The following is a 257066-nucleotide window of genomic DNA, read 5'->3' on the forward strand; positions in this document are numbered from 1 at the left end:
ATTTTGAAACCTAATCCAAACCTCAACACAAAAACTAAGCCTAACACTTACCAAACGCCAACCCTAAAAGTAATCCTAAACCTTAATGAAATCATAACCCTGACATATATTCTAACATTAATTCTGTCACTGACCAGAATAGCCCTGGCCATTGCCCTAAAATTAAATCTAGGCCCAACCCTAAGCCTTCATATTCTGACTAATGCTAACATCAAGCCTCTTCCTAAAACTGATTGTCCTGGTTTCAGCTAGGACAGAGTTATTTTCTTCATATCGTGTGGTCTGATGCTATGTTTTGGCTTTAGGAGAAAAACGATGATAACACACTGATGTTGTAGTTGTTGCTGAGCAGCGCTGTACAGTGCCAGGAATGTTTCAGTTTTTTCAGCTTCTCCTATTGTCTTGCCAGCAAGGGGGCTGGCGGGCACAAGGACCTGGTAGGGGACACAACCAGCACAGCTGACCTAAACTGACCAAAGGGATATTCCATACTATATAACACTGTGTAAAAAAAATAAATGATAAATAAACCTTCCCTCGAAGAATTGTGCCTGCAAGGCATTGGGGCCTGCGTGACAGAAAAAACTCATCAGCACATGAATGATAATAGCTGATATACATACATATATTCCAATTAGTCATTAAGGACAGATGGTGACTTTTAAAAAAGAAAGTATATATATATATATATATATTACATTTATTTATTTATATATTTATATTTATATGGGAGCAAAAAGTTCAGTGTTAACGCATCTAGGTTGTAGGAAACAGCAACTCAGATAGAGAAGAGTTAAGATTATCAACGGAAGCAGAACATAATGTTGTGTACCAAATTGCCAAAGCTAATTTCTGACTCTCAGGTGAGAAATGTATTTCAACCACTTGCTCTGCAATTATAAATCGTCATGAGAAATACTCTGGGTTTCAGTGTTTTAAGTGGATGACCTTGGTGCCCGGTCTTTTGGTTCAAATATTAATTCCAACCCCCATAGAAATAGAGAGGCTGTAATGTGTGCCCTTGCACTCTTGAACGTAGAAATTTCCCATGTGCCATAATATCCAATTTCCGTTGTGGCATAGGGTAGAATTTCTGAAGTTATAGCAGATTAGGAAAACAAGAAATTATCTCGCTCACACACACTATTTATGCAGCACATTTTTATGAACAGTTTCACTCCCTAAAGATGTGAAGGAACTTCTTCTAATGAAAAAAACAAAGGAGAGGGGCAGGAAAAAGTGGGTTGTGGAAGCAGTAGCAGTAGTGTGGCTATGTACTGGCTAACTTAGCAGAATTTAAAAAAGCAGAACAATATGCTGAAGAGATAAAGGAAAGCTTTATAATCCACATGGCAAGTGGATTGTATGGGACTATTTAAATAATCTGAGAGATATTCATGTATTCTAACAGGAGAAGCAATTGCTTAAGCAAGCCAAAAGGACTGTCAGCTAGTGAGCAAAATATTGTGTGAAGTCTCCTGATGCCACCTAAGGTGATAACAGTTATGATTATGACAATAGGGTGTTTTCATGGTTTTATGATTTTTGTTACTGGTATTCAAACTGGCCCATAAACTGTTGACATTTTTCAAAATTCTTCTGTGAGCTGGAATGGGCCTACACTGGAAATTCAGTTCCTAAATATAAAGAAAAGGCAAAATGAGCATCACAGATGTGATCAACAAAGTTGCTGCTATGCCTCTGCTCACTAGCAAGAAAGAGGCGCAGTCTTTTCTGGGTGTAGTGGGCTTTTGGAGAATTCCTGTTTCAAACTACAGCCTCACTGTAAGCCCTCTTTATCAGGTGACACAGAAGAAGGATGATTTTAAGTGGGGCCCTGAGCAGCAGGCATTTGTGCAGATTAAACAGGAGATAGCCCGTGCTATGTCCCTAGGGCCAGAATGGATGGGACAGGATGTAAAGAACATTCTTTGTACTGCTGCTGAAGAGAAAGGTCCCACTTGGAGTTTGTGGCAGAGAGCCTCAGGAGAGACCCGAGGCTGACCCCTAGGATTTTGGAGTCGGGCGTACAAGGGGTCGGAAGAGGGCTACACTCCAACTGAAAAGGAGATCTTAGCCACGTATCAGAGGGTTCGGGCTGCTTCCGTAGTAGTTGGTACTGAAACACAGCTCCTTCTGGCACCTCGACTGCCAGTGCTGAACTGGATGTTTAAAGAAAAGGTTCCCTCCGCCCATCATGCTAATGATGCCACTTAGAGTAAGTGGATTGTGCTGATTACACAACGAGCCGCGGATGGGGAACCTCAGCCTTCCAGGAATCCTAGAGGTGATCATGGACTGGCCTGAAGGCAAAAAGTTCAGCACATTACCAGCAAAAGAGGTAACATCTGCTAAAGAGGCCCCACTATACAATGAACTACCAGAAAGTGAAAAGAAATTTGTCCTGTTCACTGATGGAGCATGTTGCATTGTGGAGAAACACTACAGATGGAAAGCTGCTGTGTGGAGCCCTAAACAACAAGCTGCAGAGGCCACTGAAGGGAAAGAAGCCAATTTGCAGAGGTAAAGGCTGATGTTGCTGAATGGGAGAGGTGGCCAATGCTTTATCTTTACACTGACTCATGGATGGTGGCAAGTGCCTTATGGGGGTGGTTACAGCAGTGGGAACAAAACAACTGGCAAGAAAGGGGGAAACCTATTTGGGCTGCTGAACTGTGGAAAGACATTGCTGCCTGAATAAAGGGTATGTTGTAAAAGTGCATCATGTAGACGCTCATGTGCCCCAGAGTAAGGCTACTGAAGAACAAAATAACCATCAGGTAGATTGAGCTACCAAAACTGACGTGGCTTACATAGACTTGGACTGGAAACAGAAGGCTGATTTATTTCTATCTCGGTGGGCCCATGAACCTCGGGCCATCAAGGAAGTGATGCAACATTTAAATGGGCTGGAGACAAGAGGGGTGGACTTAACTATGGACCCAATTGCACAGGTTATTCATGACTGTGACACATGTGCCATAATCAAACAAGCCAAGAGAATGAAACCTCTCTGGGCGGAAGGCGATGGCAAAAGTATAAAAATGGGGAGGCATGGCAGGTTGATTATATCACCTTGCCATGAATCCGCGATGGTAAGCGTTATCTGCTCACCATGGTAGAGGCAACCACTGGGTTTATTGCCACCAATATTCCGTTCCATGTTGTTGCTGTGTGAGAGGGCAGCAGAAGGGCAGACTGACAAAATGATGCCTGACATGGAAGTGCAGATGAAGCAAAGGAGTAGAATTGAATTTCTCCACGCTGAAAAATTGGCACCTGTTGACTTTCACTTGCTGAATGCTTATGGGAACCAGCAGTGGATGTGAACACACAGCGAAGTGGTGGGTGGTGTGTTTCAGCAGTGGTGACAGTAGCAGTACAACATACAGGCTGTTGTTCATTGCTGGCAAAAACGCATATCTAATGGTGGTGACTGTGTTGAAAAATAGTGCTTTGTAGCTGTGATTTTACTCGATCAAACAATGTTATTGTACTCCTTGTTATCCGTTGTAGTTCTCTGGAAACATAAGAGACATTACTTTTGGAGCAACCTTTGTGTATCCAGCCTAAGGCAATTCCTAGTCACTCAGTGTGGCCCAAACAAGCCAAAAGGCTGGACATTGACATGTTAAGGTAATGGTTACAGTCATGGGTTACAGTCTTCGGATTTGGGTTACTGCAAATGTTAGGATTAGGTTTAGGGTTATAATTATGGCTAGAGTTAAGGTTAGCATTGGGGTTACTTGTTAGTTCTAGTTTATGGATAGGTTTATTATTATTTTTAGGGTTATGTTTATTATTATTAGGGTTATGCTTAGAGTTAGATTTTGGAATTCTGGGTTAGGGTTAGAGTCATGTGTTAAGTTTCAGTAGGGTTAGAGTTATCATAAGGCATTAGAGTAAGGATTTAGAGTCATGGTTCCATTTAGGGAGAGGTTAAGGATTAGGGTAAGGGTTAGATTTAGTAATTGCCTTAGGGTTATCTTTAGGTTTAGAATTGTGGTTAGGTTTTAAGATTAGGCTTGGGGTATTGGGTTAGTTTTAGGGTTTACCTTTGGTTTAAATTTAGGATTAGGGTTTAGGTTTAAAATGGGTTTGGACTACCTCTATGGTTCAAGTTACGGATTTGCATTAGAAAAAGAGACGGAGTTACAATTAGCTTTAGGCTTAGGATTGTTAGGTATTACTATTAGGGATTTTCTTTAAAGTTAGATTTATCATTAGGCTTAGGGGTAGTTTTAAACATAATGGTTAGAGCTTAACATTAGAGATCAGACTCAAGGGTTTTTATTTGGTTTTAGTTTTACCATTAGAGTTATGTTTATCATTTTTGGGTTAGGCTGACACAAACTTTTGGGATTAGAATTATAATTAGGATTATGTTTAAAGTTTTGGTTTAGTGTTATGGTTTTGTACAGGATTAGTGTTCCATTTAGGATTCCTGTCAGAGATAGGGATCATCATTAATGTGAAATTTATAGTTATGTAAATGCTTAATTTGAGTTTAGAAATAGGATTAGACTTGAGGGTTAGAAGTACAGATTAGGGTTAATGTTTAAGTGTAGGGTTAGGATTCCTGTTAGGGTTAGGTTTATATTTAGGGGTAAGAGTTACGTATATGATTTGGGTTACAGTTCAGATTGGGGCTTGTGTTAGGGATTGGGGATAGTATTAAGGTTACACTAAGATTTATAGGTTAGTATCCTGGTTTTAGTTGGGGCAGAGTTGATCACAGTGTCTAGTACGATGCTAATGTTTTGGCCTTTTGAAGAAGAACCCTTGTTTTAGTTACTTTTCAGTGAATTATTTTTCAGTCTACTTGCAGCATCATAAAAAAAGTAGTATTACAGAAATTCAGTTAAGTGATCTCTTGAGTTAAAAATATGAATAGGGTGTAATAAAAAATAAAAAACCTTGATATTCAGGTTCAGGATAAAAGAATGTCAGTATAAAATGTCTGCATATCACTGAGCGCTTTAAGTCGTTTCTAGTTTCTAGTTTCATTATTATTTCAGAAGTAATTATTAGTACATTTACTGCACACACATCAAATACTGAATTTCTATTGCTTCCAAGAATTTGAAAGAAACTGGAAGTATAAAAACTAATCTATGGATAGAAAGTTAAGACACGAGGATCAGAAGCCTGCTCACTTTCAGTAACTGTAAGTGATGTAAAAATTCTTCCTAAAAGGACATTTTTGATTGCCTCACAGCATTGAAATAAAATTGCACAGTGTGCTGTAAAAACTGTTTATTAATGTTTTGAAAAACTGAATTAAGCATTCCAGGGTTGGTAAGGTTTTGACAATCTGTTTTATAGATGCATAGAAATTGCACACAGTTTGTATGCAAAGTTAAGTACTTTTCAATGGTAACAATACAGAAAAGTATAAAGCAGTAAACTATCACACACAGTCTGCAAGTTTTTTTCTTTCTTCAAATTGTTTGTCTACTACAAGTGAAAGAGCCTGAAGAAATGTTGTCATTGTAACACTGGGGGACTGAAAACATGAAAATATCCTGTTAGATCCATCACAGCAATAGGCATACAAAGCACAGTTATTTGAAAAGGAAATATTTATCTGTCATGTTATAAAACATTCAAAATGCTAAACCTCATATAAACCAGCTAGAATAGTTTGACTTTAACTTTACTATGTAAAGTCTTGAGTCAATCAACATTACTCAGAATTTGCTTCAACAAATTTTTGAACAAATTAGTACTAAGATGAAGAGATAGGGGTTTCTTTCAGCAATGAAACATGAGAGAACAAATATTAATGGTTTGTCACAGTATGTCAGTAGTGATATCAGTCTTCTTCAATTTCATTTTAAATTATGGCAGTAGAAAATTGTAGTTTAGATTAGCAAAAAGTTTTAGGACTAATCATTTACTTCAGGCAAGCATTCAAAGGTCTTCCTACCTGGCTCAAAATCAAACCAAAATGTATAGAATAGAAAAAAACTTACTTGAATATAAAGTGCATGTGCTAAGAAAGGAAGTTTTCTGAGGACCCGGCCACTAAGACCTTCACTTTTTCTATAGTAGAAGAGAGACATAAGCACTGCTTAAATGCTAAATATTCACTCTTAAAAGATGACATTTCCATTCTCCTTCACCCATAAATTACTCTAATGAAACTCAAGTCTTAATACCTTGTTTGCTCAATTGCAGCAGTTTTAAAATAAGCTGAAAATGAACAGATATTGTATGGGAGGCCACATGGTGCAAAAAAGTAAAAAAAGAGTAGAGAAAAAGCATAGTCACATTTGCCTACCAATGCAATCAAGCCCCTCTACAATAACTGTGACGTATCTCGTGAATCCAGAGAAGGATATCTATTAGTCAGGATTTGCAAACAGCTTGGTTTGGAAGGGACCTTTAAGATCAAACTATGATTCCATGATATCGACTGAAACTTCAGGCATCTCATTAAGTCAGACAGCAGTTTGTCTAGAGAATTTCAAAGGGCAGAGCAGAACCCAGTCACATTTGATACCAAGAAATACTTGCAAATCCCAAACAATTCCACTTTTTATCTGCTGATGTTTTGCACTAACCACAACTATATTAAACAAAACAAAACAAACAAAACCCCAAACAACAAAATAAGCTGAAGATGTTTCAGAGCTCTAGCTATTACTAAATTCAATACTTCTGGACATAATTTCACAATTCGTTTATATATAAATATGAATGCATACACACACACATACACTTATCATGTAGAATTTAAAAAAATATTACCTTGAGATTTCCTTTAGTACCAGACTTAACCTGGACACATTATTTTCTACAAATCCAATCATTTCTAACTCTCTGAGTGACAAGAGATGCTGTCGAGGATATATTATTTGGCACTAGAAAGAAGAGTTATACATTGTAGTATGAAACCTTAAAAAAATCATTGAAAATTAAATTTTAAGAGTGTAAATACAGAGAAGGAATAAAATTTGTGTGTTTTTGTTATTTAGGAAGTTTGATGAAAACATCAACAAAAAGATGTTTTATAGTTCTACTTTCAAAATATTACCTTCATCAGCTCTTCCAGGCAAGAAAGATATATTCTGAATATTGCTGCAGCAGATGGAGGGCCAATGTATTGCTTTATATCTGCTCTGTCTACAAATGCCATGTCAATTTTCTCTGTAATATTTGAAGTAGTCAGGATAACTACATTGGGATACCTTCAAGATAAAAGCACATTCTTAGGTCACACGTACATAAACTGGCTCCACTTGGCACTGGCAAATGGATACCTTTCTTCTTATGACTCAAGACATTTCATGCAATCAACAGTTGCATCACTCTTATCAGCTAATAATTACATGCTCTTCAATAGCTATAACTAATCTCTTCAACACATAGCCTCTTTCCTTCAGCTATTTTGAAAGTATCCATAGTTTCTCGACTCTATTTTAGAAGTCGTACACACTGACTACTTTGCATGAAGAGAGTGTAACAGCATAGTTTTTGCCATAAAGTTACAAAATTTAGACTTGTAAATTGGAATATTTTATCTATGTGTTTTCCATTTCACTTCAGAAGGAAGTATGTAGTGTAACTGCTAACATGACACATTCAACACTGCATGACATGAAAGTGAGCTTAAAAGAGAAGTAACTTTTTACTCTAACAAAAATATAAAGAAAAGGTTTAACCACAGCTATTTTTCAATGAAGCTTTTGTATTGTGTTTGAATAAACTACTTATCTTTAATTAGCAGCAACATAAGGCCAAATAACAGGACACCTGTCTTTGTGCCAACAGGGCCAAGTCTGCCCAAGGAGGAAGTGGCCATAATAAAACAAGAGATGTGCCGTATTAAATCCAACAAAGTGGACCAAGAACCATTAATGATTGCTTATAAGCAACATGTTGTACAAGTCTGCTTTAGACTGATATTCTGAAGCTGTTAATGACGAACACATTCTTCACTGATCTTATTCTTATCTCTCCAAAGTAGATATGATGACCATCCGTGCTGCATCCCTCTGCAGCTTTAATGAAATTATATTATCTGTAGTTTATCATACCCAGATTAGTTCACCTACTAACAGGCAAAATGTTCTAGTGGATGATTCAAATTTCTTTTCACAATTAGCACCATTAATGAAGAATCGTTTGTTAACCAATTTGGATTAGTGTTCCAAATATGAATTAAGATTTAGAGTTACATCAGTTACCTTTTGCTGTTGCAATAAAATGAATTTACCTTTTAATCTGATCTATTTGCATCAGAACAGCATTCACTACACGAATAGCATCTGAAGGCTCTGTGCCTGCCTTGAAGGCACTGCGGGCTGCTGTGAGGCTCTCCACCTACAAAAACCCAAAGCACAGAACTTTCAAGAAACAGCAGAACTCCATCCCTAAAAAACAATCCCAACGCTCACACGCAAAACATTGCACATTTGGAATGCTGTCAGTAACCAAGTAATTCAGTACACCTTCAGATCCAGTTTAGTATCTGAAATTTAAACTTCAGAATCTTTGGTTAGGTAGAAATTAAGAGAGAGAGTGAAGAGAACATCAAGGAAGAAAGGGAAATAAAAAGGATAAAATAAACAAATTTTATTTAAAACAAGCTTTGCAATAGGAACTTCAAATAAGAAAGCTAATGAAGTACTGAAGAACTAAATCAGGCACGTCCAACTTGCAGCCTTGCTCACTTGGCAATGCTTCCTGCCCCTGCCACGCACCGTAAAGGCAGTGGCTCTTTTCCACGGAGTGACCTCCGGCACGCACCCATTGCTCAACAACAACCAGTGTGCCATTAATGCACTGCCAGCTGAAAACAGGGGAGAATAGTGCTGAGCAATGCTGACTCAAGTGATGGCAAATAACTGCATGCATTTTTATACATTGGCAAAACACAGTGCTCTGAACTGTAAAGAACAAATAAGCAGCTGTGCTTTCACTGTGCTTTAGGCAAGGACACCTCCCATTAGACTAGGTTGCTCAAAGCCTCCTCCAGCCTGGCCTCGAATGCCTCCAGGGTGGGGCATCCACATCATCTCTGGGCAACCTGTTCCAGTGTCTCACTACCCTCACAGTAAAGAATTTCTTCCTAATATCTAGTTAAAATCTACCCTCATCCAGTTACAAGCCATTTCCCCTTGTTCTGTCACTACTTGCCCTCAATGAAAGTCCCTCCCCAGCTTTCCTGTAGGTCTGCTTAAGGTACTGCAAGGCTGTTATAAGGTCCCTCTGGACCTTCCAGACCTTCCATAGGCTGAAGAGCCCCAACTCTCTCATCCTGTCCCTGTAGAGAAGGTGCTCCAGCCGTCTGATCATCTTTGTGGCCTTACTCTGGATCTGCTCCAATAGCTTGATGTCCTTGTGTTGGAGGCCCCAGAAGTGGATGCAGTGCTTCAGGTGGGGACCCATGAGAGCAGAGGGGCAGAATCACCTGCCTCAACCTGCTGGTCACGCTTCTCTTGATGCAACCTAGGATACGATTGGCCTTCTGGGCTACAAGCACACACTGCTGGCTCATGTTGAGACTTTCATTAACTGATACCCCTAAATCCTCTTCTCAGGCCTGCCCTCAAGCCCTTCTCCACTCAACCTGTATCTGTGCTTGGGATTGCCCCGATCCAGGTGCAGGACCTTGCACTTGGCCATGCTGAACTCAAGCTTGGAATGGGTCCAGCTCTCAAGCCTGTCCTTCTGGGTGGCCCTTCCCTCTACTTTGTCAGCTGCACCACTCAGCTTGCAAACTTGCTGAGAGTGTACTCAATCACACTGTCCATGCTATAAGGATGTTAAACAGCACCAGACCCAGCACTGATCTGTGAGGAACACCACTCATCACTGGTCTCCAATTGAACATTGAGTCATTGACCGTAACTCTAAATGCAGCCATCCAGACAATTTTATCCAGTGAGTACATCAGATCCTTTTCTCCCCAATTTGGTGACCAGGATGTTGTGTGGGACCATGTCAAATGCTTTGCACAAGTCCAGGTGAATGACATAAGTTGTTCTTACTTTATCCACTGATGCTATAACTCCATCACAAAAGGCCATCCAGTTCATTAGGCATGACTTGCCCTTGGTGAATCCATGTTGGTTACCACCAAACACCTCATCTTTATTTTCCATGTGCATGACTAGGGCCTTCAGCACAATCTCTCCATGACCTTGACAGGCACAGTGGTGAGACTGACTGGCTTGTATTTCCTTGGATCTTTTTTTCCCCTTCTTGAAAACGCAGTTATATTTCCCCTTTTCCGGTTAGTGGGAAGTTCACCAGACTGCCATAATCTTTCAAATATGATGGATACTAGCTTGGCAACTTCATCCATTAGTTCCCTCAAAACCCATGAATGTATTGCCTCTGGTCCCATGGACCGTGTTTTCAGGGATGAGGTAAAGGAGGAGTCAAATTTCATCAAAAATCTCTGATGAACACCTGGAGATCTACTAAGAATTGCAACTACTGCCACCAAACCAGACTGATGTGTTAATTTCACAAACAAACAAACAAACAACAAAAACAAAAAAAAATCCTCTAGTTTTCTGTTTTTCTTCCTTTTTTAAAAAGGTATGTTAAACAAAAACATTAAAAAATTTCAATGTTTTGTTACTTATATTATTGATAGTGCATATTTTGTGAGGGCTGCTCCAAAACTAATGCTTCCTGTTTGATTGTACTGGCCCATGATGTCCAAGGTGGATGTTGGTGGTATGGCTGTAAAGGCTGAAACATTCAAACAGTAGATAAGAGCACAGCACAGTGAGGCAGTAGGCAGTACATTTCAGCGTGAACCAGTGGTTCACCTCCACTGTCTCACCAAGAAAGATTTTGCTTCATTTTCAGCTGGAATATGTCTGCTAAATCACAATGTGTCTTTTTGAGATCTCTCAAATCTTCCAGTCAATATTAAAATTCATTCTTTTGTACAAAATTATGTGGTTTACAAAAAAGCCTAAGTATTATTATTTTAATGTCCTTTAAGAATTCCTACTCATAATTAAAAACTTTCTGCTAAGTTTTACATGCATCAATACTATTAGAATCATACCTCATCGATCAGTACAAACACAAGAGCATCTCTGTCATCAATTAACTCTTGAATCTTCTGGAACATCTTGGTTACAAGCTTGCCACTCTAGAAAGAGGTCATATGCATATATTTAACTATTTCCTTAGCAGACTTTTCAAGTCTTTCCAAGTTGAGCAATGGAAAACTACTTTTCATTGTTTATTTTAAAGTAAATCTCTAATATAGCCTCTATTTAATTATTTTCAAGCACATTAAGTATCCCAAATAATCTTTGGTGCAAACACTAATGTTATGAACCAAGCTCAATAGATACAGTTTAATTTATACTAAGTTAGAGTTGACTTACTAATTACTACATCAATACATACCTCAGAAAACCATTTAGAGAAAAGACTATGGCTGTTTATTTCAATTAACTGTCCATATCTATACCTAAAATACAAAGGAAAAAGTAAGCATCAACTCTATTTCACTGTAAATAAGTCAGTGAGGTCAGTAACTCCCCTAAGGCTTAATCCCTCCACTTCAACCATGGAATTTTTTTTAATTAGTACTTCAATTCACTTACTTCTAAAAACACAACATTTGGTTCGTTTTTAATTATAATTTCCAGAAACTTGTCTCACCATAGCTCTTCACAATAAATCACTACCAGGATTTCTTCATTTTTTTGATTTGTTACTTCTATACAGTTTAGTAAACTGTTTCCATGTTAATGAGTTCATTCCTCTGTTCATATAACATTATTTTCAGTATACCAAGTAAGATCGTGAAGTTTATTTACTGTCTGAAGGTTTTTTATTCAGCTACTAGTTGCTAAGAAGTTTATAGTTAACTTCATTACTTGTCTGATATATCCAATATACAGACTTCAGCATTCAGAGAATTCCAGTACAAAACACACTGGTACCTACTAAAAGCAGGTTTTCTTGAACATGAATATACAAATAATAGGCTAAATACTCTGTGATACTTCACTCTTTAATCTTCACAGATGTATATTATGAGCACAAACAAACGACTATATTGCCATTTGAATTTGTTTTTCACAATCTGACACAAACCATTACACATTCAGAAGGATTTATAATACTCTATCTATCTCTCTTTTATATTGGATCAATTTTATTGCAAATGCAGAGCCATGTATGTCAGCACTTGAAATAAAGTATTACACATCTTTGGGCTACTGAAAAGAACAATTAAGAACAACTAGCTAAAGTGAAGAAATTCCAGAAAGATCACCTGTACGATAGTCGTATCGTCAGCTTCTGAGCCAATGCTTTGCAGAGAGAGGTTTTACCAGTTCCAGGAGGGCCTGGATTCAAATCAAATTCATACACATATTACAAAGAATCTACATCAGGTTGTTGATGACAAAATGTCTTTTTAACTACTGTATTTCATTAAAGCACTAATTGCAGACAACAGTAGACAAGGACTGGGAATATCAGGGTATTCTGAGAAGACACCAATTACCATTCTAGAGCCGTGCACCAGAAGCTCTGAAGCTGCATCATTTTCAATTAGTAGTATGGCTAGTATACAAGCTTGTACACAGACACCATAGAGTTAAAATAATCAAACAACATTAGAACAAAGTGTTTTGCTCTTGCTGGGCTTTTGTATGTTAGCATTCTGAAAAACCTGTGCTTAAACTTTTATCTTTCTGAAACATAGCCTGCTAGCATACAAAACTAAAACCCATCATGTCTGGTTCGATCAACTGTTCACATTCTCTGAATCTCCACTATGAGGCAACTAAGAGTACCTTAGGAAGTATACTGCACAACAAACCTTTTGTTGTTGCCATGATGCCCTACAGAAAAGCCATGAAGATTTTCTCCAAACAGAAAAACACAGTTGAACAGAATATGAATGTATAGAGATTGACTTTTGGGTTCTAAACAACAGGTAACAGCAGATAGCTGACAGAACTTCTATTCAAAGTTAGTACTGCCTTTATAGCATAAATGTGGTATCTATCACTATGAGAGTTTGGGATTTTCCAGTAATGACTTTATTATGGTCACAATAAAGAGCTCATTACTACAGTTTTACACGTGTGTATATATATATACACTGCATATATGTATTTGGATGTATATATATACACATAGAAAATCTTGGTGCATTAAACACTACAAATTATGTAGAATTAAAAGGTCATCATGGAAATGTTTGTTATAAGTGTTATTTTTTTAATATCAATCTGGTTAACAAAATTGTAATCAATCAATATCAAGCTGCAATTTGCAGCAAAACTGATTCAGTTGATGTCAATCTCATTTATAATTAATATTATAGTAAGCTTGGATTGACTGAACATTACAATTTCAGTCAGAGTAAGTGAGAGTACTGCCTTCATACTCGACAACAGAACTTAGTGATCTTAGAACACTTGAATAAATTTCTCAGTTTCCTCAAAAGTTTTCATAAAGGAGACATAATTAAGGAATTTTAATACTGCAAAGAACTGTCATCAAACTGGTTCTTGATGTGCACAGTATCTGCAATATTTTTTGCACTTTATAAAAAAAATTCTTAAAAATTCAAATGAAGAGCATTGATTATTGTTATTCTATTTATAAAATGTTACAATTTAAATTTCTGCAAAGTATAGTAAGTATGAACACTGATTTTATTCTGATATTACTTTTCACAGAACTTTGTGCTACAGAAAGAATATATCTAGAAGCACTGCTTACTGTAACACAGGAACACATAATTTCATTACATGAAGAACTACACAAGTTTTTCCTGAAGGGAAGCATAAACAGATTGTCAGTGCATCAACTTATTTTAAGATAGACAATTCTTACCATGCAGCAAAACAACTCTGTTCCATGATATCAGGTTGCTGTCAACATTTCTGTCAGAAAATAGTAATGTTGTCGTGACATAATCAAGTAACTAATAGATGAGTAGGGGAAAAAAAAAAGACATACAAATTAGAGACATATCAGCAAATACAATTACAAACGGATGCAATCTCCTAATTATCTCTACTGCGTACCCTAACAACGACAACAAAAATTGGTTTTAAGTCTTTCAGTCTTAGACCACAGTTTCTCTGTAAAGGCTGGAAATTCACTTTCTTCCTGCCCTCAGGAAAAAAAAAAAGAAAGAAAGCATGCACTGGCCACAAATGGATTTCAGAACCTTTACATCCGTAAACTAAATGCTTTACAGACGTGACATTATTTTCATTTTTCACTGTCCCCCTTCTAGTGTATACTCAGTTCAGTTCAGATCCCAAGTACAGTCAGAGACCCATACTGTCGTTTAATTGTTATTACAGCTACATATCTGTTTAGTCTGTTGTGGTCAACTCACTAAACAAAGCAGTTACTGCCACATTTTAGTTGCTTTTGTATTTCTATCAGGTGTTTGTAGACTTGCCATCCTTCCAAATAAATTAAGTTGCATATACTTTCCTTGAATGTTTACTTCTAAATAAAATATTAATTCACTGCAGAATTATCTAGAACACACAAGTAGAGAATTTCTTCAATTACATGAATATTCACCTGAGGTATTAATCTATTCAGATTTCAACCCTCATTTAACACTCGACATCTTTTCATTTTATTACTGTTACCTGTAATGCTTTTGATCACCTGAATTAATAAGACAATAAAATAGTATTCCTGCCACAAGATGGAGCAATTACACAGCAGGGGAAAAAAAAAAAAAAAAAAAAAAAAAGCTGAGCTTCATCAAGCATATTTGCCAGTAATATCCTGAGAAAGACAAATTCTATTTTGAAACTTAACAGGAATCATTTCAGAGTCTGCAAAATCCAACCACACTCAGCCAGCTCCATAGCATAAAAAAAAAATGAATATTCACCTGAATAACTTTTACAAAAAGCTGGAAAAGTGAAGTTCCTTCACTTTTTTAATTAACTGAGCAAACACATCTGAAGAAATGAAGTATAATATCTGGAATGATCATCAGTGAAACTTCTAATATGGGAACTGAGATATATATGTATATATGTGTATTTTTTTTTGTGGTGCAGGTTTTGCAGTAGTGTCTACTAATACACATTTGAGATACGATGATTAATCTTAAAATGTCAACTTTGTCTTCTTTTGTTAAGCATACAACAGTTACATTTAAGTAAGGAATTACTAAAAATACACAGAAATTTTGATAAATATATAAAGACTGCAAAATAACTAAAACTATGCCACCCTTTACAGTGTAGGAGTGTACTAAGCAGACATCAGAATTATCTCTCAAGCTGCTAATTGCCAAGTAAATTCTCCATACAATGTGGCTACTTCAGGCTGGGTACATTTCAAATCTTACTTCTCCTCAAGCAATTTTGTTACCAATTTTCTACTTACATGTGATTTTACTTCAGTGTCATATATAAGACTTTCCCAAAGGCCGTGGAATTCAGCTGTGAAAGCAATACATTACACATGTGTTTAAGGCAAATCAATTCAGTAACTCTCGGACAAAATTAAGGATAAGAACAGATCTAGGACAGCAATCAAAATATATGGAAAAAATATATGGATTATTTTCTCAAAAAGCAAACCCTACTTTCTAAGGGCTCTACACTTAAATTTATATATATTACATATGCATATATAATAATGCATAGAATATTATATATACATAGTACATATATATAAACTTATATTCAACATTTCTTAAAAATATCATCAACAGATAGAGGAAGAAAATGAAAAACAGTTGAATAATGTATTTTACAAAACCATAGTTCTGATCAAATCAACTGTTTCCAGCAGTTGCTTTCTACCTTACAGCAGGAAAAAGTAAAAAAAGACTGTGATGAAGAATTATAAACCATAATATAATGGGAATGTCCAATGGACATTATGGACTGAATTCTCCTCAAAGAGAAACATTGTAAATATTTACACTTTTCACAACATGACTCACACTCCCTCTTTGGCCTCACACTCACATCTATACTTCTTCCAGATACAGAGTCCAACCTCAACAGGCACAAGACAGTAATAACCTTAGGCCTTGCTTTGTTGCAGAAGAAACCATTACTCTTTCCAGAAACCTTTTGAGGACTGTATCTCTTCAATTTCTTTGCTCCTACCTGGGGAAAAAGCTTACTTCATACATGTGATGTAAGCTTCACATTTCCTCTCTAGGCAAATTATTGTTTCCTTTAGAAAAACAATCTGCAAATTCACTGAAAGCAAGATATTGAGTTACTGACAATAGCAAAAATAATATCTAATTGAAAACTTGTTCCAATTTTCTTTGCAATATGTTGCTAGCACATGGCTTTATGAACAAGTGTATTTTATGATTTAGTTGTCAAAAGAAATTCAGGATAGTGTTATTTGTTTAAAATCTCAGGCTTTTCCCCAGATTACCAGGTTTTCAACACAATCATACAGGAAGCAAACTGAAATTATTTCAAAAATTAATTCTCATAGGGGAAAAAAAAAAAAAGAAAGAAAAAGAAAGGCAAAAGATGCAAGAATCAGGAACCTACAAAGAATCATGTTAACAAGGCACTTCCAGCTCTTGGACATTCTCTGTTGTGGTTTTGATAAAGGTTTTATACAGAGATTCAAGTGTTGCCAGACCATTGGCTTCTGTTTAAGAATGCAACAGCAGCAGCACTGCCTTGCTGGCTGGTAGCTAGCTGTGGGCTCTGGAAAGCCAGTATTTAAAATGATGAATTTATTGTAGGTCATCAAATTAAAATTTGATGCCTGTAGGGTTAAGCATTTGTGATTTTGACTATATATTTTCAGGTTTTATTCCACAGGATCAATTACTTTAACCACAATTACAGGAAAAAATAGCACTTCGTAGGATCACCTTAGTGACTCAATCAAAACCACTAAAAAATTCCAGAGAATGTTTCCATCCACAAAGGACAAAATTATGTAGTCAATATGCATACTACCTTTAAAAAATAACCCTACAAACACTTCTAGCCTTTCCATGTTTTTCTTTCATTGTAATTGCTCTGGATCTTTCAGAATTATCAGGTGGGTACCTGCAGGTAGCACCCAGTGGTTAGCTGCAACAATATCCTCATTTTCTTCTTCCAAGTTTTCAACGCTTGGCCCTTCTTCATTCAGATGAAAAATATGAATGGAAAGACTGCTTTTGCTCAAATCAATAGGCTAGGAGAGATGTAAAAAGACTTTCAATACATCGTATTTCTCACTTCAGAGATAATTAGAAGATATAAAAGTTACAGCACTCAGCCAAAATTCAGTTTTGAAACCTACTGTTTCTGTTTCAGACCTTAATAATGAGATGTAAGTTCAAAAAACTTTTCCCTGTTTATGCCAGTTGGTCTAGTACAAGATACTACCTTCTTCTACACATCCAGCACGTGTTCTTAGGCTACCACTACCCACAATTAGCTCATATGCATATGAACAAAACTGTACATTTTTTATTGATACCTGTCTTTCTTTCAATTTCAGCTCTGTATCCACAATTGACACAGATTGCACATTGCTGTTAAGGAAGCCATCATCAAATTCCGTCCATTTGTAATCACCAAATACAATGTTATGTCTGCTCAACAGTTTTAGGACACTCATCCTGATATCTTCTTTCTTTGCCGTACTAATAAGAAAGAAACAGCATTATTTATGGCATTAACCTTTAGAAGACAAGTAATATCTAATATCTGAAATAGAACGTTTTATATACTGCAGTAAGCCTCCCTCCATGGAAAATAGCCTCCATTCAAAACAAACTACTACACACACCAAATGCAGTAACGTTCTGCAGAAACAAACAAATAAATTTAGTTTGTTTGCAAAGTAATAACTTTGATATTACAAGCCAGAAAACATTGTTCAATCTGTTTGCAATCAAATCAGGGGTCGTGGGATAACAAAGCTAGACATTTCCAAGAACAGAAATCAATATGTATCAAAATGTTGACTGAATTTTACTATGAATATTAGAAAAACTCAAAGCCAAACTACTAGACTGAAATTAGCTTGGAAGCTCAATTACCTCCTCACTCCTATGAAAAATTGATAGCCTGCCTCTGTCTAGAAATATAAGGAGAATTCCAGTAAAACAGGTGAAAACTACAGGAAAAGGAAGAGCATTTTAAGATTCTAGAAAGGTGTTAATTTTAAAATTTGAGTCCAGAATCTTGTCTTTCAACCCTGATGAAGACCCTCTTCATCAAAGCAGTGGATATTTCTTAACAGGGCCCTAATATACTCACCCATTTAATCCCAACAGACAAACTAGTAAGACAAGGAGTGGACAAATGGACAAGGTGTCTGGACTGTCCTGTTCAGAGTGATTAGAAGGCCAAGTGGAGCAGCAAGTATGTGAGGCAGGGAGGGAGTAGGGAATGATTAATGTTGGGACCAACGTTATTTTTGCATCTTCATTAACACACTGGACAATGGGATGGAATGCAACTGCATTAAATTTATGGGTGATGCTAGAGCAGAGAGGACTATCTATATACTAGAAAGCAAAGCTTTCAGAAGGACTACTGCAGACTAGAGATAAGGTTTAGCAAAAATCTCTGGAAATTCAACAAAAGTCAAAGTGAAGTCTTGCCTCTGCATCTATTGCCCAGATAACAGACCGGAGGCCAACTAGACAAAAAGCAACTGCTGAAAAGGACTTGTGATTCTGGCTGTTTGTTAAGCCACACCTAGGCATTACTGTGAGTAGTTTGGGGCTCTGCTGTAAAAGATTTAAGTGTACTAGAGCAAGCCCAAAAGACAGCCACCAACAAGATGTGAAGAAGAGAAAAGGTTTTGTTCAGCTCCAAGCTGCAGAAATACTTCACAGACACAGAAAAACTCACTGATTGTTAAGAGAATGCAGAGCAAGACTGCTGTGTGTGCAACAGACACAAGCTGCAGTAAGCAAAGTTCTAGTCAGCAACACAAAACAGTTCCTGGAGTGAGGCAGGTGGGTCAAACACCTGATCAGTTGTCCTGAGTGACCAAGTAATCTCAATCTATTAATCAATATATGTGAAAAACCTGAAGGCTCTGCCTTCGGACTAAATTGGCTCAAGACAGTTTTCAGAGACCCTTTCCAACACACTTCATTCCCTTTCCTGTTTTCACGCACGTACGCTTTTTCAATTATTCAAACCAAAAATTCACAGCAAGGCGTCACAAAGCCTAAAAGCCGAGAGAGACCTGTTTGATTTCCGATGAACTTCCACGTGTATCTGAACGTTATCACACGCGTTTGGGAGGGCTTGCTTCAACTCTCCAGCCGCTTCATCCATCCTTCTCACTCCTAAGGAGAAAGTGGCAACAAACAGGTTCTCAGTGACTGCTGTAGCCAGCAACGCAAACAGCCCCTCTTCGCACGGGAACACCACGTCCCCCAGCCCTTCGTGACCATCAACGCACCCCTTCCTTCCTTCTTTTGCAATAAACAGGCACTCGGCCCGCTCCTCGCTCAGCGTTAGCAGCACGGAAAGGAGCTCAAGTCGGACGGGGCCCCGAGGACGGTGACTTGAAGTCGGGCGAGCTGAGGAACGAGCACCTTCTTTATCCCCTCCGCGCGCGGACGGCTGCGAGGGCTGCCGTTCTGGAGCACGCGGGACAGCCGAGGCGCCGCCGCCACCACAGCCCGTTCGAAAAGCGGCGCGCTGCCCTGTGAGCCCCGCCTTGCGTCCCCTGACCTGGATCTTCCTCCTCAGAGAAGGAGCGTTTCCGGAGGGGGAGGGGAGGTTGTAGCCGTCGGGCTTGGCTTTGCGATGGGGAAGAAGCACAAAAAGCATAAAGCAGACAAGGCAGAGTGGCGGTCGGCTTCAACCACCGCCTACAGTGGTAAGAATGCGGAGCCGCGCCCGTCTTCATCTCTTGTGAGCCTGGTAACCCTTCGCCGCGCACGAAGGGAGAAACTCTCGTTTATGTGGGTGAAGATGCTGCGAGCGATCTTTCCTGGGCTCTCGTTTTCGGGGCTGGCGGTGGGGACAAAAGAAAAGGCGGGACGGAAGGTTTCGTGAGAGAGCCGGGATTCCTCTCGACGAGAGGGGATCGAGGTGGGAGCAGCCTGAGCGTGAAAGTGGGGCGGGAGAGCTGTGGAGTTCCTGAGACCGAGCTCCTTCCTGGCTGTTATTGGGGGAGTATTCTTCAGATGTATGTGGGGTTTTCGTGCCGCTTGAGGTGATAAGCTGGGGGAGAACGCAGCTTTGTAATTTAGCAGATGCAAGAAAATCTTCCAGCAGTCCAAACTGACAGGAGAAAATTCTAGTGAAACAGTTACCGTGACTGTCGGTTTTCACTGTAAGGATTCGGTTTGCTTTATTTATGCGTGGATTTTCCAACAGCATAATAGGTTTTGATTTTTGTTTTTGGTTAGGTTTTGACTGCTCTAAAGTTAGTTGGTTTGTTTTACAGGCACTGGTTTATGGTGGGATGCAATAACTGTGTCTGCATCTGTGATATTTTTTATTTTGGGGCATGTGGAACAGCTGCTTCTTAATTTGGATTTGTGATTCTTAGCTATTGCTTTTATCTCCAAGCATATCGCATACACTTTCAAACTGTATCAGATTCGTATCAATTGCATTTCTAGAACTAGCTCACCTATATGCTGCATTGATAGCATGGTATCACTTTCATCAGCATCTTTGACTTTTTTTTTAATTTAGATTATGTAGACAAGCCTTTGGAAAAACCTTTGAAGCTGGTTCTTAAAGTTGGAGGAAGTGAAGTAACTGAACTTTCTGGATCAGGACATGACTCTAGTTATTACGATGACAGATCAGATCATGAGCGAGAGCGGCATAAAGAAAAGAAGAAAAAAAAGAAAAAGAAGTCTGAGAAGGAGAAAGAAAAGCACCTTGATGATGAGGAAAGAAGAAAGAGAAAAGTAAGCTGTGATTTTTTGAATTTAGACATACCATCATTCAAACACATTCACTTACCTGAGATCAGATAAGTGTGTACAGGTCTGGTACAGTCTAAAGGACCCCCTCAGTTCTCTCCTCCCACAGTTGTTTTTTAATACTTAAGTAGGAAGACCGTTGTTTGGAGGCAGCACCTCAGAACTGTAGAAAATCCCCATCCAGGTTGATGCATTTCTGCCATTTAGAAGAGTGATCGATGTGTTGATTTGTTGAATAATGTAAATGCTTGTTCCTTTTAATTGATATTTTTCCTATCCATTTGTTTTGTGTATCGGTATTAATACTTCTGTTCTTAAATCTAATGTTTCATGTTTCAGCTGGGTCAGAAATATGCTTTGCTATCCTTTGAATGAAAAGTATTTCCAGCCTTTCAAATCTAGAATGAACTCTGGTCCCTGACATATAATAAGTTGTTAATTAAAAGTTTCAAAGTCTAAAACAGCTTTTTTTTTTATAATCTGGTTTTACTTGAGTTCAGCATACCTTTAGGTGGAAGTTCAGCAATTAATGAGAGAACAGTACTTTTATGTAATGCTGCTTATGTTTTGCCTTTGTGTTTAATCAGAGTGGAAAAAACTGGAAAAAGAGACAATGGCAGTCGCAATATTGTTTAAACCATATTATGGATCAGTTGTACCTTGAGTATGTCAAGTAAAAAATGGCTCTTATTTTCCTGTAGCTAGGATTGTGCATTCCAAGTATGTTCTAAAATCTATCTTTTTGCTGTTGTAGGAAGAGAAAAAGAGGAAAAGGGAAAAAGAGCAGTGTGACACTGAAGGAGAAACTGATGACTTTGATCCTGGGAAAAAAGTGGAGGTTGAGCCTCCTCCAGATCGTCCTGTCAGAGCATGCAGAACTCAGCCAGGTGAGCTTTGTAAGAATTTATATCTGCTTAATCTATACATTAAGTGGATTCTTAATCCATACCTGTCTTCCCAGTGGGTCTGCATCCATCTGTCGCTCTTGTCTTCTTTTTGATTGGAAAAAATAGGCTGTATTTCAGGAATACTAATTCCATGGGTGTTATAGCAAAGGAACCATTAAAACTGCACTAATGGAAACATTACCAGAATGGGGGCATTGCAGTGTTGCAATTTGAGTAGCTAAGTATCACTTTTCTTTTCTGTAAAAATGGCTAACACCTTACTTTTATTTTACTAATAGATGTATTTAACCTATTAGTAGATATTAAATTAAATTTTATTAAAACTATCTTTCAAACATCAGTTTAAAGGTCATTAAGTAAGAGAAACAGTTATTGTATACTTAAAATAGGTATGTTTAGATAGATATATTCGTATATTTGTTCCTTTAATTTGTCTATGTTTCCATGTCAAACTGCAGCTGAAAATGAGAGCACACCAATCCAGCGATTACTAGAACACTTCCTTCGTCAGCTTCAAAGGTATAAATATCTTGGTCCACAGCTGTGTTGATTGTGTCTAACACACACGTGTTAGATTGCAAATTCTTATTCTGGCTTTCTGTTTTAAACTAATACTGAGACTAGCTTTAATATATTGGGTAACTTTTAAACTACATCAGACCTCATTGTTTTTAAAGGTTAGTTGATGAATGTTACCAGCAGTGCCATTGTAGCCCGGGGATAAGCAAGGCATATTTTGGGGGTAGACTATATTGCAGTTAGAGATTTATAAAACACCAATAACTGAATTTAAAGAATAAAAAAACACTTGAATTTTAATAAAGATTGGAGTCATGAAATTGTTGTATTTTGCGTGTTCTGTCAGATGCCAAAGCAAGTTTGTACCCACTTGCTTGATAATATTCTGATGTGGAGAAAAGATTGTTTATTTTTTCCTTATGTTAACTCTGTAACTCATATTTTTTGAAGAGAATTACCAACATCCTTGATTTATTTTTTTTAATAAATACAAGAAGTTGAATTCAGAACTAGATCTAAAATAGAAAAACTAGATCTAAAATAGAAGACTTCATGAACAAGAAGATTAAAGAAATTATTACTTAGTGAAGCCAAAACGCCCATTTGGAGTGTAAATGGAGATACAGATAGCATATGAGAAATAATTAAGAAAATCAGGAGCTAGTTTCATCTTTTTCGAAGAAGTCTGCATGTGGATAATCAAAACTCTGTTCTGTAGCAGGGAACTTTTCAAATACTTCACTGTTTTGTGAAATTGTTTTTGTTTATTTTTTTTGTTTATTTTGAATAAGGCATTACTTATTTTATTCTGTTAGTGCGGTATAGAAACAATGATCGTCTTGTTTGCTGATTTAAATTTTAATTCTTTCTTTCTTTATTTTTAAATTTTATTTTTAGGAAAGATCCTCATGGGTTTTTTGCTTTTCCAGTCACGGATGCCATCGCTCCAGGATATTCCATGATAATAAAGCACCCCATGGATTTTGGAACTATGAAGGAAAAAATTGCAGCAAACGAATACAAATCAGTCACTGAATTCAAGGTGAATTGTTAGAGATTTAGTTACTTCAGATTCATTTTGACTTCAGAAGTCTTTCTTACCTTAATTATTTTAATGTGTGCTCGTTCAGAGCTCAATTCCCTGTTCTGTAAAAGTTCACTACAAATTACTGTGGAAACAACATGCTGTAAAGATCTGTGGAATTCATGCTGCTAGACATTATATTCTTACTTATATTTAGGGTTTAAGGTATTTCAAGAAACTTAGGTTTATTTTTTCTATCTAGACTTGATTAGATTGATTAAATGGCAATTTAAATATATCTGCATGAAAATTGGAGATAATGAAACATTTTTTTTAGTGCATTACAGTAACAACTGTGTATTTTTCATCTTGAATTATCCTGTTTTCCATATAACTGCCACTTCAGATGGTGCTTTGGCAGAAACTTAGTTAGCAAGGTTATTGGCAACTTGCCTTAGTTGTATTGGCTGTTGACACTGCACTAATACCTTGTTGAATGCATTGTCATTCTACAGGCAGGCAGTGCTGTAAGTTTTTTTTTATTATTATTATTATTGTTATTTTGTTTTGTTTTCCTTTTTTTTTTTTTTCTTAGTGTTGTCAACTCTTGGAAGGAAAGAAATTTTATTTAACCTATTCATGAAATTCTATGGACAGCCTTTAACTTTCATTGTTTTCAACTGTAGAACTGATGTAACAAGAGTCTTCACAGAGGACATTGGCTTGCTTTTCAGGGTTGTTTTTTCTCCTATAGAAAATGCCAGCAAGGTGAGCAAAGAGCAGCTTAGATTTCCTATAGGGGCTTTGACTGATAGTCTGTTTTGTTATGTGTGAATTGAGAGTTTTTGTTTGTTTTAAATGGAGACTTTCATAGGAAATAAGGATACATATTATCACTGCAATCAGTCAGCTGTGCCATCTGGTGTTTTGAAATTCTGCTGGCTTGTCTTTCTCAGTGATTTTAAAAAGCATGTTTGAATGGGAGCTCTCTGGCTGTATTTACATACAGTTATGGTTACATTGATAATGCCAGTAGGAGAGCGACCTTTAAAAAATGAAAATTACTGTGTTATTCAGACTAACAGATTCTTTTTCTCTGAGGGATTTGTTTTCAGCTGGCACTTTTTGAAGGGTGATAAATGTTTGCTAGAAATCTATCACTGTCCATTGTCCAACCTCTTTGTCCAGTGACAGAGGTAGGACTTCCTTTCTAGATGTGAGTATATGCTCATGCTTTTGTAATTGTTAAATAATACAGAAACGTTCTTAGGTTTTTACCTCTGAAAAGGAGTGCTCCGATGGTTGTCTTTCACTTCTGATAAACCTGCTACAACCAACTGAGGCTAGTCACAAGCCAGTACATTCTTAAAGGGAAGACTTGCTATGAACCACATGCTGTATTTAGTAGGGGAGAAATTGCTGCAGGAATACCAAAGTTGGACAAACAAAAAACTTTGTTATTTTCTGCACTACTTCAAAGACCATCATTAGATGCATTGCTCTCCTGGTCTTTCTTATTTGCTTCTAATTGTTTGCTCCCTCATGCCACCTTCCCAATTCCTGTTTTTGTGATGGTCTCGGTAAGTGAAGGCAGATAGCCTAACTGTCACAGACTAGCATTTATAGCTCTTTATCTACTTAGCTAGTATGGAGCTGATGACTTGTAAATCATCAAGGGAGCACTGCTCTGGCATCCCTGCAGGGAAACAAGAACTAAAAACAACTTTTTTTCCCCATAATCTGATCAGGAATGCAGTAGGGCAGAATTTTTATGTATTAATGTTTGGTGTCAGAGGAAGAGTTCAGGAGGAATCCCATGTCAAGCTGTAATCTGAATCTACTTCAGAAATCTTTGTCTCAGAAAATCTGTTCTGTGAACATGGTGGATTAACAACAAAAAGCATACCATTCTGTTGGATCTTTACCACAGAACAAAATCATCATCAAATATACTAGACTCCTGAACAGACCATGTTTGTATTTGTGTCTTCAGAAAAACTAAAGCTTAATTGCTTGAACAGTCATTATTTCAATATTGAAAAGTTATTGAGCGAACAATACATCCTTAAACCATGCACCAGCCTAATTTGTTGGTGTCCAATTTGTGAAGTGCTACTGCATGATCCTTGGTTATTGATTTGTCAACTTTTTAAATTTTCAGAAGACTGTAATACTGTCTAGCTCAGTGTTTCATAGAGCTTCTAATAATGCTTTCTATTCTTAATGGACCAATAATATTTGGCTAAAATAAAGTCTTCCCTCAGGGAGGGAAAAAAAAAAAAAAAACAAACAACAAAAAACCTCTCATGATCTGCAGTAAATGTTTTTGGTTCAGCTTGCAGTGGAATGTGTTAAAGCTTATTTTAGCAAGTTGGATCAGTTAAAAATTGCCTGATATTGGATGTGGTAGGAGAGGGCAAAATGGCTGTTTTGTTCTCTTGTTGCGTGCATTGAGCATTTGTAAAGTTGTTTCTTTAGCTTTGAAGGCTTTTGTTGTTGTTACAGTTTAAGTGGCTGAAGGTTACTACAAATTCCAATAAAATTATATATAAGATACTTTATCTTTTTGCTATTGTATTTCTCTAACCTATTCTGATTTATGAGGAAGGAAAAACATGAGAGTCTTCACTTGGTCCCTCAGTGCTGTTACTGGTTTTTACATTTATTTGTTTGGTGTGTATGAAAAAGAAGGAAATATTGGCATACAGGTTAAACTTGTTTATACACTAAGAAGAACACAGAGCTGCCTTGCTAGTGTGCTGTGTGCAAGTTGTGTAGTAAAGGAGTTTGGTATTTGAACAGGCTTTTTTGTTTTGTTTTGTATTTTACAGGCAGATTTTAAACTCATGTGTGATAATGCAATGACATACAACAGACCAGATACTGTTTACTACAAGCTAGCCAAGAAGATACTGCACACAGGCTTTAAGATGATGAGCAAAGTAAGAGACTTTTTAAAAACAAAGCAGATGAAATGTAATTAATAGCAATGTTAAACGTTATTTCATCTATCTGCCATTATTTATAACTGTGTCTATTCATATTACTCTACGTAGGGGCTCGATAGCATTCATGTTATAAACACAGCTTTATTTTTCAACCTCATCTGCACCACTGAAGTCTGTGGGAGCTTATTCTACTGGCTTCAGTGGAAGCAACTGGGATCTAATTGCCAAAAACCCAACTATAAAATGTTGCTTCGGGCTTTAACTTTGAATACAAAAATCTCGTTTAAGTTATAATTTTGCATAAACAAAGAATCTTTGCATTTTCAAATGTGGTGGGTATAGGGGAGGTTTCAGAGATTTCATAAATGCACATATACAGAGCTAAATTTTTACTCAAATACTGTTCTTGATCTACAAAATGTGAGTTATTTTGTGAGCTGCTTTGTGTGTGCATGTGCTTGTGTTGCTGTTCTGCATGGTAAGTTTTGTATGAAATGGGTTGTTGTCTTTGCATATGCATTGTTTTTTGTTTCTCTTTCTTGATAGTTGGTCTGCAGAAATTCTGATGCCATGCTACCATGACAAATCATGTTGCATCGCCATTGAAAATGAGGCATAAAGAACAAAATAAGGCCATGGCCATTCCCATCCCATCCCATTATCATAGCATCTTTGCTATGAGGGAAAGGTTAAGTCCCTGCCGCTCTGTCCTTTCTGATTCTAGGAACGGCTGTTAGCTTTGAAGCGCAGCATGTCGTTTATGCAGGACATGGATTTTTCTCAGCAGGCAGCTCTTTTGGGTGATGAAGACACAGTGGTTGAGGAGCCTGTTCCTGAAGTTATGCCTGTACAAGTAGAGACTACCAAGAAATCCAAAAAACAAAATAAAGAAGTTATTAGGTAAAGGTTTTCATTGGTGTGCTTTCTAGGCTGTTGAAGTTTTTGTAATATTAGTCAGGAGCAAATAATTGAGAAGACTTCCTGTGGCCTCTTTCCTTGTGGAATGATTGCATGTTCTTTTAAATGATACCTTGCATTTAATGTGAATATATGTAAATGACTTATAATTTCTTTATATTTGCTGAAAATATAAGCAGTTCCTTCTTGTGGTAGTTAGAGATGTCCATTTTATAACCTAGCCACAGATCTTTAATGTTTTGAAGGAACTTAGACTTTTTTTTCTTTTTTTTAACTTTAAACCGGCGGTAAGTGTCAACTTTGAAGGAAAAATCACTGACTTCCATTGCTTTGGTGTCTGGAATGTAACTGACAAATTTTATTTAAAAAAAAAAAAAACAACAAAAAACAAAAAACTGTTACAAACCGTTGCTTATTACATATTTGAACTATTAGAGATCTACTTATGTATCTGAAGTTGGGGGGCAGGAAGAGCAATCTTACTTCAAGTTCATTCTCTTTTTTTTTTTTGTTAAAAACAAGTTTCACGGTTCTAAACAGGCACTGGTTTAGTGGGGGGAAAAAAAAGTCATAATCCTGTTTCTATCTGAAGGAAGAACAGGTATGTGTAGTTGTTTTGTAGCAGTAGGAGACAGCAATGCTTATCTTCAAAACTAATTCTAAACTGAGTAATTTTTTGGGTGTGGAGCTATTCTGGTACCACCATACAGAAATACACCTGCTGCTGTTTAACCAACAAACTATTCTTCAATAATTGTCTAATTGGTAGTGTGTAGGAATTAAGTACCTTTCTGTAAAGAGGACTTTATGCAGATTCTTTCTGATTAGTCTATGATTCTGTTTGTATCGTACGTATTTATTTTCTGATTAATTCTTAAGTAAACTGCATTACAGAGGTCTGTTTCTACTTTGCTGCCTTCTGTGTACTTGTTTTCAAAGTAAACAACTTTCAAAGAGAGCGAACAGATCAAGAAATTGAGACTACCAAAGAACACAGTACTGTTTTGTCTTCAAAATCAACCATAATATGCAGTCAAGTAGAATTGTCAGCTATTCTTAACTATCCTGCTATCCAGTTTCCTTGGGACAGTTATGCTGTAAATTTACTTTCTTGTTCTCTTAAATGTTTGTGATTTCAATACCCAGAACAGTTTCTTTTCTGATTAACTTGACCTTTAAACCAACTGTATTTTGGCACCCGTGTGATAGTCTTTTGATGTACAGCGAGAGCTTTCGTTAGATTGCTTTCATAACTGCTTGTTAAAAACAGAGAGATGAAGGCCATCATTCTGGAAAGTGTTAAAGTAGTTCAGACCTCTGTGTTATAGTTTAAAAATTGGCTTGATCATCTTAGTACAGAAGTCTTCTTTGAAACATTCACTCAAAATTCTTGTCTGTTATGTGTACAGTAGAGAAAGCCTCTGATGTAGCAAATTCTACTGCTCTTCACAACCTTTTCTGAAGAATAGGAATGAACAGTTCCTGAATGAAACAAAAAACCTACTGCAGGATTGTGAGAAAAATGTGTTATTTTTTAATTGTCTTTAACAGCAAAGCTTTTTTGCATATTCAGTCTGAATCTCTATACAGAGAAAAATTAGCTAAGAAATGGAAAAGATACCTCAGGAGAGGGAAATGGGCCTGGTATGAGGAATAGTACCTAAATGGTTGGTCCCTGGTGTCCAACCTTAGTGTATGTAATGCTCTGATAGATTCTGATCTATGAAGTATTTCTTTTATATTTAATGATGAGACTCACAAAAGCATCGGGTTTTTTTGTGATTGGTTTCCCCCCACCCAGAAATACAGACTCTCCATTTCCTTATCATCCGTTTTTTTCTGCATCTTTTTATTTGGAATAATGGCATATTCGCACACGTGGGAGATATATGCATCATTCACTTTGTAATGATATAAGAAATCTCTTTCCAATTTATGCTTTGAAGTACTCCTTTTATTTTCATTGAAGTACAGAAACAACTAAATTTTGAAGTTCAAGAGTTGACTGCTTCTTCTGCTACAAAACTTCATTTTCATAGTGTAATTGTGATTCCACTGAAATGCTGAATTGGACAGATGCTGGGAGAGGAGTGGGACTATTCTGTTTAGCAAGCTCAGAATTCAACCTTGTGTTTTGTCTTTTAATTTCTACATCTAGTACTCTTTTCTTTCTTCAGTTGCATATTTGAACCTGAAGGAAATGCATGCAGCCTTACAGATAGCACTGCTGAAGAACATGTCCTGGCACTAGTGGAACATGCAGCAGATGAAGCTCGGGATAGGATCAATCGATATCTACCCAACAGCAAGGTCTACTTCATGACAAAGCTCACAATTCCATGTTGTCTCTAACGTAAATGGATCTCAAGTTATATCGTGTTTTAATCATCTTTAAAAATTCACTTGCAGAAAACACTGAATCATCTTCAGTCTTTGATCTGGCTTCCTTAGTTGCAACTCTTAGCATTGAAAATGATTAAAATAACACTACACTCTCATTTCCCACAACAGGGGAAAATGGTTTCAAATTAGAAAGGGGAGTTTTAGATCGGCTAGAAGGAAGAAGTTTTTTATGTAATAGGAGTGAAGAGGCACTGGAATAGGTTGCCCAGAGATGTGGATGCCCTATCATGGAAGTGTTCAAGGTCAGGCTGGATCAGGCTCTGTGCAGCCTGATCTAGCTGCAGATATCAGTTTCTTACAGGGGAGTTGGACTGGATGACCTTTAAGGGTTCCAACTCAAACAATTCGATAATTCTGTTGTTGCAACTATAGGAAGAGCAAACTTTGGCATAGATTATATAGATTTGGTCATTAGGATTCCCTCTCCCTAAAAGAGTTAAGAAATTCTGAAGTGTGAACTTAATGTTTTCAGTGAGAAGTCCAGAATCTCTTTTATTTTTGTACCTAGCGGTAGTAGCTGTCAGTTACAGCACGTTCTTGTGTAATGTGACAGCCTTCGGTAAGTAGTAGATAACTTTAACAATATCTGTGTTGGAATTTTGGACAGTGCTGACCACAGATTTAATCACCTTGAACATGATACTGATACTGTTCCAGCCGTTTGATTTTTGTGCTGTTCTGAGTGCTAATTGGAAAAGCTCCATGGTTCTCAGTATGTTTTTGTCAGCATGATCTGTATGTGAGCTGTGGTTTTTCTAGACATGTAATACTAATGGTTTCCTTTGCTATTTTGGGCTAGGGTTTGGAATTAATGCTGCAGACTTTCCCTAGAGGTCTGTGTTGTGATAAACACATTACTCTGTTTCCCTTGCATTCTATGGAGTCTTTATTACTGCCATTACACATTGGCCTCCTATCTCATTATTTCACATTCTGTAGTAACTGCTTCAATTTAAAAAAAGGTTCATGATATTACAACATCCTACATTTTTCACTTAATCTTATAAATTCTGTTGCAGAAGAAACATCTGCATTGAAGTGGTAGTAATGTTGTTTCCAAACTCAAGTGCCTATTTCTTGGAACTATAGCACTTGACTATGATCACTTCTAGATCAGCTAGATTAAGAAGAAAAGCCTCACAGTAGAAGGTTTAGCTTCTTCAGTATACTTCTGAAGCTAGAAAGAAGACTTGCTAAGAGCAAACGTCATTTGGAAACCCATAAAGTAAGGCTGTTTTCTTACAGCAGTACCAATTTACAGCAATACCAATCTGCTGCTTGCTAGCTATACTGGAAAAGCCTTTCAGGATGCAGTCACTTCTGAAGAGAGCAACTCAGTGGTATTCAAGGAAGAGTTTAGATATTCTGTTCCTCACGTCTGGGCTGTTAATCAGCTTGACAGCCCACTGTAGACCACAGTTAAGTACTTAACGCTTAAGTGTGTTATCACATATGCGTTCCAGTAGGTCTGGCATGGCACTTGTTTGTTAAGAATTTGATAGCATGTGCACAATAGTACTTGTAAATGCAGAAAGTTGTGGATGAGATGCATGAATGAGCAGTATATTTGCTAAAAGGTGATAAGTAGTTATTTCTAAAATTCTTCATATTAAAAAGGGAATTCATACTGGTGTTCAGGATTTGAATACAGCTGAAAATGCTTTTTAAAATCGTCTGTGTAAACAGACATCTCCATTGAGATTAGACTCTTTGAATGATTATTTGTATGTCTTTGTGATTGTATTTACAGATTGGTTATCTGAAAAAAAACGGAGATGGAACTTTATTGTTCAGTGTAGTAAATTCATCTGATCCAGAAGCAGAAGGTAAATCTTTAAGCAAACCTTTCTAATATTGAGTGTTGTAGTAGAGTCTTACGTGTATGTGCGCATCCTGTGTGTGATAAATTAGTTGTTTTGTTTTTTCAGTTAATTTGTATTTCCACAACAGTTTTTCCCCAGTAGCTTGTTATGGAAGTACTAGAGGAATCTATCTCTCAAGTTTTCAGTCTCCAGATTTGAACTCAAAATATGTAAGTCTAGGAAGCTTGTAATTATTAGAATGGCATAGTCTTTGTGCAGCCATATGCCCTATTGATTTAGTACTTCTCTGGTCATTTTGAGATTGGAATTTATTCACAGCATAGCTAGTCATGTTTTTGTTGGTTGTTTTTTTTTTTTTTTTTTAATTATTGGGAGGTGCAAGCCTGTGTATCCTCTGATTGTCTAAATTCTTTTTCATCTTGGAGTAAACTGTTCTGGAATGAAATTGAGCATTGTGGCTGCCATCATGCACTTGACTATTTTTGAACAAATTAGATAAATGTGATTAATACTTCTGCAGTCATGCCACTGAAAATTTAGACAATGGTGGTAATGGGAGTAGAACAAACCTCCAGTATGAATTGTCAATAACTTGTAAAAAGTTAAACTTGTAAAAAGAAAGTACTACTTTCTATGTTTCACTGCTCCAGACTTTCTTCTTTATTGTTTGTATTGTTAATAGTAATTATACTAGATTGACAGCTAGTACTACAGTATGAAATTTTGTTGTAGAGTTGTTGTTTTTTTTCCATACTAAGGTATGGAAATTTCCTTTTTTGTTTTTCAGTAATTGAGCATAGTTGCTGGATTTGTTAACATAATCAATGAAATTTAATGTAACTGGAAATGTCCTAAATGCATACTTGTTTTTTTTATATGTTTTTTTCCATTTTCTTTCTATATTAAAAACACTTCAAATGATTTGAACCATTTTAATTAAGCAATTCTCAGAACTGATCATAGAATCATAGAATGGCCGGGTTGAAGAGGACCACAGTGCTCATCTAGTTTCAACCCCCTGCTGTGTGCAGGATTGCCAACCACCAGACCAGGCTGCCCAGAGCCACATCCAGCCTGGCCTTGAATGCCTCCAGGGATGGGGCATCCACAGCCTCCTTGGGCAACCTGTTCCAGTGTCTCACCACCCTCTGGGTGAAAAACTTCCTCCTAATACCCAACCTAAACCTCTCCTGTCTCAGTTTAAAACCGTTCCCCTTTGTCCTATCACTGTCCACCCTCATAAACAGCCGTTGCCCCTCCTGTTTATACGCTCCCTCCAAGTACTGGAAGGCCACAGTGAGGTCTCCCCACAGCCTTCTCTTCTCCAAGCTAAACAAGCCCAGTTCCCTCAACCTTTCCTTACAGGAAAGCTGCTCCAGCCCTCTGATCATCTCAGTGCCCTCCTCTGGACCTGCTCCAAGAGCTCCACGTCCTTCCTGTGCTGGGGGCCCCAGGCCTGGACACAGCACTGCAGATGGGGCCTCACAAGAGCCGAGTAGAGGGGGACAATCACCTCCCTCTCCCTGCTGGCCACCCCTTTTTAATGCAGACCAGAACACAGTTGGCCTTCCGGGCTGCAAGCGCACACTGCTGCTCATGTCCAGCTTCTTGTCCACCAGGACCCCCAAGTCCTTCTCTGCAGGGCTGCTCTCAAGGAGATCTTCCCCCAGTCTGTAGAAATACCTGGGATTGCCCTGACCCGAGTGCATCACCCAGCACTTGGCATTACTGAACCTCATTAGGTTTTTATGGGCCGATTCCTCAGAATCAGATTCAGAAGGAAGTAATATTTCTGTAGCCATAGTGCTGTCTTAAAAAGGTTCTTCATATGGTTTGGGTTTCTACACACGAGCTACTGCTTAGTCAATGCAAGAAGTTGCTTTTATTGTTTTTGTAATATCTGGATGTTGAATTTTTATGAATTAGCTCGTTAAAGAATCTTATGTGATGCTAAATGCCTTAGAAGTAAAATAACTTAAAGCTGTACTTAGGTACAGGTATTTAAAGGTACTTACAGCTGGAAACATATTTACAGCGTGTATTGGAAATTAAAATGGAGAACCTAGATTTATCTACCTATCCTTAATAGAACTATACAGCTTAAAAGACTTTCAACTTTTGTAGTGACTGTGACTTTAAAAGCACTTAAGTAAACCCTAAACATGAGATTAAAAAAAAAATAATAATTATCTTTTAATCAATTTATTAGAGGAAGAGACTCATCCAGTAGATCTGAGTTCATTGTCAAGCAAATTTTTACCCGGCTTCACTACACTGGGCTTTAAAGATGAACGAAGGAACAAAGGTAAATGCCAAGTCATATTTTAAGGTCATGGTAAGCATTTGAACAATTTTCAGATACAAAATAATTTGGGGTTACACTTGTCCCAGAATAAAAGTTCACTTAGTTATTTGTAGAATGTATAATTATTGAATTTATAGCAGAACGTGGTTGTGATTAAGTTGACTTATTTGTCTAAATAAACATAGGGAGACGTTTATTGATTCATGTTTTGCCACAGTAGAAGCTTTTTAATAAAGGTAGCCCATTTTCAGTGGAGAGAATTTATTTATTGTTTTTCCTGGACCAGCAGTGCTTTGATTAGAGAAAAACCCTTTTAGTTGTTTGCTTTGTTTATCCTATGACAAGAATTTCACGAACTGGAGTGCCTTTCTAGTTAGAATGTTCACTCTTTTTCCTAGTGCCGCCACCTTTAATAGTTTCTAATCCACTGTTTTTAGCACTGTAATATCACATGAACTGTGAAAGTGTTTTTAAAATTTCCTGATTAAATCTGGACTTCCGTTGTTGAAGAAAAGATCTTATTTTCTCTCTCTACCTGTTCTCCATTAGCACAGGAATAGAGAATTTGGGAAAAATTTGAGAGGCTGGGCAGAGCTTACTAAATTAATTATTTATTTTCTAGTTATATATGTAAAATTGTTAAAGCTGTTACTGATTCTGGAGTCCAGAACTGTCCTTGAGATACTGCTCTTGGTTTCTGTTTGAGAAATAAATAGTGCTTCACAAAAAAAGAAATCTTACCTGCTTTTCAACAATCATTTACACTTTTGTTAATTACTTGTTGTCTGTCTTTTCTACCTGTCTAGTAACCTTTCTTACAAGTGCTAGTACAGCCCTTTCCATGCAAAACAACTCTATTTTTCATGATTTGAAATCAGAAGAAGTGGAACTCCTATACTCAGCATATGGTGATGAAACTGGGATACAATGTGCATTAAGGTAAGTGCTTCAGCATTTTTTATTGTCTTACATCATCTCTTTTGTGTCATTTTTCACTAAAATTAGCTAAAAGTTAGCTAGAAGCCACAAAAATTTCCAACCTTACCCCACTTAAATCTCTAAACTTTACCAAATCAATAAAACATGAAGCTGGTTACCTTTCATCCTAGTTTTTTGTTTTTAGGTGGGTTTTTTTTGGGGTGGAGTGGTTTTTTTTTTTTTTTTTTTTTTTTTTTTAATTTGCATTTCTGTTACGAGTTTGTTGCAAGATTGTTTTTTAATAAATATTATGACTACAGGAATTTGTACATTGCTAGTGATTTAGCAGTTTGCTTTAAACCCCAACATCTTGAAAGCTTTAGTTTCTTCTGTAAAGAAGCATGGAAAAGTGAAAGAATGAGGAAAATGTAGTACAGCATAGGTGGAGAAGACTGTATTATAAATTGAAATACCTTTTAAAAACGTAAATGTTTTCTGTAATGCTTATCTCCCATTTCTGCTAGCTTACAAGAATTTGTGAAGGATGCTGGACATTACAGCAAGAAAATAGTAGATGATCTTCTGGACCAGATCACAAGTGGAGATCATTCCAAAACTGTTTATCAGCTAAAGCAGGTGTGTCTGTTGCTGCACAGAAATGTCACAGGTTAATGAATACACAGATGGACCCATCTGTTTTTTTTAATATTGACTGAGAGGCATTGTTTTGTAGTGTCAGTTTAAGCTGTGCATGCTTAGCTTTCATACAACAGCATGATGAACCAAGTTAGAAACAGAATTAATCAGCAATGAAGTAATCTTCCTCTGTTGTTGCCCCAGCTCAGTCAATTCTGCAGTCAGGTGGTGAACCTTACTGGAGAAAGGAAGAGGTTGAGGTGTGCAACTGAGTGGAGGGAAGCTAACCAGATGAGGCTGTGTGGGCAGCCTGTAGAAAAGTAGAAGAAAGGTAGCAAGTAGAAACGTGTGTATACAATGTATATTACTTAGCTTAAAAATAAAGCACATACTTTACATTTCTTTTTTAACACCTTGATTTATGAATATTGTTTCAAATGAGAATTTCTTAGTGAAGAATTTATTCTTTCAAATGATCTGTGCCTCTTCATACTTTGGAATGCTGTTCAGTTGTGATATGCGTGTATGTACAGATTTTGTACAATTGAATGTGCGTCAGTAGTGGTGTGCTTTGGTGTTTTATGCTTCGGTATTTTGTGCTGCTTCATATGAGTAAGAATGAATATCTGCACAACCTTGATTGATCTGGAATCAAAAGTCAGTGAAGTAATGACTAAGATATTTCAAAATGGTAACAGCTGAATTTTAATTGCAGATGCTTGAAAGTGTACTGTGTCTAGCATCATTTCGTGTGAGAAGCTTGAATATACTTGAAATTGTATGAAAGAGGGACTTCTCTAATATGCTGACTAGAAGTAATTGTTACTCTTCTTTCTCTTCAGAGACGAAACATCGCAGTAAAACCACTGGATGAAGTTAAAGTAAGTTACTCTCTTTTTTAACTGGAAAAAGTGTGTTGGTCTTTACAGTTAAGAACATGATATTTTCTCAGCTTTCCACATTCCAATCCCTAATTTTATTTCATGTGCATCTATTCTGTATAATATACATTCAATTTATCAACCTTTTAAATATTTTGATTAAAAAAAAAAAAAAAAAAGCTGTTAAAATCCTAGCTAGTTCTCAGTTGTTTGAGTATATGTATGATCATCCATTAAAGAAAATCTAGTCTTTATTTATTATTTTGTTTTTAAAGGATCTGTGCAAACATCACAAAACAGAATAGTGTTCCGTGGTGGCTTAGGATCTGATCACAGTAAACCAGTCACTGAGCTGTGAAATGCTAAGATCTAAAATATGATTTATTTATTTTTTTTTTTAGGTTCTACCAGTTCTCATAAAAGAAGAACACAAGCTACGTAACACTTGTCCTGATTCTTCCAAACAGATTATGGTAAAATGGTTTGTAGAAAATAGGAGTGTTGAGTACGTTCAGTTTTGCTTCAGTTCAAGAATGTGCATCCTCTGAAATGGAGCGTTAAAAATTCAGTATCTAGAGGGAAGTTTCCTTATAACTACTTAGAAAGGATTCTTAAACACACTGTTTATTTTAGTTAGTGTCTGTTAGTCCTATTATTCTGTATACTCCTGTTTGTGAGAACTTGTGGACTAACTCAAAAGCTTAGGAAACTGATAGTTGGTCTGCTTATGATGAGTACTTGAGGTTCAACTTGTTGAAAAAAGTGGGAAAAAAAAAAATCAGTATCAGTTTTTGATCCATTGCAAATGTCTGTTGGAATGTAGGGGAAAATAATGTTTATCTCAGGCTTTTACAGTTACTAATTAGCTGATCTTTCTTTTAAGTGGTACTAGTTTTATCTTGCAAATTATGTGATAACAGAAGATATGCTCTGTATTCCATGACAATTCACGTAAAAATTATACAGGTTATGCTGAGGAGAAACTATAAAGTGTTTATATTTCTCTAGAAGATGACTAAGTTAGATTATTTAATCAAACTGCTAAGTTATTTTCAAGAAATGTAGGAAAGAAATACCAGGTTGCATATTCCTCCTGCTAGAACAGGCAGCTTTGCAGAATTCTGATGAAACATATTTTGAGGCTTAATGAGTTTTTTTACTTAAGTCTTTTTGCCATTATATGGAAGTATTGCAGTTGAAATTAATTGCAAGCAGCATTTCATTATCCGAAAGTATAGAGCAGCTGATAACTGTTTAGAATAGGAAGGCACACCTCACAGATTTTATTAGTTACATAAAATTTTCACTACATCTAGTGATACACTGAAGAAAAAGGGATTCTGGAAGTTGTTACCAGTTACACCCTCACAAACACTTCTCCCAAGGTTCTTTCATGCAACAGGGATAAATTTGGCAAGAAATTCAGTCCCTGAGGATTTAATAATACTGGTTTTAACAGTCCCAGATGTTGAGATGAAAGATACTTAGACTATTGTGCATGTCCTTTGATGGACTCCTCGCCTTTCATGGAATAACAGGGCCTGTCATGGAAGCGTGTTTAAGCTGCCTGTAAGCTAAATGTTGACCAGTATGGTTTTGGAAGTTCCAGTCTTAGGGACTGGTGGTGCACACGCCTTGAGAATATGGATTCGTGCATTTAGTTTACACTCTTGTTGCAGCTTGCCACTGTTGTTAGTCTTTTTTTCTTGAATTTTATTTAGGTTGGAGAATCTGCTGGAGACAGTAACGCTTCTGAATTGGACTTTCTGTCTATGAAATCATATTCAGATGTATCTCTTGATATTTCAATGTTAAGTTCATTAGGTAAGTAATTAAGTATATAAACCACTATGGTTTAATTGTACCATTTAGGCAAGTTAACACCTGCATTTGCAAAGAAGTAAAAGTTCTATAAAAAGTAGTAACAAATCCACAGCTGATTTAGCTAGAAATCTTAGAGATGATACAAGATAAAGAAGACTTAGTTTATTTTATCTTTGGGACATCCATTTTCTAGATAAGGTAATTATTCCTGTTGTACTGAATAAACCAAATAATTTGTCTCTTACAATTTTGATAGTTTTGCCTGTGCTTTTTGTGTTCATATTAGCCTAAGTATTAGGAAGCACTATGAAGCTTTAGCTAAGAAAAGTTACTGCTTTGGATATCTTTTAAAGTAATTGGGAACTAGGTAATAAAAAATATGAAGTTCAATGATACCACCACTTGAATGTCCCAAAACAAACAAAAAAAAACAACAGAAGAAATGTCAGATATTGGAAAGATTTCACCTTCAGTTAAAGTGACTGTATAACGTACTGGGATGTTGTGTCAAACAAACATATAGACTAGGCATCCTTTTTTAAATACTACAGCAAATAACATTCCCAATTCTGCTGGCTGCTGATCTGATCAAATGTCTTCAAGAATGTAATAAAAAATTACAGTTTAAGATGCTTTTTCAGTATGTGAAAGATGTCATGCTACCTATTAAAAAGCATAAACAAGGTGATTGAAAGATTAAAAAAAAAAAAAAGCTACAGGTTTATCCCATAAAAAAAAAAAAAACAAAAACAACAATTTAAGCTCTGATTATTACTGTAGTTCAGTAAAAAGATGAATAAATACCTGTTCTATTGATGATGTTTAGCAATGTCAGTCTGGCTATGAATTCCTTGCTTCATTGAAAACTGCTGTTGTTGTTTACCTATAAATAAACTTCTAGTTTCTGGAGAGTGATTGTTGCATATTCTGTTTCCCATAATTCTTGGAAAATTAGGCAACATCCATACAGAAGACAGCCCAAAGAGAAGGGAAATGCTTTATTTGTTTGTTTGTCTTCACATGAAGACATTATATGCATGGAGTCTGTTCGTAAAAACCTTCTGCATTGGGGATTTCTTCACTTCCCTGAATGATACATTCTATTTTAACTGTATTTTAGGTTAGATATTTAAGTCATCCTTCTACTAGCATCATTACCTTTACTGCAAACTAGATCTGTTATTTCTTGTCTGGAGATCTACAGATCACAAAGACAAATTAAGGTCTTGTAGCTGTTTAAATACTAGGAGTCTAATTATTACTCTAATACAGGATACTTGCTTTCATTTATTTTAGAATTTATTTGAAGTGACTTAGTAATTCATGAGTCAGTCTACATGTGCTGATTCTGGATTTTGTTGTTAACTTGTGGACTTTAGGGAAAGTGAAGAAGGAGCTTGATCATGATGATAATCATTTACATCTGGATGAAACAGCTAAGCTTCTGCAGGACCTTCATGAAGCTCAAGCTGACAGAGTGGGATCCCGACCATCATCTAATTTGAGTTCCCTCTCCAATACTTCTGAAAGAGATCAACATCATCTTGGTAAGGTTAACTGTGTCACAGAATTTGCACTATTTCAGCTCTAATTTTAAACTTCAATTTAAGACTTTTAATTTACATAAATCTTTTGCTAGAAACTACTCTGATAAAATAGTGTTCAAACTGCAGGATAGCTTTTTAATTTTGAAGCACGTATGGCAAAAACAGCTAAGAAGACACTAGTTACAGTTACTTATTTTAGATTTAGATAAAGCACAATTGAAGTAGTTGTGAAGGGTGATGAGTTAACTCTGGTTGCCAGGTACCTGCTTAAGCCCTTCTCTCACTCCTCATCCTAAGCAAAACAGGGAGAAAATATAGTGGAAGAAAAATTAATCGATCAAGATAAGGACAGAGGGATGATTCACTAATTACCATAATGGGCGAAACAGACTTGAATTTAGGAAGGTTAATTTTATTTATTGCCAATTTTAATAAAAGAGTAGAATAGTGAGAGAGAACCCTTCCTCATCTTCTTTCCAGGCTCTTCACTCAGTTCTAATGACCGCTAATGAGTGGCCTAGAGGGATGAGGAATGGGGATTGTGGCCAGTCCATAATGCTGCTTTTCTGCCATTCCTTTCTTCTTACTGTCTTCCCTTACTATGAAATACAATCTTTCACAAACTGCACCAGCGTGGATTCTTTCCATGGGGTGCAGTCCTCCATGGGCCAAAATTCATGCCAGAAAACTTGTTCCAGGCTAGACTCCTTTCCATGGGACCACAGTTCCTACACAGGGCTGCTCTTGTGTGGCTTCTTTCAGTGCTGTCCTCCTGCTGCAGTGTTGCATCCTTCATGGCCAGCAGGAGACGACTACCTGATTCACCTTCTCTTTAGGTTGCAAGGGAAATATCTGCTCCAGTGCCTTGAACATTACCTCCCCCTCCTTCCTCACTGACGTTGATGGATGTCTGCATGATTTTTGTTTACATTTTTCTCACTCCTTACTCCTGCAGCTTGTGCAAGGCATTTTTTTTTTTTTTTTTTTTTTTTTTTTTTACCATTTTATAAATGCCACCACATGGGTACCAGTGGCATTGCTCATTGGCTCAGCTTTGGCACTGGCAAGCAGCTGGTCTGATGTGGTGCTAGGTGGAAATAGCTGTGTCCAACACAGGGGCAGCTCCTGATCTCTTCTCAAAGATTGCAGTGCCCTCTGATAACAAAATCTTGCTATATAAATCCAATACATGAAGTAAATCGATACTGACTGGCTCTTGCATTTTTATGCTCTTGGGAAATACTGAGGAATATATTATGCATTTTGATACTACATAATAAAAATATAATTTCAGTGTACTTACATATGTAGCAAGTCACAGATACGATTCCACAATAACCTTCTATTTTTCAATTGTACAATTTAGTGATGGGATAGTGGGGTAACAAAACAATTTGGTGTCACTTTTAATATTATCCAAACAACATCTCATACATTCTTAACTTACATCTTGTGTAATTCTTCAATTCAAAGTAATAATAATAATTGCTTTTTCAAAAAGGATGTAAATTCCTATAAATCTTGTGCACTCTTTTTCAAACTCTCCCTATTTAAATTTCATTTAAATGTCTCTGTATGCGTGCGCACACACAAACACACACTTTTTCTGTACTTATGAAGGTTTTGATATTTGTTTTTTCCTATTTTCTTCAGGAAGCCCTTCTCATCTGAGTGTTGGAGAACAGCAAGACATAGTTCATGATCCCTATGAATTTCTTCAGTCCCCAGAAACCTCAAATGCTACTACTAACTAATTTGAAGTTCTATATATATTTTGTATTTTAAGTGTACTGTTATATAAATTTTTTGTACATGGCAGAAGCCTCAGTTTGTCCTACTTTGTATGAGGATTCCAGTATAATGTTGTATAGTTGTATGGGGCTGCTGAATCACGGCCTGAACCTTTGATTGATCACCTGAGGCGAGCAGTGAGTCAGCCATGGGAGCACAGGTGAAGGCAATTCACCTGTGCTGCAGGAAGGGGTGGAGCCTGGCTGCACCTCTCCTAGACCCATTTAAGAGCTGACTGCCAGTGGGGAAGGACCTCTCTGGAGATCCGCTCCATCAGGAGTTCATCTTGCAAGCCCAGGACAGGGTGAGTGACTTTCTCTTATTTCTCCAATATAAATTATATTAGCCAAGCTCCTGGATATATATCTGTACCATCTGTATATCCATTGATTAAACAATAGTATACCGGTCAAAAAAGCCAACCCCCAAAATTTAAGGGTACTCTAGTGCATCATGATGTTAGCAATGTGCCTAAGTCTGCTTTTGCTTTGTATGTTGGAGTGTGTCTTGTCTACTGGTGTATGAATCTTGACTGAAAAACAGTAAGTGCTGTGTTAAAGAATTTCTGTTCTGTAAAAAGTGATCTTTGTTCCACCATTATGGCAGCGATCTTGAAATGTTTCCTGTAGAATTATGTATCAATTTCTCTTTTGGTCTTAACTTGGACATCCTCAAGGAGGAATATCTTACTTCCCCAGTGACAAAACTGAACTGAAAGAACTGGGGTCGTTTTTTTACTTTCCGTCTTCTACCCTCTAATCTGTACAAATGGTTTGTGTTTCCCTCTCTTTGTAAATCTTTCATTTCATCACCCTAGAGTATATTAAATATGAGAATAACAGTACTTGTAGTTGTTTTAAAATGCTTACCACGCTAATTCTGCATTGGATCTAAAAAAGGTGGATGTTTTTATGATCCCTTGTGTCTTGAAAAAGGAAGAGATTACAATACTGATAGTTCTAAACTCAGTATTTATATTTACTTGGATGAAAAGAATTCAGCATGCAGCTTGCTTTTTGGTAATTCTAAGGTAAAATCTTTGGAATTCAGTATTCTTGGGGGGGTGTACCACTGGTATGTGCAAGCTGTTATAAATTTACCATATTTTGTAAATCTGTAAAAATAAAGAATGAAGATCAGGAAGCAGAGCTCTCATCCACATTGCCTTTACGGTCTTGCCTGTACAGCCTTTACTTTCTATCTGTCTTTGCCAACTATTTTACCAATGTTCTTGCTTATAAAAGTTCTGACTTCTCTTGTTCTCTCAGAACAAAATTCTGCTGCAAACCCTTCTCATACTGTGCTAGTACTCTTTTATGGTGTCTTCCTTTAGTAGTGAACAGGTAACACTAAGATTTTTATGAGATATTCACCTTATTTATCTATCTTGCCTAAGTAAGCCTTCTTTCAGAAGATGATCTTGTTTTCACAGTTCATCCTGAGGCCGAAGTTCTGGAAACAGAACTGAGTGGTTAAGAGAGCTGTTTTTCTGTTAAAAATCAAAATGTCTGTAAGCTCTTCACATTGGACTAGAAAAGTTAGAATCACAAAGACCAGAATGTGCGGAAGAACTGGTAGAGGTCAGAGCAAAGACCAAATATACTCATCAAAGGAGTGAATAGGGAGGCCGATTGATTTTTGTGAATATAGTAAACGTTTCAAAACACAAATGTGTAATTCTGTGAAGGAGGAATTTTAATCATTTTTCTTTACTTCTGACTGGAGATTTAATAGAAAACAACTTCGATTAAATTTGTGGAAGGTCAAATGAAATGCAAATGTTAGGTCTTAAGTGGTAGTGGATGTTCAGGTTACTGAGGTAAATGTTTTGATATTTTCATTTAGGATTCCCTTCGCCCACAACACCCTTCCTGAAGAAATCTTAGACATTTACTGTAATACTTAAAGAATTGGATGTCAGGATTGTTTAATGAAAAAATGTTACAGCAAGAAATGAGAATGTAAATTCACCTAATAGCATCTTTTGAAGCCAAGAGGACCACACTTTACAAATGGATTGTTTCTATCACATTTTTATATTTTAATACCACTTTATAATTAATGCTTGATTAGCCATAACCTCTGAGAAGAATATTTTAAAAATAAAACAGTTAAGCTCCCTCTTCAGGTACAGATCATACAGTGAGTGGCTTCCTCTTCAGCCTCTCAATTACTGAATATTTTTAATCAGAGGTGTTGCTAGTATTTACATATATATGTAAGAGAAGTTTTTTTTTAATTACGTTTTTTTAAAAATTCTCTTGTTACATGCTGTATTGGGAAAAAGTTCTTAAGTCACAGAATGACTGAGATTGCAAAGGAGCTCTGGAGGAGCTCTGGAGATCCTCTGGTCTCACCCCCTTCTTCAGCCCTACAGGCACTTTCTTAGGACAGCATCCAGACACCTTTTGGAAATCTCTACAACTGTTCAAGGCTACCTGTGCCAATGCTTCATCACCTTCACAGTAAAGTGTTTCTTGATGTTTAGATGAAACATTCTGTGTTTATGTTTGCGCCCATTGTCTCTTCTCCTGGCTCTGGGCACCACTGAGAGGAGCCTGGTTCTGTCGTCTTTGCACCCTCCCTTCAGATATTTGTGGGAATTGTTGAGATGCCTCCCTCAGCTTCCTCTTCTCCAAGCTGAATAGTTCCAGTTATCTTTGCCTTACCTCATACAAGATCAGTCATCTTTCTGCCCTTTCTTTGTACCCTCCAGTATGATTGTATCTTGTATTAGGAGCCCACAGTTGGGACACAATACTCTGGATTTCATCAGGGCTGAGTAGAGGGAAAGGATTACTTTCCTTGGGCTGCTGGCAGTACTTTACCTAGTGCAGTCAAGGATATCCTTGCAGCCTTCTTTTCAGCAAGGGTGCTTTGTTGACTCATGTTCACTTTAGCATCCACCATGATATCCTTTCCTTCCAACTTGTTTTCTAGCTTATTGGCCCCCAGCATGTATCAGCGCCTGGTGTTGTTCCTCCTCACGTGTAAGGACTTTGCACTTCTCATTTAAGTGTGTGAGGTCCTTGTCAGCCCATTTTTCCAGCATGTCAAAGGTTCCCCTGAATGGTGGTACAAATCCCTATGGTGCTAGACATTCCTAGCAATCTTGTGTTATTTGTGAACTTTCTGGGCATATACTCTGCTTCATTGTCCAGATCATTAATGAATATGATTACTGGACTCAGTATCAATGCCCCTGGGAAATATACCTAGTTACTGACCTCCAACTAAAGGATCTCATTTTTATAAAATCTACAAGATTTTATAATTTGTTTGCAAGAGATAATAACTCAATTTCTGTTTTCTTTAATCTGTAAAAAAATAAAAAATGACTCTAAATTAAGTACAAAGGCCAAATAAATAAATAAATAACAGCTAGACAACAGCTGTATCTGAACTGTGGAAGTGGGATTCAGTATTTTCTATATAAGTCAAAAAGCGTTCCATGATTCTGCGAGTTGTACAGTCTGAGTGCACAGCTTATTCAGTAGCAACCTGATGTGATACATAACCAGCAGTAAAGAATTGTATGTAATAACAACATCACTAGCAACAGCCCTATTTTTTTTTTTTTTAAAGCTCATACTACTGATTCATGATACTACATGAATTAACACCCCTCAGAGACAAAAACTTCTCCACTATGTAAATCCTGGATATTTTTTGCATCCAAGTCTTCAATGACTTTAAAGTGATGGGCTTTGGCCATCACTTTAAATACTGCTTCAGGATTTTATATGTTAAATATAACCTTTTAAATTACAGGTAAGAGTGGAGAGTATTAATTACACTGAATTTCAGTATTAAAGTATTTGCTAAATTTTCCTTAGGAAAGAGTAGGCACATTGAGGAGCAAAAATGAATCTTTGAAAACAACTTCACTTGTATGGTGCAAGTTCAGAACTGAGTTCACCACATAGACACTTAAAGCAAGATAAATAAGCTGCTGTTGGTGTTTTGCATTGCTTTTCAAGCCCATAAAAAGGACTAGTGATGATACTTGGATTATATAGTATGTAATCTGTTTTTCCTTGACTAAATCAATTTTTCACTGGGTTTGTACATTAAAACTTTTATCAAAAGATTCCTCCAATTCTCAGTAGTAGGGGCTTAAGTGATTGTACAGTCTAACTTTTAGGGAACTCTTAAATTGTGAAATGTTTTCTTATGTCCTAGAATAATCTATATTCCATAAGACAGTGGTCACATGTCCACTGTGTAGATGAGGATATAGAAAAGAGTCCTGGGAATGGCACAAGAGATCCTGAAATCATAGCAGTTGTCAATCCTATGTAATTAGATGCATAGTTAGACCGTTCTGAAGCTACTATTCAAAATTGTAGAATGCAGAACACATATTGCAGAATCACAGAATTACAGAATCATTAAAATTGGAAAAGACCACTAAGATCATCTTGTCCAATTGTTACCCCAGCCTACTAAATAGTGACCCTAAGTGCGCTATCTACTCTTTTTTTTTAAAACCTCCAAGGATGGTGACTCTACCACTTCCCTGGGCAGCCTGTTACAATACCTCACCAATCCTACTAAGAAGAAATTTCTCCTAATATTCAACCTGAATCTCCCCTGGCATTATCATTAGTTCCCTGGGAAAAGAGGCTTATCCCCAGCTCACTACAACCTCTTTCCAGGCAGATGTAGAGAGCGATACCATCTCACCTGAGCCTCCTGTTCTCCAGACTAAACAGACTAAACTCTGTTACCTCAGCTTCTCCTTGTAAGACTTGTGTCCCTGACCCATCATCAGCTTCACTGTCCTTCTTTACATACACTCCAGGGCATCATTGTCTTTCTTGTAGTGAGGGGCCCCGAGCTGAACACAGCACTCGAGGTGTGGACTCACCAGTGCCAAGTATGGGGAGACGATCACCTCCCTAGTGCTGCTGACTACACTATTTCTGATACAAGCCAGGATGCCATTGCCCCTCTTGTTTACCTGGGCACATTGCTGGCTCATGTTCATCCAGCTGTCAGCTAACACCCCCAGATCCTTTGCACAGCTTTCCAGCCACTCTGCTCCAAGCTCGTAGTGATGCATGCATGCATGATGTTGTTGTGACTAAAGAGTAGGACTCAGCACTTGATCTTGTCAGCTCATGCAGTTGGCGTCAGCCCACTGATCCAGCCTATCCAGATCCTTCTGTAGGGCCTTCCTACCCTCAGGCAGATTCCCAACTTCCTCCCAACTTGATGTCATCTGCAAACGCACTGAGAGTGCACTCATCCAAATCATTGATAAAGACAATAAAGAGAGCCGATCCCAATTCTGACCCTTGGGTAACACCACTAGTGACTAGCTGCTGGTTGGATTCAGCTCTGTTTACCACCACTCTCTAGGCCCAGCCAGTTTTTTACCCAGCGAAGAGTACACCTGTCCTAGCCATGGGCTGCCAGCTTTTCCAGGAGAATACTGTGGGAAGCAGAGTCAAAGGCTTTACTAAAGACTAGGTAGACTACAACCACAAACCCACAGACCTTCCCTCATCCACTAGGTGGGATCATAACTCAGCAGTGAATGCTGTACTTGACTATCATTCCTATGTTTCAATCCTTGTATAGACTCCTTCTATTTTCTTTTTCTTTTTTGCTATTCTAATACCTTTTTTTGGATCATAAGTTTATTAAGTGCTAACTGGTCAAAATGGAATAAGTTGTAAAAAAAAAAAAAAAAAAAATTTTTTTTATGATGATGATGACTGGTTTCTTCTAGCTGCTTTTGTATTTATGTATGAATGACATAAATCACTACCTCTGTTGCATGCATGTTTTCCCACAATTTGCCACAATTTTAAAGAAAACAGTTTGACTTTTCTGTTTTGGGAGTTGTTAGAAGTATTAGAAGTATGTGTGTGTTTGGCAATGTGTTCATGCTGTCTGCTACTCATGCACACATAATGGCCAGTGTCTGTTCCTGGTAGTAACAAGTATGATCTCTTGCACTGTGACAGTGCTGGAAAGTCTTTGCAAGGACACACAGTCTTGCATTGGTCAATAATCTCTAAGAGAATAATAAGTGAAAAATACCTTTAAAGCTAATGCTTTTTTTGACCCTAATACAGCAGGCTTAATTTCTCATACTCTATATGTAAATGTAAATTGATTCCTGTAATGTTAGTTAATAATTACAGCTGGTGAGGAAATTTTTAGTGAAACTGTTACTGTTGCATTGCTCACCTTTGTCCTTGAATAAAAATCTACTGTTTTAAGTACTCATCTAGAGTAATGGGCTGGTTTGTTTGTTTTGCTTAATCTGTTTTTGTAAACTATTGAAAACTGAAATAACCTATTATACTATATTTCTTATTATATATTCATCTTAGATTGCAAGCAGTACTCATTCAAACACTGAAATTCTGTAAATTAGCCTTTAAGCTTCTGTGGTTTATCTGTACAAATGGCTGTGAAGTCGTTGTATTACTACCGCTCCAGGAAGCACTTTGTGCCTAGGAAGGTTTGCCTGTTTGTTCAGCGTATCTCACCCTTGGGCAGTGTCAGTTCTACGCAGTAATGTCTCACTGTAGATCCTACAGCTGATGGACAGGCCTTTTCATAAGCCTACTAACTTCTTTCTTGAGAGGCAGGAGGAATGGGACATAGCATTCTTAACACAAAGTCCTCCCCAGAAGCAAATTTTTTTCTTGTATGCTACTTTGTCTTCCCAAAATGGCACATGTTGACTTGAATTCTGTTTTCTGGGTGTACTGACAGTACTGACTGCCTCAAGAAATCTTTTACATGGCTTTGAGAAATCTTTCCCCTACGCTTTCTAGAAAGATTGGACTCTGTGTTTGCATCCTCTCCTCTCTCTTTTTTATTTTTTTAATAAACATTTTTTTCTTAGAAAAGATGCTCAATGTATTAAGATAAAGTGACTAGTTTATGTTCAGCTTTTTTTGTAATAGTGCTTTTTTACTGATTCCCAAGATCAAAAATAAACCCTCTTCTATTTCTGTGCCAGTAGTATGCTGCATTTCCTAATTAATTCTATTCTAGTTCAAGAAAAGCTTTAGGAAGCAATTCTGCCAGTCCTGTCACTACTTATTTGAAGCGTGGGGAGGAAATCTAAGCCATGTCTCATTTGCTCTTGTCTAAGAAGTATAAGATCATATTAAATACATTGAAAAGTTTTAAGGAAAAAAAAAAAAGTAAGCTTATACTTCTGTAAAATATTAAGAATTTGAAAACTAATTAATTAATTTTTAAAAATTAATTTTAAAAATATTCTTCACTGTGCACAATTTCAGTACATGCTCTGTAGCCCAGCTAGCAGCGCTGGAAAGAAATGAGTTCTGAGCAGCTGCTGTCCATCACTGGATTGCACCCAAGAGGTGGACTTGCTGCTGTTAAGAATCTGAAGGAAGCCAGGTCAAAGTGAATTTCCTCCTCCATATGTTTGAAACAAATAAACAGAATTAGAAAGTGTGCATTTCAATAGCTGCACATGCTGGTCCATCCATATATCAAGGCATCTTGATACCTGCATAAAAACGATTAATAGGATGTCCTATGCTGCCATTCTGTGCTTGCACTGCATTCAGTGCTACATTGCAGAAGTAACATATAACAATCCAGGTATGCTGTCACCATTGCTAGGGATTTATTACTGGGGATAGACAAGAATGAAACATTCTTTATACTTAGTAGTTTGGCTGACAAGGAATTTGAATGATAAAACTGGATATTATTTTCACAGAGCAAAACTGAGAAGTAGTCCATTGAAAAACAAGATGGCCAGATCTTTGTTTGCTTATGGGACGAACAGTTGCAAGATTCAGAAATTGTCAATCTGAATTGGACTTATGAAATAACACTAACTTTACTTCTAGAAAGGGTATCTTTCAGTAACCTAATCTGACTTCTTGTCTCTGGTAATAAAGTACAAGGCATAGCAATGTCTGAAGTTCCTCATTATGTCCCAGATAAGACATCCCCATTCAAAAGGGAGAGGGAGAAAAATTTAACAGCAGTAACAATAAACAAAGCATTGATAGGCAGTATTTTGCCCACTTTTTATGTACAAAACATTGATTGTTGCTAGGAAACGATAGGGTGTCAATGAAATGTTCTTATGACAGCACAATTCTTGTTGAAACAGAGGTTGAGTAGTCAGCACAGCTGCATAAGTCTCTTTACAGTGTGTATGAGAAAATAGTTTATTAACTGTGTCCCTTATCTATCTTTTGGAAGAAGTATGAGAAGTTTAAAATGCACCAGGAAAAAACAAATAAGCAAAATAAACACCACAGGATATTGATGAATACTATGTCTCCCACAGCTGAATATTTTAGCAGTCTTGCCAAAGATCTACAGTCCTGTGTTTTCAATCATGTGCATCTCCCACATTATTTCTGGAGGGCTTTGGCTTTACTTGTATTATGGTCCACAACAATTTGATTAGTTTTCATGTTGAGTCATGGACACAGTATCATGCAATCAATGCTTTTATGCGAGTCTGGGGGAAAGAAGTTGAAAAGTACTGTATATAGAGTCTGCTTCTGAAAAATATTGTATACAAATGTCTACTTTTTGCAATTGAAAATGTCAAATTGAGATGGATGTGAATGTTGATTAGATATTAGTAGTACAAATAGTTTTGCATTTACAGTGCAGGAGTGATCTAGGAAGGCAGAGATTTGTAATTCCAGTACTATGTTGCTCTTTTTTGGGAATTTTTGAATGAGTGGTCAGATCAGATAGTTCATTCAGAGGTTTCTCTCTCTCCCTTCCTCTCACAGCTGCAATCTAGAATGACTTGAAGAGTCGTACTTAATTCTGTGAAGTCTGATTTCTTTTTATGCTATTTTTCAAGGGAAAGTTGCTTTAAAGGAAGAAAATGCAGACAAAACTGGCATTTGACACCTATTTTGCAAAGACTTTCAATAGCCTATCTGACAGAAGGATTTGATTTTAAAAAAATATAAACAGTGAGAGAAGGATTCTTCACTTTTTAACGGATCTTGGAAGCTGAAATAGAACTAGAACCTAGAATGTTGCCTCTCTGAGTTTTGTCTCTTCCTGAATGAGTTTTTTCACCACTACCATAGGAAATTATCATGTTTGGATAGTCAACAAGACTTCCTGGACTTCTGCAGTAAACGACCTTCTCATTGTATTTTTGTTGTGTCAGTGAGAAAGTATTGGTAATTGCTGTTATGGTAACAAAACAGAAACATGTTGTGGCAACTACATTCAACATTGCAAATATAGTATCTCTTCACTCTGTAAAAACTTTTTTTTTTTTTTTTTTTGGTCCAGGACAGGAGATATCCTCTTGTTTAAGTTACAACAGACAGATTACATTTTTTTTTTTCCTAAGCAATAGCCTAAGATGTGGTGCAAGTTGTTTTTTTTTGGGGGGGGGAAGGAGAGGTGCGGGGGGGGGGGGGGGGGGGGGGGGGGGAGGAGGAGAGGATGATGGGGAGAAAGGGTGGGGACAAATGAGTAATGTTGTTTTTGGCAGCTTTTTGGCAGAGTGTTCTTTTTGGCAGGTTAATTTTTACAGGTGGGAGGGGAATGACAGACCAGCCAGTGCAAAGTAACTAACTTGTTCCTAGTAGCTATCTGCACTAGTTCTCCATGCCTCTGCAACTAACTGGTAATCTTAGAAATCCTGAAGTTCCAGCAATATTGAAATGGCCCTCATGATCTTCGGCACAGGAAGAGCAAAGCAGCAAGTACAAGAACTTCACAAAAAGTGGTGGTCACTCTGCAGCTTGTAGACCAAGTTGCTCGTAACACTGTAGTAAAATTGTAAATAAAATGGTAGGAAGTAAGGTTAGATATGTTGATAGGGAGGAAACAATTGTGTGAAGACTGAAAGAAAAAATACGAATTAAAGGTTGGACAGCTTTCCTGTGTGAGCTTTTTCGTGGACTTCTGCAATAATAACTTAATCCTTCCCCCCCTTCCCCCCGCTCTCTCTCCTGCTCCCTTCCTCCCTCTCTCTTTTTCTTTCTGTCTCTTTTTCTTTCTTTCTTTCTTTTTCTTCCTCCCTCCTTCTTTCTTTCCTACTTTCCTTCTTTCTTTCATTCTTTTTTTCCCTTCTCTGCAGCAGCTAGAAATAGCTCATAAGAATTGTAAAGATTCCCTCTTCTTGGCACTGGTTAGGCCACATCTACTGTGTCCAGTTTGGACTCTCTAGTACAGAAGAAAAATGAACTTACTAATGTGATTCCAGTCCCAGTCCACAAAGAATATGAAGGAAATGGAGCATCTTTCAGATAAGGGGAGGCTGAGACAGCCAGAACTGCTTAAGCTGGAGAAATCTTTGTGTGAAGATGGTCTTAGCAATGTATATAAAAAAACTAATGAAGGGAACTAAGGAGTCAGATTCTTCTCACTTCTCCTCATTGACAGGATGAGAGGCAATGGGCACAAACTAAGGCACAGAAGGTTAACTCCAAGCAAAAGAAATGTTTTTACTGTGGTGGTAGTCAAGTGCTGAAGCAGATTAGCCAGAGGCAGTGGACTCTCCATCCATGGAGATATTCAGAATCATACTTGACATAGTCTTAAGTAACCTGCTCTAGTTTACCCTGCTACCCTGGTTTCCCTCTCAATTTAACTAGATATCTTGGACAGTAAGTGGCACAGAAATGCCCATTAAAGGATTTACAAATCTCTTCTTCCCCAGAGAAAACTGCCTCTAATAAACAATCATAACAATCTTCTTTTAATCCGATTCTGTTTATTTTTTATCAAAGGAGTGACTATGCTATTGAAAGCTTATTAATAAAAGAAAAAGCTGTAAAAATTGTAAGAAAAAATCAAAATAGTGTGTATCTCTGGTCAACCGAAGGTGTAAAAACCATCCTAATTATCATCTCCATAGCTTTGATGTAGAAAACACTGAAAAAGAACAGGCTTGGTGATGTTAGCTCACTTTATTTTATGCTCATTTATTGTAGGCAAATTTAACACAGATTTTTTTTTTTATCTATTTTTGAGTTCAGGTTATTTTCATTTTGTCCTTATACTTGTTCTTGTAACAAGTTGGCTTTTTTTTTTTTTTTTTTTTTTTTCCCCACAAGACATGACTACCAGTAGTGGCTGAGGGGAAATCTGTTGAGGCAGCGCTGCTAGAGTTAATAGAAAAAAGGCATAATGCGCAGGAAGACAGGCTAGGAGAATGAGGCTGCTCAACTGTAAAGGAAAACCCATGATAGTACTAATAGTAACTAATTAGAAAGCACAGAAAATGGGTGCTAGAATGAAAGGAGGGATCATTGTCAGACTCCATTACTCTCTGGACAAATTCTTTCAGATATGAGAGGGGTTTTGATGTTTAATATCAGATTTACTTGTTTGATATAGTTGACATTACATGGAATTTTGATTTAGAAAAATGTTACAGCAATATGCTGAAATTCCAACACAGCCAAAATAGTAACCATTATACACAACTGATTCACAGTAGAAACATGATTCCCGCTACCTGTACGTTTTGTCATCCAAAATCTGGGAAGAAAACTATAACTCCTATGCAATGTGTTAGAAAGCAGCATTCATTTTTTCCTCGTGATACATACCAGGAAATTTGACAAACAAGCATGCCCTCTCAGAGATCAGATTCTACATTTAAACAGTTAAGATGTACACACACCATTAGCTTAACCACTGAGACTTTTGGATGACCATCAGCTATTTTTTCCCAATTTGGCATATTTCCATTGATTGTTAGACCAAAATGAGCAACTTCCAAAGCAATATATTTGAAATTAGAAGATGTCCTTGCACCTGTTGGGTGCAAAGGACAGAAATAGTCTGTTAAGACTCTTGTGAAGAATTAAGAGAAAACAAGGCTGTTCACATACCAAGCAAAGTTGAAATTGAAAGTTTTAGATTTAGCAGTCATAGATTCCTTTTGCTAAACTAATATAATGGTCCTTAAACTAATATACTGATACTAATCCCTATTGCTAAGCGAAGCTGCCTATATCAGTACTTCCCTCTCATGATGCTGGCCATCCATAATTGCCAGAAAGGAATGTATAAGTTAAAGCCAGTTCAAACCCGCTGCTCTTTTCGTTTTGTTGGTTGCTTGGTTTTTATGTCTATTTTAGTCTGGGCCAGATATGCATGCTTGCCTGCTTAGTTCAGGAAGATATTCATTAATTATTTCAAGGAAGGCTATCTATTAAACCTAGTGTCTTACTTATTCAGCCGAGTACCTAAAACAAAGGTTACATTCCAGCCCCCACTGTGTTCATGTCAGCTTACTTTACAAGAATTGGTGGTCATTCTTTACATTCTTCCCTGGGAAAATTAATTTTTTGCTCTTTTCCTCTGAGCTGTCTTCTGTTGTGGAGCTGGCCTTGTCAGTGACACTTGTTTCAGATCAGAGGTCATTTTGTGATGATTTGGAAGATGAGCAATATTTTCTTATTCTAGTGCCTGGATGCTTCAGCTTGTTGTCAACAACAAAGAGGTGCATTTGGAAGAAACATCTTTACGTATTCACTCACCAAATCTATTTCCAGTTTTACAATGGAGGAAATTAATGGGTCAGTGCTTTTGACACATTTAAACTAGTCACTCATGTTAAACAGGCAAGAAGCAATCATACTATTCATCAGCAGATTACTCAGAGAAAATTGCATTGTACTTCCTTCAGTAATATTTTTTCCCAGCAGTGGGAATGAAGCTAATGAAAATCACTCACCTTATTTTAATTTCTCATCTTTGGATGAGCCTGCTATTCTTCCTGGAGCATGTTCTTCTTTAAAAAAAAAAAACTCAACAAAAAAAACTCTAAGAAGCTTTGAAAGCTACATCAACAACTGCAACTAATGAAGGCATTCCACAAGGTACACAATCCTACTGATGTATAAAAAAAAATGAGAATTATGAAATGAATCATTCAGGGACTGTTCTAGGATTCTGCAAACCTAAGTGCTGACAAGAGTTGGCAGCAAGACTGTGGTTAAACTTTAGCTTATTGTTACTAGCAAAGAGATTCCTGGACTCCTGAAATGGGAATTTGCCTGCATTTAAGTGAACAGTTGAGGTCAGGATCATAGAAACATATCATGGTTAAGGAGGGGTGGAAAGGAAGCTGGTTGTTAGCCTGTGGGAATACAAGAAAAACTGTTCAGAGCAGAAGCTGTGGAGCAAGATAAACAGCATTAGCCCAATCCTTTTTCAGTTCTCTCTGGAAAAGCAGCAAGAAAACTAAGTCAACTCTTACAAATTTTACTTCTTTTATGCTTAATACTAGGCCTTCTTCACTTGCTATTGCAGAAGTAATTTAGACGTACCGCTTTATTCTTATAAGAACTGCATTCAGCCTTGCCTGTGCCATTAAGAAATCTCAATATAGTTCTGAGGCAATTAAATGAGGAAATAGTAGAACTGACATTATAGTTGATCCCTTTTTTTAATGTTAACATTTCTTAGGATAAACTGAGAATTATTTTTATTTATTTTTATGACACGTGAAGTGAACAGATATGCTTCCAGTTTTGCATAATGCGGGAGAAAATCCCAAGAAAACTTCAGCTTCAGTGGCAACTGTAGAATAGCAGAATGGCTTAGGTTGAAAGGGACCTTAAAAATAATCTAGTTCCCACTGCAGTGGGCAGGATTGCCAACCACTAAATTGAAGATTAGATCAAGTTGCTGAGGGCCCTGTCAAACCTGGCCCTGAATGCCTGCCCAGTGGGCCATTCACAGCTTCTCTGGGCAACCTGTTCCAGTACTTCACCACCCTGAGTAAAGAATTTCTTCCTAACATCTAACTTAAATCTCCCCTCTTTTAATTGAAAGCCATTCCCACTAGTCCTATCCTTATCTGCCCTTGTAAAAATTTGGTCTCTGTTCTGTTTATAAGCTCCCCTCAAGTACTGGGAGGCCACAATTAGGTCTTCCTTGGGATTGCCCTGACGCTGGCCTTGTTGAACCTCATTTGATTCATGTGGGCCCACTTTTCAAGCCAGTCCAGATCCTTCTGGGTGGCATTCCTTCCTTCTGTTTTATCAGTTGCAGCACTCAGCTTGGTGTCATCAGCAAACTTGCTGAGGGTACACTCAATCCCACTGATAATGTTGAAGAGCACTGGCCCCAGCACAAACCCCACAGGAACAGAACTTGTCACCAGCCTCCACCTGATCCGTAGACTACAACACTCTGGCTGAAACCATCCAAGCAATTATTTATCCACTGAATAGTTCAGCCTTCAAATCCAAATCTCCAATTTAGAGATAAGGATGTGGTGTGTGACCATGTCAAAGACCTTGCAGAAGGTAGACCGTGTTAGTTGCCTTTTATTGGTCCACTGGTGCTGGTCACTCCATCACAGAAGGCCACCACATAGGTCAGGCATGATTTTCCCTTGATTAAGCTATGCTCATCCTTCATGTGCCTTAAAATGTTTTCTAGGAGGTTCTGCTCCATGATCTTCCAGGCACATACATGAGGCTCACTAGGCTGTGGTTTTCTGGATCTTCCTTTCTCCCTTTCTTGAAAATGGCAGTGATGTTTTCTTTCTTCCAGTCACTGTGGACTCAGCCTAACAGCCATGAGTTTTCATAAATGATGGAGAGCATCTTGGCAATCAGCCATTTCTTTAAGACCTTGGGATGCATGTCATCTGGCTCCATAGACTTGTATACATTTGGCCTCATGAGGTGGGTGGGTCTCTGACCTGCTCTGCTCTCAGTGAGAGGGATTTTGCTCCCCCCCCACCTAAAGGTTCAGGGATGTGAGAGGTGTGGGAAGCCTGATGGCCAGTGAAGGCTAAGGCCAAGAACTTGTTGAGTTCCTCAGACATTTCCATGCCTATTGTAGCCAGTTCTCCCTCCCTCCTCATTTAAAAGAGGGGACACAATACAATATTGTAATCAATGTTATTATGTCATTGTGTAAATAAGCAGGCTGAAATTCCATATGTTGATGTGTTCCTTTTGTTACAAAACGAGTACGATGATAGATGGAAATGCAAGTTGATGGAAACAAGTTTGGGAGCTTTGATAATATTATCTGAGAGTAAGAAAGGCAAACCATCCTCGTTTCAGGATGGATAGACCATAACAATCAGCTATCAGGCTCTACTGAGATAAGCTGTGGGGACTGCTTGTATAGGTGCTGGTTCCCTTTTCTACCTCTGATTTGACAAACTGGAAAGAGCTTACTGGATTATAAAGGAAAAAATCCAGAGAGGGTTCGTGGAATCCTGTTTATAAGGATTTATATTTTAAATCATAATCCCGTTTGGAAAGATATACAGGTTTTGCTAAACACATTGCTCTCTCTGAGGAAAAATGATTGATTTTAGAGAAAGCTAATGAGGAAAACTGAAAGATAAATGCTAGGGAAGGTCTAGAATTGTTTATGCCTGAAACAGAAGAGGTTATATGAGACAGCTAGAAAGTGGACTGATTTGGGCCCAGAAGGGGAAGAGAATAAAATTGTGTTTAATACATTGTTCACTGGAAAGTCAGCCCCCAGTAGCTGAAAGAAGTTGCAGAAAGTTGATAGGGTTTCAGGGATGTCTATTCCACAATTGATTGAAATTGCCTACAGTGTACATGACAATAAGGAAAAAGTAGAAAAGGAAAGGAAATAAAACGATACGCAGAAGAGCAAAAAAATGAAGTCAAGCTTCCTGACAGCAGCTATAGTGCAAGCCATAAACCAAAGATGAAGAGGAACATTTAGAGAAGGTTCTTGAGAAATAAAATTACTGACTCTTTTAGTAGATACTGAAGCTGCTGCTTCTGTTGTAAGTTGTGGCAAAGGATCTTTAAGTAGCTGGGGCCATGAGAAAGTGGGAAGTTAAACATTTTTTTGCAAAAAATTACACATGAAATGGGAAATAAGATCTTAATTCATGAAGTTCTGTATGTGCCAGAATTCTCTTTACCTCTCATGGGACAGGATTTGTTGAAGAAATTAGGAACTCTAATAACTTCTGATAAGAAAAAGGTATGGGTACACACCTTGCAGGCACAAGTCGATTACATTCTTTAGACAAGAGAGCAAAGATATACAATGACTGAAATTCCATTTGAAATCGTGGATGCAGTAGTTCCTTCTGTGTAGGGGCCAGAAAAGTCTGGGAAAGTCTGCCAAATTGGTAAAAGAATTGAAATCAGGAATTAAACAAGTAAAACAAAAACAATTTACTATGAAGCTGGAGATCCATATTGGGCTAGAACCTGTAATTAAGAATTTTCTAAGGTATGGACTATTACAAGAATGCTAGTCTGAATATTATACTCTAATTTTACCCATTAGAAAGCTAAGTTCTCACGATTATCCATTAGTGCAAGATTTGAGAGCTAGTAATCGAATAGTCACATGCCTCCTGTAGTAACAAAACCTTACATGTTGTTGACAACTATATCTAATTTTAATGTTTACAGTTTTAGATTTGAAAGATGCTCTATTTTGCATTCCCTGAAAAAGCAGAGCCAGAAATTGTTTCTGAATGAGGAAGTCCAGCAACGGGACAAAAGACTCATCTATGCTGAATGGTGATTCCCCAAGGATTCAAGTCCACTTCTGCAATGTTTGGTAATGTACTGGCAAGGATTAGAGCAATGGTAAGGTTTAGAACAATGGCAGAGTAGGAATTACCTTACTAATAGTGTTTTACATGTCAATTACCTTACTAATAGTGTTTTAAATTCTGCATTGCTTTTACCTGTGAATGAGGGAGAAGGGCTATCTCACAATTATCTGTAAGAAATTGAACAAGTATATTCCAGCTGGCCAGACCTAAGATATATCCCCCTAATAAGTCTTGACCGGGAGCTGTTTGCTGACGGAAGCAGCTTTGTAGTTAAGGAGGAGCAGAAAGCTCTGGATATGCAATTGTAACCCTGGAAGAAGAAAAAGAACTAAGATCCTTGCCAGCCAATAAGGATAGAAGCTGAGCCAACACAACAAGCAAAGTAATCAATTTTTTATTAAAACATGTAATTCCAAGATTGGGTATTCTAGAAGCTCTCTCGTGAGACAGAAGGCCTCATTTTGTAGCAGAAATAAACCAAAGAGTATCTAGGTTCTTGCAAATAAAATGGGATTTACATAGCACGTGGAAACCTCAGTCAAGTTATCAGGCAGAGAGAATGAATCAAACATTATAAAGACAGATTGGAAAATTATGTCCAGAAAGACATTTGAAATGGGTAGAAGTTCTCTCTTTGCCATTGCTGAAAATTCAAATAACTCCTAGACTTAGAGAAGGAGATAGTCCTTTTGAAATCTTGTATGGAACACCAGTTATTATAAATCTGTCTGGAAAAGATGTTCAGATGTATGTGGCTGGTGATCAAATACTTACTGAGTACCACTGCAAGAATTCTTTCTTCCATCCATAGGTATGTATAATTAAGAATTCCAGCATCCCGGATGTGCCTGTACATTGCTTTAAATCCAGGGACCAAGTGTATCTCTGAATTTGAAAAGATGAAGCCAGTATACACACAGAGGCAAGGTATTTATTTTGTTTCTGCACAGAGCTGTGTGCTAGCTGATTCATCCACGAAACTAGCACACCTTCTTTGTAGTACAGGATTTATTTTATAGACCAAGAATGTAAAATCACCTTATCTCTAGGTGTACTGATAACATTTACCTACATGAATGGTTAAATACTCTTGTTTTCATTTGAATTGGCAGCACTTTCTACCATGAGTTCTAGTTTTAGTGATTAATGCTCCAGGCTAATGATGTTTGCACTAGTATAATCCATTGAACTCTTGTTCATACCAAGACAAGCTCAATACACATTTTCTTTCAATGCTCTGGTTGACTTGTTTCCTTTCAATAACACGACCACCGTTTCTGATGAGTGGTTGGAAATAGTAGTGCCTGGAAGTAGGTTGTTGTGGGACTATGTGAAGAGAATAATACTTTCTAAGATGATTTAAAAGCATACAGATAACTGACTGTTGCTGCTGGGTGTGTTTCCAACATGAAACAGACAAGATTTCTTTCTTGTTTTCTTTTTGTTCTTTCCTTTGTTCCTTCCTTCTTTCCTTCTGTCTGACTTTCTGTCTTTCTTTCTAACTTTGTAAAAACATTAGTCTCTCGCACCAATCTCCTGATGCTGTACCTTCACTCATTCAATTGTTTGGGTTTTGTTTACCAGTCATTGACCTCTTTGTTAATATAGCTACTGTTGACATAATTTCTTATCCAAAAGAGATTAGACCCTATGTTTTCTTGCATCATTCCAGGGCAGCTCTCCAAGACCAAGTTGTCCATCCATATGTGAAGTATCTGACTTAGGAGCTTTACAGTGAGACTCTTTCACAGTGAGAAAAATCCCTGTAAATGAATGCAGTATTCTCAGAGTAAATACAGTAATTCATTGGAATAATAAAAAGAATATATTTCCATTTATTATTTGTAGATATTAGTTGCTAGAGTGCTTGATATCACAGAGTATAACCCTGTCCCATAGTTAAAATTTGCAAATCTTTGTTGTTCTTGTCAAAAGAGATAAGGATTGTGCCCTCATCACTTGAGTAGAACTGGCTCTGAAAACTAACATTTGGGAAAGAAGAATCTTATGCAGCCCATGTAACCATCATTTCATTAATGAACTGTTAAACCATGAATCACCCACTGGAGGAGTCGACAAGAAAACTTGCCTTATTTTGTTTAATTGACTCTGATTAAGAGAAACATGTCCTTCAACGTGATATCTTCCTGGTGCAGGCACAATGTATTTGTAGGAAAGGGAAGATTTACTTTTCAGTACAAGTCTGTCTACTTGCCTTAAAAGAAAAATATTGATTTAATCTCATTGACTTCATCTGCACTTGTAGATTCTAGAAGCCTCTCTTGACAGCTAACTCAAACATTCATTCAGTACTAATTAGCCAGAGTCAAAAGGGAGGAAGGGAGGAAAGGTGGAAGGGAGGAAGGGAGGAAAGGAGGAAGGGAGAAAGGGAAGGAGGGAGGAAGGGAGGGAGGAAGAGAGGAAGGCAGGGAGGGAGGGAGGAAGAGAGGAAGGCAGGGAGGGAGGGAGGGAGGCAGGGAGGAAGGCAGGGAGGGAGGGAGGAAGGCAGGGAGGGAGGGAGGAAGGCAGGGAGGGAGGGAGGAAGGCAGGGAGGGAGGGAGGAAGGCAGGGAGGGAGGGAGGGAGGGAGGAAGAGAGGAAGAGAGGAAGGGAGGGAGGGAGGAATGGAGGGAGGGAGGGAGGGAGCGACGGAGGGAAGGAGGGAAGAAAGGAGGGAGGGAGGAAGGGAGGAAAGGAGGGAGGAAGGGTGGGAGGGAGGAAGGGAGAGAAGGAGGGAGGAAGGGAGGAACGGAGGAAGGAAGAGAAGGGAGGTGGGAAGGGAGGTAGGGAGGGAAGGAGGGAGGGAGGAAGAGAGGGAGGGAAGGAGGGAGGGAGGAAGAGAGGAAGGTAGGGAGGGAGCGAGGGAGGGAAGGAGGGACGGAAGAAGGGAGGGAGGGAGGAAAGGAGGGAGGAACGGAGGAAGGAAGGAAGGAGGGAAGGAAGGAAGGAAAAAAAAAGGTTTTTTGCTCTACAGATGGAACAAGAATAATCCAAAACAGCAAAGACAACAAAAAGAAAGAAGGTAACACACCAGTACGCTCTCTTTGGACTTTTACTAGTAATTAATGGTCACATGTTTTCAACAGTAAACCTTGTTTACTTATGATCTGAGTCAAGTCTCTCATGACTTCATCAGTCTAGCTGTTGGCTCTGTTCTAAGATAGACGTCTGCTGAATTCTACAAACTGATCTTTGTTTTTCTGCCAACAGTCAGGACCAGAATAACTCAAAGGGCAATAAATGCATTAAGAAATCTTACTGTCAGTAGTTTGTTAATCCACTAGCTTTTTACAATCACTCAGTGTAGTAACATGCACACTACTTGTAATCTTGAATCACCAAGCATGCAATTTTTATAAAGCTGAGAAATACACATTTAGTAGTCCTTTTTGAAATAAGCTAGATAAGATATTTAATTTCTTTTTTAAATCTTTAGTGTAGAGTGTTCTAAATTTTTCACTGCATTAATGCATTGGCATTAAGATAAATAATTTTCATTAATAAATTAGCCTTCTAAATTACCTGCATCTAAATAACCTGTCTTACAAAGGAGATTATGACAGCTTTCCTCAGCCTTGACATGGCTCCTCTGTTCTAGGCTCCATAATGTATATTGGCCCAGTATTCCAGATTTGTGATCAAGCAATCTCAGGGTCATTCTTGCTTTGATGTGAATAGTTAGTGGTCTGGAAATGGCTCTTAAGAATCATTTGTCTTTTATGTCTTGGCTATACTTTTTCTGTTTATGCCTAAGCATGAGAGCAGAAATGAAAAATGAAGATGAAACTGGTCACCTGCTTTCTTTTCTGGAAGCGACTTTCTTCAGGTAGTTGGTTTATTCAGCTAGCGCAAAACTTGATAAACTTTGTAGTTGTGAATCTGACATACATGAGACATATTTGAATTAGAGAGAGCTACTGAACCTTATTCATATCTCTATTTAATTTGCTTATGGAACTAAACAATTTGAAAATTTAAAACTGGAGCCATAGTGTGACCTAGATATGAAGGACTGAACAGTATGGTCCCCATTGCATCAGTGACTTGAAGGCTTTTTAATGAACAGGTGCAGGATCCATCTTTCACTACTATCAGTAAATAATCACTCTCCTCTTTTAGATAAACATAAAATGCCTGCAAATGAGCTTCAAACATTAACTCAGCATTCACTCACTATATGAGGAATATAACCATATTTCAATATGAGAATAAATTTGAAATGTAAATGACCAGTGTTGCAGAGCTGAATTTTAACCCAAAAGAACCACTGTCTGGTTTGATGGTATCAAGAAATTTGGGCATACTAAGTCACAGAAATCAAAGGCAGGAACTGGAATAGTGAAATACTGCCCACTGTAGGAGAAAATCAGCCAAGCATATCTTGGACTGCATCAAAATAAATGTGACCAGTAGGTCAAGGGAGATATTTTCCCCTTCTACATCCTCACATGAGACCCTGCCTGGAATACTCTGTTCGGCTTTCGGGCCACCAGCATAAGAAATACATGCATCTACTGGAGTGAATCCAGAGGAGGGCCATGATTATGATTAGATGGTTGGAGCACCTCTCCTATGACAATAGGCTGAGATAGTTGGGGTTGTTCAGCCTTGAGAACATAAAGCTCTCTTCTCTAGGGGGATCTTATAACCACCTTCTCTTACCTAATGGGGATCTACAAGACAACTGGAGAGGAAATTTGTATCAAGAAATTAAAGGACAAAGGGTAATAACTTTAAAAAAATAATAATAATTAAAAAAAAAAAAACAGATAGATTAATATAAAATGTTAAGAGAAAATTCTTCAGGGGCGATGAGGCAATGGAACTTGCTTCCCAGAAAAGTTCTGAATGTCCCATCTCTGGAAGTGTTAATGGCCAGGTTGGGTGGGGCTTTGAGCAACCTGGTCTAGTGGAAGTCGTTCCCTCTCGTGGCAGTGGTGTTGGAACTAGATGATCTTAAACTCCCTTCTAATACCAAACTTTCTATGATTCTAATATGGATCTGCACCAACCAGTATAGCCTACCTTTTCTTCTGTCCATCAGAAAAAGCACACAAATGTTTTATCAGAGTGGTGGCCATGGATAACAGTGCTTTATTATGTAGAAAACTGTTCTGTGGTGCTGCTGTAATAAAAGAGCTGGAGAGCATATCAAATAAGTTTCCAATGTTGAAACATTTTGTTTTGGCTTGGTAATTTAGTAATGGAGGGGTTCTTTTTTGTTTGTTTGTTTCTTTTACATCTCATCAAATATTATCCCTTTGCACATATCTGATGTATTCAGAACACTAGTTATTGTTCTTCTCATAAATGGGCTTTGTATCCAACCTAAAAGCCCAAAGCTGTCAAACTGTTTGCTCTGGGTAATTTAGTTGATGTGATTTTAGTGATCACTTACCTGTATATCTGAGACTATTCTAGGAAAAGCCCAATCCCACGCTGGGCACTAGTAATGCAAAATGCAAACCATGTATAGCTGTTCATTAGACATCACTTGTATGGCAGATCCTCTGCAAGTCATCTTGGCCACTCCCCCAGGCACAACTGAAAAGATCCTGGCTTCTTTGCTCCCTCCTTTCAGGTACAGACATCAATAAAATTCTTCCTGAGCCTTCTCTCCTCTAGGCAGAATGGTTCCACATCTCTGAGCTTTTCCTCATACTTGAGGCTTTGAACGTCTTTAGTTGTTCACGATGGGGGTAGTTTAATGCCAAATTCAGTCTCTTCGTTATATCTATCTGCTCTTTTTCATGACAGGACTTTTCAGTATTTAGAGAGAAGAAGCAGAGCACTTTTTTATGTCTCAGATCTTTCCACTCTTTGTCTGACACAAACTAACCTACCTTTAGCAACACTTTGACATGTAAGAGTATGAAATAAACTGTTAGAGACATTCCATTCTTACATTCTGGTGAAGTAGTGAAACAGTGGTGTAAGTCTAATCTAACCTGGAACCAAAGATATCTTGGTCAGCTTCAGCAAAATTTGAGAGAGTATGTCTGTGCCTTTCAGTGTGAAAAGAACGATCTTTTCTTCCACCGGATAGCAAAAGGGATTCACTATTGACCAGAAAAATAATTTTTTAAAATTTTATCTTAACTGAACCTTTATTTTTACACATGAACAAACACTTCTTTGTTGTTACAGTGGATCATTGCAGTGCATGCAAGGCATTCCATATTATTTTAGTTTTTCTTTTCTGAAATCATGCCCGTAGTTTTCAAACAGCAGATTAATCTTAAAACAAGTACAATTCAGTCTGCCACTGCCTTCACTAAAAGGTCCATTATTCCTTTGCTGGAATTCTTCAACTAACCAAGAGCATCGCAGATTCTGTTTACAAATTGCCACTCTGTGATTTTGCTTGCTATGGTTTTTATTCTAGTTGGCTGTTTCCATTGTATTTTCTAATGGGCTGGCTTTTGTTTGCAATATATAAGAAGGCTTAACTGAGGAGTAGGGTTCAGCTTTTAAAATACGTCTGAAGAATGAGCACAGGTGGCAAAATATGACATTAGACCTAAATCAAATAAAAACACAGAATGTGAGAAACTTTATTGCACATGGCTCTTTGCTTCTTGTCGTGTCTAAACACATGCTAAGCAGTACAGGACAGAATTAGGACTTCTTTAAAAAATCAGTTTGTCTCTAACTTTATTTAGTAAATGCTCATGAGGAAGTAAGGGAACGGGCAAACTGAATGCTGACTCCTTTTAAATTAATGGCTAACCTAATGTTAGTGGGGCTAGAACATCACGCTTCAATTCTAGGCTGAATTACAATAGATCACATGCAGTACCAATGCGTATTCATGATGATGGATTGAGGTCTAACAAAGTTTAGTTTGTCATAAAGCAATTAAAGAAGGAATGTATAAGCCAAGAATGAAGATGACATGGTAACTGCTTGAGTTACAATCAATGCTAGTTACATCAAAACCTACATTTTCACTCATTTCCTAATCAATGAACAGTTCTTAAGAGTACTCTTTTATAAAATATCAGAGTTAAAAGTGGTCTTACTTTTACACAAAGCAAATTGGGGTATTTAGTGCTGGGGCAATGAATGACATCTGAGATGCACAAACCAGTAGGTTTAAAAAAGGTTTCATATATTCTCATATCTGCTAACATAAAGTAACCTAAGCTAACTGTATTCAAAAGTCCCAGCTTCTCAGATTTTAGCAGGAAATCACTGTGGATACCTGAAGGGCCTCTTCTATTATCTGGGCAATCTTGGTAAGTTTTTCATTCTTTTTCTTTCATTTTGACTTGCCTACCACTTCTCAAAGGATGTGAAAATGTAGAGAGAATGACCCTTCATGCTTGCCTATTTTAAATGTTACCATATTTTTGATGCAAATAAATACTCCTTGGCATATTATATATAAAAATGTATCTGTACTGCCATGAGTCTTGCAGATGGCTACTTCTGCCCTCCTATGATTGACTAAGACTGAACACACAGTTGCAAAGGAACTAATTCTGTGTAACATAGAAGGTCATATTGTCAAAAATCATAAAGGCAGGACAAGTTCCAAAAACAAACAAACAAACAAAAAAAAAAAACAACAAAAACCAATGGAGTTGAATACATTTTTACTAAGTTGAATAAAAATTGACTAAACATTGATTGAAAGTTGACTAAAACCTAATTGGAACGATTACTTGCCATTTTGATGGAAGTTTCAACCAATATTGTACTCTTTCATTCACACAAATATTATGACTAAAATATACAAAGCTTGAAACTAACAAGCAAATTAAAGTGACCTTTTATTATAATAACACAGTCTTGATGTTATTATAATAAATTGTCTTCCTACTGAGGCCTGAAGACTTGTAAAATCTTTTTATTTAGTTCTGGTACAAGATATAACATAACTGTTGGTTCACAAATTGCCCAGTGTTTATGGAATTTTTCATTTTGTCAGTACTGCATATCATCTCTCTCAGCCTAGGACATAATGCTAGCCGTAAAATTATCCTACTGTGGTTGAACTGGCTTTATGTATTAGTAAAGAAGCTGCCTAAACAAGAGAGAATACTCTGTCTTGCAGAAAACTGCAAAAAGAACAGAAGGAAAAAACATATATAATAAAAAAAAAAAAGAAAATGAATGGTAAATATTAGGTATAGTATAAATAAATATTACATTAATATTTAATATTAATTTTATATTTAATATATAATAATATAATAATGTATAATATTAATTTTATATTTAATATTAATATAAGTAAACATTAGGATCAGTATAGAAATAACAAGCAAGAAGTATAGTAATTTAAAAAGAATCTGTCAATTGTAGAAGGTAGATATGCACGTTGGCTGATGGACAGAATGAAGTGGGGAAACATACCATTTTATTTTGAATAGGTCCATATGCTTCTAGTGTTAATTAAATTGAGTAATATTCTGGAATTCAGCATGAAATCTGTACTTTTCTTACTGTGAAGATCTGAGAATGGAAAACTGTGGGACCAGATTTCCCCACATCTGTAGCCATCAGCCCAAGGACAACAAAGTTCATTTTTCAGCTTGTATAAAGGAGTGTTTGGGACCTTTGCACTGTGAGAGCCCCTTGGGAGCCATTATATAGCCCGTGCCCATGCCCCTGCTCTGCTCCACTCCTAGGTCTTAAAGAAATATGCTCCTGCTGGAGTGGCTTTGGAACATTAGAGTGTGTGTGAGAAAATAATATTTGATCAATAATGTTTTCAAATAGTTATTTAGAAGAGGAAAAGAGAACTTGAAATGCTGGGTCACACAGATGAATCATCAGATCATGTCACAGCTGAACTATCACAGTAGTTTGTGATTAGAATAAGCACATATCCTCCAGTCACAGCTCAGCCTACGAACACAGCTGTACTTACCTCTTGAGAAATGCAGCTAATCTTAGGATAACAGTGAGATCTCAAGGCCATGGTCTTTTTTTTCTTGTGAAGGAGCAGACTTCCAGATGAGATTGAACCAACCAAGAATCACAGAATCATAGAATCAATCTCTCCTGAGAGCTAGACTACTCTCAAGAATTTCTGAAAGGCTATCTTCTATGGCAAAGCAATATTGATTTATTAGTGTAAAACTGAATAGATGATTTCTGGGATTGAGGAAAGTCATTCCTTGTGCAAGGATGAGAGAAGGCTTCTGGGAACTCGAGGGTATTTCCTATAACAGTGTAATTTTCTCATGTAAAGGAAATGTAGATACTGCTGCAGAAATCCACAAAATATATGAACATGGCATTCACATTATTTTATTATTTGAATAAAAATACAATAAACAAATATAATTGATGGTAGCTTTCTTGAGTTTAAGAAAGTAAATGCAGACTGTCCTGCTTTGAAGTATAAGAGGTGTTAATTTTAATGCAGAAATAGAATGAACTCAAAGTTATAATATTTTATGAAGGTATCCCTAAATGAAATTTTGTGATTTTATACTATGCTCTCCTAAAATTAGTTTAGCAGGTGTAGAAGATAAGTATCTTGAACAAAACAAAACAAAAAAAAAAAGTGTCAGTTGAATAAAGAAATAGAGAATTAATCATTTTACTTATCCTCATCCAGTCTGACTGTGAACTGAAGAGAGGAATGCAGATCATTAAGGATTAGGTTGGCAGAGCGTGCTTGCCCTGAGGTATCACAAAAGTATAGAACATACTGACTTAGAAGAGGTATCTGAGAGCCATTGAGTCCAAGTCTTGGCTCCACACATGACCAACCAAATTTCAAACCATATTTCGGAGAGCATTGTCCAAACACTTCTTGAACTCCAGCAGGCTTGGTGCTGTGATCACTGCCCTGGGGAGTCTGCTCCAAGGCCTGACCACCCTCTCAGTGAAGAACCCTTTTCTAATATCCAACTTAAGCCTCTTTGATGCAGCTCCATGCCACTCCCTCAGGTCCTGTCACTTTCATGAGAGAGATCAGTGCCTTTCACTTTGCTTCTCTCATCAGGAAGCTACAGGCTGCCATGAGGTCTCCCCTTAGTCTCTTCTTCTCTGAGTTGAACAAATCAAGCAATCTCAGTTGCTTCTAATATATCTTGTCTTCTAGACCCTTCACAATTTTTGTAGCATGTATTTGAATGCTCTCTGATAGTTTTATGTCTGTCTTAGATTGTGACACCCCAAACTGCAAAAAGTAGTTGAGGTGTCCTCTTCTCTCAACTAGCAAGCAATGCTTGGGCCTGATGCACCCCAGGGCGATTGGCCCTTTTGACTGTCAGGACATAATTCCGACTTATATTCAACCTGCTGTCAACCAGAATGCTGAGATCCCTTTCTGTAGGGCTGCTTTCTAGCTGACCTGTACGTATATCCAGGGTTGTCCAACCCCAAATGCAGAATCTGGCACTTGCTCTTGTTAAACTTCATGTGGTTACTGACAGCCCAGCCCTCTGCAAAGCCTTTCTGCCATTGAGGAAGTCATTGGCTCCTCCCAGCTTGGAGTTATCCACAAATTTATATAATGTACCAGTTCAAGTGCTGCATCCAAGTCATAGATTGAAACACTGAAGAGAACTGGCCATAAGAAGGAACTCTGCTACAGACTGGCTACCAGTCTGATGTAACACCATTTAGTATAACATTCTGAGCCTGACTCATAGGCCAACTGTTTACCCGTTGTGTTATGTTTTTGTCTAGCTGTATGCTAGACATTTTGTCCAGATGGACTCTGTGAGTAATAATATTGAAAGCTTTGTTGAAATCCAAAAAATTACATCAGCCAGCTTCCCTTGGTCAAATAGGAGGGTAACTCTTGTCACAAAAAGAGATTAAATTTGTTAAACAGGACTTTCCCCTCATGAACTTGGTTAGGTTGGCTGTGCCCAATCACTGCATTGTCTTTCAGTGTTTTTCAGTAAGTCCAGGAATAATCTCAATAACTTTATTAGGCACTGTGGTGAGACTGACAGGCCGGTAATTATCAGGGCCTTTTTTCTTGCTCTTCTTAAAAACTGGGGCTATATTAGTCATCCTCCAGTTGACTGGGACCTTTCCTGATTACCAGTCCATTAAAAAATAATTAATAGTGGTCTTGTGATGACATAGGCCAGCTCTCTTTAGAACTCTGGGATAAATCCCATCAGATCCCATAGACTTATATGCATCCTGCTGGAATAAATCCTGCACAAGTTTGGAGCTGGCTGGGAGTTCATTATTTCCACACTATAAGTCCTCCAGCTCAGTACTCCAGGGGTCTCAAAGTCCATAATTAATGTTGAAGACAGATGTACAGAAGGCATGAAGTGTCCCTGCATTGTCTGCATCTCTGTGTTTCAGGTGATCATCCTCATCAGGTAATGGAGTGATTTTATCTCCAGTCCTCCTATTGCTGTTAATATATTTTTAATAGCACTCACAATGCTGGTCATACCACCAACAGTCATCTCTGACACTGTAAGCCAATACAATAAAATAGCAGCCATTACTTTTGGAGCAGCCCTCTCTTTTCCTACTAATAAATGTTGATCCTGATCAACTAGAGGGAAAGAAGATGACTCGTCACAAGATGTGACTCCCATCTTCAAAAAGGGCCATAAGGAGGATCTGGGGAACTACAGGCCTGTCAGTCTGACCTCGATACCAGGGAAAGTTATGGAGGAAATCATGTTGGGTGAGATCACACAGCACGTGCGTGGCATACAGGGGATCAGGCCCAGCCAGCAAAGATTCATGAAAGGCAAGTCATGCTTGACCAACCTCACCTCCTTCTATGAGGAGTAGAAGGGTGACCAGCCTGGTAGATGAGGGAAAGGCTGTTGATGTAATCTACCTAGACTTCAGCGAAGCCTTTGACATGGTCTCTCAGAGTATCCTCCTGGGAAAACTGGTTGCCCATGGCCTGGACAGATATACCCTTCTGTATAGTAAGGAAGTAAGGAACTGGCTAGAGGGCCGTGCCCAGCAGGTAGTGGTTAATGGAGTTAAGCCCAGCTGGCGACCTGTTACAAGTGATGTTCCTCATGTGTCAGTACTGGGGGCCATCTTGTTTAATATCTTTATTGATGACCTAGATGAGGGATTGAGTGCACCCTCAGTAAGTTTGCAGATGACACCAAGTTGGGAAGTGGTGTTGATCTGCCTGAGGGTAGGGAGGCCATTCAGAGGGATCTAAGTAAGCTGGATCTCTGGGTTGAGGTGAATGGGATGAGGTTCAACAAGGCCAAGTGCCAGGTCCTGCACTTTGGCCACAACAATCCCATGCAGCGTTATAGGCCTGGGAATGAGTGGCTGGATGACTGTGAAGAGGAAAGGGACCTGGGGGTGTTGGTTGATGCTTAGCTGAACATGAGCCGGCAGTGTGCCCAGGTGGCCAAGAGGGCCAACAGCATCCTGACCTGCATTAGAAATGGTGTGGCCAGCAGGAGCAGGAAGTGATCATCCCTCTGTACTCAGCACTGGTGAGGCCGCACCTTGAGTATTGTGTTCAGTTTTGGGCCCCTCACTACAAGAAAGACACTGAGACCCTGGAATGTGTCCAGAGAAAGGCAACGAAACTGGTGAGGGGCCTGGAGCACAAGTCTTATGAGGAGTGGCTGAGGGAGCTGGGATTGTTCAGTCTACAGAAGAGAAGGCTCAGGGGAGACCTCATTGCACTCTGCAACTTCCTGAAAGGAGGGTGTGATGAGGAAGGGTTTGGCCTCTTCTCCCAGGCAATAAACAGGACCCAGGGAAATGGCTGCAAGTTGGGGTGATTTAGATTAGATATAAGGAAAACCTTTTTCTCCCAAAGAGTAGTCAGGCACCAGAATGGCCTGCTCAGGGAGGTGGTGGTGTCACCATCCCAGGCAGTGTTCAAGAGGCATCTGGATGAGGTGCTATGACATGTAGTTTAGTAACTTAGTGGTAGTAGACAGTTGGACTATATGATCTTGTAGGTCCTTTCCAACCTTGTAATTCTATGATTCTAAGATGCAGCTATTAATGCTGTTTGTGTATTGTACCATAGAACCTGACAGATTTATTAAAGTTTCCTTTCTTGATCATCCCTCTTCCTTTCATGAAACGCATAACAACAATGGTCCTCTGGAGATTATCTACTCCAACTCCCTCCTTTGAAAGCAAGTTCTATGGAGTAGAACGCACAGAAAAGCATCCAGGTGGGTTCTTAATATCTTCAGAAAAGGACACTCTTGACAGCTTGTTACGGTGTTCTGTCATCCTCATAGAAGTTTTTTCCTTGTGTTCGGATGGAACTCCCTGTATTCCAGGTTGTATCTATTGCCTCTTGTCCTTTTGCTGAGCACCAGTGAAAACAGCCTGGTCCCATCCACTTGACATCCACCCTTTAGATATTTCTAAGTGCTGATAAGATCCCTCCTCAATCTTCTCTTCTCCAGGCTAAACAGTCTCAGCTCTCCCAACCTTTCCTCATAAGGAAGATGATCCAGGCCCCTAATCCTTGTAGCTCTTGGCTAGAGTTTCTTGAGTAGTTCCCTGTCTTTCTTGAAGTGGGGAGCCTAGTCTTGGATATAATACTCCAGATGTAGCCTCACAAGGACAGAGTAGATGGAGAGGATCATCTCTCTCGATGCGCTGTCCACTCTTTCTTTTTTTGATGCACCCCAGAATACCCCTGGCCTTCTTGGCCACAAGGGAACACTGCTGGCTCCTGGTTAACCTGTTACCTACTGGGACACCTACTCCACAGGCTCACCTCTAGCAGGTCATATCCTAACTGATACTGATGCATGCAGTTATTCCTTCCCTGGTGAAGGACCCTATTCTTGCCCTTGTTACTTCTCATCAGGTTCCTCTCTGCCCAACTCTTCAGCCTATCCAGCTGTTACTGAATAACAGCACAGCCTTCTGGTGTGCCAGCTGCTCCTCCCAGCTTTGTATCATCAGCAAACTTGCTGAGGGTGGACTGTATGCCTTCACTCAGATCATTGGTGAAGATGCTGAACAAGACTTGACTCAGTACCAATTCCTGGGAAACACTGCTAGCTACAGGCCTCCAACTAGATTCTGCACCACTGACCATGACCCTTCAAGTTCTGCCAGTTCCCAGTCTCACTTACTCTCTACTCATCTATCCTACACTTCCTAAGGTTACCTGTGAGGATGCAATGGAAGACAGTATCAATAGCCTTGCTGAAGTCAAAGCAGGTAACACTGCTGCTCTCTTCTAACCTACCCAGCTCGTCATGACATCATAGAAGGCTGCCAGATTGTTCAAACATGATTTCGCCTTGATGAATCCATGTTGATTACTGATGGTGAAACACAAATAAATTCGTGTGATTTGTCCAAATTTTATCACAATCAAATTTGGGTAATTCTATTCTGCATGTTTTTTTCTAAGAGTGATGCTACTAAAAGAGAACATTGGTCTTAGTATGGATTGTGACAAAAAATTCTATTAAAGAAACCATATTATATTCTGAACTGTGTGGGTTAGGGAAAATTGAAGATGACATAGTATCAGCTGTATGTTAAATACTGGGTGAGTTCTCTTCTCTGGGCTACTTACTAAACCTTGTTTATTGTTAAATCTGTATTGCACTCATTTTGCCTTTGAAACCAGTCTCTAATTCAGAATTGCACGGCTCTTGATCTGTTTCTCAGTTGCATGGAGGGACCTTTCTTGGGGCAGCTCAAGTTTCATAAAGAGTAGACTTCCAATGTCCTCACAAGGTATTGAGGAACACCTACCACATTGCACAATGTGCACTAGCCCAGCCCAGTTGTTATTTTTTTTTCAGTTACTTATTTTTAGTTGTTTATTTTTTGTTAAAAAGCACAGTTTAAGGTCAGCCATCAGAACCAGAAGCTGACAAAGCATGCAAGATTTGGTTGCCAGACTGACACTGCTCCCTGGTCATAGGACCATAGAATGGCCTGGGTTGAAAAGGACCATAATAATCATCTGGCTTCACCCCCCTGCTATGTGCATTTTCCTTGGGACGGGAGAAACGAAGGAAGATGCTGAACCTGGCCTCGATTCCCAGGCTTCCCAACGCAGATTTGTGCGATATGTGCTGTGTACACCCAGCCATCCGATCTGTATCTGTCCCAGCTCTTAAAAAGAGGAACGGCAAGGAAGCCATCTCCTCCCTACCCACCTACTGCCGAGCACCGGGTAACGAGCAGGGAGAAGACAGAAGGCACAGCGTACAACCAGCCATTTAAGGCAGCAGCTGCCCCTCCGTTAATTCATTACCTCACGCTCCGTGGGAGGCGGGAGCGGTCGCCAGCTGGACAGCTCGTCTGTCCTATGGGGATGAACGGCAGAGGAGGGCGAGTAGGCGGTGCCGGGCGCTCGCCAATGCCGCTGCCGGGAGGGCAGGAGCCTGGCTGAGCCGCCGCGCCAGCTCGGGGTTGGCTGCTGGTCGCGTCAGAGTCGGGGCGAGAGTCAGGTTGGGCTGGCAGGAGCTGTCGCTCCCTCGGTGAGCCGGTGGTAAGTGGACTGAGGCAGGGTCAGCTTCCTAAGTCCCTCTTTTATGTTCTTTTTCCCTTTTTTTTTTTTTTTTTGTTTTTGTTTTTGTTTTTGTTTTTTTTTTTGGAACCGTCACGCTTCACTGGTGTTTCTTGTCCTCTCGCCCCTTGCCGGCGCGCTGGCTGATTACATTTGGTCAGTGCAGCCCTACGGGGAGGCTTTTCGTTGTGTGTGTGTACCGTGCCCCGGTGGGAGCGGAGTCTCCCCGCACCGCAGCGGGTTGCGCAGCGCTGCGCTCCTTGCTGCCGTTATGTAACGGTCTCGGGGGGCTGTGATAAGACGGCGGTTGCTTCTTCTAGCGGGCGTAGCGCGTTCCCTCCTCTCCCTCTCCTCCCCCCTTGTGTTTCTCTTTTCCCCGCGACCCCCGGCCTCACGCCGTGGAGGGGCTAGGAGAGGGGCTCTATGCGAAGCTGCGTTTATTCCCTTTGCCCTCCGGTTAGGATGGGGCCTCCAAGCAGCCGCATCTTCAGGGGGCTCCCGCTGCCGCAAGGGAGTGGAAAAGCGCAGCAGCAGCCCTTCCGACGGAGAATGGGATTGCTGTCCGGATCCCGAGGACGCTGCGCTGACAGCTGGATGGAAGGACAGCGCCGTCGGCTTCCCGTGGGTAGCTGACTAGCTCAGGTCTGAGTGCACACATCTATCTCCTGAAGGCGCCAGGAGAAAGCAGACCGAGTAAATTGCTGTTCATCTGTGCTTTGGAGCCGATGTTTCTATTGAAGACAGCAGTTAAACCTCATCCCCTGCAGTTGCCTTTTCTGCATTCTTGCGTAGAGCAAGTGAGCCATTGCTTTTGTGGAGATCGGATTTTTTTGTTGTTGTTGTTGTTTTTCAAAATGCCCAAGGGGCTTTGCTGAGAACTACATCTACGTGGGGTCCTCCGTGAAAAATAGCATCCGGTCTAGGAGGCTGTTTACGGACTGCAGCTTAACAACCTGCAGGTATAGAGCTGAGTGTAGTATTCTGGGGTAAAAAACTGGATGCAGCAGAGTAACGTGAATTAATCAGTTCTCTTCAGCCTCGGTGAAGTAACTTTAAAATGGATAAAACAACACCAGCAAATCAGCAGTATATATCTTCAATCCTGGTTAGTCATATGGTTGAATTATTCATCAGAGAAATTGGGTATCTGCTGGAAGATGCTGAACACTTAGTGTGATATGTGTGTATCTTAAAGGCTGACAGCTTTGAATCTTGCGGTAGGTGCTGCTAACAAGCAGTTTACTTATTGACATAGGCAGGTGTATGTAGTGGTGAAATTCTTACTGACAGAGGCTTGCATAACTGCTTTTTTTTTTTTTAAAAAAAAAAAAAAAGAGGAGGTCAGAATCAGCCCCCGGCCCAAAATGAAACGCAGATAAGTTTGAATTGTATGGAGCAGTAAATGCGTGTATTTTCACTGACTTTTATTGAGCCTTCACACTATTTTCTCAGCTAGTATAATTAGTGTGCTTAGAAGGCTGACAAGTGTTAGCATGATAATGGAGCATAGAGGACTAGTGACTTGTTTTTTCTTTTTTCACCTAGAGCTGTGAAAATGTGGAGGAAAAATGGAAAGATATGCTCTCATAGTCTCAGGCTTAAATTAACATGATTATTTATCAGATGTATATCAAGTGTATTTATATATTCCTAAAATGGCAATGGCTTTTTTAAAAACCCTTTAGTGATGAGTTGCTTCCTTTTCAAATTGTTATTTACAGACCCTTCCCTTTCACAACCTTGTATTCCCAAAACCAAAATAAAATGCTATATTGAATGCTTTTATATCTCTTGGGTTACAGTCACATACCTGCAAGCAGTCCATTATTTATAGCTGTTGAAGTGTATGCCTGTTATTAAATCATAGTACAGTGCAGTGCTTGGTCAACATGCCATGCAAGGATCAAATTTCAGATAAAGCCCATGTGAGAATCTCCTGCAGTGTGTACATTTGTCCCTTGTAAATAAATGGAAATGCTCATCTAGTAAGTAGTTACCTAATTAAAACTGTATTGGCTGTGATTTAAAAAAAAAATATATATATATTTGAATCACAGATCTATTTACTTTCTGTCAGCAGCTGTATATAAGAGGTTGTTTTTTACTTCCTATACCTTGAGATTAACTTAAAGGCTCTAAAGAGGGAGGGAGGCAGGCAGGCAGCAGTGTTGATTGATGTTAAAATAAATGTATTCTTAGTGTATGTAGAGATGATGAGTTGTACTTATTGCAGCTAGGAGTGCTTTAGAGAGTAAGCCATATAATGTTTAAATTTGGTAACTTTCTCTTGGTGTTAAGCTAAGATACAAATTAAAATAAGTCATAAGGTATATTTATATTCCATTATATATATATAATGGAAGTCTTCAGTGTGAGAATGTGATTGTAATCATTAGCCTGTGTTGCTCCAGAGAGGAAAAACTTGTTGCAAGAATGGTCTTTCTTGTGGTGTAGTTACTTTATTGCTATTTCTACTTGTATATTTTTGCCCTTGCATAAATTAAATAAACTCTTTTCAGCAAATGACAAGCAGGGTGTTTTTTTTTCCTTTCTAAAGACAACTTGTATGCTCTGCATGAATAAAAATAAATGCAAGTGTATAATTTTTGCCCCTAGTCTTTCTTTGCCATACTGGCATAAATGTTGTATTTTTGAAGCCTTAAAAAGTAACCAAGATCAGTTTTGCTATATACACATTTAAGTGTCTAGAACTCTTGCATTCTTGTATTTCTCTGCTTCTCAGTGGGGAAGTTCTCTGTGCAATTAAGGAAAAGTTTGTGCTGTGAAGAGAATAAGTTATGTACTGTACCCGCCTTTAAATGCTTTTAGATATCCCTGCCAGTTAGTTGAAAGGAGATTTTTGCTTATAGTTTTTATTGCCTTTGTGTCTGGGAGCTGTGATCAGGGACATCAACTATTGTACTACAATAAAACTATGGAACATGAACTTGGGTCTGGCCTCCAAAATATTATGATCTAAAACATGGAACAAAATGCTCTAAGTAGTACAAAAAAAGGAATGCAGCTTTTAGGATGCATGGGTGTATGTATTTTATCTATGTTTTTAGCTATGTTTTATCTTTCTCATGTTTTAGAGCAAGGGAAATGGTCACATTTAACGTAAGGCTCACACAGTTGTCTCCAAGAGTCCCCTGGGATACCAGAACATCTTTCAGACATGTGACTCATGGTTTGGTTTTGAGAGGATTTTTTAATATATTTAACTTGACAAAAACGACTTAAAACAAACAAAAAAACCTACATTGACCCAAGTTGAAAAATTTTCTCTTTAGGCAACTTAATTTTTACCTTTCCTTAAATTTCAAGTCAGGAGTTTTTCTTTCATTTTCTTTTGAAACTGAGTTTTCATTTCAGGGTCAAAGCATGATGCAGGGAAAACTATACTGCCTTTTTCCAGATATTTCCTGTGAACTGTTCTTGTTTATTCCTCTCTCAGTTCCCTCACGTGCCCAAATCCACAAAAACTGTAGAGTAACAAATATACCTTCAATAGAAAGGTCTTCTCCATATCTTTTCCTGGATTAGTAGAAGAAGCCGAGAGTATACAGATCCAAAATTCATAGTATTATGTTTCAAGAAAATACTATTTTCTGAATTTGCAGTAAAGCTGTCTTAAATAGTTTTATGATGTTAATTCTTGCCCAGTTTGGCTAATATCAAACATATACTTTTCAGTGTGCAAATATTAGAATATTAGGCAAAATGAGTACAACGAAACTTTAATATTAAGACGTAGAATTTTTTGCTTGAATCTCTGAGGAATGTATAGTCGTAGTTTAAACATGTTCTTAAATGCACAGTTGAAGAATGGCATTTGTATGGGAGTTGCTGGTTTGTAGTCTGAACCACTGATTGAGCACCAGGTGAGAATGTGGCTAATCCAGGGAGCTCAGGTGCGAGCAGTGCATCTGAATGACTGGAAGTGTGGACCCTTACCCTCATGGAAGGGTGAGCAGCATCTCTCTTCAGAGATCATGCTCTTCTCAGAGGTCACCAGCCTTTGGAAAGGATGAGCCACCTTTCTCTGTATTGGTTTCTAAACTAAATCTTAACAAATGCCTTTGTAAGTGGGATTCTATCCTAGTAGAATGTGTTATCATAGCTCCCATTGTTCCACAGTGTTATTTGATTAGTATTATAGAAATTCTTGCAGTGGAAACTCAAAAGTGGAGAAATCATGTTTATGAAAGCATTCTTTTCTTCTTGATGATTGTTCATTTTTAAATTAAAACTAAATCAGACTGTCTCATCCAGTTTTGCTATCAGAAGAAACAGTACTTGGAACAACTCATAGGAGCTTAGAGATGTGAGAGAACTTACTGATGATTTAACAAGAGAAGTGTTCACCTGTTCTGAGCTGTGGCTGTATGAAAAAAATAAACACTTAAAGGATAGTTTATTTCTTTAGATTTGTATAATACTGGAGAAGCAGACTTTGTCTAAAGAATCCTTTGTGTTCTCAATCTAATCTGAGTCTCATACAGCTTATTTTCAGTTAGCTACTTGAGACCAATTACTTAGATTTGAAAAAAAGGCAAACTGAAGAGGTACTTCATTAAGTACATCTTTAATATTAATGAAGTCTAATGCGCAGGAATGTGCAGGATGTGGATTATTTGCAGCTATTTTTGAAAGTTACCTCTAGCATTTCCACTTGTTGATTGTTTCTGCCAAAGAAAGTTTTCTTTCTAGTTTAAATTAGTGTAAAACTGAATTTTCAGCAGTCGAAGGTTTTTTGGTAATTTGACAATAAAGAGCTATTTTGTTAACAATGCAGTTTTTCTACAAGAGTAGCTGTATTCCTTATTTAAGGGGTTTCTTTCACCTGACAAATTACCTTTATAGAATTTATTAAATATCTCTTGTACGATGTCTTGTTCTGTTATTTTGTAGTTCTTGCATCATCTTCCATTCCCTGATCATAGCTGATGTTTTGTGGCTTTTAAGTCTGAGTACTTTCAAGCCCTATAATTTTCTGTTCTATTTTTTTTTCTGATTAAAATTTTATCCTTGTCAGTACCATCAACTTGGCTTTCTTGACATTTTTTACCTATTTATTTATACAAAGCTCCCCATATTACTATTGTTTGAAGTGATCTTCTGACTGTATGTCTCTAATCTCCTTCATAGAGCAGATCATTATGACTTGAGTTTTTACATAAATACTTTGAAAAGGTTCTGTTGAAGTTCAAATTAGTATTCTTGTTTGGATGATAGTGGTGGGAAGAGATGATGGATAGTGTATAAAGAACTATGTTGAGAGTTGTAGAGCTAGCTTATGCAAGTTAGAGGACTTGTGCTCAACTAATCTTACAGTAAAAATAGGTTCAACATGTTCTTTGGAGATACAAGTTATACAGCTGACTAATGGGAAAGTAACTGTTGTTTTCTAGTCTTTCTGGATTTGTGATTCCCATGTATTTTCTTGATATGCTGTAAGAAATTATGTTGTCTCACAGTGTGATTATCTCTTTCTCCCTTTTGAAAAGCATCATATTTACTTTATTCTGTGAAAACTGTTCTAGATACTATATTGTATCCTTGCATGTGTCCTAATTCCTCATTTGATAATGAGTGGCAGCTCAGCAGAACTAAGGATGAGGATGTGAGTGGCATCTTCATATGGTGTTCATATGGGTATTGAGAGGGCTGTGAGGGGGGAGGGAAATGGGGAGATGTGGTAGTTTGCCTGTGCATTAATATCTGAAAGATGCCTGTATTGATGTTGCTTCCTTCGTAGTTGAAGCATTCAGTAAAGGGTATGGTGGTGGGATAATGTGGGTTTAATGAGCTACTTATGCAATTTTTTTTTGTCTCCCTAAATTACTCATAAGTGTTGTCATGTGAAATGTGCTTTAAAAAAAGTTTATATTTGAACTGTTGCTGATAAAATAGTTTGTGTATATGCATATAGATGCTTTATTTATATATGTACAATTGATGAATATACCGATGTTACGGTATAACAGAAAGCTTGGCTATGATGTTATTATACCAAAGCAGGAAACAGAAATGATAGGTAGATTCACCCGTAACCTGGGCTCACGAGGGAAATTCCAGTAGAGCAGATCTCCAGAAGAAATCCTTCCCCACTGGCAGTCAGCTCTTAAATGGATCTAGGAGAGGTGCAGCCAGGCTCCTCCCCTTCCTGCAGCACAGGTGATTTGCCTTCACCTGTGCTCCCATGGCTGACTCATTGCTCGCCTCAGGTGGTTAATCAGAGGTTCAGGCCGTGATTCAGCAGTCCCATACAATACATGTATAAAGGAGTGTTTTATGAAGGTATTCTTTTGAATGGAGAAATGTAATATACTATGAACATAAACTTAATTTTTTCAGTATTTGATGATATTTTAGCAGTAATTACGTAAGCAGATAGTGATGGCTTTAGAAAAGGAATGGTAACAGCCACTTGTCTGTAGACAAAATAATTTTTGTGCTTGACTGTGTTTTCTAAGGCTTTTCTTAATGGAGTGTTTAACATCAGAGTCTGTGTTCTGGTTTCAGCTGAGAGACAGTGTTAATAGTACATTGGTTGCTGTTGAGTGATTGGTGCCTGCCTGGGTTCAGGCCAGGCCATGTGGTGGGAAAGAGCCACTGCTTTTATGGGGCAGTGATGGACTTGAGACAGGGCAGAACCAGGACAGCTGACCTGAATACAGCACAAAATTCTTTCATACCACATGACATCATGTGGAAGGTTGTGTAGCAGTAGGGAATTCATAGAATCATAGAAGAATTAAGGTTGGAAAAAATCCTCTAAGATCATCTCGTAAAACCAACAACCCAGAACTACCATGCCTATTAAACTGTGTTCCTAAGTGCCCTATCTACCCTTCTCTTGAAAACCTCCAGGGACTGTGAGTCTACCACTTCCCTGGGCAGCCTGTTCCAATACCTTGCCAATCTTTCTGAAAAGAAACTTCTGTTATCCAACCTGAGCCTCCCCTGGCATTATCATTAGTTCCCTGGGAAATGGGGGTGACCCCCGCCTCCCTGCAGATTCCTTTCAGGTTGTAGGAAGCAGTAAGTTATCCTGTGCATCCTTTTCTACAGACTAAACTCAGCTTTCCTCAGCTGCTCCTCATTCATTGTCTTTCTTTGCATACACTCTTGAGCCTCAAAGTCTTTCTTGTAGTGAGGGACCCAAAACAACACAGCACTCGAGGTGTGGACTCACCAGTGCCAAGTATGGGGAGACGATCACCTCCCTAGTGCTGCTGACTACACTATTTCTGATACAAGCCAGAATGCCATTGCCCCTCTTGTTCACCTGGGCACATTGCTGGCTCATGTTCATCCGGCTGTCAACTAACACCCCCAGATCCTTTGCACAGCTTTCCAGCCACTCTGCTCCAAGCTCGTAGTGATGCATGCATGCATGATGTTGTTGTGACTAAAGAGTAGGACTCAGCACTTGATCTTGTCAAGCTCATGCAGTTGGCGTCAGCCCACTGATCCAGCCTATCCAGATCCTTCTGTAGGGCCTTCCTACCCTCAGGCAGATTCTCAACTTCCTCCCAACTTGATGTCATCTGCAAATGCACTGAGGATGAACTCGATCCCCTCAATTCAGATAATCTGTAAAGATATTAAACAGAGCTGACCCCAGTACTGACTCATGGATAACACCACTAGTGTTACTGGCTGGGTTCAACTCTATTCACAACCACTCTCTGGGCCCAGCCAGCCAGCCAGCCAGGTTTTTACTTAGCAAAGAGTACACTTGTCCAAGCTGTGAGCTGCCAGCTTTTCCAGGAGAATACTGTGGGAAGCAGAGTCAAAGGCTTTACTAAAGACTAGGTAGACTACATCCATAGCCTTTCCCTCATCCACCAGGCAGGTCTCCTGGTCATAGAAGGAGATCATTTTGATCATGCAGGATCTGCCTTTCATGAACCCATGCTGGCAAGGTGTAATGCCGTGGTTGTCCCACACAGGCTGTGTGATTACACTGAAAATGATCTGCGCCATGAGCTTCCTGGATACCAAAGTTAGGCTCATGGGCCTGCAGCTCAGATCCTCCTTCAACCCTTCTTGTAGATCAGTGTCAAACTGGCAAGTCTCCAGTCATCTGGGATCTCCCCAGTTGAACAGGATTGATAATAAAAGATGGTAAGAGTTTGTGCAATCACTTCTACCAGCTTCCTTAGTACTTTCAAGCAGATCCTATCTGGCCCCGTGGACTTGTGGCAGTCTGGGTGACAGTTTGCGAACTGTTTCCTCCTGAATTATGGTGGGGTTTATTCTGCTCCCCATCCACGTCTTCTAGCTTAGAGGGCTGAATACCCTGAGGATGACTGGTCTGATTACTAAAGACAGAAGCAAAGAAGGCACTGAGAACCTCAGTGTTATTGTTGGTGGTATTATTACCCACTGCATCCAATAGTGGCAGGAAATTCTCCTTGGCCCTCCTCTTGCTATTAATATGTTTATGAAAACATTTTTTTTATCTTTAACAGTAGTGGCCAGATAAAGTTCTTGCTGGGCTTTCTCTTTTCTAATTTCCTCTCTGTGTATCCAAACAACATCATTCTATTCTTCTGGAGCTGCCTGACTTTTCTCTGAAAGATAATAAACAGGTTTTTTTTTTTTCTTTTTTTTTTTTTTTTTCCTCTCAGAGGCTCATTGAAAGCTCCCTGTTCAACCAGGCTGGTTGTCTTCTCTACCAGCACACAGGGACAGCCTGTTCCTGTGCCTTGAAGACTTCCTTCCTGAGTGATATTCAGCCTTTCTGTACCCCTTTTCCCTTCAAGACTGACTCCCAAGGAATTCTCTCAGCTAATGTCCCAAACAGCTATTGCTCTCACACCTAACCTAGGCATACTTTTCTTAGGCTGATCTCCAGTGAGCCTGGTTTTATCTCCTTCTTCATTCAAACTGAGTTTAAAGCCCTGTCAACAGGGTCTACTAACTCCTGGGCTAAAATCCTTCTTCCCAGTTTGAGATAGGTAGAGCCATCTGTTACCAGCAGGTCTTGTTCCAAATAATGGTCAAAGAACATTCCTCCAATGAACCAACCTTTTAGCCATGTGTTGATCAGGTGGGTTTTCCTGTTCCTGTTAGTTTTTTTCCATGCTATTGGAGGGATCAAAGAAAAGATCACCTGAGCTCCTGCTCCTTTAAGAAAACCACCCCAATGCTCCCAAGTTCCTCTTGACAGCCAGCAGGCTTCTCCTTGAGATTGTATCTGCCAACCTGAACTGTCAGAATCGGGTAGTAATTGCAGGGCAATACCAGACTAGGGAACTTTCTGGTAATATCCTGGGCCCCAGAGAGGCAGCAGACTTCCCTATGGGTAGGATCTGGTCAGCGTATCAGGCCCTCTGTTCCCCTCAGAAGGGAGGTGCCTATGACAATTACCCTTGTTTTGTTCTTGGCAGAGGCAGTCTTGAGGCGTGGCAGTGGTTGACTTACCCTAGACAACCCTAGGATGGACTTTCATCAACATACTCATTTGCCTGTCCTTCATGTTCCAGAGCTTCATACCTATTGTGCAAGGGGACCTGGGAAGGCCAGGTAGGCTGGGAGGCGATTCACCTGCCAACCCAAAGAGGGACCCGTTTCCACTCTTGTCTCTTAGGCCCCTTCTTTCTGCCTGATGGTGATAGCCTAGGGGATTCACTACTACCGGTGGAGTATCTCCCTGGTTTCTTTCATGCAGGAATGGCAGAGTGTTGCTCTACCCATCTGTCTCTCTTTCACAATCTCTGAGTTGGCTGCAGGCTCAGTGCTACTTGGGGATTGGCTGGATGATGTTTGGCATGTGGTGTGATATTGGGTTTGCAGTAGGGCATCGGTTGGTGGGCAGTTGTATTGTTAGCAGCAATTAGTCAAAGGATGGTGAGTAATTGTGTTGTGGATATATACACATAAGAAATATAATTTGTTTCTTTGTATTTAATAATACTGATACTTATTGCTTCACATATATGAAAATAGTACTTTGACACCTGCACACATTCACTGCTGAAGTTATTTGTGTGATTTTTGAGGTTTATTTTAAAATTTTAACTATACTAATAGGTATTAGTTGGTTTTTATATGTAGATAAAACATCTGTACCAGAACAACAAAATTGAACTGAATGTTGGTTGGAAGGTTCAACCTCTACTGCCATATCACCAACATGTGCCTTTGATGCCACAGGCCAGTGTAACTTTTGGAGCAGCCCATGTGTGTTTGTGTGTATGTATTTCCTTTTTTTTTTTTTTTTGGTCTTAGTAAGATTTTTGTCTCGGTTCAATTCTCTTCATTTTTGTTTCCAGTTTTCTCCTTTTTACCCACTTAGTGGGGAGGGAAGTAGTGAGTAACCAGCTGAGTGATGCTTAGCTGCCTACCAGATTAATCTGCAGTAGTCTGACATATTGTTTTGTTAAGATAAAAGTGTGTTTCCAGCTGAAGTTCTTAATGCAGCTTCATGATATAGGGAGTCTTGTCCATAGCACTAAATACATATATACTGTTAAAGAGAACTCATGGTTTGGTAATATGGTTACCCATTAAGCCTATAAGAGGATTTAACTTTATCTAAGTGAAGGTAAGTAAAATAGAGTTTTTGGCTATGCTTGGTCTTTAGTGTTTACTGCTTGTTTTCAGTCTATGTTATGTACTAGGGAAAATGAGTGGTTCATTGTCATGTCTGGAGAAATATGCCCAAAGCAGAACTCAGAATAAGAGTGAACTCTGCTACTGATAGACGTGAAGGAAGTTTAAGCCTTAACACTGTGTAAAACATTGCACCTTATTAATAGGCGGTTTTATTACTCTGTTTATCTCTTCCCTCAGCTTGAATGTTTATACAAAAATGTGGGAAAAAGATTCCATCTGCTGCACTTTCATTGCTGGTTTTATTTGGCATAAATAGTTACAGATAAAAAAATAAATGAGAATTCCCTTTAACTATAAGTTATTTTTAAATAATGAGGAAGATAAGACAAATACTGAGATAAAACAGATGCAATCATATAAATTCAGACGGTTTACAGAGTTTGATAACATTTACAAATCCAATTTATTCATATAAAAATTGCAACTCTTTAAATCTTTTAAAAATTGAACTGAATGGAATATCTTCACAAACTTTGTATGACACCTTTCTGTGGTGTGCTGCATAAGTATCATCACTATTACAGTAACAGATCCTGATAAAAAGTATGCCTTAAGCAATTGCATGCTTACCATCACCACGTGCAGGAAGTGTTAACAGGAGGATGGAAGTGAAAACAGGTAGAAGTTAACATAAAGCTGTTGTGTGCCTGTGGGCAGAATTCTTTGCAATATTTTCTAAAAGCCTTTCTAAAACCTTTCAGTTTTAAGATTATCTGAGAAATATCTTTAGTTATTCTTGTAGCTTTGCGGAACCCAACAGATTAGAATGTAGGCATGGAGAGATGTCACCTGGCACTAAGGAGGCTAGGAAGGTTCTTTTGAGACCCTTGGCAGAACAAGGTTTGGCTGCAGGATTATGGTTTTTGATGGAGATTTACTCTTACAGAAAAATAAATCAATAGCATAGCATACTAAGTACAATTTCTGGCACCTAGTGTATCTTATAGTTGTTCAGAATTTCTAGACTTCTGAGTTTTCAGCCACCTAGATAGATCCTCTGCAAACTGGGTCAAATTTTGACCAATCAGCTCATGATAGAATTATAAACTAGACTCAGGTGTAAGTAAAAGAACATGAGTCACTCACTCAGTCCTTGGAGGAAGAAGATTATGGTGGAGGAATCCTGGACCACAGAGGGATCATAGTTTTGCCATCCTGCAGCAGTTCTAACCTAGTCACAATTAGGGCTTGGAGCTGCTTGATTTTATAAACGGTGCTCCCAGTGCTTTTTTCCTTTGTTTAGACATTGTAATCTGGATGCAGAGCTTGTTGTTTTGCCCAGCTAGAACTTTCCTTGTGTCCTGCAAAGTCTATCACAAATTGTTCTGACCAGCAAAATAGATTTACATTCCTGTGCTAAGCTAGCATCTCCTGCCATATGCCTGAAAGATAAGTTTGTTTAACCAGTTCTTATATCTTATTTTGCAAGGGCATGTTATCTTTCTTTCATCTCACCTTTGCCTTATCACTATCTACCCATGTAACAATTCAATCCCCCTCTTGCTTATTAGCTCTCCTTAAGTATTTCTAATTTTTTTTTTTTGTAGTTCTGTACTTAGTTCAGTTTGCTGGCTTTGCTAACTGAATTGCAAAGAATCTATCTGGTGCGCCTCTCTTTTTTTTTTTCTCTCGATTTTATTTTATAGTTCTCAATAAACCACTAAATGTGGGCTGCTGTTTCCTTGAGTGTTCACTAGAATGTTTGACATGATCGAAGATAATAGAAAGGCTGTGACCTTTCTAAGGTCATAGCAGAATCCTGTTTTTCTTGGCTGGCTGAACTGAAAGTTTTCCTTAGTTCATTGGACTTTTGTTGTCATCTTAGCTACTTGTCATTCGGTGAATACAGAATTGTAGGAGTTGGGATATTTTTCTTTTCTTCCACTTAGAGATGCCATCCAGAATAAGTTGTTCCATCACCTTCCCATGGAGCAGGGGTGTGTGAGGTGACTCTCCTGTATTTTCCTAGCTCCTCTTTCTTGCTGTATTTGAAGATTGGAATGACATGGGCTTTACTCCAGTCCTAAGGCACCTCTGCCATTCTCCATGACCTTTCAAAGTAGCTTGGCAATTGCTTCTGCCAGCTCCGTCAGCACTCACGGGTGCATTCCATGAGTGCCTATGGATTTCTGCGCCTCAGATTTGCCTAGACGATCTGTTACTAGACAGTCCTTGACCAAGGGGAAGTCTCCCTTTCTCCAGGCTCTCTTCAGGGTCTGGGACTCGTGAGGATGCATCTTAGCAGTGAAGACTGAAGCAAAGAAGGCGTTCAGTAAGTCCACCTTCTTAAGTGTCCTCCATAACCAGAGCACTCACCTCATTAAGCAGTGTGCCCACATTTTCTATAGTTTTCCTTTTGCTATTGACATAGTGAAACTGTGATGTTTCACCTGTAATTATAGGCTTGCCTTTCTTGTTGCCCTTGATTTCCATGCCAGATTCAATTCCACTGGGCCCTAGCTTCCTTACTGCATCCCTACATGCCTTCTTAATGTTTCTGTAATTACTCCAGCTGTTCTGTGTGTTTCTGGAATCCCAATTTTGGGACTTTTTTTTTTTTTTTTAATCCTTCTGAACTCTTAGCATCTGCTTATGACTTCTCCTTAATGTCTTCTGTGGCCTGCTAGATCGGAACCAGCAATACTTGGAGGGGATGGGATAGGTGGCTAATCCCTCCTTCCCTACCTTCATTATCTCTGGAAATGTAGTATTGTTTAACTGCATGCTAGACTTTTTAAACAGCAATGAAAAGAGTTTCCTTGTTTAACTGTAGTTGTTATTATATAGTTCATGCTTTTAAAAAAGTGACTTAATTTTGTTTCTAACCAGAGTTTAGAATTGGTGTTTTTAGAGTAGCTAGTTTCTTTGTCAGTTCTACTTACAGCTCTGCTGTGCTTCCTCTTCAAATTACTGTTAATCTTTATTTCTAGTGGAAGCTAGCAAGCACCTTCTGATTGCTTTCAGGGTATGCGTGTGGAAAGGGGGCAAGGAAGAATCAAAACTACATTTTGCGTTGAATTTTTGATGAACAGGCTTTTCAGTAGTTAATCTTTGATAGAACATCTCTTCAGTGCGACACGATCTACTCCTCTCAGTAATAACCAAATACCATTAAAGGATCAGACCCCATTAAAAATCTGATTTCGTATTCATCGTTTTGCAATTCTTTGCCTTATAATGTAATGCGTAAATCAATGTTTTCTCTTTCAGATATTTTGTTTGTATTGTTAAGAAACATAATTTTTAGTTGAGGGTAAGTTGGTATTTTCATAAATGAGGTAATTCTTTTGTTACACTCAGGAGTTTATGAAGCAGCCTGTAACTGTGGTTCAACAAGATAAGGAGTATTCATGAACCTTCTCTAGCCACAGGGAAAAAGTACATCACCAATTTTGATCTGCCTTGAGTTTCTACTTCTGCTAGTGAAGATTTCTTTGAAATGAGATTGCTGTGCATATCAGACATCTTCATTTAAAATGAAAACAGGGATATGTCCTGTTGTTCCTCTCTCCAGAACTCCTCAAAATATACCAGTGCTGTTATTGATGTCTGAAGGAACTAATTCTAGAAGTAAACTACCTTAAGGTCTAATACTTTCGTTAACTTCCTTTTAGCTTTTTTTTCCTGCATGAAGTTCATAAACTTTTAATTTGTAGACCCCGTGGCCATGCTTTTCTAGATGCAGCCCAGGATATGGTTGGTGTTCCAGGCTGTGAGGGCACATTACTGGCTGATCTAGACATGGTTTTGGGAAAACATATATCTGTAATAGTTGTACTAGCTTATGTTTTACTGCAAGTAAGTTAATTGTTATTTCACTGTTGGGGACTTTCAGAAAAGTTTAAGGTAAAATTACTATTCTTTGAAGGGCAGGTAGGGCACAAAGGAAGTAGAAATGGGAATTGGTTAAATGCTTAACTTTTTAATGAGCTTCTAATTTTCAATTTTTGGCCAGTGAACTTCTTTTTAATATTTCATAGATACACATGTAAGTCTCGGGTTAGTCTTAGTAAATTTCTGTCATCTTAATTTTTCAACTTAGTGTTTGAATTGTTCCAGTTCTTATGCAAATAGTGTAAACAAAAGAGGATTAAGATATAACAAGATTTTTAAAAATTTACTTGAGCATATTCAGAATGTGCAGTACAGCATTTGGCCATGCTGCGTTTGTCCAAGTTTAAAGGACAAAGGTATTTTAGTGTAGTTTTGATTAAAAAGTTGTTTCTAATCATGCTTTAAAAGTCTGATCTCTAGAAATTCAGAACGCTTATCAGACTGTTGTCTCTCCTATTTTCACAACAGTTTTCTTGTCAATATAAGTTGATCATACTTCCTGAAGTATGGGTTTATGGTTGTTGTTAATGGTGTCAGCATAAAAATGGAATTCCCTGGAATTTCCCTGGTCCAGTTAGAATGTACCATTGTCAGATTGGAGAGATAATAATGAGAGTTTGCTGGGAATTAAATTAAGAGAGACTGTTCAAGGAAATTATTTCAATATTAGATTCTGGAAAAAATAGTATCAGATCTAAAGGAGGAGGATTGAATATTGGAGTTATTGCTACAGAACTTTGGTTTTTATGTGAGTATGGTATAAGACTAACTTGAAGTGTAATGATTTAGAGTTCATCATGGATTTTTGTCTGACCATTTCAAGTTACAGCTAGAGATTTTGAATGTGAAGGTTTCTTCTTCAGGAGCCTGGTTGGCCTCATGCTTAATAGCTGGTGCATAATACGTATTTATGGCTGGTTCTGCAGAGTGCAGAAAAGAATAAGCCTTGGTTGCTCAAGTGACAGAGGCTAAGCAATACTGGAAGAGGCAGAAGTCTAAAATTGTTTCCGTTATTGATGAGTTTGTAATCAAAATACAGTATATAAGTCAAAATTTCTGAGGCTTCCTTAGTTGTTATCTCTTTAAAGCATGAATATTTTTGCTGCATTTTCAATTATAAAAAAAAAAAAAAGGAAAAATCCAAAGAGTAGAGTATAAAAGACTGTTTATTTTTTATTAAAAAAAAAAAAAATATGGATAGTAATACCTATAATGTAGAAGACACTCTTACTCAAGTCAGTAGAACAACTCTGGTGAATTCATGTTGTCATTAAAATTCAACTTGTCATTGAAAAAAGAAGCAAACAGTAAGTGTTCTCCTGTTGTTTGCTGTAAAGATGGTGAAACTAGGTTTGTGCCCTGTTTTGGAGCGTCATTTTCCTGCTTCAGTTGTTGGGTGAAGGGCATTGAGTTCTTATGATCTTCATGGATCACTCCTACATTATGACATGTCAAACAGTAGCCTGTAGTTTAACAGAAAGTAAACGCTATTGCAAATTAAGGTAACAAAGTTTATCTTCCTCTTCCTCGTAGCACAATGGCTGACAATAAAGCAAAGCCGACCAAACCTGCAAATAAGACTCCTCCAAGGTCTCCTTCAGATCCAACTAAGGACCGAGCTGCAAAACGATTATCCTGTGATTCAAATAGCTCCCATGAGGGAGCTGTGGCAGGAGAAATAAGTGCTCTGGAAGAGGCCTTTAGAAAATTTGCTATCCATGGTGATACAAGAGCCACAGGAAAAGAAATGCATGGGAAGAACTGGTCTAAGCTGTGTAAGGACTGTCAGGTGATAGATGGGAAGAATGTGACAATCACAGATGTTGACATTGTCTTCAGTAAAATCAAGTAAGTTCCTTTCTGCTATTGTTTCTTTGTCTCTCCAGTATGTTTTGTGGATAACCATCTAAATTTATCTTTGATTCCTCAAGGACCTTCTGAGTCACTATGCCTTTGTCACAGTCTCTTTAAATGTTCCTTAGTGAAGCTGTTGCTTTCAGGTTCTGCCTGCTACATTAAACTGACTTCAGCATAGCAGGTGTTGAAGAGTAATGTGGTGCAGAGAGATGGAATAACCTGTATTTGTCTTGATTATGTCCTAACAAACTTTTTTTTTTTTTTAAACTACAGTAAATGCTGTGAATATTTCCTGAATAATATCTGAATGAAGTCAGGATGTAGTCTTAAATCTTCACAAAATTCAGCCTCAAAGAACTGAGGCTAAGGTGGGCTATATACTAAGGCCTTTTTCCATGCATAGTCTCTATGTCCAGCAAAACAGCTGCTCGTATTTAAAGTGTAGGGTACTGGTCACACCAAACTGGTTATTTTTTTTTTTCTTGACTTTATGATGTATGATGCTGGCATTTCTTTTTAAAATTTCTTTAGCTTTTGTCAACTTTAATTCGCTTTCATTACAGTAAATAATAAAATCTTGATACTACTCTCTCACATTGGTGTCTGGGCAAGTTAATGATAGGGCAACTCTGTGATAATTAGCTGATTTAAAGAAGTATCTGTTGTGATACCTGCTAGGGGAAAAATGAATCCAGTTCTATTATGCAGGAGTTAATTGTGAGGTGGCAGGGACTTAGGGCTGAAGAAGACGTCAGTGTATCACACTGCTATTGATCAGCAGTCTCTGCTTAGCTCAGGGTTTCTTGTCTGCTTCTGTGGAGTGTGCCTGTTCAGCATTTTCTCAGACTGCTGTTGAGTGGACATTTCAGAAGAGATATGCTATCTTTCCCCTCTCCCTCCTTTATTTAGCAGTTGGAATACTTTTGCATTTGTTGCAGTTACCTTAATTGTTTATTAGTTACTTACTCTTTTCTTATTTGCATATATATCATGTATTTTAAAACTACTTTTCCTTTCTTTCTCTTATTTCTGATTTAACCCTAAGCTAAAGATTAACGATAAATTTGGAATGCATCAAGAAAGGCCTACTCAGTATATAAGCTCCTTGCTTATCTTACAATGAAATATTTCCAAACAGAGCACAAGGGTGTTTTTTGTGTTGTTTTTGTTTGACAATTCAAATTTTGTTTTATTTTTTTAGCGTCCTTGTTAAATGGAAAACATTAAACACTGTAAATGAGTTTCCAGCACCTCAGAAACTGCAGTGTATTTCTCCCATACCAAATGAAAGAGTTAAGTTTTTGGGTATCTAAACTCTGTACTTCACTGCTGCTTTTATGTTCACCAGCTTTGCTCTTATCTCACAGGACAGACTTTGACCCGTGATTCTGATAGCCATCCATAAAGATGGATGATGTTGGTGGCTACTGGAAGTTGGCCAGGGAACACAGTCCATATACTAGAAGAAAAGTTTTGTTGTATAAGATTACAGTTGCGTCTGGCCAAACAAATTTTCAGTCAGGTCTTTGACTGGGAAATGAGTGCATTTAGCAGAGTTTGTTTTCTAGCCAGCAATGCTTGTAGTGAATGACAGTGGCAAGCTTTGTCAGAATACTAGAAAGTAAGTACTATCTCTGTGTATAAGGTACCTGTTTGCCATCTTGCTAACTTTCTCAGGATTGATCTATTGTTCTGCTACAGATGCTTTATTTATTTATTTTTAATATTTTAGCTTAACTGTTATACTCGAAAACAAGTTGCAATTGTATTCTATGAGAAGAAAACATTTTACAAATTACTGTGTTTGAAATTTTAATGACAGGACAAGAAATATTATTTCATGTTTTTATAATTTCAGCTCAGGCTTCCTGGTAAAATGTGGAGTTTAATATAGATATCTTAGTTTTAGCTTACTCCAATAATCTTTTTCCACTTCCAATACTTATTATTGTATACTGACACCTGTCCTTTGTATTTGACATGTTAAGTGTGGTAATACATTCTGGGTATACTGAGCTTAGTGGCATGCAACTTGCGGATATGCAGTACTTAGAAATAAATGGTTTTCATGGGAATGGGAATTCCATGGTTATCCTTTTGGTAGCTGAAATGATTGCCTGCTTTCTTGAAATTTTTGTATATTAACTGACTTGTTTCTTTTATCCAACTCTTCCAGAATTGCAAAAGTTTATTGGTCATGCTTCTTTTAGTGTGCTTGCAAGATGGGTTGAGTGAAAGCAATCTCATTGGTGACACAGAAAAAGGGCACATAAATGTTCTGCATTTAGTATGAAAAATGCGTCTGCATTCTTGTTAATCCTGCAAGACTGAGAGACACAACACAACAGTCTAAGAACTTGAGGGTTTTTTGTATTAAGGAAAGCAGAATGTCTAATAATAGGTGTTACTGATCTCTGACCAGCAGTCTGGCATGTTGTTCTAGGAACTTAAATTTCTTTGTTGAGGTCAACAACTGCACTCAGGAATGTGGCATGTTAGCTATGCCATACACGTACTTCATTTGTTGTATGTAGTTAATATGGTAATAGCCACGATATAAATGCCTCTGCTGTTATTTTAGAAGTGTTATCACTCAGTACTACAAGAGAATGCTTTAAGCACTGCTATAAAACTGTTAATTCTATGATATTATTAGACAGAAAAATCAAAATATTTCTGTTTATACTGACATGTTGCTATAGTTGCAGGCAGGCCTGGGTGACATCAGGGCTTGGATCCATTATGAGCATTTATTTAGGTAGTTGTCTCCATAGTAACATTTGTTTGTTTTGATGTTACCATGTGTTAAATCTTAAACAAATTTTTGCAGTTCTATACAGGATTGTTATTGAAAGCTGTTTAATCTACAGAAGCTTTACAAATATACCATACTCTCCACCCTTTAAAAATATTTTTGGTGAAAGATCAAATGAAAGCATAATTGTCCTCTGAGATTCCTTTAATAGTTTCTTATGTTGCTTTGACATGTTTTCTTGTTGCTGAGGAAGCCATGTATTCTGAAGGCCAGAAAACACTCCTCCATCTTTTTGAGAAAGGAAGTTTTTGTTCCCATGGAGAATCTTCACAACAATTTTCATGTGCCCTGAACAGTTCCACTCATACTCTATATTTAGTGCATCTAGCAGAGTAAGCTGTTTAGCCTAGTTCCCACACTCTGGATCTGTCAAGTCTCTACAGGAGTGCTTCCACCTGAGATCAGCCTGGACTTAGTTCAGCAGCAGTTAACCACTGCTATGAGGGTGTGAAAGATTTAAATTTGATGTTTTCACTAAGGAGCTGGCAAGATTGTGTACCTATTTTTCTTATTTGTCAATACTCCAAAAGTAATGCCTCCTACTTATTTCCATAGACACTACAACAAATACAAGGAGTGCAATAACGCTATTTGATAGGGCAAATTTTCAGCTACAAAACACTATCTTTCAACATAGTCTCCACTATTAGCTATGCATTTTTCCCAACAATGAACAAGAGTGTGTATGCTGTGCTTGTGCAAGTCTGCACCAGCAGAGGCGACCCATGCTATCACAGCTGCTATGTTGACATCATTGCTAGGAAAATGTTGCCCATGCAGTCCATTTTTCATTGATGCACACAGTTGGAAGATCCAGACTGTATGGTGAGTGTGGTAGGACAGTCCAGCCAAGATAGGCAATGTGCTCTACAGTTTTCAAACTGGTATGGGGCCCAGCATTACTGTGTTGTGAGGAAAAAGGTTGTCTTCCTCTCTGGACTGACTCTGGAAGTTCAAGCCTGCAGCTTAGTAAGCGTTGCAGTGCATCAGTTACAGTTGATGGTTTTTCTGGCTTCCTGGAAATCCAGAAGGATCACCCCTTTCCTATCCCTGAACACCAACCAAACTGTTTAAGTCTTTAGCATCATGGTGAATACTTCAATTTTACACTCCTTTCGTGATTGTGGCACAAGCTTCTGGGGATTCTTCTGAACCTTTGATGGCAAAATTGAGATAGAGGTGCTATTGAATCCAGAAAATTCATGATCGCTTATCTGTATCAACTGTATCATGTTGCAAACAGGCCAAGCCTATGCAGCAACATAACTTTCAATACATGCATTTTTCTCCTGCAAATTGTATTATTCTGCTGTATTATGTTCTTCTTTTTGTGTGTGCACCTTTGTTGCCTTTTTAACTGTCATTTCCTTTTGTCTCAGTGATTCTGTTTCTTAAGCGTGTTTGTTGCTTTAGATCAAAATTGTGAATTGAATGTTTAGCTCTTTGCAGTTCTCATTGCTCTATAAACTGGTCTTTGCCTTTCAATGTCATGATAACAGATGAACCAAAATTCACTGGAGTTAGTAGAGCTGACATAAGAAAAAAGTTAGTGAGATCTTGGACCTTTGTTAAGCTTGTCGGGGTTCAAAAGATTACAGCTTTAATTTTCTGTGTTTGGTCTGAGGGCTATTGCTCTTCCAGGGAAATGCAGATCTTCTGGGGATTGCGAGTAAGGCTTTCTAATTGGATCTCCTTTTAGGAGAAGGTTTGGACACTAAGCCCAGAGAAATCATGTATTCTCAAGAAGTTAGGTGAATCTTTTCTGTTATTATCTGTGAGTGTGTGTACTTCCTGAGGTCTTCTGGACTATTTCTTAACAGGTATAAAAGTGCAAGTCTCTAGAAGAGGGATAAGCCACTATAATCTAATGAGAAGAATTAATTCCTTTGACTCTTCATCTCTGCTGACACAGCAGAGCATTGTACCACTTAGTGCTATTTGTGATCATGAGCACTAGCAGCTGCAGAGCAGTGGTGATATTTGGCACCAGGCTGCGACTCCCATGACACATGACAGCACTAGCTTCATGGCCCAGATGTCTTGAATCTTTATTCTGTGCCTTTCAGCTGAAAACGCTGTTTAAAAAAAAATAGTAAACTAATGACTGAAGCAATTGTGCTGATAGTGGCTGTGTAATTTATTCTGTGCAAAAGATAGGACTGATAGTTTTTATTTTGTAACAAGGATGTTTTGTTTTTCTATCAGCCAACAACAGACGTAGAGTGACACTGTAACATGGTAACAGTTCATTCACCACAACTGAGAAATCAGTGTAAGAAAACAAGATCTCTGTTTACTGATTGGAGTTCATTATACAAGATCTCCAGGTATACTCATTACGGTATACCAATTAACACTGGATTTGTATGTTTCCTGATATTTGAGGTGTTTGTTACTTAGTGTGGAGTGTTGTTTGTTGGGCTTTTGAAGGGAACTGACAACACTGAGAACTGAGATGTTACTTGATTTGCGAGATGCAGAGCAGTGTGGGATTGATATGAGAAGCTACCGAAGTGAAGACATGTAGAGGAGACAGCATCTTGGACTCATTATCTGGTACAGTCTGTGTTTAACAAAAAAACGTATGTTCAAGTCTGCAGCAATGAGGGTCTGTGCTGTGAGACAGGTGGAGTGGTGACTACCCTGCTTACTATTCTATCCAATCATTTTCCCCAGGATAATTTGTAGTACTAGGACAAGTTGATTAAACCTATTTTGATTCTCATTATGCTCAGTCTACTGTGTATTTGAAATTGGTTTGTTGGGTTGGAAGTACTGCAGGGGGTCTCATTCACCCCCTGCTGAAATAAACACTAGTTGACCCTTCTTAGTGCCCAGGTAGAATTTGCTAGATCTCTCCGTCACCTTCTGTCTGTTATTGCTTAACAGGTTTGCATGGTTTCAGAAGATAAGGACATCAGCCTGGAAAAGTGCTGTCTTGCCTTTGCAAGGTCCTCTACTCCAACCACTCTCGTGTTAGTGTGGTGGCTCTTTTATTTTTCTAGCAAGTATTTGGGACATTAACCCTTTTGCTTCTCAGTTTACAGTACCACTCCGATGTTTTAGCTGTTGCTGAGCAATGCTATGCAGAGCCAAGGCTTCTCATAGTATCTTGTCAGCAAGGGGGCTTGAGAGGAGCACAAGAAGCTGGGAGGGAACAGAACCAGGACAACTGACCTAAACTGGCCAAAGGGATATTCCATACAATATCACGTGGGAAAAACTATAAACCATGGGCAGTGTGCTGGAGGGGCTGCTGCTGCTTGTGGACTGCCTAAGCATTGGTCTGTGGGTGGTAAACAGTTGCTTGTACATTACTTGCTCTGTAAATATGTATATTCTTATCATTACCATTATTTCTCTCTTTGTCTTCTGTCTTAGTAAATAGTTTTTTTCTTAGCCTACAAGTTTCACTACTTTTTTTTTTTCTTTCCCCCCCCCCCCCCCCCCCCCCCAGTTATCTTCCCCACCTCACTGGGGGCAAGGAGAGTGAGTGAAAGGCTTGTGATGCTGAACTATCTCCTGGGTTAGACCACAACAGTGAGTTGATAGATAAGTATCAAACCCAAGGAAACAATGATAGCTGGACTGGAAGGAGAGGCCAGAGAGATGATCTGGAGCAATGAAGATATACTGTTGGTAAAAGAGAATCAGGTCTGGGAATACTTGAGGAAACTGGATGCACTTAATTCCATGTGCTGTAATTGGATGAACTCAGGAGTTCTGAGAAAACAGGTAGATGTAATCGCTAAGCTGCTCTCAGTCTTTGATTGTGGCAGTTCGGTGAGAAGTGTATGAGGATTGGAATACAATAAATGTTACTCCTGACTTCAAAAGGAATATGTAACCTCCTTCCTGGGGAAGATAATCAAGCAGCTGATCTTGGAAGCCACTTCCAGGCTGCGAACAAGAATGTCATTAGAAGTCAGCTCGACCAACTTGAAAGGCTTCTATAGTGAAGTGTCTGGCCTGGTAGTTAAGGACATAGCAGTGGACTCTGCTCTGTCTGTCTCTATAAGGCCTTTGAAACACTGTCTTCTGTGTGATCTTTGTAAACAAGCTGTTAATGTATGAGCTGAATATGTGCAGTGAAAGGATCAAAAACTGGCTGAAAATCTGGGCCCAGAGAGTGATTATCAGTGGAGTGGAGTTGTGGGTCAGTAACTAGTATGTACCCTTGGATGAATACAGGATCCAGTCCTGTTCCACATATTTATTAATGATAGAGATGATGGGGAGGATTGTACCCTGAGAAAGCCTGCAGATGGCACAAAACTGGAAAGAGTGGCTAATAGACCACTAGAGGCTCATGCTACCATCTAGAGGGACCTTGACAGAATGGAGAAATGTGCTTACGGAAGTCTCAAGCAGTTTAGTAAGCAAGAAGTTCAAAATCCTGCACTTGAGAAGTAGCAACCCACTAATATATGCCAGGGACCGATGAACCGGAAAGCAGATCTACATTAAAGGCCCTGGTGTTCACTTGTTCTGGTGGACACCAAGTTGAATATGGGCCAACCAGTGTGCCTTTGCTGAAAAGAAGGCTGAAAGCATATCCTGGGCTGCATTAAGTGTAGTGTTAGCAGCAAGTTGAGAGGTTATCCTTCCCTCTGATTGGCCCTGGTGAGGCCACAGTGGCAGTACTATGTCCAGTTCTGGGCTCTGCAGTACAAGAGTGACATGGACGTACTGAAATGCCACAGTGAAGATGAAGAGACTAGAGCATTTCTCCTACAAGGAAAAGCCAAGGGAGCTAGGACTATTCAACCTAGAGAATAGAATTGGTTGTATGTTTTTTCATTCATCTGGGTAGAAGCAGCAATGGTGTATGAATATGTATGGATTTAGTGTGCTGGGTGGTTTTTTTTTTTTCTTTTAATTTATTGTCACTACAGTGTAGCATCTGCTTTCTGAAAAATATAAAGTGTTAGTCTATTTGTATTGAGCTGTCTTTTCATTATGCTTCAGTTTCAGGTTAACTTGTTCCATAAAAATATCTCAATGTGTTTTGTGTTTTCCCCACTTTTTTTCTGAGGTAAGGTCACACCGAAGCTATTAAGAAAAGTGAACTGAGCAAAACTGTGTCCTCAACACAGAATTTGTCTTCTGACATTTCTTCAAATACCAAGCCTTAGAGAATCAAGTTTCAACATTTCTTACCTGATTGCAATTATGCAATGAATGGTCTTCAAAAAATTTTTGAATTTTTTCAAAAAGTTCACCAACTAAAACTTTTTTTAAACCTATTCTTGCATATATTCTAGATGACTTTTATATAATCTGAACTAGAAACTATCTGCCAAATAATCACAAGAGGAATAGAGAATTTGAAGACTACTTGAGAAAGTTTGAATTTGCTTATGGATTACCTTTGACTTTTATTTTGTCATATGAAGAGGACTGAAAAAATGTTTGAGTTAAATGCATGCTCGATGACTTTGACTTTGAAAATAAGTCTTAAAGCACCTCTTTAGTTTATTTCCTATTTTCTTATATCTGTAAGAATTAGATTGGACTCATAGATTTCCTATTTTGTTTCTCATTTCCTGTTTTTTTTTCTCATTCTTTTTTTCTGAATGATAGGCAAATTTGTGTGTGTGTGTGTGTACGCGCGTGCGTTTGCTTGGAGTAAGCAAACCAGGTTTGTTCCTTCTTGGAGTAACTTGACGATTCTGCCAGCTCATAGCTAATTGAACAGTGCTTTAAGAAATTGTTCTTGCTTTGGATAACGTATTGAAACACCGATGATCTAGATTTCAAATGTATGCTTAATAATAAAAAAAAATCTATTGTGGCCAAAGCAATATTTGCACATCTAGATGTTTATAGGTTTCCTGTTTTCTGTTTTCAAATAATGCAGTTGTTTTCAGATGATTTTCTGTTGGATAGCTCTTCAGATATCCTTCTACTTTAATAGCAAACAGTTTGAGAGACTGTTTTGGCCTCAGTCTGCCTGTTCCGTTGATTTCTGTTCCATAAAATGGGAATGACTGCTGGCAATCTAGAAAAATTACATTAGTAAATTTAAGTCACTTAATGCTGTTTTAGAACATGTGAAGACAAGAGGGAGTTGGGGAGCAGAGAAGGTTTGTGAACCTTGGAGTTGTATGGAAATTCAAATATCAATGGATTACTCCTAAGGTGGGAATGTTGGCAGGTTTTTTTTTTTCTCCCCAGAGCTTTCATGTGACCCACTCCTCCCCCCCTTCTAACCCCCATAGTTCTCTCTTTCCTGGGGGAGGATAATTCTCCAGAAGGGGAGCTGTGCAGTTTCTTCCTTATTTTAGGTTATTTATCTTGTTTTGTTGGAGAGAGAAATTGGGGTATTTCTACTGTGTGTATACCTTCTCTCTGAAGTCTCCTTTCTTGAAGCATACAGATTAGCTCTTGGCAGTTGATTATGTCTGATAGGTTCAGTGAGCTTTTCTGCATAAGACCTCTGCAAATGGATTGCCATTGTATTTAGTTTTTCTTCCTCCACCTGATATATTGTTCTTGATTTCACACCTTTCTTTTTCTATCCATGACCAATGATTCCCAAAGCCTGAGCTTATGCTTTCGGTTAAAACCAGTTGTTTATTTTCAATATTACCATTTTCCCATTTGTCCAACAGAAAATGTATCTACAAATAAATGTATATGTAGGTTTTCTGCTTCTATCTTCTGATTTAGTAAAACAACCCAACATCCATGCACTCTTACTTACATGAGCATATCCTACTCTTCAGTAGATTTCACTGGTTTTGAGCTTTCATTGGAATCAGAAATTGCTCTTATGCTTATATAAGGTTGAACATGATGAAATCCTGTTAAAAATTGGAGTGCTGCTGTTTTATAGCTATCTGGTAATGATATTTTCTAATTTGGACAAGCCTATAAAAATCTGTTGGTTTTTAAACCCTGTGTCATTAAACTCTAAAGGCAAATCCCACCTCAGGTTAGATGAGACTGATGCTCTGGCTTCTATAGCATCATTTTTTCTGTGTTATTTAATGTTTAAATCATGTTTTAAAAATTAGAGAAACTTTAATGTATAGTATAAATATAAATATAATTTTCTTTGTGTAAAACAAACAACAACAAAAAACAAAAAAAACCACACAAAACAAAGTCTGTCAAATTACTTGACCACGAAATATGAGTAAACTTATTTTATCTCGGTGGTATGATCGCTAAAAAATAGCTACAGTGCCTGAGTAACGGGTGAATGTGAATTAAAGCATGCTTTTTGTGCTCATTTCCCTTTATTTTAATTTTCTTCATTTGGTGAGGTTTTTTTGTTTATTCTGAACAACAGTTTCTGAATTAGAGTGGGAATTTTGTCAAAGACATCATTGCAAACAGGGAAGAATGTCTGGAATACAGTAAGAACAATAAAATGTTCAAATTGCAATTGTAATTTTACTTGAACTTTGTAGTGATTTAAAAACATATTTCTGTAACGCTCTCACCCACCCACCCGTCACCTTGCCATCATGTGAATTGTCCAAACATTTGAAAAATACAGTTTTTATAGAAATAAAGACCCTATCTGGTAATTTAAAAACGTCTCGTAACGCTAGACCTTGTAAAAAGATGGAACTAGGCTTTTTGCTTGAAATAGCACAAAAACTTGGGGAAAACAAGAAAATGTTCCGGGAAAATTGGTAGCACAATAAAGTTTCTCGTAATGAAATTTTAAGAAAAAATTGAAAGAAGACAGACATTTGGATAATATGTTGCTAGGAAAAAATCTTGGATATTCACTGTTGTTGCGTAAAAATGAGTTCGATTTGGTTCTTATTCTCTTTACCTGCGTGATGGTTTACTTCGAAGGTCTTAATGAAACCTTAATTTAAGCTCTTGTGTCTTGAGACTTAACATTGTAAGCTCTTAATTCATTAAGTAATTTAATAATACCATTTTTCTTCGAGTTCATGTAATTGTTTGATTATTTCTTATTTATTTCTCAATGAAATAAGATGTGGTATCACATAATCATGCACCATCTAGTCCTTAGTGGGATACTTCTTTCTCTGTTGAGTTTCATTAATAACAATAGCACTGTCTCTTTTAAATATGTGATTTCTACTTTCGAGTCTTGCTTTTTTTCCTGTCCTTTTTGAAGTGTTGCACACTATTCTTGGAATTGGCCAAAATCCAGAAGATGCTGGTGCTAACAATACGTCATCCTTGGTATCCTTTATCTGTGATTCTCATGTACTTAAATTCAGGTTAATAAATAATATGACAGAAGTTCCACAAAATTGTTATTAATTTGAAATCTTTGTGATCGTTTTTGTATTCAATAATGATTACATTATTTTTAGATATATTATTTTTATATTCAGTGCTTAGTTTTGTTTAATTCATTTGGATTATTTGCTTGGAGTCAAATGCATTCTCTATTACTTAGTGGATATTTGCCTGTGGATTGGTGCCCTTACTGATGCTAGGTTCCTTTCAGCAGTGCTTGTGTGGAACGTATTTTCACTGAATGTAGACTGCTCTCCCTTTTAATAAACATTTTAATGCAGTAGAGTCTGAATCAAAGTAAACCTATCTGCTGTTATTTTCCTGTGACAGGAATGTGTCCATTCACATGGGATGGTTGGTGAGCTCTAGACTGATGGTTTGTACAGTTCCTACTTTTCCTTAGTTATCAGGCAATGAGTACGTGTGCATTGCTCAACTCTAAAAGAAAGTACAAATAATATTGATTCTTTGCTACGTCAGCTGTAATTCTTTTGCCATAAGCCTCTACATTTCAATAAGAAGAAACTTTTGAAGCTATAGTGGCTATGTAATCTTCTGCTCTTTAAAAGAGGATGTGCTGTTTAAGTGTGGTGTGCTGTAATAGGAAAGAACTTCTTATTGCTAGGTTGCATAAGCTTGTCATAGCCTGGGGAAGATTGTTGAATGAAATCATTAGATATTGATAACTGTAATTAAACATTTAAATATTCACCTGTTTTGAACTGCTTTCTTTTACTTCTATGAGGCAGACTTAATGAACTCTGTGACACTATCATCATGGATTTTTGTACTTCAGATGTGACTAGAGATGTCCTTGGCAGCTCTAAAATACTAGGTCGATGCAGTTGCAGTTAAGAAGTTTCTGCCTTCATCCTCTGTGATCTGTGGGTGTGTTCTCAGTACAGTGAATATCCCTAAGATGGCAAGAATGAAAGAGAGCTTTGAATAAATTCAACTCTCTGAATAAGAAACTGGAATATCTGCAGGACTAATCTTAGGCACTGTCTTCCTGCTTCAGCACTTGTTTGTTCTCTAGTATGTGGGATCAAGGCCTGTTTCTAGGGTGTCTCTTTTTCTCTTTTTGGTTTGTTTTGTTGTTATTTTAAGGCTGTATCCTGAATCATTCTGTACTCTGATAAGCTGCTTCTGCTACCACTTGGTCTGTGTCCCTTGGCAGTTAACTTTCCTGAGTCATGCTGAGAAACTGTGCCTGTCCTTCATGTATGCAAATAATAGGTTTTTACGTTTCTCAATAACTCTGTTGGTTTCATATCTTTTATAAGATTCTTGCCCAGAAGTAGACAGCATGTCAAGGATAATAGTATGTTTGTGATTAAGTTTGTATGTTTTAGACTTGTCTGTTTTGTGTGTGTAAAGTTTCTGCATTCCTTGAGTAGAGTTCAGGGATTCACAACCAGAAAATCTCTTTTCTTTGTATAATACTTCCTTAGAAGATTTTTTATTAGTAGCTAGCTGCTGCATAGGTCTGCGTAGATGTGTATTCTTAAATAAACAGATGCAGCATTATCTTTATTCTCTTAAACTGAAAAAAAAAAAAAAACCAAAAACAAAACCCAACCCACTCTTACTCTCTTAAGCTAATTTTGTCTGTTCTTCCAATCCCCATCTTTACGATCAGATGTACTTTCTGCTTCAAATTTTTCTTCATCTCATCCTCCTTGAATTCATTAATCTCTATTCATCTTTTACTTGTTTTAGAGTGTTTTCTTTTTGAAGCTTTTACCTACTGCATGTTTTTGCCAAGTAATTTTCTTTCTCCTTTTTCCCTCTTTATTCCCATTTGTCCTGGTTTCACTGCATCACTATGCATAAAGTTTGGGAAGTCCAGTGTGTACCTTGAGGTATTGATGTTGAGTGAGAAGAGGCTATAATCAGCATTATTACAGCAAAAACCTCCTAGATTAAAGTAGAATGAATTCTTACCTTTTTCTCCAAACTAGAACTGACTTCAACTTACATCAGACCAGCACCATACATCATCTCTCCTGCTCTGGACTGTTATAACAGATGCAACCCTGGTCATGGACGAAATGAACTCTGTGGACAAATTAGAGGGTGGCCCATAGCCTATAGCAGTGACACCTATGTAATTAATCAGGGTGTGTGATAAAATGTTGGGTGTAACTGGTAGGGAATAAAAGGTGAATATTTTGCTGGTTTCAGCCAAAACTGTTAATTGTGCACTGACGTTTTGTTTGTTGCTGATGAGAATGCACCTGGGGCCAGGCTGTGCCATTCAGTAGAGAAGAGCCATTGGCTTTATGATGTGGTGTGACAGCAGGTCGTGGGGTAGAGCCAGAGCAGGTGGCCTGAATTAGGAAAGGAATTAGTCCATACCATGTGAAATTACACTGAAGGCTATACATCTGTGGGGAGTTGGCCAAGGGGCAGCTGATGTTTGGGGCTGCTGGGCATTGTGGTTGGTGAAGACTCGCAATGCTGGTGGAATGTTGATCAGCAAGTAGTTGTACTGTTAGCTAGGCATCAGTCATTGGGTGGTGAGCAGTTGCATTGCATATATATATATATATATATATATATATATATATATATAGTTATCATTGCATATTTATTTCCTTCTTTCCCCTTCTGTCTTAGTAAATAGCTTTTATCTAAATCCACAAGTTGTATTGTGTTTCCAATGCTGACAAAGATACCTACTAGTGCTGCAGTGAACTACTGAAGTCCTCTTGCTTCAGATTTTTAAAGCACTTCACATGCTGTCACATCTTCATGTATTTAGAAGGATCTAGATGTATTATACTTGTCTCATTCTCTAGTGATACAACTATTAGCTGGAGGTGAATTGGTACTACTGTGTTCACTTCCTGGATGAATTATATGTATTCTTCTGTCCTTGCTGCCCTCCCCTTGATTTCAGAGACATTTCTATCAGTTGTATATTGCTATCACTGTGTTGCAAAGAATCCATCTCACACTGCATTTTTTTCTGTGCCATGCTTGTTGTTTTGCTGTCCTTGATAATAAAATGATGAATGATGATAAAACTGATAATGGCATTGCCCTGTGACTATGGGATAAGTGAACATGTTCAGTTTAGGTCCTTACTTCTGATTGCGCCAGGTTGCTAGAACCAAGCAAGTTAGATCTATAGAAAAATTGTAAAAGTTCTCTTGACATCTTGTTTGTTTGGTTCTAATCTTTCTCTGAAGGGAACTTATTTCTGTTAAATAGCCGTATGCTCAAAGATGTCCCCACTCCAAATATTCCCACCACCTTAGGTGAAGATCTCTGTTGTAGATTCTTCCTAAGATCATTTTGCCAAGGATATATTTTGGGAGGATTTATTCTTTCCTTAGGATTTGCCAGTTGAATCTTGCTTCCATCATCATCCAGATGTTCAATTTCAGTATCCCAGTTCTACCCATTAATTGAGCGGGAATCTCTGATGCAGGGCAATGCTTCAAGTTTTATTTTCTCTTGGTTCTTTTACTGCTGCCTTTCTTCAGAGCTGTTAAATACTACAGTACATAAAACCTGGTGGAGTTGTATGGCAGTGTCTTCTGCCCTCTCTCTTTAGTTGTATTTGCAAATAGAAAATTCTGTTGGCATGTGAAAATCAGTGAGTTTCCAGCTGTAGTGAGTTTTACTTTAGCAGATTGCTACTGACAAATTGAACAAGATCCATCTGTTTTTTCTATTTTAATACATTAAGAGAAACAAGAAGCATGTTTCTTTTTCTTTATCTCTCTCATTACAGTGTTTTTTTTTAAGCAGCCACATTTCTCATGTTTCTATGTTCAGATTTGTTTTTGTATTTAGAACAGATACAGCCCAAGTTTCAAATCTTAATTTTGTTAGAAAATCTGCATTCATTAGAGATTTGAGGAAAAGGCATGTCTTTTAGTCTGCTCTGAAAGTTATCAACACATTTGGTTCTGTTAGGATTTAGGGAATAATTCTGGTAGATATTTATTGATGAAGATTTTTGGCTGGAGTTGTAAAGTTTGCTATTGAATGTGATACCATTACATGATTAATTTGGATTATTTAGATTATTCTTAATGGAGGAATGATTTACAAGAATGTGAGAGCAGGAGTAGCGCATTAGAAGTTGTCCAATTAAACTTGCCATGCCAGTAAGTCAGAAACTGTGACAGATAAGCCATTTGGGTATTCTGTTAGCAGAGCAATCCTTCATTTTTGTCTCCTTTGGGAAGGACGTAAGTATGGGGAGTATTCAAAATTGAAGTTACTCAGATTTACAAGAGAGAATGGTCACGTTTTTAGTGACATCTGAATTGGCTGACACATGCAAGTCAGCGGTGAATTTAGAGTAAGTAAACCTTAGAAACAAAATTAATTGAATAAGAATTTATTCAAAAACATTTGCTGTACTCCCATCTGTAATTATGCTGCCTCCAGACCTGTGTCAGACTTTCCGTACTCACATACCCAAACTTTCTAGTCAGGTGACAACTGCCAACACTAAACAGTGCCAATTAGTTTATACTGTAGTCCTTCCTGGCATGATAGCAAGAATAGAAGCTTCTTTGACTGTTTTTACACCATCCTTTCCCCTCTTGAATCTAAGAAAAATGAAAGGAAACATGATTAGCAAGTGGTATAGGATGACTTTTTGTAGATTAGAGATTTAGACAGAAAACTGTTAAATTGGAGACTGCTGTATTAACAGTTAACTGAAATAGTGCTGTTGCAGATAGATTTCTGATACTGGTCGAGGATTTTGTGTGTGGGTTATACGGAGTATAATTATCGAGTAGTCAGTTGTTACTTCAAACAGTATACAGGTGCAAATAACGTAGAATAGTGTAGAAGTATTAATTTGCAGCAGTAAATTCTCACATTACTCTGGACTAATCTTGTTATCATGTGACAATGTTAGTAATAACATTTGCAAATAAATACTGTGTCATTTGCTATTACACCTCGCTTTGGGCCGGTGCTTGAACTTTTTTGTTTTATGTTTGTTACACTGATGTCCAGGCTTGGAACCGATAGTTGTTATACATATGACACCAAGCTGAGTGCTGCAGATGATGCACTGGAGGGAAGGGAAGCCATCCAGAGAGACCTGGACAGGCTGGAGAAATGGGCCCATGTGAACCAAATGAGGTTCAACAAGGCCAAGTGCAAGGTGCTGCACTTGGGCCAGGGCAATCCCAGGTATTTATACAGATTGGGGGAAGATCTCCTTGAGAGCAGCCCTGCAGAGAAGGACTTGGGGGTCCTGGTGGAGGAGAAGCTGGACATGAGCCAGCAGTGTGCGCTTGCAGCCCGGAAGGCCAGCTGTGTTCTGGGCTGCATTAAAAAAGGGGTGGCCAGCAGGGAGAGGGAGGTGATTGTCCCCCTCTACTCGGCTCTTGTGAGGCCCCATCTGCAGTGCTGCGTCCAGGCCTGGGGCCCCCAGCACAGGAAGGACGTGGAGCTCTTGGAGCGGGTCCAGAGGAGGGCACTGAGATGATCAGAGGGCTGGAGCACCTCTCCTGTAAGGAAAGGTTGAGGGAACTGAGCTTGTTTAGCTTGGAGAAGAGAAAGCTTTGGGGTGACCTCATTGTGGCCTTCCAGTATTTGAAAAGAGCATATATACAGGAGGGATACATGATAGAACAAGGGGGAATGGTTTTAAACTGAGATGGGGAGGTTTAGGTTAGATATTAGGAGGAAATTGTTCACCCAGAGGGTGGTGAGGCACTGGAGCAGGTTACCCAAGGAGACTGTGGATGCCCCATCCCTGGAGGCATTCAAGGCCAGGCTGGATGTGGCTCTGGGCAGCGTGATCTGGTGGTTGGTGATCCTGCACATAAGCAGGGGGTTGGAACCAGATGATCATTGTGGTCCTTTTCAACCCAGGTCATTCTGTGATTCCATGGTATATGAACCTGGACTCCAAAAACAAACTGAGGAATTAAAACTTTATTTCAGAATCTAGTGGTCACGTGTGGAGAGATCCATCAAGAAAGGGAGAATGATGGGTACCTTCCAGACATTTTTCTTAATACCATTGGTCTGTTTCCAAATGTAGGGCCAGTTAGAAAGAAATTTAATGTGTACTATGGATATGCTTTCCTTCTGAAATCCTTCTGCATCACTGAAGGGTGATGCATTTGAATAATTCTGTTTGTTATAGGAAGCGTAGCTTAGAATAGAATGCCATGGCTTATCCTTCCTAAACGTAAAGGTGTCTGTGTATCATAATTAGGCACAAGGCTTTAAAAAATTATATTAGTCTCCCTTTTGTACATATTTTTCACTTTTCATTGTGGAGACCACTTTTATGGCGCTTGTGTTTTCATGAAAGCCTTCTTTTTCCACATGCCCTCTATTGTTAACGTTTTCTTTTTCTTTCCAAACTTTCTCTTCTCCTGCCCTTTACATTTCAAAAACTTCTGCCTTTGAAGCGCAAACCCCAAAACTTTAAATGGGATAATAAAGGAAGGTGGGGAGGGAAGCCGCAAAAACAAGCAACAAAAAGGCAACAAAAAATAGTAAAGCTGAATAGAGTGCCTTGAGGAAGGAATCATTGTGAACATGAAAAATTACTCTGGGAGTAATGTGTTTCTGATTGATGATCTAGGTTGAGCTGTAGCAGTGCTGATTGTTGACTTCCAGGTAACATTTCTGATACAGAAAGTAACACGTGAAAGGTCTACCTGGTAGATTTGGCTGTGAGTCTTTACTGAACAAGGGCCTTAGTGTGGCCTTATGCTGAAGCTTTGTGGTGATTGCTGATGTAGTCTTTTTCTAAATAAGTGGTACACAAATACGAAGTCTTGACCTCTTGAGCTAGTTAAAAGTTCTTGAACATGTATTATCATCATAAGGATGTTAATCCTATTAATGAGAGTTCTGGATGAATTCCAAGTAGTTAATTGCACTGTGTGCAGTGTTTTTTTTTTCTGATTAATGAAATGTTGGATTGTATTCTTTGTTTCCACTGTCACTGTGTTCTTTTACTAGCTAATTCCATGAGATAATCCAGAACGGACTTCACTTGAAATAGACAAGTGCTTGCAAAAAGCTGAATTTGATCAAAATATAAAATTTATTTTTGCCTAGAATTGGTAGTACTGGTAGGGATATAGGGATTTGCTACATGTGGAGCTATGTTGGAGATGAAAGATACCAGTAGTGAGCCGTTATATAAAGGATTGTACTAAGGCTGGCATTTTGTTGGAAATAATTAATTTTTCATTTTTATTAAAAAAAGAAGAAGATGAGGCTTCATTTTATGTTAATTGACATAGGATTTATTTCCGAACTGTTGGTATCTTAAACTGTGAAATCTTCCTTTTCCCTTTTGTTAGTGGAGTCAATCTCATGTTTGAGTGCGATTTGACCCCTGAATGTGTCTAAAATGAGATTAAAAAAGAAAGAAAAAAAAATCTGACTCACTCTGGGCAGTGGCTTTTTGTGACAGTTGAATTTAAATTAAATTTGTCGTAGTTTTTCTAGCTTGATTTTTCTGCTGCCAGTGCATGCTTTCTCTATGCTTGCATCCATCGTTTACTTCTTGATAAACAGCTGTCCCTGTTAAAAGGATTGTCTGGGTTTTTTATTTTTTCACTAATTTGGGAGAGATGCTGTCCAAATTGACATAAGAATAAATGCTTAAGCTGTAAACAAATCTGATGTAGTAGCATGCTTCCCAGCAACGTGGATTTGACTTCAAGGGTTTCTTTATTTCATAAGCAATCAAAAAATCTTCTATTACTCTGCTGTAGCCTTAATTAGTACCATTTCTAGTGTCAATCAAAACATCTTCTTGGAATTTTTTCTATTTGATCTGCTGAATTTTAGCTTAAAACTAATGCTTAAATTTTAATGTGTAAATTCATTTGAAGATCTGGGAGTCTGTAATTTACTAAATAGGAGTAGTTGTTTTAGCAAAATCCTTTCCTTTGGAACAAAACCTAAGCAAATCTTACTAGTGTGGGAATATGGGCTTCCCATTGGTAAATACAACAGGAAATCTTCAGCTCTGAATTTCTGGGGGCTTTGTAAGACTGCTTGTATTTTTTTCCATGAATGTGATTGTTTTACAAAGGTGGTCTAAGAAGGTAAACAAGGACCATATGTAAATTAATCACTACAAAATTTGTCTCTGATAAAAGAGGATTTTTAAGCTTTCTAATGATACACTAGCATGGTTAACACCAATTGCTATTTTAAATTGAATTGTGAACACGTTGAATCTGTGAATAAAGTGACATGAACTGTTATTCCAAGAATCACAGAATGATAGGGGTTGGAAGTGTCCTCTGGAGAACATCTAGTCCAACCTCCCTGCTAAAGCAGATTCCCTACAGTAGGCTGCATGGGAAAGTGTCCAGGCAAGTTCTGAGCCTCTCCAAGGGAAGCTTCACAACCTGCCTGGGGAATTTGTTCCAGTGGTTTATCACCCTCGAAGTAAAGAAGTTTTACCTTGTGCTCAGATGGAGCGTCATGCGTTCTAGTTTGTGCCCATTGCCCCTTGTCCTGTTGCTGGGCAGCACTGAAAAGAGCTGGTCCCATCTTCTTGACAGCTAAGGAATAAAAAAAAAAATAATGAAATTCACCAAAGATGCTTCTGTTTTTTTTTTTTTTTTTTTTTTTTTTTTTAACGGATACAGATCCACAGACGGCCAATGTCTTGCTTTGAGCTACAGACGTTCTGATAGCTTCCTCGTTTCCTCTAGTTCCTCTTTATTTCTGAATCTGTGGGATTATTTAAAGTGTTATCCTACTGATGTTTATAAAAAAGAAAGTGATGTTTTAGTGGGCTGGGAAATGGTGCAAATGGCTCTTTCTTTTCTGCTACGGTTTTCTCTTATTCCCTGTGGTAAACTAAGAATATTCTGCTATTCTTGGGATGCTTGTTGTGTTCTCTTATAATTTCTTTAAATTTCTGTATGTTTTGGCAGGGGAAAGTCTTCTAGAACTATTAGTTTTGAACAATTTAAAGAAGCTCTTCAGGAACTCTCCAAGAAGCGATTTAAAGAAAAAAGTGATGAAGAAGCAATTCAAGAAATATATAAACTAATTGAAGGAAAAGCACCAATTATATCTGGAGTAACGGTATGTTACTGTTCTCATGGATGGATTATTTTAGCTGTCTTTTGTTCTACCCTAGCTTTATACTCACCTGCTTCCTCTGCAGTGTGTCTCTGAGCCTGGAGGCAACAGCTGTACTGAGCAGAGTGAAAACAAAGGTTATGTAGTGCGTGATTATTGCGCTGTGGTGTGTATAGCACTGTCATTGCTTCTACTGGGAATTGTAGTACCATGTGGTAATCAGAAAAAATCAAGGAGAGCTCTAGTCTGGTTGAAACACAAATGTTTATAAAGAGTGATGTATCCAAATAAAAAAGTAAATTCAGAACCTCGTTAAACAGTTCTATGTTGATGGTAGTTGATGGTGAAATACCAAGAAGAGTCAAGTAAAAAGAAAACAAAACAACAACAACAACAACAACAAAAAACACCTTAAAATCAACCAAGTAAATCCCACAAAACCAGAAATCCGGAAATAATTATCATTTGGTCTAGTCTTTGGTTTCTTTGCTCTCTGTTTTGTTATCTTTTTCTTTTTGGCATGTAAACTTTGATAAGTCTACTAACATTAATAAAATAAGTTTTAAACCTAATGTACATAGGTTTGGTTATCCTTCTAAATGTTCAGGTTGGACAAGCTTTTACTTTGTAGTTAATTCAGTAGATACTAGATTGTTCACTATGATCTTGAATAGTCCTTTCAGTCTAGTTCAGCTGTTTAAAGTTAGTGGTCTCCCTGAGTTTAGTCAGCAAATAATCTCTCCTGAAACTGGTTTTGCACAAATGAGCAGTGAAAATGTCAAGTGGAGAAATCTCTTTTGAGTTGTATAGTTTGTTAGGTTTCTACAGGATTTCATCCTATTGCTCTTCTTCTGACTGGTGTGCTATGAAGGATGAATAGAGGATCTTCAGAAAAGATGGTGGGGAAAAAGGGAAAGAGGACTTGTGCTCAGTACAAAGCCGTAACCTGACAGCATGGGGTCCTGGCTTAGGTCAGATGACAAATGAATAGAATGCTTGTGTGTGAAGAGAAGAGAACAGACCAACACAGGTGATGTTGTAGTAGGCATGAACTACAGATCTACTGATCAAGCAGAGGAGAAAGATAAAGTCTTCTTTAGGTAGCTGCAGAAAACCTCACAATTCTAGGCCTTTGCACTCAAAGTTGCTATCAGCTATGCCAAAATGTCTAGGAGTAAGCAATCTAAAAGACTTACTCTAGAATGAAAAAAAAAAAAATTGAGACAATGATCAATGATTTGCAGAGATGCTCAGTTGAATATGCAGTACACAACCAAAAGGAAGAATTAGTTAATAACACAGAATTATAGAATGTCTTAGGTTGGAAGGGACCTCAAAGATCATCTAGTTCCAAAACCTCTTGCATTGGACAGTTACCACCCACTTGATCATATTGCCCAGGGAGCAGATGAACCTGTCTTTGAACACTTCAAGGGATGTAGCATTTACAGCTTTGCTGAGCAGTGTGTTCCAGTGCCTATCTGGTCTCTGAGTAGAGAACTTCCTCCTAGTACCTACTTTAATGTTCCTTCTTTTAGTTTAAAACCATTTGCTCTTGTCCTATTACTGTAAGACCATGTAAAAAGTCAGTCTCCCTCATTTTTATGAGCTCCCTCTAAGTATTAGAAGGCTGCAATGAGGTCTTCCTTAGAGCCTTCTCTTCTTCAGGCTGAACAAGTCCAGCTGCCTCAGCCTTTGTTCACTGGAGCTCCACTGCTCTGGTCATCTTTGTGGCCCTCCTCTGGCCCCACTCCAATAGATCTACATCTTGTGCTGGAGGCCCCAGCAATGGGTGTGGTATTCCAGATGGACTTTCACAAGGGCAGAAACAATTTCCTCCCTTGCCGTATTGGCCCTCCTCTTTTGCTGCAGTCCAGGATACACTGGGCCTTCTGGCCTGTGCCTGCACACTGCTGGCTTACGTTCATCAGGGACTACAAGCCCTTCTCTGTAGGGCTGCTCCCAATGACTTCTCTTGGACTGGACACATGTCTGGGATTGTCCCAAGCTCAGGTGCAGCACCTTTCACTTGACCTTGTTGAACCTCATTCAGTTCACGTGGGACCACTTTTTGAGCTTGTCCAGGTCCTATAGGATCACATCCCTTCTTTCTGTTGTCTTGTCTTGGTGTCATCAGCAAGCCTACTGAGGGTGTACTCGATCCTACTACCTGTGTTTTTGATAAAGATGTAGAAAAGCCCTGCTCCCAAGATGGACACCTGAGGGACATGACTTGTCACTTGCCTCCACCTGAACATAGATTTGTTGACCACAACTCCCTGCTGCAACTGTCCAACTGATTCTTTATGGATGAATGTGGAGATTGTGACTGAGCTCACACACAGAAAGGAAGTGTACAGAAGGTGGAAGGAGAGAGAGGCTATATGGTATGAGTATGGATTATGTATTGGGAACATGATGAGGTAGGCCAAAGTTCAGCTGGATCTGAGGCTGGAAAGAGTGCTGAAGGGCAAATAAGTTTCTGTTAAGTGTGTCAGTAGTGAAATAAGAGCATGTGTTGATTGGTGCGGATGGGGATCTAGTGACAAGGGACATGGAAAAGATGGAGATGCTCAATGCTTTTTTTTTTGTCTCAGTTTTGACTGCTAGAGACTAACCTTTGGGGTTCCTAGGTCCCTGGCCTGAAATAGTAACCACAGTAGAGGAAGATGGAATTAGGAATCAGTTCAGCAATTAGACACGTGTAAGTCCGTAGGACAACATGGATTACATTCAGGAGTGCTAGAGGAGCTGGCCCGCAAAGCTGCTGTCCGTTGGCTTCAAAAGTCCATGGCTTTTGGAGATTCATAATAACTGGGAAAACACAAATATCACACACATCCTTAGGGCTAGCAGGTGAATATATCCAAGTACTTACGGCCATGTACCATAACCTCAGTCCCTGTGGAGGCTGTGAAGCAAGTTATCTCAAAAGCACTTTCTAAACATACCAAGGGCAAGGAAAGGATTTGGAGCAGATGGTGCAGCAAGACCGTTCTTTCCAAAGGCAAAGAAGGGACGGGTCTAATAAATGCTGTGGACAGGGATTATAGTATAGTTTGATGTCAGTAGGACCTCAGAGGCAGCCCGTTATCACCAAACTGGGGAGATACAGACTAGATAAAGTGACACTATGATGAGTGGGGAATTCCAGATGGACTTTCACTGATCTATTGGGTTTGGAGATGCAGTTAGTAGTGCAAAGTCCAGCTGTCAGCCAGCAGCAGCTTGTGGTCTTTCCAGGCAGATGGATGGGACGGGGTGTTCTCTTGGCAAGTTTGTGAAAGACTCCAAATTGGGAGGAGTGGTTAATATGCTGGAGGTCAGTGGTTCCATTCAGTGGGACCTTGGCAGGCTGTAGAAACAGGCTGATGGTAAGCCTCATGAAGTTCAGCAGAAGTAAAAGCAATTTCCTGGGTCTGTAATGAATTAACCCTATGTAAGACAATAGCCTAGGGGTCCACAGGTCTTGAAGCAGCTTTTCAGGAGAGGATCTTGTGGCCATGATGTTGAACAGGAGTCAGTAACAGTCCTTGTATCAAGTGAACTTTTGCAGCAAGAAAAGGTGGCCACATCCGGGCTGCCTGAGCAAGTGTATAGCCAGCTGATCCACTGAAACGATGCTACCCTTTTATTTGGCAGCTGTGAGATTGTATCTCAAGTGGTGCATCCAGTCTGGGACTCTCTGGTGCAAGAAAGAGATTGATACACTGGAACAAGCCCAGTGCAGAGCCACCACGATGCTCGGGCTGAAGCATGTAATGCGTGAGGAGAAGTGGAGAGAACTTGGTGTGTTAGGCTTGGAGAAGGATAAGGGGAAATGATATTTCTATCTCTAGCCACATGACTGGAGGATGTACATTCTGACTTGATTTTCTTAAAGTTGGTTGTGGTGGTTGTTTTTACCCCAGACATGGTCAAATACTGACGTAAGTTTCCTGGAGAGCTTGTGGAATCTGCATCCTTGAAGGTGTTCAGAGCTTGACTGGATAAGTTTCTGAGCAAGCTCATAAAGCCTTGCTGCAAGTGCGAGTTTGCACTGGATACAAGCTCATATGTATTCAAATGTTCATTCCAACCTAAATTTTTTTGCGAATTTATGAATCTGAATAAATCAAGATCCTGGACTGCATTGTAAGAAAGCTGATAATGATTAGCCTGTGGGCATGGAACAGACTATTTGAGCAGATAGCTTGCCTTTCAACTTTTTTTTTTTCTCCCCTGAGGTCTCTTTTTGTCTAAAGCATTAATTGTTCTATAGTTACACATGAGTAACATTTATATTTAGAAAGGGAAAGTCTTTGTGTGCCTGTCACTACTGAACTGTTAAGTAGTGTTTCTGGAAGTGGTCATCATTGTCAGTGAGCTGCATGTGATTATAGATTTATTGTTATTATCAATTGATTTCTTTATTGCACCTATCTAAACTTCTGAAAAACTGCTGCTAAAGAAAACTGTGTGCAACAATATGGTGCAAAGTATGTAAGTCTTGAAATGCCTGAGAGCTGGAGTTTAGAGCTAGTATTACTGGGGAGGAAAAGAAAGGGTCATTTTTAAATGCTGAATGTGCAACACATGATCCAGCCCTTTTACCTAGGCATTACACTGCCTTACATTGATGGTGTTAGGTCAGAGTACTGTTGAACTTACTGATTTGAAATTGTTCTTGGAAGTGATACCACATACAGGGTACGTTCAATAGTGAGTTAGTTGTCACATTCTTTTTGCGTGCCGAGAGGAAGAGGCATCTATGAAATCTAACTTTTTCTTTCAAGTTTGATGTGTTTATGAAAACAGGGAAAAGAAAATTGAAAAAATCTTGAAATAGTAAAAAACCAAACAGAGAGAAAAAAAAACAACAAAAAACAACAACAAAAAAACCACCTTCTCTTTGAAAAGTTTTTTTGTTGGTTGTCATTCTTTACAAAGTTCCTGGATGTTACCAGCAAATAAATAATACAGTGGCTGAACTGTAGTAGTTTCTGAGCAAGCTCTCTTTTGAGCCTTGCTGTTAGCAAAGGCTTGCGTTGCATCCAGTCTCAAATGCAGTTTTCTTCTGACCTAGGTCATTTTGTGTTTTATGATTTTAAGCTGCAAAAATGTCCAGTGACATAGAATCCCTAAACCTCTCTGGACAAGGTATTTCTTCACCTAGTGGTGAAGAATTTTTTTCCATGTGAAAAAAAATCCCATCTAGTTGTAATTTCCCATGTTCCAAATTGTGAGTTATCTATTCTTTTCCCTTTTTAAAAAAGATATTTTTCTTTCTTCTGCTGTGCACTTTTAAACTGTTTATTCTGTAACTCCACTGTTGAAAACAGCAGAAGGGTTATTCCTTCCTTCCCACCCACTGGAGGTGAACAAACCCTCTTCCCTGAGCTCTTCCCTGTATGCCACACACTCCAAGTTCCTCACTATTTTATCACTCCTTCTCTGCAAAGTGAGAAAGAGTAGTGAATTGCTAACAAAAGCTGTGCAATTGTTTTAAACCACTGAATCAATTGGTATAAAGACAATTCCTTTTTACTTTCCATAGCTTCTACTGAGACAATGGCCTGCTCTTATCTTCTCAGTGTGACTGTAGTGTGAGGAGAGATTCAGTTGAAAGGGATGGGGAATGGTTATGCGTACCATTCCTGACTCATCTGGGGTGCTTCCACCAATTTGGAGGTACAGTTAAAAAGCAGCTTTCCAGGAAAATACCTCTAAAAATACAGGTTATACTGCAGGCTTGTGTTAATGAAAACAATTATGTGAGTGAATGGAAGAATTGGTCTTGAAGGTCTTGAAGAACAAAAGTGTTGATATTTTGGGAGGTATGCTGGCAGGTTTGCTTGGTGTTCCAATCAGTTTACACATTCATTATACTTAAGTTTGTTGTGCAAAATAAAACATTTTTTGTAATGAGAGTTTTAAAAAGAAGAGGTAAAATCTTTAGGTACACGTGTATCTTTTGTGGTATGCCCACTTTGTGGTGAACTCTATGTGCAAACAGAACAGAAGAAAAATGAAGGCTTCTGTAAGCTCACAAAATGGAAAAAGGGAAGTTGCTCCAAGTAGTTTATTGCCTCTAGAAAAGTATAACTAGATGAAGTAACTTACTGTAGATAGTAAGTAGTTCCAGCAGTTGGTGATCAGGAGCAGAATTGCTATACGATGAGACAGAGTCATTTGTCTGTGAATCACAGTGGAAAAGAAGGTAAGTGCTTACTTGCTCAGGTGGAAATTGTCCTCATTCAGCTCTTTGTGCTGGTCACAGTATTTTTTGTATTTCTTCCACTGATGATGGCCAGCTTCTCTTCCTCTATTTCCCTCACTCCCTTTATTTTCTTTGTCTTGCAGTACCCAACTGGAATTAATAATGAAAATAGGTTTTACATTTTTTTTTTTCCCTTTAGTTGCCAGCTTAGTCTCTATAGGGTTTTTGGAGGTGGTGGTTGATTTTATCACAGAATCGTAGAATCATAGGTTTGGGTTGGAAAGGACCTTTAAGACCATCTAGTTCCAACCCTCCTGCTATAGGCAGGGGACACCTCCCACTAGACCAGGTTGCTCAAAGCTCCATCTGGGATGGCCTTGAGCACCTTCAGAGTGGGGACATCCACAGGATCTATCTGGCAATCTATCCCAGTGTCTCGCTATCCTCGCAGTAAAGAGTTTCTCCCATATATCTAGTCTAAATATACCCTCATCCAGTTTAAAGCCATTTCCCCCTGTTCTGTTGCAACATGGCCTTATAGAACGTTCCTTCCCAGCTTTCCTCTATGTCTCCTTCAGATACTGGAAGGTTGTTGTAAGGTCCCCATGGAGCCTTCTCTTGTCCAGCCTTAGGACTACCAATTCTGTCACCCTGTCCCTATAGGGGAGCTGCTCTAGCCCTCCAGTGATCTTCATGGCCCTCGTTTAGACCTACTTCAAGTGCTGGATGCCTTCTTGTGTTGGGAGCCCCAGAACTGGGTGCAGTACTCCTGGTGGGGTCTCATGAGAGAAGAGTAGAGGTGCACAGTCACCTCCCTCAACCTGCTGGTCATGCTTTTGTTTCCGCAAACAAATTGAAGGTGTGCACACTGAGTTCATAAAGGCCATTCATGAAAAAAATAATAGTAAAAAGAGAAACGTTTTATACTCTGTATGTTCTACTCCATATTTACAGAGGCAAAATCATCTTTGAAAATAAAAAAGGAGGATGCTTAGTTGAGCCCTGCCCTTCTGTTTAATGTTTTTGTGACCCAAAGGAGAAGGAATGTTTTGCTTTTAATATAAGCATTTGTCATCAGGAACACAAAAGGAGAACAGAAGGGAGAAGTGAGGTGAATAGCATAACTTTATTGTGGCAGTTTATTATCTCTGATCTTCACGTTCAACTTAAGAAAGACTTCAGCAATTACTCATTTAAGAACAAGTTGGAGAAAGTCTCTATACCTCACAGTAATTGCTCTTATGCTTATTTAATGCATTGTAACTCCTCTGATATAGGAAGCCTTCTGATCCACCAACACGTGATGTGGGATCACTGTTGCTCTTGGTCTGGATTTGTGATTTTGCTTTTTCTGGGGCTTTAGGTTTTGTTTAACCTTTTTCTTTTTTTTTCTGGACAAAAACTGTTTCTTTTTCTTCCGTGGTGTCAGTGAACCTTTTATTTAGAGTTTTGACATTTTTTTCTTCTCACACATGCACATGTCAGTATTTTAAAATTTCAGTTAATAGATATGAAGACAAAGGTCAGAACCATTGTCCCAGCGTGATTTTTTTTCTTTTAAGATTTGTCATAGGGGTGCTAAAGCATAGAGCTGTTTTGTCACTTTTCTATAACTGACTGTGTTGCTGAACATTGAGAAAGTGCTTGCAGATGAAGAACGAATTATAGCAGAACGTTTTCATGTCTCAGAGCTAGTCTATGAAACAGCATTATGAAGGAGACAGTCTTACAGAAGTGTGTTCGTTTGGTGGTTGTTTTTATTTTTTTATTTTTTAATAATCTCCAGTGGGCAGAGTTCTCTTGTGACTGTATACTGCATGTTCAATTTACCAATACTTTGAGGAAAGTAGAACAAATTCTTTATTGGGCACCAGGCCGGGAGTTTTTACCTTGCTACTCACGATGTGTCAGCTTATACATTCTATCGCATTTTCATTTTACCTGGCTGAGCTGCTTAACGCAATTTCTGATCACAGGATATTTTTTTTTTCCTGCTTAGCTCAGCTGTAAACATGGGTTTTCTGGTTATAAGTTGCTAGCAGGCCAATATGTGTGAGAAAGCTGTATGTTTTCTTGCATTTCTTCTTCATAGGCGGTCTTATTTTCTGTTTTCAATACAGAAAAATGGCTATACCTGCAAATAGTACTCTGAGACTACCGAGCAGAAGGTCCCAAAGGTCATTCAGCGGTGTGTTTTAAGAAAAATATGCTCCAGAAGTCATTTTCTTTCAGTGACAGGACTCCTCCTCCACATTATCTTTCCCCTCAAGACATATTGTAAAAGCAACACTGCAGAACACAGCAGTATTGCACATGTTAGGAGGGAGAAAAGCAGGAGTTTGTAGTATGAGATTCTCATTAAGTAACGTATGTGGGCAGACAAATTCCCTCAAAACAGTGGTGTGGAGGATATGTGGCTTTTGTGGTGAACAAGACTCAGTTGCAGCTTTCATTCTAGGCTAATCTACGTATTCTGTTCTCTTGGTACGTGTTTTCCAAGTCTCTAATGTTTTTATGTTTAGCATTTCAAGACATTCAAGCTACGTTATTCTGTGGAAGAGCTATGTGTTACTTTGAAAGCCTTTAGCTTTTAATGAACCCTTATTTAGGCTGAAGATGGGGAGGGGTGGGGAGCACCTTTGATGAAAGGTGTTTCCCAGCACGTTTACTTCACTTCAAGGAAACCAGGGTCACTTTTGTCTATATAACGCATCCTAACATGTAGTAACACAAACAAGGGTACCCAAATTGTATTACTTTATTCATCTTAGCGCTATTTTCACTAGAATAAAAAATCTTTTTTTCCCCTTTTCTTTTAGTATGCTTTCTCTTCTGATTTTAAAATACAAACTTAAAGATCAAAGTGACTGTTCCCAATTCAAGTACACATGTAGTGTGCTCCCATACTTTTCTGTGAAATACCTTATTTGTGCAGTCACATTGTCTTTGTCTCAAAGACAGCAAAACTTTAAGTATTTTTTTATTACTCAAAACAACATGGGAGAAAGTCTGACATTCAGTCCTCCTTATTTGTTACTTCTCTCTTAACCCTTAGAGCTTAGAATAAATTTCAGTCTCTTGAAATAAGGAATTCTAGTTATATTGTTTTGCTGAAGCTAAAACATTCTAAATTGCTGGAGCTGGGCTTTTATGCTTGGATGTTAACGGGATTTAAACATGGCAGTTCCCTATGGCTTGTTCACGTCTTCAGTACTTGAAACTTTGTTACTAATCGGAAGTATCTCACCTTGAAAGTCTCCACCAAAATTTTGCTTGTGCTATTTTGTTCTTGGCCATATGATTATTGTAGTTATATATATTGGCAATAAACAAATACTTTTGTTTAATTTTGCTAGAAATGTATAGAAATTTACATACCCTCCATTGCTAGCTTCATTACTGTGAATAATACCTGTTTTGAGTGTACTTGATTTCTGATGTGTATTTTCTTGTCTTTTTTTTTTTTTTTTTATCTATTAGAAAGCGATTTCTTCTCCAACTGTGTCACGCCTTACAGATACATCAAAATTCACCGGTTCTCACAAAGAGAGGTTTGATCCCAGTGGGAAAGGAAAAGGCAGAGCTGGCCGAGAAGATCTGGTTGATACTTCCGGATATGTATCTGGCTATAAGCATGCAGGCACATATGATCATAAAGTACAAGGAAGCAAGTAAGGCTGAAGGTTTAAAATACAGGGGGAGAAAGGGAGAGAGAGAATATATTTTTAAGAATGACATAGATGAGTCCCATGTGTTTCAGTTATTGTGAATGCTAAGACTATGTGTTCAAGAAGTTTTTTTCAGAAACTGGAACTGATTTTAACATCTGCTGAGCAACTTGCAGCATAGCACCACTTCATTACATTCCTTATGTGTATATTGGCAAAAGTAAATGTATCAGTACAAAAAGGACATCATTTTGTTGAGCTCTTTAGACAAAAAGAACAAAACAATGTCAAGAGCTGTTATACCACACTTTGTCAATCCGAGCAAAAAAAAAAAAAAAAAAAAATTCAAACATTCCTAAATATCCAGTTGCTCTGAGGTTGTAAAAGAGAACCCTCTGAAAAAAGGTTCTTTCATAGCAGCATTTCTGAAAAGTATGCCATTACTTAGGCAGTTTGATTTCACTACTGTTTTGGGGCTTTTAAAAAATGTCTTTTATGGGATCTGGCACTTTCCTTAAAAGATTCAACAGTGTATTATTATGGAGTAAGTTGTTGTATTATATAAGGCACTAATCTGTAAAATTCATACATCATTTATGAAAGACTGAACAGAAAGGAAAGAAAGGAAAAAAAATATTTTTGTGACAATACAGGTTCTGATGTATTTATGTCAGCAGAAGGAGGTGGAAAATACCAACCCTTACTGTCCTCGTGTCTATTTTTTCTGCATTGTTATTGTGTTTACTGTAGTGTGTTTCTGACTGGCTGGATTTAGATGGAGCTAATGTACTAACATGGTGGGTGAGGAACAAGATATTACTAAGAAAGTCTTCTAAGTCTTTTTGTATTAAGGAAATATATAATATTAATATCCACATAATTAATTATAATAAATTGTAATTAATTGCACAGAAATATGTACCGTTATACCCAGGCTACGTGTTCTGTTAGTTTTGCCTGAAGCCAAAGGATTTGTTTCTCTGTGCTGCCTTACTTGGGAGTAATTTTATTGATGGGAATAGCTTTCCATTTCTATAGAAAAAAAAATTCCACACACTTAAAGTACAGGCAGCTGAGTGTGACCTGCCTCTAGTTCAGATTGCCAAAACAGTTAACAGGAATAAAAATCACTCCTCCTTCTTCTTTTTTTTTTTTTTTTTTGTCTTTGTAAATGTAGCATACATATTACTGGTTAAACAAGAGAGAAAAGGCCAGTTCAGTTTTCTGTGAGAGCTGAACAAGTACTCTGACATATTACTCTATCTTTAAAATTATGAAATATATATTTTGGAGTATTTAAAAACACCTCCTAGTAGTTTTGCTTTGCTTATTTTCAAAAAGTTGCACTGATTTTAATGTTTTGACTGTGGATAAAGACTGATAAGTTTACAGTTTTTCTCCTACTCTGATCAGCATGCCATTCAGAGTTATAAGCTGTATACTCTGATGTGTGTCATCATGTTTCTTGCAGGTTACAGTCTGTATTTGGCCTATATACAGAAAGAGCACTGGTTTTCAGTCCCTGTTCATGTTTTGTTTTTCTGACATTTGGCCTTTCTTGTAATTCGGCCTCCAATGACCCTTTGAACCCATACATCAGCCTGAACGCAAAACAGTAATGTGTCAATACAAGGACTTCCTCATGAACTTGAAGATTTTTTGTTTGTTTATAATTTGTTTTGGTTTTTGTTTTGAGGAGGGAAGGAAGTTTGCCGAAGACTCAGCACATGCTATTGTAAGGATTTAAATATCTTTTTCCCACGATTGACTCTACTTATCTGGGAAGATTTTTGACATATCTAAGGATGCTCAGGATGAGAAGCTTTTTGAAGTCTTGATTAACTCATTGCTCCTGAAGAAAAATTTCATTGGAGTGAAGGAGCATTGACTCCTTTGTTGCACTGGTTACCTGTCAGACTCTGAAAAAGAAAATAGCACATTGTTATACAAACAATGATTAAATTTTGCCAGCATGGCTGTAGACTGGCTAACTGTGGAGAACCCTCTTTGTGATATAGCATTCATGCCCGTGCACCTCAGGAACGCCTTGGGATAGGCCTATAGCTTTTTTTATAAGTAAAAAGGCTAAGTCTAACTCTTGACAAATCCTCAGCTAAGTTACAGGCATGATCAATACCCCTGTTCTTCCCATTGACTCGGAGACTTAACTTATTGGTAGCTGGAAAGATCTGGACCGTGCTTGAATCAAAGGTGAGGTCTGGTCTATTGCAGAGCTCTTCCAACACTTTTTTGATCTTGCTGTTTGTTGTTAGCTAGCTGTCATGACAGGAATAGTAGGTGATACCTAACCTAAGATGCACAAGTGATATGCTTTCTATAGTAAACAAATACAGATACCAAACTGTTACTGCAGAAGGAGGAATGACAGGTTAGAAAGGTTTTACGGACTTAGTAGGTTTTAAATTGCTAGTCCATGGCATGAGCAAAATAGGCATACTCATAAGATATAGAAGGCACGCAAAAGAATTGGGAATGGGGACAGATACAAGCTGGCACTTGAAATGGAACAAAACTGCATACTTGGAAGAGGCTCATGGAACTAGTCAGGAGTCTGCTAGAGCTTAACTTTATATTACAGTATGAAATTCCTGCAAGAACAAAACAGTTTGTATGGACCTGATGCAAATTTGTGCAATATATACAGTGATAAATTAAGTTTTGGATCAGGACCTCAGAAGGTGCTTCAGATAGCATGTGGTATTTTATTTTGAAGGACACACTTTTTCTTCTTCGTTGCAGTTAGATAGGTTTATATCTCTATCAAATGCATGAAAAGAAATTCCATATATATAGAATGTATATATATTTATATATACATTCTATATATAAATATGACAGTGAGGAAAGGAAGTTGTGTCTGGAAAGGTAGTAATCTGTAAACATTTTCCTCTCTACAATTGATACAGAAGATGCAGGCTGTGAATGAAAGCATAAAACCATAGAGCCATAGATGCAACATATATATCTGTGTATTAGAACTTCAGCCACCCATTTATGCTCTTACTTTCTCACTAATTTTGGTGGGTAATGAAAAGCCTAAGTAATAGCTTGAATGTTAGCTGTGGTTGTTAATGTTCCAGGCCTATTTGGAAGTGAGGCCAAGTGTGTATTTTATTGTTTATTCATTGACTGTTCCCTGTACTGTTAGGATAACAAGTACAGCTTGTAACTCAGAGGTTATGGGAAAGGAGATGTCAAGAGGTGCAGTGGAGCATGCTCATCATCCTGTGCACCGTTATTCTAGACTGCCTAAATGACATGCCTGAAGTAAGGAAATGTACTCAATAAAGTTTACACTCATCTCCTTTTTTTGGGCATCTAAATTCATTCCTTCAGACTTTCCAGTCTGATTTTCAGCAGCCCATCTGCAGTGCTCTTTTACATGATATCATCTATAAAACCCTACTATTCTTAATAATCTTGCTTTCAGTACTGCTGAACGTTCTTTTGAGATAAACATGATCAAAAAGTTCAGGTAGCTTTTAGATAACTGTATTTAAGAACAAACTCAAATTACACTGTTCATTTAAAATTAAAGCCTTAGATACTATAATAGTACACAATCTTAATAAGACTACCTTTACCAGGTTAAGAAGAACAAATTCAAATCCTGACTGAGACAAAAGACTAATATTATAGGAAATCTTAAGTAAAATATGCAGAAGAATTTTTATTACTATTATTAGCTCTTGTTTGCTAATTCCTCTACTTATTCTTTGTGTTTTAGTTACTTGTTGAAAGTTCTCCAATAGTCATACCTGTATGGAAAATCAGAAACAAAAATTACTGTCCTTTATATGGCTATCAAAGCTATCACAATATTGTTACTGAAAGGCAGACATTGAATTATATGTTGTTTCAACAGTCCAGTGTGAACATTTCTGATTAATTGTAACAAAGTACTTGGAAGACCAAAGGAAATGCGGAACATTGGCCACTTTCTTACTTGAGGAAAGTGAAAGGGTAATTTCCAAACTACTGATGTGTCACACCTTGTTCTTCATTAACATAGAAGTTATCCTTCAAAGATATTTTTGACTGAAGTATGATGTTTTCTATGTATTTTACTGATGTTACCTCAATCAAAATTTCATCTGATAACTTTTCGGAATTATGAATTTCATGTATTATTTATTTCAGTCATGTTTTCCCTCTGTTGGCTCAATTAATACCATTTTTATAGCAGATGGAATTTGTTGATAATCCAGAACTAGAATATTTGAGTAGTTAAGAGTTTGGTTTGCAAGCGAGAGGTATCAAGAGAGTCCTTGTGTATCCTTCTCCAAACCCAAACCTTAAAGTTGTAGTTAAGAAAGTTTTTTTTTTTCTTAAGCCTTGTCATAGTTACAAAATAAACTTCAATTATTTGTATCTGCATGTATGATAAGTATCAGCTGTTTGGAATATAAACTAGCTTTACAGAAATTGCATGTATTCTGGGGGCATGCGCCCGTCATCCGTGAGTAAGAATTCTCTGTTAGCACTGGCCAAGAAACAAACCATTTACTTTCATGATAGATAAAATGTAATGTGTTGCACCTAGTACATATCCTTTAAACTGACTGTTAGCCTTGTGTGTGCACTAAAATAATTACAGCTTTGTGTACATTGTTTGTAGTGTGAATATTATGTTCTTTGTCTGTTAGTTGATGGTAGGTAGTGTAATACATGAGACTTGTACAAGTTTGTGTGCACACATACTTTTTAGATTCAGAAAAATAATTAAACCATGTAAGCGCTGTCCTAAACCTTAAATCTTAAAGGGCCAAGCTCTAATCCTGCAGCTGGAGCTATTCAGGGCCAGTTGGAAACCATTCTATCTCCATAACACGAAAGTAGAGATCTAGGAGTGTTTTTATGTTTTAACACGTACAACTACTCCCTTTCTATTTCTGGAGGAAAGTATTCTTCAGTAAATCTGACATAGACTTGTTGTGACAAGAAGAGTTCTTCCCTTGTTAGGAAGTAGGAGAGAGAGAGTCAGGGATAAATCAGTAGTTCCTCTGAGTGCTCCGAGAGATCTTAAAATTATGCCTTCTGTATTTTTCTTTAACCTAACTTTGTGAAGTAAGTTGACACTCACTATATATGTGCAAAGTTTTTTGTCATCAGTTGAATAAGTGCAAAATCATGGTGTATTGGTGCAGGAGATGGACAGTGTCTTACAGTGTTTGTGGAGTTGAGCCTTGCATAAACCTTTAGAAAATGAAATACCTGAAACATAATGACAGATTTCAAACTTCTGTGAAATTCTTAGTCAGGAGTGGTACATGATACATGGATGTGTACCTCCTATATTTGGAGTTTTGCCCATAAATAGCATTTGGACATTGAGTTACTAATTTTGTGCGCCCAAGTGCCCATTTGGCTAACTAGATATAAGCTGGAAATGATAGACTGAGCTGCTCCTTTTAAGTCTTCAGAATCCTAAAACTAGTGAGAGACCATTCATTGCATTCATGCTTGCTTTTTAACTCAAAAATAATATTCTAAAAGATTTCTCAGCTGTGATGCTTCAGGAGGCTAAGGAATATTGCAGACAGATCCTCCAAATCTTAACTGTCTAATCAATTTATATTTTCAGGAACAAATAACTGTTATGTACTCGTTTTTTTTTTTTTTTTTTGTGTGTGTGTGTGTGTGTGTGTTTTAGTATATCACTTGAGATGTATTTCTTCAAAATCCACATAGAGCTGATGGGATTCAAAACAAGTTTAAGATATAACTGTTTATAGTTCTTGGAAAATGTATCAATTTAGTTGTTTCATTCCAAATAATTGATTGCCCACTGTAGGCAGATTTTGGCAAGAGCAAACTTGATAATAAATAAATAATAATTAAAAAAAAAAAAAAAAAACAAGCTTACTTACTGAGTATTTTTGACAGATTTACAAATAACATACTGGTAGTCCAAAATTATTTAGAAGTAATAACAATTTTGCTTTGTAATCATACTCACACACGTGCATGTGCATTATTTTGGGACGGATGAGTGGCTAGAGTACAGAGGAGGCTTTTTGGTTTGTTGGTCTTGGATTATTATTATTATTTTTTAATATATCTACAAATTGACATTGGAGAGCCCAACTTGCTAACCTGACCTAGAAAGATGGTAAGTACCTTCCACATTCCACTGTGGGTAAAGCATCCAATGAATTAGTTTTCAAATATATTTTTAAAGCATCTCTTTTTATGAGTTAGTGTAAAGCATGTGGTGCTTGCACAAAGCATTTGTAAAGGTCTGTGAGGTAATTCACATAATGCTAACTTAAACTTGACTTCAAATATTTTTATTCAAGATTTTGTATTACACATTTTTCAGAACAGGTCGCAGACTTGAATAAAGTTGCATTCAAGTTAATTTAAAATATAGCCCTAAAACTGTACTAACACTTCATCCTCTTTACATTTTACTCTGGATGTTGTAGATGGTAAATGCCAAAAAAAAAAAAAAAAAAAGAAGAATGGTAATATTCACCCACAATGATGAAGCTCCAGTTTACGTTGGATGATTTTCTGCATGCTTGCATTTGATCAAATGTATCAAATGTTATTTTTAAACAAAGAAATTAAATAATGTGAAATAATGCAGCCTGTGCTGTGTTCAGTAGAGTAATATTAATACAAGTGAAATGCTGAATATCTATAACATTTATCCTAAATACATACTAGCTCTTTATAAAGGCTTTATGTAAGGGCAGTTATCCCATAAACTGTAGGTAAGTCTGTTGGCAGACTACTTGTTAGCACTGTAGTACATGAAATGACAAAGTCATCAACAAAAATAAGTTACAGGATGCAACAGAGATGTGTCTGTGTTTGTATTTGTGCTGAGTTCAGAATATGTAAGTTTTGGCAAATTATTACATCAGGGAAGTTGCTTTTAGTACAAAGGAATTTGTCTTTCTGTAAAGCAGAGAAATAGTTGATGTTGGGTAAGTACGTAGGCCCCTCTGAATGTGCTGCCTCCTATTTATTTCCATGGACACTACAACAGGTACAAGGAGCTCAGTAACACTATTTGGTAGAGTAAATTCTCAGCTATGAGATATTCATTTTTCAGCATAGTCACTCATTAACTATGCATTTTTATCAGCCATGCAGAAGAGCCTGCGTGCAGTGCTTGTAAAATTCTGTGCCAGCAGAGGCAAGCCACTGTCACCATTGCTGAAACAGCTGCTACTGCCTCACTGTTCTCACATCCATTCTTTGGTTTCCATGGTCGTTCAACAAGCATCGACGAATGCCAGTGGTTACCATTTTTTCTGCATGGAGGAATTCAGTGACTCACCTTTGCTTCATCCACACTTCTATACCAGGTGCCATTTTGTCAGACCGCCCCTCTGCTGCATCTGTTGCACAGAAGCAAAATGGAATGGAATGTTGGCAGGAATGTTCAGCTTCTACTGCCATACCACCAACATCCACCTCTGATGTCATGGGCCCACACTGTAAAATAGGAGGCATTACTTTCAGAGCATCCCTCATATGTTGATGTTTAATCTTTGCACGGTTTTATGTATCAGATTTAAATATTGCAAGAGGAACATATTTATACAGAATTATATTTTTGGAATCTTTGGGGTTGGTTTTCTTCAGTCATTAACCATTTATTAATCTATCCACATCATGCTTTATTCCTTTGCTAGATTATTTATGTGTCCATGCTATCCTGATTTTTTCTTTTTATTTAGGTGGTTTGATTATTTATTTGCACAAATTTGAATGTGCATGCCATTACGATCTGACTGTAAAGCAAAGAGGCAAAACAGTTTTGATTACCTGGCACACTTATTAAAATCTAATTGTTAAATAATTGAAGTAGATCTTGACATAGTTTTCCATGGAGTACTGTCCAGTATGATGAAAGCCTTCAGTGAATTTTACTATTTCTTGCTCTTATTTTGATTTCTTTTTCATCTTGGTCTAAAAAAACCCCAACAAAACAGAACAAAAAAGCCCAGGAAGCTGCTACCTGCAGTATTTATAACTGTTGACATTTCTAATATTAGCTATCAGCTGTGCTGCTTACTTTGTTCACTGTGGAATTTTCAACATGGTAAAAACTTTGCAAGATTATTTAATCTTGCAAGCTTACTTTTTTTCTCCCTAGTATATCAAGAAATCTTTTTGTGATTATTGCAAATGAACAATTTGAGCAAAGCATTTCTTGATCTTACCTCTAATGGCTAAACATATCCTAAGCAAAGACTTTTAACCATATTGTAGAGGGGTCCAGGCACTGTCTAGTGCAAAGCACACTAGGCAAAATCTTACCACCACTGCAGTCACTGCGAGAATTTTGACATTAGCAAAAATAGAACCATCATTATAATGGGGTTAATATGCTTAATAAGCATGACAAGAAGTTTTGTGGGATCACGAAATTGATTCCCTCTTTCCATATCTTTGTTTCTGTTAATTTAAAATTACTACTACTCGATCTTTAAAACAAATAAACTTGAAGGGGGATCATATACTACTAGTTTGTACTAGTTTTTTTTTTTTTTTTTTTTTTCAGGAAAGGGAAACAAATTATATATATATATGCAATATATTTTTACACTGTTTATTAATTTTAGAAAGTATTAAATATATCACTTTATCAGTGTGAGTGTTATAGTAATGACAATGCTATGGATGTTTTAAACGTTCCAGAGTTGTCTCTTAAATTCTAAGAAAGTATTAACAATGGAAAATCTATTTTGTCTCCAATGTTATTATCAAAGTTTTAGGGAAAAAGTTAAAGTACAGCGATTTGAATAGCACAGTAAAAGCTTGGTTTGGGAAGTTGTAGTGAAATCCATACTGTAAACACCATTTTTTAAAACAGGAGTTCTCGTAAAGTATGTTACTGCTGTTGACTGACTGTTTAAATTTGTATCTTTAATTGGTAAAGTGATCAATAAATGTGTTACTATATCGTTTTCTGGTTTTCTTGAAGTAAACTATGCTTGCTGTTAAACTTTGTTGCAACAATTATTTTAAAGTGTAGATGTTAAGCAAATTGCTAATGAATGTATAAATTAAAAAATATGTATTCATGAACAGCTAGTTCTCTGACTATTAACAGATTTTTTTTAATTTTTTTTTTTTTTTACCACTTCTTTTCCTAGTTTTAATAATAAAGCTAGTCATTGGCATTGTGGCTAAAGAGGAACAAGAGCCTGCATGCAGTGCTCTTAAAGATTTGCACTTAGCAGAGGTGATCCACTTGTTGCTGTTGCCACTGCTATATCACAACCATTCATTGCCTCACTGTGCTAACATCCACTGCTTGGTTTCCATGAATGTTTGGCAATTTTTTCTGCATGGAGGAAGTCAGTTTCACATTTTTGCTTCATACACTTTTCCATGTCATGCATCTTTTGTTGGACTGCATCTCTGCTACCATCTGCAGCATGGAAAAAAATTATACAGAGTATTGTCAGGAAGGTTCAGCTTCTACTGCCATATCACAAACATCCACATCTGTTTTAGTGGACCTGCATAATAAAATAGGAGACTTTTGGAGTAGCCCTAATAAATGGAAAAAAAAACAAAGGCAGCTATTTAGGTAGTAAGGGATAAACTAGTACTTGTTGCTGGGTGTACACTTGTGGAGCCATGCCCTTGATCTAGCTGTACTGTCCTAGTAAATTCAGTTCCTGACTGAGGCAACTCTATTCTGTGTACATACATGCATATTGATGTGATGCCAGAAACTGGCATCGTGCCACAGATCACAGTGGTGCCTGTGCTGCCAGCAACTGAGTGAGTTATATGTAAGTTAGCAGCTACAGTATTGGTTGCAGATGTAAAATCATACTGCCAGTTTGCGTGGATTCACACGAATCTAGATCAACCTAAATGGTGGACACTTGCTACATTAAAAACATTAAAAAAAAAAAAAAAAGAGGTTTACATCTCTATACATCTTTATTTTATTAGCATCATAACGTGAAAAGTTAATTGCACTCAAAAGTAACAAAATAATCCATATCGTGCCATCATAACTTCCTATTTAGAGAAAATATCAATCCCTAAAAGTACTAATTAGGGTAACTTTTCATCATAGCTTTTCAACTGGTCTGGATAAAGTCAGCAGCAAACAAGTAGTTCCCTACCTTGTCTATGGGTAGTATATTGCCTACAGTAATGTAGATTATTTAGGGACACAAGAATCAAAAAGCACACAAAAGCTAAATTGACTAGGAGCACAAAGAATTATGTTTTCTTATGTTACTTGATAGTAATGTAGGCCTGCATAACTATTGGGTTAGAGTTAGTCTTCAGAAGTGTCCACCTTTCTAGTTATTATGGATGCATCAACCTGAAGAGAATAGAAAGATCGTTTGCTTCCTGTAGAAAATCTAGATTCATCTTCCTCCTGAATGGAGATATAAAAGGAATATCACACGTTTGTAGAGAAGCATATAGTTTCAGACTGAAAAGTAGCCTTTTCCTTCATTGTACGGCATTTGAAACAAGTTTCATTGCAGGAGCCACAATCCAGACTTTTCAGGATCAGCTAATAAATGAGGAAATGTGCAACAATTTCGTGTAGTTCTTCACTTCTACTTATGAATGAAGAGGAATTGTTTGTTTGTTTACTTTTGTTTTATTTTTTTTCAGAAAGGTCATTGTGGAACTCCTTGTTTTTCCTTCCCTTCTGTTTTTAGTTCATGGCCAACTAGAAGTACAAAGTCTTTGAGGGCCCATTCATTCTCATTTAAAACTAGAAGGAAAATACAAAGTAAGGCAGACCTGAATCATTATTAGTTATGGAAGATGAGCTGACAGGGAAGGAGACCAGTCTGGCTGAACTGAGACATTCGGCTGGAACTTGGGAACAAAAGAAAAGTTTATTATCTTTGGAAGAGGGAGCAAAGAACTTATGAGGATTACAGGTTTGTAGTGATGCCGTGCAGGGAGAAAATTAGAAAGGCCGAAGCCCAGTTGAACTGAACTTGGCCACTAAGGTGAAATACAACAATAGTTTTTTTCTATAAATAAATCAACAGTAAGAGGAAGGCAAAGGAGAATCTCCATCCCTTGTTGGACATGAAGGGGAAATTTGTGACCAAGGATCGGGATAAAGCTGAAGTACTTAATGTCTTCTTTGCCTGACTAGGACTAGTAAGACTAGTTACTCACTGGGAACACAGCCCCCTGCTCTGGTAGATAGGGATGGGGAATAGAATAGGCTCTGCATAATCCATGATGAGATGGTTTTGGACCTGCTTCAAAGGCTGGACACTCACAAGTTCATGGAATCTGATGGTTTGTATCCTAGAATACTGAGGGAGTTGGCAGATGTGGTTGCCAAGCCACTCTCCATCATCCTTTGGCAGTCCTGGCTAACTGGAGATGTCCTGGGGACTGGAGACTGGCAAATATGATGCCCATCTTCAAAAAGGGCCAGAAAGATGATCCTGGTAGCTACAGACCTATCAGTTTCACCTCGGTGCCAGGGAAGGTCATGGAATGGATAATCTTGGGAGACGTTATGGATCAATTAATGGTCAACCAGGGGATCAGGCCCAGTCAGCATGGGTTCATGAATGGTAGATCCTGTTTGACAAACCTGATTTCATTCTATGACAAGGTGACCCACCTAATGGATGAAGGTAAGTCTATCAGTGTGGTCTACCTGGGCTTCAGTAAAGCCTTTGACACTGTCTCCCACAGCATCTTCACAGATGACCTGGCTGCCCATGGTTTGGATGGGGATACGCTCCACTGGGTGAAACACTGGCTGAATGGCCGGGCCCAAAGAGTTGTGCTCAGTGGGGTTAAATCCAGTTGGCGGCCAGTTGGTGGCCAATCACAAATGGTATCTCCCAGGGCTTGGTCTTAGGACCTCTCTTATTCAACATTTTTATTAATGATCTCGATGAGGGGATTAAGTGCACCCTTCAATAAGTTTGCAGATGACACCAAGTTGGGAGGGAGTGTTGATCTGCCAGAGGGGAGAAAGGCACTACGGAGGGACATGAATAGGCTGGAACAATGGGCCAAATCGTATGAGTTTCAATAGGGCCAAGTGTCAGGTCCCGCATTTTGGTCACAACAACCCCAGGCAACTCTACAGGCTTGGGGAGGAGTGGTTGGAAAGCTGCCTGACACCAAAGGGACCTTGGTGTACTGATGGACAGTGGGCTGAATATGAGCCAGCAGTGTGCCCAGGTGGCCAAGAAGGCCAACGGCATCCTGGCTTGGATCAGGAATGGTGTGTTGAGCAGGACTAGGGAAGTCATCCTGCTCCTGTACTCGGCACTGGTGAGGGCTCACCTCGAGTACTGAGTTCAGTTTTGGGCACCTCAGTACAGAAAGGACACTGAGGTGCTGGAGCAGGTCCAAAGAAGGGCAACAACTGGCTCTGGGCAACCTGTTCTAGTGGTTGGCAACCCTGCACCTAGCAGGAGATTGAAACTTCATGATCATTATGGTCCTTTTCAGCCCAGGCCATTCTATGATTCTAAGGCTTAGGAAGTGCTTGGAGAATATGCCTTATGAGGAGCAACGAAAGGAACTGGGGCTGTTTAGTCTGGGGAAGAGGAGGCTGAGGGGAGACCTTATTGCTCTCTTCCAATATGTGAAATGTGGTTGCAGTGAGAGCGGGGTTGGTCTCTTCCCACTGGTGACAGGTGACAGGATGAATGGCGTCAAGTTGCACCAGGGGAGGTTTAGGTTTGATATCAGGAAAAGCTTCTTTACAGAAAGGGTTGTTAAGCACTGGAATAGGCTCCCTAGGGAGGTGGTTGAGTCACCATCTGAGAAATAAAAGTTTGACGTCACCTAGCCCACAGAGTTGGACAGGATAGTGGTCACTCACTATCATCTGGTACTTGCTGTAACCTCAAGGTCACTAATTCATACCTTCCGGGTCTCTGCTGATGCTACCATATGCATTGTGAAGAAGTAAAAATTCTGAGGCTGACTGCTGTGAATTCTTTGTTCACTGTTGTTGTTCCCAGGAACAAGACTCAGTGGGAGCAGTCTGTGCCACAAAACTGAACAGTATTAGGACACCTGTAGCTGGACAAATGTTGTAAAGATATCCAAATACTGTGGAATCTGCTATTGAAAAAAGCTGTCAGAGGTCAAGTTGAAGAGTGGATGTAATATGCAGCACTGTACTGTTGGCATAGCTATGTGTTACATGCAGTTGATTACAATTTCTTGGTATCTTAGAAGCAACATTTAACAACTGTTCTGAAATTAAACAGAACAAATATTGCTTTGTTTATAACTATTGGTAATCTATACACAAGGCAACAGCCACTGATGTTGTTCTTGAAACATGTATGTTATAGACTACTAGGGCCTTTTTTTCCCCCACTGTAAGAAAACTGTTCTCTACTTTTCTGGCAGTGTAATTTCTATGGTTTTGTAATTTCTCCAATAGATGGCAGTAGTTACTTATTGGCTGTTAAATTAATACTTTGTATTACAATATACAAACACAAAGCAGTAGTGACCAAATATGTATATATATGCGCTTAACAAATAATTCATGCATATTTTTGTATGTTTCATGTCATTTGTTTTCTATATTTGAGCATAAAATTCTTTCTGAATATTTTCCTTTTGAGCCTTTTTTTTCTCTTCTCTCCCCCTCTTCCCCCCTCTCCTCCCCCCCCCCCCCCCCCCCCCCCCCGAATTATGACATTATAAAACCAAGAAAACAGGGTTACCCGAGGTTAATGACAAATTTACCTGAAGATAGACTACTGGAAGTACTTCATATTGCAGGTACCTTAACTGTCTGATATTAGCTGATGAAGAATCTATTGAATTTTATGACAGGGAGTTAGCAGAAGTGAATATGTGACACCAAGTCTTCTTTTATCATTAAACATGGAAAGCCCAGACGAAACTTCGTCTTCAAGCACTTGTATAGCTTCTATGATTCTACCCTCTAAGCTGAAAAGTGGACTCAAAAATGAAAGATTTTTGACTATAGCACTTCTTAAATATGAAAGTTGGAGGCTATACTGTAGTTTCTTGGCTTCATAGATACACTGTACTAACTACAATTATTTTGCTCTCAGTTTCCTTTTTACATCAGCACACCTCTCTACAGATCCTGAGATCAATTTGTGTATTTTTGGATAGGAGAGCAGTACCAAACTGTCACCGAACTGTATAAACATTGGTCTGATGTCTTTTATGCAGTTATGTCTAATCATAAAGACTTCACAAACCTAAGCAATGCTTGTGATGTTTCACCTGCCGAATAAAGTGTTATCATGGTTACTGGGGTGCTTAGAGTAGAGCATTTTTTTTCATCAGAATGATATGTGTTAGTTTAATACAGTTTTATAAGCAATCACCATTATTGGTATGCAGGTGGAGGAATATATGGGATGATTTCCTGTGTTGCAGAAATAAAAGTGAGTTCTGACTTTGCTAAATTAGTGACTTTTGGATGAAAATTACCATGGTCTGCTATTTCCATGAAAAGCTGAATGTTGTCTTGCTAACTTGGTAATCTCAGTAACACAAATATAGGATTGGCTGGCATAATGAATCTCAAAAGTCCAAACAGAGATATGGAGAACTAGAAGACCCTGAAAAACACTGAAGATCAACCTCAAACACAGGTACGATTCAAAATCTAGTAATTAGAAATTGATACAAAAGAATATAGCTTCAGTATTTGTGAATGAGGAGATTTAAATAACTTAATGCCAGCCCTTCCTTGTTTCATGAATTCAAAGTGAGTTTCCTACCACCCTGACTGTTACTGAGTTTTCCTGCGTGCTACTTGTTATCACTTACCTACTTCTATTTCTCTAAGTACATGTAAACGTGAATTTACTGTGTTCCACTCTGTGCCCCTTGTCACGGTGTTTTATCTCCTCACTTCTGCCTACTGGACTCTTTATTCTCTGAAAAGGACAATATCCAGAAGACTGTTTGAAAGAAACATGTAAGTGATTACTTTGAGTGAAAAAACGTGCATAGCTCTCTGCTTTTCCTTACTACATCGTCATTATGTGGCTTTACAATATCTGTGGGAGCATGACAGTGGTCATTCTGTACTCCGCATTGACCGGGCAACCTGTTTTTACTGTGAGGTTTCATGTCACACCTAGGGAGTGGTGATGAATGCGAGACGATAACTTTTTCCTCTTTTTGCCTTGTAGCTATAATGCCATGAAGAAGAAAGGATGGGGAGGGGAAAAGGCAGTAAATGATGATCAGGGAGCAAACAGCATTCTTGAAATACACAGTAAGTTAGTCTCCTGAATGTTCACAGTGTTTTGAAAGCCTAGTCCAAGATTTTTATAGGAACAGTACTAATTTTGTGGTGTGCTATTTGTCAGAAAAAAGAGTTGACTTTTTGTTCTCATACTTTTGGGCTATGGATTCTCCTTTTTTTTATCATCATCATGTATTCAAAGACTCCAAAATAATACGGAATCCTCTAAGAATATAAGTACTACATAACAAAGTATGTCTCTGTAATATATCTTCTTTCAGTGTTTCAGTGTTTCAGATGTGCCACTATACAGGTCTTGTTCTTTTCTATGTTTCTCCTTACTGTAGGTGGGCTTTCTATACAGACATTAAACGACAACATGGCATTTTCTGCTTGTGATCTTTGGATTATAGAGTAAAAAACCTACACAGCTGTACAGTTGATAGCCTTCCTTGATTTAGAGAATGTCAGATATGTAAACCCATTTTCAGTTATCAATGTGTAGATATAACAAACAGCACTTTTATCTAAAGGCTTTCCTGCTGTTTTTGGATAGAGACACTTATGACAGTCTTAATGTTTGAGCTTCTTGTTTGACAAATTAATTAGTAATTGCCAGGGCAGTAAAACAACCACTGTCGCATGTTTGTCTGCCTTGAGGTAGTTCTCATACATGTGAGGCAATACATACAACTACAGGACAAATGTATGCATATTGTTCTAAGACAGTGGATTTTTATATCCTACAGCTCTGCTGTGATGTCATTGCTGTCTTTCAGCCCACTAGCAAGTAGTATTTGAATCCAAGGCCACTGCTCTCTTTTGCAGGTAATCCTAATTCACAAGTTACTCACTGCTTTGTTTACATTTGCTACAACTACCTGTCTTCATCACAATTTACTCCAAACCACCTAACTCTACTTTGGAAAAGAAATAGGATAATAGTCATGTAAGCAGGACAGAAGCAAGGTGGATTACTGGTGGGCAATGTCTTGTAATAAGTTGTATTTCAGATGGCAATGGTAAATATAACAGGGTAAGCCAAATAACTTTGACTCCTGACCAGTGGTCAGCTCTCCCATCTTGTAGGTTCTTTCCAACCTTGTGATTCTATGATTCTATGATTCTATAATTCTATGACTTGCTGCAATAACGAACTGATTTGAAAGTTTAAGGAAAAAGTTAACTCTCCACATTCTATAGGCTTCTTGTCCTTATAGAATGTGGTCTAAGAATTTTCTGGTTAGGGGTTAGAGGTTCATTTTAAGTGTTTACAGTGTATTCAGCTTGGATGACTGTAAACTGTGGAAACTAATTCAAATGCTATTTTAAAATAAACCCAGTGATCAAATAAGCCATTCAAAATGTGTCTAATTTGCTTGGTTGGAGATTGAATAATCAGCCTTTGTCTTTGTGACCACAGACAAATTACAAAATCAGATTCAGATAAGAAGGTTTAGGATCCAAGATCTGTGTTCTGTTTAGTGAAGGCAGAACCTTTCTCTGCATTGTTTTGTTAGCTGAGATGCACGTACCCAGTGGCACATCATATGTGACGGTAGAGTTGATGATTACGAGTACCTGATGTGGTACTTTCTGCCTGGAATAGAGAGAGTTCTTTTGTTGGTACATCTTGGGCCATGTTGACCCAGTCTTCTCATTTCAGAAAGTGAGGCATCTTGCAGACATGCCCTGGAAAAGCTTCCTTTACTTGTGAATGGACAGATCTTACATGTTTCATCAGGACTCCACAATGTTTAATACTGAATCATAGGTCAGGTTTATGCAGTGCTTCAGGTGTAGAATAAGGAAGATATATTGGAATTTCATGAGGAAAGAGATGATGTTTCCCATTTGCTGTACTTCACATATGCATCAATGCTAGCAGCAGTGCCTCTGTCCTTTTCAGTTCTTTTTTTTTTATATTTTAGCTGACTTCCATGCCAAGTCAGAGTTTCTTCTTTCTACTGCACCTCTGGATTGAGGATGGCAGGTGCAGTGCAAATGCTGACTAATGATTAAAACTTTGTAATTATTCTTAATCACTTGGTTCATGAAATGAAAGACTCAATCACTACATAAAGTAAGAGAAACACCAAATCAAGGTATTATGGCTCTCTAAGAGTTTCTTGGCCGCTGCAGTGGCACCAGAATGTTAGCAGGAATAAGCCTCAGTTTATCTCATCCTGAGAACATGTCAAAAATTACAAATACATGTTCTTCGTAAGAACATTTAGGCATTTGGATGAAAACTGTCTGTACATTAACAAAAGGACCTCAAGGTTTGGAACGTGCTACAGGAGTTCTTTTAATATGCAAGACAATGTTATTAGCCAGGCAGATGGGACAGGAACTACAAAACTTCTGTGCTTCTCAGAAAGGTTTGGAATAAACCATGCTTTCTGTTTGTTGCAATCAGTCCACTTTCACCAGAGTGTTACACAGCAGCAAGGTAGGGTAAAATAGAGAGCTGCTACCAGGTAGACATTCAGAGAGTACCATAACAAACCTGGGTTTAATTGGCAGCCACAGAGGATTCGAAAGTCCTTTTCAATTGCAAGTACATAGTTTTGCAACAGTAAAAATTCAGAAGGAGAACGTGAATCAGATCCAGAGACACAAATCAGAACAAAACCCATATCCTGAAGACCAGAAAAGTCCATGTTCATGACAGAATGATTAGTCTGGTCACTTCCTTCTGTGACATCATCATAAGGAGTAACATAGGCCTAACTTTTTAACAACTAAACAGGGTAGAAGGACTTGTGAAAGAGCTTCCACTTAATAACTGTTTCTAATATTGGAATCTGCAGAGGTAAGAAACCCATGCTACTCTGTAAGCTGACCAAAATTTTGTGTGACATCAAATGCAAAGCATGAATAGATACTTGCAGATTGACCCTGAGCCAGAATACAGGCATAGGTGAGAAAACACCAGCAATAGAATGAGCTGCAGCTAAGGTGTCTACAAACACAATAGAGTCCATTTTTTTCTGCTAGAAGGGTGATCATGGTAACTGCACAAAGGCACAAGGAGGGTTCTCTTTGCAAGTCTCTAAGTCAGAGGAGGTGTATAATACATCTGAGGGAGATGAACTGAAGCATATTTTTGATCCTGTTTGTCCTGAAAGACAAGAAAAATAGGCTATCAAGTTGCAAGGGAATAGAGAAGAAAATAAAGATTCACAACTGTAAAATAAATTGTAGTTGTTGGAATACAAGAGAGGACATTAACAGAATTAAGTACTGCAGGAAAGGCTGATAAAACAGCAGCATTAACTGCACAGAGATCTTGGACAAACTGGAAGATATTGTTTCCTGGTTTCTTAACAGGTAAAAAGAGAGTATTTACAACAGCTGTGAGTATAAATAATACCTTGCTGCAAAAGGGGATAAATGACTGATTGGGCACCATACTCAATTTGCTTTGAAATTGGGTTCTAAAGAATATACAACAGAGTCTTAGATAATAGTAATTTTACCACCACATATGAATACTCCCTAGTACTTTATGATCAAAATGAGCAACATCTTATCATTCATAATTTTTATGTTGATCCCATCTAAACTTATTTTTCTAAGAATTTTACACTATACTCATTATGGAGCATGTGAGCTAGTATAATGTTCTGGAAAAGACATAATTCCTTGTATTCCATGGACTGATTGTGTGCTTCTTTTCCCTTTAAAAAAATCACTCCATGTCAGTTCTGAGTACTTTTGTGTTACAAAAATACTGGTTATTTATGTCATTATAGGCCTAATGTATAGAAATTTAATGATCAATCTTTAGCAGCAAAAATCTCTATAAAGTTTTTCGGAGTTTTCCTGTAATCTTATTTTATATGAAGAAGAGACATTCACATACCAAAGCATTACGTTGCATGACTGACAAATAAATATGGTCCATGACTGACTGGCAGGCAGTGAAGCCTACTTTACTGGATCTGCATTTCCCATATTGTCTCTTGCATCCTGTTATAGTATTTTTCAGTAGATGGAAGCAATCAGTACTTTACATCATACATATGCATATTATATCCTTTACAACCCACTGCTCAAGTGCTGCTACATAAAAATACACTCAGGTGCTGTCAAATGATTATGAAAAAATTGATATTGTTTCTCCTTCATTGTCAAGATCTTTAGAGGCTCTTTTAATGCCAGAGCAGCTGTCTTGTTCCTCTTGACTTTGCAAGCATAATCTTCCCTATTCCCTATTCCCTATCTGATTTCAATTGTTTCTTAAGCAAAGAGAATTCATTTTAAATAGTTCACAGATCAATGTTGACTTCCAGGGCTGTGCATATCAGTTTATGCAAGCAAAAATAACTTGTCTAACAAAAGTTAAAGATTTAGTGAAAAAGAATGAAGGAACTTTTGCCTCAGTTGCAATGAGATTGATCACTTTGTCAGCGAAGAATGAACTGAGACACTTTGGTGATACCAACTCCTGAAGAGAATAGGATTGACTGGTGACTGGCCAGTGACTTGCATTCTTTCAGGGGTAATGAAAATTCCTCCTTTTTTTCAACACAGAAATGATTATAATTTCATTTAAAATAAAAATACTTGAAATAGTTGAATAACTCACCTTGCAAAATCTAAAAGCAGCCGAAGAATTCTGCTTAATCAGTAAACTATTATTTTTCTTTGTGAGTCTCACATTTTTACAGTGTTGCAACAGAGAAATACATCAGAGTTACAATATTTAGTTTCTCTATAGTCTCTAGATTGGGCACTGCAACAATCTCCTCGAGGAATTAATTGATTCAGATAATAAAACCAAATCTATTTCAGTGTTCAATACTTACAAAGGGGAAGATGTACTATGAGCAGTTGAAGTCCCTTGTTTTGTTCACCCTAGAGGAGACTGAGGGGAGACCTCATGGTGACTTACATCCTCCTCACAAGGAGGAATGTGGGGGCAGGCACCAGTCTCCTCTCTCAGTGACCAGTGATAGAACCCAAGGGAATGCACAAAGCTGTGATAGGAGGTTCAGGCTGGATATTCGGAGAAGGTTCTTCCCTGAGAGAGAGACAGAGAACTGCAAAAATCTCCTCGAGGAAGTGTTCACAGCATTGACCTTACTGGAGGTCAGAAAGTATCTGGCAATGCTCTCAGTCATGTGGTCTGATTTTTGGATGGTCTGTGTGGAGCCAGGAGTTGTTCTCAATGGTCATTATGGGTCCCTTTTAGCTTGGGATATTCTATGATTCTAAAATAGAAAATACCTAAATATCAGTAACAGGAAACCGCTGTTCTGCAAACACGGTTATATCATCTGCAGCAACAAAGATGTAGGAAATACCATCTCACTCACGTGCACATATGGACGCAGACACATCCCCTTCTGTTACATTTTAAGAGATCCTAGCAATACTGCTATTTTGGCTCAATTTGATTCAGTAACAAGCTTTGAATAACCTAACTTGCGGGAAATCCTTTCTCTGTGTTTACATACCTTTTTTTGTGTTTACTTCATGCAAACCGAGAACAATGGTGGCTTTTTTTTTAAATGCTTTTTATCTTCTGGAATTGTTAGATGTCTTACAGTTCTGCTGTCACTAGGTCACCTAACAGTTTAGTTTTCCCCAGTTGTGTGTAGTGTAACAGAATAACTGCTTTGAAACTTGAAGTCAAACTTCAAAGATATTTACTTCTTAAAGCTGACTGTAGGGTTGCAATTTCTTAGAATAGGTAAATCCAACTCTCCTTTTAAAACATTTTTTAGCTGATATAGAAACATAACATCACAGAATTGCTCAGGTTGGAGAAGTCCTTCAAAATCATCAAGTCCAACCACACGATCGTAACTCTAGTAACCCTCTGCTAAATTATGCCCCTAAGCACCACATCCAAATGGTTTTTAAACACATCCACGGATGGTGACTCAATCACCTCCCTAGGGAGCCTATTCCAGTGCTTAACAACCCTTTCTGTAAAGAAGCTTTTCCTGATATCAAACCTAAACCTCCCCTGGTGCAACTTGACGCCATTCATCCTGTCACCTGTCACCAGTGGGAAGAGACCAACCCCGCTCTCACTGCAACCACATTTCAGATATTGGAAGAGAGCAATAAGGTCTCCCCTCAGCCTCCTCTTCCCCAGACTAAACAGCCCCAGTTCCTTTCGTTGCTCCTCATAAGGCATATTCTCCAAGCACTTCCTAAGCCTTAGAATCATAGAATGGCCTGGGCTGAAAAGGACCATAATGATCATGAAGTTTCAATCTCCTGCTATATGCTATATATATGCGCAGGGTTGCCAACCACTAGAACAGGTTGCCCAGAGCCAGTTGTTGCCCTTCTTTGGACCTGCTCCAGCACCTCAGTGTCCTTTCTGTACTGAGGTGCCCAAAACTGAACTCAGTACTCGAGGTGAGCCCTCACCAGTGCCGAGTACAGGAGCAGGATGACTTCCCTAGTCCTGCTCAACACACCATTCCTGATCCAAGCCAGGATGCCGTTGGCCTTCTTGGCCACCTGAGCACACTGCTGGCTCATATTCAGCCCACTGTCCATCAGTACACCAAGGTCCCTTTGGTGTCAGGCAGCTTTCCAACCACTCCTCCCCAAGCCTGTAGAGTTGCCTGGGGTTGTTGTGACCAAAATGCGGGACCTGACACTTGGCCCTATTGAAACTCATACGATTTGGCCCATTGTTCCAGCCTATTCATGTCCCTCCGTAGTGCCTTTCTCCCCTCTGGCAGATCAACACTCCCTCCCAACTTGGTGTCATCTGCAAACTTATTGAAGGGTGCACTTAATCCCCTCATCGAGATCATTAATAAAAATGTTGAATAAGAGAGGTCCTAAGACCAAGCCCTGGGAGATACCATTTGTGATTGGCCACCAACTGGCCGCCAACTGGATTTAACCCCACTGAGCACAACTCTTTGGGCCCGGCCATTCAGCCAGTGTTTCACCCAGTGGAGCGTATCCCCATCCAAACCATGGGCAGCCAGGTCATCTGTGAAGATGCTGTGGGAGACAGTGTCAAAGGCTTTACTGAAGCCCAGGTAGACCACACTGATAGACTTACCTTCATCCATTAGGTGGGTCACCTTGTCATAGAATAAAATCAGGTTTGTCAAACAGGATCTACCATTCATGAACCCATGCTGACTAGGCCTGATCCCCTGGTTGACCATTAATTGATCCATAACGTCTCCCAAGATTATCCATTCCATGACCTTCCCTGGCACCGAGGTGAAACTGATAGGTCTGTAGCTACCAGGATCATCTTTCTGGCCCTTTTTGAAGATGGGCATCATATTTGCCAGTCTCCAGTCCCCAGGACATCTCCAGTTAGCCAGGACTGCCAAAGGATGATGGAGAGTGGCTTGGCAACCACATCTGCCAACTCCCTCAGTATTCTAGGATACAAACCATCAGATTCCATGAACTTGTGAGTGTCCAGCCTTTGAAGCAGTAAACAGTCTAATAAGTAAAATAAAATCTATGTGTACAAGTAAAGCAAAACAAAGAATTCACACAATACTTCCCATCAACAGGCAAATGTCTATCTGCTTCCAGGAAATCAGAACTATATCCATCATCTATGAATCTATAGATGTGGCACATTAGGGACATGGTTGAGTGGTCATGGTGATGACAGGTTGAGAGTTTTGTGTTTTTTTTCCAACTTTAATGATTCAACAATTCTACAATGCTATCAGACATAGTGGTTACTTGGGAAGTACCGTACATTCCCTTGTTTCTCACTCTCCTTTCCCTCCCCCCCCCCAAGCTTTCATTGCTGAGCACATCCCCATGTGTTCAGTTCTTAAATCCTGGCTGCATCCACTTCCAGCTTATTGTATGCTCCCAGCCTAATGCTGGTGAAGCATGAAGAACAGAGGACTTGGCTTTGTGTAATAACCAAAACACTGCTGTGTTGTCAGTGTTGTTTTCATAACTATCTGATATAAAAGATACTGATATACTGATATAAAAGATACTATAAAGAAAATTAATTCTATTCCAGACAGAGTCCATATGATCTCCAATCCTTTTTCTCTATCATTTATTTTATGCAGAATTCCCACACTAACTCATATCTACCTTCTCCTTCATGTTATTTTATACAGAGAGACCATTACTTTAATCTATGGTCCACCTCTGTAAAAAGTCCATAAAATATCTGCATGTTCACTGACTTTATTAAGTGCATGACTTGTGTTCTGACTTTTATGTAGATAACCATTATATGCCTTGTTGTGAGGTTTGTTTACTGTCAGTTTGAGCAGTTCCTGTTACAGTACATCCTTTGGAGCAGGCCATAGAATTTAACATTTCCTTTGCTTGCCCCCTGGCTGCAGGATGAACTTTTTAATAGACAGAAGCCTATACTAAGTTATATCTGCTCTGGGATGGCTTTTTCCATCAGTCATATACCCTTCAAAGGCATACCTATTGTGGATAGGTTTATCCTTGGCCAAAGATATTTCATGGTGTATCTCCTCCTGCTCAGATTTATCCACAAGTCACAGTCCCTTCAACACAGTTCACGCTGGTGTTTCGCCTTTTCCAGTATTGCAGGAGAGGTACAGTAACAATGCCTTGACCAACTTCCAGCCCAAGTACTTGGCTATTGCTGTTATCAAAATTTTCTCAAGCAAGATAGAATGATAAGGAATTAAGTAAGCACTAAAATAAAAAGCAACTATAAAAAATAGTAATATACAGTGAGGCAAGAAAACCACATGGTAAGCACAGGAGCCTGTGAGTTTATTGCTAAACATCTCTAACAGCTACAAATTCAGACTAGCACAGTCCAATCAGCTTTGAACCCTTTGATCTCCATGTTTGGTACCAAAAAGGACTATTGTGGTTTCAGTCTGGTAGGCAGCTGTGCTCCAAACAGCCTCCTGCTCACACACACCCCACTCCCACCCCTCAAAAAGGTGAAAGTGAGAATTCTTGTGGGTTAAAGATAGCTTAACAAACAAAGCAAATGCTGTGCATGTAAGCAAAGCAAAATAAGGAAACCATTCACTACTTCCTATTTGTAGGCAGATGTTTAGTCATTTCCAGGGAAGCAGGGCTAGCTACTTTGGAAGGCTCACATCACAACTCCAAATATACTTCTTGCCACAACTCCCCTTTCCTCCAGCTTTTACCATTGAGCATGATGTGGTATGGAACATCTCTTTGGACACCTGGAGTCAACTATCCTGGCTATGTCTCCTCCTACTTCCTAGCTTTTCATGTTCTTCCAGCCCAGCCTACTTACTTGTGGTTCAACATTAGAAACAGAGAAGGCCATGATGCTGGTTAATGCCTTTCAGCAAGAATTGAATTATCAGCTTATTATCAACACCGTTTTCATCACAAATAGAAAACACAGCATCATACAAACTGCACTGAAAAAATCTAATTCTGTTTAAGCTCAAATTTCCAAAGAGATTGAAGTGTAATATCAGACATTGTCCTTTATCGTATACTACTATGCCAAAGCTTTAACATATCCTGCCATATAGTACTTCACATTCCATGCTCTTTGCTATTAAGCTCATCGTAATTATTTCCAAGAATCAAAAGACTGTGTAAGCTAAGAAGAAGAACAAGTATGAGCAGTAGAAGGAACAAGAAAGCCCTGAAGTCTTGCAAACAATTATAATAATGAATCAGCATCTTCTGTCATAAAAGGAGCTACACACCAAGACAGGCAAGCATTTTGGAATTTTGGAAACTATTCAAAATTTGTATTCCTTAAACATAATCTGATACAGGACTGAAGCTCTGGAAGCAATGAGGATCTTCTTATCCACTTTATTTGGTCCAAATTTTCTTGAAGAAGAGATTCTTCAAGTTCAGTTAAGTACTGAGATAGGAATTAGTACACAAAACAGTTCAGAAGAGTGAGGCAGTCTAAAACTAGTTGCAGGTGTTGAATTCCACTGCTTTAGCAGTGTGAGGAACAAGCTACAGAGGCCACTTTTAAAAGATTTCTCTTATATTTGAGATAGCAGAGTATATGAACTATTGCAGAGGAAAAATATACCAAGTAATTACAGCTTAATAAAAAATAATGTGAAGCACAAATACCACCTTTTTGTTAAAATTTAAGCAAATTTTTCTTCATCACATTCTTCCCTCAGAAGAATTCATGTGTTGGTTAGCTGAAAGTAAAAAACTTAGGAAGTCTTTTAGTATATGAACTATTTTAAAATTATTTTTAAACATTTTATAGTGCTTCTTTTCTGTTGTTATTTTTCAAAAATTTTCTTAGGATAGTACAAACGATTGTAACTAATCTCCATGTATAATTACAATAAAGTTCAGCATAGAAAGTTTTGCTTTCAAGCTTCTTTGTGTGAAAAAAATTAAAAGAAGAAAAATAAATATGCTTTTCCTCTCACCATACCTTATTTGCTCATCCTTTTTCTCTACTAAATACTGCCTTCAGGTTTTTTTTTTGCTTATGGCTAGGTAAAATCTAGGCAGCAAATCTAATTTATGCACAAAAGTTGAATTGAGGACAAAAAAGGAAGTGCGAGGTCTTGTAGAGGCCAGAGTTTCTACAGAAAAAAAAAAGGGGTTCTTCAGCGACTTATGTGGGTTAGGAAATTACAAAAGGAACTGAGAAAGAAAGACCTTCACAGCCACTCTTTCCTTTCCTTATGCAGGCTACTTATCATCCACAACCATCTTAGAGCATGGTGGCAGGAAGAAAACATGAAGGAGAAACGGTCTAAACTTTACTTCATACATTCCCCAAGATGATGGCCAACATTGTTGATGGAATAGTAAATTATTATCCCCTTGAAGCAATGAGGAAATTATGTATATGTTTTCTGCCCCTGGGGTGTGTCTCTGGGACACAGTGCCTCCTATGACTCCCGCTGCCATAATGAAGATTAAACACCAACCTTTGCTTAGGGCTGTGCCCAAGGGTATTGTCTATCTTTTGGAAGTAAATTCAGTCTTCTTTTTCTGGTCTAACTGTATGCAGTCAATCACGATACTGAATGGGGGAAACATATTAGAAGTCCTGCTCTCCCTTGTAGATACCCTAAACAAAGGCTGACCAGTATTTAGATATTCCTGAAATGGGTTTGCATCGTTGTACTTGGTTGTGTGTGGAATGCTGAGGCTTCCAGGGCTCTAATTTCATAAAGAAGCAGATGACATTTAGTTTCACTCTATTTTTATTGCTGTTTTTGCTTTCCCAGAGATGTAGCCTGAGCTTTGAACATCAGTAAGATAATGATCTATTCAAACTGATAGTGAATACAATGGATTAGAGAAGAAGTTCAGACTTTTTTTCTAAGGGAATGTATATTCATTAGAGCATTCATGACTTGGGTGATGGCCTTTCAATCCTACTTTGCTTCCTGTATAAAAAAAGCTGTGGAGGCTAAATGTGTTATTGTATCTAGACTTCTTCAGTATTTTCTCAAATAAGCTGTTAATATGAACATGCTACTAAATCTCAGGATCATTAAATAGAGCTGTTATTAATCAAATCACACATATGGAAAAATGCTTTCAGGGTTTTTGATTTACACTATACGTAGCCATATATAGCTCTAAAATAACGTACTTTCTACCAGTATTCTTTGTTACATAGGATATTAAGCAAATCTGACTGTTTTTGCTACAGGGCTTCAGTGCTGCATTACTTCAACACATGAATTCTGCAGTGCAAAATATGTCTATACATGTTCTTGGAAGTATGTAGAAGCTACCCATTTGGTTCAGCTCTCAGTTCATCCTGGTAATTCTGTATCTCCAGGCTACAGATCATTTGGAGCAGTCACGAGGAAGTCTTTCATCTTACTATCTGCAGCGGCACTAGCAATTTGCTAGCTCTCCTGAACTGACATTCACTGGAGATAGTAATGCAAAGGTCAACATCTGATGGAATACCCCGTATTTTTCAATTTGCACGTCTCCAGCATGCTATGTTGTTACCCTTTGGAACACATAATAAGCCTTTTTTCTTGAGGGGAAAAGGTAGGGGAAATTTCAGATAACATCATATCTTCTTTCATCATTAATTAAGGAACTTACGGGATACAAATCAATACAATTAATACTAGAAAAAGCAGCCCAGAGTTTACTGGAAGTAGTTATTAAGACATCACACGTGCATATTTTTATTAATTCATTTGGAATGATTCCAAGGAAATGGCCAAAGGTTGTGAAATGGCCCTTTGCTCTTCCTGGTTAATGATAGGCTATGTCCATAGAACTCCCTAGCTCATTGGAAATATCGTAACTCTTGTGTCTTGTAATACACAAAGTAATGGAGTTTCTGTTATGCATGGTGATTGGTGATAATTCAAGAAGAAAAATATGAAACATTTCTGAGTCAGTTACTACGACAGCTGGAAAGCAATTTCCTACTCTTTTGTCTTGTTAGTGATATTCCCTGTGTCTATCCCACTTTGATGTCAGAATACTTATTAAACAACTAGGTATCCCCACTTGGAAAATACTCTGTGTTGGAAGTCTGTCCACCAACATAAGCAAGTGAATGACATTGTATGCCTTGTAGCAGTGTGTGCAGATTTGATAAAATGCCAGCAGAAGTCCAGACAAAAAGTAGCTGTTCACAGAATCACAGAATCACAATATGGCCCAGGTTGGAAGAGACCTCAAGGATCATAAAGCTCCAACCCTCTGCCATAGGCAGGGCCACCAACCTCCACATTTAATATAAGACCAGGCTGCCCAGGGCCCCATCCAACTTGGTCTTGAACACCTCCAGGGATAGGGCATCCACAGCCTCTCTGGGCAGCTGTTCCAGCACCTCACCACTCTCTCTGTAAAGAATTTCCCCCTAACATCCACCCTAACTCTCCCCTCCCTCAACTTCAAACCATTTCCCCTTGTCCTGCTGTTATCTACACTTTCAAAGAGTTGACTCCCCTCCTGTCTGTAGGCTCCCTTTACGTACTGAAGGCTGCAATGAGGTCACCCTGCAGCCTTCTTTTCTCCAGGCTGAACAAGCCCAGCTCCCTCAGCCAGTCTTCATAGGGAAGGTGCTCCAGTCCCCTGAGCATCTTTGTGGCCTCCTCTGGACCCTCTCCAACAGCTCTCTGTCTTTCTTGTACTGGGGGCTCCAGATCTGCACACAGCACTGCAGATGGGGCGTCACAAAGGCTGAGTAGAGGGGGACAATCACCTCCCTCTCCCTGCTGGCCACCCCTCTTCTGATGGAGCCCAGGATACCATTTGCTTTCCGAGCTGCAGGAGTACACTGCTGGCTCATTAATTGTTTGCTAATAATTCTGTCACAAGAGAGAGTGTCTACATATATGTGAAATTACTGGTACATATTGAAAGAGCATATTGCATCTGCCAATTCAGGGATCTGGATTCTTTCTTTAAGAAATGCTGTATTTTTCCTCCTGGGCATAGTTTAAAGGTACCCATGTACGCTCCATACAAGTGATTCACATTTGCTTATTGATGCGTGGTTCTGGAGTCAGATACGTGCATTAGAGGTTAAATAGGTGGAAGAACTGAGTAAATGAACTCCCTGCTTGTAACACAGATTGGTGTTCTACTGTCTGCACCATATAGCCCTGTAATGAGAGGGGTAAAGTAATAGGAAAGGGACTGGTTTTCTTATGCATCTGCTCTACTGTTTCAGAAAATATTTCTCTGTTCTAGTTGCAGATTCCCTCTGTATCCTATATATGACAAGACACGCTTACACAATCACCTAAAGATTAACAGCTTTCACTGTATATAAACACCGAGATCAACCTACTTTAAGTCTGAGCTAAATCACTTCATTTTAAGTCATTTTGGACAAAACCTTGGTCCAGTTCGAATATTCCATAATATCCATAATATCCATCTAGAGGTGTATTCAAAAATACATTGAATTAGATTGTAATAATTTCAGCTCTTGCTTTGTTACAAGAGGTTGGAATAGCAAAACTTATATGAACACCCCCCACACACACATTTTAGCACTGTTAGCAATTTCTGTGTCTCCTGATATGGCTCAAAATTCTGATGACTGTACTCTCAAATGAGTAGGAAGACTTGTGAGTTTCAGGAACAACAGTTTGTCTTTGGGGCAGGATATTTAAGATAGCTTTGCATTGCTTATAGACCTTTTATTTCGTCATTAAGAAATAGAAGGAAAGATAATTTTAGTTTTCAAATATCATTTCCACTGCAGTTTTCAGCTTCAAAAATTTTAAAGGTGATGTGAAATATTTTCTTTTGTAGCTTTAATCCTTCTAATATAGATTCTGTCCTGCTGTTCAGCAAAACAGGAATATTCTTGCCCAGAAATTGTTTACTTGCTATTTTTTTCTGTTCAGAAATATCTGTCAACAAGAGTTGTGAATGAACTGAGTGCTCAGTTATCCTGTTTGAACTACTGTAGGAGTGGCTGCTAAAAGTAGTCTGAACAACAAAGTGTATAGTAGACATGACTTCATGACTATGACTAAACCAGATGGGAAATCCAAAATGAATGTAAACTATTCAAAAATTTCAACAGATGTGTTAATGAGACAGCTGAACTATCTTGCTTTTATTATGAATTTCTCTTTTTGATCTCCTTAATCACACCCCATATGAACTAAAGATGGAGAAGAGGAAATCCATGCTGCTTAATAGCTTAATGCAAACAAAAGCAACTCAATTTCAGTTTCTGACACAACCGTAAATTCCTTTTTAGTTATGTCACTGGGGAAGTAGGCGTTCTGCAGTATCTCCTCAAAACTGTGGCAGGATTTAAAATAGAGGGAAAACTTAGGATGGTGATGGTTAGCTGATAAGAAATTAATAAACAAAAATTTCATTAGGAAGACACTTTCCTATAGCATTCAACAGCATGAAGGCCCACACTCTTTCAGAACATTTGAAGATACAGGGGAGAAAACAATAATGTAAATAGGAAGAGAATTAAAGCCATCTATTTTGACTTTTGAAGCAGTCTCCTCATTGTAACTGTCCAAACACTTACTTTATTTTAAAAAGTCTTATCCTTACTTTAATACACAAAATATGATTTCTTGCATTCTAAGAGAGTCTGCTGTAATGTCATGATTCAAGACATGCATCTTTGCACCTTCCATTTTATACACCTGAGAAAGTAGCATTCCAACAACAACAGAAAGAAAAAAAAAAAAGGAAAGGGGATTTAGGTTATTTTTCTCTCCAATCAAATTTTCTCCTAATACAAACATTTTTGTACCCTTCAGGTGATGAACTGTAGTAACTAGATAATCATCATCAATTTTACAGTGAAAAAGAAGGAATGTAAGAGGAAAAAAAAAAAAAAGAAAGAGTATAAATTAATGTCATTTTTACCTCTATTCTTAGCTTTGGTTTCCATTACTTTATCTATTTGATACTGTGAGACAAGAGATCCAATCCAATTATAAGAATCTGTGAAAGAAGATCACAGGTTGTCTGTAAGATAAAATTAGGAGGATGCAACAAGACATGAAGTACAAGCCAGACATGTGGCCCTAGGCTCATTATAAAGAATTCACACAATATTTCCCATCAACAGGCAAATGTCTACCCACTTCCAGGAAAGCAGGGCTTCATCATAGAATCATAGAATCATTCAGATTGGAAAGACTTTAAAGATCATCGAGTCCAACCTCAACCTAGCCATACTACCCTAACTCTAACAACCCTCCCCTAAATCATGTCCCTGAGCACCACATCCAAGTGGTTTTCAAACACATCCAGGGATGGTGACTCAACCACCTCCCTGGGGAGCCCATTCCAGCGCTTAACAACCCTTTGTGTAAAGAAGTGTTTCCATCATCTATGATTCTATAGATGCAGCACTTAGGGTCATGATTGAGTGAGCATGATGATGATGGGTTGAGAGTTTTGAGAGGTTTTTTCCATCTTTAGTGATTCAATGATTCTACAGTTCTATCAGGCATAGAAGACATTGGCATTGTCTTCTTGAGAAGACAAGTACCATACATTCCGTTGTTCCTCTCTTTTCAAATATTTCAAGTGAAAATGTGTGGGAAGTGAAAAAAAAAAAAAAAAAAAATTAAAAAATCCAACAACTAAAGAGAACTCTTTGCTGATTGTGTATTCCCTACTCCTCTGGTCTGGTGGTAGCAATTGTAATCAATTTCCGAAAGCAAGACAACTTACAGAGACCCTCAAGAGGGAGAAAAATGACTGAAACTATATTAAGCTTTGTATTTGATATATGGGAAGTTACTCATAGCTGTAAGGAAGAATAACTTTTAGAAATGGCTTTGTTGTTGTTGTATTTGTTACATTGCCAAGATTAGAGTTTACTGATCATTATAGTTTAGTTTGCAAACTAAAGCCATGTTGTATTTGATCTTAAATGAGATATTCTCACAATTTCAACCTAACATACTAATCATTTTCATGAAACTGTGAAACTGAAGGGATTTTAGCCATTGCAAATACTGCATATGAAAACATGTTTCCAGCTGATACCTTTTTCTTGATTGCAATTGATTGAAAAATTTAATCTATCTCCATAAGATAAATTGTTCAAAGACGCTCTAATTTCGACGGTATTTAAATTTAGAATGTAATAACTTCCAATTTAATACATTTAAAGGTATACAAGTAACAGCATGTTAGAAAGAAACTACTCAGGGAGATAAAATTATGAGGAGATTCAAAGAGGCTAGGATACAATGAAAGCCAGTGTTGATTAATATAAATTATTTTGCTTAAAATATAGAGATCTGATTATGGATTATGGAAGAGAGTAGAAAACAACTTTGCAGCTTGAAACAGCTACCTTATTCTAAATAAGAATCTTGCTTAGAATTATATTATTCTAAATAAGAAAGTACTTTATTAAATATCTGTAATTCTGTCCTCATTCTTTTCATTTAATGAGAGCACCACCTACAACTACATTATGAAAGGAGATGCCCATCGCTCTACTTGCAATATGAAAAGAATAAACTAATGCAACTCCAGACACTCATTTTTATATTGGAATGTCCCAAGTTTTCCTATGGACTGCCTGTGTCTTTTCTTTGAGTACAGAAAGCGATTCTAACTTCAGTGATGCAATGCAAAGTTAATCTGAAAGCAAACACTGAAGAATGGATTGAATAAAGGACTGGAAGGGCTGCTTAAATAATAATTGGATTTGAAGAACAAGTGGAAAGAATTATATAATTTAAGAGTGAAATGAAGAAAGTGTATTATAATTACGCATTATAAAGTAACAGGGAATAAGACATAAGAACCTCGTCTCTTTCCTATCACGTAATAAGAAAATATTAAGATAATGTGGAATATTAGGAGTTGTAAGAAATTCAAAACTCAAAAAAAAAAAAAAAATCACTCAATCTATAACTACAATTCTAGATCAAGAAAGAGTTTAGTTGATATTCATGGGTGCCACATTTCTAGCATAATAAAACCACTGAATTCTCTGTGAATTCAAACCCTGTCTTTTTATTTTTTAACAACTATCCAGGCTAAATGCTTTCTTATTTTATAAAATGTTTCTTGCTTATATAGACCCTTATTATTGACTAAACTCAACTGCTGCTGCTGCTGATTTTAACTTTTTTTTTTTTTAATTGTTCATACACGACTGCATTCTAATTAAGATATCTTCTGACCTTTTGGAAAGCTATTTCAGAAATCTCACCAATAATGAGGTTAATGGTGTTTATCTTCTTTTTCTTTTGTTAATTATTTTCTCGGTCATGAAGTTCGATATAAAATGTTACAGATGATCACTAATACTAGAGCTAAATGTGATACGATATCTGAATGCACAGAATATGACACTAAATATACAGAAAATCACAGTGCTTCAAACTGAACGAATACATGGTTCCCTGATAGTGGTATATATCTGATGCCTTCTGTGGAGTACAAGAACATTAGGATAATAAAATCATAGAATTGTTTTAGTTTGAAGTAACCATTAAAGATCATCTAATCCAACTCCTCTGCAACAAATGTGGACATCTGCAGATAAATCAGGTTGCTCAGAGTGTGGTCCAGCCTGACCTTGAATGTCTTCAGGAACAGGGCTTTCACCAGCTCTCAGGAAATCCTGTTCTAGCTCTTCACTACCCTTATTAGGTTGCATTTGATAAAGCCTTTCCTGCACTTGCACATTTTTTATATATACTATAGCTACATAGAAAGATTCTATAATGACCAATTTTCTTTTGTAGAAATAATGGAAAAGATGGAATATTAGGGAGCACAGAGTAGAAGTATAATTTTATAGTTTTTTTTTCCCTTATGAAGTGCAAACTGTGTATTTATTGCAAGACTTTCGTTTGAATTTTATTTTCCAACTGCTGTTACAATTTTGAGCATCCTGCAGGTGTTTATGACGCCTTATAAGTAAGTTCCTGGGAGTGCCTGTAGAATTTAGTTTAGAGAATATTGATAAACAATTTACTTCCACTGAATCACTTTTGGTTCTCCTCTTTCCTTTCTCCCACAGCCTACAACTGTTATAAATCTATTCACATTGATTAAAAGAAAAGAAAGAAAACTACTCTGGAAAGAGTCCAGAGGAAGGCCACAAAGATGGTAAAGGGCCTGGAGCATCTCCTCTATGATGAAAGGCTGAATGAACTGGGTCTGTTTAGCCTTGAGAAAAGAAGACTGAGAGGGGATCTGATCCAGGTTGATAAATATCTAAGGTGTGGGGGGCAGAGTGGGGGCAGAGTGTGGAGACAGGACAAGGGGAAACGGCCAGAAACTGCAGCATAGGAAGTTCTGCACAAATGTGCGCAAGAACTTCTTTACGGTGAGGGTGACGGAGCACTGGAACAGGCTGCCCAGGGAGGTTGTGGAGTCTCCTTCTCTGGAGATACTCAAGACCTGCCTGGACACCTACTTGTGCAACTTGGTGTAGGGAACCTGCTTAGGCAGGGGGGGTTGGACTCGATGATCTCTGGAGGTCCCTTCCAACCCCTACGATTCTGTGATTCTGTGATTTAGTGAAGAACAAAATTAAATCTGGGTCATCTTAATTTATTTTGAGTTATGATCATGACATTCACTTGAAATTTGTTAGATTCAGTCTTTGGACTGAATTAGGGAGATTACTGAGGTTATCATAAGCTGTAAAGTCTTTTTTCTCTCTGGCTTTGAGCAGGAATATTATTCTACATAATTAAGGAAGAAAATTTACCTACGGAAAGATTCATAAAAATGTGTGACTTCTGGTAAGATGCTTTCATTTTGATAAAGTGGAACTACCCAACAAAATTCCCCATTACGTCTAATATAGCCTTAATTATCTACAGGTTTTATGCAATGCATCAATAACAAGGAATTACTTACTGTTATTTTTGTCTTTGTTGTTGTTCAAATTACCTTAAGGAATCCCTTAAGCCATGAAATATGCTGATAGCTTTTGTTCGTAGTATAATTCTTTTGATTACTTTATTTCAATTCACTTGATTTAAATTCAAAGTTGCTGCTATTATTACCTGATTATTGTTGTGCATCAGCCATGGTTCACTGCTTTCAATTTGTTTTACTAGTTAGATAAAGGGGAAAAAAAAAGAAAAAAAAGAAAGCAAAATTTGGTTCTCACAAGTATCTTCTAAAGATCTTTCAGGGGAAACCTTCTTTGTGTGTAATGACAGAGGATAGATCTAGATTTGGCATTCTTGACACTACGAGGGGTGCGATCTCAACTTGCAGATATCACAGATGCTTTGGAGCAAGTCATACATGACTATCAAAAAAGAGGCCCTGGGGGTGTTCTATTGAATTTTATAGCTGCTCTAGGAGAAATTAAGGTGCATATGTGCACAATAAGCTAGGCAGGAAGGCATGAACTTTCAAGAAACGTGCTATATAGAAAATAAGAAAAAGCAAAGATTCCCTCTCCATACCTCAGCCAAAAATTAGTATCATCTGAAACTAGTTAGAAAAGCAAGAAATGAATGTAAAATGATCCTGCCAGAAATTAAATAACATAATTTATCTACCTTTTTTACTCAGTACATGTGTTTTTGTTTTGCCTTTCTTCACAAGTTAAGCTTCAAAAATCTCAGTGCTTTATCTCTGAAATCCATGGTTATAGCTTCTGTCACACAATCATTCTCTAGCATTTTTAACACATAGCATAATTATATTTGATTTTTAAAGATCAACATGTGCAAACTGACTTATGATCAGGAAAACTACAAGTGACTTGTGTCTTAAGCATTGTATATGCAGTTGTGTTGATCAGGCTTGTGTTAGTAGCTGAAAGGTTATGTGGTGAAATATGATAAAGCTGAATTTGAAAGGAAAGAGAGAAAATCATGTGGGATATTAATAACAGGATGAAACATCATACAGTAATAACATTTTGAGTGTTCTTTACATCTCAGAGTCTGGGATGTTTTTACAATCACAGAATCAAAGAATGGCTTAGGTTGAAAGGAACCTCTAGAAGTAATCTGGTCCAAAGCACGTGTTCAGTAGGTGTGTTGCAAAAGTGCCAACGCTTTTGTATACGGTTTACTGATCCCAAAGAAAGTATGCGGAGGTAAGTTAACATTCATCAGTTTAATAGGAAGGTACTCACGTTACTGAAGGTAGCTGGCTGGTCAATCTCTGCCAAGTTCTCACTATCAGGGCAGCCAGCTGGTATAGTGCCCATCCTAGGATTACCACCAGCAGATACCGGTGGTGACAGGCTGGCAAGGGGTCTGCTAACCCTCACTTAGTACCTTGGCCATATATATAACAATGGGAGAAAATAAAACATTATGTATCAGGATAGTCAAGACCATTTACAGAAGGCAAGAATACCTAGTTACAGCCACAGTACTTTTCCAACACAGTAGGTTGATCGGATGTCATCTTGATGGTTTTGAAAATTTCTGAAGAGGGAGAATCTCTGGCAACCTGTTTGTTTCATTGCTCAGTCACTGCCTACACAATAAGTAAGTGTTTCTGGATCTGGATCTCTCTCTTTTTTTTTTTTTTGTTTTTTTTTTTGTTTTGTTTTGCATTTACAGAAGACACATATTCAAAGGAAGGAGGGCAGAGACCAGGAGTATAGAGAGTAGAAGTGAGATGTCAAAAACAAAGGGAATGCAAAGGATTCAGGAAGAAAAGAGATACAGGCTGGCAGAAATGAAAATCTTTGTAGTCATCTTTGACTGGCAGAGCAGGTCTGGGAGAATCTTAATACATGATAGAAGAATTGTCACTGTGATTGGAACTTAAAGAAGGAAGACTGTTACATGTGGCATTTTATAAAAGTACATAAAATGTTAGGTATCTGGTGCTATGTAACAACTCATTTCCCTTTCACATTACCTTTCCACTGCAGATTACACTGACGGATCACACATACATAACTTCTTTTGGAGGGAGGCATCCTTGGCAGATATTATAGTGAGGTAAATGTTTCTAGCTGGAAGGTACTTCTTTCTTTCCACTCTTAGTAGATTAGCTGCTAATATAAATAAGGGGTTCATTAAAACTGCAGTAGCAACAAGGACAAAACAGAAAAATGTCACAATCTGCCTGACATGCCTAGCATAATCATTAAGACTGGCTAAAATAGGGAATTTAGTTTAAAATGCTCACCAGATACTGTCTTTAAATTCAGTCTTGTCTTGAAATGAGTCATGAAAATTCCTCTGCATCCTACTTCATAGTTAAATAATACTCTGCAATATCATTCAGTCCAGCAACATTTGTCCATCTCTTTGCAATCATAAACTTGCTCAGCTCCACTCACTGCATTTAGAAAGAAACTGAGACAATGTCAGCTTCTGAATCAAGTAGATACATTTGAAAACTCACATGATTCTGCACTCTTTCTGCATATAAAACACATTTGAATAATTTTTACATCACAAAATGCCATTCACAGCATTACTATTATGTTTAATTTGCCAGCAGATATGTTGTTTGGATTATGGCATAAAAGAATACCCTGGAACTATATTTCCTTCAAAATCTTACCTTTATATGTCTGTAAGCAACATTAGTAAAGAAAGAGTGTATTTTCTTGAGGAAAGTCAGGAATGCTAATAAAATGCTGGTTTACATTACAGCAGTAGGTTTTCAAAGTTTATTTGCTAATTCTTCTCTACTTAGATTTGTTTTCCTTTATGAAAGCTCACAGTTTCACAGGAACATGCTTCTTAATTTCATCTTAGCTTAAGCACATTTGTTTGTAAATGCTAATATTGCAAGTTAATTATAACTTCTGCTTCTGAAGTTAGTATTTAGGTAGCTCCAAAAGTAGTGCCTCCTGATTATTTCCATGAAAACTGCAACAGATACAAAGAGCACATTATTTGATAGAGCAAATTCTCAGCTATTAAACAGTATTTTTTAATATAGTCACTAGCATTGGCTATGCATTTTTGTTAGTGGTGAACAAGAGTCAGCATGCTGCACTTGTAAAAATTGGTACCAGAGGAGGTGAAATGCACCACTTACTGCCTCACTGTGCTTACATCCACTTTGGTGTCCATATATGTTCAGCAAGTGTTGATGAATGCCAGTGGAAGCAATTATTTCCACAAGGAGGAATTCAATTATACATCTTTTCTTCATATGGACTTCCATGTTAGATGCCAATTTGTCAGGCTGACCCTCTGCTGCCATCTGTCACACAGCACCAAAATGTAATAGAAAATTAGCAGAAAGTTTCAACCTCTACTGCCATGCCACCAGCATCTGCCTGTAATGTAATGGGCAAAGATAATAAAAAGAGGAGGCATTACTTTCAGAGCAGCCATTGAGCAACTGAATTTTTCAGTGTATGCTTTCTAGAGAAAACTAATAACATTTTAAATACTTCACTCTGTTCATTTATTTATTTTTATTTGTTTTAAACTGAAATTATCTTTTATCTCAGCATGAAAAAAGTCCGTAAGAACTTATTTTTACCATACATAGACCACATGAAAGGTGTACAAGATACTACTGTTTCTTTTCTCTAAGTGATTATTTACAAAACATTTCTAGAAGCAACCATGTTGGAGATCTCCTAGTTACAAAAAAATCACTCAAAACTCAAACTAGAAATCTTCCTTTTGCAATCCTGTGAGTCAGGAAATATCAGCCATTGTGTGATTTGTTATATTTATTACAAACATTACTTCAGCTCAGGCTTTTTGTTGCTGACACAGAATGAAACCACAGGAAATGAGGGATGTCATCTTCCTGGACTTCTGCAAAGCCTTTGAAATGATCCCACCACATCCATATCTCTTGATTGGAGAGGTGTGGATTTGAAGGATGGATAGTTTGATGGATTAGGAATTGGCTGGCTGGATGCAGCCAAAGGGCTGTGATCAATGGTATTGTGTCAGAGTGGAAGCCGGTCACAAGTGGTGTCCCTCAGGGGTCAGTCTTGGGACCGGTGCTCTTCAGCTTCATCAATGACAGATGATGGCATTGAGTGCACCCTTAACAAGTTTGCAGATGACACCAAGCTGAGAGATGCAGTCGATACATGGGAGGGAAGGGAAGCCATCCAGAGGGACCTGGACAGGCTGGAGAAGTGGGCCCATGTGAACCAAATGAGGTTCAACAAGGCCAAGTGCAAGGTGCTGCACTTGGGCTGGGGCAATCCCAGCTATTTATACAGACTGGGGGAAGATCTCCTTGAGAGCAGCCCTGCAGAGAAGGACTTGGGTGTCCTGGTGGACGAGAAGCTGGACATGAGCCAGCAGTGTGCGCTTGCAGCCCGGAAGGCCAACTGTGTTCTGGGCTGCATTAAAAAAGGGGTGGCCAGCAGGGAGAGGGAGGTGATTGTCCCCCTCTACTCGGCTCTTGTGAGGCCCCATCTGCAGTGCTGCGTCTGGGCCTGGGGCCCCCAGCACAGGAAGGATGTGGAGCTCTTGGAGTGGGTCCAGAGGAGGCACTGAGATGATCAGAGGGCTGGAGCACCTCTCCTATGAGGAAAGGTTGAGGGAACTGGGCTTGTTTAGCTTGGAGAAGAGAAGGCTGCGGGGAGACCTCATTGTGGCCTTCCAGAACAGGAGGGAGAATGGCTGTTTATGAGGGTGGATAGTGATAGGACAAGGGGGAATGGTTTTAAACTGAGACAGGGGAGGTTTAGGTTGGATATTGGAAGAAGTTTTTCACCCAGAGGGTGGTGAGGCACTGGAACAGGTTGCCCAAGGAGGCTGTGGATGTCCCATCCCTGAAGGCATTCAAGACCAGGCTGGATGTGGCTCTGGGCAGCCTGGTCTGGTGGTTGGTGATCCTGCACATAGCAGGGGGTTGGAACCAGATGAGCATTGTGGTCCTTTTCAACCCAGGCCATTCTATGATTCTATGAAACTACTTAAGGGATTTCACACAGAATCTTCAAGAAAATGGAATCTGTGAATAAATACATAAATGTAAATGTATTCATCCACAAATATACATTTTCACATAAGTATACATATGGACTGCTGTTTTAGTATGTATTCAGGTACCTACATATGATCCGTAATTACTGGTTCCCTTCTCTGCCTGCTCTGTGTTATTCTAACATACTAATGAATTGCACAAGAATTCTGATATGCACAGCAATTTGGTGTCCAAACATCTTGAAAATATCCATGAGCCATTGGGTGATAGGACAAATTTAACAATTACACTTTGAATCGTGAGCTTACTGCTAAAAAATTGCAATGTTGGCATTCTAACTGTGTTGTAGACAATGTTTTGTAAAGATTTTATAGCAAGCAAAATTATGTGCTTCTGTGATAGTTTTAGACCAAAGGTTTTCAATGATTATTATTACAAATTCTAAAATTATGACTGGACATTTTACTGGCAACTGATGAGCAGATTAACACTAGCTTGTTTGTGCAAAGACAGCATTTCCATCATTTTTCCTGTTTGCTAATACTTCTTTACCTCCACCAGCAATACCAGAACCCTGATTTAACTTAATTACTGAGCTGCCACTACTGTCATGAGTTGTACATTACCTAAGGGCAATCATGACATGATGTTGGCTGCAGCTGCTTCAAGTGAAATATCAGCATTTCTTTAAACTGTAGAAAAGGTTTCTCTTTTTTTTTTTTTCTTTTTTTTCAGTAATATGGTTTATTTTGTGGGACTAGAATTGGGAAGAATTACATTTATAAGATGGGACCCTACAGCATTTGTGGTTCCCATCAGCTGCAGCTAGAATGATGTGTTTAACTGTAGTATGGTAGGTTGTGGAGTATGTTGAGATAATAAAAGCAGTGTTGACCGCTTGTTCATTGTTCTTCTAATATCAACAAATAGAACTGGCTTTAACAGTTAGGAACTACTACTATCCACAGGTCTCAGCAACAGTTATTAGACCTACATACTTCTAATTCTAGTTCTGTTTCTACAATGGCAGTGCATCAGGGCCCTTTTAGAATCTTTGAGAAAACATGGGCCCAGATTCTAAAGAACATTTGGGTATCTAACTGATACTTAGAAAGATAAAAACAATATAGGTAGGATTCTAGTTGTTAGACATGGAATAATTCTTCATGTCTTTGACTAGAACACATCCTAATGTAAAGAAAATATTTTACTATCAGTCATGCTTCCTAAATACATTGCATATTTTAGCTTCAGATTGTTTCGAGGCTAAAAAAATCCCACATCATTTCCTTTCTTTTAAATAATGAAGAAGCAATGAAAAACAACAAGATGCTTCATTGTTTGAAGAGGGCCCAATACACAGCTTTGGAGTAATAATAAGCAAATCTTCAGTGAATTAATATTTAAAAACTTCATTCCTTGACTTCCCTAGATAAGTTAGATTATGTAATAGTGAAAGACACCCTTTGTAACAATGGCATTCCATGCAAGTTTGTTTAAATTTATCAGCTAATTGATTTATAGAGGGCTTTACAGCAGCTCACTTGGATTTCCAAAAAGTACATAGCTTTTCTCTCAAATGTTTGAAATAATCAAAGTTATTTCTTTACCTTCTGAACATTTTAATGGAGACCTTAACCTGTTCATTTGTGATCTCCTGACCAAACTTCTTATTACGTAAGTGAAACAGGTAATCTTTTTCCTGAATAGGTAACTTAAGTGGTGGACAGCATGTGGCAGTTGGAATGCTTCAGAGCATGCAACAGAGGTTAGAGATGTTGCCACAGTGTGTAGAAAGGTGCAGTGTGCTAGGACCATGCTGCTTTGCTGTCTTTTTTCTTCAGAGTGATGAATATCATATGCTGCTGGCATACAGTATGCACTGCCCAGGACATCAGGCAAATGTTATCAGCAAGAAAAAAGACTTTGGGGAAAGGCAACAACCTTCTAAAAGATTTCACAATGTAACAAATAAAAAAAAAGAACAGGAAAAGACGGCAAGGAGTATTTTTAATACATACTTCTCAACAGAGAGCTGCAAGCAAATCTGAACAGAAAGTCAAACCTTTCTTGCTGGTGTAATACCCTCGAGTACTGCTGGCAGATGTGCTCCCTGGTGGACAGAAGTGAAAGCTCAGCGAACCAGATCCAAAGGCGGTTTGAAGCTGAACAGAAGGAAAAAAAAAAAAAAAAAAAAATGCACTCCCTCTGGGAGTACTGTAGTACTGTGTTTGACGGAACGGCTGAACCGTTTTGCTACACCTCAAAGGCATCAGGACGAATCTCCTCATCCAGCCCCGAGTTGAGCACGGATCCTGGGCTCCGCCTTGGACGTGCGTGCGGAAGCGCCCCAGCCTTGGCCCCTAGCACCGAGAGCACAAGGTCACTTCTTTCCAACGCCCATGTGCTCGGAGCCGGGCCGGGACGGTTGTCACAACTCACACAGCCTTCTATCGCCGCCTCGGCGGAGCGGAACTCTGCTGATCCCGAAAGGTGCTCAGTTAAGGGGCAGCACCGCTGGCTTCACAGAGCCAGAAAAGCTCCGCCTCCGACCGATCTGGAACGGCTTGATAAAGGCAGGTGCGGGAAAGCAGCAGGAACCCACTCGCAGCATCTGCCTATGTCCAGAGTCCCTGACACTTTCCTGCAAAGAAGCACCTGGGCCGGCCGTGCAGGCGTTCCGAAGGTGGCGGGACGGACCCGCTGCGCTGCCTGCAGAACGCACCGCTGCACACAGTTGCACAGTCTCTACGATAGGGTCTGTGCGAGGAGACGAGGACCTCGCCCCCAAGGACCTCCGAAGAGGAGGGATTTCTCCGGGAAGGGGAAGCAAGATTTTGTTCTGTAGCTTCGAGAGGTCTCTAGAATGGGGTTCCTCCTGGGACTGATGGATCTCCCGGCAGCGCTAGGAGAGAGAAGCTCGGGAAGCCCTACAAATAACAGCCATCCTCAGAGCTTTGCGATCGTCTCTTTCCGATGGGATCACGTAAAGGACCCTTATGTCATTACACTCTGGATACTTGTGGCCAGCTTGGCCAAAATTGGTGAGTCCCGAGTTATATATTAATATGTCCTCTTCCTTCCCCTTCCTCTTTTTCCCTTATCACATCCAACATAAATGAAGAGAGCTTATCAGAAGTCCACTGACCCGTTTTCAGGGGTTTTACTGTACTCTGTCCTGATTTCAAAATACTGCCTTACATAGCGCTTAGCAGTGTGATTTTCACCTGCCCGAGGGAGTTAAGTAGTTCATTTTCAACACCTAGGACTCTGGCTTTTGTATCTGACTCCTTACACATGGTTGCATTCCTTCAAGCTTTTCATTACAGTTGTTCTCAGGAAAAGACTTTTTACAGACATGAAACAAAGATTAAGCCTTACTGCTTATCGAGAGTCCATCCCAACTGACAATATGCTGTTCTTCGAGATATAATTGGTAGATTTATTAGCTACCACCATTACAAATAAACACAATAAACCAGCTTATGAACTTAGCAATCTCTGCTTTACAAAGCATTGTTGTATTAGTGAAAGAAAATAAGAAAAATTAAGAAAAAATAAGAAAAATTTCTCTGTAAAATATACAGAGAAAGGTAACATTTTCAGATCATTTGTTGCAGCTGAAAAATTACAAACTTTAGAGCGCACAGAATTTTCTTCAAAATAGAACTAATGAAAACCAGTGACTTAGTCTAAGTTGAATGCAGTATGTGTAAATACATATGAATACTCCAGTTTTTGTTTTCTGAACCTTGTGACATCTCCAAAAGCAATCTTAAATTAATAATACTGTTTGCTGAACTAGAAAAGTGGCTGCTTATTTAGAATGCATTTTATTTCCATGATGCTATTATCTTCTATTAGAATCATAGAATCATGGAATATCTGGTATTGAAAACAATCCACAAGGATTATCAAGCCCAACTCTTGGCTCCACACTGGACTATCTAAAATTTAAACCCTACATCTGAGAGCATTGTGCAAACATTTCTTGAACTTCAGCAGGCTTGGTGTCATAACCACATCTCCGGGTAGCCTGTTCCAGTGCCCAATCAGTTTCTTCTGAATAACCGCTTTCTACTGTCCAGTATGAACTTTACCTGAATCAGTTTGATGCCATTCCACTGGATACTTTTACCTTTTGGATCTAAAATGAGACCACTGTCAGTTTGGCTGATGTTATCAAAGTCATTTTCAATTTTCAGTAAGTGATTTCTAAAATTTGTAGCAATTCGACTGCACGACCAGCTGAAAATCATGCTAATATTCTGTACTTGTACTGATAATACTGATACGGGATATCAATATCATACACCATGGATTTTGCACGTTGCACGAAATGAAAGATATAAACAGACAGCTCATGCATACAGTTGCACATAAGCTAAATGCACTAAGGATGGGTGGAAAGTATTGCCTCCACATTCAAATAAATCGAAATAATACTTTTCTAAAAGGGAGGAGACAAGTTATGCAAATGTTATATTGTTAAGTGTTTTTCAGCACTATGGGCATCGTTTAGATGCTTGCTGATATAACCATAAGCTAAATATTGTCAACCGAATCAGTGTTGAACTACAAGTATTTCAAATGGTAGCTACATTATCTAGATTACATAAAAATGCAGTTTTGATTTAATTGATATGTAGTGATGGGTTACATAGAGTAGAAAACTGGAGAAACCAGATATGGTGAAAAAAGCAGTGACAGTGTTGAGCCTCTGTAAATTTGTGCTAACTAATCTAAATAAATAGACTGCTTGTCTGAACCATTCTTTTCTTAGTAAGTATTAACTCTCTGTTATTAAGACTTTGATGCTTTCTATATGTACCTGTGTTATTCAAAATAATATTAGTGCTTGATAGATCTGTGGTGTAGGGGAAACTCTGTGCAGCTAACAAGACTTAGATTATGCTATACTTAAAATGCCAAGGCTTGGAATAAGATTGTCTTGAATTAAGATGAGACATTTTACCGTGAACCATGTAGTACATCTACAAATATTTGATTCTTGGCATTTGGAAGATGAATACCACTGGTTCTATTTTAAAATTATTTGCACTTATTTCATAGCTGCGCAGAGCACATCACTTACTAGTAAGAAGAGAGTGTCTATCATCAATTCCATCATTTTCCCAAGCTCTCAAACTTCAGACTTCTCTCACATTTATGATTGCAGTCCTGTACTGCCCTATATGTTGTCTCTCAAGAAGCAATGGACAGCTGCTGTATTCCTCTGCAGAGGAATGAATGCTCCTGTTTTCCCCACCAGCCACAAATAACATATAGCTGATCAGAAAGGTACATTCACTGCCCAACTGTTGATTGATGCAGAAAGCATGAAAATGTTCATGTAAATCAATGGGAAAGGGAAATGAAAAACTGTCATCCTTTTACCTGCCTGTGCATGTCAAGAATTTTGGAAAGTAGGACAGAAATCCAGAAATCAGAAGATTTTGAAGGGCAAAAATGCTGTGCAGGACCAAGATCTCTAAATTCAAAAAGATGACAGAAAAGAGTGGGGAAGAAAATAAAGAACATCTGACCCTGAGTATTACTTGAAGGAGAGCAAACACAGTACAATCAAAATGATGATTTTGTTCTGGATTTTTTAGGGAGGTGGGCAGAGTGAATCACACAAGATCACCTCCCTGTGACTATGGAAATGGTAGAGTGTTGACTGGCAATTGGGTTAGCAAAAGGTCTTCTGGGAACTGCAAGCTAGGGGTGAAAGATATATGATAATGCTTTCTTTTGCATTACAGTAAGCTTTACTTTTTGTTATTTGATAGTTAGCTTGTTCTTTTCCCCAACAAAAATGATTCTGATTGTGATATTATAAGGTTTCAGGTAGAGTGTAATTAATAAAAGACACTTGTAGCTCTTCTGGGACTTGTTATTCCTGTTTCATACATTCAGAATTTAATTTCGTGCTGGCAAAGTGTTCTGCATTAGAAGCTGTACTATATAAAATGTCGTTAAGTATTTCTAACATACAAATAACTCTCTAGTGTTCTGAACTATATTCAAAAGAAGATGCTTTTTTATTATTGTTTTTAATTTTTTAAATTTAAATTTATTTCATGTGAGGAATAATTATATATCTTGACAAATCTAAGTATTGGCACAAAACTGTGGAATAAGTCTTCAGACAGTTGGCTTTCGTGAACTATAAGATGCTTAATCTGTGTCTAATATAAAACATCTGATGCATCTCAGTACTGTTTCACATGTCATAATTGATTTGATATGACCCTCTCCATTTGAAGTCTTCCGGCTCCTTATTCTAAGGTTCACAGTGTTCCATCTAGACTAATTATCTTTATTTCCTCTTTTGATAGGCTTTCTTATCACTACACAAGAGTATCCTTATGGGATAAGACTAATAAACTACTCACATGTGTAAAGCTAAGCCTTAAAAACATCTTATCTCTGTGAAGAAAGTACATCAGGTACATCTGAGAACCCTCCTGGTAGACTTCTTCTACTATGTGTCCGCTTTCTGGTATCTCAGTTGTCCAAACTGCACAAGTAATATCAATTAAAAAAAAAAAAAAGCAAAACAAAACAGAACAAAACCAGAACAAAATTATAAACACATACATACATGCTCATTATTTATAGTTACATACTAGGTAACTTTCTATGTTCACTTTGCCTTGCACTCTCCTATTTCTTTGTATGCCTTTAATGGATCACAACTTGAAAACAATCATTTAATAAACATAAAGATAGAAGATACAAGCAGTGGAAGCAAAGTCTGTTGTAGAAAATGTCAGACATAGGTGGGAGAAAAAGAACTCTGGAAGTAGGCAGAAGAAAAGGAATAACAAGCTCAGGAGATAAAATCAAAGAATCACACAATCACAGAATTGTAGGGTGTGGAAGGAACCTCTAGAGATCATCAAGTACAACTCCTGTGAAATAGTAGGTTCCCTACAGCAAGTTGCATAGAGAAGTGTCCAAACAGGTCTTAAATATTTCCAGAGAAGGAGACTCCACAACTTCTCTGGGCAGCTTGTTCCAGTGCTTTGTCATTTTCACAGCAAAGGAGTTCTTCTTTGTGTTTGTATAGAACTTCCTGTGTTCCAGTTTGTGCCCATTGCCCCTTGTTCCATTGCTGCATGCCACTGAAAAGAACCTGTCCCTATCAACTTGACTCCTGTGCTTTAGATATTTATAAACAATGATGAGATCCCTCTCAGCCTTCTCCAGGTTGAAGAGACCCAGGTCTCCCAGCCTTTCATCGTATGTGAGATGCTCCAGGCCTGCCATCATCTTTGTGACCTACTGCTGGACTCTCTTTAGAAGATCTCTGTCTTTCTTGAACTTGTGGAGCCCAGAATTGAACACAATATTCAAGTTTCATCTAAGAATATTGTATACAAGTTGTTTTTTTTTTTTCCATAGCTATTGTAAATTAAAAAAAAAAAAAAAAGTATTATGTTTTTTACCTGTGTGCTGCTGTATGTGTGCCGCACTTGTTCAAAATCCCAGGATGCAGAGAAAGTTTTTATGTTTTCATTAATGGTTGGGTAACTTGTAAGACTTCTATTTGTGTTTTACATCTTTTTGTCCACCACAACATTTTCCCAGACAACAGTTAATTGCTTTGCACTAAAAAAACTACAAAGCACATTTTTGTGTTGGTTTGTTTGTTTTTATAGTGGCAATGTAGCCAGTGACAATGAGGCTTGTTACTGAATTCTGAGTAACGTTTACTGCCTTATTTCTTCTACCTAGACTACTGACTTTACTATTTACAGGTCTAATCATTACTGCACAAGGTAAATTATCTCAGAAAGGCCAGTTTAAGCTCATTGTTACTGTTAAAATGCCATATCCATTTTTCTTCTTCACTTTGTCCCATGTCTGCACAAATAGCAGTACCCTTCTGAGAGATAAAGTGGCCTTACAGTGACATCTGCCAACTTCTTCAGTACTCTTGGATGAATCCTATCAGCATGCATGGCTTTGGGTATGTTCAGTTTGCTTAAGTACTCTCTGATGTGATCCTCTTCCACCAACAGTTTATCTTCTTTGCTCCATATTATCTCTCAGATCTTTGGAACCTGGGATTCCTGAAGGCCGGTCTTGCGAGTAAAAACTGAGCCAAAGAAGGCATTCAGCACGTCAGCTTTTTCTCTGTCCTGTGTAACCACAACCCCCACCTTATTCAGTGAGCCCATGCTTTCCCTAGTCTTCTTTTTGTCACTGGTATATTTACAGAAGCCCTTCTTGTTGCCTTTAACATCTGTGGCCAGATTCGATTCCATCTGGGCTTCAGTTTTCCTAACTTCATAACTGCATTCTTGGACATGTGTGTGTCTCACAAGTTACCTGTCCCTATTTCTGTTCAGCTTTGGTTTTGTTGATTCATACAGGCCTCCTGACATTTGTGCCTGACTTTTTCTTTGCTGGGATGACTCTCTTTTGAGTTTAGAGGAGATCCTTGGATATTAACCATATTTCTTCAATCTGTCTTCTCTCCAGAACATCCCATGAGACTCTTACAAGCAAATCCTTTAACAGTTCTATTTGTGCTCTCCTCGATTTGTGAATTTGTTTCTCACCCCCCTCTTTCCCCTAGGTATCCTGAACTCCACTATCTCATAGTCACTGTAGACAAGGATGCACACCTCTCATTGAATTTTCTGTCACTTGGAGAAGGAAGTTACCATTCAAAGCACTCTGGGAACCTCCTGGGTTGCTTATGTCCTGGTGTGGCTGTCTCTCACATCCTACCCACACTTTATATTTTAGATTTAATTTTTCTACCCATTTAGCCTCCTGAATTTGCTCAGTGTGGATCAGATAAGGAAGTGTAAGAAATGGCAGGAGAGCATGTGGCTGTGAAAAGGAATGAGGAAGAAGGGTACATACTCTTTGGATGATCTGCAAGTCAAACCTTTGCCAACTGTTTTTGTCAGTATAGTTTATTCTAAGTCTAAGAATGTCACAAAGCCCTCAAATGCTGTTACACAGTCTTGTTTGAGTCCATCAGTTCTAAAGAACCCAAGATAAAATGAGCTGTGAAGTGCACTATGTTTTTAAGCTCACAGAGAAAAGGGTTCCCACTATGTATCAGTAGTGCTGTTACAATCAGTTTAGTTTATTTTACTGAAATCCAGTCAGCAAACTACCCTAAAGTCAGGATGTAATTATTACACATGTAAGTAAACAATGTATTGATCTGGAATATAGGGATTCATTGAAAAAATAAAACAAAAAGTCAGTGAAAAAAGGTTATTTTCAATATGTTTTAGTTTTCCTTTATTTCTCTAGACTTTAAAATATTTAGATTCCATGATCTGAGATGCTCAGAAATGACTTCAGTTTCTTCATGCCTAGGACCCTTCTTATTGTCTCACTTATCTGAGAAAAGAGTATGTTGTTAACACCAGCATTCCTGTGGAGAATGTTAAGCATGTTGGGATGGGCTAGGAAAGAAACAGTGAAATGCATATGTAACAACCCACCTAATTTTGACTCTTTAAGGAAAATTTTATTCCTTTAAAGAAATCAGTATCCTTCCCTCCAAAGCAAACAAAATCTCATTTGCCTCCAAATTTCTCCTCACATTTCAGGAGTAGTAAAAAGTGTCAGCTACTGAGAGAAACTGATTCAGGGTATTGTTTTAATAACAGTAAAAATGTGAGAGTAAGTCTTCTGTTGGCAATCCTCTGTGTCTATCTCTAGTAAATACTATCTTTAAGAAGAAATGTTGAAGATTGCTTAGCAGAACTTTATTGTAAGTATTTAACTGTAAAAGGAGTGAAAGAATCAGATGGTGAAGATATTTCCAGACTCTGCAAAGCACAAATTTTGTCATAATTACAAAGTTCTTTAAAAGCTGTTTTCATTAGCAAGCGATGAGAAATGATTTTGCACTGTGACTAGAAAGACTAGACTGCCTTCCCCTGTGTACTAATAAAGATAACAAGTAAAAATATATATTTGTACTAAATTTCTTGCTTTATTGTGATCTCAGAGGAAACTGGAATAGGTTGGCATCCTTATAAAGGAAGTGTATACATTTCCTTCCTGGATATATCTTTTCATTAGCTGCCTTAAAGTAGCAAAGCAACTACACAAAAATGCTGTAAATTTATTCTGGCAAAAGTGTTACATAACAGAGGTGCCTTCATTTTAAGCAGATAGTCTGCTTTCTCTTGTCCAGTTCTGTTTAGAATAGCTTTTAGTAAGAAATGTTAAGCAGTGTAAAATCACTGCTGTCTAAGGCATAGCATCTTTTGAGACATCATTTTAGGTAGCTGAAAATAACATTTTCATCATAGAATCCTTTAGAATTTCAAGTCCTAGGAACAATTGTATGCACCATTTCTTTATTAAATTTATGATTTATAAATGGATATCTATCTACACATTTTGTTTCTGTTCTGCTCTTGTATCTTATTCATCCTTTTCCTGTTTTTTCTGCCTACCTGAAACATACATCCCTCCTCTCCTCCCCCCTTCGCTCTCCAAGTCTTGTGAGTCTCAAGTCTGAATTATTTAGAGTAAGGAAGAAGATATCAGGACAGTATAATTTGAGAAGATTCAGATTACATCCCCCGACGAATAGGAAATGTGCAGTGACAACTTGTATGAACTACATAAGAAAAAGTCTCATGTAAAGAATGATCCTGAACTGAATACAGTTCAGGCATGCATACCAAAGAAAGGATCTTTGCCATCAATTATTTTCAAGCACCTGCATGCAAACTACTCTGCATTCTCTGCAGAACAATGGAATCCTTTTAATACTGCAGTCAGGTTTGTCGAAAACATTGATTTACTGTCTTTAGAGCTGAAGTCACTTAGTACTTAGCCTACCAAACCCCAAAGTGACTGTAAATCTGTCATTAGGTAACACAGCAGCAGATCACTGGCAGGCAAGTAATTGAGTGCAAGCAACAAACCCTTTTAGATATATAAAAGTTCTTCAAGTGAAAGTTTTTCTGAGGTCTACTTGGTTTTTGTGAAATTTTTGTTTACTAGAGATCCTTAATAAGAAAGCTGATTTATGATTTATAATTTGTGGTTTGTTTATTTGATGTGGCAGTAAAAAGGTGGATTTCCAGTTGTTTTGAGTTATACCACCAGAAGTCTATCAGAAGTTAATAAGTTTCACAACCAGTTTCCTTTTTGTTTTGAATTCAAATACAACACTTCTTTTCCTCCTATTTTAATTACTCTATTTTAAGTACTCTGAAGTAATGGAGTAATTGATAACTGAGTTATTCTGTACCTTCTGTTTGGCTCTTTCTATTCCAGGACAAAATGTATCTAAAACACTCCTTATTTCTTGTCTATTTGTTTTCTGAATATTCTTTTTACACTTTCAGCAGACTGCCTGTAATTTTTCTCATCTCTCTGCAGTAGTCTAGTTAAATTCATATCTCAAAATACTAAGGACTCTAATTATTCTTTACCTAGTTAAGAAGTGACACACATTTAAGTTTACTGACTGTTAAAAGTCTGTGTAAACTGCAGAGCATGGCTGATTGGCCTTGTTGTAATAATTTGATTTCTCTTATAAAATAGCTTACTGAGTATGAAAAGAGTGACTTGATACCCAGTTGGCTGCTATGTAAAGCACTGTGAAGTCATAAATACTGAAACTACCTACAGGCTGACAAGGAAGAGTCGAGATGGAATGCAAGACCTCAAGTGGAAACACTTTTAATTAAAGCACGAATATTTAATGTTTCATTGTGGAAGAAAAAGAAAATGGAAAGGTGTTCTGAAAGTCACATGGGAAAGTGGGTTTTTAAGCAGGTGGTTCCAGGAGTTTTCTTCTGAAAATAGAAGTTTCTTCTTCCAAGGATTTCCAAGAAGAAATAATTCTGGGTTCATTAATATGTGCTATGCGAGTTCTTCAGCTTTATCTATTGAAAGACAAAAAAAAAAAAAACAACCCGAGCAAACTAGGCCTTTTGTCAACCTCTAATGACTGTAGTCAAACTTCAAGAAAGAATATCTCCAACCAGATTTTGTACTGCTTTTCAAAAGAATTTGGTTATGATTCTCTCTTCAAAAATTTCCAGTTTTAAAAAATGAAAAGTAGAAGTTTTATTGGTCAGTTTGCTTCCAAAATTGGAGCTTGAAGGAAAATATTAAATATTCAGAAACCTGTGGTTTTGAGCCAGTAAGATTTTTAGTGGAAATCTCCCAAGTGCAAGCAAATTGGGGGACTTGTCCAAACACAAAACTGATTCTAAATTAACTATTTTTTCATAGTTAAAATATTCTGACTCCTTGAATATTTTTGTATTGTTTTAGTGTTATAGTGGTATTCAGAAATGAGAGGTGACATAACATAGAATAACTCTAGGGTAATGTACTAACAATTATATTGGAGGTACAGTTGTTATGTGATTGTACAACACATCTAACAACTAAGTATTGTTCCAGTATGGAGTTACTAAAATCGTCATATTCCTGTGGGATAGTAGCGTTGGTTGATATGTGGATGTAGATCTTCAAGCCTTGACATTTTAGGCATATGCAACTTTACTTAACCAGTCTGAATAGTAGTTCTTTTGCTCTGTTCTTATGCATAGCCTAGAGACTCTCTAGAAGAGAGGACAATATATGGTGGCCATACAATTCATGATGGCTATGCTGTTATGACTCAAAGGAAGGAATGGTGAGATGTCAGCATAAAGTTTAACTGTCCTCTAACCTGGATGCTTGCTCATTAGAATGGCTTCAATTTTCTTTCACTGGTTTGTGTGAGCTGTGTCACTCTCTCCTCTGCCTTCTCTTAACTGATATAACATTTTAATCTGTTATTTCAGAGAACTTAAATCACTCTCCAGGATGAACTGATATTCCAGAAAATAATATTATTTGACATGTTATATTAACTGGTAATAGCCGCCTGATTCAGCAGCAGCCTATATAAACTTAGAGGTGATGGATGTAATGATTCCTTATTTCCTGCAGAACAGGATGATAGATTTTCTCATCCACCTACAACTGCATGCATAACTGCACACTTCTGTGGTTCCCTGCACAATGTTGATATCATTTATTTTTTTTTTTAAACTTGCGGAACTGATACTATGTCATTGTATCTCAGTTTCCCAATTTCTAACAGGATTTTCCCAAGAAGAGACTCTCATTGTTCCCTCCATGAAACAACAACAACAAAACAAAAATCAAAACTAGTGCAGAGTTATGTGGGTGGATATTCTGTAAATACAGTGCATCCTTTCTATACAGAAAGGAACAGGAAATTTCTGTCTCTATGTCAGTTATGTCCACAGTGATTAATTAACTCCTTGTATGATGTTCCATTCCTAAGTTTTTTTCACTGCACAATTAGCTGTGCAAGCACTAACTCTGGCAATGAGCACATTTCTGCAGTTGAACTGTAAGTTTTATCAAGGTACATTATTTGGAGTGCATGTCAATTGTCTTTTTTTATTTAGTTATCTGTTCAGATTATTTCTCATGGATGATCATGAGCAGAAGTTAGTGCTTTCATTTTCTAAGTAGAAATATTGCCTAAATGTTTTGTTTACTTTGATGTATTTCTATAACGCTACTGTAAATGTCATGTGGAAAAGCAATGATATATGTATTTATAGACAAAAAATAGATTTAAGTTATACTTAATCTTTTTAGTGTAAAAAGCTGAGTAATATGGTCTGCATTTAAAAAAAAAAAGTTTGTACTGATCAGTGCATTGGTCTATTGCAGAAAGAAATAGGATAGGATGTATGGTGGGAAAAGGAGCAGGATGGAAGCTGCAAATGGGAGTTTTATTATGTATGTTGAATAAAAAATGATATAATTCAATTGTGGATAGAGGAGGGAGGAAGTTGTGCTGCCATCTGTAGGGGTGTTGACAGCCTGAAGAAATGAACTAACAAGAACCATATTGTTGATGGTTTATGGGCTGATTTGGCCCAGTTCTGTGACTAGCAGGGTGGAGGGACCTGTGGATCTACACCCCAGAAAGGGACAAGGGAAAAGGATGGAGAGATGGGCCTAAAACAGAGCAGCAGCAACGATCTGAGGAGAAATAAATTAATTTACTAAATAAGATAATGGAATGCAAGATAACACACTATAACACAGTGTAATACAATTTAATTAGAATTGGAGCTAATTAATCAAATAAAATGAGAGAGTGTTCAAAAACTGAAGGCCTTACTCTAATGCTGAGGCAAGACATGCAGTTGGTGAGCAGAAGGGAAGAGAACAAGGTCCTGTGACTTTGCCAGGGATTTTACCTCCTCTCTGAATGCAGAGTCCTCTGGGATGTGTAGTTCTTCTCTTCTGGGACAGGTACCTGGAACTGGAACATTAACTCCCAGTGCACTACATGATGTTATGATGTGGAATACTGGTAACCAAAAATCATAAAACCATGACATTGCACCAGGGAGAATTGCTAACAACCCCAGGCACCAGTACATTGTGGGACTGACCCAGCTGTGAAGAAGCTTCACAGAAAAGAACCTGGAATTCCTGGTAGATAGCAAGTTGAACATCAGTCAGGAATGTGCACTTTTCCAGTAAGAAGACTTACAGTATTCTTGGCCTCTTTATGCAAAGTATTGCCAGCAGGTTGAAGGAGGTGATCCTTCCCCTCAGCACCAGTGGGGCCACTCCAGAAGTAATGTGTCCAGGTTTTAGGTTCCCAGAACAAAAGAGATGGAGTTACTAGAGAGAGTCCAGCACAGATGAGAATCAAAAATATGATCAAGGGACTGAAGCACCTATTGTATAAGGAAAGGCTGAGAATATTGACACTGTTCAGTCTAGAGAAGACAAGGCTCAGGGGGGATATTTATCAATATTTATCAATGTTTATGGATCCTAGAAGTGAGGATGCAATGAGGATGGAGCCCAGATCATTTCAGGACAAAATGGACACAACCTGGAAAAGAAGAGACTCCTTTTAATATCGATATCAGGAGACGCTTCTTTACTGTGTGCGTGATAGAGTACTGGCAGAGGTTGCCCAAAGAAGTGTGGAGTTTTCATCCTTGGAGACAGATGTTCAAAAGTTGTCTGACATAGTTCTGGGCAGGTATCTGTGCTTGAGCAGGGGGTTGGACCAGATGACATCAAGAGATCTCTTCCAATCTTAACCATTCAGCAATTATTTGATTATGTGGCTTCTACAACATGTCTTAGATAGCTTCTTACAAGATGAATTATTATATGAAGATACATGTCACAGAAGATTCAAACAGCTTTATATTGAATGTATAACAAGTTTACATATTAATTCATATCTTTTTAAATTTATTTTGTTATCATAAAGAAGATAAATATTTGCTAAAGTCTAAAAGATTTTCTGTTAATTTTACTTTTCCATTCACTGAAAGAATTTCTTCATAAGGTATTGACTGACAGATTCTATAAATATGTCCATTATTTATAATCTCTTGCCATCAATGAATTATTTAAAATTATTTTAGAATTTGCTCTATAAGGCTTCAAGAAAACAGATTCTTGTCTTGTTAAATCTGTCTTCAGGGGGATTTATTCAGTAGCTCTACATATTCTCTTCTGGACTGGTGTATCTTAGAGGATACAGCATGTTAGAGGTGTAAAATGAACATGCATAGCAAGGCTGATTTTTTCCCCACTAGTAAGGCATTTTATAGGTGAGGTAAATAGTAAGCATCACTTTGTTCTCCTCAGTGCTATACTAAGTATTCCTTCAATTTGGCGAGCCACTATCTTATCCTTTCCCAACAGTCCTATAAACCCTTATTTTTTCTGGACATTTAAAAGGGGAATTATATATCTGCCAGTTGCTGCATTGTGTCATTACACATAACAGGTTTTTTAAAAGTATGGTTTAGCTATCCACAGTGGCAGAAACTTTATTTTCCTATTTTAATACATTATTTTTTCTGCTTCTGTTTTCCATAATGTATCATGCAGCAAACTCTTATAATTCCACTCAAAAAGAACAAAATATATGTTGTAAAACGAGGCAGATTGTAGATCACTCAAACCAGTTGTTTGAGTGGCTGTCTTCTATCCATAACAGATTCTGATACTCATGCCCTGCAATTATGAAAATGTATATGTCTAATGAAGTAGAAGTATCCATGAAAAGAAGGGGTTTTTTTTATTACTCTTTTTTATCTGGATAATATTTAGAAATATAAGCTCTTCATTTTTCCAAGACTTTCATTAGAAATAATAACCACGACCAGAAACTACACTTTCTTTTCTCTACATTGTGATAATTACGGCGCTGAAATTAGTCATCAATAGAGCCCTTGTAATTCACTTCCACCTACCCCTCACCCATGCTAATTTAATCAACAACCAGACATTACCAAGTGTTAGGATAAGGTTATTACACTTTGAATATGGATCTAAAAAAGAGCTGTTACATTTATAATTAGTAAGGGAGAGCGGCAATTCATCAGTACATGATGGTGTCCTGGCTATCCGAAATTGTGTAGCCTGCAGGACTTGGAGGTTTGTTGTCTCTGTTTTTGGTACTGGTGAGGCTACACCAAGAGTACTTTGTTCAGTTTTGGACCTGTCACTACAGGGAAGTCACTGAGGTGCTGGAGCATAAGGGCAATGAAGTTGGTGAAGGGTCTGATGCACAAGTCTTATGAGGAGCAGGTAATGGAACTGGGGTGGTTTAGTCTGGAGAAGAGGAGGCTCAGAGGAGACCTTCTTGCTCTCTACAGCTACCTGAAAGGAAGTTGTTGTGAAGCGGTGTTTGGCTCTTCTCCCAGGTAACTTGCAATAGGACAAAAGGTAATGGTCTTACATGAAGGAATGTTCAGGTTGCATATTGCATATATTTGGAAAATTTCTTCTCAGAAATAACGGCAAGGCTTTGAGGCAGTCTGTGCAGGCAAGTGGTAGAGTCATCATCCCTAGAGGTTTTCATGAAAAGGATAGATGTGGCACTTGGGGGCATGGTTTAGTGGGCAATGGTGATGATGTGTTAACAGTTGGACAAGATGATCCTAGGGCATTTTCCAACAAGATTCTATGATTCCATGATTCTATTATGATACATTGCTCTTATTTGCAGCCTTATATTCTTTACCATTTCAGTAACAGTAGAATATCTCATTTTTATGTCTTGAATAGCTGTGAAGAGTAAAAGAAGAAAAAGACTAACTGAAATGCTAAAGCTTTTTGCTCTGAAGCACTCAATAAAGTATCTTAATTATTCAGATTTTCCAAAGGAATACAGCATAGTTTATGTTATTAAAAGTGAAGTTTCCAAAGCATGTTCACTTGAGAAATGCCACTGCTGTCTGAAAGTATAAGGATGTAAAAAGCTGCTTATTGTGATTCAGAAGGAAAAACTAAAACGGCTCGAAGATAAATCTGCCTGTGTAGATGGGAACTCAACTTATGTATGTGTTCTGAAGATCTTAGGCTAGGAAAGACCTATCCAAATTAAGAATGAATGTTCTGTAGCTCTATTTTCCTCTTACTGCCTCGTGTAGTAGAATCAGTATTATCTGATCTGTATACCCATTGCCCATATGATAATTTTTTTTTTGTTTATTGTCCAGTGATGTAATAATACAACCAATAGTCACTATAGCAGCGCTTGTACTAGAATCCCTAAAACACATTATCTGCATCTGTGACTGAAAGAAACCTGATAACTCCCCCGATACTCTGGGAAATGCATATCAGTAATGAATATGACTAAAGGACATGTAAAAATTATGAAACTGATTTAGTTGTTCACAAACTAAACATTAATTACAGAATGTCTGAGGTTGAAAAGGACCTCTGGAAGTCATCTGAGCCAATTATCCTTTTCAAACAGAGACAGCTACAGGAGGTGTACCAGGACTGAAAAGAAAATGGTAAAATATATCCCATGTATCATACAATTACTTAGATGCTAGTGTGCCTAGAAAGTGCAGAACCCATATATTTGTGGAAAATTCAGCTGAAATTTGGCTTGACATTCCTTTATCATTTTTCTTCCTTAACTTTCTTTCCTCTCTCTCTCTCTCTCTCTCTCTCCCTCTCTCTCTTTCTTTCCCTCTCTTACCTACCCTGGCATTTATGTACATATGGAAGTGCTAAACAGAGCTTTTTAGGTAGGAAGAGGTCTGAGTTTTGTTTCCAACTTCCCTTCTTCTTGAAACACGTAGCTACTTGCAGTAACTAGATTTGAGATGTGAATTATTACAAATGTAGCTTTTAGACAGTTGTATTTTTCCCTTCTTTAACTTTCTTCACTGTGACAAATTAAGCTAATCTTACCAGGAAATTCCTTTTGCATACTTAGCAATGATAAGATTTCTTATATTGTCTCTGTATGCACTACAAAATGCAAATGCATAGTTGAAGAAGCAATTGTCATGCAATTACCTTTCTACCCTATTTTGAAACACCAAAGCTACTTTCCATGTAACATGTTATGCAGTATGAGGTCACTATCTAGTCTAGTATTCTTCTTGTTACTAGTGTGTTCTTCAGCTCTCAAAGGAGATAATAAAGATATGAGAGTTAATATATTACTTCATCAGAAAAACTGTAAGGACAAAACAAAACAAAACAAAACAAAAAAAAGGCGCCATGTTAAAGTGTATTCAATAATGGCATCTCAGACCTAATTGTGAGAAAAGAAAGATCTCAGTTTTGCTCTCCAGAAAAATAAATCATGGATTTCTGGGCAGCATGCTTCTTTTAAGGGCAGGTAGGTATGCATCCAGTAAGGAAGCATGTCTTGTCATCTGCTCTCTGTTGCCTATGACAGAAACTCTCAGGATAGATTGGTAAAAATGTTGCTTTCAGAAACTTCAGAAATACCTATAGGGAGTGTTTTCTCTTAAAACTGATTCAAGCTTGTTAGCAAAAACAATCTATAAAAACTGAGATTTACTAAAAAGTGTTTTCCTATCCTATGACTTGGAGCACTCTTCATTCCAATGAACAAATAAGTGTAAGGATTGTAACATTAGATTTCTTACTTACATCTTTCACAGATATCATCTTCCTTGCTCAATTCCTTACCATCTTCTTTTTGATTAGGACTTATTAATATTAGACAAGGGAGTCTATCATTAAGTGGAGCTCCATAAAGGGATTTGTATATGGAGAAATAGGTGAGTGACAAATGTTTTCACTGACAGCCTCATAGAAAACTTACTTTTTCTCTGTTTTCCTCACAACGCTTTGAAATCCCAAATCCTTCACTGAGGGACTTCCACGGCCCTGTAAAAATCTTAGGAAAATACTTTCTCTTTTATATTTTGGGAATATTTTATTTATCATTCTTAATACCTTATACCTATAGGGAGTGTTTTCTCTTAAAACTGATTCAAGCTTGTTAGCAAAAATAATTAATCTATAAAAACTGAGATTTACTAAAAAGTGTTTTCCTACCCTATGACTTGGAGCACTCTTCATTGCTATTTCCCTTATATCTTAAGCTATAATTTTATCTCTCCTAATAGGCAGCAACCAGTAAGAAATCCTTGCCATCCCCTGCAGAAAGTGCTGGAGAAGAACAGGAAGCCCCTACACTAGAAGTAAATTTTCAGTTTCAACCACCAGTATTAAACTATTTCACAGAATCACGCATTTAGAGGGATTGGAAGGACCTCAAGAGACCATCAAGTCCAATCCCCCTCATAAAGAAGGTACCTACAATAGGTCACACAGGTAGGCATGCAGACAGGTCTTAAATATCTCCACAGATGGAAACTCCGCAACCTCTCTGGTCAACCTGTTCTTGTGCTCCATCATCTTTACCGCAAAGAAGTTCTTCTGCATGTTTGTACGGAACTTCCTGTGTCCAAGTTTCAGGCCATTGCTCTTTGTCCTGTCACTGCACACCATCAAGAATAGCTTGGCCTCATTGGCCTCCTACTTCTCTTTAGATATTTATAAGAATTATTCAGATCCCCCCTCAGCCTTCTTTTCCCCAGGCTGAATAGACCCAGGTTACTCAGCTTTTCTTCATACAGGAGATGCTCCAGGACCTTTATCATCTTTGTGGTCCTCCACTGGATTCCTTCTAGGGGATCCCTGTCTTTTTTGAACTGGGGAGCCCAGAACTGGACACAGTATTCTAAACGTGCCTCACAGGGCAGAGTAGAGGGGGAGGATCACCTCCCTCAACCTGCAGGCCACAAAATTTATAATGCACCCCAAGATACAACTAGCCTTCTGGCCACCAGGACACACTGTTGGCTCATGGCCAACCTATTGTCTACTGAAACACTCATGTCCCTCTCCTCTTCTCTATCTTCTTTTTTTTTGCTTGTACAATGGACCAGAAACAAGGAAAATAACTTATTCTGTGGTGCGCTCAGGCTTTGGTAATTTTTTGTGTAATTTATCTTAATACCATAACTGTTTCCATATATCACTAGTAATCCACTTCTTTGAACTTCTTTATCTGTATGAGCAAAAGACAAAACATATTCAAATGGAGACTTGTTTTAATTCATTTATCTTGTTAAAGTAAAGATAATAAATAAACATTTTTCTCAAATACATTGTATGAAATGAGTCAACATTTCCTGGAATTTATTTCAGTTACTTCTTCCCATATTGCTGGAAAATAATTTGGTATTTTAAAATCAGAGCCAGAAAAATTGCATTCACTATATGCCAGTGAAAATAATTTTAAAGGTGGAGGAATTTCAATATGCCTTTAATATTAAGTAAGGTAAGTTTCTTGCCCCAAAATACTTTTTAAATTTGTACACAAAATCAGCCAGAATTTTTGATCTGAAGCAATGATTTGAGTCAAAACAACCCTACTGGTCAGGAAAATTTGATGATTTTACTCACAACTATTTCTGATTCTTTTCCTCGCTTTGTACAGACAGCAATGTTCCTTTATATTTATATTAAGTATGGAATATTGTGTACTGAAAAAGAATCCTTACATAGAAAAGTCATAGCAAACCTAAAATGACCTCAGTCTGTGAGGAGCATTATCTTGTTCAAGAAGATTGTCTTTAAAACTTAATTCTTATACCTTTGCACAGGAAGTGAAGTGGTTTTTCTGATAATTTGCTGCCCTGTTTTATATCCTCTATTACACTTCAAGGTTTTTCTAATGTGCACTCTGCTCTCATTTTGAAATATTATTTTTGAGTGTTCCCATTTATCTTTTAGTGTCGTTCAGTTCCGTAAGGGCCAAGTGCTACCACACTTGCACTGCAGTGGGACTGTTCCTTCAAAAAAGAACTACTTGGCATAATTATGATAATCTGTACCCAACTGCTTAAACTTCATTATGTTCTAACTGCTTATAGAGATAATAGTTGCTTACTCACACACTTCTTTGAATTTGACTTGGGGCTATCTTGTTATGTTATGACCTGTCAGCTGGGAACCTTGACCTGTATGTTGGTTGCACTTTTAATTGCTAATGTATTTTGTTAATTGTTCACCTACAGAGAACAGTGACCCAAAATCTCCTATTTAATGAGCTCATTAAAATGCTGTACGCTTTTTAAATGGTAATTGTTTCATATGTGACAAATAAAGAAATCTTTCATGAGCTGGATAAAACTAAGCTCAGACCAGTTTATCTAAACAAGTTAAATATGAAGGACTTTGTGTCTTGCTTACAAAAAATATGTCCAAGAACAAGAATGACTACTATTAATATTACTGTTCTAGTAATTTATTTAAGACAGGGAAATGATTGGTCCCTCTATCCCACCCTTGCAAAGCTCCAGCTGAAGTACTGTGTCCAAGTCTGGGGACCCAACAAAATAAAGGTATGGAGCTTTTGGGAAGGGTCCATGGAGGGTTATGAAGGTCATCTAATGGGTGGAACACCTCTCCTATGAAGATAGACTGAAGGTATTAAGCTTGTTCAGCCTGGAAAAGAGAAGGATGTGGGGAGACCTCACTGTGGCCTTCCAATATTTAAAGGGAATTTATAAACATGAGGGAAATAAACTTTTTACAAGGGTTGATACAGATAGGGCAAGGGAGAATGGTTTTCAACTTAAGGAAGGGAGATTTAGATCAGATGTCAGGGGATTTTTACTGAGCATGTGGTCAGGTGCTGGAACAGGCTGCCCAGAGAGGTTGTGTATGCCCCATTCTTGAAGATGGTTAAGGCTATGTTGAATGGGACCATGCACAATCTAATCTAGGATTCGATCTAGCTGGCTTCCCTGCCTGTGCCAGGGGGGGTTGGATCTTGAGGTCCCTTCCAACACAAGCCATTCTGATTCTTTGATTCTAAGACAGTATCCAAGGGCCTATACCAAAAATACTCATAATACTTGTTACATGATACATGAATATAAAAGATTTGGTCCAGGTTTCTTCATAGATAGAATATCTCTTGTTTTTTTTCAGTAAATCTTTCAAATTTTGCTAGACTTGGTAAAAGCATTTGATTCATTAATACAATAATTTAAGTTCTGACTAAGTAATTAGTAAAAGCTATTTCTTTAAATGTTTTCTATCTCCTGTATATAAACAATTCAAAAACAACTAAATCAATTCATGAGACTACATTTGTTGACACATCCACAGAACAGAATCTGAAAAACTATAAAAAATACTATCGGTCATATGACCGGGAAATAAATACTGAGTGTGCTATGTAGATAAAGCTTAAAAAAGCAAATACAAATTATAATGATCAGCTTCAGCCATGTGGAGTCTGCTCAGACATTTCCTGGACAGATGAGAAAAGCAGTTCCTTGTGCTTTGTGCTTTTTAGTGCTTTGAGTTTCTTTGAAATGAACCCTTTTAGAACACAATGAAAGATTTTTTTCTTGATTTAGACCTAAATACATGATATTTAGGATATATTTGTTACTAGGCAATCAAAGGTAGGACAAGGTAACAAAAGAAACTGTAAGGAGATTATTTGTAATGTAATTTAAATTCATTTTTTATACAAGTCTTATGCAGGTTTTTGTTTGTTTGTTTTAATTTCCACTGCACAAAAAAGTAAGTATCCTACTGCAGGTTTCCGATGTAATTTCCATAAGCGTCATGTACTGTAGATGTCATTATTGAACTAAAATAATTATGCCATCTGAAGAACAAGAGAAAATGAAGAAAAAAAAGCTAAAATACTAAGAGAAATTTCACTCAGGGAACAGTAACAAGAATTTCTACGTGAAGTTGTGAACAAGAAGAGAGGGGCATGTGTATGTATGAATGCACACAAACTGTACACAGGTTGACTGTGAGTCACCAATGGGATAATGAAGCCAGGGTGTAGCTGAACTATAGATTATACCTGTGACTGGAAATTATTAATGGTGTTGGACATGTTGCTCCTGTGGTAACTGATGCAGAATGCAGTCTATACTTCTGATGACTTTTGAACTCAGATTGAAATAGACAGAGAGAGCTCAACTGGAGACTGAAAATAAACAGCTTACTGTAACAGTAAAAGACAAGCAACAGAAAGAGATACGTTTTTCTTTGTGGCTATATAACAAGAAATTAAGGATTTAAAATCACAGTTAAAGAACTGTTTAAGAAAATTGAAATAATTTTCACACAGGCAAATGGGTATAAAATTGCTATGAATATTCTTATAGAAAAAGGTGAAGGCTGATGATGTACCTTCACAGAGGTTTAGCAGGAGCAAAAATCTCTGAAATGAGGATCATCAAGTGTGGTGTTGTGATAATGGACGGTTTTGATATGTGATCAAATAGTTCTTCCAGTTCTTATGATCATAACTGAAATTCCTAGATCCTCTGTGCAGGCTGCATAAGCAAGAGAGCTGGCAGGAAGATACTATGGATAGCATATCTGTAAAGCAAATGTACAAAAGTTGCAGTGTTTTGCTTTTACTTTTGGTCAGTGGCAAGGCTTCTCAGAAGTTAGAGAGAATCAAGTTTTGGATCTGAAATTAGAGTCACCTGTGACTTGATATCATATGATGATTTGATCTGTGTATATGAAAATAAAAACTCACAACTGAAAAACACACTAATAGCATATTAGCAGTGTGTACTTGACCTACTAGCAAAAATACAGCTGATGTAAACCAAACTGTTAATAGTGGTAGAAGGAACTAAGAAATGTTTGCAAATTGATTTCTGCACTCTCATGCAAACTATGGAAGCCAAAAGGCTGAAAAAATAATTTAAATTATTTTTTGATTCCTTGGATTTTATTTGAAGATGTATTAAAACAAACAAACAAACAAATAAAAGAACAACTAAACATTTCAGCAGGTAATTAATAGCATCATTATAAAACAGCTCTTGATTTTTTTTGAATGACCTACTGCATATTGTTTACATGCTGTAGCTTTTGTGTTTGGCAGTGACTCTAACACTATCAGAATTTTTCTCAATATTTACAAGCTCTTGGCTTTAGACTAATAAAGTTAATGAAAATGTCATCAGTTTCTTAAGGAAGTGTTGGAGTTGGTGTATAAATTCAGGAATTTAACAGAATATTAAACAGATATTTCCAGCTTTTTAATTTTAAAACATTGTATATTCAGAAGGAGGAAACTGTCATGAAACATTCATTTCAGCTGGAAACAAAGCCAAAAATTCTGGAATCCAGTCACTGAAGTGTTTCTCTTGATATCTAAAATTCATTAAAAATAACAAATTCTGTTAGAGAGAATTTGGAAAGAAATCAAGAAAAATCTACTTCAATTTTTTTTTGTTTGTGGATCTACAAAATTAAATGATTTGAACATGAATTGTACGTGACATCTTGTTTTTTACTCTTATTTTTTATTCTTGTTACTTTACTTTCCTTTTTTATTTAGAAACCAGTCGTTTTACTTAGTGAATGAGAAAAAGGCTGATCTGTCAAATAGCTTCCTTTAAAGCAGTTTCAGGACACTTTCAAGACTAGCAGACTGTTCACTGAATGTTGTAAATTCCACTGCAGGATTTAATCTAAATTACTGTATTCTTAAAGTGTGGGAAACTTACTTAAAGTTTATTGTTTTACTGGATTCAAAAGAAACTGGACTCAGCTATCAAATAATAATCTGTTAATTTGTTTTGTCTTCCTTGTGAGATATTTCAAATGCTACAGTTCCTTTTCATGAATCTTAAAGGAAGAAGTGTCAGGGTTTTTTTTGTTGTTTTTTTTTGTTTTTTGTTTTTTTTTTTGGTTGATTTTTTTTTTCCAGGAAGTTTATGCTGTGCAATTGTTTCTCAACGTTGTAGGAAGCTTCTACTTCAGTGATGCTTGAATTTAAGTTCAATTTATCCACAGTGCAGTTTAATCCGCTGTCAAGCCAGGTTTAGCATGAAATGGCAAATGAAAGGCAAAAAATTTCTTTAAATATTCTGCTTATTAGTATTTCTTTGCTCTTTCTCTTGCCTCATTAATAGGCATTCACTTACTTTTTGGAGTTGACAGCAGTGAAAACAGTCTAAATTTTACCTTTGGGTCGCTCACAGAGTAATTTATATGCGCTGCACTGCTTGCTGTCCTTACTGATGCTTGGGATTTCTTTCACAACAGTAGGCTCATGCTAAATTCCTTGTCCATAATTTCTGAATAATGTTTTACTTCTCAGTCAGGTGAAATATCTATTCAAGATAGGCATACAAATGTATGAGGGTCTGCTCCGAAAATAATGCCTCCTATTTTATTATGTTGGCTCATAATTTCAGACACAGATGTTGGTTTTAAGGCAGTAGAGGTTGAGCCTTACTGCCAATATTCTGTTATATTTTGTTGCTGTGTGACAGATGGCAGTAGAGGGTCAGTCTGACAAATTGGCATCTGACATGGAAGTTCATATGAAGTGAAGGTGCATAATTGAATTCTTCCATGTGAAAATAATTGCACCACTGGCATATATGAATGCTTGCTGAATGTTTGTGGAGAACAAATAATGGATGAAAGCAGAATGAGGCAGTGGGTGGTACTTTTCTGCATTGACAACAATGATGTGAAAGAAATACCATACTCCAGATAGTCATGCAGATTTTTGTGAGCATGCCATGCTTTAGTTTACCATGGCAAAAATGCATGGCTAACAATGATGACTATGCTGAAAAATACCGATTTGTAGCTGAAAATTTGCTTTATCAAATAGTATTATTCTGCTCTTTGAACTTGTTATAGTTTCCATGGAAATAAATAAGAGGCATTACTTTTGGAGCAACCTATGTAATTAAAACTTCCAGTTCTTCTACTTACTTTATCTTGTGTACACAACTTTGTAGGGCTATTTCTGGATCTCTCCAAGGCTATCAACACACTCAGAGCATGTTAGGGACATAATCTCTTAACAATGCATGTTTAAAAAATATTAGGGAATGAATTTGAATTAATGTTTATCAATATATACTATAACTATATTATATATATATAATCTATATATACTATAACTACATTACACAATCTTTATTAAGTATAATTTATGCATGTACCTTGAAAAAGAATTTAAGTGAAAATATGAACTCAAAATTCCAGTTGCATACTAGTCTGAAGTTATTTCATTTAGTTGCATCAGTTGTGGTATCTTCCTTTCACAAAGGAAGGCTTTTCCAGGCTTACAGACACCTTGATTCTGCTAATGATTCTAAATATTACTATTCAAATATTGTACATACCATCAGCTGATCAATGTTAAAGGGAACACGGAGTGATGTGGGTGTCGCTGTAGCTGAATTCATGGGAACAGCTTCTAGGAGAACGTGACAGTGTTATAAGCTAAATCTAGTTGAGTTTTCAGCACTCAGTGGGAGAAACTAGTTTTTGATGGTAAAAGTCAGAACTCTACGGAATAAGAATTTTTAGCTGAAACACGTCTGGTATTTTTTCAATATCTTGTTTTGAAATGTATTTACCATTTTATTTTAAAGTTTTAACTTCTTTTAGTTACAGTTCATCTATTAAAATAGGAGTTGGATAAACAGACTATAGTAACGCTAGCTCAGTACCATTCATTTTCAGGGATGAGGAGATAATCCCTACTCCATGAGGTGATAAATTAGTTGATAATTCACTAACTGGAAATTCAAGGAATAAAGAATAGCCAATAGTAAAGACTTTAACAAAGTTAAAAGCCACAATTTTTACACATGGAATATTGTTTTTTTGTTTTTGTTTTTGTTTTTTTCTTTTTTAAACTAAGACAAAATTTAAGGGATTTTATTATTAAGAGGGAAAACTGTGAAAACCACAAAATTTGTTTCTGTGGAGTATTATGTAGCGATTGATTGCAAGACCCAAATGATAAAGTGAACTAGCATAGGTTAGCCAACATCACTGAGTGCTGTTTGCTTTTATGTGTGATTGCTGTTTTTTTAATCCCATTCTCAAGATATCTTCTAAAATGGCTTAGTTCTCAAATCTCGTCTACAGACACTTAGGAAAACATACATTTGTGCTCATTGTGGTGGGAATGCTGATGTAGGCAGGCTGCTCTCATTTTTCCCACAATGTTTTCTCTTCTGATCAGTTGTCATACAACTGCAAGGATCTTTTTCTGCTTCCACTATAGTGATGAGCTATGCTTCTAATGCTATCTGTGTAGATGTAGCCAGGAGAAAGACAGATATTTCAAAAATGGGGCCCTAAAATTACTTCAAAAGGTAACTTGTAAATGTTTGACCAGGGCAAATACTTAAATGGGAGACTTTGAGGGTGAGTTAACCTGGTCTAAGACCTCTGCATAGTCATAGGGAAGATTCTTCTGCTATGCTTTTAGAAAGTTGGAATGTTTTATGACTGAAATTCTTGTTAGGAATATCTTGAGGTAAGGGCCCCAAAGTGATCTCCCATTTTGTCAGCTCCATTCTGTTCCTGTTGCAGGCTACATTTTCATATAACATTCTTCATAATTTAAAAAAGAGTTGACTTAAAACTAATTATTCTTTTGGCTTACTTCTCTTTCCATCCTTCAACATATCTGCTAGTGCACTGACTACTTCTAATGACAAATATTGGGATCTTAAATGCATATTTTTAGATATAGAATTAAACCACAAAGGAATATATTTCCAGCGTTTTTCTATTTCTTTTCATTCTTGCACTGAACTCTTTTGCAAAGAACGCCTTCTTTCCCTAGGCAGATCTTTCAAAGAGAAGGTAGTCTGAGAAAGAAAAAAATGTGGAATACTGGTTTCATACAAGGTTAAATATGAATAAAATATTCCTTCCGGATAAAATCTGAAAATCAATGTTTTTATTTTGTTTTTCAAAAAGATGGGTTTTGAGTTCTGACACAGGTTGTGTCCCATGGATTACATGCACGCTGTGGGGGTTCTAACAGCAAGGAAAGCAAGAAATTTGTTTCAAAATTACCAGCTAGCAACTTTTGGTGAATTTCTTTCCAGTTCTCATACACTGTTTTCCTTTTTTTCATTGCAGTTTTCCACTTGTCCCACAAAGTCACTCGGGTGGTTCCAGAGAGTGCTCTACTGATTGTTCTTGGTGTCTTCCTTGGTGGCATTGTATGGGCAGCAGATCACATTGCCTCTTTTACCCTTACACCGGAGGTGTTTTTTTTCTATCTGCTGCCTCCCATTGTTCTGGATGCTGGATATTTTATGCCAAATAGGTTATTCTTTGGAAATCTTGGTTCCATCCTTTTGTATGCTGTCATTGGGACCGTATGGAATGCAGCCACAACTGGTTTATCTCTCTATGGTGTCTATCGGACAGGAATAATGGGTAAGTTTGGTCTGTTAAAAGGTACAGTTGTGAAAGTTAGTGGATGCCAGCTGTTAGAATAGGGTATATATTGCAATTTAACAGCACTTTTCAGCAGAAAAGTCAAATTTTAACTGGAGCAACTTGTAATAATATTTTCCAAATTTCAGAATAATCTCGGAACTCATCTCTGAATTATGATCAAAAGGGACTTGTATCTGTGCCTCTCATATTTCCATGCTCTAAATGTCTGCATACATTCTCAGGATCAAGCTGAGGATTCATCCTGCTTGTGGTCATCCGGACAAAAAAATACATTCTGAAGGGTTTGTTTCTTCCTACTGTGGTAGAAAATTTAAAAGTTAACATTGAAAGGAAATGTCTCTCTTCCATCAGGTCTAATATCAAGGAAGTAATGTTTGCTGAGTGGGTATGTATTCATTACATCTGTATTTTGTATTCTGATGCTAAAAATTTTGAGTAAAGACTTACAGAGCCAAGTCGCACATGTAAGATGGATTTTATCTTAACTTTACTATGGTATACAAGGGCATGGAGATGCTAGGAGAGACATTGAACAACTCTTTCTCCTCACGCAGGTGTGACATGCATATAAGCTGTGTACTGCCACCTAGACAGCAATAATTAGCACTGATTGTGCTTTGCTTGTGTTTTGAAATAGGAATGCTATTTATGCTTTTTTTGTTATCTGCACTGAAGCTGAAGCACCCTTCTAGGACAGAATTCCCTTAGGTTGGTGAGTTCCAGAAGGTAGTTAAAGAGCACTGTTGAATGCTATTGAGAGCAGTATAAATATAATGCTGCTTTACCTGTGCATTTTGCCCATCTGTTCTTTGCAACCTGTGCTGAGATCCTGGATGGAGTGAGTGGCCCTGAGATGTCAAGGTGTGTTTTGTTGTAGAATAGGCTCAACAACCAGTCATGAGTCTGCTCTTTGAAAAAGTAGTGCAAAAACACACTCAGGGTAATTTATCGTTGACTTCTTTTTCAGTCCAGCTATAAGAATGCCTCAAACATTTGAGTTTGCAGATGTTTCAGAGAAAAATATTTTGTCTTGAAGAAAGAAGATATTAGCAGATTATTATAGAAGATAACATAGTAGAATTTTATCCCACTTTTTAGTCTCTAATACTACCCCAGCACCCAGCACAGGGAGTAGGAGAATCTGAAGCTGGCTTCTTTGAGGACACCATTATGATACCTATTACACACATTCTAAGTGAAACCTGTAGCTGAATTCCTTATCTTTATATGAAAATCCATGTATGGAACAACTTGACTACAAATTTGTTCATAGCGAAATTCATCTTTCAGTGGTTACCGTAAGTATTTATATCAACATGCACGATAGAGATACCTTACGTTTTAGATACTTACCTGACTTTGAGATAAATCATGTTTTGTAAGTAACAAGAAGTTACAAAGATGACTATAGACACTACTGACAACTATGTGTAGGTAAGATGTTCTTTCAGTCTATAGGCACAATATTTTGTACTGACAGTCTCATACTTGTTAAATACAGGCTTTGGTGAATAGAAATGTTAACAATGGGAAATGGAAAAGACTTTTTATGTAAATATAGCATCTTCATGTATTGTAAAGATAAGCATCAACATTAAACAAACAGTATAGTATTAAATACTGGCATAATTTTCCACACAGTGTTGCTTGATACTGCGACAGATTGGACAAGAATTTCTTTCTTTTAACATCCAAACTGTTTTTTGTTTTGGTAATTTTATGGAACAATTTAAAAAATACTGTCAACCTATTTTTATTAACATCCTCTTTCAGAAAATAGAATGAATGATAATTACTAATTAAAAAAATATATAAAAATCATGAAGAGAAAAACACTGACCTCTGTATGACATGTGAAATGTTTTCTTGAATGTGTTGTTTGAATTGAAAAGCCCATTTACCTCCATGCTTTCATCCAAATCATTACACAGTTCTGGATTAATTGTATAAGCTGTGTTGATAGCGGCATATTTTGTTTCATTGTTATGTGATTATGTGTTGCTTCATCACTATGCAGATCTTTCAGTGGCAAAACCAAAACTACACCAGAAGAAGTACTAATATTAGTGCTACCAGTTCTGGTTCTAGAACTAGTTCTGATACTGAAACTCTGAACTTTTAGTAGAACAGAGAATCATCCCGCTCTGCAGCCACAGATAAAGCTCTATAAGTTAAATGTGGAAGACGTTCACCAAGGCAGACTATTAACTGACATGCCTCATAAATTTCAATGTTTAGAAAGTGCGTAATTGGTAACTGTCACAACCTGTTTTAGCAACAAGACATACTATAACCTACTAGAGCTCTAATTTGAGTCACGGAGTAGGCCAGAGAAGCCTGTCCCTAATTTAAACTATGTCATTCTCTGTCAAAACTAAATGAGACTTCAAATTATCTACATGACGCATACTACTCATCCACTAAATTCACTGTGTTGACCTCCAAGATGTCATCAAGATCTGAGCACCAGACTTTGTGAAAAGCTTTGCTGTTTTTACTTGTTTGCTGAAGACAGAGAAGTGCTGAGCTACTCAGTTTTTTGGAGAGTTCATAGTACCCTCTTGTTGAGTTGCTAAAACGTATTTTTGTTTCTATTCTACTCTTTCTATAATTGGAATGAATACTGCCTGAAGTATTATAATTAGTATGTAGGAATGTGTATCCACTAATGTACAGATGTATAGAAAAAAAATTCTTTCAGCTTTACCATGGAATCATCCTGTAATCATTTACTTCACACTGATCATCAATATGGAAGCAGTTAATCCAAGTTGAATTACATAGATTTCCTACATAAATAAAAATTCTGGAAGCTCTTTGATTGCATTTGGTGTTCTTATAGGTACTATAATTTACAGAATGGAAAGAGACAAGGTGATAATAACAAAGAAATCTTTCCTTAGAAGTGAAATAATTTCAGCACTTTACCTATTAACCAGCATCCATAGGAAGAAGAATTTAATGAATCTTCTGGCTGACTGCACTGAACTCTTCACAATCTGCTGTAAAACCAACACAGGCATGAGTGCTATAGCACTGTGTAATTGTGGTTGTGCTTAACACTTAGACATTTTTTTCCCTGTGCAAGTCACTGTGGCAATATGTTGAGTATGTGTGGGAGTCTTAATTTGGGCCCAGCAAACTTACCTTGCTGAAGTGTTACTGCTGTCATTTAGTGACTCCAGATTCCAGTGATCTGGAGGAAGCAATGATCTTGTATCCCTTTGAAATATCTGTTTGTCTAACTAGAAGTCTGATCTAGCAACCCCATGCCTCTTGACATGAAGTTGTAGGAATTATGGATGTGTCCTAACCTTTCCATAAATATTTGCTTAATAGCTTTGCAACTCTTCAAAGAATGTACCAGTGATTATAATTGGTAACATATAAAAACAAATAAGAAATCTCAGTGTGCCAAGTTATTTTAAAGGCTTATTGTACCCTGATATCTGGTAATTATTGTCATTGAGCTTGTCTTTCTTTAAGCTTGGCAGAGATGGACATCATTACATGGAATCATTACTTAAATTTAAGTTCAAGGTTGTTCTCAAAAATTTGGCACAGTCTCCATCTCACTGACTTGACCTTCCTTTCACATGAAAAGTGGAAAGACTGAGTCCTCATTCACTGTCCCATATGTCCAAAAGTGAACAAATCTATCTTTGTTTTGTTTTGTTTTGTTTTTTAAATAGTAGTTATATATATATATTTTATGCAAATTATGAGCTTCAGTTTTCAGGGCCTTACCAAGGCCCTTGAGAGCATATGTTTTTCTCCACCTTCCTCAGAGCATTGGCTTTTATTGCATACCACAGAGTATTGTCTACTCCTTTCTGTGCCTTCCCATTTAAGTGTCCTTCTCTTGAGTAAATATGCCTATGTATTTTGTAACAAATATTTGGAATATAGTTTTTCTCTCAGTTACTTTTTAAACACTAAATACGCTGGATTTAAAAAAGTGTTCCTGCTAAGGGAGTGGCCATGTTGCAATAGAAGTGCCTTACAAGCAATATTGATCTCTTGGGTAGGGCTTCTGTCCGTTTATTTTCTGACTTCTTGTAACTAACTTATTCAGGTCAATCTCTCCCTCACTTTTATAAATCATGCCTGATACAACTATCTATTAATTTTTGTCATGAACCTCTGTACTGTGTTCTCATGAATGAATTCTGAACATATTCCTTCTTTGTTCTTCCTCATATAATCTTTTTCTCCTCTTGATAAACCTTTTCTCTTCCATCCACTAATGAGCACAGAGGGATTTTTCCTGTTCTCTACTCTTGCAAAAAATCTGTTCCTCAGATAAAAAGGACTGGGATCCCCCTCTTGATTGCATGAAGAAGGTAAATTTTGCAAGATCTTTAGGAAATTATGCAGAGCCATCTTAGTAGTTTTCCCTTTGCTGTTACTTTTAAAATGATAGTGCATACCTCATTCTGTTTGCACATATTTCTGTTTCCATAGGTGAGCAAAGTAAACTTAATAAGTAATACAAGATAAAAACTAATGAAATAAATAAATACTGTATTCCTTTGTCACCAGAATCTTGTAGCTCCAAAACCTTTGAAGCTATTGACAATAAATAAATAAATAAATAAATAATTAAAAAAATCAACAGTAACAACAAAAAACAATGAACAACAACAACAACCAAACACCATTATTCAAAATTCTCATGAGCTACAACACGAACACATTGAAATTGTAACTTTTAGTCCTTCATCTATTTCTAGAGCCCAGCTGCAATGTAATAATGGCCTCATGGAACATAATTTGGGAACAACTGGCTTAACTACATCTGTCAATACACATTACTGGTACAAGGAGGCCAGAAATGCTGTACAACTGCACAGAGTGTGGCTGAGTCCCCACTGTAGTCAGTGAGCAAGAGGCAAATTTAGCTTGAAGTGGCATGAAGTATTTTAGAATATTTACGTTAAGGGTGCTGGTATATTACTTCAGCCATCTTGGCTGTTCTCAACTATAATGAGACGTTTTACTTAAAATAAATGATACAACACATAACTACAAAGGCAGTTTATATCTGGAAAAACTTAATCTCAGATGCCTTGCCATAAAAATAAGGTTGTACTTCTTCCAGAGTCTGAGTTAGATGGTACGATTTTGGATGTAATAAATCTCATAGGACACAAGGTGACATCGTAAGGAACATTTAAATAGTTTATATGCCATACTTTCCAGTTAATTCTTAGAATCTCTATTTTCAAGGATTTTGGTTTATATGTGATATAACAGTCTGACATTACTACAGATAATGCAAAGATGAATCTGCTTATAGTTTGTGTACTTTGTTTTTGAAGGCCACCTGGACAGTGGACTGCTGGACTTCCTCCTGTTTGGCAGCTTGATTGCTGCTGTAGATCCTGTTGCTGTGCTGGCAGTATTTGAAGAGGTCCATGTCAATGAAGTTCTATTCATCATTGTTTTTGGAGAATCACTTCTGAATGATGCTGTAACTGTGGTAAGTAAATTATATATCCCAAGATCACTCTAACTCTCAAGTGGCTTTGTTTGTTTGTTTGTTGTTTGTTTTCTTTTGTTTTCTGAAGTGCACTCTCATAAATGAAATACTTTATTTTGGAGATATTTCTAGAATCAAATATTAAACTTCTGATAAACTCCTATATCAACATCACTGGTTTTCACATGGAAACAAGTTTTTTGTTACTGTGCAATGAATAAAAATACTCCACAAGAAGACTTGATTACTTGTTGAAAAGAATTCAGGAGAGAACAGTAAGCATAACCAAGAAAAAGCATAGCTTATGAAAAAGTTTAAAACAAGTAAGGTTGTCTACCTTGAATAAGAAAACAATGGAGGGCAGAAGAAAGTAAAAGATATGGCATTCTTTATATGTAAATATGTAAAAGACTGTTGCCACAGAAGAAAATAGGGGTAAGAAATGGTAAATATGGTAAGAATTAATGAGTTTAGCTGAAACTCAAAAGCTGAGAAAGCCACAGTAAAGTACTCCTCCGTCATTAAAGGTCTTTAAAAACAGGTTAGACAAGTACCTATCATTATATGAGAATAATACTCATACAAATACATAAGCTGCTAAGTTGGGTAATACATGATCTCTTTACTTTCAGTATTATCAATTTTTGAAAAGCTTTACTACAAAAATTACTGTTAATTCTCTTTTATGTTTACATATATTAAACATGTTTCAATCCAGTATCTTATTAATGTCTTATTAATAATATCTTGTTATATTCATACTATCTTATTTATCTAATGCAAGCAGTAAAAAAAACCTTCTGCCAAAAGCTTGGATTTTAGAGTGAGAAGTGTCTTATAAAACTCACATACGTCTAATTGTTCATAAAGAATCATATTTATATAAGGAATGGAAAAGCATTTTAAACTGATTTCTTTGGTTCTTCCCATCCCATTGTATCTTTTTTGCAAAATTAAAATTCTGCAAAATCTTTTCCCTCCATACAAAATTTCCCTTGGTCATAAAAAGATTCAGAATTCGTAATGTTGGGGCCCATCATGAGATTATTTCAGTAGGTTTAACTCAGGAGCAAGTACTAAGCCAGTTTACTTTTCTTTTCAGGTGTTGTACAATGTGTTTGAATCTTTTGTTGCAATAGGACCAGAGAATGTGACTGGTACTGAATGTGTCAAAGGCATAGGTGGGTAGAATTGAATACTGTAACATACCACTGGTGTACATATGCCAACTTTTAAATAAAATTTTATTACTGTGCTGTCAGAAACTGTTCTTTTTCAACCTTTTCCCTGATCATGTTCCTACATTGCTACAGAATATAAGGAGAAAATAAACCTTCAAGAATTCTTTAAAAAAATAAGTGAAAATTCATGAACATGTGGGAAATTTCTCAGACTCATCTGTTCAACTTTGTTTGAAAATCAGTAGATGTGGATTTCAGTTGCTAAAAAATCACCAAACTTGATTTTTGTAGATGGAAATCAGTGTCAAGCAGCAATATTTGCCAGAAAACTTAGTCACTCTTTCCCATTCCAAGCTTGATAAGATACTAAATTATCCTATGAATCAATGCATTAACAGTGACTTTGACATATTCCATAACAGTAGAGGAAAAATAATTGTTCAAACTAAGGTAGTGGGTTTTGAATGAGCCTAAAATGAGAATGCTCAATAGAAAGTAAGCTTGTTGGTTTTTGTTTGTACATTTTGTTTTGTTTTCCTGTAGGATGTTGTTCCTATACCAAGTACTTGTAAGAATTCTTCTTGTTGTATTGGTATTTCTGAAACAATTTTTGAAATGTCCTCCAAAGTTTTCTTTGATTCACTGGCCATACAGTAAAAGAAGAATTAGTTCTAGTTTCTTTAAGCTGTGTTTTTTTCTTGTATTTCAGTGTCATTCTTCGTGGTAAGCCTGGGTGGGACACTTGTTGGCATTTTCTTTGCATTTCTGCTCTCGTTGGTCAGCCGTTTCACCAAGCATGTTAGAATCATCGAGCCTGGATTTGTTTTTATTATTTCATATCTATCCTACCTCACAGCAGAGATGCTTTCTCTTTCTGCTATTCTTGCGTAAGTCCTTTTTATTGTTGTCTGTGAACGGGGTTGAGAAGACAATATAGTTTCTGTAAACACTGAAAGACCTAAATTACATAAGGCAGCTACAGAATACAACAGTTCTAAAGTTTATTTTGAATATTTCTATCTTTTCATCATAGATGATTACAGTTTGCAAATGCCACGATTATTTATCCTCAAGAAGCAATGCTAGTTTTCTAGTATTTTTTGTGCAACACAAAGGCATTCTTTGCAAAATACAGATTTGGTTCTTTCCTCTTTGCAGTTCATATACTCCTCTTCAATAATTAACAGTTGTCCATTTTTATTGACACTCTACCATTTCTAACTGAAACAATAATTTTCTAAGGCATTCTGTGACACGCATTATGTGCTGCTTTCACTCTCCAGATTGACCTCCTTAGGTTTCCCCAGATTTGGTCTATTTTATCATGAGTCATCTTTTGTAGTCTTTTTTACCTTTTGTGGTTTTCCTTCCTTTGATATCCATTGATTTCTGCCATATCTTTCTTTTCAGTTTTGCTTGACATGCTTGTAGATAGTACAGTTAGTATATTTAGTACCCAAAAATGTTACTGAAAATAGATAATTAGTTTAAGCTTCAATCTAATGCAAAGAATTAATTTTTTTCGTATAAATCAGTATAGTAAGCTGAAAAGGTCTTTTATGATCCAGTGAAATGCTATCATCAGATATTTTGGGAATCACCTCAGGAGAAATGTTTGAGAAATGCTTTTTAAGCAGATGAAAAAGCACAATGGCCTCTGAGTGCATTTTTTGTATGTTTGTTTTAGGAATTAATGGTGAGATTGTCACTATGTCACAGACTAATATTAAATGTTACATCAAATATTTTCTGAACAATTGAATTTTTTTTTTTTCCTAGGATAACTTTCTGTGGCATTTGCTGTCAAAAATATGTCAAGGCTAATATATCTGAACAATCTTCTACAACTGTAAGATATACCATGAAAATGTTGGCCAGTGGAGCAGAAACTATCATCTTCATGTTCCTAGGAATTTCAGCTGTCAATCCAGAAATTTGGACTTGGAATACAGCTTTTATACTCTTGACTCTGGTATTCATCTCAGTATATAGAGTCGTTGGTAAGGAGATAATCTCCTTCTTTTCGTTGTTGGTATATATTCTTTTGCCCAAACCAAACAAAACCAAGCCAAATCAAACCAGTTCATTCATTTTGGTTGAATTTATGATTGTTGTCAGTTAGTAAGGAAGTTTTTTACAGTAAGATTTATCACAAGTGGAAAATATAGTAGGACTTTACTTTTGTGAGGTAATTGCTAGCCCAATAATTAAGTCATTCACCTAGTTCATCTAGTGGCTAGCTTCTGTGATGAACACACTATTTGCAAAATCTTCCAATGAAATTAACTTTGTTTTTTATATTACAGCCCAGAAAAATAAACTTGTGAGTCCTGTCAGCCATCTCTTTTCTTCAGCTCTTTCAATTTGGTAATAAAGAGATTGTCTTAAGCTAATTTTATGGTTGACTTCAGATTTGAGATGCACAGTGACGTAAGACCATACAGAATTACACTGCATTTTCTCTGGCTTGAGAAATAATTCTCTGGGCTGGTGAAAAACTGAGTAAATAAGTGTGTAGCAGGTAAAGATTACATACTGTCGATGTACTGGACTTACATAAGTTTGCAAACATTCAAAATGCTGGTAACATTTTGCCTAAATGTGTACTTCTACAATTCAATGACTGTTTTGTGAAATAGCAAAAGGCCTGAAACAAAACGAGTAACATGCATTTTCATTTCATGCATGTGCTCACATCTTGGAATTTTCTTGTTTATTTGAATATTTGATTTAAATTATGTACCAGCTGAGCCACCTATCTAGCTGGCAAGTTTCCTAAACTCTGCGATCACATTCAGACTGAATGAGCTGAATAAAAGATCTAGTATCATGTCCTCATTTCTAAATAGTCTGTAACCATTTTTAATTTTGCTTCTACTCGCTAATTAGGGTGTGTAATGTGCTTAAACAGGTTTTCATTTTCTAAACTTTATCATTTGCTGTATTCCTAGAATTAATTGTTAACCATCCTGTAATATGAGTGAGCACTAAACAGTAAATATTCAGCAATGATAATATGTATCCAAGGAAGTAAACTTAGACCTTGATAAATTACTAAAAGTCTGATGATATTGGGCTTTTGTCTTTGTACGTGATTACAGCTTTCATATCCTCAGAGAATTATATTGGTGACGTGAATTAATTTTCAAGGTCCCCTTCATCAGACTCCTTTCTTAGAGTGATATATATTTTTCTTTCCTTAGTATAACCTCCAAGTTCTCTGAAAAGGGAAGTATTTCTTTTGCTCTGGCAAATGTAATGGTCTTGGCCTGCTGTGGTGGGATGTGTGCCACTCACAGGAGTGCTGAAGCATCTTTCCTTCTGCATGGTGATATTATGATTTCTAGAACTCTAGGTCAAGCATTTCTAGAAGGCGGTATCTCATCTGTAGACCTGAAGCTGATGTTAGCATAATAACAATACAATTCTGCATAAGGTACTGACAGTGATGACATTTTTAGTATGATTTGTAAAATATACCACACTTACCATGCTTTCTAAATCAATGGGGTTGCAACAATTTTATGTTTTGGTATTTCTTGCTGTTAAAATATCCTATGTATATAATTTACTACAGTGCAGATGTTCTAGTATCTCCCAGACAATAATTTCAAAGAAGAGCACATAGCAGAATTTCACCTTCAGCACCAGTGTTAGAGGAAGAAAAATTTTTGTCTCATATCAAAGGACAGCATTCTCAGAAGGGTTGCCAGATTGTAGAATAAGCTTCTTCTAACTCCTCTGGCTAAATGTGATGGGGAAGACACGAAGTGGCCCCAGCCTACCTGGCAGTTTAGAAGTAGAGTGGGTGAAGTAGAAGGTCTAAAGATTTTGTTATGAAATTTGTACTGTTTCTGTAACACACTGTTGAGATACTGACATTTAATAAGAGCATTTCTAGTCATGTCAATATTTGCTTTTTATAGGTGTAGTTTTACAGACTTGGATTCTTAACCACTACAGAATGGTCCAATTGGAGATAATAGACCAGGTAGTGATGTCATATGGTGGACTACGTGGAGCAGTTGCTTTTGCTCTGGTTGCACTTCTGGATATAAAAAAAGTGAAAGAGAAGAACCTGTTTGTCAGCACAACTATCATTGTTGTGTTTTTTACTGTTATTTTCCAGGTAATTTTTCTTCCTAAGCATGTTTCTTGCAAGGAAAAGGAGTCTCTTAGTATTAGGCCTTCTCAGCTGAAGGTTGCGTATTGTTTCACTGAACTGAAAGCATAATTGACTTTGTAATTTTAGTAACAAAGATCCTATTTTATGTTTTCATACAGTACCACAAGGGACAAAACACAATTTCCTCTGTGCTAAAAAATGTTCAGTCTTAGCTGCTTGGTATTAATAGTACTGAAGTTAATATCTGACTGAACATCCTTCACCTCATAGGAATAACTATAGGGAACAGTTCTATTTATTGGCAAATTAAGCTGATCTACCTGAGTGAGCCTAAGCTGTTCTTTTAAAGTATGGCAATAAGCAGTGGGACAAGGAAGTATTTACACAATAAAGCAGCAATTTGTGGATGAAAAAAAAAAAAAGAACATAAATGCAGATGTGTCAGTACATACCAACTTGAAAGACTTCAAAAATGTATCAAGAATTTAATTTTTGTAACAAATCACGTATATGTGTGGAAAACAAACATGCACTACTATAGGAAATATTCTCAGGCTCACAGTGCTATATAGAAGATATGTTTTTTTCTGCTGTTTGATGCCTTTTCAAGCCTTTGTAACAGTAGCAGTGGATACTGCATTATTTTACCTCTAATGGGGAGAGGGATCGAGTAGGATAGTGTGATAAACAACATAAATGTATAAAACCGCTCTATTTAGCACTCTTCAGCTGGAGGAAGGTCTAATATTGTCATGTTTCATTGCCTAGGGATTGACAATCAAGCCTTTGGTACAGTGGCTGAAAGTGAAGAAAAGTGAACACAGAGAGCCAAAACTCAATGAAAAGCTTCATGGAAGAGTAAGACACTTTTAAACAATATTGTGGCATCATTTGAATTTTTACAGAATGCCTTAAGAGAGAAAATGGTTAAAGAAAAATTATTTCTGGAAGAGAGGAGGCAATCAAATTCATATTTACACAGCAAAAGCCTTCAAATTTATCAAGAATTACTGCATTAGCAGTAATTTGTTACTGGATTGAGTCCAATGAAAGGATACTCAACGGAAGTTGTTTCTGTTCATTTGCTTGAAAATTCACTGGTGCTGACAGAACTGGGGAAACAGCTAGAATAATATTCTTTCTCTTCATCTAAAAGACGAAGATATTTGATTGAAGGTAGATAGGGCAAAGCATGTGAAAGAAAGTTTATTTTTCTTTCTTAATTATTGTATGTTTATGGACATGAAATGAAAGCAGGCTTTGCAGTGTGCATATGACATACAATCCCAGATTAATGGTGACATTTTTAGTCCCATTTTGAATGGTTTATGTACCCACATTTATTTAATCTTTGAAGAGATTTTGAAACATGACTCCTTGGATCTTTTACAATTCACTTCACACAACAGGCTGTAAGACTATCAGACATCTTGTTTAATTTGTAACTGCAGATTTACACAACTATGTCTTCATCAAACATTTTAATATGTACTTGTGGAACCTTCTAATCTGTCTGCTTTCAAGCTGGAGGTTACCTGAAGTGGAGCAACAACTTGGTAATGAACAGAGTTTATTTCTGAGGAATCCTTTTAAAGACTATTGAATAAATATGTTATGTTTTTAGCATCCAGCAGAAAAGTTGCTTCATTTATAGACAGTATTTACCCAGAAATAAGATTCTGATGTTTTACTATTTGAAAATCAGTAGTTTCTTTCCAGAAATATATTCTATCTGACATGGGATGTACCTTTGTGTGTCACTGAGCAGAAAAAATCTGAACAGTAATGTTAATCCTCACACTTTATTGTGTTAACTGACTCACCACTATATTCTAGCACATATCATCTTGGAGGAATATAAACTGCAGCCTTTAAAGAGAGCACTATCCATTCCCAGAGAGCAGGAGAGAGGCACCTTATTTATAATGTAATTTTCTCCATTTCTATGCCAGATGTCTCCTGAAACAGTAACTAGTAATAAGTGCAGAAATAATTCATATCACATGTTATTTATATATGCTATAGATTCTGTAGTAATCAGTTCAATAGAGAGTAAAATGTTAACAAGTATATAAAGCAAAAATCAAATTCTGCTGCAGCTGCCTTGTCTTGACTCAAAAGGTGCAGTCCTCAGGATTGTTATCAACCATGTGATAATAAATCAACTATGACATTTTGCTCTGGATACTAAAGGAATGACTTCTACTTCTGCCCTGGGGGAAGATACTGAAAAATCTAAAAGAAAAAAGTATTAGGAAATACTTTCAACTAACTTGAATCGTCAATGCTAATAATGGCTCATTACTTTATAGGGTAGAAACAGAGATGTAAAATGAGTCGATAATGAGTCTTAAAACTGAATGTCAATAAAATGAAGGCTTAAGTACATTCTTGCTGAGTTAATTCGTAAATTATGAATAGTCAGTGAATTTGCAAAGGAATGGTTAGAAGGCTCAGACCTTCGAGGAAAGGCATATGGTAGTAAGCGTTTCTGTAAAGAAAAAAAAATCTGCTTGGCAGCAATAAAAATTTTCTACAGAGTTACTTGGTCTAACCTGACATAAATATAGATATTTTCTAATGATGCCTTTAATGTATGTGTGATACTAATTCCACTTCTACTTTCCTAGGCCTTTGATCACATTCTTTCTGCTATAGAAGATATCTCTGGACAAATAGGACATAACTATCTGAGAGACAAGTAAGCATTAACTTACTTGTAGTGTTTGAAATACTGCTAGGAAATCTTATATGTAAATTATGACTTTTTAAGCCTGTGAATTTAGGGACAGCAAGTATGTCAACTGCAACTATTTGCTCCTCTTGAGAGAAGAAAAATTATTCACCTGAATGATACAGACACTATTCTCATAAAAGAATGTGAAGAACTACCATTAAGAGGGGCAAGCTTCCATAAGATAGATTAACAAATGTCAAAAAATGATGTTAAATCTGGACTTCTTTAACAGTGTTATTTAGGGTTAGACTGTTACTATCTCTCTGGATTTAGGTCATAACATAGGTGCAGACACTCACAGTTGTGACTTGCTGATGTTCTGACTCAACATGTCAATTCCAGTCCAAAAGTCATTCAGTTGCATTAATCATCTGCAGAACTTTCCTCTAAGTCTTGCTGAGAAGCTGAAAATAGTGTAGGTTTAGCTTTATACCCATGCAGGTGAACAACTTCTAGGCTGGAGCTAGATTGTATCTAGCTACTTGTAAGCACAAGCAAAATCGCTCACCTTACTGTACCCAGTCATAGAGACAGTTGTAATTGTTTCATTTTTTTTGAAATATTGACTTAAAGGTGGAACTAAACATTTTTAAAGTGGCAGATTACAGTTTGTCTTCTCGTATGGCAGAAGGTAATATGCTTGAGTAACAAGCGCCTTCTCTTAGTAGCTTAACATAGGTTCTCAGTAGAGTGTGCGGAAATGTATTTTGAATGAGAGCACATTAAGTCTGCTTCTTCTAGGCTATATATACATGGAAATATTACTTCTTCAAAGGGCAGTATCCCAGTATTTTCAGTAATATGCTCAGGTGCAACAGCCTGGAAACTGGATTTTCAGATGTTCTGACTAGAGAAGAGGAATAATGATCAATTCTGGAGCATAAGCACGAAATGACAGATATCTTACTATCAGACGATCTTGGAAGTGGAAATCACAGCAAACATGTATCACTTCTATCTCCTGGAGTACCCAAATAGCATGAAATGAGGCCCTCTCTCAGTGCTTTTGGAGTAGAATGGTAGGAAACTGGCTTTCTAGCCTGGGTTACCACAATAAGTACTTTCCTTCCAATAAAGGAAAGAAACTTGAACTTTTACAATGAAGATTTTAAGTATAATAGTAATCATGAGTGGAAAAGAAGGTAGCATGATTTACCAGAGTATAAAATGTTCTAGTGACTATGAAATGGGATACATTAATCATAGCACGTGTGCTGCTGCAGTAGTATTTGTTAAGTGAACCTATTAAATGCTTAGTGACAGCTGCATACCTAGCTGTACCAAGATTTTCCTTTCTTTATTTGAAAAGCTTCAAAATACAAACCCTCACATTTTTATGCTTGACATTAACTAAATGCTGTTAGCTCGCACGATAGTCTTTTCTGATAAATTACAAATGCTCAGACACTAAAATTGCTTGCTGCCCTTAACATGGTTTGTTTAAATTATCAGGTGGTCCAATTTTGATAGGAAATTCCTCAGTAAACTCCTGATGAGAAGATCTGCTCAAAAATCAAGAGACCAAATCCTTAATGTTTTCCATGAACTCAACTTGAAGGATGCAATTAGCTATGTGGCTGAGGTACTTATAAATACTTTTTACTTTTTTTCCTTTCTAGTTTTTCTTTTTTTTTTTCTTTTTCTTTTTTTTTTTTAATTTACAGTGTAATCTAAAGATGATATTTTGCAGGAGATGTCCAAAAAAAAAAGCAAAAACCACAAAACTTTTCATTTGTTTTATCTAAGTGGAATTTAAGAGTTATGCGTCTTGTTACCACCCACTTGGGTAACCATAGTTCTCAGTATTATGTCTGAACCCCAATATGAGTATGTTATACATATGTTGGTGTATTTTTCTGTTGAATTTTTCTGAAGAATTTTTTATCAGTATTCATTGCATCAAGAAAATTGCAATCAGAAATGGATCAGGTAAAATATTGTCTTTTCCCTATAGAATACCGACTATATGTGATAACAAATCTGATTTGAAGAATCTCATTTCTACATGGTGTCAACATTTGACTTTAGTTTATCTTATTATGCAAGATCACATTATTATTATTAAAAAAAGAAAAAAAGAAAAAAAAAGAGAGAGAGATCAGAAAGAGAGCAGTTTATTTCAATGGCAGAATAATACCTACATTTCAAAAATTAGGATTAGAACGACAGTAAATGCAACGACAGAAACTTATGACTTTCAGGGTAAAGTACAGAAGTTACTAAATGGAAGAAGGTTACTGCCCTTCTGCTTTAGTATCATTCCCAAACCAAAACAATGTTAACAGATTGTGTATGAATTCCTTATCTTCTTCATCACTATGTTGGCTGGCTTAGTTAAGATCAACACAGGTATGCAGCATTCACATGGTGCAAAGGATAATTTTAAACAGGAATGTTTTAAAGTGATCTTTGAAGTGATAATCAATCTAAGGCCTTAATCTCTAAATGCACTTTTTTTCTTTTGTTTTCTTTTTGTTTTCTTTTTTTTATTATTTTTTTATTTTTATTTTACAGCTGAGAAATAGACTAGTTAGTTTCAATAATTAAAATAAATTCTTTTACTCCCACTACTGATAATAACGTCATTTTTGGTGAACGTACTACCTGGTAGCCCAGACTTCTTACAGTGAAACACGGAATTTCAAATATCAAATTTGCAAAATAAGATCAAAATCAGAAATTATTTTAGTGTGAAAACTGGGGATTGCTTCACAAAATAAACAACTTTCTCAGATTTATGTTTTTTAAATTATCCATAAAGTTTTCAGACTGCTTGAGAACAAATTTTCTTTCCCAAAGTGTTTCCTGGGTCACACCTCTAAGGAAGAAAATTAGATGATGAGGATGGTAAGCATGAGACATATGCTCAGATTCACTGCTGAATCTGTTTTGTAGATTCATTACATTTTTTTCTTTAACAGATGTGAATGGCTGTACTGATTGCTAAGCTATGCAGATTTATCAGCAGAATCTTTACCCAGTAACGTCATAAACAGCATACACAAGTGTAAAATTAAGTTAGATTATTCACTGTTTGGAAGAATGGCCTTTTTCATTGTACATTAATACATAGTATAATACAAGGAGGCTGTCTTTTAATGAGTTCAAATAATATTTGTGTAGATTGTGTCTTGAAGGCAAACTACTGACAAATGTTTGCTCATCTGCTAAGAACAAAGAAATTTAAAGTTTTCCAGGTTCTACAAAAAGTTTCATAGAATCACCAAGGTTGGAAAAGATCTACAAGATCATCCAGTCCAACGGTTCACCCATCACCAATAGTTCTCACTAAACCATGTCTGTCAACACAAATATTCCAAATGATCCTTGAACACCTCCAGGGTCAGTGACTCCACCACCTCCCTAGGCAGCCCATTCCAGTGACTGATCACTCTATCAGAGAAGTAGTAGTTCTTAACATCCAGCCTGAATCTCCCCTGGTGCAGCTTGAAGCCATTCCCTCTAGTCCTATCACCAGTTACACAGGAGAAGAGGCTGAACACCAGGTCACTGCAACCTCCTTTCAGGTAGTTATAGAGAGCAATCAGGTCTCCCCTGAGCCTCCCCTTCTCCAGGCTGAACAATCCCAGCTCCTTCAGTTGCTGCTCATAAGGCCTGTGCTCCAGACCCCTCACCAGCTTTGTTGCCTTCTCCGGATATGATCCAGGGCCTTGATGTTTTTCTTGCAGTGAGGGTCCCAAAACTGGACACAGTACTCGAGGTGCAACTTCATCAGTGCTGAGTACGGAGGTACAATGATTCCCCTGCTCCCGCTAGCAATACTGTTTCTGATACAAACCAGGATGCCATTGGCCTTCTTGGCCACCTAGGCACATAGCTGGCTCATGTTCAGCCAAGCATCAACTGATATCCCCAGGTCTATTTCCTCTACACAGTCTTCCAGACACTGCCCCAAGCGTGTAGTGTTGCCTGGGGTTGCTGTGGCCAAAGAGTAGGGCCCACTGCTTGGTCTTGTTGAACTTCATCCCATTGGCTTCAGCACAGCTATCTAGCCTGTCCAGATCCCTCTGTATAGCCTTGCTACTCCCAGGAGATCAACACTTCTGGCCAACTTGGTGTCATCTGCAAACTTAATGAGGGTGCACTCAATGCCCTCACCCAGGTCATCAGTAAAGGTATTGAAGAGGACAGGCCAATAACAACCCCTGGGGAACACCACTCGTGACTGGACACCAGCTGGATTTAAGTCCATTCACCACCACTCTCTGGGCCCAGCCCTCCAACTCGTTCTTTACCCAGCAAAGAGTATACCTGTCCAGGCCATGGGCTCACAGCTTCTGCAGGAGAATACTGTGGGAGACAGTCCCTAAGGCTTTGCTGAAGTCAACATAGACCACAGCAACAGCCTTTCCCTCATCCACCAGGCAGATCACTCGATCATAGAAGGAGATCATGTTGGTAAAGCAGGACATGTCTTTCATGAACCCATGCTAGCTAGGCCTGAGCTCCTGGTTGTACCACATGTGCTGTCTGATCTCCCTCAAGACAATCTGCACCATAACCTTCCCTGGCACCAAGGTCAGGCTGACAGGTCTGTAGCTCCCCAGATCCTCCTTACAACCCTTCTTGTAGATGAGAGTCACATTGGCAAGCTCCAGTCTTTTGCGACCTCTCCAGTTGATCAGGAACACTGATAGATGATGAAAAATCATAGAATGGCCTGGGTTGAAAAGAGCCTCAAAGATCACCTAGTTTCAGCCCCCTGCTACATGCAGAGTCGCCAATCACCAGACCAGGCTGCTCAGAGCCACATCCAGCCTGGCCTTGAATGTCTCCAGGGATGGGGCATCCACAACCTCCTTGGGCAGCCTGTTCCAGTGCCTCACCACCCTCTGGGTGAGAAACTTCCTCCTAATATCTAACCTAAACCTCCCCTGAGACCGTTCCCCCTTGTCCTATCACTATCCACCCATATAAACAGCTGTTCCCCTCCTGTTTATACGCTCCCTCCAAGTACTGGAAGGCCACGATGAGGTCTCCCCGGCAGCCTTCTCTTCTCCAAGCTAAACAAGCCCAGTTCCCTCAACCTTTTCTCATAGGAGAGCTGCTCCAGCTCTCCTCTGGACCCGCTCCAAGAGCTCCACGTCCTTCCTGTGCTGGGGGCCCCAGGCCTGGATGCAGCACTGCAGATGGAGCCTCACAAGAGCCAAGTAGAGGGGGACAATCACCTCCCTCTCCCTGCTGGCCACCCCTTTTTTAATGCAGCCCTCTGCATTAAAGCCCAACACAGTTGGCCTTCCGGGCTGCAAGCGCACACTGCTGGCTCATGTCCAGCTTCTCCTCCACCAGGACCCCCAAGTCCTTCTCTGTGGGGCTGCTCTCAAGGAGATCTTCCCCCAGGCTGTAGAAATACCTGGGATTGCCCTAGCCCAAGTGCAGCACCTTGTATTTGGCCCTGTTGAACCTCACTAGGTATTGATGGGCCCACTTCTCCAGCCTGTCCAGGTCCCTCTGGATGGCTTCCCTTCCCTCCAATGTATTGACCGCACCACACAGCTTGGTGTCATCTGCAAACTTGCTGAGGGTGCACTTGATGCCATCGTCTGTCATTGATGAAGATGCTGAAGAGAACCTGTCCCAAGACTGACCCCTGAGGGACACCGCTTGTGACCGGCCTCCACCCTGACACAGAACCAGACAACCAGTTCTTAATCCACCAAACAGTTAATCCTTCAAATTCATGCTTCTACAATTTAGAGAGGAGGATGTGGTGAGGGACCACATGAAAGGCTTTGCAGAAGTCCAAGTAGATGACATCCGTCACCCCTCCCTTGTCCACTGATGCGGTTACTCCACCATAGAAGGCCACCAGATCGGTCAGGCATGATCTGCCTTGGTGAAGCCATGCTGGCTGTCTTGAATCACCTCTTTATTTCGTATGTGCCTTAACAAAGCTTCTAGGATGATCTGCTCCATGATCTTCCCAGGCACAGAGGTGTGGCTCACCAGTCTGTAGTTTCCTGGTCATCCTTTCTCCCTTTCTTAAAAATGGGAGTTATGTTTCCCTTTTTCCAGTCACTGTGGACTTCCCCTGACAGCCATGACTTTTCAAATATGAAGAATGGCTTGGCTACCACCTCCACCAGATCCCTCAGCACTCTTGGATGGATCTCATCTGGCCCCCATGGACTTGTGGCAGTCCAGGTGGAATTTTAGGTTCTCCGACTGCTCCCTCCTGAATTGTGGGGGCTTTATTCTTCTCCCCATCCAAGACTTTCAGGCCAGGCGGTAGAGTACCCTGAGGATAACTGGTCTGACTTTCAAAGACAGACCAAAAAAAAGCATTGAGAACCTCAGCCTCAGTTGAGTAAACTGCCCCATGATCAAAATACCCCAAATTCTTGCATTTGCACCAGTCTCTCAGCCATGTGCTTATAAGGTGCCCTTCCCTGCCACTAGACGAATTGAGGAAAATACTACCCGTGTGTTAGTTCCATCAACTAACTGCTCCAGTTCCCCGAAGTCATTTTTGATAATCCTCAGGCTTCTGTCAGAGACCTCATCACTGATGGCCTTCATAAAGCATAATAATCAGAGGAGTGGATAAGACTTTTAAGTGAAGTGGATAAGAGTTGTAAATCCTGAAGTCATTCCACTTTTCCCACATTAATAATTATTTTGATGATACAATCGCTGCTTTTACAACATTTCCTTGACTTCTGAAATATATTTTTGAACTAGACATCTGTGAGTTACAAACTGACATTGAAATTGATGCCATGCCTTCCTAAAGGAGTAAAGATCCGTCTCCCCCAGCTACCCATTCTCTTCTCAGTTGCAAGAAACTCAGGAGCTTATAAATTAAGTTTTATACATTTATTTTTCTCTAACTCTGCTGTTATGCTGCATTTATTCATTAAAAAAAAGCATGAGTCTCTTCATGTTTCAGTGGGCATCTGACTCAGATAAGATGAATTTTTTCCCTAAAAACACTGATTCCAGATAATCTGAACAAAAAGCCCTGGGGCATTATGTTCTGGTAGTGTATCACCGTTGCATAATATACAAGAAAAAGTATAAAAGATCAACAAGGATTTAGATATCGGCTATCAACAACTTTTTCAAAGGAGCTATAAGACTTCTAGCACAAAGTATTACTTCTAGTTCCAAAAAATGTATTTATTTTTAACACAAAACATTTCATGAAACCATTAGTATGACCTCTACAGATTCATCCTGCAAACAGCAGCTCAGTTATCTGTGATGACCACATTTTTTTCCACGCTAAGAAGGGCTAAAGGACCTTTTGGAATGACACAACAGATCATGTCTTCTTCTGGCTAAAATTCCCCCACAGATGATATGATATAAGGTATCTATGAAACATACTTCATTATAAAAGAAAGTCAGATGCTCATAATAAAACAAGTGAGATGATGTTTTTTTTTTAGTATCCCTTTAATTTCTGTCTACTGGAGTCAAACTACACCTACTACTGAACTGGTTTAACAGATACTAGTTCATAGGTGTCCAACATTTTGACTTAACTGGACCACATTGAGCTGAGAGGAATTGCCTTGGGCTGTGTGTAAAATACATAACATAGTTAATGTAGATAAGTAACAATTTTTTTCTTTTTTTTTTTTTTTTTTAATTAAAGAAGAGGACAACAAAACCACAAAACTAATGAGTAAAATTCACCCTATATCGTTAATATTTCTTAAATCTGTCTTCTTTCATTAGTAACTATAAAGAAGATACATTATTCTTTTTTATTGCTTCTAGTGATGTAGTGGTAACTTTTGTGGGACAACTAATACTACCTTATGTTTCAAGATATAGTTTCCCAAAACTGAGACACTGCAGTTTCACAACTAGATAGACTCCAACTATGTCACACAGCCTGTAAAGAACAAACCTTTGTGAAAAACCTGTGGCACATGGAAATATTTTTATTCCTGGTGGTGATAATTTATATTTCCAGTAGCCAAAGGCAGGGCTGGCAGCAGGCACTGTAGGAGCAAGGCTGCAGGAGGCTTCCATCAACATGTGACTTAAATCATGAATTCACCACTGTGAGATGGTAAATAGTTGTGAGGTGCTGCACGGGGAAGTGGGGGGCAGCAGCTAGTGGGGCAGCCTTCTTGTAAATCATCACTAGGATGGGGGTCTCACCAGGCTTCATGTCCTGCAAGCACATAATGCAAGCAGTTATTCTTCCTCTGCAGTGATAAACATAAAAGAGTGCAGAATGTCAGTGCATGTGGGAGCACAGCTATCAGCAGCATAAGAGAAATGACAGCACTGGGCACCCAGGTCAGAAGGGTGCAGGCACTGAGAGTGAAGGCAGGCGCTGCCAGTTGCCTTTAATTCATGGGCATCCAATCTTTGGCTTGCCTGGACTGCACTAAGTGAAGAGAAATTGTCTTGGGCTGCATATAAAATGTATTTATTGTATATAAATAACAAAACTTTTTAATGTATATATGATTAATAAGACACACCACAAAAAATTCAACAATAACATAAGACTAGGGGGATATTTGAGCTTGTTTTTGTGAAACTAATATATCAGTCTGGTTTCACGTAGGCAATTGCCATTCTTAATAAGTTCTTAAGGTGTGCGTCAGAGATTTTTGATGAAATTTTACTCCTCTACCTAATCCTTGAAAACAATTATTCACAAATGTACATACTGCCAAAGAGCAATGACAAGAATAAGGCATTGTGAAGTGAGGGATATCTTTCTCTGGTAATGTAAGTCTTATGGAAGCCTAATGAAGAGGCATGATTGGATTTTTGAGTTGACTATCTGATTTTGCAACTACATACATTCCTCTTGAAAATTTGCAGATAGTGTATTTACGTCAAATAAAAATAGTCACAAATATAACAAAAATTAATGATTTTTTTTCAACAATCTTGAAACCTGTTCTCAAATTCCTTTATGAAAAAGGTAAGCAAGGCTTATCTTTCATTGTTCACAGGACTGCATTTAGCAAATGCATAAAATTATATGCCATAAAATTACAAAAAAAAATGCATAAAATTATGTGCCATAACTTGAGTTAGCATTACTCCACACCCTCCAGTGTCCTGGTTCCAGCTCAAGCACTGTAAATAGTACACTGCTGCTTTGGCCATTGCTGAAAGATGGGTGCTCACTGAGGGCAAGGCTAGGCCACTCAGTAGGACAGAACCACCAGCATGATAGTATGGGGCAGGAGATTAACCTCAGGACAGGCTTGGCTCGCAGTTGGTTACACCTGTTCTAGCGTAACATGCATGTGAGCTACCATAGTACAAGGAAATATGTGTTTGACTTGTTCTCTGTGACTATAAAAATGTAAAGAGAATGAAATGTAGATGGAAAAAACATAGATAAAATCTCTTTCAATATTGTGTAAGGGAGATTGTATTCTTTACTACATTGTTAAAATATAGAGATCTAATACATGATTATTTTCTGCTCTGATATAAACCATAGATGTTTACAGTTGTAACGCTATAATGATATGGAAAACACAGCAATGGCAGCAGGGTAACAGAGTCCTAGGCTGCAGCAAGTGATAGTAAGCCCAAGTGCAGCTGCTGCAGACACAAAGGAAAAAAGCTGCTCACCTACAGAAGACCTCTGGCAAGATACACTTGCTTACACTGCCAACCCTTAAATAAGGTCTGGGAGGAGGTGGATCCTGGTTCCACCCCTTCCAGTCACTAAGATTCATTGCATGCCCTGGGTTGGCCCTGCCTTCCCATCAGGTGCTCCATCCTTGTTTTAGGGCACGACTTAATGTTTCTGCTATAACAGATTACATAACTATGGTCTCGCAACAGTTAACTTCCACCTAAGTAAAAGACTGTGCAAACGGTAGGGAAAACTATGAAGATAGAAATCTGAGCTTTCCCAGAAACTCACTTCTGTAATGCCAGTTTCAGAACTGATTACAAAGCTTACCTTTGCAATATAGATACAGAGCTGTGGGATTGGATTCAGAGGAGGGCCATGAAGAGGATCAGAGGACTGGCATCTGTCCTGTGAGGAAAGGCTGAGAGAGCTGGGCTTTTTCAGCCTGGAGAGAAGAAGGCTCCAGAGAGACCTCATTGCAGCCTTCCGGTACTTAAAAGGAGTTTATTATCGGGGGGAAGACAGACATTTCACAGTGTCTAATAATGATACAACAAGGGAGAAGAGTTTTGAACTGAAAGAGGAAAAATTTTAGCTGAATACTGGGGGGAATTTTTTCAGTCTGAGAGTTGAAAGGCACTGGAACGAGTTGTCTATAGAAGTAGTGAATACTCTCTCCGCAGAAGTGTCCTAAGCCAGGTTGGATGGGGCCCTGGGGCAACCTGATCTAGTGCCTGATTTAATGGTTGGCAGTCTTGCCCATGGCATTTCATGGTTTTATGATTCTATTAATATCTCATCTCTTCACCAGATAACCTACAAGTAGTCTTGTAGGCTTATACCACTACGTAACTTTTGCTGTTTCCAGTCTGGTAGGGAATAGAAGACATAGTGCAATGTCTTTGAAAACACTGCTGTTAGTGCAGTGATGTTTGGAGTCCTAAAATTTTACGCATATATTTCTATGTGCTTGGCTTGCGAGGTGGTACAAAGTAACGGGAACATTCCTGAAGGACGGAGTAAGCCAGCAAAAGCACAAGGACATACTTTTCAAACAGGTTGGCCCTAACAAATCACTCACCTCACTAAAAATGATTTACAAGATTGGAAAGCCTTTTCTCTTAGCTTTTTTAACTGGGATGTTACTTATTTAAAGAAACCCTAACAACAAAATAAAATAAAATAGTTTGTTATCATTTACTAAATGCAACTCTTATTTCTTGTGCCATTTGCTTATAACAGCTTCATATGATCTGCATTTTTTGATCCACGTTTTACTGCAGGTGTTTACAGCTTTAATGTGTCTTGTTTCTTTCTTTGGCCAGGGAGAGCGTAGAGGTTCCTTAGCATTTATACGTTCTCCAAGTACAGACAATATGGTGAATGTGGATTTCAGTACCCCACGTCCAAGTACTGTAGAAAGTTCTGTATCTTATTTACTGTAAGTAACTTGTACTGATTGGTTGCGTCTTCTGCTTGTTTTGTTTTCTTGTGTGTGATGAAATGCAAAAAAGATAGTTACAGTGTCTGAAAAATGTGAATTACAAGGGGCTTCATTTAAATTTTATGAACTACAATTAATCTCTTCCTCCCACATAAAATAGGTGATAAAATACTATTATTATTGTTATTCTGTTGCATTTTGCAAACAAATTTTGATGTAAATGTTGGTAAGATGAAGCAGAGTACCACATTAGAATTGTTTCTTGTACCTTTTGTTCACCAATTGCTGTAGACAATACCATACAGCATTTCTGTGTCTGCTCCAGAAAAGATTAGGGGAGAGTCAAGGAAAAAAATTGCTGCTTCCCTAATTTTTTCCTGTCTCATTCACACAACAGCCCACCTGCCATATAAATAAGGAAATAAATGTTGACAACCTCCTGAAAGACCAAATCAATACTTTTCTCATTTTTCGCATTAGATATTCTGATTCAACCAGTTTTGACATTGATTTATTTAGTTATTACTTATATGAACTTCATCTGTAAATTGTTTCTGTTTTTTATTCTTCTTCAGGAGAGAAAAGGCTGGACCGGTTTGCCTTGACATGCAAGCTTTAGAGCAGAGGAGGAAAAGTATTCGGGACACAGAAGACACAGTTGCACATCACACCCTACAACAGTACCTATATAAGCCCAGGCAAGAGGTGAGAGCAGAAAACTTGCATTAGTATGTTTTAAAATCAAAAAATTAGGAAATTAGAAACCAAAAATATGGAAGCAAAACTCAAAAGGAAAGATCTTAACTCCAAATTGCACTCTTAAGGGAGTTAGGCTCTTTATATATATACTCACACACTTACCTACAGAGCTTTTTAACAGAGAGGGTCTAGTGTGAGTGTGGGGCTAACACAATACAGAACTAGATCCAATGTAAGTTGAGAATAAATGGATTGTATAGATCAAAGTGGTTCAGGCATTACAGAGAGAGGTTTACTTTGAATGACTATCATGCATTCCTACACGAGGAAAGAGAAAAAAAAATAGGATGCCTTTAGAGTATGCTTTGGTTCATTCTTAAAAGGAGTTGTTTTTGTTTTCATGACACAAGCTGAATGCACTGATGTGGCTTCCAGCTCTATTTCTAAATAAATGAATATTGTCTTTCCTTCCTCATAACAGCACAAACATCTGTACAGTCGACATGAGATCATGCACAATGAAGATGAGAAACAAGACAAGGAGATTTTCCACAGGACAATGAGGAAGCGCTTAGAATCTTTCAAGAGTACTAAACTAGGAATAAATCATCCCAAGAAGCTGAATAAAATCCACAAAAGAGAACGGGGCCAAAAAAGGGTAAAATATCTGCACAAGGACCCAGATGTAGCCACCTGGTATACAAAACAAAGGAAGGGCAGGGAGGATTCTCAAGGTTCCTATGTCCTGCATCTATCTCTGTCCTATAGAACTTCAGTAACTTAAAGGGTCTAAGCAAAAAAAGATTGAACTATGAATCAAGGGGCATCTTCTCATATACTGCTTTTCTCCATGCTTTGGGACTCTTTTGGTTGAGAGTTTTTTGATTGCTTCAGAAATAGCAGATTTGGAGCCATGCTAGAACACTGTGGGGAGCTTTTCCAGGACAGATGTAGCATTTACCGTTTCACAAAATTTGTATGAATCTAGGAACTTACATTGTATGAAAAGATCAACTTCCTTTTTTTTTTTCCTGTACCAGTATAGAGAAGCAAATTAATGACAATAATATTGAGACTCAAAAAAAAAGATTGCAACAGACATCAGGATAATGCTGCTCAACAGTGATTTCAAAGAATGCTAGTGTCTTAGCTCTATGATGTTGGTAGCATTTTTGTTCATTTAATTTGTTTATTTTCTTTCAGCGAAACAGCAATGTCATACCAAATGGAAAAATACCTTCAGAAAATCCTGTTCAAGATTATACTTTGAAGGAAAAAGGTAAAAAGACTTTTAGATCAGTAGCATTTCATCAGATACCTTGTCTATAAATAATCCCTTTAAAAATTTAATGATATGCAGTGGTGAAGCTATTAGGGAGGGACTTCTAGTTATAACTTATAACATAGAGTAGGGATCAAGTCCATACTTAAAACAGTATCTGGAACATTAAGAAGTTTTTTTTTCCCAGGCTGTTGGATGACTAATCAAACTTGAATTAGTATTCTTATTCACCTTACTTACCTTGTTCAAATCCTGAAAACAAAACAATAAGCTGGCTGCAACATAGTTGAACTTTCTGCTCACTTTTAGAAAAGTTGCATAGAGCAAGTTTTGCTAATTTTTTTTTTTTTTTTTTTTTCCATCACAGTAAGATATGCCTATCCATGACACCATACCATACAAAGTTCAGTCAGAGTGGAAATGTTATTTGAATTAACACCTATTTATTTAGAAAAGTCTGAATCAGAGTTGAAGCTGAGTTGAAGTTAGAACTTGAGGAGAGAACGCAGATTTGAAAGGAAAACTGACAGAGGTCAGTTTGAGTACTGGTTAATCCTTCATAAGAATGTGCCACTTAAAAACTGAAATATGATTTAAAGCCCACTGAACTAACCCTTACTTGTGGTTCTTCTTATGTTTACTCAGACTCTTAATCTCAAAGAAAGCTGAAGTAAAGCAGAGAGAGTCATTTTTTTCTCTTTAGATCCAAGCAAAGTTTCTTATTTATGTATGCTACCTAAGACATCTTCTGAACGTTTGTTTGACTGACAGGGGCAATACATGCTGGCTGAAATAGACATAACATTCTAGAACATCTTTGCATAGAAAGTGTTTTCCAAAGACTTCTGATTAGTTCATTCAGTGCTGTCTTGTTGAAGGACTCTGCATGTAAGTCATCATCTATTGGCAAAAATGAAAGACTTCTTTGGAGGACATATTTAACAAGTGATCTAGAAGCTGATGTAAAACTGATTTGATGATGGAAGAAGCATCAGCTTTGAAATTAGTTAGGGTTCCAATGTCAACCTCTTGTCTAACTGACTCTGGGCAGCCTTTGCCAATCTGGTGGTTGGCAACCCTGCACGTAGCAGGGGAGTTGAAACTAGATGATCATTGTGGTCCTTTTCAACCCAGGTCATTGTATGATTCTATGATTCTAACAATGAAAAAGCAGTAACAAGTTATTTTAAGAGATTACGTTTCTCAACATATGAGCAAGGAAGACACAAAAAATATAACAGCAGCAGTGGTCGCACATCGAAAGTTTGTTTCCTACAGACTCAGAAAAATATACAATTTTATTAGCCAACAGTCTATTCAGAATGTGAAATCTCTATCATAACACCAGGTAACAATGAAAGGCTGAAAGCTTTGTTGAGTTTCTCAAAATAATTGGTACTCAAACTGCAGTTTGCAAATACATTCACAGTCATGCCAGTGCTACAACTATTAATTAAAGTTTGCCTTTATCTTTGGTAACTGTACCAGTATAATAATGCTCTTTCACTTTTTCATCAGAACAGATAGAAATCTCTGATCAAACTGGGCTTATGTTTTTTATTACTGTTGTTCCAGATTCGGAATTTTCTGAAGCAGAAGAAAATAATGATTATGAAACTTTGCATCTAGGCAAAGGAGTTGATTTTCTGGCTAATGTGACCAAGCAAAATTTCACAGATAACCCTACTGGTAAAAATATTAATTGCATGCAGAATTTTTTTACTCAAATATAAAAAATAATGACTAGAAATGCTGCAGTTTTAGCCTGTATTCTTGGTTGTTTGTTTGTTTTGACTGGATCTCTTCTTTTGGGGTTGATATTTGCTTAAAATTATAGCAAAGGTAACAAATTTCAAGTATATGAAATTATGGAGAGCATCAAATTTGCTATTGCTATTGATAATACTGACAGGAGATGTGAAAATGACTGCCTAACTCAGATCTAAATTATTGCCAGCAACAGAAAATGTTAATGTTGTCCTACCTCACCAGGCCAATTGATTTCTACTTGCATAAAAGTACTTTGCAATTATATCTTCCATATTTCTTCTTTCATGCAGTATTTCTTAAATTCACAAGTCCCTCAATTCCCTGCAGACTTACAGAAGTCACTGAAAAGTGCAGATTTCCAGATATTTAGGAGTATTCCTTGGACCTGAATTCCTGACCCAGAAGGCTCTGAAATACCATACTGACAGTAAACTACATATAAGAGATAGTATATGATGCGATTTGTAAGGTGTTAAGGTTTAGTATCTCTTTAGCACTTTAGTGTCTGAATTGAATTATCAGCATATGTAATGCCATTCATACACTGAAGAAAAATCTTCGTGTCTGTACTCTTTTGACAGTCAGGTGATACAATATTTTAACTGCTCAGTGACAAATTCCACATTTGAATATTTATAAAGACATACAGAAATCAATCCAGAAGTAAGTGACTAGCAAAATACAGGCCTAGACTAATTTTACAATTTCTTTATCTGGTATTATATTAAAAGGTATTTATATTAAAAGGCTCCTTTTACTTCTGTGTCTTGTTCCAGTGCCCTCACACACATCTTGTTCCTTATTGGAGATGTGCATTTTTTGCATTTTTTTGCATTTTTTTCTCATCTTTTCCTTCTTTTTTATGGATTTGGTCTGATTTTTTCTGCAACTATTTCAACTGCAACTATGTTTTACTTAGGGGATGTGTTGGTTTATTCTTTTGGCAATTTTATTTATTTTCTCCAGATATGTCAATCATAACTGCATATTTTATACAGTTCTTCACTGTATAAAAAAAAAAATCCAAAATAACTAGCTATAACCAAGTCAGAAAAAGCAACCTTCGATTATATAATAGTCTTTTTGCCTATTTTTTTTTATTCCTCTTTTACAAAGCACCTTTCTGTGTTACCAAGAAATCATTTTGATTAACTGTATTTGTCACTCGTGAATTTTTTTAGGAATTGATAACCCAGTATTTTCAGCTGATGATGATCAAAGCATCTACATGAAGTTCTCACCATGGTTGTCTAGTGAAGATACTGTGGTACCATCACAAAGGGCCCGAGTGCAGATCCCATATTCTCCAAACAACTTCAGACGGCTCACTCCGTTCCGACTCAGCAATAAATCAATAGATTCCTTCCTGCTAGCAGATGGCCCAGAGGAACAACCCAAACCTTTTCTCCCAGAATCAACACATATGTAATATTTTAAAAGAGATTATCTCCTTTATTTTTAATCAATCTCAATCAATATCAATCCTGAGTACCGACAAGATTATTTTTCTGATTTTTCTTCTCCCAGTGTCTCTTTATTTCCTGACTTTTTCCCTCTATTTGAATAACAAAACTTCTTTCTGTTTGAGATTTGCCCATCTATTTGAGGTCAAAAGCCTTGCCATTTTTAGAGTAGAAAATGTTCTTGCTCGTTGTTTTGTCTTGTAAATTCTAAAATGCCGAGCAAAAAATTTTCCTAACATCCAAATGTTTTTGTATCCAGTTTCAAGAGAGTTCATTTTTCTTGGTTGGTCAGTTCTAGAAGATAAAACTCATGTTTGAATTCCCTGAAATGACATAATTCTGATTCAAATTCTTAAAAAAAAACAGTCGTTCTTTTAAGTAACATTGTCAGGACTGTCTTCATGCGTAAGCAAAGATAGGATGAAGCAGCATAAAAACAGTCCATCTGCTGACATCAAAAAATACCTTTTGCTTGAAAAAGGTCAGATGAGTCATTTAACTCATTGGACTCTATTATATTTTGGTGTACAATAGAAGCAACAGAGTGATTTGAACAGACTGGATAGCTGGGCTGAGGCCAATGGGATGAAGTTCAACAAACCAAGTGCTGGGTCCTGCACTTTGTCCAGAGCAACCTCAGACAACACTACAGGCTTGGGGCAGACTGGCTTGAATTCTATGTAGAGGAAATGAACCTGAGGGTATTGGCCAATGCTTGGCTGAACATAAGAAAGCAGTGTGCCAACATGGCCAAGAATGCCAATGGCATCCTGGCTTGTATCAGAAATAGTGTTGCCAGCAGGAGCAGGGAGGTGATCATCCCTATGTACTTCTTTCCGGTGAGGTCGCACCTCAAATACTATATTCAGTTTTGGAAGCCTCACCATAAAGATACTGAAGCCCTGGCGCATTTTTAGAGAAGGGCAACAAAGCTGGTGAGGAGTCTGGAGCACAGGCCTTATGAGAAGCGGCTGAAGGAGCTGGGATTGTTCAGTCTGGAGGAAACTCAGGGGAGACCTTGTTGCTCTCTATAACTACCTGAAGGGAGGTAGTGAGTTAGGTGTCAGCCTCTTCTCTCGTGTAACTGGTGATAGGACTAGAGGGAATGGCCTCAAATTGCGCCAGGGGAGATTCAAGTTGAACTTTAGCAAACACCACTTCTCTGAGAGAGCAGTCAGGCACTGGCTGCCCAGGGAAACAGTGGAGTCACTGTCCCTAGAGGTGTTCAACAAACATTTAGGTATACTGAGGGATGTGGTGTAGTGGGAAATGTTGGTGATAGGTGGATGGTTGGATTGGATGATCTTATAAATCTAAATTTCTCTTAATCCATATCTTATTTTAGAAGCAGAAAAACATTTGACACAGTAAATAAATTTGTTACAGTAAATAACATGTTGCCTCTAGTGTCTTAGAGGTTTAAAAATAAATTAACTCTGGGTTTATATAAATATCCCAGTTGCCCTTTAATTCTTGCTCTATGAAAATTTTCCACGTCATAAAATCAGCCTTCATTTCTATAATCTACAGAGTCAGTGCAGTAAATGAGGTCGGTCAGGTCACAGTTTAACCATCATAATTGAATAGAACATAGGGCACTGATTATGTTACAGTCAGTTGTCTAGCTTTTGTAGAATCCAAGATCATAAATGTATGACCTAGTGCATTCTGTTCATCAACAAATAAAGGAATGTGGCAAGTTGAAAGTACTTAATTGATGAAACTTTTCAGACAAAGATCTCAGTATAAGAGTAAGCATTGCATGATTTTGTTTTGAAAAAAATTTAATAATCTTTGGAAAACAAAGAGGAAAGGAAGTTCTGATTTTATTCTGTTCTGGCTTCTATCTTGCAGAGTGTGTGCTAGTTCAAGTGTAATTACAGAAAGTACATCAGTTTAATGGAGAAACCTGTAGGGATGAGTTTGTTTGAATAATCAGTTTCATATAACATATCTTTGATCATTTTATTAAAACAGTGTTTTAAAAGAAATGTTAGATTAACTAAAGAGCTGTGAGTTAAATTCTGATATCCTTATTAAAAACTTGAATAACAAGCAGTGTTCTAACTCCTTGACACTTAGCCACACTGAAGTCTTCCTCTCCCTTTTCCCACTTAGTTTGTCATAAATTATTGACCATAATACTTTCCAAAATTTAACTTCTAACCTTTATTCTTTTCCTCACTTCTATTGCCATATTATAAGTGACTATATTATTAGAAACTGCTATGTATGAGTTTTTGTGCAGGTATCTTTAAAATATCAGGATTTGTGTGCTTTGAGTGCTGTGTTTCTTTAGAAGTATTTTGGGAAGTTAGGTTTCCTGAGAAAGTAATCTGGGACTTTGATTATTCTCAGAAACAGTCCTTTCAATTACATACTTAATAAAATTCTCCTAATAGGAAAATTTTATTGAAATTTCAATTAGTAGATTTTAAAAACCAAAGTAAGTTGGAAACCAAATGCGGACATGTGAAGATTCTCTACATAGTCTAAAGAAAAAAGATCATGGATGACAGTTAAGAATAAGTTGATTTTCTGGTGAAACATTCTGTTTCTTTATTTAAAGAGCGCAATTTCTTTCAAAAGATTTCCTTGGAAAGCATTAGGAATAAATGTTTCAAGATAAAAATGCACTATAATAATCTGATGTTGACTCCATCTCCTAAGTATTGAAGCAGGCTGCATTCATTGCAAATACTAAACTCAGTTTTGCCTGATTCTCAACAAGGACAAGTGGCTCATTTTAAGTTGTTCAAGATAGAAGCAGGGACAAGATATAGTTCCCCAGCTCAAAAATGTGTGGTCTTAAACCACTCATTTTAATAATATACTCATAAAAAATAGCCAAAAGAAAAGCCCGTTAGCCAGAATAGTAATATACAAAGTATACATGTACAAATGTTTCTATTTAATTGTACTCTCTAGGTGATATGGACCAAGATGTTGAAATGACAGAATACTCCTCTTCAGATGACAAATTTCCTCCTTACACATCTGACCAACTAAACCAAAATGAAAGTGTTTCAGAGAATCCCCTTCACTTCTTTCCATCTTGTATTCAAATGCCTTGGACACAAAACTATTCTTCCTTGGAAAACAGAGGGAATATATCTCTTTCTACTGTCTCTGAATACATAGCTTCTTGTGACCCAAGTGTACCTGATCTTTTCTGGGAAACAGATGCAGATACGGATAACAAAGAGACGATAAACTCAGGTTATTGTTCTGAAGTTAGCTACAAATCAGAGAATTCACAAGAAGAGAATTCTTTACTTATACCTGAAGAATTGGAAGATCCTTACATGAAGGAGCCCAGAGAAAAGAAAATGTTGCTTGATGTACAAGGAAATTACAGATCCATTGCAGCCAGGCGTGTACAAAGCCGACGTTCATTTCACAAGCCAAAACCTCTTCAACACCCTAAGCTTCAAAAACTAGCATCTCTTCCAGCATCTTGCCATGTCCCTCCACATTCTTTGGAGCAAGAGGAAACACAATTGTGAGCCAGGACTTACCTGAAAGGAGGAACCAAGAGAGAATTCTTTGAACAAAGGTCTTCTGTAAAATTTGAGAGAAGCCACTTGGTTCACAAGGCCTACTGTAGAATGATTTTGGATGGAAAGGAAGTGGCATCCCACGATGTCAGAAATTCTGGAGCTTTTCTGCTGCACTTACAGTTTTACGTCCACATTCATATTAGAAGGCTGCATAATGAAGGGAAAATATGCCTCCTTGTTATTTTTTCATGTAGACTGTTACAAAAGAAACATTATTTTTGGAAGGCTAAAACAAGAAGTATTCTTTTTTTAATATATAAATGATTTGTTATGCCATACATTCCCAGTAAATACTTTTAACAAAATGGGCTGCATTTTTTGCCTCATTAATTCAGTATTTATGTCGTATGAAATTAATGTAGGAGAAGTCAATGGTTAGCCTCTTGCCTGCTAATTCTACTCCAGCTGAAATGGATCAGTGCCTTTCATAAGTGCAAACTAAAGAAAAAATATTTTACTGCTCTGAATATGTGTGTTACTGAGTAATCATGAGGTACTGATTCTGGCAGAAATCTTTGCAGGGAGGGATAAGTCCTGCATTTTGAAATTATGTCCAGGTCTCCTGGATGGTCATTTCCTTCATTCATCATCATTTCCACAATTCAGTGAATGAAAGAGTATCCAGAATTAGCTCATAATTTTATCTCATGTAACCACAAGCAATTTTGTATTCTTAATTAAGCTGCTCTATTTTAAATAGCCTCACAGAAGTGTAAATATTTGTCATTTGTCCTGCTGCTTTGGAAGACATCTTCCAAATACTCTGTTGGATTATCTTGTTAATTTATGTATAATGCACTTTCTATAACTGATTGGGATAATGGCCTTTCAGATGCCATTTTTGACACAAGAGTTAGTGCCACGAAGACTCAGGATGTCCATGTTTCAAAGTACTGTATAAAGGCAGTATGCTTGGGTTGTGAACTTTCCATCCCCAGCCTCTCTCCACTTCTCTTTTAAATGACAGTCAATAAAATTGCATTAGACTCCTATTATCAAAGCTAGCCTGTATGAAAATAAAATAAAAATGAAAACTCGAAGACTTCTCATTCATGTATGATACTGCATGCCAGCCTGCTTTACCCTAACTGACTCCAGTCCTGAAACTTGGTCTCAAAATCTTCAGTGGTTATAAGTTGTCAAGATTCTTTGACATTAATAGGAGATGAGTGTTTAACCACTTCCTTGATCCTAATGTGTACCTTTTTTCTACTTCATACAAATGTAAGTGAGCTAAGTCAGCTTCAGGGAAGTAGCTGTATTACTAAATGCTGGATTCAACAGCAGCTTTCTTTGGTAAATTTTATTTTATCTGTGGAAATCTGTGGTTGTTTCACTATACCTACTGAGATTTTGAAGTGGGCTCTGGCTGATTCTGTGTTAGATGTCCAATTATAGATTTACCGATTCATCCTCTAAGAGTGAAGCAATATGTAAAAATTCAGGCCCATAGCTTTTATCTATCTTTGTACTCTTTGCTAATATTGTCTGCTAGGCTAGTTCAGATTGCAGAGGTGCAATGGCAATTATTGTATACAAACCTAGTTACATAACCTATGCTTTTACAGACTCGGAGTACTGGTCCTTGGATATCAATCCACAATCCACAGCTGTACATGATCATCTTGGACACAGACTCAATTGAAAACTGAAAAGCTCCAGTAAATTTTGTAATTCCATGATGTAAATACCACATTTTCTGAACTGAATATATACATACATATATTATTTGGTAAAATATTTCAATCCTGTTGTAATTGGAACATGTACTGTAATTTTAGTGATCAGCACAGACACATAGCAAGGTCATTACTGATCTCAGACATTTTCACTTAGGAAATGCAATGTGCCAAAATCTAACTTCCAGTTTCATATCATAATGCTGAAATACCAACAACAAAGTTGGTAGTAAGGTGTTGGCTTTGAACAAGACTTTCATTTCTTATTGATATGGTACAGAGGCCATTGCTGTCTTGCAGTCAGAAGAAGAGACATGTTATGCCTTGTGTTTTCTGCATGCTTGTTAGAGTAATCCTAGGCTACCTCAATAAAGCATTTGTAAATCCTAACCAGCAGATGCAAGTTCTCACCAGTTAAGTGTTGCACACACAAGCGTATACAATTTTTAAAATCCAAAGTTACAAGCTTTTCATGTTCTTGTATGTTTCTTATGATGAACAAAAGGATCAGTAACACTACAGTCTTTATAAATGAAGTATTTTCTGTAAGGAGCCAGCAAGATTCTGTTTGCTTTTGAGAAGGCTGTGAGTTACAGGAGTTTTTGCAAAACAAATGATAGCCCATTTTTTGACAGCAGGAGAAATGGAAAGGCATTATGTACAAACTGCTTAGCTCTCCACTGGCTTCCAAATACTTTAAGCCTTGTATGTATTATAAAGGGCAGTGTAGCCACAGTTCAACAGACAGAGGATAAAATGGACAGTCCTGTAGTGAAGATACTTATCCTTGGAATAATTTTCATAATTTATGAAGATCTTAGGACTCTGGAAGATGTTTTCTCATATAGTTGCCTCTAAGTCAGAGCTCTAGTTGGCGAAGTTTCTGTTTGAAATGTTTCATGTCCTTAAAAAAAAGTTTCATGTCCTCAATTTGCACACTGGAAAAAATACTCCCAGCTAGAATATAATAGATTATAATCCCTTATTTTTTTCTATGGCAATTGCTCTCTATGTTTACGCGGGTATATAAGAAAAGCAATTTATAAGATTTCATTATCTATCTCACATTGTTTCTTTACTCTTTCTATCTGTTTCCAGATTTCTGTACAAGTCCTGATGGTACAAGTATTTTCTTGCTTCTTCAATGTAGTTTAGTTGGTTGAGGCCCACTAATTTCCATCAGAGTTACATAGATTTAAAGCTGACTATGTATATCAGTTTATTTTTTTACCATATGAGATAGCAGTTAATTAGTTTGGTGTGATCAGACAGTAAATTAGTTCACCTCTGGTGAGGCCAGTTCAGTTCTTGTTGAGCTTTCCTGGCTGAAAAATATCTTTAGATTTTTTTTGTGTGTATGATAAGCTCTGTCAAAGGAAGTCAAGTTGGGTATTCCATAATTACTCGTAACGTGTAACTATGGCCCACTTTGTTGTAAATGAAAAAATGAAGAATATTTGATGTCTTTTCTATATATTTTTCTCCATGTATAGAATAATTTTTAACAACATTCATTATGCTGCATTATGTCCTAGCAATGTTAAAAAAATGTGTATGTGACTTCTGATGAATCCTCTCTGAGCTCTGAAGTTAATTGTATGAAATTATATTTTACAAATATGTGATCTAGTCAGAGATTTATGTTAAAAAGTTTGTAAAATGATCATGTGCCTTAAATTATCACTCTGTGGAGTGCTGCTATTCGGAGATTTTTGTGTACTTTCCAAGAGGTGTCAATTTCTTGCAAATATTTTTAAGTAAGTCAAGTTGTTCTGCTAATGCATCTTTATAGAAATGTTTTAGTAACGTATCATAATGAAAAACCTGGCAATAAATTGTATCATTTTGGTAGAATTACACTGCTTTGGCTAGACTCATTTATTCAGCAAATTTAGAGAAGACTTTCCATACAAGACTTCTGAATAAGTGGACTGTTTGAATTTCTGTCCCTTAATCAAAATAAGAAAGAAAGAAGGAGAGAAAGAAAGAGAGAAGGAGAGAAAGAAAGAGAGAAAGAGAGAAAGAGAGAGAAGAGAGAGAAGAGAGAAGAGAAAGAAAGAAAGAAAAGAAAGAAAAGAAAGAAAAGAAAGAAGAAAGAAAGAAAGAAAGAAAGAAAGAAAGAAAAGAAAGAAAGAAAGAAAGAAAGAAAGGAAGAAAGAGAGAAAGAGAGATAGAAGATAGAGAGAAAGAAAGAAAGAAAGAAAGAAAGAAAGAAAGAAAGAAAGAAAGAAAGAAAGAAAGAAAAGAAAGAAAGAAAGAAAGAAAGAGAAAGAAAGAATGAAAGAAAGAGAGTATTATATTGTTGATAATTCATGTCATTTATAAAACTCAAATCATTAAAAGCAGCAATTTTAGAAGATATCTTGACTACTGTTATACTCTTTAGTCCTAACTCAACCAAAGTGAATGGCAGGACTTCCACTGACTTTATGAAGTGAGTATTTCCATCCTTAAAAGAAAAGGGCCAGTGTTTTGTCTGTATATGTATATATACATATATGTACATAGTATAATAACACTATTACTTACACATTACGTATGTAAGGGTAGATAACACCTTATAATATTCTTCTGATCCAAATATTCAAGCCACTTTTGAGGTTCTATTTTATTGCGCAATGCCCTTTTGAAGATTGGGTAGCCAGATAGCTTTATTTCCTATACAGACACCGAGGAATCCTAATCTAAGCTATCTTGTATTGGATGAACTAATTTTCCCAGAAGACTTTGTGATCCAAGTGAAAACTACCATTTCTGATGTCATCATGCCATGAAGATGTTTCTACACCTGACATTGCTTTCTACAATCCCAATACATAAATTATAATCTAGTGGAATTAAAGACTTAATAGAATTACATAAAAACTGTTTTCTAAACATGGGTCTGAAGAGATTGAAAAATATAGCAGAGACAACTAGACCATCCTGCAGCTAGCAGGTAGGATGCTGCACTAGCAGAATAGGAAGAGTTCTTGTCATGTGTTCGTGCAATCGCTAGTTAGCTAATAGCTCATAAAATCAGTGGAATATTAGAAGAAAGCATCCTCCATTGTCACCCTTGTCACATAAAGCATACAGAAGTCATGAACACACAACTCTATTTGAAATAATAAGCTTGTAAATCAGCATCTGAACTCATTGGTAAGGATTCTGATAGGATCAGATTACTGACTTCTTAGCTTAATGGACCAAGAGGTACATCACATTGCGACAGATCACAATTTTGCTGAATGACAAGCATAATACAACTGTCACAGAGAGACTACATAGACATACTAGATAATTTCTGTTACAGCTGTATGTAACACATGTCATCACACATATGTTATTTTTGCCTGTGTCAGAAGATAATCTTCTACCACTATTTACATTTTGCTCTTAGCTGACGAGACTGGAAACTTTGTCTTTGACCTAAACATTCTGATACGTGGGAGAAAGTTTTTTATTTCAGAGCTGCTACAAATTGGACCAAATATAAAGTGAAATTCAGTCTGCCATGGCCTTCTCCTATCTTGGACTCATAATTATATTCTAGTTTACTCCAAAATCCTAACCACAAGTGAATCTTACGATTCAAACTTTCTTACCAATATGACAACGCACTCTTCAATTACAGAAAGGGAAGACTGGAAGACAAAGCTTACAGTGAAATTTATTTAATGCTTTTGTGGATCTGAGTGATATCATTTCTGCCTCAAAAAAAACACAGGTTCTTCTCATAGGTTAACTAGGAGATGTGCCACACAAAACCTTCAATTCTACCTACTACAGGTGAGTTGGTTGACCTGAAGTTCCATTTTCAAGAATAATCTGGAACAAATAATCATCTAAAATTGTTTTTCTTAGAGCTACTGCTTTCTGTCATTTACAAAATCTAATCCTCTTCATTTTTGCACATTTAACATTTAATTACTTGTTGCTCTGAAATTTTGACACGTTCATCTTCAATACTGAAAATATCTATGTTATATAAAAAGTAATTCAAAGAAATTTAATTTGACTCTGTGTATGTGCGCTGTGAGCGTTGAGGCTGTAGCTTAGTGAAAATTTAACTTGTGTGGCATAAGACAGGGGATCATAGAATCATAGAAGTGGTTATGTTGGAAGGGTTTTCTGGAGGTCATCTAGTCCAGTCTCTGAGGAGTTAGCTGACAAATCAAGGTCAGATCAGGATAGATTCTAGCATGATAGGTGAGGTAGCAGGATTCACTTCTTTCCATACATATACACTTCTAGGTTTCAAGACTACTTTCTCTGCTCACCGAAACAAAACCTACCTTCCTGGCAGAAGGTCAGGAGAGGTATCCACAAGAAAACATTCCAAGATCCTGTCATCCCTGATGCTGTGATTTAACCTCATTAGATGGCTAAGAACACAAAGCTGTTTGCGTAGTCTCCCTACAGCGGGATGTGAGAGAGAATTGGAAAGGTAAAAGTGTGAGAATTTGCAGGTTGAACTAAAGACAGTTTTTCTAGGTAGAGCAAAAGTTGTGCATACAATCAAAGCAAAACAAGAAATTCATTCACTATTTCTCATCAAGATGTAGATATTCAGCCATTTCCAGGAAAGTAGAGCTCTAGTGGTTACTTGGCAAGACGAACACCATCACTCCAAATGTCTAATGTCTCCCTCGTATCCCACCTTCTTTTCACCAGCTTTATTACTGAACATGACATGGCATGGTATGGAATGTCTCTTTGATCAGTCTAGGTCAGCTATTCTGACTGGTCCCATCTTCTTGTACCTTCTCACAGGCAAAGTAGCATTAGACATAGAAAAATCAGCAACAACAACAAAATCAGTCATGTGTTATCAACACTGTTTACATTATGAATTCAAAACTTGGTGTTGTGGTTTAACCTGGCAAGAAGCTAAACAGCATACAGCCTTTCACTCACTCTCCTCCCACTCAGTATGATGGGGGAGAGACTCAGAAAAAAGAAAAAAAAGTAGAAAGCTTGAGATAAAAACTGTTTATTAGGACAAAAAAAAAAAGGAAAAGAGAAATAATAGTGATGATAAAAATCATTATATATATATCTCTACATATGCACAAAACAAGCGATGATCAAAGCAATTGCTCACCACCTGCCAACTGATGCCCAGCTGGGCTCTGAGCACTGACAGCCTCTCAGGCCAACTCTCCTCAGTTTTACAGTTTTCTTTCACATGATGTCATATGAAATGGAATATCCCTTTGGCTACTTTTAGTTCAGCTGTCCTGGCTGTGCCCCCTTCCCAGCTCCTTGTGCATTCTCAGCCCCCTTGCTGGCAGGACAATACAAGAAGCTTAAAAACTGAAATGTCCTTGGCTCTGTACAGCACCGTTCAGCAACATCTAAAACACTGATGTCTGATCAGCATTGCTTTTCTCCTAAAGCCAACACATGGCATCAGATGCTATGGAGAAAATCAACTATGTTCCATCTTAAAGCAGGACACACAGCATTATACAATGTCTGCAAAGAAAATTAACTCTGTCCTAGACAAAGTCAGGACATCTGGTGTCTAGAGGTTTATACAAGATCCAAGAGCCCAGACTGCAGAGGGGTACAGTGTGGTATGCCTGGAGAAGGGTGAGATAGGACCGGTTCAAAAGTTGAATAAAATGTTGTGCATATATTAATCCTCAGAGTATGTGATAGGAAGGTATTTATTTGGTACTAATTTTAAAAACATGGTCTTTTTGCACTGCAGAAAATGCTAAGGATCTCTGGGCTCAAGTGTAGCCTTCTTGATTCTTAACATGAATGATTTTCCCAGAAAGAATGTACACTCCAATGCAATAGGAACATATGCCTTAGTCCTTATAACCTTTGCCTTATCTTGCCACATAAAATACACTACTCTTATGTTCTCCACAGGTGGTGGTAGCTAGAAGTATAATCCTAATAACGGGCTTAAAGATAAATAGTCTTTATTTTCTTTAGCTTTTACCAGCATTGCAAGAAGTTGTACCAGTGGCACTGATTACATAACTGTTTTGCAACACTTTTATATATGGACAAGGCTGTGAAGAAAGTAGTGAATTCTGCTTCCCAGAAGTCTTTACCACACAAACACATGAACTTTTCTCTAGGGGTTTCCATTCCTTCTGAAGCTTTATTGATTCTTGAAATATAAAAAATTATGTACCCTTTTTTTCCTAGCTCTGTTCCCTTGCACTAAAACCTGCAACTTTTTAATATTTTCATTTAATGCTATGCCTGCATGGAGTATGCAGAGAAGCATGGCAACAGATGTGTGTGAAGAGAAGATTTTGTAAAACTGAATCACAAAGTGGGGAAATAGGACCTTATGCTTTCTCAGCCATACTATCTTTGAGAGTAATCTGTGGACCATGTAGCCACTAAATCTCTCCTGAGAGTGGGATGCAGGATTTGGTTGTTCCTGTTGCACAGGGCACCTCAAGAGTGACCTAGAAAGTAAATGTGTTCAGTCAGTGGAGCAACTCAAGCTAACAGTGTGTACGAATTCAATGTCTGGGGTCCACGCCCCATATATATATATATAAAATACAGATAGATATTTCCTTCCTGTATCAGACTGTAGTTACAAGCCTGTCCTTGCTAGATGAACTGGAGGTCCTGTTTTGTGAAGCACATTTTATTATGAGAGCCTATGCTGTCAGTATTAACCAGAAGTTACAATCAGGCTTTCATTAGTACCTTCCAATTTTTATTATATAAACATGTAAGAGAATATTATGCAAATGCTGTGATAGAACTGGGTGAAAATTTCTCCTTATATGCTGAGTCAGAATCTTTCTATGAAGCTGATTTATCCCAGTGTGCCATGAGCTCACTTCCTTGCTCCAAGAAGTAGACAAATTCTCAAATTATAGCTCTGGATCTTGAGATATAAACCATCTTTGCATCTGTGATCTTCAAGTCATGTCTGATTATAGGAATGCAACCTAGGAAAGACTTGCCTCATTGATTCATTTCTAGAAATGGGGGTATTGGTCTTCATTTCAGAAAGAAATTTTCTTTCCTGGAAATACCTTTCCTTGTCAATTCTTACTTCACAGTTTGGTCATCCTAGACTTGTTGCATACTGAGTCAGCCCAGGCAAGATTTTCAGAATCTATGAGGTTTAAAATAGAAAATGTGGAATTCCATTGGCAAGGTGGAGCTTCAGAGAAGTTTTCAATATTTCTGCATACCAAGTACTTAAACTAAGATTTAATTGCCATCCTCAGGGTTTGATGTACATCCATAGTCAAAGAAGGCACACACAAACCAACTCTGATGAGAAATATAACGACAATAAAATATTTATTATAATATTCAGCAGATTCTTGGAGCTTTCTTTACCAAACAGATGCTAGTAGATCATCCTGTCTCACAAGCAGTAACAAGCACATTAATGATACGTCTACTGTACTATCACTATCACTAGTGATTGGTTTTACATTTGATAGTTGCACATTTACGCTGGCACATCCAACAAATGGCCTGCAGTCCACATGAGTCCTGACACAGCCTATCGTGCAGCCCAGCTCCTGCCCCATGTCATCATGGCAGTGGCTCTGTCCCGCTGAGCGTCCCAGCCCAGACCTGGGCATGCACCTATTGCTCAACAACAATCACATATCAGTGAGCAATCAGCACTGTCTGGGCTGAAAACAGAACATGGATGTGCAATTTGAGAAAAAAATCATCAATTTTTGGTATATTTGCAGTGCGTTTTTCACATTTGTGGATAACCTATCCATGGTGCCCATGGTCAAGGCCACCCCTTGATCATTATATATATATATATATATATATAACCCCCCCATCATTATATGTTGCATTTCTTCCTTGATGACCTGAGGGGTCATGGGTCTACTGAGCTAGAGATGGTTCACCTTTATGTTGTCACTCCAGATCTACCAAATCCACTTCAGTTCTAGGGGTCTGATCTATCTGCTTGTTGTTTTTATGTTCTTCAGTGTCCTGACTTGAGTATGTTAGTGGCCTTCCCGTACCTGAAGGGACCTTCAGAAAAGCTGGGGAGGGACTTTCTATAACAGCAAGGGGAAACGGTTTTAAACTGGAAAAGGGTAGATTTAGATTACATATTAGGAAGAAATTCTTTACTATAAGGGTGGAGACACATTGGAACAGGCTGATCAGTGAGGCTGTGAATGCCCCCTCCCTGGAAGCATTCAAGGCTAGACTAGAGCAACCTGGTCTGGAGGGAGGTGTTTAAGTTGATTATCTGATTGCAAATATATAAAAATCTCATTTAAAAATTTGCAGGTAATGTATTTATGCCAAAGAAAAATGGAGCCACAAATATGCCAAAAATTGATGATTTTTCATCAGTATCAAAACCTATCCTTTATTAAAAGGGAAAGCAAGATCAAATATTCTTTGCTATTCACAGGACAGTGTTTAGTCAGTGCTTCAAAATGCATGAAATTATATGCCAAAACTTGAGTTAGCATTGCAGTGCACACTCTCACTTCCTGGCTTCAGCTCAGACAACATAAATAGCACACTATTGATTTGGTTGTTGCTGAGAGATGGGTCTGTGCCTCGAGCTGGGCCAGATCTCTCAGGTGGGAAGTGGATGATGTCACATATGGCCTCTGGGCCATGAGTTGGGTGTGTTCATTACGTGTTGGTAAGAATAAAAGGTGAATATTGTCCTAGTTTCAGATGAGATAGGGTTAATTTTCTTTCCAGTAGCTGATATGGTGCTGTGTTTTGGATTTAGGATGAGAAGAATGGTAATAACACACTGATGATTTCGTTGTTGCTGAGAAGTTCTTACATGAAATTGAGGACTTTTCATCTTCTTACACTGACCTGCCATCAAGGAGACTAGGGGTTACATAAGAAGTTGGGAATGGACAGAACCAGGACAGTTGACCCTAACTGGCCAAAGGAATGTACCATATCATATAATGTCATACAGAACAAAAAACTGGGGGAGTTTGCCACTGCAGAGGGATTGGCTTGGCATCAGTCAGTAAGTGCTGAGAAACTGCATTGTACATCACTTCTTTTGTATATTCTTTTATTATTTTTTCCTCTTTTTCTGTCTTATTAAACTGTCTTTATCTAAATTCACAAGTTTTACTTTTTTTTCCTATCTCCCATCCTGCTCTGGGGAAATGAGTAAATAGCTGTGTGGTGCTTCGCTGTCTGCCACGTTAAAACACAAGAAAGGATACGGTCCATGAGTGTAGAGAGGGTATCATGGAAGTCAGGGTGCAGCTGGAGCTTAACTTGGTTAGAGGTGTAAAAACAGCCAGTGTTTCTTCAAGTACGTAGGGAAACAAAATAAAATAAAAGAAACTGTATGCACTCTGAGGAGTGCAGTCTGGGTACAGCCAATATGAAGAAGGATGAGGTTTTCAACAAATTCAACCTTCAGCAGCAAGTTCTCTACTCATACAACCCAGTTAACAAAATTCAAAGACAGGAACCAGGACAACAGCGTTCCACCCACCAGACAAAACATAAGGTTCAAGACCATCTGAGGAACCTGAAGGTGCACAAATCCATAGGACCTGATGACATGCATCCAAGTGTCCTGAGAAAATTGACAGATGAAGTTGCTAAGACAATATCCCATCCATCATATTTGAAAAGCTGTGGCAGTCTGGTGAAGTTCCCACTGATTGGAAAAGGGGAAATATAAACCCCATGATTAAAAAGAAGAAAAAAAATAGACCCAGGGTCTATGAGGCCCTTCAGTCTCATGTCTGTGCTCAGCAAGACCATGGAGCAGATCCTTCTGGAAACTGTTCTAAGGCCTGTGGAAATTGAAGACATGATTGATGACAACCAGCATAGCTTCACTAAGGGCAAATTATGCTTGACAAATTTGGTGGCCTTCTATGAGAGAGCTGTAGTTTCAATGGGAAGATAAAATCATGTTGATGGCTTTGATGTCCAGGTGAAGATGAGTAGTATCCTTTAGAGGTTTGTGTTAGGACTGTTACAAATATCTTTGTCAGCAAGATGGACAGTAGAATGAGTACATCCTCAGCAATTCTATGGATGTCACCAAGCTGAGTGGTGCAGATGACATATTGTAGAAGGAGTAGGTACTATCCAGTATGTAATGGAGGCTTACAGGAAAGATGTGGAGGGACTCTATCAGGGACTGTAGTGATAGCATGAAGGATAATGGGTTAAAATAAAAGAGTAGAGATTTAGCTTACATACTAGGAAACAACTATTAACTATGAGGATGGAGAGGCACTGTAATATGTTGTTCACAGAAGCAGTTGACTGCTCAAGCCTGTAAGTGTGCAAGGCCAAGGTGGATTGGGCTTAGGGCAGCCCATTTATGCAGCTGAGAGGGTTGGAACGAGGTGATATTTATGGATCCTTCCAATGCAAAGCATTCTATGATTCTATGAGCAGAAGACAAACATTTGAAACTTAACAAGTGGTTATCCATTTAATGCAGATTATAAGAGTTTCCCATGATTATAAGGTGTGTTGGGCGAGCTGTTCCTTTTGCCTTCCACTCTCATTCTTTCTGTGGAGCTTGAAGAAATCTTTTGTGAAGTGAAGTAATCATTAATTTGGGCATCTTCTCTCCATGGTAGTACTCTACAGGGAAATATTTGTGTTTCTGTCCATTATTATAGAAATTAGCCCATTATTATAGAAATTATCTTTTATCACATATCAAAGAAATTGAATCAGGTAGATATGATGTTAGTATTATTTTAAGGACAACCATACTGTTAGGAATTTTGACTAGACTTTTTTACAGAAAAATGAAATAAACATGACTACAACTGCCTAAATTTACAGAGTATTGGATCTAGAAGCAGTGATACCTATAGAGAGAAAAGTTTCCTAAGTTTAGTCATTGGTTGTCCTGCTGATGTCTATTTGAATAAAACACAAGTGCAGCTACAGTTTAGAAAATTTCCCTAAGTCTGTATGCAGACTTACTTTTGTTTTCTTCTTTTAACTGAAAAATAATGATAAAAATAAACTGATTAGTAGAGAAATAGGAAGGACTAGAGTATTGTCACTCTAGTTATTACAGTAACTACAATCTAGTAATTATAGTAATTGCAGCCTAGTTCCTCACTTTATGAAAATGATGTGATCACTGCATGTTGATTTTATAGTTGCTTAGGGAACATAAATTAGCAGCACTTCATTTCTGCTAGTTCTGCAGAACAAGCAACAGAATCTGGGCAGTAGGAAGTATTATGGATTTGGCCTCTTATTTGCTGAAGCCCAGTCAAAAAATGAGCAAATATGCACATCTAATGATTGATGCAATTGAAGAGTGCCTAAGGGTTCTGAATAATCAAAATATGCATATTCTATTTATCTGCATCTTAAGTGCATAAGAAACACAAAATTCTTACAACTCACTATTACATGTCCCTTGTTGTTTGTGGATTGTTTGCCAAATATTTTAACACATGCTTAAGTTAAGAGAATATTTAAACTGCTATAGTGAATTGAAGAGTTCTGCAGAACCAGAGTTGTTTTTGTACCTGCGATGCCAGCTCTTATACCTTCAACTTATAGAACCTGAATAGTGACTGAACTACTATTTCCTCTGTTAGAGACTTGGCTTACCAAATTTGTTTACATCTCTGGTCATTAAAGGATGAATGCTATCTATCAGCAACATTGCCGTGTCCGTGCAACTTTTAGAAGGAAGCTGTGTAAGGCAAAAACTGCTGACTCCTGTGAAAACTAGTTTTCAACTAGAAGCATGTGCAGGTTCATAGCCAAGAAATCAAGGTGAATTCTTCCAATTCAAATGTACGAGCTGAAGAAACAGTTCTCTCAGTTTGTGTTAAATATTGTATTATTTTGTATTTTTCAGACTGCTAGGGTTGGGGTGACAAAGAATCTGGTCAGAAGTTTGAAATTTACTTCTAAAGGAGAAAAGCATCCCAGGACATGTACAACTTTCAACTGAACACAGTAGGAATTAAAATAACTTGTCTCTTTGGAGACAGGCTCTGAGAAAATCAGTCTATAAAGATGTTTTGGTAGGCAGTTTATTTTTGTAGGCAAGTAAACTGACCCATCCAGACTGAAATAAAATCTTATTCAATTTAAACATTAGAAATCTTCACGTTAAGCAAGGCACACTGGAAATGTGTAAAGTAGTAGTCCAGTATTACCACACCAAGCCATGATTCTTGTTAAAGAATTTACATATGTCATATGTAAGCTGCAGGACCAGAAGTTGATCTGTTCTCTTTTACTTGATTGTAAGTTGTCTCACCAAAACTTATTTTGGAGACAAAACTGACTAAAGTGAGGGAAGTACCTGAGCTTCAAACGTCCTACCATGTAAGGTTTTGTTCTTTTCTTGTATTTCAGATATGGCAAGTAAAGCCTTTCCCTTGTTATCTGAAAGCCAGATTTAAATATTTATCAGTTTTGAGAGTGAGATTAGAAAAGAAAGCTATCCTGATATAGCACTTGCTTCTCTTTGTCCTGCTACATTTTTCACTTTTCTGCCACTCTATATACTCGATATTGCTGTTCTTCTGACTCCTCAGTAAACCACTTCTTTACTTGACAGATTGATTTTCTATTGCTTTAAAAGCATGTTAGAGATGGCACCTTGAATGTCTCCAGGGACAGGGTATCTATCACCTCTCTAGACAACTTGTTCCAGTGCCTCTCTACACTTATTGTAAAAAACTTTTTACTCATATCCAGTCTAAATCTTGCCTCTTTTAGTCTGAAACTATTTCCCCTTTTCCTATCACAACAAACCCTGCTAAAGAGTCTGTCCTCTTCTTTCTTAAAGCCCGCCTCCTTAAGATGCTGAATTTATAAACAAATGCTCTCTTATTTTATTCATAGTCTCTCTATAGTATTGATGATACCTTAGTTCTTTCTGTTCTATAGTCATGTATAGAAAGGAAATATTATTTAGAAAAACAAAAAGGAAAAATCCGATTAAAAAAAATCATATATAAATTATATGCATTACACAAACAAGGAAAATGGGAACAAAGTTCTTCTTGATTTTAAAGCCTTCTCTGCAAGCAGTAAGAAAATAGTTAGCTTTTATCATCACAGACAAGCTGTTGCATAGTTAGGTTGGGCAGACAGTGAGATGGATTGAAAACTGGCTGGATGACCAGATCCAGAGGGCAGTGATCTGACTTGTTGGAGACTAGTGAGTGGTAGTGTATCCCAGAGGTCAGTACTGGGTCCAGTTCTGTTTAACACCTTCACTGACGATTTAGATGATGGGGCAAAGTTTGAAGCAAGACTGAAAATGAGATAAAGCTTGCTGATTGATCAGAGGGCCCTGCTGAAGTTCAGAGGCAGGCTAGAGAGATAGGCTGACAATAACCTCATGCAGTTCAGCATAAAGTGAAAAGTCCTGTATCTGGAGAGGAGCAGCCCATGCACCAGTATATGCTGAAGGCTAACCAGCTGGAATGCAGTCTGGTAGAAAAGGATCTGGGAATCTTGGTGGACACCAAGTTGAATATGAGCCAGCAATTTGCACTTGCTACAAAGAAGATTGCAAGGATATTCTGGGCTACATTAGGCAAAGTGCTGCCAGCTGGCTGAGGGAAGTGATCCTTCCCCTCTACTCAGAAGTAACTGGGGTGATGTATTCTGTTCTGGGCTCCCCCACATTAGAAATATGAATATACTGGAAAGAGTCAAATGAAGGGCTGCAATTATGCTAAAGAGTCTGGAGCATCTCTCCTATGGTGAAAGACTGAGAACTGTGACTGATCATCTTGGAAAAGACAAAACTCAGGGGGGATGTTTTCACTGCCTTTAGATACGTGAAGGAAGGATGCACAGAAGATGGAGCTGGGCTCTTTTCTGTGATGTCCAGAGGCAGTACTAGAAGAAACAGGTACAAACTGAAACACTAGAGATTTTGTCTGAAAATGATAAAGCACTTCTTTATTGTGTGGGTGACTGAGCACTGGTACAGGTATACCTGAGAGGTTATGGAGTCTCTCTCCTTGCAGATTGCTGGCAAGTGGCTTTAGGTGGCTCTATTTGAGCAAGGGATTGGACCAGATGACCTCCAATGGTCTCTTTCAACATAAATCTATTTTGAGATTCCATACTTTCAGAAAAGAAACTGTTGATTAGCATTTATGTATTTCACTTAGGAAAATAAGATTACTTCCAAGAGATTTAAGATGCTGAATCCTGTTGGACTAATATTTCCATTAGGTTAGTGAATGGTAATATTCATTTTTTATTCCTTGTCTTACACTGTCAGCATCATATCTACTCATAAATAAGTATACACCAAATAGGATTTAATGATCCTTATTCTCTAGGCACATTATCCTCTAGATTTTATTTTTAATTAATTGTTATTTTAAAGATTATATAAAACTTTTATACTTACTTATAAAATTTCATAAAGTGTTAGTCGAATCTAGCCAACTAATTTTGTAATTGTCTGTCCTGTTTTAAACTGAAAGTCACTCTAACTTGCCACATCTTGAAAACGATCCCATCTATTTTCACCACTAGATGTCATTACTGCTTTAGCTGCCTACTTTGCAGTTGTTTTTTTTTTCTGATCTGCTAAAGAAGCAGATGGAAACAAATTTTTATTTCTGTTGATTGAAACCAGAGATGTAGCTATATACCTTTTTGTGATCCGTGTTACAATGGCCACTTAATAGTAAAGGTGACCACTGACCTAATGTTAAATACATATATATACAGATTATTTGAAGATAAGATTTTTATTTTTTTTTTAAATCCAAGATTCTACTGATATATACTAGTTAAGTACTGCAGGATCAAAATATGACCTCACAAATACACCATCTTACATATACGAGAATTTTATTTACCTTCTTTCCTTCCAGAGGATATAAATAAATGTAATTAAGGGAGCTAAAGGAAGGATAAAGTTAGGTGCTAGAAGATTCATTAAAGTCACTGCAGTTAAATCATAGTAGTTTCCATTTTATTTTACAGTTTTCCCTTACTATCCTTCTAGGAGCAAAGTTAAAGAGTCTCAGTTCACAACAGGGGCAAATGTTTTGGTGAGAAAACAATAAACTTGAAACTGAAATGAAATCATATATTCAATGAGATGTTGAATAGATATGATAATGATGTGGCTTTTTTATTTTCTTACTTCTATCCAAGTAGATTCTTCCAAGTGGTAATCATATGGGATACTTCTTCATACCTTTGTTGAACTTGGTATTCCCCAGGTCTCCTCCAACTGACAGTGTGTACACATGATGGCAAATGCTTGGCATTTTTTTGGTCATTTTCTGAAACCGCTGATGCCATCTGAATTGCCAGTCTTGCAGCTTTTCAACGGCCCTGCACATCTGTTTGTGACACATCCTGCTAGACATTGTCCTCACAATAAATTGCTTGCATTTCTTATTCATGGAAGAGATTTCAGAAAAGATTGTACTCATTTGGCTATGTATGAATCTGGGCCAAATAAACTCTGTTATTTACCTTACTAACAACACCACAGCATTTTTGAGGTTTAGAAAAGAGGTTTGTTGGCATTCATGCACCACTTTCAGTAGATCTTTTATGTAGTATTCAAGATGTATCACTACCTCTCAGTAACAGTTTTAGTACAAATTCTGAAATGAACATTACTTAGGGATAAGTCCAACACTCGAGTATTATCTTTGATTGGATGAAGATGATGATTTCTACAAAATTCAGATCAGTTGATCTGAAAGTAATACCTTGAACATGGACAAAGCTGTAATGGGAAAAGTTATCATGGTGATTTCTTTTGAAACAAACCTGTACCTTGCTGGGAGATGACAAAGCAAGTTTGTACTATGACTGAAGTAATTGAAAAGATTCAGTTGTGATGCTGACAGTATGGGCCAGAGGGAAGAGACATATCCTTGAAATCTCTTCTGTATTTCAGAAGAAAATAATAACAAAAGCACTGAGGTTCAGGAATACTTGTTTCTGTATTTTGTATTTAATAAAACTCTGCTATGGAGTAAGGCAGTAATTACCTATAGGAAATATCTGATAGTTTAAGATGTTTTTCACGACTTTTGTTGAAACATTTGACATAGCATTACAGAAATAAATCATCTCAATGCTGACTGCAGTTTGGAAGAGCTTTTGAAACAACCTATCCCCCTGCTAAAATAAGACTGTTTGGCAGCACTGAGCTTTATGTTCTATCAGAGCTGAAGACTGGAAGAGCAGTTCTGTTAAAATCCCTGAATGTCAAGTGGACGTTATCTTCTAAACACACGCTTCAAGCTGTCAACAGAAAGACATCACTGCAGGGTTTGTTCTCTGTTGCACCAACTCCTCCTAAAAATCCCAACTTAAAACAGGGCATTTCTGTCTGTAGAGCTACTTGTGCCATTCAAAAAGCATTTCTTGTGCCATTCAGATAGCATTTATATGCAAATGAAAAATACCTTGTCCACTGGCACATGTGTAGTTAGTTACATGAGAGAGCGAAAAAAAAAATGAAAAGTGTGCTGTAATTAAACAAGATAAGTAGATGAAGTCTCTTTAGCATGAAGGATGATGGCTAAAATATGAATAAGGGGAGGCCAGGCAGGTAGATTATATCACAATCCCATAAACTTACTATAGCAAATGCCATGTGCTTATAATGGTAGAAACAACCACCAGATGGCTAGAAACATATCCTGTGCCCCATGCCACCACCAAAAATACTGTCCCAGGTGTTGAAAAGCAAGTCTTGTGGTGACATGGCATCCTAGAAAGAACTGAGTCAGAAAAAGGTACTAATATCTGAAAAAAAAACTCATCCACCTGGGCCAAAGAGCGTGGCATTGAGTGGGTATGTCACACCTGCTATCATGCACCAGCCTCTAGAAAAATTGAAAAATGCAATGGACTGTTAAAAACTATACTGAGAGTAATGAGTGCTGGGGCTTTCAAACTTTCAAACTAATGCATATAGAGGTTAATGTGGAAGGATAGGGATATCCATTGTATACCTCAAAGTGATTTGATGTTTGGTGAGAACAGTCAATGATTTAAATTGTAAGATGTTAAATTATTTCATAATATTGCATGTCATCAATGATATTATGGTCTTATATGACAGATGGAGTTCAAAGTTAGGAACTGGATGAACCATGGACCATGTATAAGGATGGCCCATAGGGTATGGGAATAATATGTGTGTATATGTATCTCAAAAAGCAAGATAGGTGATGGTAATTAGTTAGAATGTGTAAAACACATGCAAATGGTATGGAAAAAAGGGTGGATATTGTCTTAGATTTAGCTGGGACACAATTCTTTTCTTCAGAGTGACTGGTATGATGCTATGTTTTGGTTCTAGAAGGAAAACAATGTTGGTAAAACGCACATGCCTACAGTTGCTGTACAGAGCCAAGACTGCTCTCATTGAAAGGCCCGAGGAGCTGAGAGGAAACAGATCTAGGTCAGCTGACTTAAACTGACCAAAGGTATATTCTATATCATATGAAGACATGTGGAAGGAGAGTTTTGAAGAAAGTGGGAATTCAGCTGGCTCTCTTCTACTTCCTGAGGGGATAGCTGGACATCAGTAGGTGGGTAATGAGCAATTCCTTGAGCCTCACTTATATATATATATATATATATAAAAATATACTGTCATACTATCCTTGTCCTTTTGCTATCCATGCTCGTAAACAGCCATTCCCCCTTCTGTTGATACGCTCCCTTCAAGTACTGGAAGGCCAATATGAGGTCTCTCCAGAGCCTTCTCTTCTCCAAGCTGAACAATCCCATTTCCCTCAACCTTTCCTCATAGGAGAGGTGCTCCAGCCCTCTGATCATCTCAGTGCCCTCCTCTGGACCCGCTCCAAGAGCTCCACGTCCTTCCTGTGCTGGGGGTCCCAGGCCTGGACGCAGCACTGCAGATGGGGCCTCACAAGAGCTGAGTAGAGGGGGACAATCACCTCCCTCTTCCTGCTGGCCACCCCTTTTTTAATGCAGCCCAGAACACAGTTGGCCTTCCGGGCTGCAAGCGCACACTGCTGGCTCATGTCCAGCTTCTCCTCCACCAGGACCCCCAAGTCCTTCTCTGCAGGGCTGCTCTCAAGGAGATCTTCCCCCAGTCTGTAGAAATACCTGGGATTGCCCCGGCCCAAGTGCAGCATCTTGCACTTGGCCTTGTTGAACCTCACTAGGTATTGATGGGCCCACTTCTCCAGCCTGTCCAGGTCCCTCTGGATGGCTTCCCTTCCCTCCCATATATCGACTGCATCGCTCAGCTCGGTATCATCTGCAAACTTGCTGAGGGTGCACTTGATGCCATCATCTGTCATTGATGAAGATGTTGAAGAGCACCTGTCCCAAGACTGACCCCTGAGGGACACTGCTTGTGACCGGCCTTCACCCTGACACAGAAGCATTGATCACAGCCCTTTGGCTGTGTCCAGCCCTTTGGCTGCGTCCAGCCAGCCATTTCCTACCAGGAGATCGAACTGTCCATCTTTATCTCCACCCCTCTCCAATTTAGAGAGAAGAATGTGGTGAGGGACCATATCAAAGACTGTGCAGAAGTCCAGAAAGATGACATCCGTCACCCTTCTCTTGTCCACTGATGACATCACTTCATCATAGAAGGCCACCAGATCAGTCAGGCACGATCTGCCTTTGGTGAAGCCATGCTGGCTCTCTCGGATCACCTCTTTGTCTAGTATGTGCCTTAACTTGCAGCAGCTTCCCTGTATGAAATTAAGAACAATAAGCAGCAGAGAAAATGAAGAACTTCAATTTAGAATCTCTTTCTATATTGAGAAAGCTTATCTTAAAATTAACTCTTACTCTCAATTTATAGACGTGATTTGGAGAAGTCTTACCTTCTATGACCTGAGCTGCTGAACAAGCATGGATCGACAAGCCTAAGAACAGTAGTAGCACGTCCCATCTCCACCAGGCACAACTGAAGCAGCTGTGCAGGAAAAAAAGAAAAAAAAAAAAAAAAAAGAAAAAAAAAAAGGAGGAGGATAGGAAAAGAATGAGACAAAAAACATAATACAGAAGCATGAGGGTTAAAAAAAATAACGTAGAAGTGAGAATTCTTACCATGACAGCATTTTTTGAAAGTCAGTTGAAAGACCTCAAGGGCGGAAAATGTTCAGTGAACATGAATTTTATACTTCTGAAAATAAGTTACAGAAAACTGGAGCCTGCTGTTTCTCCTCCAACGTTCAGACACAAGTGGAACAAAGGCAGCTCTCAGGCTCTCTGTGTGACTCACTGCAATTCAGGGCTCCAACTCTGAAATTTGACTCCACGTAGACTTTCCGTCAGACCGCAGCCTAAAAGTTCCTACCGTGTGCACTGGATGGATGGATGGATGGGTGGATGGATGGATGGGTGGATGGATGGGTGGGTGGATGGATGGATGGGTGGATGGATGAACACCCCTTTCTGCCGTTCATCACCCCAGTGCTGTCACTCTGTGGCACTGCCTGAAGTTACTGCGTTCCCTGAGAAATAGCAGTACAGCATTTTCTCCGATTTTAGAAAACTCGTTGACAAAGGAAGTAACATCTCTGCTGCTCCCACAGATGTGATGCTGTTCATGCAGATGCTCCACATGAATGCTGCTGAAAGAGCCATTAATTTTGTGGGGATACTTTAGTGTGGATTTCTGACCAATGCTGCATATTTTTAACACCGCTGGATAAAAGAAGGCAAAGCAAAGCATTTCCCCTGCATTCCATTAGTTTTAAATCTCTAAATGTAAGCAGTCTATTAATTCACTCTTGCTAGATCTTAAGATGTTGTGAGTTTCTGGTGGTCACTTGTAGTCTTAAGAACCAGGCAGTATTAACAGGTCCTCGATGTCTGCTAGTTATACCTTGCTCTCAATGTGGGCAGTAAGACTTGTACATATCCACTCTGATTTAACTTAGCTGCTGGTCTCTTTTTTTCGATCCAGCAAGTCTCATCTGAATGAGGACATGAGTGTTTAACTTCTGTACCGTTTCCAGCTGTCTTCATCTATGCTAGAGTTTTCCTGCTGGTTAAAAATCTCTGTCTTCCAGGCAGAAGTTCTGTTTATTTTTCACAGCTCTGCCAACAGTTTGCATTCCTTAACATTTGAAATGGAAGAGTACAATTCTGCTGTTGCAGTTCCTACTCGTTCACTAAGTTTGCCAGGTTGGGTGTTCTTACACTTCTGGTCATCTCTCTGTTAAGCAGTTTAGCTTTTCCTCCTCACTCTGCAACACAGACTTTCAGCTGCACACTTTTAGCCTCTATATTCATAAGACTAAAGAAGCATGAGAATATTGTTTTGCAGAAGTAGCATTAGAGAGGCAGTATGAACCAAGGCCCCAGGGACTCAAGAACTGTGCTAGACAGAACAAAGGGCTTTTCTTCGGCCCAGAGCACAGGTAAATAAATGTCTGACATTCACAGTATCCAGCCACAATGAGGTCCACTGCTCACTTAGGGCTTTCATAAGAAGCCCCCTCTTTTCTGTTTCAAACTTCAGCCCCGCTGATGTTCTTTGATGCCTCCAATTTCTGGTATTAAACAAGGGATCGCCTGTTCACTGTCACTTCTCTTTTCTTTATGCTCTTTGTGCTTTCAGAAACCTCTTTCACATGCCTCTTTCAATTGTTTGCTTTCTGTGCAGCAAGAAAGGACAAACTTTCTTGGTCATTTCTTCTACTGCAACCATTCTAATACCGCAGGTCGCCTTTTTTGCCTTCTTCGCAGTTCCTTCTGTTCCAGTACATCATTTTTGATCTTTGGTGGAGATGGACTAATCATAATTGCATAGATGCAAACAACCTCAGCAGTTCTCTGGCAACGTAGCAATGTTCCCTATATGCCTCCTGATAACAACAACTGAACTTTCTGGACTGCAGTTGAGATAAAGTCTTCACAGAACACTCATAAGCCTAATAATTTACTCTTGAGAGGCAACTTTTTGTGATTAGCTTTTCTCTTCCCTCTGTCAATACTTCTATAACAAATAATAGGAATGAACTTCATCCACTGTCTGATTTTCCATTCGTTTACACTTAGAAGTTCCCTTTGTAATTCTTTGCAAACTACCCCTGTCAGTATTAAAACAGCAACAGCAATGACAACGTAAAAACTGGTATAATCCACAAACCTACCTGCACTCCCTGGAATAGGTAGACAACATGTTGGTGCCCTTTCTTTAGTACAGGCACTGACCATATATTCTTCATTCTTTTATCTCTCTTTTAATCAACTGTTCATATATAAACCTTACTTCTTGTGACATGACTTCCTGGAAAGCTATTTTCAGTTGTAATGTGTACTGCATTACTGCATTTAAGTGATGCATTGCTGCAGGGGGTACCAGTTAGTCCAGAAGCAATGAATGATCCTTTGGCATTGAATATCATCAGCTACCGTTAGTTAATCTTTTCTTTCCACAGTGGTTTGAATATATGATTTTTAAGCATAACAACTGATTCACTGCTCCACTTTTTGCTTTTCCCTCTCTCAGTCAAGATATCTTTTAAGAAAACAAAAGTTTATAAACGATGTTTTTAATATATATTTATGAAGTAGTGAAAGAGTACATTCTTGTAACTGAAGCCTGTACCATGTCATATCTTGCAATGGGTTCGAAGTAAGATTGCTGACACAAAGAATTGTGGCATTTTCTAGTCCTTTAGAGCTTCAGTTCACATAACTTGAATGTTTCTGCCTCCTTTTCCCTTCTGTCACAGTATTATAAAAAATACTGGGAAAAAAAGGTAAAATCTTTCACGTGGTCAAGGCTAGCAAAGATATCAAAGAGAAGTCAGGGACTTGAAAAAGAAAGGGATCTCCTTCCACTTCTTATATTGGAAGATGATTTTTAGCATGAATGAGACCAGGTCTGCTTGTCACATGGATGGTTTCAAGGGGAATCAGATGAGTGAGGAGGAGCCTGCATGCACCACTCATAAAAATCTGCACCACAGATGCAGAGTTGAGCCATTATCACTGTTGCCATTGTTGAAAAGCACCACTCACCTCACTGTGCTCACATCCACAGTTTCATCTCCATAAATGTTCAGCAAACATCAGTGAATGTCAATGGGTGCAGTTTTTTCCACGTGGAGTAATTAAATGGCACATCCAGAAAAAATTATCTTCCATACTTTTGCTGTCTGTTTACATGTTTAGCTGAGCTGAAGAACTATTTTCTCCTACGCACACACACAGGGCATAGTAAGTAAAAAGTTTTACGAGTATCTCCCCATTCTGTGTTGGATACTCTGTGTTGGATAATTTGTTTCTTCATAGGATGACAATTCTGAATTTCTCTCTTGTAACTTGCCAGAAGTAAATCTGAAAACCAGCTGTTTTATTGACGCGGATAGTGTCCTAATTAGATTGTTCTCGAGCGGGGAAGCACGACAGTACTCAATATGAGTGATCAAGCTTCACTTTATTGTTGCACACACAGACTTTATATATGATTCTGATACACATGTGTTCACTTACTATTGGAGCACAAGGTGGGCGGCTAGGTGGGCTGCCTAGCTTCAACCAATGCTCAGCCAGTATTCACACCTGCCACTGAGCTCATCCGCTCATCAGCCCCCCACATATCCACAGAGCACAGCTGCGGATGTGGGCCTGCTGTTTACATGCTGTCCCAAGGATGTTGTGACTCCTATCTAACTCTTAGTATTTTCTCATGGGTATGCACTCTGTGCCGCTGCACCAGCTATGCTCGTACATATTCTCATGGCCTCCCTGCTCTTGCAGCCATTCCCCAACATTTTATCATGAAATACATTTTGAATTCACTGTTTTTGAATTATATGCCAATTAAAATCCATGTTTTTTACAGTGCTATGATTAGTTTTTCTGAAGTAACTGCAAAAAACATTTTATTTTGTTAATTGAATGAATATTTATTGCCATACAAGCATTAAAACCGCACTAAAAGATCTTGAATGCTGGAAAGTCATGGAACTTACTTCAGTGAAATTCTTTTAAGTGATCTGTCATGATTTCCTCTTCTACTGAATAAAGTATTAAATATTTAATAAAATATTTTTGACATCTCTGAATCACATGGTAACAAATCCTTTTTTCAAACTATGCTGTCCTTCGGGCTAATCCTTCTGCTTTCCTGTGGAAAACCAGTGCCACAGTTCATGGATTCAGGGTTTTTTTTTTGAAGTAAATCCATTATAGAATATTTTATGAATAGCAAAATAAAATTTCTAGGTATACTTTATGCAAAATTTACAGGAAGATATATTCAGGGAAGGAATATATTTATTAATCTGTATTATTCTGATTTTACTTCTGCAGGTTTTTTATTTGTATTAAATTAGTTTTACCTTCAAATATATGAGTGGCATTACTAAATTACTAAAAAGTGTGCAAGGTTAAATACATAGAACTTACGTACTTTAAGTATTTTTCCTCTTTTTTTAACTTTTCTTCATATGTGGCATACGATGGTATCGATGTTACTGTATTTTGTGTAGTTTTGTAAATTATGAAAACAGAAATATGTACTTGGTTCGTGTCTAACAAGAAAAATGCACAAATAGTTTGCATCTTGCATCATTTATAAGCACAGTTTTACTGTATTTCAACATTTGAACAGGCAGTTATGTACATAAATACACATTTTAAATCTGCTTACCTAGTTTATTCTAATGCTCCAAAAGTCCCAAGATAAACTGCTGTATCAGTGTAATATATATAGGTGTAAAGCATGAAATACCTGTAGCAGTTTTAAAATATAAAAACACTATTGCGTGTCTGCTAGAGAAGAGAGTTTGAGATTTTTTATTTTTTATTTTTTTAAAAGAAACAGAATATAAACCTTTTGCTGCATTACATTTGCTATTAGCATCTTACTGGTGCTGTAAGTTCCTAACGCATTTCTCAGTTGATGTTTAATCTTTCATACTGGCCATTTCAAATATCAAGGTGAGGCATAGCATGGAGCTCAGGTCAATAATCTGGATTTGAACACAATCAGCTCAAGACAGCAACAGTTTCACCAGCCAGGCTTATCATCTCAGTTAGCTTGTACAGGTAACATTAGAGAGATGGAAAATGTGGAAGAAGCAGAGATTGTTTGTAGAGGGTGGAAGGTAAAGAAGATAGTGACTTAGGGAAGAGAAAGGATGGTAAGCATTTACAAACTTTCTAATTTTACTGTATTCAAGAATTTTTCTAAGTGACAGAGGAAAATATAAAGTTATTTACAGGATCTTTTGTGCATAATTTTCAAGATATCCCAGTAGATTCTGAAATCACACACCAAAAAAAAGAGGAGGGAATAAAATACACAGCACAAAACATCAAATGTAAGGCATTTATGCATATACATATATATAAAGTGCATTCTATAATGTTTGAAGTAATTCCAAGCTGTGCTCATTCCCTTTTTCGCTGGTTCCCCAAAAAAGGCAGCATAAAAGACTGTATGTCAATCAACTACCAGGTAGAAAGTAAGAAGCTTCATCTCTATTATTATTAACAGGTAATAGACTTCAAATATTTTCCCTTTTTGTATATTAATGAAACCATGATTTCTTGTATAATAAGAAAGAAAAGACAATCTGTTGCTCAAAATAACAGCAACAGCATACTTGCCTAGAAATTGAGAATGTTTTAAATTTGTGCTCTGTCTTGTTCACCTTGTCTTGTACTTAAGCCTAAGTCTCTCACCACAGGCAAGTGTTCTGGTCATGAAAAGTCTGGACTTTTCTAATATCTCTCTTCTTTTTGCCTGGAATCTATTTAACTATATCTTGCTGAACAGGACAGGCAAAAAAGAGGGTTATATTGTAGCTCAGTGACTGTAGCACCACAGTTTTTCCTTACAGCTATAGTTTTGAGGAGAAGTACGGTGCTGAGACATCTTCTCTCTTGAAATCACCATGTAAATCCCCAGGAAATACTTTGTTTTTATTCATCTTAGTGTAGCATATGTCATGAAAGGAAGTGGATAAAGATCACTTTGTATAAGTTGGAACGCCAAATGCATTTTGCATGGCATAGGAAAGATACAGAAATTTTCTTATATATATGCCTTGTTCTGATCTTACCATTATGGCTTATTTATGCTTAGTTGCTAGTTTTGCTATAAATATGAATATTTCAGTGAATTAATGCTTTCAAAATAAAGGTCTCATAGAAGCTATCTGCTGCAGACTCGGAGTAAGAGCTCCAAAATAGAAAGCAGAGGATCAGCATGTGATTCTTCATTCTACATTCCCAACAAGGCTTCCCTCAGTAGCGAACAGCAGCTGTAGTTAAAAATAGAAAGTGATAAGCAACTAGGATCTTTAATTAAACCCAGAAGTCACCCTCCATAACAGCAAGAAGTTCAAAGAAACAATGAAGTCTCTCCAGTTCCTTAGTGCTGAAGCATTCGTGTCAGATGCTGAGTTTGCGAGGAAGAATCTTGGCAGTGTTGCCCACAATCTTTTTCCTCTTCTTTTTAAAGCCAGCTATTTACTGGAGCAAAGGGAAGTGATTCATGACTTGGTTGAGACCTGGCCACTTGCTGACTTTAATATAGGAAAACTTCTGGGAACTACTGTGGACTACCAGGAAGATCTGAGCCATAGAAGATGCTCAGTGTGCTTGGAGAGCTGTCTGACAGGGCTGAGAGACTATGTGCTGAATCATCCTTCTCCCTGTGTGAAAAGGTTGAAAGTGGTGGACCTGACAGGTATAAAAGATGTTGAAGTTCAGCTTTGTGAATGTAAGAAGACAATGGGGAGGTGGGCCAGGACAAAGCTGCTCTCAAAGCTTTGTTTAGAAGTGCTGGTCCACCTGCAACAAACGCAATGCAAGCCACATGCCTTTGAAATCAGTATTGATGTGCTAATAGACTTGTTTGTTACAGAACGCAACTATGAGCTTGTAGCGCAGGCCCTGCTGCAGAAACGTTATTGTCCACTGAAGATCTGCTGTGTGGCATTTAGAGCTGACAACCTGGCTTTGCAGAAATTCTTCTACATCATAAAGCTCACTGATCCCTCTTTGTTGCGCAAACTGGAAGTAGTTCACAATGTTCGCTTGGAAATGGAACACTTGCAAATACTCTTCAACAGTATTCACTTCCCTTTACTGATGTCCTTGACCTTGCCAGCTCGAACATTTAATGTGCGGAGGCTCACAGCTACAGATGAACTGATGCTTACTACCATTGGAAAAAAGATGGGTGAAATGACGCAACTGACTGAGCTCAGTCTGGCATTTTCTATTCTCACAGGAAGAATAAGGAAGCTGCTCAGGTAACTTGCTTATCTTACTGTCAGTCAGAATGTAAGGAACAGCAATGAGTGCCATCAGTAATTTGAGAACATTATAGAATAAGTGAAGTGAGAATATTTCAGGTGATATGTGAGTATGGGAAGCAGAAAACTAGGAAAGAGTATTTGTTGGGGAGAGGTCAATAAATTGTCAAATGTAATCAGAAGAGCTGATTGCTCCTGTTAGTCTTCCAGAGTCCATCTGATAAGTATGATTTGAATATGCTTTTGGCTCTTGACACAAGATAGAGATACACTCAGGTTTGTCACAATCTTGAGCTTATATCTCAATCAGCTTGGGCTGGCCTTTGAAACAAGATCTAAGTCATACTCAGTGTTTTTTTTCAAGATTTCTAGTGAATTTTTTCCCTCTAAAAATTGGACAGTAAATACAGATTTCACAGATAATTTATTTTTAGATAGATAGAGGGATATTAAACTCATTTGAGACTGATTTAAATTGTTCATTGTGTTTTCCGGTCTCAGGGTAGGAGAGATCTGATGCCTTTCTCTACTGCAAATTAAGCTAACATATGAATATTCATAATTATTTCCATAAAAGAATGGCAGTTCTTAAAAATATAACAAGCTACTAGTGATCTGTGTTCATATTTGAACTGAAAATCAAGTTGAATATGAGCATCGGAAAAAAAAACAGACAAAAGTTTTGAAACAGATCAGCTTGGTCTAAAATTTCTCCTGTACAAAGAACGCACTTCATTTAAATGTTGTTAAGAGATCAAACAGTGGATATTAGCACAGGAAGGTGTTGGTATGTTTCAGCAGTGGCAACAACAATGTGAAAAACACGCCATTTTCCAGACTTCCATGCAGATTTTTATGGACACAGCATGTGGACTGTTGCTCATTACTGGTGAAAATGGTGGCAACTATGTTGAAAAAATAATTTTTTGGAGCTGAGAATTTGCTCATTATTGTGCTCTTTGTAACTGTTGTAGTTTCCATGGAAATAAATAGGATGCATTACTTTTGGAGCGACATGCATAAACAATGAGTTTCTAATCTTTATCCAGTTGAGATATGTGGAAGAATTCTTGTTGAGGTTCTCTACATCTGAAAGGGATCTTTTTTTATTTTCATCAGTTAATATTATTTTATATTCAACTAAAACATTTGCATACAATCCCAGGTACACTTTTTCCAACCAGAATGTCTTCATCAGAATGTCTGTTTGAAACTTCAGAACAAAATTACATGTAAAACTCTTGGGCATTTAAAAACATGAAGTAAAAACAAAACTAGAAATAAACAGTGATATGTTAGAATGCTGATTGGCTTTCCTCTTGGAATGAATCCTTTCTTAACAGACATGATTGAAATCTCATGAATGATAACAGCTTTGTGAAAGAAGTCATCGATGTTTTTATTGTTGTAATGATCTGTTATTAATTCAGCAAGTAATGGAACCTGACAACATATAAATGTTTACAAAATAGACAGAGAGATTGTTACAAAATTAATTCCCTTTAAACCAAAACATTTGGAGTGATGAAAGGCTTGGGAAGCAAAATATGTTTCTCATTGTTGGCATATGCTTCATGGTTAAAGGAAATTAAAAAAAATAATGATTGCGGCTGATGGCTGCACTCATAATACGGATAGAAATGTGAAATTTTTTCAAAATAGTTTTTCAGTGTTTCGTGACATAAAACCTTTTCTTTTTAATTCTACAGCCCACTAAAAACTCCACTGAAGATGCTGGATGTTTCTAACTGCTCACTGAACAATGCTGATATGGTCTATTTAGCCAATAGTATCCATTCTTATCACTTGGAAGCACTGGACCTGAGTGGGCACAATATTCCTGAACTTTATCCATCAACATTCTTTAAGCTTCTTAGCCATTCCTCTCCAGTGCTTAGGAGTCTTGTCTTGGAGGACTGTAACATCCAAGACACTCATGTCAATATGTTGATTGTAGCATTAAGCCCTTGTCAGAAACTGCAGGAGTTTAAGTTTCTTGGAAATCCATTGTCATCCCAAGCACTTAAACACCTTTTCACATTTCTCTGTGAGTTGCCAGTGCTGAAAAATGTGGAGTTTCCAGTTCCAAAGGACTGCTACCCTATTGACATCACCTACCCAATTGACGATACCAGTCTCTGCAGATTTGATCATCAAAAATATGACAGTATAGCAGAGGAGCTTAACTTCATTTTACTCCAAGCAAATCGGGAGGATGTGAAAGCTTCAACTCCGCTCTTTGGCAGTTATGATGCAGCTGTTCAGGAGACAAATGATGAACTGGGAGCTTATTTGATCAAGTCCTTCAAAGAGACTTTAGAAAAGTTAACTACTTCTCTTAGCAAAATGAGTTAAATGTGTAACATATTTTCAATAAGTTGGCCTGACAAATCAAAAGCTAGTTTATTCTTTTCTGGAACAGTGTCTTTCATTGATCAGTCTTCAGTTTTCTTTAGTTTCCGGGCTGAATTTATGTTGTTTTAATAGTTCATGGTCATCAGAGGTTTTTTAACTATCTTACTGCATAACATTTACATAAATACAGCTTGTTCTCAAAAGAGGGGAAAACCTCAATAGTTTACTATTTTACACAAAAAGCATTTTGTTTCTTAGTAAAACAAGGTGTCTGAAATTGGCTACTTTCTTCTACATTTTTCTCCAGACTTGGCAATGAGGTTTGCCACTAAACAGAAAAGACAAGGAAGTCTTTCCCCAGGTCCAGCAGGATCCCTCAATGACTGTGTATATTCTTGTACTGCAAGCACAGTAAATGGCACATGGCAAATCGAATGATTGACTGATAACAGAGGATTCCCCTTCACCTCACTCCAGCAGTACAAAGTAAACTTGGCAAAATGTATTTCACAAAGAAGTTCTGGCACAGTTCTGCGCAGCCGGGCTTGTGATATCAACAAGCAAGCACCTCAAGATGCTCCCTTTGTGGAATTTGTGGTTTTGGCCATTGGAATATACCTGGCTGCTCTCAGCTGTTTTTGAAAGATAGCCTAGGACAATGGTAGTAATACAAAAATGAGTAGTGTGGAAAAAAATGAATCAAGGGACAATTTAGAATTGTGGAAAAGGGGTAGAGAAGGCTGCTAAGTAAATACATAACTTACATTCTTCTTTTTAATATATTTGATCCATTAAATATATGATGGTAAGACTGCAATGAATGGACTTGAACTATTTGTGTTTACATAGTGCTAAAAAAAGCTAAAGGAAATCAAAGTTGCTAAGGCAAACATTCATGACATAGAAAAAAAGAAAAAAAAAATTGGGTTACCTATAGTCTAGTTTATATTTGCACAGAGTTCCAGATGAGCCCTTTTTCTTGCCTCCCTTTGACCTTTTGTATGAGGACTAACAGCTGACCTAGGCAACTGACTACTACTCTTAACATTTTCCTCCCTCTGATCTTGCTGTTCTTTCTATCCTAGTCTTGACTCAAGTTTTCTCAGCCAAACATAGATGGTTTGAATTTTGTGAGACTGAAGATCTGCATCTTTGTCGTGAGAAGTGGCACATTTTGTTGCTCAGAGAGATTATTCCATTTAGAATAGATGTAACCTATGGGTAGTAATTTCTGCACACTGGCTATAATTTCTGCAGGCCAGCTAAAATACTATGTCTGAAAGTGAAGACTGACTATTTTAGAAGCATACTGTGCTCCAACAACCTGTCCCTGCCTATTTCAATGCACACAAAATAGTTTGTTCCTAGATTACTTCTTATTTAGGAGTATTTATATGCCTTATGAGTACTGCAGCTTTCTCACTGCTTTCTTCTTGCCAAAAAACAGTCCTGACCCCCACTTTTGTTTACTTATTTATCACAGACTTCTCCCCATTTTTCATTTTCAACAATATGCACCCTATGCTGTCAATTTATGTCTGTCTGGGCCAGAAGGATGTGGAGACACTAAAAAGTTTTAGTGCCCATTCCACACTGAGGATTAGTAGTTGTTAAGTCTTTTTCAAATATTCCCTTTTAGAACAAACAATGGGGGACACAGCATTAAAGGAATAGTGCACATGCATCACTACATGCACAGTGATTATGAATGACTGACATGTGGCTGGAGCACATGGATCCACGTGTCCAGTATCTTTGGATCCTGTTTTTGTGAAGCCATTTGCTCTACAGCATCATTTCCAAGGCTTTGTGAGCTTTTACATGGGCTGTTCCAAAAGTAATGTCTCCTATCTTATTATATTTGTCCACGACATCAGAGGTGGATGTTCATGGTATGGCAGTAGAGGTTGAACCTTCCCAAAAAGATTCCATTATATTTCATTGCAATGCAACAGATGACAACAGGAACAGTTTGAAAAAATTATGACTGATACAGAAGTGCATATGAAGATAAGAATTGGAACTTAGTTCCTCCATGTGGAAAAAATTGCAGTTGTTTACACTCATTCACTGACACTGAATATTTATGTAAACCAAACTGTGGACGTTTGTACAATAAAGCAGTGGGTGATGTGTTTCAGCAGTGGCAATAACAACATGAAAGACAAGCCATGTTCCAGGTGGCAATGCACAACTGACACGCCATGAAATGAAATCTCAATCAGCTAAACCATGCAAATAGGTGGATTATGACCAGGAAACTGTATATGGAGCTGAATATTGGCTTCAATGAATTAGAAATAATGGTGGCAACATTGGGATATTGCAAAGTTCGCACCAGGTCCCATGAACGCTCACATGGGGAAAGAAAGAACACCATATACAAATTTGTCAGGACCTATTGAACAGACTAAAGGTGACAGTTTCCTGAAATGCATCATTACTGGTGACAAGATGTAGTGTAACCACTACAAACTGTAGTCAAAACGGTAGTCCATGGAGTGGTGACATGTGAATTCTCCATGGAAAGGAACATTCAAGATGCAGTCCTCATAGGGTAAAGTAACGTGTAATGTCACTGGGGACAAAAAAGTGGTGATCCTTTCAGATTTCCCAGAACCTAGACAAACCACTTCTGACCACTTCATCACGATGCTGACTAAGATGAAGGCTCAAACTTGCAGAATCAGGTCAGAGATGGATAAAAACTTTCTCTTGCAATATAATAATGTCAGGCTCCATACCAGTTTGAAGACTGTGGAGCACATTGACTCTCTTGTTTGGACTGTCCTACCACACCCACCTAATAGTCCAGATTTAGTGCTTTCTGATTTCCATCTTTTCAGACTGGTGAAAGATGTAATCCACGGGCAGCATTTTCCTATCATAGCATCTGTAAAATGGTGTGTCACCTCTGCTGGTGAAAATTTTTAAAAGTATAGCTCTTGTTCATTGCTGGTGACTACGTTGAAAAATAGTGTTTTGTAGCTGAGAATTAGCTCAATCAAATAGAACTACGATGTTCTTTGTATCAATTGTAGTTTCCATAGAAATAAATAGGAGGCATTTTTTTCAGAGCAGCGACATAAAATGCATTTTGATAGGACCGAAGCAAAATTTTTATTCTTTACAGTTATGTGTTAAAATTGTAGTCTATGAAATGTAGTATTAATTAAAATACCTGCTTTGAATATTGTAGAAACCAAAAGGCAGAACTTTAACAGTCGTGAGACCCTGCTAGTATTTAACAAAGCGGTTTTACAGGCACAAAACTGTGTTTGTCTAAAAACTTGTTTAAAATGTGTCATATTTAGGAGGAGAAGGGATTTCCACCATTATGGAATGGAGTCAGTTTTGGCTTTGTTTTGTTTGTTGTTTGTTTTGGTTTGGTTGTTGTTTTTTTTTTAATTTTGTTTAAATCACACAATTCCCAGCTTTACAGCCAAATTTTTCCAAATTTTGAAAAGCTTCTACTTTTGCTTTGATGACAGTTGCTCCTTTGCAGAAATTCCATCTTCAGCTCTCAGGCATTTTACTTTTGCTTCTTGAGTTTCTTTCTTAATTATGGTTATTAGTGATGCTTTTAAATACAGACCAAGACGTAGCATTTTCTTGCTGACCAGGCTTACTGTAACAAGAATGTGTGCTGTCTCCCAGAAGAATTCCTGTGTGTCTCCTGTTCAAGAACTGCTATTTATATTCTGGGCCTGGTCTTTCTTCCTCTTGCCTTGTGTGTGGGACTTGGCATTATGCTGTTACTACTGTAGTATTGAAGCCCCAGTGCAACAGCTACCTAAGTATTACAGGTTATCCTGTGCAGGAGTAGATAGGTATCAGTTTAATTCATCTCCTTCTAAAGGACAATCTTTCTATGTTGCACCAACCTGGAGCCTTGTCGTTGATATTGCTAGCTATGGATATTTTAAATTATGAATCAGGACTCAAAATGCCATGAGATTTTAAAATAAATTTGTTTTATTGTTGTTTTATTTCCATGCTGTTAATTACAGGTTTATATTGTAAGCAATTCTCATGTTTAGATTTATTATTGAGCTCAAAGTTCAATAAAGGTAAAGGATCAACTCCTTTTGCTGCTTTTGCAAAAGATGAAATTCTTATGTTTGCAAATTTTGAGCTATCCTAGGTAGTAAAATAATGCAATATATGACAAAAATGAATACAGCTTCACAATACTGTGATACTAATGCTCCAGCAGCATTTATGCTAACTGAAAGATTTCTAAAGTTGCAATCACCTCAACAGTTCCAAATGCTTGTAAATAGTAAACACTATGAAAGGATGTATGTGTAGATTTATTTTGATAAAATCAGTGGAAGTTGTTATAAAGATTCTTCCTCTTTGTGCAGAATTTTGTTTTCAGAAGCCCTTCATGGCTAAACAGCCATAGGTGAGATGGTCAGCAATTTCTTGGTAGCAAAGATATTTTCCTTTATGAATTAATATAATGCTGGGGCAGGGACAGAGTACAGCTGCTATAAGAAACATATGCTGTCTATGTGTGTTCTGATTTCAAGGGTAAGGGGATCTTTCTCCCCTTTTGGGGAAAAGGAAAGGAAAACAACACAGTCAAGATAAGGAGAGATAAAAAATTTATTACAAATGGTAGAAGAATGTAAGATAATAATAAGAAAGATAGTTATTATTAATGACTCAAATGAGAGGGAGAGAAAGGCTACAGATGTGCTGTTCACTGCACTGCTGAAATCTGGAAGTGTCTCACCCCCATCACCCAGCATCGGAGATCACGTGGAGGCTCCTTGGGAATGTACTACATCTCAGTGTAGCTTCCTCTTGGAGAGTCAGAACTTACATGAGGCTGCTAAAAAATCAGGAAGCGCAGCTCTACAGTGCACTGTGCCTCTGCACACAACAGCCTGTCACAAGATGTCATGATATGAAATATTGACATAACCAGGACAGTGTGTATAGGAAAACCATGTATAGCATAGAGGATTTTAAAGCAGAATGGGAAAATGGAAGAAATGTTGGCTTTTAGGAATGAACAACAGGTCTGAAAGATTTTCACTGTTTCAGCAACGAAGCTGAAGCAATTTTTTCTTCTGAGCATCCTTGCTGCCTCTTTCTAAAAGGTTATGTTGCAATCATCACCATCTTCCTTACAGGAATCAAGGTCAAATAAAAGTGAAGGATGGAAAAGAAGGTAAAGGTGGCAATTAGCAAAGTAAGTTATTAAATAATTGGTGACAAACTCTGAAGTAATGGATTGACACATAGCAGGCTATGGTGCCATATCACCCATGCAAAGTATTACTGTCTTCTGTAATCCCAAAGATTCATAGTGGCTTTTTTTTCTTTACCTGCCTTAATAGTTTCAGCTGTGCACATTTCTCTTTTGCGCAACCACTTTCAGAAATGTCATGCTGCGTGAGAAAAGCTATTCATCTTCCAATTCTTTAGAGGAGTTTGGGAGCAAAGCCAACCCCCTTCCTGAAAGTCTTCCTTTTATTTTATCTGCCTTGATGAAGAGTGTCTCTGCAAGTAGCATAATTGTGCAAGACTGAACAACAGAGGACTGAAAACAGGAGGGTGCTACTGTGGCAATGAAGATAATACTCCCTTTAGATGAGATAATAAAATCATACATGCCAACAAAAATGCTAGAAAGCTATGGTTTTGTTTTTGTTTTTTTTTTTTTAATTGAAGCTACTGATAAAACAGAATAGTTCATAAGCCAAAGCTTGCTCAACAGCCCCTACCTTGTTTGCTTTAGAACTCTGACTTCTGCTTCTACAAAGCAGAGATCCACAAGTTTACCAACTGACCACCCTTCAGAGTGTGAGAGAAACTACATAGGGTGTCTAG

At 37.8% G+C, this 257066-nt stretch overlaps 5 protein-coding genes and 1 long non-coding RNA gene across 18 annotated transcripts in view; 4 read left to right on the forward strand and 2 right to left on the reverse strand.

Moving 5' to 3' along the window:
• Positions 1 to 5241: 5241 nt before the first annotated feature.
• Positions 5242 to 19672, reverse strand: TRIP13 (thyroid hormone receptor interactor 13). Its single transcript, XM_003204705.5, has 14 exons — positions 19390 to 19672; positions 19171 to 19273; positions 17443 to 17608; positions 17025 to 17154; positions 15373 to 15428; positions 13840 to 13930; positions 12263 to 12335; positions 11386 to 11449; positions 11036 to 11122; positions 8222 to 8328; positions 7040 to 7193; positions 6754 to 6866; positions 5976 to 6045; positions 5242 to 5506 (listed from the first exon to the last, which is right to left on the reverse strand). The coding sequence occupies exons 2-14, from the start codon at positions 19260 to 19262 to the stop codon at positions 5411 to 5413; spliced, it is 1299 nt and encodes a 432-aa protein (XP_003204753.1). The 5' UTR covers positions 19263 to 19273; positions 19390 to 19672; the 3' UTR covers positions 5242 to 5410.
• Positions 19658 to 47560, forward strand: BRD9 (bromodomain containing 9). 4 transcript variants are annotated; one of them, XM_085220046.1, is made up of 17 exons: positions 19658 to 19812; positions 20640 to 20860; positions 21630 to 21762; positions 22242 to 22302; positions 23200 to 23344; positions 26158 to 26268; positions 26999 to 27174; positions 29370 to 29502; positions 31346 to 31421; positions 33628 to 33723; positions 34530 to 34662; positions 35166 to 35277; positions 36120 to 36158; positions 36560 to 36631; positions 37880 to 37982; positions 39362 to 39529; positions 41183 to 47560. In XM_085220046.1, the coding sequence occupies exons 1-17, from the start codon at positions 19740 to 19742 to the stop codon at positions 41281 to 41283; spliced, it is 1953 nt and encodes a 650-aa protein (XP_085076172.1). In that variant the 5' UTR covers positions 19658 to 19739; the 3' UTR covers positions 41284 to 47560. The 4 variants fall into 4 exon arrangements, with proteins under 4 accessions (XP_085076172.1, XP_085076173.1, XP_085076174.1 ...); XM_085220047.1 differs by having other exon boundaries at positions 27059 to 27174; XM_085220048.1 differs by having other exon boundaries at positions 27062 to 27174.
• A 25551-nt stretch (positions 47561 to 73111) lies between these two features.
• TPPP (tubulin polymerization promoting protein) lies at positions 73112 to 128527 on the forward strand. 5 transcript variants are annotated; one of them, XR_014882235.1, is made up of 6 exons: positions 82708 to 82826; positions 89286 to 89600; positions 109566 to 109719; positions 119396 to 119586; positions 121055 to 121794; positions 126701 to 126838. XR_014882235.1 is itself a non-coding variant. In XM_003204706.5 (5 exons), exons 2-5 carry the CDS (start codon positions 89290 to 89292, stop codon positions 126888 to 126890), a joined length of 846 nt encoding a protein of 281 aa, XP_003204754.2. In that variant the 5' UTR covers positions 73112 to 73268; positions 89286 to 89289; the 3' UTR covers positions 126891 to 128527. The 5 variants fall into 5 exon arrangements, 4 of the variants coding, with proteins under 4 accessions (XP_003204754.2, XP_010706563.2, XP_010706562.2 ...); XM_003204706.5 differs by lacking the exons at positions 82708 to 82826; positions 121055 to 121794 and adding an exon at positions 73112 to 73268 and having other exon boundaries at positions 126701 to 128527; XM_010708261.4 differs by lacking the exon at positions 126701 to 126838 and having other exon boundaries at positions 121055 to 126236.
• Positions 128528 to 137298: 8771 nt separating this feature from the next.
• LOC116216414 (uncharacterized) lies at positions 137299 to 161235 on the reverse strand. 5 transcript variants are annotated; one of them, XR_014882237.1, is made up of 6 exons: positions 161118 to 161223; positions 156320 to 156472; positions 156047 to 156182; positions 155307 to 155451; positions 150086 to 150163; positions 137299 to 137918 (listed from the first exon to the last, which is right to left on the reverse strand). It is a non-coding gene; the product is annotated as an uncharacterized LOC116216414 (long non-coding RNA). The 5 variants fall into 5 exon arrangements; XR_004159095.2 differs by having other exon boundaries at positions 156047 to 156185; XR_004159096.2 differs by lacking the exon at positions 156320 to 156472 and having other exon boundaries at positions 156047 to 156185; positions 161118 to 161235.
• Positions 161236 to 161632: 397 nt separating this feature from the next.
• SLC9A3 (solute carrier family 9 member A3) lies at positions 161633 to 224535 on the forward strand. Of its 2 annotated transcripts, XM_085220051.1 has the most exons (17): positions 161633 to 162096; positions 187340 to 187642; positions 192988 to 193148; positions 194251 to 194329; positions 195039 to 195216; positions 196109 to 196329; positions 198256 to 198458; positions 199224 to 199313; positions 201086 to 201156; positions 202645 to 202774; positions 212107 to 212222; positions 212801 to 212930; positions 213406 to 213582; positions 214128 to 214203; positions 215782 to 215895; positions 217158 to 217401; positions 220368 to 220507. In XM_085220051.1, exons 1-17 carry the CDS (start codon positions 161919 to 161921, stop codon positions 220369 to 220371), a joined length of 2475 nt encoding a protein of 824 aa, XP_085076177.1. In that variant the 5' UTR covers positions 161633 to 161918; the 3' UTR covers positions 220372 to 220507. The 2 variants fall into 2 exon arrangements, with proteins under 2 accessions (XP_085076177.1, XP_085076178.1); XM_085220052.1 differs by lacking the exon at positions 217158 to 217401 and having other exon boundaries at positions 161907 to 162096; positions 220368 to 224535.
• A 23376-nt stretch (positions 224536 to 247911) lies between these two features.
• The window catches only part of LRRC14B (leucine rich repeat containing 14B), a 14233-nt gene continuing 5078 nt past the window's right edge, over positions 247912 to 257066 (forward strand). The window contains exons 1-2 of the mRNA XM_003204694.5: positions 247912 to 248864; positions 250577 to 257066. The exon at positions 250577 to 257066 is cut by the window's right edge and continues 5078 nt beyond it. Coding sequence (XP_003204742.1) covers positions 247960 to 248864; positions 250577 to 251222 — 1551 coding nt within the window. The 5' untranslated portion in view covers positions 247912 to 247959 and the 3' untranslated portion in view covers positions 251223 to 257066. The remainder of the gene's footprint in view (positions 248865 to 250576) is intronic.

Source organism: Meleagris gallopavo, chromosome 3, assembly GCF_905368555.1.
Source record: "Meleagris gallopavo chromosome 3, MGAL_WU_HG_1.1, whole genome shotgun sequence".
NCBI lineage: Eukaryota > Metazoa > Chordata > Aves > Galliformes > Phasianidae > Meleagris > Meleagris gallopavo.

What these genes read in the sequence shown, in the direction of transcription:
- TPPP (XM_010708260.4), top strand. Translation starts at nt 82,741, where the DNA reads ATGGACTTTCATCAACATACTCATTTGCCTGTCCTTCATGTTCCAGAG. An exon ending in ATTGTCTTCAGTAAAATCAA is followed by an intron (nt 89,601 to 109,565) that starts GTAAGTTCCTTT and finishes ATGTTTTGGCAG; the next exon opens with GGGAAAGTCTTCTAGAACTA. An exon ending in CATAAAGTACAAGGAAGCAA is followed by an intron (nt 119,587 to 126,700) that starts GTAAGGCTGAAG and finishes CATTTTTATCAG; the next exon opens with CCATGCAGAAGAGCCTGCGT.
- BRD9 (XM_085220046.1), top strand. Translation starts at nt 19,740, where the DNA reads ATGGGGAAGAAGCACAAAAAGCATAAAGCAGACAAGGCAGAGTGGCGG. An exon ending in GGGATACAATGTGCATTAAG is followed by an intron (nt 34,663 to 35,165) that starts GTAAGTGCTTCA and finishes CATTTCTGCTAG; the next exon opens with CTTACAAGAATTTGTGAAGG. An exon ending in TTCAATGTTAAGTTCATTAG is followed by an intron (nt 37,983 to 39,361) that starts GTAAGTAATTAA and finishes TGTGGACTTTAG; the next exon opens with GGAAAGTGAAGAAGGAGCTT.
- TRIP13 (XM_003204705.5), bottom strand. Translation starts at nt 19,262, where the DNA reads ATGGATGAAGCGGCTGGAGAGTTGAAGCAAGCCCTCCCAAACGCGTGT. An exon ending in GTTCATCGGAAATCAAACAG is followed by an intron (nt 17,609 to 19,170) that starts GTCTCTCTCGGC and finishes CTTTCTTATTAG; the next exon opens with TACGGCAAAGAAAGAAGATA. An exon ending in TCTCTAAATGGTTTTCTGAG is followed by an intron (nt 11,123 to 11,385) that starts GTATGTATTGAT and finishes ACCTCTTTCTAG; the next exon opens with AGTGGCAAGCTTGTAACCAA.
- SLC9A3 (XM_085220052.1), top strand. Translation starts at nt 161,919, where the DNA reads ATGGGGTTCCTCCTGGGACTGATGGATCTCCCGGCAGCGCTAGGAGAG. An exon ending in TTTTTACTGTTATTTTCCAG is followed by an intron (nt 198,459 to 199,223) that starts GTAATTTTTCTT and finishes TTCATTGCCTAG; the next exon opens with GGATTGACAATCAAGCCTTT. An exon ending in GAGAACGGGGCCAAAAAAGG is followed by an intron (nt 213,583 to 214,127) that starts GTAAAATATCTG and finishes ATTTTCTTTCAG; the next exon opens with CGAAACAGCAATGTCATACC.